The sequence below is a fragment of the Panthera pardus genome, unplaced genomic scaffold, assembly GCF_024362965.1.
Source record: "Panthera pardus isolate Hobbes unplaced genomic scaffold, ASM2436296v1 HiC_scaffold_6, whole genome shotgun sequence".
Taxonomy (NCBI): domain Eukaryota; kingdom Metazoa; phylum Chordata; class Mammalia; order Carnivora; family Felidae; genus Panthera; species Panthera pardus.
In genome coordinates, this window is record NW_026526991.1 from 46,770,403 (window position 1) to 47,003,420 (window position 233,018).

At 36.0% G+C, this 233,018-nt stretch overlaps 2 protein-coding genes across 6 annotated transcripts; one reads left to right on the forward strand and one right to left on the reverse strand.

The window, feature by feature from the left end:
- Window positions 1-1,131: 1,131 nt before the first annotated feature.
- CNOT2 (CCR4-NOT transcription complex subunit 2) lies at window positions 1,132-131,517 on the reverse strand. Of its 5 annotated transcripts, none has more exons than XM_019455087.2 (16): window positions 131,403-131,517; window positions 79,677-79,819; window positions 46,351-46,473; window positions 35,382-35,448; window positions 24,880-25,027; window positions 23,964-24,146; window positions 21,598-21,677; window positions 18,604-18,729; window positions 16,704-16,828; window positions 15,623-15,743; window positions 15,375-15,531; window positions 12,772-12,833; window positions 12,633-12,682; window positions 10,636-10,736; window positions 8,646-8,790; window positions 1,132-2,279 (listed from the first exon to the last, which is right to left on the reverse strand). In XM_019455087.2, the coding sequence occupies exons 2-16, from the start codon at window positions 79,722-79,724 to the stop codon at window positions 2,193-2,195; spliced, it is 1,623 nt and encodes a 540-aa protein (XP_019310632.1). In that variant the 5' UTR covers window positions 79,725-79,819; window positions 131,403-131,517; the 3' UTR covers window positions 1,132-2,192. The 5 variants fall into 5 exon arrangements, with proteins under 5 accessions (XP_019310632.1, XP_019310631.1, XP_019310633.1 ...); XM_019455086.2 differs by having other exon boundaries at window positions 79,677-79,749; window positions 131,403-131,511; XM_019455088.2 differs by lacking the exon at window positions 23,964-24,146 and having other exon boundaries at window positions 79,677-79,749; window positions 131,403-131,511.
- Window positions 131,518-159,822: 28,305 nt separating this feature from the next.
- LOC109270501 (60 kDa heat shock protein, mitochondrial-like) lies at window positions 159,823-162,076 on the forward strand. The gene has a single exon (XM_053895568.1). The coding sequence runs from the start codon at window positions 159,883-159,885 to the stop codon at window positions 161,602-161,604; it is 1,722 nt and encodes a 573-aa protein (XP_053751543.1). The 5' UTR covers window positions 159,823-159,882; the 3' UTR covers window positions 161,605-162,076.
- Window positions 162,077-233,018: the final 70,942 nt, after the last annotated feature.

Sequence of the window (233,018 nt, forward strand, 5' to 3'; positions counted from 1 at the left end):
CGGCCAAGACAACAAACCACTTGATAGGAGCTGTCTTGCTTTTCTGAGGCATTCACAAAAGTCCCAATCATGATCACAGGGACACGCTACACTGTTATGTTTATACTCACAGAAATAAAGACCCCCTACCCTCCACTCCCCCCCCACCCTTTGTTTTTAACCTGTTTCTCATGGTTATGTAGGAAAAGTTACATTTTACAAAGTCAATTATTATGAAAAAATGTAATGCCTTTTTGAAATAAGAAATCAATTTCTAGGATTTGACTCCGGTTTATGTCAAATATGATCTGAGAAGGTTTTGTGCACAACAGTTAAAACTACAGTGATGTAAGTGCCGTCTTTCCTACAGAGGAGATGCTTTGGTTTAAATCTGAAAGATTAAAAAATCCTGGTATTTTTATGTCAGTTTCTCCATATCTCAAAATACATAGAAAAAGGTAAATCTTAAGTCATTTTATATTCCTGATACACAAACACAGCAATGTCATAAATGTTTCATTTTCAAACATGATTTGGTAAATGACAATAAACTTTCACTCTTCATAGAAAAATAGGTTAAAAATGAAAATTTAGAGAATCAAAATTCACTGCCTTTCTTACTATCTCTAGTGTCTGTAGCTGCAGTCTTCAGACATTTTTAAAAACAGTATTTGTCTTTAGATGGAAAAGAATCCATCAATTTGTAAATGTGAAATATCCAAACTGAAGGTAAAGTCTACCTCACTCCCGCTTTTGGCTTACCTTAATTTGCATATTACTTCTTAAAGGTAAATCTCAAAGGTCTATCAAGACATTTCTCCTAAATTTCTCCCAAAAGTATTTTGCCTGGTCCCACAAGTGTTCAGCAAACTTTATCTCTAATGCAGCCGTTAACTCTTTTAAAAAAAAGTTTCTGTTTTGAACTTGGTTAATAACTACAAATACAACTGCATTTTTAAGCTACAAGTAAAATGGTATATGGTGCCATCAAATTACTTGTCAAAAGCTGAAAAAAAAAGACTACATTTTAAATTGTTTAGTCACGCCATTCAGTTAGATATTTGTAAAACTTGAGGGTTTTGGGGGCGGGGGGGTCTATTTTTCATGTTGAAGAAATAATTTCACAATTTCAAATCAAAGTCAACACTGCAGTGAGGAGAGCTTTTCTACTTTATTACAAAGAGAAGAAGCCTTTATGTGGTCAGAAAATACAAGATTGATCTTTTTTTCTCTTCCTATGAAACGCTGCTGTTCAAACAGCCAGAGTGAATTGTCTCAGTTCACTTCGTTAAGTCCCATCACATTCACTTGGGTATGGATGTCCTTGGCTGCTGAAAATCTGGCCCTTTAGTGCACAGGGCGACAAAGTCCCCTGACCAGCAGTTCCAGAATGTCCCATTTTCATATATTGCATCCATGCACACCTCCTAAAAATGAGGTACAGCAGGGCAAACATTTTCCAAAATAGATGTCATATATATAATATATACACATTCGTACATACATACCTTTATTCATGTGATGTCCAAAAATTTAAAAAAAATGTACACATTTATTACAAAATCGTAACAAAGACTGGACAGTGTTTTGCTCATTCTGGAAAGATGAAGCTCAGTAATAACACAACCCTGGAAACCATCCAGAGATTGTGGCAATATCTTTCTTCTAAACAGTCAGATATTCTTGCGTTAAGCTTGGCGAAACTGCCTTTCAAAAACAGAAGGGGAAGTAAAATGAAGGAAGCAGACCTTGCTCATCTTTCCAAATGAAATACGAGAAGGATCTTCACATAAAAATGCACAAACATTTGTTATTTTATTACCGATAGTGCTACAATGAACAATGCAAATTTTGTGGTCTAATTTTGTGGAGTCTTTTGTGGGTTTTTTTTTTTTTTACATTTTAGAAACTAAATGGTAAACTTCTGTCAGTGTACTTGCTTGTCTTTACAGACCCAAGTCTGTCTGCTGGCAAAAAAGAAAATAAATGAAAAAAATTCAGACCCTGCTCGAACTAGAGAAAAACAAAGTATAAATTTAGTTGTTGGGCAGCACATAATTAGTAAGGCAGGACCTCAAATGGTGACCCTTTGCATAAGCCAATTGCCAGATCCTCAAGGAATTAAAACCAGGGTGCCTGAGCCACATCAGTTCTGCAGTTATGTCGAGTATTGTGCTGAGACAGCCATACCCCAAGAAAAGGGAAGTCTTTGTTTAGAAGGCTTGCTGAGCAGGGTTGTAGTTGAAGGTGGATGGCAGGTGAGGCCGCTCTTCTAATTTGTCGTATTCCAGATGAAACTCCTATAAAACCAAATTCAAGAATTTAGATGATTTCCTCTCCCTCTGATCTCAGATTTTTGTCAAAATATATTTTACTAGATAAAATACCTACATGTATGAGAATGAACACAGACACAGATGTGCCAACTCCTTTTTCCTACTGAGTAAAATAGAGCTTGAAGAAAAAGTAATGTGCTGTAGTTTCTATCTGATAAGTACAACAATACAGCCTTTCTGTGTGAAAGACTACTCATGAACATCTATTCTATAACCACTGAAACTCCAAGCATTTTTTTGTTGAAAAATAAAAGCTTGAGCAGCAATTACTGTGTGGCCAATAAAAAGCACTGAAAATTACTGGATATTTAAAATAAAGCCAACCTTCAATGAAGTATAAAACTGAAAAATTTGTTTTTCCTTGAGAAAAGAAATGATTTTCCAATTTGTAATTATTATACTTTAGGAAAAAAACAAACAAACATAAAGTTATTCTAACCTCATTAAAATCTGGGGAAAACAATGAACTTGTAACTTGCACATCTCCAGACTTCCCATTTCAAACCCAAAGCACTGATAAGATGTAGATGCCATTGAAAACTATACCACGATTTTGATGTAGGCACATCTCAAGACAAACTATATAGCTCATTTTAATTAAACTTTCAAAATACATTAACTTCATGAATTTTAAAATTTAAGAATGATGAAGTAATTCCATGACACTTCCTAAGATTAAGAGAGATGCAGAAAATAATTGTGTATATTAAAAAAAAAAAAACAAAACGTACCTTTGCAAATCCAAAAAGCAAGAGGTTCTAAAATTACTAATTCTATAATTTGGGTTCAATTATAGTACAAACTAAATCAATCCCATTTTAAAAATTATGAACCTTAATATATATTATGTATTAAAGAAAGCCAGCAAGTTAGCACTATGGGTTAACATATTTTACCATACCTATCTTGTTTCAAATGGATCCTAAAATGGATGTTTCCATTATTAAACTAAAATGAAAACCTAGACCATAATGATTAAACTCTGAGATACCAAACCATGTATTTACAATTTAAGAATATTACATTAACAATTGAAAGCTTAGTATGTGCCCAAACCAGAGGCACAGCTAAGTTTACTGTAATCTTTCTGATAACTCTATAAATATCATTATTTTCACTTTGTACCCTGAAGAAATGAGGCTCACAAGCAACCTGACCAAATCACATAGGAAGTGGCAGATCTAGGATTAGAATCCAGACCATGACTCTCTGGTGTTAACACATTATTTTTAATAGTTTTAGCCCAAGATCCAAATAGATTTACTTCATTACACCCCCCGTGCAGAAATGTTGAAAACATTCAGCCTACTGACAGAGGTTTATAAAGAAGGGACTCTGCAATGACTTTAAAATGGTTCACCTGGTAAACCTATAAATAGGGACTGACAGAGTAACTAAGACACACAGGCTGCCTGCTTATCATTAAAACTAGCAAATTTCAGAGCCACCATCGCCATCACCACAGCCCCCTAATGTGTAAGCACCTCTCCCTCCCTCCCTCTCTCTCTCCCTCTCCCCATGTTTTAAAAACTTAAAGCCAGTTACTGCCTGGCTTAAGAAGAAAATGTCTTCTTCTTGTATCATTCTTTAGAAATTAAAATCGGCAATTTAGTTCCAAAATACACGTAGTTGCGGGGGTAAAAAGTCTATTTGTAACTGTAACAAATCATAAAGTTACAGAAGTTAAACCTCGTTCAGTCGTCCTGTCCTTGTCATTGTACACTGGTGAACTACAAAGTATTATTAGAATTTAAACTATAACTTCCACCAATGCACCTATTTTCCACCCTATGTATTAAAAGGTCAGTTTAAACTCAGGGAGCATAAACACTTTAATGGAATTTAAAAACTCATATAGCAGAGATTCAGAAATTAAACAGCTCAAATTTTGCTTTTTTTTTTTTTTTAATCTTTGTTTTGGTCTTCTATGTATTTTTATTCTTCCAAAAATACAGAAGTCTTACAATATATACTGGTGTCTCTTTGTTCCCCAACTTTAATTGTTGGTAACACCTCTTTCATACTTTTGCTCCATGTACACACACAACACATACCCACGTCTGTGTCTAACCAGCAGGGACAGGGCTGTTGTGCACACCACCACCCACTGGCCAGAATGCCCCTGGCAGGTGTGTAATGAATGGCTGATATGAAAACACAAGTTTTTTTTCATTTGTTTTAGGAATAAAACACTTAATTTTTGACATATTCAAAGATTATGTATTATTAGAACTATGTATTTGCCTTAAACGAAAAGAAGATGTTTAAATTAGTTTAATGATTTAAAAAGCTAGACAGACTTATCTAGATACTTTAAAACAACTTAGTTAAATCTGAGTTTTTCTATTAATAAAATCAGGCTACATATTCTCAAAAGGTTATTGTAAAGTAGAATGGAAATATATGCACTGGATTCAGACCATCAAATGAAATTATTACAAACACATTAATGTCATCACTGATCGAATTACATAGAGAAACATACACTGCAGGAATGTTTTCTCAAATTCTCAAAAATGTCAGCTTGTCTTAACTAAGATAAATCCTCTACTTAAATTTAGGAAGTTGCCAACTATCTTAAATACACTTATTAGAAATAATCTTTACTACTTTGAAGGAAAGTATGTATTTCCGATTAAAATATAAAGATGATATACTAATACTAATGTGTACCGTGAAGTTAATGGAAAAAAAAAAACAAACCACATGTTATATCAGGCTATGGTATGATAAATTCTAAGCATTAGAATCCTATTCAGCGTTGGACCCACAAGGTGAAGTCAGGCTGAAAGAATCCTTCAGTTAAAAAAAATTTTTTTTAATGTTTATTCATTTTTGAGAGAGACAGAGCACAAGTGGGTGAGGGGCAGAGAGAGGGAGACACAGAATCTGAGGCAGGCTCCAGGCTCTGAGCTGTCAGCACAGAGCCCAATGTGGGGCTCAAACTCACGAAACAAGAGATCATGACCTGAGCCAAAGTTGGATGCCCAACCGACTGAGCCACTGAGGCACCCCTTCAATTTTTAAATCTTTAGTTTGAGAAAGGTATTAATAATGGAGCAGCCTCTATCACCTAAAGATTCAGTGGATGAAATTATTTAAAAAATTCTACTCATTAAGATTATATATACTATCTGAATGACCACTATTTTTAAATTAGTGAGATACTAAATAATTCTAGTTAAATTACATAGGACAGACCATATAGCCTGCTGTCAAGATTACTTAAAAGGGGAGAATATACACAGTATCAAAAGTTTGTATGTAACATTACTGACATACAACAAATACTTTAAATAAATAATGGGCTGGATCCTAGAACTCAGAGTCACAGAATTTTTAGGGGTAAGAAATACTACTGATTTAAATCATCAATTCTTTCAATTCTTATAATTCTTCAATTCCCTGGAAATATGATTTGCAAAAAGAGAAAGAACTGCATACAAGACCTATCAATACTTTTCAAAATATGGTAACATCAAGCTATCACTTATAATACTAATTCATACTGCAGGTTTCTTAACAATGAGTTGAAGTTGTTTAATAATGCATGTTCTTTACCTGTGAGTAGTAAACCATACCCACGTTTATAGGTGGGGACTTTGAGGTTAACTTGGGACATGGCATTTTAAGAGATTTTCTGTGGTTGATAAACTCTCATAAATGGAACTAAATGTCTTAATTCCTCAACATTTTCTGAGAAAACATTGAAAACTTCTTTAAAACAAAAAACCAAAAGCCACTGTGAAAAGTTTATTCTGTGAATACAACTTAAAACTGTTTTAAGTTCATGATTCTGTATTTTAATATGACAGAAGTGAGCTGTGTATTAATACTTAGTAGAAACCAGTATTTCTGCTTGCTTTCATCACTATGGAAATAGTTTTGTTGAAAAGTGTCCATGCCAGTGGCCAGCAATCACCTCAAGAGAGATTTTTTAAAGGAACAGTTTAATGATACTTCTCAAACTTTATTTTCCAACTTCAGAGCTAAATTTTTTAAAGGTAAAGGTTAAGACTAAAGCTCAACTGTAGAAGTCAGATAAAGCTGGGTAAAATTGTTATTTTATATAGGCACACTACACACGTCTCTCTCTCTCTCTCTCTCTCTCTCTCTCTCTCTCTCTCTCACACACACACACACACACACACACACACACACACACACACACACTTTCTTTAAAAATGGCATTTACCTGACTGGGGAATTAATTGTTTTATGGGAAAATAAAAGGGGCCTGCTAATGTTTAAGTTGCTTCTGACTAATTTTGTGGAAAGTGCTTAGTTCTGGAAGCTAAACTTTTACACATAAGTTGATCTGTCATATATACTGCACTAATAAAATTTAGGTAAAATGACATATCCATCTACTGCAAACAACCATTCCTTTTTGTATATTTGTCTGGAATAACTTACAATGGTACTGAACAAAAAACTTCAAATGGAACAGAGAAAACTTCAGGTATTTACTAATGGAATCTTTCCCCCCTCTAAAGATACATTTCTCTCTCCTATAGAATCAACTGACAGAGAAGTTCTCAAAGTACGGCTTCAAAGACCAGCAAAATCATGGGCATCACCTGGGAACTCGTTAGAAATGCAAATCCTCAGGTCCCATCTACAGACTTATTAAATCAGAAACAATGGAGGTTATTGGCTCAGCAACTTGTTAATAAGGCTGCCAAGTAATTGTGATGCAAGCTAAAGTTTGAGAATCACTTACCTGACCTAACAACAGTTACTATTTTTCCATCTTTGGAAGAATAGTAATAAGCTGTAAGAACAATGATGATAAAAACTGTAACAAACTACCACAGGTAGTCCCACATATCTCATGCCCAATATATGCCAAGCATTGTCCTTACTGTGTGTGTGTGTGCGCGCATGTGTGTGTGTGTGCGCGTAATCTCATTTAATCTTCATGACACTCTAGAAGCAAATATGATTTCAATTTAAAAGATAAGGAATCAGGCATGGAAAAGAAACTTGTATATGGTCAAAGCATAACTAGCAGAAATAGGAGTCAAATTCAAATCTATGATACAAAGGATCTAGCTTTCTACTATACTGTACTTCTTAACAAGTAACATATACAATGTCACTTGTATTTTGTAATGAAGGTAATTATTGCTACTTAAAAGGTTAGGTCACGGATCTTCCTTTTGAATCAAGATATGCATATCAATTAGAACTGTTAAAATAACTTGAATACAGTGTATGGTGATATATGGACTTGGTCTGAGAAGTACTAACACTCATCACTGACAAACACCCCAAATTAATAATAATAATAAAAAAAGATTTAACCTCTCATATGTGTGTCTTGTTTGGTGTCTTAAGTTGGGCTCATCTTGTTTCTTTTGTCAAGATTTGTATGAAATCTTGCGAAGTAAAACTCTTGTGATAAATATCTGGTAAGCATTTTACACTGTCTTCTTAAAATGTCTTACCTTATTAATTTAGTGAGGTCGACTCAAAAGAAAAAAAAGCCCAAACCAACAACTAAAGAATCCTCCAATGAACTGTCAAGAAATACTTTTCTTCTGTTTAAATTTATTGAGAAAAAACAAAACTAAAGAGTTAGTTTTTAATCCTATGAATCATCAGTGGAAAAGGCATTCAAGAAATCCTGGAGTTATGAAATCAGATAATGTCAGTTATATTCTCTACTAGGTAGACTAAGTACATACATGAGACACTCCATACAAGTGAAATATGCTATGACACTGATGAAAATTTTGCACATGGAACAGTCAGAAAGGTGTTTTTGTGAGGAAAAGTTGCAAACCAAAAGAACCAACTTTTTCTACAGCCCTTTTCCCTCCAACACTCAGCACACTAGTCATAGGAACAATCATGGTTAATGCTTACAATTTTCTTTCTTTATATCATTTGTAAATAAAAACTCAAGCATCTTTCCTGCAATGAGTGTAAGTGTTTTAAAAAGCCTATTACCTGTTTATATACCAGTTTTAGGAAAATCTCCTACCTGCTCAAAGTAATAATAATATAAGAATACATGACTGGGACTGCAAGAGGGTTATCTTTATTTTACAACTGAGTAGACACAAAAATATCTCAAATGTTATCATGGCTTGTGAAAAATTACAAAATTGTAAAGCAATCCTTTTCCTAACTATGGGTGAAAGGAGTTGTTTCCAGACACTTGCCTAGTTTAAATCAAGCCAAGAAGGTGAAGATGACAAAGACTTATTTAGCAAGCATGTGGCACATTATTGGAATGGATGTCTTGGTACATATAAACAGATAAAAGAGGATACTTCTTTTTAAAATCTAGATTTATACATTTACACATGGAAAAAAATATACCTTAGCTACTTTCCTCCAGTTAAGACAGTCAAAGAAGTAATATGTTCCCCTCTCATATGTATTGGTTTTCATTGTTGGCTCCATGCCTGGTGCCCTGGTAATCCATACTCGTTCTTCTTTGTGGTATCTCCAATCACGGTTAAAACTTCAATTTTTAAGAGAAAAAGACAATTAATTCTTTCCTGTGGCTCACATCAAACATTTTCTACATTTTGTAAAATTTTATTCAGAAAATAGTTTCACCTAAAATACATAAATATAGATGCTTCTTTATCCTGACTTTGTTATTAAATACAACCCTAGTGAAATATAGGAAAATAATTTTAATTTGTCCAGAAAACACACTCTTTAATTAACATACACATCTTTATTTAACTAAAGAAATTTTTTCATGCAAACAAAATGAGATCTTAAAAGCTCTATGAGCAATGTGATAAAAACTTAGACCAAATAAAGATACATTGTGTTCCAGAAACTTCACTCCTTTCTTGTTCTTCTTAACATTCAACAGAACTTGAGACATCCATTAAAACAAACAAAAATCCCAACTACTGTATTATTTTGTAAGGAACTAAATACAGTCTATTAAACTATCCAAATTCACATAATTTTGTAACTATGTTGGAAACAATATCCATTCAAAAAACTCTTCATGAATGTATTACTTTTATTTTTTATTTAAATTTCATTGATCCTAAATTCTCAAAAGCCAAAACGATATCCACTAGAATTCATGCAAGAATCAATGAGGATTTATATCACTTGTAAACTGGGGAAGTAACATCCAAAGGAGGTAAATGAGCCACAAAAAACATCTCTGGTAGAACAAACCTCCATATAAACAAATACCTTCCTACTAATACAGTGAGGTAATTTTTCAACATAAAAGAGATATGAGACAGAACTGCCAGTAATGGATATATGAATGACTAAATGAATTTATTTACTTATGAATAAATTAAAGGGTAACAGGTAACAATTTCTACGTTACAAAAAATGAGGGGAAAACATGGGAGAAAACAAATTCTCAATAGAAAAATAAAAAAACAATTTATTATCAACACAGTGAATTTTACATTTTAAGTATCTGATCCAAGGTCATTTATAGAAATGTTATTAGGAATATTATAAAATATTTAAATCTGTAAAAAATTAGGTCTCTCAATCACAACATCCTGATTTTCTTTTTATAATCTCTATCCCCAACATGGGGCTTGAACTCAGGACCCTGAGATCAAGAGTCACTTGCTCCATCGACTGAGCCAGCCAGGTGCCCCATAACATCATGAATTTTAACTAACAATTCACTCAAGTAAACATGATTATAATAACAGTCCATTGGTAACAAAATGTTACCAATTGGGCATATGAGAAATGACACAAAATTTTTATTCTTAGAGCATGGGGCAAAAACAGAAATGCTCAGGAAAAAAGATGTATCCAATGGGCCAACTACTTAACATTAATTTATTTAAGTTGGCCAACAAGCTTCTGATAATGAATGTGGACTTTATCAATACTTCAGAACACACAAGAAATATGCACAGTGCCTTGCCCATATAATACTCAACAGATAAATGATGAAATTCATTGTCAAATGAAATTCAATTGTCATTCAATTCATTGTCTTATGTGGTTCCATAAGAAGATGAGCCACAGTTAGGAAGCGACCAGATCTTATACTTCACATATTTATAAAAATCAGATTCACCAAATTCATGAAGTCAATCCTGTCTTCTTACAAATTTAGGATTATTTAAATCTGAAATAATTCCTTTTATGTATACAATGACTATGAAACCATAGCAATATAAACTTTCAATCTAAATTAACTTTATTTTACTAAATGTAAAAACAAATTATTTCTTGATGGAAATATTTCTGCTTTAAAAACAAAAGACAGACTATAGCCATCATTAAAAAAAAAAAGTTTTCAGAATAAACAAGATCCACTATAATACAAAAGTGTTTGAAAATACTTTGAACATACAGCTCTACTGCAGCTAAAAGTTGTAATACGTCTCCTCCATTCATGTAATAGAGATAGAAGAGAAGGTCTTCTCCGTATCGGCCAAGTTTTATTGCAGCCAGCTGGAAAAGAGAAATCAATTATTCTGAAGTGTAAAATAAGTTTGAAAACCCTAACATTGCTATCACGATAGTAAAAATAACAAGATAAACAAACCCTCTTCTCTGTAGTAGATAACTGTTATTACATGATTTCATAGGTAGTTATAATCCTAAGGGGGAGTTTTATCATTTAAATAACTAGAGTCATTTAACAACTATTTCTGGTACATCTGTTTATATAATAATAAAATAAAAAGCTATATAAAAACTTCTCAGCAAGACCAAATGCTGTTTTACACGAGGGTTTATTAATACCCAACACAGTAACAATAGTGGAACACGATGCTCAGAGATGCAGGAGTTATATTCAAATCCTGATTCCACTATTTACTAATATGAACCATGTCCAAGTTATTTAAGGTCTCTGAACTTCCACATAAAATGGAGAAATGAGACCTACAAGGTTACTAAGAATGTAAGTAAAATTGATAAAGTGCCTGTATACGAATGCACCTTAAAGAGGACCTGATACATAGGAAACCTGTAAGAAATGTTAGCTCAGTCTGTATCTGACAGTGATTCACAAACTGGTTATGTATTTTTACCAAATCACATATGGTAAATACAAAAATCATAAAGTGATAGCTCTTTATTTTGTTTAAATGGATAACTAAAAGATGATTGCTTCACATGTCCCTCCATAAAGCAGAAACATTAACCACCAACCAAACTCTAAAACACTGAGTTTAATAGACTCCAACTCTTGTGTTAGGAAAAGCCTTTATTCTCACCAAAATGAAAAAACTTTTCTCTCTTCACCTAATCCTGCATCTAAATGTTTATTTAACTGTTATACATTCTTAGAATATAATTTTCCTCTCCTTATTATCCCCATTCAAGCAGCAGTTTTTAATGTGACAAATTCTCTCAAATCAGTATTTCTTAAATTGCCGTAAGAAAAGGCTTGGGAGCCCTTAGGTAATTGGAGCAAAAAAGCCCTATGACAGAAGTAGCAGAAAAATCACATGATCCACAAAACAGAAAAAATAAGCTCTATCCCATACTTCTTGTCTTCCATCTATTCAAGTATTGAGACATATTGAGAAATATCTCTTTACTTGCCTGTCCACAAAATCAACATCCATTTGACCATGCAATTGCATGGTACAGACACAGAACACCTGTGTGTGTGTGTGTGTGTGTGTGTGTGTACACACACATATATATATAATATTTTATATTTATGTATAAATATATAATGCAATACATATTTATATACATATGTGTAACACGTAAGTTTTAATAAATCGTATCTTTCCTCAACGCCAAAATCTAGGGATACAATTTCTAACAGAAATGAACATTTTAGTTCTTTCCCCTCAACAAGAGTATCTACCATTTTCTTTTTTTGATTAAAAAAAAAAGTTAAAACTTCAATCTGTTAATAGTTATTTTATAGCTAGAATTTTAGGTAATTAAAAAAAATTTTAAAGCCAATGTCATAGCTTTTAAATGTACACACTGTTCCACTGAAAACACTGTAATATTTGTAAAAATATATTTCTTATTGATACAAGGGCATAAAATGAGAATATCAAAAAGAAATTCATCAAATTTTCCAAAATAGTTGATTCTCATCAACCATGGTTATAACCTGTTATTAAGAACTCTGAGAAATATTTGACCAGACCTACCACTGTTTTGTTTTTAAAACATATTCTTTAAATATAACCCAGGATTCTCATCAAAACATTAAAATAGGAATAAAACTGTTATAATTGAATTGGCAACATGAAAGCATACCCCTGAGATCACTGCTAATTATTTCAAAAGACTTTATGCTGTCTAAACTGAAAAACAGTGCCTGGAAAATAGATACATTCATGCTGACTGAGGAGAATAATAAACTACACTCACCTTATCCCTAATGTGAATGTTCGTTAAGTACTCAGATGGAACATGGAAGTCTGGATAATAAAATGAAAAAAGCCTTATTAACTGATTCTCAGTTTAAAAAATATTTTTAAAAGGTCTGAACACAAATAGATTCTCCTACCTATGTCTTGAGGTCGACAAGGTGAAGATGCCCAGGGTGATGCAAATTTGGGGTAAAGATTTCTGAATAAGAGGGAAAAAAAAAACCACTCTGAAGTCCAAAGTAGAATCAAAGATTTCTAATTTTATTCAGGAAATCAAGAAAAATGACTTCAAAAGTAAAATGAGTATCTTTACTTCTAATTTCTTTTCATGTGTTTACTACAACTTACACAGCAGAAAAATGAAACACGGTTAAATAGCTGTATATATACTCAGTGTCTACATTAAGTTACGAGTTATATATTCACATATATACGTAACTTCAACTCAGAATGCTTTAAATTCATTAATACCATGCCCCCAGTAAAATTACTTTCCCATTTACATGGCCAGAAAAAATCAGTAAGTATTAAAAACAAAAGTTCAAATTCACCAAATATTTACTAAGTGCCTATTACATGCCTGACACTGTTGCAGGTGCTTGAGATACATCAGCGAACAAAACAAAGATAACTGACAACATGAAATTTACTTTCTGGTTAGGATGGTGGATTAGGAGGAGGTGCATAATAAATAATATTCTGTGTTGGTGGAGGGGTAAGGAGGGGATATCAGTTGCATTAAATTAGGTAGCCAGCTTAGGTTCCATTTAGAAGATAGGATAGGATTTGAACAAAAATTCGAAAGATGTGAGGGGGGTCAGCCATATTCATGACCTGGCAGAAGACTATTCTAGTCTGAGGGAACTGCTAGAGCAAATTAAGCAACTTAGCAAAACTAAGGTGGGCATGTGACTGACATGTCTGAGGTACAGCCAAGCCAGTGAAGGTCAGTGAAACTGGAACAGAGTGAACAAAGGGAGAAGCTGTTGAGGTGGCGGCAGGAGAGAGACAGACCATGCCTATGGAGATGAGTAGGCCTGTAAAGATTTTAGGTTTTTAATCATAAGGAAACCACAGACCTTTATCGGGCACTGAGCAAAGGATTAACTTATTCAGAAAGGATTGTCCTGGCTGCTACATAAAGAGATTGTGAGGGGCACACAGAGCATCAGGGACACCTGGGGACTGCCTGATGGTATAATCTAGGAAAGAAAGGATGGTGATTCAAACCAGGGTGCTGGCAGTTAAAAGCAATGAGAAGCATGAAGCAATGAATCCACTATGTCAAACGTTGCTCACAGGTCAGGTCAAGTTTCTACAAGAGACCACTGAATTTCATGACCTCAATGAGAGCAGGTTTAGTGAAGGGGTGAGGGAGCAAAATCCTAACTGAAATGGGTTTAACAGAGAATGGGAGAAGACAAATGGAAGATAAAAAATGGCTTTTTAAAAGAGTTTTGCTCTTCAAAAAGTAAGAATAAAGAAATAAAGGCAGTAATTCATGGAAGAGATGAGACAAAAAGAATGTACTTTATTAACATAGAGGAAGTAATAGCATTACTTGTACGCTGACGGAAATGATCCAACAATGTGCAAAAATTGTTAGAGCTATGTCCTTGAGTTTTCAAGAGAGACTTTAAGTAGAAAGCATGGATCAACAGGGTGAAAGACAAGAATAAGGTGGGTGCAGATGGTAGCAGATAGTTAGATCTGGTGGTAGGACTATGCTGACATTCTCTTCTGATTACTTCCAGCTTTCTTAGGAAAGTAGAAATTAAAAAAGCAAGGTCTTACTACTACACCTGAAACTAGTATTACACTGTAAGTTAACTAACTGGAATTTAAATAAAAACTCAGGAAAGAAAAAAAAAGCAAGGTCTCCATCTGAGAGTAAGGACTGGGAAAAAGGTAATCAGATGTTAGGAGAAACGAGTGTGGAATAGTTGCATAGGAGAGCAAAAGAATGAAGGGACCAAGCACGCCACTTACAATTATGGGTGGCAGAATTATGAGCCTGCTTTTGAGGTTCCTAGAAGTGAGGACTAGGCAGTGAAGTTGTGTGCTTTTCTTTAACCAGTTCAATAGCACAGATCAAGAATGGAATGACTGAAGTATAACCAGGGTTGTAGTTTTTGCCATGAAATCATGACAAAGTAAGAGAGGGGCAAAGTAGTCAAGCGTGTATGTAAAAAGCCATTACGAAAGACTAAAGAATTTAACTGGGTAAGAAGAAAGTGAAATCTTCTCAGGCAAAGAGAAGGATGTTGAAGAACAGTAAAAGGTGGAAGAATCAATAGACTGAAGATCCCAAGGAGTCAAATGATTATTGGAGTCAGTACTAGAGGGAGAAAGACGGAAAATGGGAAGTGGCATGGGAGCAGAGACTTAAAATTACAGGGAAACTGAAGTTACTGATAATGCCAAGGTCAAAGGGATAACTTTGTAAGTAGCTGAGATATGGTGGAGGGTTAAGACTTTTGGAGGTGAGAAACTCAAGGAGCCAAGATCTCAGGATTTTGGAAGATCAAATATGTGTATTTTGAAACTGCCAAATTATAAGGGAATGATACTGTCAAATGACAGTGATCCAGGAGCTAACATGAGAGGGAATGATCCAAAGAGTCAAGAGAGAACAGCAACGAGTGGCTGCAGGTAATACACTGTGATCACATGAAATTAAAAACTGGAAATCCACAAGGAAGTATTATACACAAATGTGGAAGAAAAGAAAAAAACTTACTCAGGAGAGTTCAGATTGAGGCCTAATGTTGTTAAGTCACTTCCTAATGCAAGATGTACCATTCCTGGGTCTGTCTCTGCTGCCCTGATAAATGTTAACAGGCCAATCATTCCAAATTGGTCCGTCACCATCCCTTGAGGAATGTTAGTAACCCGACCTGGATAAGAAGAACATAGTAATTTTATCTTTAAGGAAAAAGTAAAGAAACGAATTCTATAATATCTTTGACATATTTTATAGAGTCCCACCATCAGGTAACACCTGGATCCCTTTTTTCTGCTGGTTATTATTTTGCGTTGTTGAACTTTTATCTCCAGGGAATTTGGGTCCATCTGTACTTGAAGTTGTCTTGCCAGATGTATTCAAATTCTAACATGGAAAAAATTAAATGTGACATTAAAATTTGTTAAGTGCAAAAATTGAGTACACGTATTAGTTACCTTTCTATTCATTCTTTATTATAGTTAAATTGGTAGTATATTATTACCTGTTTTTCAAGTTCTACATGAAACTTTTTGTTTCCACAACTGTCCCACGGTTTACAAATAAATCCTGTATTTTACACATTTGTGTATTTAAAGGACAAAAATATATGAAAGATATTCTTATATATCTCAGATCTTCAGTCACAGAAAAATAATCTTTATCTCAGAACTATATGCTTTGGGATATACTTCAAGTTTCACTCTTCAACACTTTAATTTAGAAGAGAAATATTACAGTACATTGCCTATGATATCACCATAAAAACCTCCAGGATAAGTTAGAATATATAAACTTTTAAAATTCATATTTAATTCTTACCCAGTAATCTTCTTTATCAACTATTTTAATAATACATACAAACTCCCATCACAAAAAAAAAAAAAAAAATTAAAAGCTATTTTCAGTGAAATGTGGAAGAAATAAAACACATTCGTTAAGTCAGAAAGAGGAAGCTGAGTTGGCTGAATCAACACAGGAATAAAAATGTGTATAAAGATTCTTCAAGGAGAAAACTTACTCAAGAAAAACACAGCTCCTTAGAAGGCTATAATATCAAACTTCATGGGATCCAGCTGACAGGGACTACAATAAAAGTCTAAATTAACTCTGAGAAGTTCAACAGAAATTTGCAAACCTATACGAAATAGGAAAAAAATAGGCTATCTTCTAAGTTATAAAGGTTTTCCACATTCTTCAGAAGTTAGATTATTACAGATATTCAAGATAAACAATTTTGTAACAGTACTTAGTAAGTCCTTAATATAGTCTATAAAACTGTTAATACAAGAGAAGTCTGAAGGGAAAAAACTACATTACTCACACACATAATTCTCAGTTACTTACAGATTTACTGTCATCATTACTTGACGTTGGATCTTTATAGCTGGAACCAGGTAATGCTGGAAAATCTTCATTGTGTATTGAGAAGTCCTGGGATTGCTCATTTGCTGGTTTTGTTACCATTCCCACTATGTAATGAAAATAATCCAGAAAATTCTAATTCATATTTATGCTATTTTACTACAAATTATAAAAAAACTAAAGTTTCCTCATACTAACATACCAAAAGGATTTTTTATTACACTATGAAAGCACACTTCAAAAAATTAGTATTCAGGATAATAATGAAGAACTATATTTTTATATACTGATTAATAACTCAATATACAAAATAATACAAGGGAAGTAAGTGGTAATCCTATAATTCTAAATCTAATGTCATATATAGATGCTTAAAAACAATTTGATATTGGTAATAGTTATTAAAATTTTTGGTTTAAAGCTTGACTTAAATATTTGGCTAGCTATTATAAACACCAGTTAATTGTCAAATACAAATGAACAAAATAAATTTTAAAAGAACATGTCAGTATTCTACTTGAAAGTGACTTACAGAGTGAGCAAATTGCAATCAATTATAAAACAACTCCATATTATTTCAGATTTTCTTGGACTCCATGTAATAGATGTAAAACATGCAAGAACTGGGAAGTAATCCTCCCACTATACTTGGCATTAGTCAGGCCCTTATTGGAGAACAATATCCAGTTTGGGGCTCCACAATTCAAGAACGATATGGAGAAACTAGAGTTGGTCCAAGGAGAGCAACGGGAATGATTAAAGGGATGAAAAAATGGACCTATGAGGAAAGGTTAAAAACATTAGAGTCTGAACTGAGAATCAAGTAGCTAGGTACTCAACTTCCAGGGCAGATCATTTTTTTTGTTATTTTTGGAAGACTAATTTGGAAACTTTAGAATACTAACAATATATACTCTCCCTTCTCCACACACTGTTATTTATATTCATATTCTGAAAGGCACAGAAATCCTTCTTGGATGAAAATGGGAGAAACCGTTATCTTAAAAAAGTTATGAACTGATGCTTCTAAGTTCATTGTTTCTGCTACTGATCTCTATCAGATTCTCCCAAAAGGAAACAACTATGTGCAATGGGTAAAGAGAATATGGCTACATTGTTGTTACATAATTTTCACGTCTAAATTGTTATTGCACACATTTCACGCCCTTCCTTTTCATTTAGCCAAATCTCTTAATTATTAGAGATAGTGAGAAATGGCTTTAATTGTGACCAAGAGTCTACATGAACTATCCATGACCCTATGAGCAGTTTTCAACAGAAGGCAATTTTTTCTCCCATGGGACATGCGTCAATTTCTAGAGACACCTATGGTTGTCAAAACGATGGTGGGGAGAGGTACTATTGGCATCAAGTTGGCAGAGGCCAGGGATGTTGCTATAACATTCTCTAATGCACAGAACAGCCCCCCCCCCCCCCCCCCCCATTTACAAAGAATTATCTGACCCAAATGTCAGTAGTGTGGAGGTTGAGAAACTGGCTTAGGAAAAATATTCAATGTAAGGTCAGTCATTACTAATCACCAGGAATGTAGGAATGTATTCTTCAAAAATGTGTGATGAATTAAGAAAAGGCACCTTAATCATTATGGTACACTTAAGGCAGAAATGCCAGAAGAAAACCTCTGAATACCAATGAACATTTCCTTTTGGGTTTCTGTACAAACTGTTTCCCATCTAACTTTGTTATCATGGTATTCTGGAAGGAAAATGCAGCTTTGACGAAATTATGCTACTCTGATTAGAAAACATATTGTGTGTGTGTGTACAGACATGAACATGCATATGTACACAAATGTGTATGTCTGTGTGTGTGTGCACAATTGGAAAAGTTTCCATTAGCCATTATTAGAAAGCTTAATTACCATAAGGAGCTCTTCCAGCCAAGGGGTTTATTAATGGAGTTGGGTTACCACTTCCTTCTCTTCTGTTTCGGTCTGCTAACGCTGGAAAATCTGAAAGGTCCAATCCTGTCACATTTTCGCTTCCATCTAAATAATGAGAAAGAACATTATTGGTTCTACAAACATTTTATTTTATTTTAAATAAGCTCTCGGCCCAACATGGGGCTTGCACTCACAACCCAGAGATCAAGAGCCACATACTCTACTGACTGAGCCAGCCAGGCACTCTGTACAAACATTTTAAAGGGATTATTAAACATCAACCATCGTATAATTTGAAATGACAGTACGTTCTTCCTAAAGACACAGCACTGTACTAAGTATGTATAAGTGTACATTAAACACTTGTGGACTTATTTCATGCAAAAGAATTTCATGAATAATTCAGCAAACAATATGTAGCTAGCATAATAAAAACCCCAAATCCTAGAGACTTAAGATAGACAATAAGGAGTTAACGTGGTACATTATTTCCCCTGTGAAGGAGGGTACTCTAAAGTTATAGCTCTCTTGTTAGCTAACAAGAGAGAGACTATCGTGATGTAACTGTTCTTTTCATTATATCCAAAAGCAGAGATAGTATCTGGATGCTTGGAGCTTTAGTTACACACAGGTGTGATAATGACAGTGCCTCTTGCAAATGACCAGAATCATATCTGAAACACAGGCAGTGGGAGCAGAAACTCTAAGGACTTCTGTCCTGTGATCTACTTGTCCCATACACACGTATGTGTGTGCAAGCGTGTGTGTGTCTGTTTCTGCAGTTGGGGAGTATAGCCAGGTGGGGTAGACACAATATAAATAGGGTTCCCATGTCTGGCAAGAGTTTGGGAAGCATGGGAATATGATGCAAAGCCCAGAAGATTATATTACCTATTGCACAGTAGGCGCTCAATAAATATATTAAATGAATAAAATTAATTTTTGTTCATTTTAAATGAAAAAGATCAGCCTGAAATTTAACCTAATATTTCTACTTTGCCTATTTTTTAAAGATTTTATTTTTAAGTAATCTCTACACCCAACATGGGGCTCAAACTCATAACCCCAAGATCAAGACTTGCATGCTCTACTAACTGAGCCAGGTAGGGGCCCCTCTATGTTGCCAATTTTAATCATCCCCTTATTCTTCTCAACTTTTATTATTCTATTATTCTTACAATCTTATATGCTTAATTTTTGAAGAATTTAATTTTCTACCTTAGTTTTAGCCTGAACTATAGGGTTTTTTTAAAAACTTTGTTTCATCTGATGTTTTCATGTTTTATAGCATTTTTAATTTATGTGGCCTTTCAGTTAATTTTGAATTTTTCTCCAAGTTTCATAATTAGAAAAATCTCAGAAACTAATTACCTCAAGATTACTTTGTTGACAGAAAAACAACACACTCTCATAACAATCCAACTCAGGTTATAATTTAAAATTATGAAGAGTAAATGATAAAATCATATCCATTGTTTCTAAACAAACAGCAATTTATTAATTTTTAATTTAAAAAAGGTACTACTACATAAAAAGACCAACAGGACAAATTTATAGTGTTTCAATCTACAAAAGTTATCTTTCTTGAATTATTCTATTATAGTTAGTTATATAGTTACAAATTAACCAAAAACTTTGAATATGTATTAACTTTCAATACACATCTTCAGGTCCTCTAAGATGGAATTTAAAATTGCCATGCTATCTGAGAATTTTAACCTAAAAAATACTTAATAAACCCCCAAATTTGAATTTTTAGGTAAAGACTTGGAGACAATTTTCCTAAAAATAGTTAAAGTTTAGTTAAAACTGAATTTTAAAAATAATTTTAAAATTTATGGAAGTGTGGAAAAGCGTAATTCAGAATATAAGATGGCATTGTCAGACACACTGTTACTTTATGGTCCATTTAGGAAAAAAAAAATAACTTGCCAATTAAACTATGATACATAGTCTGATTTCAGAGATAATAAAATATGAAAAAATTGGAACATTTCAGAAACAGTGGGAATATGGTACTTCATATCATTTTTAACACCTTGAACATAAAACTGTAAGTTTTAAATGCTACATTTTGGAATTTTAAAGTCTAATTTGATCAATCTATGCTGCTACACATATAATACCACATAAAATTAAAAGCTCATAGTCCCAAATGACATTTCATTACTAAATCTTGTCTGATGCTTCCACATATGCTTCATTTCACTGATCATTCTTTCCCTTCCACTTCCTTCACATATATTTCTCTCTGAATGATCAATTCATTTTTGCTCCTATGACCGTAACAACGTCCTTTATTTCTTTTCTCTGGAAAGGGTCTGGAGGCAAGGATGGAACAGGGTAAAATTTGAAGCAGAATAGCAATTAAGCCTCCTGTTCTCTTCTCTCTGAAGCAGTTGATAAAAGAAAGAAACCAATGGACTGCAGGATTTCAAAATCAGATTTCTCTGTAATTAAATTCTGAACTTTACATATAAAACTGGATAAAAAATCCAAGGGTTAAATGCCAAAATTAGTATTATTAAAATTATTAAGAAAAAGTTGTTAAGTGCTCCAATAAAATTTTAAAGGTTTCTTCAATCTGGGTCCCTATAACCAGAATGCTGTAACACTCAACCTAAATTAGACTGTAGTGACAGGACTGAGGATAGGAAATGCTCTTGAAGCAAAAAAAATTCTGAAGCATAAATACAGACTAGGGTAATGTTCAGGGGCTTTCTCTAGGTATTAAGGAAATAATTCTGAAGTTATAACACTATGCTATTACCACATCAAGTGAAAAAATATATTTAAATATCTCTCAACTATTCACTTGAATTAAACCCTATTCCTGTCAAATTCTCACTAAATTAAATTCTACCAGTTTAACACAAAAATCTATTAATATTTTAAGACCAGTATGTTGAATTGCTTCATATTTCAAAGATCTACCATATTTTTTATAGGGTACTACCTCCAGAATAAGCTTACCTGTTCCATTAAAAATGTTACTTGATAAGGAGTTATTCATTCCAAATGCCTGATTCCTGTTCATTCCAAATCCAGACATACTGGGTACATAGAAAATAATTTTAGATATACAGTAAGAGAACACTAACTTCCAGATGAAGAAAAACAGAAGTGTATACTTTTGACCTCCTCATATAAAACAACAATATGTTTAAAAACAAACACTACTTTCATTTTTCTGAGTTTAACCTTTATTTGAAAATGTTCCTGAAGTCCCTCCATGAATAACTGAGAACCATAATGTCTTAAACAGATGAATTAAAAAACAAAAAGCAAAGAATGTACACATAAGTCTGGAGGAAAACAGAGATTAAGGGCACTATTTGATGTGCTTGGAGAACCAACTTACTGGATACACTGGTAGAAGTAACTGATCTCAAAAACATGTAGTTTAGTGTAAAACCATTGTTCCTGAATACTTGTTCTCCTTCCACTACTGGTAAAGTGTGCCATTATTGCTTTCCATAAAAGATCTTCTTTCATACAACACAGTCTTTCCCAACTAGAATATAAACTCCTCATAGACAGGGTCTGTGTCACAGTCATCTTGGCATCCTCTGCCTTTAGTCTTCAGGAGGATACACAACAGGCACTCAATAAAGGTTTAGTTTACCTGAATTAAGCGATGTTTTTCTTTAACTGAATTTAGTGCTCTAAAATACATCATTCTTATCTAAATATAGTTTATCTTTCAGCTACTTAAAAGAAAAACCATATCTCTCCATAGTGCCCTCCATTCTAAAGCAGTGCACAATTGGTACATGGTAAATAGTTACAAACGCCTCCCTTTTTTGCACAAGCCTTACTAAACATGAGAAAACAAAAACAAGTCTGAACTTAAGGCAAGGCCAGAAGTAATTAAGAATGTCAAAAAGAGCTGTTAATGCAAATTCTACAATGACAGTAGGCATCTTTACCATCAAATAATCTGATAAAAGAGTGTATCAGTGTTATGAGTAGGGTTAAAGTGTTTGAAGATGACAGGGTTTTTTGTTTTTGTTTTTTCACCTAAATCTGTAAAAGTAACTATGGCCAAACAGTATTTTCACAAAATCTGGAGCTGTTAAAAATACTTGTTTCATAGCAAGTGAGCAATGTTGGTGACCTAGGTACCTTCACACATTGAATAAGTACTAAGGGATGAAAACATTCTGTAACAAATACAATTTACCAAAACTAGTAAGCAGGGTTTTAGAAACCCATGTTTCATTGACAATTTATAAGCAATGTATTTTTAAAAAACAATTAAAATGTGAAAAAATATGGAAAGGCAAAAATATAAACATACATTCAATGAACAATACTGTAAGAAAAGATGTGATAAAGCCCAAGAAGTGTATGATTAGGAAGCTATCAAGGAGATAAGAATTTTGATAACCCTTTACGATAATAATTTTTTTAAAAAAGTAAAAGCAGTAAAATTATTAAGAGAAATACTCATAAATCTAAATAAAAGAACTGGAGTTTATGGGATGAAGATCAAACAGGAAATGTGCTAATAACCTATTTGAATCCAGATTTTACAAGTAACAGATAAAGTGAATTAAATGGGTAAGATGATAGCAAATAGGTCAAGATCCTTTTTCCTCCCACAGTTCCCCATTTTTTAAAAAAAATGGCAGACTTAAATGCTATTTTTGCAAGATACAAAGCCTTATACTGTAGTCATCACTCTCATATAAATTATCTGAACAGCTTAAAAATCTTAACAAGATGGACAACTGGTCCTCATAATGTCATTATTATCTGCATAGTAAACATGCAAATGGACAGTACAAAAAGGTGTGTAAAGTACACAGCTCATCTTGTTTTAAACCCCAGGACATGACACTATTTTCAAATATTGTAGATGTAGTCTTAAAAAGTCTCTGGTTACTAAGTCTCCAAACCACCAAACTGAGTTTTAGTTGAAAAGGTACTGAACCAAAGCATAAGTGAAGCAAGGCAGTAATAGTCAAACACATCCCTGGTACTATTCGTAAGTCTGGAACTCTTACCACATTAAGTGGCCAGCCTCATTTAACAGAGGAAGGACCTATCAATAAAAATTTGCCTGGTGGCAACTTAAGAACAATTCTTTTCTAACAGCATCAAAAAGCTTTAATGTGCTTTCTACAATCAAACTGATTTTCAAAAGAACATGCCTTTAGTTTGGGGAGGTTAAAGTTGTAATGTGTAACAGAAAGAGAATCTTTGGTCATAAAAATACGATGAAACATACTTATGAGACAGAAGCCAAGACTCAAGAAACAGAATGTTGAATACGAAAAGGCAAATCTGAAAACACCCAGAAAGACAATTATACACATTATCAATAAACATCTTACCTGTTCACAGTAAAAGGCTGTCGAGAAGGCTGCTGCTTTGGCATACATATTATGCTTGGCGAGCTTCTGTTGGGGCTACCTAACCCTGAACTGCTCATGCTATTTGTCCTGCTAGGAATTCCAATGCCCTGACCAACCTGGGAGTGGTTCATCATATTCCTAGGATTCATAGGCAAAATACCCCTGAAAAAGAAGTCCATTATACTAAATAAGCTCTCTACAATCACTCATTAAAATTCTCTGTAAATAATCAATCAGCCTGACCCCAGAACCTCAAATACACTTTCAAATTACACTGCTAATTTTCATTACTTATTTTGTCTGGTCATTCTAGCTCTTTGAAAAGAAAAGTAAAACCAACAAGAAATTGGGTAAATTACGGCAGAACTAACATAAGGTGATATTTAAGAGGAGAAAATTATTGCTGTGACTATGATATAGAATAATACAAATGTATTTCACACATACATTTAAAATAAGTTCATTCGAAGTGTATGCCATTCTATCCTCTTCGTGCTAATATGCATCATCTATGTAATCTTGTTTTGTTTTACTCACTAGAACAATGAATGTGTGTTGGGGGAGCAATAATCAGAATTATCTGAGGAATGATTTTAAATTACACATCGTCTTTTGAGGAAGAGAGCTGGCTTCTGATAAAGCTCCCCAGGTGGTGATTAACCCTTGATACCCACCCAGCTGACAACCAGTATGCTAGATGCAGGATAAGAACATCTTACACTATACTTATCAATTTGCAATGAAATAAAAGGAGCATAGGGTATTAACTTTCTTTTCCTCAGTGAAAGGCACTGAACCAGAAAAATCAAATAATTAGTTATCTTATTAAAAACTAGAAAGTTGCTTACTCTACAAAGATACATTTTGAGAAATATTCTGGTCCATCAATAAATACCTGCTTGGAGATGGAGGCGTGTGAAGTGACATTGTTGGTACCCCTGTTGTTGGCGTGACGTGGCTCGGTAACTGAGTGCCTTGTGATAAGCTGCGATTTAACTGAGGGGTATTGTTGCTCATCCCCCTCATTGGAAGGCCTAGTGCACCTATTAAAAAAATTCAGAAGAAGGAAATTCATTGCCATCAGGAATGAAATTGTTATCCATCTTCTGGAGTTGGCAATTTAAAACATTTTTAAATGACCTAACATGTAATATAATATGCAAGTTTTAAATGGATATATTCAATTCACTCCAAATGGAATCTGATTTTAACAAAAAGGTTCTAGTCTGAAATTTAATATTATGAATGGATATCGCCTTCATATTTGTATCTTTCATATTTCTATTTTACAACAGACTACGTCTGCCAAAGGTTTTAACAAATTAGATGACTTATGTCTCAATAAAAACATTTTGTACAAATATGGCTTTAAGAAATTTGCAGTTTTATGTTTTTATGTTTTAAATCAAAACTGAGGAACACAGACATTTAACCCCACCTTGCTGATGTAGCTTTAATTTTTATATGATCCTTTTAAAACGCGTTTAAGAAATCTCTACTATTTATACATACATACTTCTCAACATTACAATTTTTACAAATCTAACATAAAATGTCAGCAACTGTTAAAAAAAAAAAAAACTCAAACTGATATAAGAGACAAGAATTTAAAACATTTAAAAGTTTCCAAAGTACAATGACCCTGTATATAATTATCTCGTACTTCTGGGGCCAGATGCAAGGATGCATGTATTCCAACAGGTACATTTTACAGACTACTGAAGTTTTAGCATTTAGCTACAAAACAGAAAAAATTAACTGGGATAAACTTATTTCAGAAACGTCTGACAGATTTCCTAACTTCTGCTAATGTGAAATATAAATTATTAATTTCTTAATGATTCAGAAGTTATCAGGGATATCTGATATTCTAGGTGTTTAGATTCTCTGCCCTTTCCCCATTCAGATTAAGGATGTCCTGCTGTCACCAGTTATCACATCTGCCTATGAATGCTTCCATCTTCCTGACCCACACTTTTTGGTGCTTTCTATTTCTAGTCAGCTGTGAAATTGCCTGTCAGTCAACTAAACTTACTCTGAACTGGAAGTTAAATAAAAGTGATAAGATGGAGAGAGCTAATGAATACACAGATTGCTTTAGTGCTAGGGATTTAAAGTGACTCTTTTCTTCCCTTTTTGGTCTAACTTCAGGAGCCAGAATTTCAAGGACCTGAATATTTTGAAACTATAACCTCCAAAAAATTAGAGTAAATATATTTTCTGAATGTTTTACTTCAAGAACTTTTGCAAAACTTATCTTTGGCATAACAATGTACTATCTTCTATCCCAAGGATACCAGTGGATCACAAAGATTTCACTGGAATCTGGGGGCCTCAGTACTTGGCTTATAGCCTAACTTGGCTTCCCAAGTGAATGAAGCCAATAAATCCAACTCAATATATTCTATGTGTACTCTTTTCAGACAGGTTCCATGAGGAACAGAGGCTGGTTCTGTTTTTCTTTAGGTGACATGAAGGGAACTAACTGGCTTAGATTATATGTTGGTGTAGTTCACCATATGTATGTCTGGTCACTAAAAGTTTTGTGACCATTAATATACCGCTAGCTGCAGACACTTTCTCTGAATCAGGATAAAATAAGGAAAAACAAGAGATTAAAAATCAGCCATATAAGATTTCTTCAGAAGAAATCAGTCTTTTCCTTCTCTTCATCCACTCTAGTTTCCCTCTAGGCCCTCTAGATGCTCCCATAAGGAACCACCAAAGTGATACTTTTCATATCACTCATTCAGCAAACATTTATTGAGTGCCTCCTATGTGCCAACTACTGTGCTAGCTGCTGGGGATACAGCAGTGAACAAGACAGAAAAGGCTCCTACCCTTAGGGAGTTTACATCCTTCTCCCCAAATATGCTGTCCTAAAATCAGCAATAGCTGTGAATTAACAACAGGAATGTGTTTCACACAATTACTGACCACCAAGAAATATCACACAATTTTAGAGCCAGAAGGGACCTTAAAGATCACTTAGTCCAATGTTCGCATTTTACAGATGAGGAATCTGAGCTCAGATGAGTTAACTGACTTTTCCAAGGTGACACAAAGAACCAAGACTAGAATTTAGATCTCTTAACTCCTAGCGTTCTTCATGGAAACCCTATGCGAGCCCAGTATAACACTAAGTGAACACTCTTTGTGAGTGTCTACCAATTTGAGACACCTCTACTTTGTTTTCTTTTGCCTTACCCCCCCCCCAAAATATTTACCTCTCTTCAAAATTTTTCTAAACCCTCATCCCTTCGTCTTTTCCCTCCATCTTCTTTCTTCCTGTCTTTATACCTGTCAAGTTTTAGTTCTAATTTTACTTTCCCTTTCTTTTTCACTCTTACACTTTCAGCACTATAAATAAACATACATTTTCTAAAAAAATCAAGTATCCTTTGGCTCTTTTCTAATAATCAGTATACCTTACTAAAGACTCATTAAGATTTGTTTACTTCAATCCTTCATATACATATTCTACGCTGTATTATGAAAATTTAGAACTTCAGAAATATCTTAGAGACTACAGATTATCTGAACATTACCAAAAAACTTTTGGAGACAGAAACAAGAATGGCTATGGTTATTTATTTAGTCGACTGGCTACTGGCACACGAGTTAATTTATAGTGCTGAGAATGGAGGAAGACAGTATGACATAAACTCAAAGATCAGTGTTTACTTTTATTTTTCCTTTAACACTCTTGAATTTCATAAAACAGGTAAGTTCAATCAGTCTGAGTTGCATTTTTTTGAACGAGGTAGTTATGAGAAATAAGAGGAGTGCATCATTTTCAAACTGGATCATCAAGCTTTGAATAACTTACTAATCAAGCTATTTCAAATTCAATTAAAAACTGAATTCTTTTAAAACAGAAAGAGTATCACTGAATAAGAACATACAAAGACTTATTTTTAGGAAACAAAATATACTAAATCATTAAATTTGAGTAACGTGAGTCAATTACAACTGGGTAAGGTCAAAGAGGGAAAACTACTCTTTTAATGATATAATTAGAAACAATCACAAAAAAAAAAACTTCTCCAAAATGCTATACCAAGAAGAAGATGTGTAATCTAAAAGAAAAAGTGGGGGAAAAAAGATCTCATAAAAAATTTGGCATAAAATAACTACAACAGGTAAAAAATATTATGAGGTATAAAAGAATGAACAAAAACTTAAAAAGTAGTTAAAAACTTTATAGTTCTGAATCAAATTTTTCTTTCAATTTGACAAATTGCTAATAAAGAATAATACAGTATTAGGAGAAATATATGAACATACTCCAAGTAGATTCCTACCTCTAATTTGGCAGGGTGCTAAACAGAGAATGAATTCAATTTTTTATTGATCATTTTTCAGAAATCCAAGAGAATATGATCTAAGAAATGTTTCTATGAATTATTTCCACTGCACAAACTGGTTAACAGCACATCCGTTAAGTACTTTATGGCAAAATATGCCATCCTTTATTCAATATTTTGCTAAAAACAAATATTAATAATACAAGTTACAAGAAAAAAAACTAGTCATAGCAACCAAACCCTTGAACACTCACACTTAAATGAAGTCTCCTGAAATCTTTATTAAGGAAAGGGTAGAAAATCTATTAATTGGTGCAAGAGGGCTTAATGTGCCCCCTTTTCCATTTACAAAGCAACTAGCTTCTCCTAGGAACTCACTGTCCTGCCCACACTAACAATGAATAACCACCTTCTAACCTCCAATTTGTCCTCATATCTTCTTACCTCCAGTCTGCCCTGCACTTAGCTGATTAATCTTCCCTGCAACATAATTTTGTTATACATTTTCCTTCATTAAAATCAAAGGATTTTAGAAATAGGAAAGTCTCCACAGAGATCATCCAACAAAGTTACAGATAAAGAACATTAGGAATTAAGTTACCTACCCAAGATCACAAATAATGAAGAATGTAATGATTCAATTTCTTGACTCTTACTTTCAACCAATTATTTTCCACTTCTTATAGTAGTTGCTAACGCTTACATCACCTGGGGAACTTTAAAATCTGGGTCCCCTACCCAGAAATTGTCACTTAGTATGAATCCAGGCAATTCATGGCCAGTGGGATTTTAAAAATTCTCGAGGTGTTTTTAGGGGTAGAGCCAGAGTTGAGAATCACTGTCCTATTGTATTAAATCCAATCACAGTTTAGTCTTTTAAAATTCTCTGTCATGACCCAAAAGATTCTTCTAATCTTTGCTTCCCCCCACAGCTTCATTGAACAATCTTCCTTTTTTCCCTGGTCCTCTCTCCAAATCTGTCCCTGAACTTTTATTCATATCCATCTCCCAACCTAGAATACTTTCCCTTCTCTTATTCTGCTGAAGTATAGATTTTTTTTAAATGCCACAAAACAGGTGTTTACACTATACACAGTGTGCCCTGATGTATATGGGAGGGACCACTAACTCAGATATGAAAGTTAAATGGATTTGGAATCAGAAAATATTTTCTGGAGGAGATAGAACATGAATTAAAATAGTGAAAGAGATCTAGTCAGGTATTTGATGGTGGTGATGATGAGTCAGGTGGGTAAAAACATTGTAACAATTCAGTATGAGAAAACAATAAGATGTATGAAAATGAAGACAAGTGATATATAGCGTGGAGGAGGAATGGGCTTGCTTCTGGGTACTAAGGATGTATGGAACAAGAAAGAAACATGGATGGAGTTAACTGGCTTCGACATTCTCAACTATGAAAAGCTGCTGCTATACTGGAACCAGCTGAGAGTACCTGACAACATTTGGCTTACTCCTCCTCAACCTAAGTTCCCACTCTAGATTCATGACACCCATTCACAAAGTAATGCGGGTTTCAAACTTTAGAAATCTTTGATCTGTCTCTTTCACATCCTACATCACCAAATCATATTAGCTCTATCTCCAAAATATCCCAAATCTGACCGCTTCCTAACATCTCCATCCCCGGCCTAAGCCTATTTTCCTGCCTGGAATGCTGCAGCAGTAGCACTGTCTTTCTCTTCTTATCATTTGGCCCTCACCACTCAGTCCCTTTGCTACAGAGCAAAGTGATCTTTTAAAAATGAAACTGTATCTTAAAATCCTTCCATTAAACTTAGAATAAATCCAAAGTCTTTATAAAATCTCTACAAGACTCCATGATCTGACACCTGCTACCCCATTAATCTTCTACTTTCTTTGTTCATTACACTGGCCCTCTCACTCTTCCTTTAACTCATTAAGTTCATTCTTACATTCTGATGAGGATCCATTTGCTATCGTCTGTACCTGATCTTTCCAAAGATCCCCCAGATCTTTCCAAAGATGTCCCTTTTTCAACATTCAAGTTTCCATTCAAATATCACCTCCTCAGAGATAACTTCTTTGACTGCTCCACGTGAAATACTAATTCCATCCACTCATCCCTTAACCTGACTTAATTATTATAGTGCTTACTACCAGAATCATGTTATTTCCTAGTTGTCTGCACAATTATTTTTTCCCCATTAAAATATAAGCTCCATGAAAACAAGATCTTTGTTATTTGCCATACTCTTACATCCTGGAATAATATTTCACCCATGGTAGAAGTAGCCAACTAAATACTACCACCATGCCCTGGTCAGAAAACTCTTTAAATCTGTGGATTTAACATTTGTTGTTTCTATTATGTGCTAATAGCCCACTATCTAGGGTCATGACATTCAGTAAGTAATATGTAACATCCAGGATTCAAAGAAACTTCTGTTCTCAACTGATGTTCACACAGTTACACTTACTAAGTAATAGAATCCTGGCTCTAGTACTTACTGCCTGTAAAACCTTGGGCAAATCCCTTAACCTCTCTTGGGATAGTTGTGAAGATGAAATGAGTTAATTCCTATAAAGTACTTAAAATAGCACCATACACATAGTAAATATGCAGTAAGTATTAACTTTCTGGGGGTGGGTGAGGTGGGATGTGAAACACACCTATGCAAAAAAAAAAAAAAAAAAAAAAAAAGTCAACAGGTGGTCCTAAAGGTGAAAATAAACTTACAGTCTAATGAAGTAATGGTTTTCACAAAATCGTTGTTTTCTGCAGGAAAACTGTATGCTTGTGTTCTTGACCTTGAAAAATGGTAAAGATCTTGAGATATATCCCACAGAACTATAAAGATCATACTTCTTGAATGAAACCAACGTAATAGCCTAAGAGGTTTCCCTTGCCTTGATAAACTAGACTGCCCCCAAATTACCCCATGCTGTAGGTGTTGCTCCCACCACTAGAACAACCTTACCCCACAGTCTGTTTAAGGCCAATGTTAAACATGACTTCATTTGTAAATGCTTTCCTGATCATTCTCCAAGATACGTGATTACTCCCACCTCTGAAATAGCTAGAAAACTCGGTCCTTCCTCCTCTGCTTTGTAATAAAATACCTTGTGTACTTATCTACCAGATTAACTATAGCTTGCTCAACATGCATTCTATAAACATTTACTGAGTGCCTGAGATGTACAGAATACAGAGGATACAAAGGCAGTAAAGACATGTAATAAATAAAGGCAGTAACATCACAGCAGTAGGTACACTGTACATACAGTGTATATACAGCAGAATGACCTCTTCTACCACACATCTGCACTAGGCAACATTATGCCATTCATTTTATGGTAGGCACTCAGTAAGTTCCAATTAAACTCAATTCCTATCTTCTTTTTGAAGCTTACTGTGCTTTTTTCTCTCTAAACCCTAAATCTGTCCATACCATTCAACACAATACTTTTTAACCTATGTATTAGCATTGTAGGCTGTTATGTAACATTTTACATATAAATGTCTTGACCGCCCCAACTATAACATGTGCTTGAGAACAAGAACTCCCAGAGCATTCAGTATTAATTCAAGTGTCTGTTAAATGGTCCTATAATTTTCTGAAATGTGTCATCTGCCTAAATACACTGTCAACAGCACCACTTCTCAATCACCCACCTGTGCTCTGGTTCTCCACAAAACAAAACAGCCTTCATCTAGGTGTTCTTAAAACAGGAGGATATTGTTCAAAGCATGAGAATGTGCCAACTGCTCTCAAGTCAGGAGTCCAGATCCCAGAAAGACAAATTTATTTCTTTCCCCAGCAAATGACCCAGGTCCTCAGAGAATTCAGATACAAATATTTATCATGGATTCATCCTGAGAGCTAGTTAACCTATGTGCCTATAAGATAATAGGCATATAGGAAGCACTCAGTAAATAGTAGTTTCCCTTCTGTCCAATTCTCCAAAGCTCTAAATCTTTTTGGTAAGAAAGAAGAAGTCACTCCAACTTTACTACAATTTAATTTCAATGCACTGAATATTGCGGAGAGATTAATTCCTGGTTCCTTGTTAATTCCAAACTAGTTGGTAGCTTTGGGAAGCCCAAGGGGGTCTTTAAACCTATAAGGCATACCCAAAATCTTACACATGCAAAGATGACAAGTAGAGAACATTATGCAACTTGAACACAAGATTCCATTCAATAGCTTCTATAGCTATCATTTAATGCACAGTATTCACATGAACTCGTAGATGAAAAGTAAGTTACCTACTTGGATACAGTCAGACTATACTGGAACCTGTGACCATACAAGCCCCTAGTCCAACATCTTCTAGGTACCCTTATGTACTACACAATTACTTCCACACAAATCAGGCAAAATGTAGGCTTCACCAGGCCTGTATCCATTCCAAGAGGAACGTCCTCCCTTGTTTAATCTCTGTGAGTGTCAGTTTTGGAGGCTACTCTTCCTTCTCCACCTCTAACCTCTGTAATCATCAAGAACACGAAACACGGGGTGCCTGGGTAGCTCAGTCAGTTAAATGTCCGACTTCAGCTCAGGTCATGATCTCATGGCTCATGAGTTCAAGCCCCACACTGGGCTTTCTGCTGACAGCCCAGAGTCTGGAGCCTGCTTCCGATTCTGCATCTCCCTCTCTCTCTGCTCTTCCCCTACTCATGCCCTGTCTCTGTCAGAAATGAATAAATGTTAAAGAAATAAAAATTAAAAAAAGAACACAAAACAGATGGTAGACCTCCATTTTAATGGTACAAATTCCTGCTGAACTTTGCCAATCTGAATACAGAGTGAATGGTAGTATTTAATACACTTTGGAGGCAAGTTATATCAAGCCTAATGCACAATTAGAATTAGTTACCATAAGAAGAATGTCACTAATCTATCCCACCTACTATTCCTTCTATCTCACTATCCTTTATTGAGGTTAGCTTCTCAAGTATTAACATTCTGACTAATTTATACTACTGAAACCCAGAGCCTCAAGTCCCACAGGGTAGCTGGTGTTCTCTCTGACAAGGTGTGTGTTCAGACTACTTAGCAGCTAAATGACATATTTGGCCCTTTCGGGTCTATCCTAATGCACAGAGACTGGGAATCCAGCCCGTCTTTTTTTCACTAGTTGTACCTTCTAGATCTGTACCCTGGAAAGGAATAACTGTACCCTGACTTGAGACAGTTCAGTTCCAGTTGACCTAAGGGTCGATTTTTCTGTAGACTAATACCTACAATGTCTTAGTTAAAAGACTGAGCCATGCATTGAAAATGCTGGTTCGCCAATGCTACAGGAGGAATACAGCCATATACTATACTAAATTCCAACAGGAAATACCTGTCATATGTGATTTCTTTTTAAATGACCAAGTACAAAATACTTTATCTAATGAAAACAACTTTGTTCATTCATTAATCTTTGTATACTCTTAATAATTAACACAACCATTTTACACACATAAAGACGTTAATTAAGTATCTGATACCAATAAAAAACTATATTTCAAACATTAACCCATTCCATATCTTAACCCAATTACAATTTCACATTTGCAGGGTAAAAAATTACAGCAGATTTTAGAAGTCCATATAGCTGATTATACTGTAAAATAATTGCCATTCTCCTTCATAAATAACCTTAGCTTCTCAAGTATCATTTTTCTCCATTCCATATCTACTTTCTGCTGTGATAAATTGTGGGCTTTAAAAAGAAAACAAAGCAAGTTCTTTGCAGTTACTCTATAGAGATAAGGGTAGCTTTAAAATAACTAGATATTTTCATGGTAAAGACTGCCAGAACAGTGAAAGTAGGTTTCATACTAAAACACAGGCTAAATGAAACAAATTACTAGCTAATAACATCCCCTCAACAATTAGAATGAACATTTGTGGATAAATAAGCAACACCTCTTTTATGCAATGTAAAGCTTTTTAAAAAATATTTTCTACATGACTACAGGAAAAGTGCTAATATCTATATGCAATTAATAATTTTATTTACTAATTCTGTATTAACAAAGTGGCACCCCACAGCAAAAGAGGAAGGAAGAATAAAGTAGATGGAAACTATATTTGTCTAACAAAATAAGTTCCTCCCTCTGCTAACCTTCAAAATAAATTTGAACAATAAAGTGGTCTGATGAACTATTCTGATACCTATCAAAATTTTGCTTTTTATTATACTGGGAAAGGGTCCCAAATCAAATAACTGATTTTTATTTGAAGCTGCTTAAGATCCTCAGTGAGCATACTGTCTCCTCCAGTTACTTTATTTCTGTAATCTTTGGTGGGAATTTATATCCCTTTTAACACTCCCCTTCTATTAAGAGAGATGAGACATCAGTCTCTGACATTAATCAGATAATAAAATCTTAGAAAATTAGAGATAATAAAATCTTATTAATATTTAACAGTGTGGACAATTAATTTGAAAAAAATTGGAAGATTTTATTACTTAGTTTTATAAAAATTTTATGTGATAATCATAGCTAACATTTATTGAGCGCTTACTATGCGCCAGGCACTGTGCTAAGCGCTATAAAAGCATTACCGTACTTAAAAAGAAATTCAATCTTATATTTGGAAAAAGCATTGAACTGTGAGTCAAAAACATATGTTCTATATCCAGACTGAGCTAAAGTGAAAGAAGAAATACGTGCTAAACAAAGAGAACATTTCACAAATTGTTATGGTCTTTCATTAATAAAAAAGCCAAAAAACACAAACAAAACAATCCACTCAACTGACCAAACAAAAAATGTTCTAACTTCCTCTAACTGAAAACACAGAGAATGTCTATTATTTATTTGCTTAGCAAAATTTTCTTCAAAAAACACTGTACTAACAAAGGAATGTACAGATACAAAAGATGTAAAAATAAATTTCAATCTATCCTATATCCAGATAACAACAAATTTTGAATTAGGTCTGAAATAATAAGTTTTGCTATGTGAGTGAAATAAGGAAAACTGAAAATTAAAAATCTTTTCTTTTAAATCCTAGAACTGACCCACAAGGGCAGCACTGGTTGTTCTTTACTTGGTAGTTATTTTTGTCTTAAATCAAGTATCCCAGAATAAATACAAAATTCTTACTTTGTTGCCCGTATAAACTTGCCCCAAACTGAGACAGCTGACCTGACGTAGATGGTGATGCCAGCATCTAGAAACAAATTAATTATATTAGAGCATAAAGAAAGTACACAGAGCAATGCATTTACACTTTACAAATCTATACAATATATCATAATGGGAGAGTCAAAACACATTTCTCATTCTTCAAAACATCACAAAACAAATATTACATAATGAATTCCATGTTTCTAGAGAAAATATCACAACTGGATGAAATCAAAATGTACCTATAAAACCAATTTCTGATTACTACAAGTTTTGTTTCAAGTTACTCCAAATAAAACTACAGCAGCATCATCATTTCACTTAAAACAAACACAAAAACAAAAAACTAGGCTAACAAAACCATGAAGGCAGCATCTCAAAAAGTCAGCCTCTATACATTTGTCAGTGAAATTACTTGATTCTTAGATAATATACTAAGCTAAATTCTAAATTCAGTTTATTAAAAGTTGAAAGTTAGAAAAGTTAGAATTTAGAAAGCTAAATTCTAAATTCAGTTTATTAAAAGTTGAAAGTAAAATTACCTAAGTAGGAAAGTTTTATATTTTGTAAGAATATTTCCTAACATTTATATTTGCAAATAGTTGATGTGTATCAAATGGGTAGAAAAATGTAACAAACACGCATAGAATCATATAGTAAGTGGGCAGAGGGCCTAACACCAAAGGACAAGTCAAAATTACTTACATAGACTTGTAAGTATATGTAACTTATAAGTTACATATACAAAATACTTACATATACATATACATATACTACATATACTATATATAGACATAGTATATAATGTATACAGTGAGTGAGTGATGTGACTTTGGCACTTATCAACGTCTTTCGATTTATTGCATCAGTGTCATTTTTTCCTAGTAGAATATAAATTCTTTGAAGGCATGTTATATTCATGGAACATGTTATATATATTCATTTTTTATTTCCTCACAGAGACTGGGCACTGCATGTGGCAGTGCTATACACAAAGTAGATAAAATGAGTAAATAAAAATGTGTACACTTAAGTGTATGTTTGTGTATTCTCTTATATTAAGCAACCACCAAAATAATTTAACTATATAAACCTTGGGCCATATCATCTTAAGAGTTACACTCTAGTAGAAGAAAATGAATTATACACCTAATTATACTCTAAGGTACAATGCAGTAAATGCTCTGAAGTATCACCAGAGGAAGATAACTCTAAATGAGGGTGAGGTAACAGGAATATTTTATAGAGCAGTAACATCTGATGTGGGTACAGATGAAGGATCTTCCAGGCTGAGAATACGCAGTGAGTAAAAGTATGATGAAAGTTAGTGACAGGATTAGAATACAAACAAAATAAAAAACACCAGTGATTTCATAACATGTAATTAGCGAAGGGAGGTAGGGCTTATACGTCTATGCGCATTTGGGCATACACAGAAGAATGGAAAATAAAAGAATATGCTGGGGCCAGATGACTACCACCTATGGCAACAAAGAGAAAAAATAATATTAAACAAGGAAGTGACTTGATCAAACTGTGCCCTAGGATGATAATTCCAACAGCAAAAATGTATGGAGACATAAGTTACTAAGCCAGAAGAGCAGAAGTGGGACTATAAAAGAGAGGCACTCTGGGGCAGAAGCAACTGCTGAAATGGTTGAGGTTTAGAGAAAAGGAAGAGGGTAAAGAGTCACCAGACAGGGAACTATCAGGCCACTCTGGTATCCAGTGAAGAACTGTGCTGGTATCGACTACATTAGGGGAATCAGAAGTAGAAATACTTACATAGAGAATTTACAATGCACATTTCATGCTATTTTCATGTCAAAATTCTGAGGTGTTCAAATTATTCAAAAATTCACAAAAACTTTCATACAATAGTTTTAAACTAATGATATACATCACTCTCCTGAGGTAAGGCTGAGTAACACACTACTCAGAAAATAGTATTTAAATATAGAAAAAAATTTTTTTACAAAGCCTCAAACCTTATAAATATTCCTTCTCAAATCCAGAGGGTACACCATCTAACCAATCAAACTAAAAGAATATGCATTTTATGCCTGATCAAGTTCTTTTGTTAGATACCATCATCATTACTGTTGCCAACTAACTGGAAATATTTTAAGCACCTTAAAAGGCTCATTTCCAAATTACAAAAAAAAAAAAAAAAAAAAAAAAAAAATCAAAGAAAATGTGTAACATATAATAAAGCTTTAGTTGGTGACAGAAGATAAAAGGCTTATATAAAATCTTTAAAATCATGATTTTCTGTTATCAATGTACAAACAAAAGTAAAAGAATAGTTTCCAAAAGCTTCAAATATAAGAGATCGGAAAATATGAATACATGTCTCAGAATGATCCACAATGTGAACATTTTAGAAGGACCTCTTAAAAATTTTACTTTTCCCAGAAATTTGTTTACTAAATATAAAATTATGTTTACTAAATACATAACTCCAAAGAGACATTTTCGTCCACTTTCTCACAAAGTTTACATACCCACAGAAATTACAGATGTGCCAAGATATCAGCCCTCACAACAGCAGGAGGCTGAGGGAGGGAGGCACAGCATGAAGGTAGAGAGGGGCATGGCTCCCTGAGTCAAGTACTGGAGACCAAGAGCAGTAGGGTGACCCATTTACCAGTGTGACATAATAAATATTACCATTTTCTCTATGTGTGAGAGAACATGAAGAAAGTTAGCACTAACGATACTCTACAGGAATAGGAAAGTAGTTTTATTAAACTTAAGAGTTTATAACCTTCAAAACATCCATGTAAAATAAGCATTAATTAGCTATGCAAACAGATATTAAAATGACTGCCTCAAAACATCAAAAATACAAATGTTTGATTTCTTATAAAACTGGTCCCTAATGGTATGTATTTTTAAACTCTGAGAGCATGCTTCATGAAATATGTCAGTGCTAAAAATGTATTAACACACAATAAAGGAATGTGAATGGATAGAAATGCTATTTATAAGGGCAAAGAAAATGTGTAAGAAATGTACCATGGCACAGCAAGAACTACAATTAACAGACAACAGAAAACTTACATATATTTTAAATGCTGAAAGTTAATAATATAAATTTCTTAGAAAAATGTGAAACTTTCGATCAATAGGCACATTACAGTAGGGAATGCAACATAAGCCCAGCTTTGGAGTCAGAAAAAAAAATCTAGGTTTGAATCCTGGTTCTGTCACTTACCTATGGGAGAGCCGGGCCTTTGTTTCTTTCCTGTAAGATGGAAGTAACACTACCTACCTCATAGAGTTGAAGTGAAGATTAAATGAGATAAGATATGGCACATAGTAAGTGCTCAGTAAATGGTAGCAACTGCTGCTAATAATCTAATTTTCCTCCTAATGCAGGACTCCCTTTAACAGCAGGCAGAGGGTCATTCAGCCTTTGGGGAACTTATTGAAAAGTACCCTACATTTATATTAATTTTTGTCTAAGAAGCTAAAGAAAGAAGTTCATCATCACAAATCAGGCAAAATAAGAACTTATGTTCACAGATGGGGGAAATGGTAGAAAAAAATTAAATGTCACACAATCAGTAGAATGCTGAAACCAACAAGGTTACCATGTTCCCAGTCCAAAACCATCATTTCAATCAGTCTTTCTCATTTTTCAGTCTATAAAACACACTGCAGTCAAACAACAACAAAAACCAGGAAGCAGCTAGAAGAAATAGTAATGTGATTTAATTATTTCCGTGACCCAACAAAAAGCCCATTTAATCCTTTATTATATACAATGTTAAGAAAATCGATAGACACCGTATTTAAAAGATACAGTTGTATTTACTAGATACAACTCTGAAATCCATGACCAAAAAAAGTCTAAAAATTTTTTGTTTTAAAAATATATATGAAAATAGATAGATAGTTAAAAATTTAATAATAAACAAATGTGGCTCCTGCCAGTAATCCATTACAACACAAAGGTGTTAATTATTCTCTGCTTCTCAACAGTGACCACCTCTCCATTATTCCCTTCAATAAATGTACCTTCACTCACAAAACATATTAAACACTAAAATCAGTTTTGTCAAGAATTTATTTTCTAATAACAAATGTCTTCAAAATGCAAGAAATTTTGGTTAAATAAAAATTCCCTGATCACAAAAGCAATTAAAAATTGAAACAAGTTTTTAAATATCCTTAAAAAAAATTCACCGTATAATATACGTAAAGGTATGGACAGAACAGTTCCTAACATGCTGCTATTAATCCAGCACAAAAGTAACAAAGAAGTATAACTTTGACTATATATCTACAAACAGGAAAAAAACATAACAGAAAAGAAGTTCTCAACCTATGACAGAATCTGAAGAACATTTTAAAATTAAAAACAGTACGGTTTAAAAAATGAAACCACTGAAGTCAGAGCGAAATCTAGCAAACAGACACAAAAAGAAAAACTGTAAAAAGATAACACAAAAGACCAAAATAAGAAGGAAGAAGAGAGGGAATAATCAGAAAAACTTAAAATAGCCAATAAGTCACAGGACCTTGTACCTTATGAATCAGATAAAAACAAGTTATGGGTTTACTAGTTATTTCAAATAATTTTGACTAAAACATTAAGTTTTACAAAGCACTGTTGGGGGCGCCCGGGTGGCTCAGTTGGTTGAGTGTCCGACTCTTGACTGCAGCTCAGTTCATGATCCCAGGGTCAGGGGATTGAGCCCTACATTGGGCTCTGTGCTGAGTGTGGAGCCTACTTTGGATTCTCTCTCTCTCACTCCCTTTGCCTGTCCCCTGCTTGCACGCTCTTTCTCAAATAAAAAAAATATTAAAAAGAGCATTTACAAAAAGTATAATGCATGCTACAAGAGTCAATGTAAATTCCTACAGAACATTTAATATTCAAATTCAAAGTATGGCAATGAACATCTTAATATTATCTGAATTTTAGACGAGAGCCAAATATATAGGAAGGCATATGACTAATTCAAAAAATGTTCACATTTCTAAAAGGTTTTTAAATATCCATTTCTAAATAGTTTTCTATGAAGTTTGAATTAATTATATAGTTCTACAGCAATTACTTCAATACTCCCTCAGAGACTGGCTATTCTTCCATGAAAAACAAAGCTTCCTTACTAGTATGTAGAAATAAAATATCATTTTCTAACTATGAATTTTTTTAACATTAAAAAAATATTTTTTAATGTTTATTTATTTTTGAGAGGGAGAAAGAGAGCACAAGCAGGGGAGGGGCAGAGAGAGAGGGAGACATAGGGTCTGAAGCAGGCCTGAAGCAGTCTGATAGCACAGAGCCTGATGTAGGGCTCAAATCCATAAACTGTGAGATCATGACCTGAGCTGAAGTCAGATGCCTAACTGAGCCATCCAGGCACCCCTCCATGAATTTTTATTATTATTATTGAGATGAAACATTTTGTGATTCTTTTTGTACATATATCACAATTTGATATATCTTGTAAGTATATCATTTTAACCCCCCCCCTTAATAATAGGCTTTTATCTTTAAAATATGGAGTTTGAAGATTATGTGACTGCCCATGAATGTAAAGGGTTTTAGAGCATTCCCTTCAAATGGTTTGATATTTAATTCCAGTTTCTTTAGAGTATAGTCTGATTTTTTTATTATTTACTTAATTTAACTCTATCAGGTTATCACTGTCATAAAAATTTCACACATTTATACACATTCATATTTTCAATTAAAGTTTTAAAGGTGATTTTTGAGTTTTTTTAGCTAATAATATCTGCAAATAATCTTAACTGCTATTTTTCAATATCAACTCCTTTCCCTCCCTTTCTTTAACAAAAACTCACTGACAGCCTACTAACTCATATGCATTATTATATATGTGTTCTAAGAACACAGCAGTAAACTAGACCTAAATTCTAATGGAGTAGAGAGGATAATAAACAATTAATGAAGATGTATTTCAGATACAGAGATGCTATGATTATGAAAGTGCAAGAAAGAATCTTGAAGGATACAGTGGGAGTAGTACTGATAGTATACACAAAGCTACTTAGGCAAAGAGAGACGGCCTCTTCTCAGGGAAGGCATTTTAGTAGATACAGTGACAGATGATAGACAGAACCATGTGAAGATCCGAAAAACAAACAAAACAAAACAAAACAAAACAAAACAAAACAAAAAAAAGGACACCAAGGTCTTCGGGTAGAAAGGAATGTGAGTGTAATTAATGAACTGGACAGTCAGCCAAGCAGGACTCCAACATGTAGTTAATACTAATAATGATGATGACAACAATAATTTATTTTATAATAATACAAGTTTATAAATAGGTTTTAATGAAATACTGGTTATTAATTGGTCTGAAAGAAATCCTAGCAGCCATAATTACTGTAGGCTAACACAAGTACAAAAGCTAGGTATGAGTTCAAAATGGTTGCTGTTTGTCAAAATAAGAAAGTGGCCTACTCTTATCAGTTTTAAGAGCTTTTTAAAAAGGAACAGGTGTCACATTTCTTGTCTTTACAGCATATATTAAAGCAAGGGAAAAGGAGTTCCCGTGAGTTTGTGCTTCTAAAATGATTATGCTTAAGAATTATCAATTGAGTGCACAGACTCACAGGACTAGAAAATAGACTAGCAATTCAAATACAAATATATTTAAACAACAATAACTCTAAGCTGTTTAGATTATATTATCCCTAAAGAGCTGTCTATTGACATCTTATATGAATGTTTTTCATCTTCCATAATGTCCCCAAATAGAAAATAATTTTTTAAAAAAGAAAATAATTATAATAAAAAAGAAACCAAGCCCATATCTACCTCTAATTTATTTAATCTTATGAAAACGCTTAAATAACATATCTGTAATATTTATAAAATGGTGTTTATACATCAAAATAGCAAATTCAGCATTCTATACAAAGACATATCCATACACAAGCATCTCTTGAAATAAAAGGCCTTGGAAAATAAGTAGTCCTGAAGAACTACTTAGCAATTTAATTAGTACACAATCACATAAAGAACAGCTTCCCAAATACTTCTACAACCATGCATATGATACTTACATTTTATACTATATGGATAGGTACATTAGGACTTTTTTAAAAAAAAATTTTAACATTTATTTATTCCCGAGAGACAGAGCATGAGCAGGGGAGGGGCAGAGAGGGAGGGAGACACAGAATCTGAAGCAGGCTCCAGGCTCCAAGCCATCAGCACAGAGCCCTACACGAGGCTCGAACTCACAAACCGTGAGATCGTGACCTGAGCTGAAGTCGGCACTGGATCGACTTAGCCACCCAGCCGCCCCAGGACTTTTTTAAATAAATGGCATACAGATTCACTCAATCACTGGTCAGTTTTTCTTTATCATAAACAAGAATTTGAAATTATTTTCTCACTGTTCCCAGAGAGAAAAAAATTACAAAATTATCTCATCTATTTGTTACGTTGTTACATTTAAAAGCTTTCTCCTCAATAGTTTTATAGTAAAATAATTGTTATTTGCAGATGATATACATAACTATGTAAAAAACCCAAGACAATCAAATGGAATAATAATATTATTATTGTTCATATTAGTAGCAAAATTTATTTAATATTTACTATCTGGTCTTCTGAAAGTTTTGCATGTTTATTCATTCAATCCTTATAGCCACCTATGAATCATATACTGTTATTCCTATCTTATAGATGAAAAAACTGAGACACAAAGAGACTAACTTGCCCAAGGACACCTGGTTAGTAAATCATGTGAGTGAGATATAAAATCATACAGTAGGACTTGCAGAGCCCCTGTTCCCAAACAACAAAAACTAGTAAGAGTTTTGTAAGGTAGTTGGTTATAAAATAAATACAAACTATTCTATCAGTAAAAACCAATGAGAAAAATGTAACAAAAATGGCAACCATAAAACCCTACTTATTAAAAAATGGCATCAGAACAACAGAAGACAGACACCAGACTTCTAAAAGAAGGTAACCATAGGCATAAATGTGCAATAGTCAAAAATATTTTATAAAGAAGGATGTGAAAGACCTTACCTGACTAAGATGTGAAAATTGTCTATAAAGCTACAGCAATTCAACTATGTTGCAGTTCTGCCACAGAATCAGCATGAGAAACAGAACAAGAGTTTAGAAACAGGCCCAATCAGACATTAATACATATGCAGGGAGGATTTCAATTAGCCTTAAATGAATGGTCTAACTCAGGGTTGGGCAGATTCCTGCCTGCAGGCCAAATCCAGCACAAAGCTTATTATCTGTAGGGTGTGTGAACTAAAAAAAACTTTTTTTTTACTTTTTAAATGGTTATATAAATACCTACATAATATTCTTTATTTAGCCTCTTGGCCTATAAACCCTAAAATATTTACTATCTGGTCCTTTATGGGAAAGTTTTCTAACCTGTGATCTAAATTATAAATGGTGTTGGGACAACTGGATATTGGATAACCTGAAAGGGTGGGAGGAGTGCTGGGTGGAGATCTAGGCACCAATATTCACACTTCAAACTAAAATATATTTCTAAGGGAGCTAAGTTACATGTGAATAATGAAGCACAAAAATGCCAGAAGAAAATAGCTGGAAAAAGTCTAAGTATGATCTCAAAAACATAAAAGCATAAAAATAAAAACACTGAGGAGTCAAATTCAGTAATGATGATAGATATTTTTACATTTAAAAACCATTCCCTAAACTGTAAGCCAAAAAAACTGGGAAAGTATTTGTAATGGAGCACAAGGGTCTATTAATCTTAATTTATGGAGAACACTAACAAATAAACAAGACTTACCATCTCAATAGAGAAATAGAAAATGGGACAAAAATAGGTAATCCACAAAGGAAGAAATACAAATGGCCAGTAACTACGTGGAAAAGACATGTTACCATGTGTGTTTGAGTGTGTGCATGCCTATGTGTGTAAATTTAACAATGTCTTAATATATTTTAAGACAGTAAGTTTCTTCTGTATACTGCAAAGACTTAGAGGTAAGTAACAGCTGGTATTTTTGAGGGCATGGAAAGTGTTGCTCAGAGTAAAAACTGGTACAAACTTTCTAGTGGAAAATATGTTAATATGTTCGAGATTTACATGATAACATTTTTAAAGTAAAAATATTTAATGTATTAAATCAAAATTTTAGCAGAAAATTATTCCTGATCAGCAAAATTATGGGTAATTTTTCTTCTCCCTTCTCATGCATGTTTTTAAAAATCTGTATAATACCTCTGGTACTATTTTGTTATTAAAAAAAGTATCAGCAACAGTAGAAATTTGTCCCAGCTTAAAGGAGAAAAAAACAGAGGCTTGGAGAAGTCCTTGGTAACAGGCAAAGCCAAGATCCAAACACATATAAGTGTTAGGCTTTAGAGCCTAATTTCTTATGTCTTATTACCTTCCTAATTAAAAAAAAAAGTTTTCTAAAGCAAATCATTGTGTTATTTTTGTGACAAACGACTAAACAGGAATGGTAACCAACATATGTGAGTGTATTTAATAATGGTGACTAAAAACCTCGGATATACAGCATTTCTGTTCTCTGGAAGACATACATCTTTGTCATTCTCTGTACATATTTTATTCCAGATTTGTTTGAAAGCTTCATATCTTCCTAATCAGAATAAGTGCTTTTCTTCAATAAGTAATATTCTACTACCATTTTTTTTCATCAGACTTAACTTTCCCTATACAATCATAGTAATATACACGTGGATTAGTGTTACAGTTTTTGCAACCAACATTAGCCGGAAGATATTCCAAATTCTTCAACTACAAGACCAAGACATAAACATAGAAACTTAAGTAAAACGTAACTCAATTATAATTTATATCCAAGAGCAAACAGAAGAGCAGTAAAGTAACAGAAAATTAATGAGATGACACTATTCTATCAGCTCTTAAACTGCACACTAATTATGAAGTCACCACATATTTTGAAGAGTCCTAATAACACAACTGACACACTGTTGCCAAAATGACACAATTTTCAAACAAAAATAAAGGGGAGTCGCATCAAAATAGGAGGGGGTAAAAACTGATTGTAAGACACAGGAATTAATTTACTAATGGTCGACTTTAATGAAAAATGAGAGCATTTCTTACAGATCTTAGAATTTTATCAGTGCTTTAAATATCAGTAACAATCCCATTAGGTTATTAACTAGAATAGATTGTTATATAGGTAGGGAAATTAGGAATAGCCAAGTTTATAAAGGGTTGAAAAGAGAAAAAGGGTGGGTGGGTACAAATACAAAAATGCAACTGGTTTGACTACTGTAGTATATAGTGTATAATTTAAAGAGGCTTACTAGAATTTGAAAACAACAATTAATTGATTTAAAAATATTTTATCAATTTGCTAATTATGACTTGGCTGTGTGAAATCCTTTCATTCCAAACGGGATTACTGAACTACTAGCCTTCCAAAGCACTTAATTCACACCTCTATAACATAACATCTATGTTCGAATACAGTTCTTCCAAAATTTTTCTGTAGTAGCATCTCTACGGATGAACAGAGGAGATACTCTTACTAACTGAAGCTTAGGGTTACACCCTGAAGATTAAAGAGCAAAGGTAAGGTTTCACTAAATCTTGCCATTACATCTTTAAATCTGTGCAAATCTGCTTTCTACTCTATGTCTATATTTTAATATTAAAACAAGTTACTTCACAAGTTAAAAAAACTGATAATCTAGAATACCATGTTTACCAGAGGATTTTGAGTACTTCCTACCACAGTATTACCATATCCCAACTTAAGAATTATAGGACATTTTATCTCCCACTAGAATGTAAGCTCCCATAGGCCATTGCATCCCCAGGGGGTAGCACTGGGCCTAAAATACAGCCACTCGATTAAAGACGGTATTTTGCAATTCATATACTATTTTTCAGGAACCAGAAGGACACAGACATACACTGGTAAGTAAACACAATATAACTGATTAACTTACATCTTTTTCTGACCGATGTGGAAACATAGAAGACTGGCTGTAGTACATGTTTTCATCATGGTAGTCACTGTCGACCCCCTCTACAAACTTCTTTCTTGAAGCACCAAACATGCTGTTTGTCACCTAAACAAAAATATTGCTTTTATCAAGAGTAATATTTTAGAAAATGTCACGCTTTACCAAACTCCTATGAGGAAAAAAGAAAATGAAGGAAGCAATGCTAAGATAAAGAAACAGATTGACTACAGAAGGGCTAACAGGGCATGTGAAAAAGTCGGAAATCTGACTATAAAATTACAGTATTAAATTTTTGCTTCCAGGCACATAAAATAAGAGGAGAAATTTAATAAAGCCAATCTTATGCAATAATTCCACTTACTTTAAAAGAAATAGACATCACTTATTCTTGAAAAATTACAACCCAATATATACTTTCCCATACAAAGATTGTTTTTAAATTCAACTTTGGGCTTAGTTATTAAAAATCTTCACATCCATCTTCAATCTTATTGTCTCTGTCATCACTGTATCCACTGTGTAAATGATCTGTTTTCCAGAGCATATCATCTTCACTCACAATCTAAATTTTTTGAGATACAGCACTATTTAAGTCAGTATGTAATGGCAAACTGGAAACTTTATCTCAAGCCACAAGTACCCACTCTTGTAACAGTAAGATAATTGTTTCAGTCATCATCCTGGTGTAAATTTATGATTTTTGTTATATAATCTGATTATTATTATTACTCTTTTGCTTTTTAAATCTTGATCACCTCCAACGCTAGTAATTTTGAGCCCATGCCAATACAAATAATTACTAAGTCTGTGCTAATTCTTTTTTTTTTTAAGTTTTATAATCTCTATACCCAACATAGGGCTCAAACTCACGAACCTGATATCAAGACTCACATGCTCTACTGACTGAGCAAGGCAGGCACCCTTGTGTTAATTCTTTTTTTGAAGGCAGCACTAGACAATAGTCTTCACAATTCATTCTTTTTATTACTATTATTATTCTAAAAAAGTTTTTGATGTTCATTCATTTTTGAGAGACAGAGAGCCAGAACGTGTGCAGGGGAGGGGCAGAGAGAGAGGGAGACACAGAATCTGAAGCAGGTTCCAGGCTCTGAGCTGTCAGCACAGAGCCCGACGTGGGGTTTGAACTCATAAGCCAGGAGATCATGACCTAAGCTGAAGCTGGACACTCAACCAACTGAGCTACCCCAGCGCCCCCATTCTTTATTTTTTAAGTTATCTCTCCACCCAACATAGGGCTCAAAATCACAATTCTGAGATCAAGCATCAATTCCCATGCTCTACTGACTGAGCCAGGCAGACGCCCCCATGCTAATTTTGTTTCCTTAGGATGACCTCTATGGAGTTTCCACAGCTATCAACTAACTAGGTTATTTAAAGTCAATGTGTCTTCCCCCAGTGGTACTTTGTAGTCCAAAGTAAACTGAAATGTCATGATGGAAGACATTTGTGAAGACTTGAATACATGGTGACTACATCTTTTTGCAAAAATTTTGGGGAAAGACATCAAATTTGACATCTGTCTTGTATACTCATTACAAATAAGGGTATTTTCTTCAATTATAAATAAGAAATAAACAATTTCTTTTACTTCTCATTTCAAATTGAAATACTGTAGTTACTACTGTTTATCAGCAAAGGGTAAACTGACATGCTGCAGTCTTTAATAACCAAATTTATTTAATAATTGCTTTATATCTGAGGTTCCCTGTTAAATTTTTAAGAAACTCAACTATTTAACCATTCTTCCTTTTGAGGTCTGAGAAAAAGCTATTTAGTTAAAAATGAACAACACTCTGATGACAGCTTCACTGTTTTGCTATATGTTTTGGGACTATTCATCTCTGTAGGTGTGAAATACAGAAAGATATTTTTAAAGGGTTTATTATTTTGTTAGAACATACTTAATCTTCTTTAGTAATGCACTCCCTGGTGGACCTCATAAAAGCTATTCTGTAATTCTGAATGTAATTTCAGGGACTAGAACCTCACATGCCTATCCACCAAACCCCTAAGTAGTCTTTAACAGGAAGAAGTGGTTTTTTGGGGGGAGTTTTATAATAGAAAAGTAATTGTGGAAGAAAGCACTTTAGTCTGCAAATTATGACTCCACAGATGAAATTTTTAAAGTTTGTTTTGCAAAAGTTAAGAAGAATACATTTAATTCTCTTTAAAGGACCATTACTACTGAATTCCAACTCTAAGAAAGGATAAACATGGGAAAATGGCATGAAACCTAGACAATACAATAAAATTTCAGGAGAAAATAACCAGATAACCAGACACAACCAGGGTTACCTCTCATCGAATTACACACACATAAATCAACTCAATGCATACAAAGCAAAGTCTAATTTTGACATGTTTTGTATAACATTTATCATCAAAACCAGTTACAAACTCCTAAAATTCCAAAACTGAAATTAGCTGTACAGAATAAAAAATATGCTAATATTGTTTAAGAGGCTTTACTGTTTGAAAGCAAAACTAAATATATGAAATGCCTCAAAGGAAAACAGAAATGCACTCATTAATACAAGATTTTCCCACACTCAATGTGTGTGTGTGTGTGTGTGTGGTCAGTCAGAGAAAGAGAGAAGAAAACATGAATATGTAGAATTTCATTTTTGTTTTGTGTGCTTCAACACAGAAATTACACATCAGTGAAAATACTAATTATTCTTACATGACTTAAGCAAAAGAACAAAGGTAAGAGCGTTAATAGTCTCTCCAAATGCAGCACCAGTCTGGGAATGGGTACTACGATGAAACAAAAAATTATCTGATCCAGGGCAGGAGAAAAGCAAAAGCAAACGCAAATGCAAAAGCAAAAGGGACAGGGTCAGGGAAGGAAAAGGAAGGGAAGGAAAAGGAAGGGAAGGAAAGGAAAAGGAAGGGAAGGGAAGGGACAGGAAGGAGAAGGGAGAAGGGAGAAGGGAGAAGGGAGAAGGGAGAAGGGAGAAGGGAGAAGGGAGAAGGGAGAAGGGAGAAGGGAGAAGGGAGAAGGGAGAAGGGAGAAGGGAGAAGGGAGAAGGGAGAAGGGAGAAGGGAGAAGGGAGAAGGGAGAAGGAGGAGGAGGAGGAGGAGGAGGAGGAGGAGGAGGAGAAGGAGAAGGAAAGGAAAAGGAGGGAGGAGGAAAGGAAAGAATAACATAGTAACTTTCTCATAAAAGCTAGTTTTATTTCATTTTTAAGGGCCTGTCCTTTATTCCACATAGAATGATGCAATAGGGTAGGAAAACTATTTTAGAATAGCCAGGAAAGATGAAACTAGGAAGATTACAATCAGGCATAGAAATAAGAGAACCATCTAGGCAAAGACCTGTAGGAAGAGCATTCAACAGAGGGAACAGCAAGATCCTCAGTAGTGTGACTCAAGCAGTAGGAACACAGAAGAGAACACAGAAACCAAAGTCCAAGATACCAGTCAGTGGACCCAAATCATGCTGTGCCTTGCAGGCTCTGAGGGACTTTGGATTTTATTCCATGTGAGACAGAAGTCAAAAGGGCTTGGGAGTAATTTAAGAGTAACATAATTTGGCATATTTAATTACAGTTATTCTGTAAGGCATAAACAAAAGAGGAAACAAAAGTGAAGAAGGGAAGCAGGTGGGGAGTAGTGGCAGAAGTGGAGAGGCATGGTCAGATAAAGGATGTATTTTGAGAGAAACCTGACACTAATGGATGAATGAATGGATGATATCAAAGGGTAAGGTATTCACGTTATCTCCTGGAAGAGAGTAAGTATCAATCAAAGTAATCCAGAAACCAATTTTTATCAATTTCAAAGAGGGTATGTTAACACTCCATTGCAGTTATTAGTAATGCCATATATATTAGAGTTCATTTGGCAAATGGAAATAAAAACATAATGTAAAATAAAATCATACTACAATTTACATTATATGACATTTGTTAGAATCTTTGGTATATACAATTTGTCAGTTTTGAAGTAAACATATCGCAGACTTACATCTACTTTCTTTTCTCCTGACTTTCATACCAGATGTTACAGCAAAGAAGTAAAAAGTGAGATTTTACCAACAAAGAATATGATATGACATATGTATTCAGCAAAAGCAGTTTATTAAGCCTTTCTGAACACACATCTAAAACATTTAATTATTTTATCTTTTCCTTTGATTCCACAAGAACTAATCAGAAAGTATATACAGAATAGCTTACACTAATCCTTTCTATCAGCCTAAGACCTCCCCACCCACCCACCCCCACCCCTCAAAAGAGTTGGTCTCAAAATGTAGGAGTAGAGAGAGGGGGATTAAAGTGACAGGCAAAATGGAAGCACCAGGTTGGCTAGATTTTCCCAGTATACTTCATAATTTACTTTGGACTAGCTCTGAAGTCCTAAGGTATGACATTCTCAACATTTAAATACAGTACTTCAAAGTCAAATGCAGTAAAAATCAGAATAATCACAAAAAAGGAATTCACAAAACCCCAAACTTGAGATAATCTAAAACAGTAACTTTAAAGGCTAGCAAAGTGGACCCAGGTGGGATGAATGACAATTAAAGACAGAAGGAATAAGAAGAAAGGCCTGTAGCTTTTTTAAAAGTCAGGGAAACAAAACTAGGACACTTTATAAATGAAAACTTGAAAATAAATGTGTGTATGTATGTGTATATGCATATACAAGAAAAAAACATTGGAAAGGGTGAAAAATAGACTCCGATCATATCCCAGGCAGGATGATATTTAATCTTACACAAATTTCCTTCAGCAAGGCCTCTGGAGAGGAACTTACTCTGAAATCATTTATTGTTTCTATAATAGTGGCAAATGTTGGCCCAGGCATGAAATCCTATTCCCAGGGACAGAAACCCATTCATGGCAGAGTGGTCCTTTTCTTGACAGCAAACAAATGTAGGTTGATTTCAAAATCTATCTCCAGGCTTAACTCAAGGTTCTAGCAGCCAATTTTAAAGTAACCCTAGACATTTCTCCCTGAGTACAATTAATCAACTAAATCAGTAATACTTAAAACTGATTTTCCAAGTCAGTTTCTCTTCCTTTGTTCTGTACATCCAAATTCTAGCCTTCCTTCAGAGTGGATTTCACATTCTTCCTATCAGCATCTTGGTTTAAGCTCCGGACTAGTTCATTTTAACCTCCTGACTGGTCTGCTTTCACATTTCAACAAACATGCTGAGGGAATACTATACGAATTATACCAAAAATTGTGCAAATGAACACAAAAGCTGAATAAGTAATAGTTCCAAATCTTAAACAAGCTCATAGTCTAGATGGGAGATATACCTGTAAGTAAACAATTACAATATGAAAATCTGCACAGGTACTTTGGGAACACAAGGGGATATCTAACTGTCTGAGGGAAACAAAGATTTCATTATAGAAGAACTACTGTTGGAACAAAGACTTGATTAAAAAATTTTTAAAGTTGAAGTGTGTGGGGTGGGAGGTAGAAGCAAACTTTGGCATAGGAGACAGCATGTGCAAGTGCTCAGAAGTGAGACAAAGCCCAGGAAACAAAATTTTCAATATAGCCAACACAGAAGATGTCTGGAAGGATAGTGATAGGTAGCAACGAAAAGTAGGCTGGACTTCAATGCCAGGTTAAGAGGGCAAGAGCGTGGGGCGCCTGGGTGGTTCAGTCGGTTAAGGGGCCGACTTCGGCTCAGGTCATGATCTCGCGGTCCGTGAGTTCGAGCCCCGCGTCGGGCCCTGTGCTGACAGCTCAGAGCCTGGAGCCTGTTTCGGATTTTGTGTCTCCCTTTCTCTGACCCTCCCCCATTCATGCTCTGTCTCTCTGTCTCAAAAATAAACATTAAAAAAAAATTAAAAAAAAAAAAAAAAAAGAGGGCAAGAGCGTACACAGGAAAACCAGGTATAAAAATCTAAGTGATGAACTAAGCTAGACTTCTCTAGACTAACACTTTATTATGGTATCATACTAATAACCAGTATGTTGACTGCCACTCTCCTGTTCTCATCTCTAATTTCCCCTACCTAGAGGACAGAGACCAAGATTCCTGAGATCATGATCTTAACGTAACTTTGCAGCAGTAATGATCTCAAAAGCCCAAACTAAACTTACACCTCAGGCTAATTTGAGTTATTCAGTTGTTCCCACTCATGTTCACCTCTGAAAACTACCATCTGTAACTTCTATGATCTTCAACAATTAAAACTCAAGCTGATTAGACTAACTTTATTTTTTTCTAATTTTTTTTAATGTTTATTTTTGAGAGACAGAGAGAGACAGACAGACAGAGCGTGAGTAGGGAACGGGGGTGCAGAGAGAGAGGGAGATACAGAATCTGAAGCAGGCTCCAGGCTCTGAGCTGTCAGCACAGATCCTGACGCGGGGCTTGAACCCACGAGCTGTGAGATCACGATCTGAGCCGAAGTCAGACACTTAACCGACTGAGTCACCCAGGCGCCCCATGATTAGACTAACTTTTAAATATTTATTAAAATTATCTGTATCTTTCCTAGCACAAGCATCTCCAACGTCCTCCAAACAGATCTTTATTAATCCACTTATTTCCTCTAATCTAGTCTCCCAAGTCAGCCAAAGTGAATTTTTATTTATTTTTCCAAGTGGATTTTTAAAATAAAAACTTAATTGTTGTAGCCCTACTAACTGAAATGTCTCAACAGCTTCCTAAAATAATAACAGTAAGGTCTTATGTAACCTCCCTGACATTAACTCTCTCTACAGGTCCCGGTCACCACTAAACTGCTGCCACACCTTCACTTACTCAAACACAAGATGTTTTCCAACTCAGCGTCTTTGTATATGCTCTATTTAGAACGTTTTTCTCCCGTCTGAAACTTTCACACTAAGTTAGATCTAGCTCCTGATATGCGGTCATTGAAAACACTTTACCATAACTATAATCATACAATAATAAAAATAACTTTTATTGACTGCTTACTATGTGCCAGGCAATATATTCTAAATGCTATAAAATGTATCTACTTATGTAATCAAGTATTTACTTGAGTAGTCCTCATTTTTAGATGAGAAAACTGAGAAGTGGAGAAGTTGGATAATATGCCCAAGGTCACATATCTGATGTTCCTGAGGTTCCATTTCTGATAAGTGACAGAGATGGGATATGAATCCAGGCATTCTCCTAGAGTTTCCTCTTTTAACCACTATAGTACACTGACATTCACATATACAACTAATAGTTTAATGTGAGTATTCTCCTCAAACTGTAAGCTTCATCATGGGAAAAGGAGTAAGGGGCAAAAAGGGGAGGGTGCTTATTTTGCAGAGAACAATATAAGTGGAGGATGCCACAATTAAATATTTGTGCATGTCAAAAAGATCTCTTTAGCAGAAAAATGAGGATGAACTGACTAGGGGTACATGAAACAAAAGCCAGTCACTACCAAACTGACTGCACCTATTTTAGAGAAAGTTCAATTAATTTTAAAATAAAATTATGCTTAAAAGAACACTATGACACCAATTAAAAAGTAATCAGTTTCCATATTCCAAATGAACCAATATTTTTAAGTACTTTCTAAATCAGTGAACCCTTCAAGGAAATAGGATTATATCTCTAAATTTCACTATAAACTACTGAAATAGATACTGTAGCATTAAATGTGTAGAAAACATGTATAAAGTGGGTTAAAATAAAAATAAATCCCTAAGGGCAACTTTTTCTTGTGGATTCTCTCTCTAATGTAGCCAGGAGTTTTGCTTAACATGCTGATCCATGTGTCTCATCATAGAATCAACTATTTCACAACATTAAAGTATGGTGACTTTTCCATAGCCATGAATTTTTTTTTTTTTATTTCTAGCAACAGAATTGCTCCTACCTTGTATTATAAAGGATAATGTGCGCCAAATGTAAGTCATACAGTGCCGTGGTGGGGAGGGTTGGGGAAGAGAGTGGGACAGACTGTTCCTTTCTTGTAGTTTCCCTAATGGAGATTTTACTAATTCACTCTGATTGCTGAATACAGACTTTGACTTCTTTACATTTCCCTCCCAATTCTGTATTCACTAGCATCAAACACTTCACATACATATACACACAAATTCTCTGTTGTCTATAAAGTGAGCAGAAATTAATAAAAATCACAATTTCCATTAATATTTACCTACTTTATCAAGATATAGTCAATCAATATTTGAAACCAATCATGAGAAGCCATAATATCTGAAAATAATCTGGTATTTTTACTATCACCCATTTGAGAGAAAAGCTTATTAGTCAAATCTCACTGAGAGACTGCTTAAATTTTATGAAATTAGAATATTCCTATATCAAATATTACAGGTGAAAACCTACAAATATTTATAACCCAAGGAATTTTCGTTTTAGGAATATTTTTTGGTAACAGGATTGTGAGCTCCCAATCCTGCTTCACAACTACTATAAATAATCTTTATTTCATTCCTGAAAGACACTAAAAAAAGAAATGGGCTTAAATAAAGGAGAAAAGGATATACACTGGAAAAAAAATCTATCTTCTCAAAAAACAAATTAGTATCTGAATATCTTTAGGAAAAGAACAAATATCTTTTTCTTCTCATATAAGAAACATATTATTCGGGACACCTGGGTGGCTCAGTTGAGCATCAGACTTCAGCACAGGTCATGATCTCACAGTTCGTGAATTCGAGCCTCATGTTGGCTCTGTGCTGACAGCTCAGAACCTGGAGCCTGCTTCAGATTCTGTGTCTCATTTTCTCTCTCTCAAAAGTAAACATTAAAAAAAAAAACTAAAAATAAAGAAACATATTACTCATGAATTCTTACTAGTTATAGAAAACTGTGGCTTGGGGTGCCTGGGTGGCTCAGTCGGTTAAGCAACGACATCAGCTTAGGTCATGATCTCGCGGTTCACAAGTTCGAGCCCTGTGTTGGGCTCTGAGCTGTAAGCACAGAGCCTGGAGCCTGCTTCGGATTCTGTGTCTTCGTCTCTCTCTGCCCACTGCCCCCTCACCCCCCACTCACACTCTGTCTCTCTCAAAAATAAATAAACATTAAAAAAATAAAAAAAAAACTTTTTTAGAATGCTGTGGCTTGATATTTACAATATGACAAATATATAATGAATAGTTTATGAATCTGCTTAGGATGGATCTAAGTAAAGGCTTAGATACATTTCAAAGGTAGAATTTCTAAATTCATCAACTTGAACCAAGAACATGGAAATAAATAAAAGCAATTCATTTGTTTCAGCAAATGCAGAATGCCCAATAAATGAACAGTAAGAGCCTTAACGAATACTGAAAAGGCAGTTAACAGGTAGATGCACAGGGTACATACGACCCTGGCTGGAAATGTGATTCAGCAAAAAACCAGGGGCCTATATGAATGTATCCACAATCATTATTTTGGAGACTAAGTAAATATTCTGGCACAGAGTCCTTCCAGGGTTTACAGGAATATTTTGTAAGAGGTCTCATCCAAAAAAGGAAAGAAAAAAACACGATTTAAAAAAAACAAAAAACAGGGTAAGCTCATATCCAAAAAACAATGGAGAGGGCATGCAAAGAGAGAGAAAAGAACACATCACTCTTCTTAAACCAAAACCTATCTAATGAAATCTGGAGTCTGAAGCTGCTTTGCTCAGATATTACCAAAACCCATGTAACACCATCTCCTACAATGTACCCCCCAAATCCCACAAATTCTCTAAAGAGTGTTACCAAAAGTCTATAAATGCTTCTATCAGTTTGACTTTGATCTAGGGAGAATATGTTGTGCATGCATCAAACTGAAAAAACAGTTTGTGGTTTTCCAAAATCTTAAAATCACCTATTATCAATATGCCTTATACAGACTGAAAACTGAACCACTAACATAAAGTGCATCATCGTAAAACAAACTCAAAAAGTGCTAATCCACAGAAGAAACAATAGGTCCTAAAATTAAAATAAGCAGTATTTTATCTTCAAATATTAGGATGTAAATTTATCACGTACAAGTGAAAGGGCATACAACAGTAAAAATCTTTACATTTAGGATACAAAACAAATCCTCTAAGCATAAAGGAAACTTTTGAATGAGAATGATTATCTTAAACCAATCTTAAACCTTAAGAGGGAGGATCAGTCAAATAAAGAAGGTAGGAAGGGAAATCAGGAAGCAACTGGATATATGGTCAGCTCTGCTAAGGGACTCTGTATTTCTACAAGGTTCCCAATAAATTTAAGAAAAAACCAAAACAAACAACTCTAGAATTTAAGGAAAGAAAAGGGGAGATAAATTGCTGGGGGTTCTGTATTTTGAGGACCTGAAGTACCAAATAGTTGGGTGTCTCAATCTCTGTAAGCCTGACACACTTTCTCTGAAGAACTGTTAGTAACCATAGGCCATATTAAGTCTATTTTTCCTGGATATAATTTTGAGTATCTTGTTTATGTGCAAAAGAATGTACAAATCACTTGAATAAGACTTATACAGGACTGATCTGGGGGAATAAAAGAAACAATTTTTGTAAGCTTTCTGAGAAGCAAGAGCCTAAAAGGATGTAAGTATTAATAAGCAGAGTAGTATAGACCTAGGGTTACATTGCTATAACATTATTTCTAGTAATCATACATTAAGAGGAAAAAATCTGTAATGTTAGATCATGATTTTCAGTACAATGCAGGCAGAAAAAGTATTAGAATTTCACACACACACACACACACACACAAAATATGGTGAACTTATTCATTCAACAAATCTTTGCTGAACTTTTGTAGCATACTATGCCTTCAATGCTCCTATACTCATTTGTGTTAATCTCAAACTTATAGATAGTAGAAATGTTCCAGTCTTCCTGTCTAAATTTCAGAGAATAAGATATTTGAAGTTTCTATTCCTACAGATATTAAAAAATACAGCTACTTGCCTAAAATCTTGACAATCAGAAGAACAGCATGTCTAAAGCTAGGGAAAGGAAACTAAAACTTGCCTTATTCTGAGACCAAATTACATGTAGCAAAAATTTAAGTCTATGAATTTATGCCTCCCCCACTTACCTTCTTTTCTGAAAATAAATTTTCTGGTTCTACTATACACTATGGAAATTATGAAGTTTCTAAAAAAAAATCTAATAACTTCCTCTATATTATCATATTAATAGTTTATTCAATCTAAGGTTTTCTCTATTTCACATCTAACTAGCAAAAAGCAAACTCATTTCTTAGGATATTAGACTATTTTAATAATTTATGAGAAAAATAATTTATAAAAACATCAAATTTTTAAACTAACAAAAATGATTCACTGGTGAAATGGCCCAATCTCCACCCTCAAAATACTGATGACAGTACTATTTTCCCTCCAGACTTGCTCACCACATACTTACCTGTGCAACTTCTTTCAACATTTGCTACTCTGGGCATTGGAAAGCTCAGAGCTGAAGTGAAGAAGGAAAGGTTGGAGGGTGAACCATGACACCAGCCCCACACTAGGAGCTCCCCTGAGATACTACAGCAGGGTTGACACCATAGCTCTGAAGTTCAAACTCCAGCAAACGATAAGAAAGGAGTCCAACCAGAACATGATAAACAATGGGATTCTTCTGCTCTTTGAAAAATTAGGAAATCCTGCTATAAATATCTAAATGTCCAGTTTCAACATTATGACTCCCTGGTTCACACCTTCATTATTCCCAACCCCAGAATCATCTCTGAGACTGATTCAAAGTATGAATCAACAAAAGGACAGGGGGCAAAAAAGCTTTCTATAAATATACACACATTTTCAGAAAATGAAAGGACAGGGCTCACCTGATGATCATGAAACCATCTAAGACACTATGTGAAAATACTTTGCCTATTCATTCCTTGTATACTTTTTCTTGTTCTCCTAAGCACTCAACATTAAATCTTAGACTATCATACACATTAACACCATCAACCAGCAGAATGACAGCTAGATTACATGGATGTATTTAAATTCCTGCAAGTGGATCAGTGAACTTTTTAAAAACCAGAGATACCTTTTGGTAGAAGTATATTCCTTGGGAAGAAATGATTCAGAACATTCCATCCTAAAACACCAGAATACACATTCTTTTCAAATGTACATGGAACATTCTCCAGAAGAGAGCACATATATTAGGCCACAAAATAAGTCTCAATAAATTCAGATTTCTTAAAAATGCCCCCCTCTGATAAAAACAAGTAAGGAACCTTCAATTAAAATAACCTGAAACAAACTAGACAAAGAGAAAAACTTAAAGACTTAAAGAAATCAATCTAAATAGAGAACTTAAAAGAAATATGATTTATTCACAATGAACTCATTTATTCACATTAAAAATGTGAATCTTTGTTTTATAATAAGTGAATTATTGACTCAGAAAAGGCTAGATTCTATTATGAATACTAAGATGAATATCTTAGATATCTTAGATATCTAATATCTAAGATGAATAGATGCTTAAGTTATTTAAAGATAACACCTATTCAATAACATTACTGAAGATGACAAATATTTTGAAATTGTAAGCTAAATATAAAGAAGTATCAGAAAAATGATGTTATATGAAGCAGTTAAAAATGAAAAAGTACTCCTTCAGCAAGGGAACATAAGACCTTTAAAATACTTTTAAAATACCTTGCCCTATAAATTAATTCAATAAACATTCAGTAAGCATCTACTATGTGCTAGATATCACATTTCTACTCTTATATACTTTATCCATTTGATGCCCAGAATAAAGGAACATCAGAAATCAAAGGGAATGGAGGTAGAAAGACATTTAAAATGGCTTTCTGCACCATTACTATGGTTTCCAAAGCCTTAGTTAACTCACCCTTACTTCTAAATCTATTATCATTTCCCCTTCTCTTGTGGTGTTCCTGCCACACTACTCCCCACTCCTGTCTCCAGCCCTTTGCATTTCTATCTTCAGCAATGCTTTTCCCCTAGGTATGTATCTATATGGTTTCCTACCCACCCCAACTTCAGGTATTGAGTCATCTAGTGAGGACTTCCCTGTCTATTTAAAATTGTACGACCGGGGCACCTGGGTGGTTCAGTCGGTTGGGCGTCTGACTTCAGCTCAGGTCATGATCTCAGCTTGTGAGTTCGAACCCACGTCGGGCTCTGTGCTGACAGCTGGGAGACTGGAGCCTGCTTCGGATTCTGTGTCTCCCTCCCTCTCTCTCTCTGCCCCTCCCCTACTCACTCGCTCTCTCGCTCTCTCTCTCTCTCTCAAAAATAAATAAAAACATTAAAAAAAAAAACCTCTGGGGTGCCTGGGTGGCTCAGTCGGTTGGGCGTCCGACTTCGACTCAGGTCACAATCTCACGGTCCGTGAGTTCGAGCCCCGCGTCGGGCTCTGGGCTGATGGCTCGGAGCCTGGAACCTGCTTCAGATTCTGTGTCTCCCTCTCTCTCCACCCCTCCCCCATTCATGCTCGATCTCTCTCAGTCTCAAAAATAAATAAACGTTAAAAAAAAATTTGAAAAAAGAAAAAAAACCAAAAACCTCTAAGTAAAAAAAAAAAAAAATTGCACTACCCTTTTCCCCAACTTCTTAAGCACTCTCTATCTCCCTTCTTCTTCTTTCTCCATAACATTATCAACAAATAATATATAACGTATTTTATTTATTTTGTTTAATGTCTTCCTATGTTCTAAAATGTCAGCTCCATCAGAACAGAAATTGTCTGTTCATTTGTCTCAAGATCTGGAATTGTGCCTTACACATGAATACAAAGAACACGAAGATGTCCTCATCTTAATCCATGCATGCCATTACCTGAGTGTTATTTGACACTAACAGACCAATGCAGTGCTTACAGCACAGGGCAAAAATTTTATGAACACAACAATTACTTTTAAAAGTAACAGGATTATGTTGAAAAACTGTTAAAACTTACATTTGTGAAACATGAATGAAATTGTTTTTATGCCTTTTCACAATGAAATTGACAACTACCTCCAAAATATCTAACAGACTACCAGAAACCTTCAGTGGTTAGAGTGCCATACAATGAGAAGTACTAGATAAGGACTGGGAGAATAAAACACTTTTTTTCCATTTCCTCATTTTTTTTCTCAAGTTAGATTACCTTTTTTTAAAAGCTGTTTTGAGAGTATCTGAGACTTACAGTTTAATATCAAGAGATAAGGCATGTCTCTTTTGTATCACAAAATTGCACTGGAAGAATTATACTACTTAGAGCCACTGGGTTGCACTGTAGTCCGTGGGAATATAACTCCTTGGAGTCAGCCAAACAGTGCATTGCCTGAACAGTCTACTACAGTGGGCGTGTTACAAAGTAAGCACTAATAAGTACTGAATGCTTACCGAATGATAAATACTGTTCAAAGCACTGTGTGTGTGTGTGTGTGTGTGTGTGTGTGTGTGTGTGTGTCTCCCTCCTCACTTAATCAGAACAATACCTCCATAAGATGATTACTTTTACCTCAAATTGATGCACAGAGGGTGGAGTCTATAGAATCTAGATAGGTCAAAGATATTTCCGTATCGCAGTTATCATGAAGAATACCCAGGACTTGCAACTCCAATAAGCTACCAAAGGTTTGTTCTCCCGAAAAAACCCAAGTGGATAGGCTCTAAATTTTGATACTTAGCCAAAGTGCAGGTAAAAGGTGAGACATGGACCTGAAATATGAAGGATGAAGTAAAGACTTACGTTTTGTAACTGTAAGTTTAATCCTCAGCTTTCTTTCCTTAACCTGTTTACAGAACACTACCAATCAAATGTAAGAACAGCCCTCTACCCCACCTTCAAACTTGTATTTTCTGTGGAAAAATGAAACTGCTCAACAGAAAAGAATGTCACACACTATCAAAATGAGGTCCCCACCTATCAAAAAAAAGACTAACAACTACATGTTAACAAGCTCTGTTCACAAACACTGTCACCATTTTTTAAAAACCTGTTATTTGGAAATAATTTTAGACTTACACATCAGTTGCAAACATAGTACCAAGTTCCCATATGCCCCACTCTCCCCAGTGGCAACATCTTATTTGACCACAGTATCAAAACTAAGAAATTAACTATTAACTAAACAACTTTATACAGATTTCACCAGTTTTTCCACTGATGTCTTTTCTTCTATCCCAGAATCCACATTACATTTAGATTTCCTCAGTCTTCAACCTTGGACTTTACCTCAGTTTTTCCTTGGCTTTCACTACACTGATGTCATTAGTTACATTAATGTTAATTAAGTACATCATAGAGTGTTCTGCATTGTGGGTATGTCTTGTTTTCTCATGACTAGATAGAGGTTATACATATTTAAAGCCACCTCGCTGCAGAGATAATGTGTCCTTCTCAAGTGCATCCTATATGATGGATATATACATGAGTGCATATGATGGTAATATGCTTTATTATAGGTGATTAACCCTGATCTTGATTAAGCTGGTGCATCCACCAGTCTTCTCATCTGTAAATTACTATTTTCCCATTTTAAACAATGAATGTTTTGAAAGAAATTCTTTGAGAGCATGCAAGTATCTGTTCATCCTTAAATTTCTGCCTACTAATTATACCATTCATCCATGGATATTGCTCGCATCTATTATTGTGATGCTCTAATGGTGATTTGTTATTTTCATTCTTCTATACTGTTTGTTAACTGAAATGTTTCTATAAGGAAACCATTCAACTTTTAAAGATTTCACTCTTAAATATCAAGAGTGTCAGAAACTTTACCTAACTGGTTGAAAGTAATACAGGTAGAAAGTGACGAACAATGTCTCAAAATTGTTACTCTAACAATCACATTCTTTCAGCTTTATTACATTGCTTTTATCCCACTAGAAAAGGTTTAAAATTTCATGTCCCAGTCTCTCTTGGCATCTCTGGCCCTAAATGAGAAAGATCTTTTTTTTCTTTTATCTTTGAAAAACTATCTTCCTAGTTTTCACTAGCATATGTATGTACTATTTTGTCTTTAATTTACTGAGCCAGGTTAAACAATAAAGAGATAATACTACAGAACACATATTTTACTAGAAATACCAGTGAAATTATTACCTCACCTGAGAAGGGAAATGGCTACTGTATTTACGGGTCTATCAGATTCTAGGAAATCTTCAGTAAGGGAATTCAAGAGAAATCATGCAATTGTTTGCTTTAGTTTAAAGAGAATCACAGCTATGATGACGCCATATGTGAGCTGTAATATATTTACTGACATGTCATGTTTTATGTGTCTTTCCAAGTGGCCTTAAGTGCTGAGAAAAGGTCTAGTATTTCTGTGTATATACTACACAGTACTTACACAACAGAAAGTAAGTATTCAATCCTTAACTAAATACTGACACAGAAGCTTGTTCTCTTTGTCAGAAAAGACTTCTCATCTGTCTTCTCAACCAAAATATAAATTTTAAAAATGAAATCTTGGGGGCTCCTGGGTGGCTCAGCCGGTTAAGCGGCCGACTTCAGCTCAGGTCATGATTTCGCGCTCTGTGAGTTCAAGCTCCGTGTCGGGCTCTGTGCTGACAGCTCAGAGCCTGAAGCCTGTTTCAAATTCTGTGTCTCTCTCTCTCTCTCTGACCCTCCCCCGTTCATGCTCTGTCTCTCTCTGTCTCAAAAATAAATAAATGTTAAGAAAATACAAGGATAAACAGAAAATTCTGAAAGCAGCAAGGGATAAACGTGCCCTAACATATAAAAGGAGACCTAATAAGACTCGTGACTGATCTCTCTTTTGAAACTTGGCAGGTCAGAAAGGATTGGCACGAGATCTTCAATGTGTTGAACAGGAAAAATATGCAGCCGAGAATCCTTTATCCAGCAAGTCTGTCATTTAGACTAGAAGGAGAGAAAAAGGTCTTCCCAAACAAACAAAAACTGAAGGAATTTGTCACCACTGAACTAGCCCTACAAGAGATCCTAAGGGGGATCCTGTGAGACAAAGTACCAGAGACATCGCTACAAGCATAAAACACACCGACATCACAATGACTCTAAACCCGTATCTTTCTATAATAACACTGAATGTAAATGGATTAAATACGCCAACCAAAAGACATAGGGTATCAGAATGGATAAAAAAACAAGACCCATCTATTTGCTGTCTACAAGAGACTCATTTTAGATCTGAGGACACCTTTAGATTGAGAGTGAGGGGATGGAGAACTATTTATCATGCTACTGGAAGCCAAAAGAAAGCTGGAGTATCCATACTTACATCAGACAAACTAGACTTTAAATTAAAGGCTGTAACAAGAGATGAAGAAGGGCATTATATAATAATTACAGGGTCTATCTATCAGGAAGAGCTAACAATTATAAATGTCTATGCGCTGAATACCAGAGCCCCCAAATATATAAAACAATTACTCATAAACATAAGCAACCTTATTGATGAGAATGTGTTAATTGCAGGGGACTTTAACACTCCACTTACAGAAATGGATAGATCATCTAGACACACAGTCAATTAAGAAACAAGGGCCCTGAATGATACATTGGATCAGATGGACTTGGCAGATATATTTAGAACTCTGCATCCCAAAGCAACAGAATATACTTTCTTCTCAAGTGCACATGGAACATTCTCCAAGATAGATCATATACTGGGTCACAAAACAGCCCTTCATAAGAATACAAGAATTGAAATTACACCATGCATACTTTCAGACCACAATGCTATGAAGCTTGAAATCAACCACAGGAAAAAGTCTGGAAAACCTCCAAAAGCATGGAGGTTAAAGAACACCCTACTAAAGAATGAGTGGGTCAACCAGGCAATTAGAGAAGAAATTAAAAAATATATGGAAACAAACGAAAATGAAAATACAACAATCCAAATGCTTTGGGATGCAGCAAAGGCAGTCCTGAGAGGAAAATACATTGCAATCCAGGCCTATCTCAAGAAACAAGAAAAATCCCAAATACAAAATCTAACAGCACACCTAAAGGAAATAGAAGCAGAACAGCAAAGGCAGCCTAAACCCAGCAGAAGAAGAGAAATAATAAAGATCAGAGCAGAAATAAACAAAATAGAATCTAAAAAAACTGTAGAGCACATCAATGAAACCAAGAGTTGGTTTTCTGAAAAAATAAACAAAATTGACAAATCTCTAAACAGGCTTCTCAAAAAGAAAAGGGAGATGACCCAAATAGATAAAATCATGAATGAAAATGGAATTATTACAACCAATCTCTCAGAGATACAAACAATTATCAGGGAATACTATGAAAAATTATATGCCAACAAATTGGACAACCTGGAAGAAATGGACAAATTCCTAAACACCCACACTCTTCCAAAACTCAATCAGGAGGAAATAGAAAGCTTGAACAGACCCATAACCAGCGAAGAAATTGAATCGGTTATCAATAATCTCCCAACAAATGAGAGTCCAGGACCAGATGGCTTCCCAGGGGAGTTCTACCAGACATTTAAAGCAGAGATAATCCCTATCCTTCTCAAGCTATTCCAAGAAATAGAAAGGGAAGGAAAACTTCCAGACTCATTCTATGAAGCCAGGATTACTTTGATTCCTACACCAGACAGAAACCCAGTAAAAAAAGAGAACTACAGGCAAATATCCCTGATGAATATGGATGCAAAACTTCTCAGTAAGATACTAGCAAATCGAATTCAACAGCATATAAAAAGAATTATTCACCATGATCAAGTGGGATTCATTCCTGGGATCCAGGGCTGGTTCAACATTCGCAAATCAATCAACATGATACATCACATTAATAAAAGAAAAGATAAGAACCATATGATCCTGTCAATCGATGCAGAAAAGGCCTTTGACAAAATCCAGCACCTTTCTTAATAAAAACCCTTGAGAAAGTCGGGATAGAAGGAACATACTTAAACATAAAAGCCATTTATGAAAAGCCCACAGCTAACATCATCCTCAATGGGGAAAAATTGAGAGCTTTTTCCGAGATCAGGAACACGACAGGGATGCCCACTCTCACCGCTGTTGTTTAACATAGTGTTGGAAGTTCTAGCATCAGCAATCAGACAACAAAAGGAAATCAAAGGCATCAAAATTGGCAAAGATGAAGTCAAGCTTTCGCTTTTTGCAGATGACATGATATTATACATGGAAAATCCGATAGACTCCACCAAAAGTCTGCTAGAACTGATTCATGAATTCAGCAAAGTTGCAGGATACAAAATCAATGTACAGAAATCAGTTGCATTCTTATACACTAACAATGAAGCAACAGAAAGACAAATAAAGAAACTGATCCCATTCACAACTGCACCAAGAAGCATAAAATACCTAGGAATAAATCTAACCAAAGATGTAAAAGATCTGTATGCTGAAAACTATAGAAAGCTTATGAAGGTAATTGAAAAAGATATAAAGAAATGGAAAGACATTCCCTGCTCATGGATTGGAAGAATAAATATTGTCAAAATGTCAATACTACCCAAAGCTATCTACACATTCAATGCAATCCCAATCAAAATTGCACCAGCATTCTTCTCGAAACTAGAACAAGCAATTCTAAAATTCATATGGAACCACAAAAGGCCCCGAATAGCCAAAGTAATTTTGAAGAAGACCAAAGCAGGAGGCATCACAATCCCAGACTTTAGCCTCTACTACAAAGCTGTAATCCTCAAGACAGCATGGTATTGGCACAAAAACAGACACATAGACCAATGGAATAGAATAGAAACCCCAGAACTAGACCCACAAACGTATGGCCAACTCATCTTTGACAAAGCAGGAAAGAACATCCAATGGAAAAAAGACAGTCTCTTTAACAAATGGTGCTGGGAGAACTGGACAGCAACATGCAGAAGGTTGAAACTAGACCACTTTCTCACACCATTCACAAAAATAAACTCAAAATGGATAAAGGACCTGAATGTAAGACAGGAAACCATCAAAACCCTAGAGGAGAAAGCAGGAAAAGACCTCTCTGACCTTAGCCGTAGCAATCTCTTACTCGACACATCCCCAAAGGCAAGGGAATTAAAAGCAAAAATGAATTACTGGGACCTTATGAAGATAAAATGCTTCTGCACAGCAAAGGAAACAACCAACAAAACTAAAACGCAACCAACGGAATGGGAAAAGATATTTGCAAATGACATATCGGACAAAGGGCTAGTATCCAAAATCTATAAAGAACTCACCAAACTCCACACCCGAAAAACAAATAACCCAGTGAAGAAATGGGCAGAAAACATGAATAGACACTTCTCTAAAGAAGACATCCAGATGGCCAACAGGCACATGAAAAGATGTTCAACGTCGCTCCTCATCAGGGAAATACAAATCAAAACCACACTCAGATATCACCTCACGCCAGTCAGAGTGGCCAAAATGAACAAATCAGGAGACTATAGATGCTGGAGAGGACGTGGAGAAACGGGAACCCTCTTGCACTGTTGGTGGGAATGCAAATTGGTGCAGCCACTCTGGAAAACAGTGTGGAGGTTCCTCAAAAAATTAAAAATAGACCTATCCTATGACCCAGCAATAGCACTGCTAGGAATTTACCTACTCCTAAGGGATACAGGAGTACTGATGCATAGGGGCACTTGTACCCCAATGTTTATAGCAGCACTCTCAACAATAGCCAAATTATGGAAAGAGCCTAAATGTCCATCAACTGATGAATGGATAAAGAAATTGTGGTTTATATACATAATGGAGTACTACATGGCAATGAGAAAGAACGAAATATGGCCCTTTGTAGCAACATGGATGGAACTGGAGAGTGTGATGCTAAGTGAAATAAGCCATACAGAGAAAGACAGATACCATATGTTTTCACTCTTATGTGGATCCTGAGAAACTTAACAGAAACCCATGGGGGAGGGGAAGGAAAAAAAAAAAAAAAGAGGTTAGAGTGGGAGAGAGCCAAAGCATAAGAGACTCTTAAAAACTGAGAACAAACTGAGGGTTGATGGGGGGTGGGAGGGAGGGGAGGGTGGGTGATGGGTATTGAGGAGGGCACCTTTTGGGATGAGCACTGGGTGTTGTATGGAAACAAATTTGACAATAAATTTCATATATTGAAAAAAAAATTTTTTTTAAATTAAAAAAAAAAAATGAAATCTTGTAATTTGTACTTCTAACCAAAATGTAGTAGTAGGAACATGGTCTTCTCCTGCCTCACCTGAAACAAATTTTAAAAAAGGATAAAATATATTAACCAATGGTTTTTAGACATAGAACATAAGGCAGCTCAAGACAACCCCTGAAAGAAGAGAAAAGAGTAAATGTGAGGCTTACAAACAGCCTTGCTTATAGACTGGAGGAGTTTCTGGGCTGCAGTGCAGTGAGAGGGAGCCCTGGTGGAACTCAGAAATGTCCACCGCGAATTGAGTAAGTGTAGCTGAGTCTAGGTGGGCCAAGGCAGCTGGTGTCAAAAGGCTAGAGAGTACCAGACAGAAGAGAGCTGCAACGAAAATGAGTTCTAAAGACCCAAACAAGGTGTCTCTGGAAGCTTCAGCTAAGCACTGATCAACATATGCATGGAGCAAAGTACCAGAGACTAGAAAAAGAGTGGTAACAACCTCCAGGGCTCACACAGGGCTGTTCCCACAAGTCAGAGTATTAAAATATAATTCACAAGGCATTGTACAGTATACTCAGAAGAGTACAGTTGGGAAAAATTAGACCTAGACTAAAGGCTACTGGGTTTCTGTGTAAAACACCTTAAAATTAAAAGACAAAAAAAAGGAAGTATCAAAGAGCCCAAACAGCTTCTAACTACATTCTGTCATCAAGAAAGCGCAAGAATATTAGCAAAAATACAAATATACAGCACCAAAAAGGTAAAATTTCCAAGGGCTGGCATCCAAACAAAAACTACCAGGCAACAGGGCACCTGGGTAGCTCAGTCAGTTGAATGTCCAACTTCAGATCAGGTCATGATCTCGCGGTTCACGAATTCAAGCCCCTCATCAGGCCCTCTGCTGTCAGAGTGAAACCTGCTTCGGATCTCTGTCCACCTCTCTCTGCCCCTCCCCCACTTGTGCTCTCTCAAAATTAGATAAAACACTAAAAAAAAAAAACACACAGAGGAAAGAAAAAAATTTAAAACATCAGTAAGCTGTGGGACAACTTCAAGTGATCTACTATACGTATAACAGGAGTCACCAAAGTAAAACAGGGAGAGAACATTTAAAGAAGTGATGGATAAAATTTCCCAAATTTGATAAAATCTCTAAACACAAATTCAAGGGGCTCAATAAATTTCAAACACATGAGTCATGAAGAAAATTATACCAAGACACAGCATAATCAAAATCTGTAAAACCGGTGATAAAAAAAAAAAATTTAATACTGGGGCACCTGGGTGGCTCAGTCAGTTAAGCATCCAACTCTTGATGGCTGACAGCATTGAGCCTGCTTGGGATTTTCTCTCTCCCTCTCTTGCTGCCCTCCCCAGCAACCTCTCTCCCTCTCTCTCTCTCTCTCTCTCTCTCTCAAAATAAACATTAAAAAAAAAAAAAAAACTTAATACTAACCAGAAAGAAAAAGTTATGTTATATAAAGAGGATTATGTAAAGGCCCCCCCACAAGGGGGTGAATGGCTCAGTTGGTTAAAAGCATCTGACTCTTGATTTTGGTGCAAGTCCTGATCTCACAGTCCATGGGTTCAAGCCCTGCATTGGGCTCTGTGCTGACAGTGTGGAGCCTGCTTGGGATTCTCTCTCTCCCTCCTCTCTGCCCTTCTGCTACTTGCACATGCACTCTCTCTCTCTCAAAATAAATAAATAAACTTAAAACAAAATGGCAGGTTTTTTTTTGTCAGAAATTATCTAAGCCAGAAGACATTAGAGCAAAATCTTTAAAATACTAAAAACAAAACAAAAAACCTGTCAATCTTTAATTCCATACCCAGCAAAAAAATCCTTCAAAAATGAAGATCAAATAAAGACTATTACAGACATAAAAAATGTGAAAGAATCCATCACTATCAGAAAGGCATCACAAATGTGTTTAAAAAAAAATTTTTTTTTAACGTTTATTTATTTTTGAGGCAGAGAGAGACAGAGCATGAACGGGGGAGAGTGAGAGAGAGAGAGAGGGAGACACAGAATCTGAAACAGGCTCCAGGCTCTGAGCGGTCAGCACAGAGCCCAACGGGAGGCTCGAACTCACAGACCATGAGATCATGACCCGAGCCGAAGTCGGACGCTTAACCGACTGAGCCACCCTGGCGCCCCACAAAAATGTTTTTTAGTTAAGGTCTTTTCTGATAGCTCTTTATCCTGTAGACTCACATTGTCAGAAACAATTCAAAGAGTAAAAATGTGGTTTGCTATAAGCACAGAACTAACTACTTGTTAGATATGTAGGAAAGAGGTACTTGACAGAGATACTATAAAAGACCTAACAGTCAATTTTAAAAAAGAGTGTTTTCTTTAATGTTTATTCATTTTGGAGAGACAGAGACAAAACATGAGAGGGAAAGGGGGAGAGAGAGAGAGAGAGAGAGAGAGAGACAGACAGACAGACAGACAGACAGACACAGAATCCGAAGGAGGCTCCAGGCTCTGAGCTGTAAGCACAGACCCCGATGCAGGGCTTGAACCCACAAACTGTGAAATCAGGACCTAAGCCAAAGTCGTGTGCTTAACCGACTTAGCCACCCAGGTCCCCCTATTTTTTTTTTTATCTTAGTAATTGGTATATCTAGAAAGATGTAAGATCTTTGTATCTGTATCTAGAAAGATATAAAGATCTGTACTATTCTAGGGTGTGATAGTTTAGGAGTAAATACAATTTGAACTTATGCATGTGTACAGGATGTCTGAAATTGAGGACCAGAAATATCCATTTACTCTGACTCTAAATGCGGCCCTAAAATAAACTGCTTGATGAAATTGGGTCCCAAAGATTATAGGTTGGAAGTTTTTGTAGTATGTCATGAGGATATTCATATTCAAGTAGCGATCAAAGAAGCCCAACTAAAAGAACTGTGGGCTAACGGACATGACAATTGTGGGTTAAGCAAAAGTTCTTTTTAAAAGGGCTATCTTGAAGATTATAAACTTTGGAAGAATCAAGATGATAGGCTGTGGAAGGAACCACAACATGTGTCATTCCTTAAATAAAAATTTAATTACTTTAAATAATTTTGCCTAGGTTACACATAATAAAAAAAATTTTTTTAAAGTTCTCCAAGTAAAAGGAAAATGACAATATAAAGAAAGGTAAGGAGGGAAAAGGAAAGGGAACTGAAGGAGGCAGACAAGAAAGGGAAGAAAAAAAAGTTGTAAGAAGAGAAAAAAGGGGAAAGATAGGATGGAAAGAGAAAAGAAAGAATGGGAAGGGATGTTTTCAATTATGGATGATGATAAGAAGCAGAAATAATAAGCCCCCTCAAATTACAATGAACAATGAGAATATAGAATAGAAGCAAGAAATGCTTCCCGTAAGAAGTGAAATTTCACTTGAGATCTAGAAAATGATTAAGATCATGTTTCTGGTACTAGGATATACTATACACAAAAACCAAAATGCTCCACTCAAAACCAACTTAAAAATGTTCCATGAAGTATTGGTTCAGCCAATCAACAAATATTCACTAAGCATATGCCAGACCTTATTCACAAATGCAGATACAGTGTGAACAAAATATCAGTGAAAACTAACACAGAGATTACATCTTTATTTTTAAATGAATTGTTAAGGGAGAAAGGGAAATTCAGCACCTCAAAACAAAGTAAAAGCTAGAGTTCAGAGAAGACACAAGTTTATATCCCCAAAGGAGAATTTGCCCAAGGTAGAAAAGCTGTTAAAAGACCTTCTCAAAAAGCAAGTACCTTAAACGGGTATACCATAATTGTAATAACCTCTTAGTGAAGAAAGCACTTGAATATCATGATTTTGATGCTAGGCAGAAAGAGGTAAAGGAAAGCTCTTCTGAGAATCAACAGCCATAAACCAGCCTGAATTCACACTACCTATATGGACTGCAACCTAAGGTAACATTTTATTTTTAACTGGTCCTGGACTGGTAGACTCTTAGGCACTGGCAAAAGCAAATGCAAATCAAATCCCCTTGGGGGATGTCCTTCCACCTAGTCCTCAACAAATTCCCACAGCTAAGAAACATGAAATGGTGACAACACACACACAAGGAAACAAGGTACCACAAGTGAAAACCAGCAGAAACAAAAGACATTAAGAATGATCTGCCAGATGGGCACCTGGGTGGTTCAATTGGTTGGGCGACCGACTTCAGCTCAGGTCATGACCTCACAAGTTCATGAGTTCATGAGTTCAGGCCCCACATCAGGCTCTGTGTTGACAATTCAGAGCCTAGAGCCTGGAGCCTGCTTCAGATTCTGTGTCTCCTGCTTGCTCTCTGCCCCTCCCCCACTCATGCGCGCACACTCTTTTTCTCTCAGAAATAAACATTAAAAATAAATTAAAAAAAAAAAAAAGAATGATCTGTAGCAATTTCCAATTGCTGGATTTATCACACATTAAACACAAGAATGTATATAATAATTAAAGAAAAAATATGATAGAATCCAGATCTAACAAAGGAATGAATAATGATAATATGTGAATAATAATGGGCAAATATGTGGGTAAAGAAGACACAGACACCAAGATTAACAGATATGATCTAATGGGAAAAACAGCAATACACCCACCAATCGATCAATACACATTTTGTTCCAAGTTCATAAACAGGTAAGTGGTATCATACTAACTACACTCTCTAGCTACAGTGAAACTGCGTGAGAAATCAGCAACAACTAGAAAACTAGAAAAATCTCATAGATTTGAAAAATTTTAAATGACAAATCTGTAGCAAGGCTGACAAAGAGAAAAGGGATATAGTCAACAATCTTAAATATGAAAAAGGCGCTACAGAAAAAAATCTCTTTATCCTGATAAGAGTATATCCACGCACAAAAAAATACTGCAGCAAATATCATACTGGTGACAACTTAAAGCTTTTAAGACAAGAAATAAGACAAAAGATTTCTATTAACACTTCAACAATGTATCAGAAATATTATAGAGTTCAGAAATCAAGTTTTAATAATAAAAGTATCAAAACTGCAATTTCCAGATGATATGCTTATCTACATGAAAACTCCTTAGGAACCTGCAGATAAATTATAAGAATAAAAAGTTTAGCAACATTAATGGATACAATAATCAATCTACAAAAAATTGAGTGTAGGGGCACCAGGGTCGCTCAGCCCGTCTGGTGAGTGTCAATTTTGGCTCAGGTTATGATCTCACCATTAGTGAGTTCGGGCCCCGCTGACAGTTCAGAGCCTAGAGTCTGGAGCCTGCTTCAGATTATGTGTCTCCCTCTCTCTCTGTCCCTCCCCTGCTCAGGGTCTCTCGGTCTCTCTCTCTCTCTCAAAAATTAAAAAAGAAACATTAAAAAATTTTTTAAAGATATGGGAAAATATCTTCACTTACTTGATTTCAATATGGAAATGTCTTACACAGTTTTTTAAATTCTTTAAAAAAACTTTGACGTCAAATGTCGTATCAGTATGAACACTGTCGAGGTACTCAAAATTATTAAAAACACTCCTAAAAATACTCTTGAAAGGGCTTTTGTGAATTTAAGTTTCCTGAATTTTGAGAACATGGCTTGGTTCAAAATACTCTTCTAACTTCATCAAGCTCCCTCTTCAGTTGTTTTCATGTAACGTTTAAAAATACTGGGTTGAGCATCAGACTCCTGATTTTGACTCAGGTCATGATCTCAGGGTCATGGGATGGAGCCCCACGCTGGGGTCCATGCTCAGCGTGGAGCCTGCTTAGGATATTCATTCATTCTCTCTCTCTCTCTCTCTCTCTCTCTCTCTCTCTCTCTCTCTCTCTCTCCCTTCCCCCACTGCCCCTCTCCCCTGTTCAAGCTCTCTTATATACATATATATACACACGTATATACATATAATATACATATATATATACATATACACACACACACGTGTGTGTGTGTGTGTGTGTGTGTGTGTGTGTGTGTGTATCTGGCTGTTTTCTGAGATTTTCTGGCTCTGTCCTCCTCTCTCATTTTTATCTAGAGGTTCTCTTTACTCTGTCTCTGCTGTCTCTATCCTGCTCAATCATGATTCTATTCCCAGAAACTTCTCAGCAGAATCCTGGAAGGGAGCACTGGTAGGCCAATCTTGAGAGATGACAGAGCAAGGCTGCTCACATTAGGCCTCACTACAGGTCCTTTACACAGATCCAATATACAGGTGGGCAACATCTCTCCCAGTTTCAAACTGGATAATCACTTTCAAATTGGTTGTTCACCACTCGGAGGTGCTTCTATTCTCAGTCAAGATACCCCAGTGCTTTTCTCTACCTTCTTATGTACTGAAACAGATACACGTGGGTTTTTTGGTTATTTCTCATCTGCTTACATTTGGGAGGGTTCATGGGGATACCACATCACCAAGTTTTGTTATAAATGTTTTCATGGTTTGGGTTTTGCTACCCAGTTGATCTACTTTTATGTGGGAATTCAGAAAGATTTTAAAAACTAACCTGCCCTCATCCCAGAATCTAAGCAAGGCCTTAGAGTATATTTTGAAAATTAATTTTGCTTACTTCTGTATTTTTTCTGATTCACAGAATTATCTGCACTCATGTTTTAATTTTCCTAATGATGAATGACTTAATGATGAACACATACTAATATTTATGAATGAAGCAAATTACTTAAATGAAGATTTTTTTTTTTTCCGAAAGAGAATGTATTTCCCAACAGGAGCACTACAGTGAATACAGATACTGCCAGATATTTTAAATGTTGGGGAAACACAGCAGTTATCTGTCAAGATACTATGCTAACTACTGTTAAGTGGCTTAGACCTAATTACTCAACAGAGCTGTTCAGTTACTTCTTTTGGCCTAGGGGCACTGTGAAAACATTATTAAGACACTAAGGGTACCATATACCATGTATCTCGATGAAACTTGCTTTCTGGAAAAAATCACCTCATTTGATGATTTCAGAAGATGGAAAAGAAGTATCAGAAGATATAATGCAATGAAAGTAGGCTAACATTGTTAGCATCCTGTAATTATGAGCCAACGATGAGTGCCTTGGGAATTCATTTAACTTTATGTTCTTGGCCAGGGGAAGAAAAATAAGGAGGAAACAAAAATAAAAAATAAATGTCAAAATTTATTAAAAAAATATTCAAGTCATGGAGTCAACAGGATTTCTGTTGTTGATAATGTGATCATGACATAAGCAGAAGCATCACATTCAAAAGTGTAATTATAGGCACTAACCTCATTGTGTAACTGCAAGTGAATTTAATAGTCATCCATTTTGAATGTCTTCTATACCCTTGCTTCATCTCTGGCCACAAACAATAGGGTACAGCCATTTGTTTACAAGAGTTTCAAAAGAAAGGAAGAATAAACTGTGAACCAGCTCATTGGTTTCAGACATCGATTTCTGAACCAATTCCTTCCTCAGCTAACTCCTGTTTACCTTAATGCAGTGCCAAACAGCAACAATGATGAAAGCCTCCATCTTTCTGCTCTAGGTATCAGATCTACTCTGACGACTCTTGAATTGCTACGTACCCATTTGAAAGAAAATTCTTGTTCACTTTATTAGGTGTTCTTTATATTCATTATGCATTTTTAACACACTTTAACATATTACAGATTCTAAGATGCTTTGATGTTGGTGCTGTTTTCAATCATACTAGAAGGTATCAATGAATGGTTACAAGCTACTATGTTACAACTATGACTCTAAGATACCATGTTGTAAGATGTATCCTGACAGCAGAAAAATATAAATTTTCAATAAAATGTAACTCAGAATAAAAGAAACAGGGTACATCATTCCTTATTTACATTACATTTTTATTGCAGTATAAAAAAATAAAAATGTAATTTGTATATCGTGCTGTATAACTGTCTTGCACACCAAAAGGAAACATATCTACTGATGTATTTGTGTTAAAATAATTAAGCAACTTGTATTTTAAATGCTTTCTATTATGCAGAAATACTTGAGTGAATACTTGAGAGATAAGTATTTAGTGTTTTGGCCATATCTGGGAAATTGTTCTGGGTGGGCTAGAAATACGTTCTTTTTTCCTATTTCAAGTAATGAAATATATGGGCAAAGTCACCTCACAATACATAAAGATGCACCTGTATACACTGAAACACACATGTTACAAAACTGTAAAAATAAAAAGAATGAAACAGAAAATTCAAACTAGTGATTACTTCTGAGAAGGAGGCAAGGGAAGGGTGGCACATGGAAACTTCTCCATTAAGTGTAATAATGCAAGCTGCAGAAAAATGCTAATTTGTTAGAAACAAAGACAACAAATAACATTTGCACTTACGTCGTTATTTGAAAAGATCTGAAAAGATATACACTAAACAGTTAAGGTAAACTTTCAGCCTATTTTATATTTCCATTATTCTTCAAAGTTTTTGCAACGCATACCTGTAACTTCTGTGATTTAAAATATAAAAAGGAAATAAAATATTTAATGATGGGGGAGGGAGAAGGAAATGACAATACAATCACTGCCATAATTCTGTGGCATGTTATATCCCACAAAGTTAATGCAGCAGTTTCAACTGTGAAGTATTCTTCAGGAACATACGGATTAGGATGCATTAGATTCAGTTTATAGGTAACAATGAACTAACCAACATGACATTATCAATGACCTCATATTATAAAAAGTTCCATTCAGAGTAACATCTAAAAATCTTGGAAATATCAGTAGTTATGTTACCCAGCACACTCTACAATTTCTTTCTTTCACTTAATTCGTTTTATTTAACGTTACTGAAACATTCATTAAACAACTATTATTTACCCAAAACCATGGTAGGTACTGGCAGTTCCACGATGAACAAATACAGCTCTAGCTCATACAGTAGTACCGTCCAAGACAATATTCTGAAATGACCTAAAATTTCTACATCTGCACCGTCTGATATGGTAGCCATTAAAGGAAAGTAGCTGTTAGGCATTTGAAATGTGGCTAATACAACTGGAAAACTAAAATTTTTAAATTTTAATTCAAATACATTTAAATCTAAATAGCCACTTGTGGTTAGTGCCTACAGTATTAGCACAGGTCTACAGGAAGACAAGGACAAATAGATAGCTTACAATGTATTCGGTCAACACTAAACTATAAGTATCTACAAAGGTTATGAGAGCAAAGAAAAGGAACACTGAGCTCATATAAGTGTACTTCTGGAAGTACTAATAATACCTAATTCTTGAACCGTGTGAAACAAAGGTGAGGCATTACATGAAGAGGAACTAAAACAAGTAAAGGCTTAAGTGTAAAAGCGTATGGTAGGGAGATTAAAATCAGTTTTGTATTCCTAACTGAAAAAAATTCATACTAGGAAGTCAGAGGAGAGACATTGGAAGGGTAAATAAATGCAGATTGGGGTCAGAATATGGAAATACTGTATAAAGTTTAAGAGTTTGGTTTTATTACATATGAGATGGAAAGCCAGTGATGAGTTAAATTAGTAATTAGCATGGTTGGATTTGTACATACTTATCATTGAAATAAATTAGTAGAAATTAAAGGAAGATAAGTAAATACTGGCAAAACTGGGGGATTATATTTTCCTGAAAAAAGCTTGGCAATCCTTTCAAAACTGAATGAACTATGAACCATTTAAATAATTAAATTCTCACATGAACTAATAATATAGCAGTCTAAGCAAATAAAATTCAACTACTTGATTCAAACTCCAAAAACTTAACTGGGTTTAAATTTATAGAAAGAAATGAAACAAAGTAAATACCAGTATAAAAATCAGTACTTCAACCAACACCCATTTGAAAGTCATTAGTTTTTAGCACAAAGGTGAAGGAATACATTTTCTTAAGCTAAATTCCTAAGGCTTTTTATCAGGTCTACAAGGAAATGAGAATTAGAGATCTTTCTTATTAAACTCTGGAATATTAGCCTACTATTATCAGGATATCTAAATATCACTATAAATCATCAAGTGCCCTTCAAAAACAAAACCCCACGAAAGATGAACTGAGTGCAAACACTGGTACAAAGAAATCCTATCTTATCCATGAAAAAAACAAAATTCCTCAAAATGGAATTTTTAAAAAAATCCAAATCATTTCGTGTCAGCATATATGAACTTTTAGTGCTACCCATACAAATACAAGTGATTTATTTGATATTATTTTGAATTTCCCATGTGCTTTTAATATACTCATCATCACATCAGAAAGGGAAATTATATTTCTATATATGTCCTTTCCAAGAGTCTTCAAAAATAAAATAATTATGCAATGGAGATTTAAACAATTGTTTCCAACAATATTTCAACATGTATTAAGTGTTACTAAGTAACAATAAAAAAGGAGAAATATTTTCAGACAGAAAAACTCTAACCAAGAATTTTTTCAAAGAAGCTAAAGAACCTGGATTATTGGTAAATAATGTAACTGGAACAATATAGTATTTTTTGAGTAGAGTTAGCAGGAATTAGAAAATCTCTTCATGTGTAAAATACAATGTCATTTTGTTCCTTTCTTAATGAAAATTTTGGAATTCTATATTAAAATGATTCCATGAAGTAAATTACCATACTGTATAACCATACAAAAGTTCTATACTTACACTTTACCAACCTGATTATGAGCACCAAAAAGCCACATAGCCTAGAATCACAATACTCTTAAAATAATTTAGCAGAACCTATCAAAAGATGCAACAGCCCAAGCAGTGTGACCACTTAAACTCTTATGAGTCAAGGTACTTGGAAGTGGTTGTGAGGCCGGAGGAGCTAGAGCAAGTAGGAAAATGAGCAAAGGCCATGTTGGTCAAGTCTGTAAGAACCCTGAATAGATAGAAAAGGTTACAGGGAGAACTGTGTCTGCAGAGCCACAACTACGGCTTATTAAAATCATAAAGATCTGGCAAGAAACTTCAGATAGCAAGTGACAGGAAGAACAACTGGACACTATTTTTATTAGGCACAGTGCCCAAATGAGAACCTAAAACAAGTAAATCTAAATCTTGTAATCAAAGGATCTTTGCTATAAACACCACGAAGACCCATTCACAATTTTTTCCACTATTTACCTTTCCACTTTGAGGGAAGAAAAGATTAACTGAGCTAAAATAAATGATTAGCAGAGAAATGGTTAGAATCAAAGCTGCTGCTATAACACTGAGTTGCCTTCAACAGCCTAGAGGGAACAAAACTGGTAGGTGGCAGGGTGTGAGGGAAGCTGAACATGTATGTACCCATGCAGAAAGCCTACAGCTTATCCTTACCTGAGCTTTGAACTATTCTGTACTCTGAATTACTGCATAATTTGGTAATGTTATTATTAAAAAAGGAGAGTTTCTTTGAAAAATGAAATTCAAAAAAAATTTTTTAATCACTATTTCATACCACTATCTTTAAAATTCACCTTCCTTTAAAACCTCAGAAAGAGGAATATTACACTTCAACCACCTTTTAGCATCTTTACATGCTACATGTAGGGAATGGATACTATTAACCAGCTTAATAAATGACAAAACAAGGGGCGCCTGAGTGGCTCAGTTGGTTAAGCGACCGACTTCGGCTCAGATCATGATCTCGCGGTTTGTGAGTTCGAGCCCCGCATCAGGCTCTGTGCTGACAGCTCAGAGCCTGGAGCCTGCTTCGGATTCTATGTCTCCCCACACCCTCTCCTGCTCCCTCAAGCTTCAGATTCTATGTCTCCCTCCCCTGCTCACGCTCTGTGTCTCTCTGTATCTCAATAATAAATAAACGTTAAAAAAAAAATTAAAAAAAATAAATGACAAAACAAGAATCTAACATTATAAGGATAGCAAGCTAATGAGAAATTCAATAGAATTTGGGTCTCTGAGCACCCTGGGATGTTGCATTTCTATTTCTTTTATATTCTAACCAATTTTGTCTACACATCTGTGATGCTCTATTAACCCTGAATATAGCCTAAGAATTCAGGTTTATTCCTCCAGGAATAATAATATGTACGTATGTGTACATATATATATGTACACACACACACACACACACACACACACACACTCAGCACTTTGTTTTACAGAATACTAGCTCTGAACCCAGCCATGGAGTCATAAATTGTGTACCAGATAATCTAAGTTTTGACATATACATAAAGAATTACGTTGACACTAACAAAATATACATTTACCATAAGCATGATTTAAATGTTCCCAACTATTTCAGCTGTCAAAGCCAACACATGCATTTTAAATTATAAGCCAAAGTTTTCATATTGGAGTATATCCAATTTGCTGGTTTCAATTAAATATAACATATTAAACAGTTCAATGTAGCAATATGATCAAAAGACAAAAAGGGGGAAAAAAAAAACTGATCTTACCTGGTAGTTTCTTTTCTCAGATAATGTATGTCCATCAGTCCTCACCATAGAGTCGTGTCCTTTCCTCACAGTACTGGAGGCAATCAAATAGAACTGTCACTCAAGGGTCGTGTCACAGGAAGGACCGCCCACCAGTTCTCCCTCTAGAGTGGAATTATCCAAAAGCCGTCAAAATTACTAACATGTAAACATATGAACAGCAGCAAAAATATCCAATATGATACACATAAAACAGAAACAAAAAGTACTATTTTAATATCATAATGCATCTTTCTCTTAACCATCTAGGGAGGGCTAGACTGGTAGATACTTTAAAAAATTATTAAATATAAAAAACTCTTATACTCTCTCCAATTAAAACTGTACACCAGACCTCACACACAAAGAGGACACTTATGGTCAATAAAACAGTGGACAAAAAAATTTCAGCCTTCAACTGATATATTTTTTCTTTTAAATACTCTATTAGTCTCAGAAATACCCAATTAATTCAGATGCAGTTGTGTAATTTCAAATCATTCTCCTCCTAAGGTTTGTTTATCAGAACTGTTATTCATTCAGTTTATGAGGTTTATTTCTATGCCGTAAGACTGGAATATATCATATATTCTCAGGATGATTAATAGATGCAAACTTAACTCAATATTCTATTTAAAATTTACTCCAAGGAAGAGTAGCAACATATGCCAACTTTCTGGATGCCTTTGTCCTTCAATACTCTAATTTCATAATGCTCTATTTATTTATTTTTTTACATTAAAGCAGAGAAATAATAGAGCTTATTTCTTAACTTGGACAGAGATAAATAAATCCAAAATGATGAGGCACTAAGCACCTCAGGTACCAAAAAAAAAAAAAAAAAAAAAAAAAAGTCATTGAAGCAGAGGTGAGAGTCCCTAGAGATGTAAACTCAAAAATGTAAACTGTAAACTGAAAATTAAAAGATCAAAAACTCAAAAGTGGTATCTACAAAGAAGCTGTAAACATTATCTTTTCGAGACAAATGTCTCTCACCTGTTTCAGTAAAATGTTTACCCTAGGGAAATGGTACATATCCTACTGAATTAATATATAATAGTTGCTAACCACTAAAAGTTCAAATTTAGAACAATTATTTAACATCACACGAAATTTGCTTTGGGAGAGGATAATAAAAACCTTTAATTTAAATTCATAGTAAGCATGAATCAATTTTATTAAAACCAATCAACACACACAAACACACCCCTATGGATTACCTCCAAAAAGCAATCTAATAAGGACAGAAAACATTTTCAAGGAAAATAAATCACTAAAAATTAGTATTATTACATAAAAGAATTCACATAATGAAAACCTACATTCCATCTTTGGTTTTATGTCTAATCACAAATACAAAGCTAGTGGGTGCTATACTTTTACTTAATGTGGACCACCTTACACTGTATGTTTGGCTGAAATACTTTAAGATGCCTGACTCTAGGCCAAAAATGTTAATTGCCATTACCAATTTATATGTACCAGTGATATTAAGTATGTCTCTCAAACATAACAAATGAGAAAGATTTTTTAAACTGTAGGTATATTTACTGCCATAAATGTAATCTTTATCATCTAGCAAGGAATTAGGTTAATCATAAAATAAAATTATCAAGTGAACTGATGTTCAAGAATAGTTAAGTGACACACATTCAGCTCCAATTTAAATGTTCATGATTGTTACAAAATGGGAGCAAAACTATTTATTATGTATTTTTACCCCCCACCAAAAAAAACCTAATCCTGTTTTAATGTGTTCTTTAATATTTATTTATTTTTGACAGAGGGAGAGCAGGCATGAGTGAGGGAGGGGCAGAGAGAGGGGGAGACAGAGGATCTGAAGCCGGCTCTGTGCTGACAGCAGAGAGCCAGCTGCAGGGCTCAAACCCACTAACTGTGAGATCATGACCTGAGACGAAGCTGAATGCTCAACCAACTGAGCCACCCAGGAGCACCTAATGTTAGTGTTTTATAAAAATAATAATTTAAAACAACACTTGCCAAAACTATTAATCTACTCATGGCAACTCTGAATTCAATGGATAATAATGTAAAATTTCAGTTTTTTCTTACAGGGCAAATTTTATTTTTCCTTATTAAATTAGCTATGTTTACATTAAAGCCCATACATTACCATCACATTATACTAGTTTCATCAAAAGATGTTAGCAATCTAAAATCAGGCAAGGCAATTTTCAAAGTAATGTAATGTACGTTAACATAACCTAACTATGTAAAAAAAACTATGATGAGAACTTTATATGCTAAATAAACCTTAATTAAAGATAAAAGTTATTTAATCTGTAAACTTACCAGTTAAAAGACAAATATTAACTTTGGAATACTATGGATTTTAGCACAAAGGGAAAACTTGTTTCTGTTCATTTCTTTTGTTTCTCCCTCTTGGGATAACTTCAAATATTTCATGTCTTAGGGTTTCAGTCAACAGCCACTATTTGCTCTAAGCAATGTATGAATCAATATTCTATATTGATCAATAACTAAGAATCATCATCTCCTTTTGACAAACAAAGGAAAAAAGGAAGGAAGGCACTCTATTTTCTTCTGGGTAACCATGAAAAAGCAAACATTTGTCACCATTATCTTATATTAAGCAAAAATGTTCACTAATAGATTGTGTCGATACTCACTGGGAATGAAAAGTGCATAATAGATGAAAAAGGATGTAAGTATATATGTAAGACAGAGTATGTGAAAAGGAGAAAGTATGAGAAAACATGCATTCTAGCCTCCTATATATATAAAAAGTTTATACACTGGTTTTCCTACAAGGTCCTAAACATTCAAAAAGTCAGAAAAGACAAATATTTATAAAACTACCATGAAATTTTCTACAAGGCAGAATGCCTTCCAAGATGGGAACACAGAGACTATACTTACTCTCCTACCTTAAATAACTAGAAAGTTAGATAAAATATATAAAACAATGATTTTCATCTCAGGACAGAGATCATCAAGAAAAAAGAACAAATGAAGTAAAGCCCTACTGCAGCCTGTAGAGGTATGAGGCTAAAACATGGGAGGGGGAGGCGGAACCCAATCAAAACCTAACGGTCTCAGTGAGCTAAGGGAAACGAAAAGAATCCAAAGTTAGGGGAGACACCAAGCCAGCTACAATTTGTAGGGCAAATGAAAAGAAGGAAGCTGCAGAGAAAAAGAGCTTCAAAGATCTGAAGACAGATCACCCTCAGGGTTTAGCTGAGTAATTATCTGTGCACACATGTAAAAAACTACTTATTCTAGAGAAAAAGCCTCTGAAAAGTAATCAAACCAATCCCCAGAACTTATGTTCCCATCAATTACAGTAGGATGGCTTTAACACAGCGCGGTATTGAATAGAGTTCAGAAGGTAATGAATGCCTAAACAATGAAACCAAAGAAGCCTTAGACTAAGGATGTTATGGACCAGCACTAACAAAGTTAAAACCAAGCCTCAAAAGGATGAAGCTATTTCTGCCATAACTGAAACCCAAAACAAAACCCAACAATATTTAAAATAATACAACACACTCCAGTATTAAATAATATAAAATTAAATATCTGGCATCTAATTGAAAATTACCAGTCATGCAAAGATGCAGGAAATACACCCCAAACAAAGTAAAATAGAACATAGAAGGATCCAGCAATGATCCAGGTGATACAATCATTAGATAAGGAGGTTAAGTTGGCAACACAGAGGAATTTATGGTGACAGAAAAGTTCTGTATCTTGCTTGTGGTGGTGGTTATATGATTCTACATGTTTGATAAAACATCACAGAATGATAAACACATACCAAAAAAAAGTGAGAGCTTGTGCCAATTTCTGGTTTCGATAATGTGCTGTAGTTATGTTAAGATGACGTCATTGGAGGAAGATAGGTGATGTGTATATGGGACTTCTCTGTACTATTTTTGCATCTTCTTACAAGTTTATAATTAGTTGAAAGTTAAAAAGCTTTTTTAAAAGGCTCAAACTGGGGGGCACCTGGGTGGCTCAGTCCGTTAAGCACATATGGGATCCAGCCACTCACTGGGCTCCATGCTGGGCATGCAGCATACCTGAGATTCATTCATTTCCTTCCTTCCTTCCTTCCTTCCTTCCTTCCTTCCTTCCTTCCTTCCTCCCTCCCTCCCTCCCTCCCTCCTTTCTTTCTTTCTTTCTTTCTTTCTTTCTTTCTTTCTTTCTTTCTTTCTTTCTTCCCCCTTCCCTTTCTCTCCCTCCACCCACCCCCCCCCCCCCCCCCCCCGCCCAGGCTCATGCACACATGCACTCTCTCAAAATAAAATAAAAGACTCAAACTGATCTTCCAGAACTAAAAATTCAACATCTGTAATTAAACATGCATTGGATAAGATTAACAGCAGTCTTTTCTAAACTTCAAAGAAAAGTTTAGTGAATTGAAGACACAGCTGGCAACTAAAAAAATAAAAAATTAAACAGTGAGAAAACAGACGAGAAAAAAAAGAACTGTGAGACCGTACCAAGTGAGACAGTGAACTACTGGGCAATATCAAACAGCTAATTTTAATGTAGTTAGTGTCCCAGAAAGAGTGAAAGAGCGAGAAGGAAAGAAAATGGTCAAATTTTTCCTAAATTTTATGAAAACTATACTCACAGAGTCAATAACTCAACCACGAAAGATAACAACAACAAAAACCTCATGATGATTTTAAAATCAAGTTGATGAAAAACAGCAAAACAGAATCTTAAAGGAGATGGAAGAGGGAAAGTATATATAAATTGAAACAGAGGGGGAAAAAAACCAGGAATGACAGTCGACTTCTCATTAAGAAACAGTGCAAAGCAGGTTCAACATTTTTAAACTACAGAAGGAAAAAAAACCCATCAATTGAGAGTTCCAAATCCAGCAAAAATACCTTTCAAAAATGAAGATAAATACAGCCACTTTGGAAGAGTTCAGTTTCTCATAAAGTTAAACATACACTTAACCATACAACCCAGCAACTGTGCCCCTGGGTATTTACCAAAGCAAACTAAAAACATGTTCATTTGAAAACCTGTTCACGAATGTTTATACCAATGAAGACGTCCTTTCAAACAGATGAAGGGATGAACAAAATGGTACATCTATATAGGATTCCACTCAACAATAAAAAAAGATCAAGCTATTATTCCATGCAACACAAAGAAAAGAATATAGATCAAAAAGGCTATATATTACATGTTTCTAGTCATATGACATTCTAGAAAGACAAAACTACAGGGAAAGAAAATAAATGAGTGCTTTCCAGGGGCCTGGAAAGGGGTGGAATAAGTGACTGACTACAAAGGGGGACACATGGAAACTTTTAGAGAGATGGAACTATTCCATATAGCACTGGAGTGGTGGATACATGATGCTATTATGCATGTGTTAAAATCCACAGAACTTCACAACATAGAGAGTGAACAGTAATGTATGCAAATTTTAAAAATCAACCAAGCGGTTAGAAATACAGACCTGGAAAAAGACTAATAGTATTTTAAATGTATGATCCAGCCACGCTGAAAGGAGTATGGGAAATGTGCTGACCTAAGTAACTTTGGAAAATGATGTTTTAACTGCTAACTGTAAGAAGGGAGAAAAACTCTACATAAATAATGTATTCTAGTTGGCAAAATGATTCATCACAGAGCTACGGGTTAATAATTCTGAAACTGCTATGTATGTATAGTGGAGATAAACAATAAGTAAAATAGATGATGGTTGGCAAGAGCCAGGTTTCTCCCTATGAGAAACTATGTAGTACTGGATTAGAGTCAGAGCCATCTTCTATTGATATCAATTTGTTCTTTATTATAAAACACTTTAAATATTAATCATTCAGATTTTTACAGAACAGATCATTTCACTGGTATATGTCAATTGAAAATAAATTAAAAGTTGATAAAATGTCAAGTGATTAACAGGTATGTCAAAATTATACTTTGAAAGATAAGCTCGATATAAGAGTATTTAAAAGATTTTTTCAACAAGGTAAACAAAGCTAATTTCTAGAAGGCTCAAAATTTTATTTAATATTTATAATTAAGTTAAATAAGTTTATCTCTAATATCTCTTAATTTGCAATTAAGCTAAATAAGTTTATCTCTTTTTAACAGACTGGTAACACTCAAATGTCAGGAATCTAGAGAAAAATCTCTAGAAAATACTTTATTGGAGAGTGAAAATAGTTATTAGCTTTATTCTGAGTGCTATTAAATTTTGGATGTGACATCATCATATAAAAATATATATCCTGAATGGACCAAGAACCAGAAAATCTGAATTCTAGTACTAGCTTAATCAATTTCTCTCTGGCTTCAGCTTCCTAAGGAGTTTGGGAATTGTATCTAAAACATCTGTAATTTGGCAGTCATTACCAACTCAACTTCTAAGCTACAATGTGAATTTAGCCAAGTTAAGACAGTTGAACCAGTTGGATAAGCTTTACTCTTTTTTTTTTTTTTTTTTTAAAGACGACATTACAAGGAGGGCACCTGTTGGGAGGAGCACTGGGTGTTGTATGGAAACCAATTTGATAATAAATAAATAAAATAAATAGAAAGAAAGAAAGAAAGAAAGAAAGAAAGAAAGAAAGAAAGAAAGAGAAAGAAAGAAAAGGAAGGAAAGAGAAAGAAAGAAAGAAAGAAAGAAAGAAAGAAAGAAAGAAAGAAAGAAAGAAAGAAAGAAAAAGAGAAAGAAAGAAAAAGGAGGACATTACATTCCAGGTTGAGTATTAGAACAGACTACCAGATAGGACCAATTTCACTGGAGCTTAATAAAAGCTGAAGTAAGTGCACTTAGCCATTATCTTTAAAATCTCAAGGTTACTTAAATTCCAGAACTATGTCAAGCAACTTCTTGTAAATAGGTAGATTGTAGTTACAAAACGTTATGAACTTATTTTCTTTATTTTTCTTTATTTATTTATTTATTTATTTATTTATTTATTTTTATTTTTTTTTGAGAGAGAGAGAGAGAAAAAGAGAGAGACAGAGCATGAGAGGGGAAGGGGAAGAGAGAGGAAGACAGACTCTGAAGCAGACTCCAGGCTCTGAGCTGTCAGCACAGAGCCCAACGCAGGGCTCAAACCCACAAACTGTGAGATCGTGACCTGAACCAAAGTCAGATGCTTAGCCAACTGAGTCACCCAGGCGCCCCAGAACCTATTTGCTGAACAATTTTTGGTTCAATTACATGGATAAATGTTTCAAAATGTCTGAGTTGATGACTTGTACATACAAGAAACGTGAGCAGATGAAACAGATGTAAGTAAAACTCAGAGGAGTTTCAGTTTCATAACAAATGGAATGTGGGAAAATTGCCACATTAATTAAAATAGTGTTTCTGAATGTTTTAATATTCCATGCTTCATGGGTCTAGAATTACCATGTAAAGTGAAAAGCTGCCCATATTTACAAAGGAACACAAATAAAAATAAATTGACATATTCTCTTTAAATCAATATATTCTATGGTTGTCATCATTTCATATTTTGTAACTTAATTTGGTGTATCTTCTATTTTCTGTAGTGGTAGCCTTCCTGATGCACTACTTCTAATATACCTGTGTAGTTCTCTCACATATATGCCAAAGAGGATTCTGGGGACCACATACATAGAACTTACTAAGAGTAGAAAACCAGTACAACTGTCTAAAACATCCAGCATCTCAACACAGAAATATCCTACTACCAAGTCTTAAAAGTCCCAAATAAAATGAAATACAATAAAGACAGCCCCAATGAATTTATTAAATGACAGAAGTTCAATAATTTCTGAACCACAGGCTTGGGAATTAAAACCTGTTATTTTAGGCTTAAATGAAATTAAAATCCCAACTCAGGACAATCAAGGGCGTTCTAAGCTTCCTGCTACCTGAAAACTTACATATGTTTATACAAGTTGTTAGCCTCCACGTGATTCAATTTCTTCATACAAGATCAATGCAATCTAGCTCATGACTAGGATCAAGTAAATTTATAAACCAGATTTATGATACATAAACTTCATTTAAGTAACTGTGTTGTTTGAATTAATTGATCAACAAAATGTGTCAAAGGCCAAATTTTTAGTACTTACTAATTTTATGTTAATTAAGAGCTAAAGAAAGTATTAAAATTAATAAATGTTTTAGAACCTTTAGCTAAAAATCCACAAAGGCTTCCAAGGACTGAAGTAGCTATTGCCAAAGTAGTCCCTCTAAAACAAGACCAAATCAGGGCGCCTCGATGGCTCAGTCAGTTAAGCGCCCAACTCTGGTTAGGTCAAGATCTTGGATTCACAAGTTCAAGCCCTGTGTCAGGCTCTGTGCTGACAGCTCATTTGGATTCTGTGTCTTCCTCCTCTCTGCCCCTCCTCAGCTCGCTTGCTCTCTCTCGAAAATAAACAAACATTTTAAAAGAATGTTTTTTAAATTTTTTTTTTCAACGTTTTTTATTTATTTTTGGGACAGAGAGAGACAGAGCATGAATGGGGGAGGGGCAGAGAGAGAGGGAGACACAGAATCGGAAACAGGCTCCAGGCTCCGAGCCATCAGCCCAGAGCCCGACGCGGGGCTCGAACTCAGGGACCACGAGATCGCGACCTGGCTGAAGTCGGACGCTTAACCGACTGCGCCACCCAGGCGCCCCAAAGAATGTTTTTTAAATAAGAGCAAGTCATATTAGCCTCATAATCTACTGTGGAATGGACAGTTCTATTAATTTAACAAAAGAACTTGCTAAAATTATAATCTCTAATTAAAACTCCTTAAAATATGTAACAACTCCCTTGTTACTCTCCTTGCAGAATGGCTGTAAGGTCATTAAATATTGTTATTTCATATCAGCAATTAAAAAATACCACACGTGAACCAAAAATCTGAAAAAATATAAAAATTTTTATAGGCAATGTTTTTTTCTCATAATAATTTATACAAGCTGTTGATACTAGTGATAAGGTGATAACAAAAACTGACTAGTCTATACCCACTGTCATAACTGATTAGGCTTACCAAAATTATCTCTGAAAAAATGATAATCAAGTGATAAAGGGAAATTATGTGGCTTCTTACAAAAAGTAATTAAAAAGTTGCTTTTGACATAAATCTAACAAGTCAATTATATATATATTTTTAACTCTCAAAATTAATTATTTTTCCAATTTTCATAACAGTATTAAATACAGCTTAAGTTAAAAAAAAAAAAAAAGGCAGAAAATAATTACAGCTGCCCTTTAAAGAAGATAACATAAAAGTGGGTTATCGTGGGTGAACACTAACTAAATGAACATTTTCCAAACCCCTCAAAGTTTTGTCTTTATATGAAAGAGTTAAATGTTACACTATTTTTTGTATGATGGACAAGGGAATGGCCAGAGGTACCAGGCAGAGCCCTGGTACAAGACTGTCTAGGACACCATCAGAAAAAGAAGCGGGCATATTTAGAGAGGACAGAGATAGGCTAAAGGATTTATAGTTTTTTATCACAGGATGCAAACAGAATCATCTAGGGATTTTTTAAAAAACACTGATGTCCCCTCCCTTGCCCCTACTTTCATTAACTGGGCAGGCATGGAACCCCCTCATTAGGTGCTTTTTAAAGTGCTCCAGATGATTCTAATGTGCAGCCAAGGTTAATAAGACTTTTGGGGCTAAGACTGTACAGGAAAGTGAAAATCAAAAGTTTTCATTTCAGCCTAAGTACTGAGTAAAAACAAACACTATAAACTGAAGGTAATGTAAGAGCATTATTCGTTTTTTTTGCATGCCCACGTGCCCTTTCCTTGCCAGGTCTTATTCCTACCTCTGAAAACTAATGTTAGGTCTTAAACATTACTTCTTAAAATGTTTTACAAGCACAAGATTTCTTTGGTTGAAATACATGGATTATTAAGTTCAGAAGTGGGTAATACAAAAAAGTAGATGCAAACATTACAATAAACCTTGTTAGAAGAAATTTTTAATAAAGTTCCTCTTATACAGTCAGTACAGGCTTCCCCGATATCTCAAAGTTTGCATTACACCACTTCACTTTTACAAAACACCTACATTAGTATCTGTTTTCCTAACTGAAAGAAATCCAAAGAGGATTTTTATTTTTAGGAAAAGGTAATTGTTTCTTCACTTTGTGTCATTGTGGCTTAGGTAAGGTTCCATAGGAATGCTCTACTTCAGACAGCAGGGAAAACCTGCGCTTTTGTTGTCTCTTTTGTTTTGTTTTGGGGAAAGTGTAAGCAGGGGAGGGGCAAAGAGGGACAAAGGATCTGAAAGTGGGCTCTGCCCTAACAGCAAGCCCTATGTGGGGCTTGAACCACACAGGTACCTCTGTACTTAGGTTTTAAAAATATGTCCACAATCTTAACATTCCTTCCTAGAAATGTAATATTATCTATAATTTGCCAAGTATCAGGTACTGTGCACTAAATACCTTACTTGTGCAATTTCCTTCAATCCCACAAATAATTCAATAAGGTAAATATTACTATCGCTTTCGTCCAGATGAGAAAACAACTGAGAATAAGGAAATTACACAAGGTCAAGAGCTAGGAGTAAGTTAGCTTGAAGTAGCAAGGCCAAAATTTGAGCTCATGTCCACTTGACTTGAATCCAAGTCTTAGCCAATATGCTTTACTACTTCTCATGTATATTTTCGTGAAAAATTATTTTTTTCCATGAAACCATTCCAAGAAATTCTAGCTGTTAAATAATACTTCCATTCAAAAGTCTCAGTCTTCTGCTACAATAAAGAAATTAGCAATGGGGGGGGGGGCGCGGAAGTAACAGACATTACTCAACTGGAGATTCAAAGTTCAGGAAGACTCTGATCAGGAAGTACCCGCAATACCATTTCAGATACAACTTCAGAACCTAAGCAGAGAAAAAACAGGCCCTGAACCAAAAGACAAACAGCTAAATTGTTTTAAGACTGGCAGATTATTTTTGTCAACTAAGGTCTTTGTGTCTGTCTCAGTCATAGAAATGAATACATCCAATGTAGCTTACCTTTACACAATTCTTTATGAAGGGGACTTCAAAATTCCTCCAGAAATCCTTTTTTTTTTTTAATTTTTAAAAATGTTTATTTATTTTTGAGAGAGAGAGAGAGAGAGAGAGAGAGAGAGAAGAGAAAAGGGGGGAGGGGCAGAGAGCGGGAGACACAGAATCCGAAGCAGGCTCCAGGCTCTGAGCTGTCAGCACAGAGCCTGCCATGAGGCTAGAACTCACAAACCAGGAGATCATGACCTGAGCAGAAGTCAGACGCTTAATCAACTGAGCTACCCAAGCGCCCTCAGAAATCCACTTTCTCCATCTCTATTACCACCACTATAGTTCAAGCCACAATTGTATCTTGCCTAATTGGTCTCCCTTGATTATTTCCTCTAAGAACCATCTAACAGCCAATTTGGTCTAGGTATCACTGCATTTTGACATCCAGCAGTCAGATGAGATGCAACAAGCAAAGGAAATGGAGAAGCAGCAGTGAGGGAGATGAAAACCAAGGAGTATGTATAAATATGCTAGAAGTTTACAGGGGAAAAGTGGTTCAAGGAAGAGCACAGAGAATTGTTTCAAACTCTGTTTGATAAAAATAAAATAAGATGGAAATTAATCTTTGGATTTAACTGCATGAAAGTCACTGGGTAATCACGACAAGAATAATTCTGGTGGAATGGTGGAAATAAAAGCACTGACTGGATCAGGTTCAGAAAGAATAGAAAAACTGGAAACAAAATACAGATATCTTTTTCAAGGAGTTATGCCATAAAAGTGATGAGGGGAGTGGGAACTAGCTGAAGGAAAACGTGGAGGCAAGAGAAGCCTTTTGCAACATAGAAAAACTTACAACACAAGATAGAGGGAGTAGTCCTACTAGACTAATGACTAGAATGACAGGTATGGTATGGATGGAATCTGTAAGAGATACTGACCTTAGATAGGCAAAAGTCCTATCATCAATATCATCAGAGTGAAGATAGTAAATGGGTACAGATTCAGGTCTGTGGTAAACCTCTCACTAAGCATGGAATTTCTCATCTGGTGGCTTTTGTTTTCCATTTTTCCATTTTCTTAGTAAAATAAGAAAGGTCATCAACTCAATGTGAGGATATAGAAAGAAGTATTACACGCTTGATGAAGGAGAAAAAGGTATGAAATAGTCTTCTAAGAAAGTGGGAGAGTGAAGAGATCAGAGGTAATACTGCCGAGCAGAACCACCAAGTAGCACTAAGGGCCCACCTGACATGGGTGTCCCTCGCTGTGCTCTTCTCCAGCCACATGCAGCTGCAGAGAGTGCACGAAGAGTGGTTGGTAGAGGTTAATTTAACCAAAGTTAGGGAGTACAATGAAGCATAAGAAAAGAAAGGAGATTAAGGGTACAGGGAAAACAGTGATCATAATGATAGGTTAAAAAAAAGAGGTGAGGGTATATCTTACCATTTGCCTAAATTCTAGCCATACAGACTTTCTTTGTGATTCTCAACACACCAAGTCAGTTCTCATCTTAGGGCCTTAACTTTTGTTGCCCCTTTTCAGTGATCTTCCCCCTAAATCTTCACATGCCAGTTTCTTGACACTCACATCTCTGCTTAACTGTCTTTCTTCAGAGAGACCTCTGAGCATTCACTATCTGAATTTTGTTCTCATTTGTTTGTCTCCACACTTTAGAATGTAAGTAAGCGCCTTAAACAGAAGAACCCTGTCTATTCTGCTTACTATTTAGTACCTAAAATAGTGTCACATAATAGATACTTTACCCAATAAATCAACCACAAAAATATACTAAATCCTTTAGTAAGTTTAATTTTATGAAGACATTTTTCCTTAAAAGAACTACAGTAAAAGCATCACAAGACCAGTAACCAGAGATGAATTTTAAGTTAGTTGCTACAAATATCATCCAAAAAATTACATACTTTTCAAATATAATGTATATTTATTCCCCTTAATATTCTGATGCAGGACTAGGCCTTTTAAGTTTAGGATTACTAACTATATTGTCATATGATCTTTTTGTATAAACTACATCTGTAACACATCTTAAGATTTCCAGTTTTAATCTGGTGTAAAGTTGAACAAGATCTTAGAGGTTCTTAAGTAACAGAATCTTTCTGAATTTTTATAATATTTTCTAGTTTCTTAGTAATTGTCTCACTATAGCACTCCTGGTTGACTCCCTAACAGTCCTTCTCCCTTGTGACAGCCATACTTGTTTAAATGTCCAACCTTTCCCATTTGTAGTAGGGGAAAATGCTGATTAGTCTAAGCCAATATAACAAAGCTACCCATGTCTCAGTAAATGATTTATGGAAGATGTTATGAACCAATTCTGGCCACAGGGACAAGAAGGGTAGGATGTTAAGAAGCAGGGGGGGGGGGGGGGGGGGCGGGGAGTGTCCTTTTCCTCCTGGATGTTGCCATGTCAGAATACCACCTCTAAAACTACTTATTGTAGCCATCTTGTAAACATGATTAGAGTTAGCTCAAGGAGAAGAAGGCATTCTAACAATAGCGAACAGTAAGATGGAAAGAAATTGGCCCAGGTGTTAATCACATAGCTGCTGCATTAACCAATACAAAAACTGCCATTCCTCCAAAGAGGAGAAAAAGTTAATTTTCTTTCCTGTTTAGGTAGTTGAACCAAAAGCTTCCTAAACCTTTAGGCTTACCTAAACCTAATCCTTTAGTAATTTTTAAAGCACTAAAAAGTAAAAAGTCTTTCCAAAGCATCCACCTTACTTTTCATTAAAACAATTCTTTCTACACTTACGTTTCAGCAGCTTAGATCATATTTAAACTAAAAATTACATTAATATGGGTATAAAATCAACAGATTCTTAGGCATATAACTAACCCGACAAGAGATAAGTTACAAGAATAAACTAGAGTAGATCAATTGCTGTAAGTGCTCAGAATACTCTGGACTAGAGGAATTAGAAGCAATGGTTTAAAAGAATATGCCAGGGGTGCCTGGGTGGCTCAGGCAGTTAAGCGTCCAACTCCTAATTTTGGCTTAGGTCATGATCCTACAGTTGTGGGATCGAGCCCCATGTCAGGCTCCACGTGGAGCATGAAGCCTGCTCAGGATATTCTCTCCCTCTCTCCCTAACCCTCTCCCCAACTTGTGCTCTCTCTCAAATTAAATAAACATTTTTTAAAAATAGTAATAAAATAAAAGAGCATACCAGCTAAGTGGAGTTTTGTTAAAGACATTGGACACAAACACATTTCTGTATATAAAGGAACGGTATGTAACAAACAGATATTCTCTCTGGGGAGGGGGACAACTAAGAAACCCTATAAAAACTTGGGACATATGTTTCCAGGAGAGAAATTAAAAGTAGAGTAAATCTAGAGTCAAAGAAGAATATGAGTCTATTTAGTGTCAACTCCATCAACCAGCACAGTAGTAAGAGAACACAGAAACTATACAGAACCTTTACCCCAATACATAGTTTTACTGCTAATGAATCGAACATACTGACAAAATACTGCAACTCAATTTTTTCGGGCAATACAGACAAAATGTTCTATTTGCTTTATGTGCTTAAGAGCCAAGTTCATTTTATCATGTGTTATGTTAAGAATAACTATAGCAGTTTGCCATTTATAAGGGATATTTGTATTCCCTTTTAAGACATACTAACCAAACTATTTCAAATAGAAATTTACTACTTTGAAACAATTATTCAGCATTATAACAGTCAAGATCCTTGATACTGATAATAATCATACTCAGAATTCTAACTTCCTTCCAAAAATAATTACTGAGTTCTATAATATGCCAGGTAGTAAACAAACAGTAACAGTAAAAAAGAATTGAATGAGAACTACCCATGAGAAATATGCATAATACTAGATAATTTATTTCTGTAATAAAACTCCACTTGTAAATATCCTGGGGTCAGAAACCATGTTTCCAAATTATTCTCCATGGAGTAATAAAGCAATGAGTAACACAAAGTTACAAATGGCAATAATATTCACGTCTTAGTAGTAATATTCCTTGACCTAGTAATATACTTAATATGTATTAAACATAATTTGTGTTTACCTAACACAGTAAACAATAACTTAAATGTCCTGGTAGCTAATAGCAGGAATTCTTAACCTGGGTTCTACAAATCCTCAGAGTTCGCTGATGAAATGTAGAGGGTGCATAAACTTGAATGAGAAAAAAAATTACATCTTTATTTTACTAACCTCTAACTGCAAGGCAGTATTTCCTTTATTAAAAATATAAGCAACAAGCTGTAACAGTATTAGTTACACCTGTGACTTTGTTACCATCAGAAATGACAGATATTTTTCTATTACTTTGTTTCAAATCTCAGGTTATCATTTATACTCATTAGTTTAAAATTTATTGTATACCACTAGAATTTGTTGATAAGCACATTACTGAATTTCTTTGATATTAAAAAGACATACTCTAATACATAACTGGTATCCTCATAAGCATACACATTTAATTTTGCATGATTAAGCTATTACTCTGGGAAGGGGTCCACATGTATCACAGAGAGCAAAGGGGTTCATGGCCCAAAATGGGAAAATAACACCTAGATTAGAATATCAGAATATGGATTAGATTGCAGAGAGTAACGCCAAAGAACTTTAAGAAATGAAAAAAGCCTCATGAGCATATTTAATTGAACTCCTCATTTCAGAGATCAAGAAATTATGACCTGGTGAAACTTAAGTGCCTTCTTCTGGTCACACACACAGCTATTTTGTGACAGAGCCAGAGAAAACAGAATCTATGTTTTCTGGTTCACAAACTAAGGTTAAACCAACTTTGATGTGACTGGGCTATAAGTAAGCAAGACAAGGTAAAGACAACTCTGTAAATACATGACAAAAAGTTTTAGGAAAGAAATGAATTATATAGGAATAAAAGCTAGTGTGAAAAAGAAAATGATGGTATGAGGTACTAAAGCATTTTACTTATTTAATTTTTTTTAATGTTTATTTTTGAGGGAGAGGGAGAGGGAGAGGGAGAGGGAGAGGGAGAGGGAGAGGGAGAGGGAGAGGGAGAGGGAGAGGGAGAGGGAGAGCGAGAGCGAGAGCGAGAGCGAGAGCGAGAGCAAGCTGGGGAGGGGCAGAGAGGGAGATACAGAATCTGAAGCAGCCTCCAGGCTCTGAGCTGTCAGCAGGCTCGAACTCACGAACCGAACCGTGAGATCATGACCTGAGCTGAAGTCGGACGCTTAACTGACTGAGCCACCCCGGTGTCCCAGTACTATAGCATTTTAAAAACAATTCTACAGCATGACATGCCTTGACTCGAATGTTGAAAAAAAGTAGTCAGAAAATGAATAGGTAAGACCCCCTTTGCATACTGAATGCATAGAAATATTCTGAACACCTGACTAAACATTAAAATACACTGTCTCTCCCACTTTTCCTGAGACAGGAACTTCTCATTCTGTTTTGCCACTTTATAGAGAGAACTGGGTAGAGTGAAAATTTTACTTCCTTTCTGATCTATGGTAAAAATTACAACAGCAAAAGCACAACAGTAAATATCAACTAACAGTTGGAATCAGTGTCAGAGAAACAGAAAGCAGGAACTATAGCAAACAGGGGTCTATAAACCTGCCTAAAGAAGGTAGTCACTACTGCTCAACTCTAGCTAAATGCTACAAAAACTGCCAACCCAGAATTCTAAATGGAACAAAGTTTCCTTCAAATATGAAAGTGAAATACATTTTCAGATGAAAGAAAACAAAGATAATTCATCATAATCAGACCTGCGAGAAATAAGGCCAGAATTTCATGAACAACAAAAATGGCAAATATGTGAGTATACAAAATAGACCAAGAGTTGCTGGCAAACTTTTTCTGTAAAAGGGTCAGCCAGAGAGTAACTATTTTAGGATTTGCAGGCCAAATGTCTCTGTTGTCACTAATCAATTCTGCATTGTAGAGCAAGAAAAACCAAAGACAATAAATAAATTAACAGGTATGGCAGTATTCCAATACAATTTACAGAAGCAGGTGGCAGGCTGGATTTGGCCTGCAGTAACAGTCTGCTAATCCCAGTGATATACTATGCTCTTCTTCTCCTCAAATTCTTTAAAATATAAGAGATAAATGAAAACAAAATTTACATCACTGTCTGAAGGGGTATTTGAACCACAGATGTAATACAACACAGAGGGCAAGGAAAGGAAACTACACGGTGACAAAATTTCCACATTCTAATTAAAGTACTAAAATACTACTTTTAAATGTAGCGAGTTAACTGTGTACCTAGTTAAGATATATTCAACACCTAACCCCTGGTACCCCTAAAATATAACCATATTTGACATAAGGTCTTTCTGGATGCAATCATGTTAAAAAGAGGTCATACTAGGGGTGCCTGGGTGGCTCAGCAGGTTAAGCATCTGACTCTTGATTTCAGCTCAGGTCATGATCTCACAGTTGTGAGACTAAGCCCCGCATAACCTGCTTGGTCTCTGTTCCTCTCTCTTTCTCTCTCAAAATAAACATTAAGAAAAAAAAAAAGAGGTCCTACTAGATTTGGGTGGGCCCAAATCTGATGACTGGTATCTTCAGAAGAAAAGGGAGGTAGACACAGACAAACACAGAGGAAAATACGTAAGTGAAGACAAGGCAGAAATTGATAAGAGTTATAAGCCAAAAAATACCAACGACTGGTGACAGCCACCAGAAGCTAGAAGAGGCAACAAAGGATTCTTCTCTAGAGCCAGCAAAAGGAATATGATCCTCTTAATTTCAGACTTCTAACCTCCAAAATCAACACACAATAGAATTATATTCACTGAGAAAACCTGAATTCAGTTAAAATCCTCCAGGTCCAGACAGTTTAACCAGTGAATTCTATCAAACATTTAAAGAATACCAATTCAAGACAACATCTTCCAGAAAACAGAATATGAGGGATTACTTCCAAAGTCATTTTTACGAGGCTAACATTACAACTGATACCAAAATCAAAGATAATACAAGCAAAGAAAAACCTTAAACACCAATATTCTTCATGATCATAGATGCAAAAATCCCAAAATATTATCCAATTAAATTTTGAAAATATTCAAATATGAATAAGTAAAGCTTATTCTAGGAATATACTTGCTCTCCTTTATTGTTTCTTTAAATAACAGGAAATCATATGAAACAATAACAATATATTGTTGGGCTTGTAAAATATAGATCTGTAATATGTATAACAACAGCATGAAAAGAGAGAAGAAAAAAAGTAGGCTACACAGGAACAAGATGTCTACATTTCACCAGACTTAAATTAGTGTCAGTCTAAGGTAGATTCTGATAAGGTAAGATGTATATGGTAAGCCCTAGTGCAACAACTAAGAAAACAAAAGAATATAGTGACAATACTATAAAAGGAATTAAAGGTTACACTAAGTGGAAAACACAACCAACACATGACGTAAAAGAGAGAAGTAAAGGAGAGATACAAAAGACATGACAACAAAACAAAACAGCAGATACACGTTACACTACATCAATAACAATATTAAATATAAAGAATCTAATGAAAGGCAGTGTCAGACTGCAACAAATCAGAAAAAACCTACATGCTATCTACAAGAGACATGCTTTACATTTAAAAGTGCAAATAAACTGAAAGTATAGGGGTAGAAAAGATATACCATGACATGTTTCCACAGCCGACGTCCAAGAAATCGCTGCCTGTTTTGTTCTAGGAGTTTTGGGGTTTCAGATCTCACATTTAAATAGGTCTTTAAGGGGCGCCTGGGTGGCTCAGTCGGTTAAGTGTCCGACTTTGGCTCAGGTCATGATCTCGCAGTCCTTGAGTTTGAGCCCCGCGTTGGGCTCTGTGCTGACAGCCCAGAGCCTGGAGCCTGTTTCAGATTGTCTCCCTCTCTCTCTGACCCTCCCCCATTCATGCTCTGTCTCTCCCTGTCTCAAAAATAAATAAACGTTAAAAAAAATTTTTTAGGGGCGCCTGGGTGGCGCAGTCGGTTAAGCCTCCGACTTCAGCCAGGTCACGATCTCGCGGTCCGTGAGTTCGAGCCCCGCGTCAGGCTCTGGGCCGATGGCTCGGAGCCTGGAGCCTGTTTCTGATTCTGTGTCTCCCTCTCTCTCTGCCCCTCCCCCGTTCATGCTCTGTCTCTCTCTGTCCCAAAAAAAAAAAAAAAAAAAAAAAAAAAAAGTTGAAAAAATAATTTTTTAAAAAATAAATAGGTCTTTAATACATTTTGAGTTTATTTTCGTGTATGGTGTAATAAAGTGGTCTATTTTCTTTCTTTTGCACATAGCTGTCCAATTTCCCCAACATATTTGCTGAAGAAACAGTCTTTTTCTACACTACATATTCTTGCCTTTGTCATAGATTAATTAACCATGGAAGTGTGGGTCTATTTCTGGACTTTCTACTCTGTCCCGCTGATCTATGTGTTTACTTTCATGCCATTACCATACTGTTTTGATCACCACACATTTGTAATATCTCTTGAAACCTGGGATTGTGATACCTCCAGCTTTATCCTTCTTTCTTGAGATATATTGTATACATAGTGTATATTACACTATACACTTTATTAGTGTATAGAATTGCAACAGCTTTCTGTATGTTAATTTTGGGTCCTCCAACTGTACTGAAATCATTTATCAGTTCTAAGTGTTTTTTGGTGCAATGTTTAGGGTTTTCCATTTACAGTTATCAAGTCACCTGCTGATAATTAAAGTTTTATTTCTTTCTTACTGATTTAGATGCTTTTTATTCCTTTTTTTTAAATTTTTTTGTCTGATTGTTGTAGCTAGGATTTCCAGTATTGTGTTGCACAAAAGTGGTGTGAATAGACATCCTCATGTCTATTTCATTTACTTATGCTCCAATCTTTATGACTTCCTTCCTTCTACTGACTTTGGGCTTTGTTTTTTCTGTTCTGTTTTATTTTGGTTTTTAGCTCCTTTATGTGTAAGATTAGGTTATTTTTTCTTGTTTCTTGAGGTAGGCCTATGACTATAATCTTCCCTCCTAGCACAGCTTCTGCTGCGTCTCAAAGATTCTGGACCATTTTGTTTTCATCTTCATTTGTCTCCATGATTTTTTGATTTTCTCAATGATTTTTTGGTTGACCCATTCATTCTTTAGTAACATGTTATTTGGCCTCCATGCATTGTGTTCTTTCCAGATTTTTGGTGGTGTTATTTCTAGTTCCACTGTGGTTGGAAAAGATGTTACGATTTCAACCTTTTTGAACTCACTGAGACTTGTTTTGTGGCCTATCATGTGATCTATTGTAGAGAATGTTCCCTGTGTATTTAAAAATAATGTATATTCTGCTGTTTTGGATGGAATATACTGAATTAATGTATCTGTTAAGTACACCTGGCCTAAGAGGTCATTCAAAGCCACTATTTTCTGGTTGACTTTCTGTTTGGATGATCCATTGATGTAACTAAAACATTAAAGTTCCCTATGATTACTATATTACTGTCAATTTCTTCCTTTATGTCTGTTAATGGCTGCTTTATGAATTTAGGTGTTCCCACGGTGGGTGCAAAGATATTTACAACTGTTACATCCAAGAGGATTGCTGGATTGTTCCTTTTATCATTAGGTAGTGCCTTTATCTCTTGTTATAGTTTTTACTTCGAAGTCTATTTTGTCCAATATGAGTATTGCTACCCCAGCTCTCTTTTTACTTACATTTGCATGATAAATGATTTTCCATCCCTTAACTTCATTTTTTTAAACTTTTTTTTAAAGTATATTTATTTATTTCGAGAGAGAGAGCATGTGGCAAGTGGGTAGCGTGTGGAGAGGGAAAGAGAATGCCAAGCAGGCTCTGCACCCATAAGTGCAGAGTCCAATGCAGGGCTTGAACCCATGAACCATGAGATCATGACCTGAGCCAAATTCATGTTTAACCGACTGAGTCACCCAGGCACCCCACCATCCCTTTACTTTCAATCTGCATGTGTCTTTTGGTCTAAAAAGAGTCTCCTGTAGGCAGCATATGGATGGGTCCTGCTTTTTTATCCATTCAGTCATCCAGTGTCTTTTGATTGGAACATTTAGTCCTTTGACATTCAAAGTAATTATTGTTACATATGTACTTATTGCTATTCTGTTACTTGTACAATTGTTTTTGTGGCTCTTCTCTGTTCTTCTCTTACTCTCTTTCCTTGTGGTTAGAAACATTTTTTTCTTCTAGGTATCTCTCCTCATGCAAGGAATATAAAATAGAAATAAAAGCAGAATTAAACTACTGGGACTAAGCCAAATTAAAGTTTTCACACAGCAAAGGAAATCATCAAGAAAAGCAAAAAGCAACCCACTGAATGGGAGAAGATACCTGCAAACGATATATCTGATAAGAAGTTAATATCCAAAATACATTAAAAAATTTATACAACTCAACACCAAAATAACACAAATAACCTGATTAAAAAATGGGCAGAGAACCTGAATAATCATACAGGTTTCAACTAGTCAAAGAAATGCAAATCAAAATAACAATGAAATATTACCTCACACCTGTTAGAGCGGTTAAAATAAAAACCACAGTAACAAGTGTTGGAGAGGATGTGAAAAAGGAACTCTCCTGCACCGCCAGTGGGAATGTAAATTGGTACAGCTACTGTGGGATACAGTATGGAGTTTCCTCAAAAACAGAATTACCGTATGATCCAATAATTCCAGTATGTACCCAAAGAAAACAAAAGCATTACTTCAAAAAGATATATACACCCCTATGTTTATTGCAGCATTATTTACAACAGCCAAGATATGGAAGCAACCCAAGTGTCCAGTGACAGATAAATGTATAAAGATGTGGTGTATACATACACAATGGAATACCACTCAGCTATAAAAAAAGAACACCATACCATTTGCAACAACATGGATGGATCTAGAGAGTACAATGCTAAGTGAAATAAATCACAGAAAGACAAACACCATAGGATTTCACTCGTGTAATTTAAGAAACAAATGAACAGAGAAAAAAGAGACCAAAAAAAATCAGACTCCTAAATACAGAAAACAAACTGGTGGTTGCCAGTGGGGAGACTGGTGGAGGAATAGGTGAAATAGAGGGAATTAAGAGTACACTTAACCTGATGAGCAGTGAGTAACATAAGAAAAATAAAAGTATTTTTGTCTTCAAAAACTTTTAACCCCTTTTCTATGGTTACAGGCCAACAAAATCTGCAGGATTTTAAGGGATTTAAGAAGATTTCTCTAGTTAATTATCTTACCAAATCTGAGTCTGCAAGAAATGACTCTAGAAAATGATGACTCTTCATTAAGCAATTATAGAAAAAAATTTTCTAGAGTTCCCCAATTAACCAATCTGGGAAAACATAGTTACCGTCAATAAACTCTTACTCCTGTGTATCTAAAAGACAGAGGCTCTCTTTTAGTATTCACTGAAAGAAAATATTACTATATTTTATGTCTCTAAAATTACTTTAACCGTATTCATCAGCTATTGCCCAAAATATGCTGCCTGATAAACAATTCTAAATCTCAGTGAGTGATATAACAAAAGTATTAGTTTCTTGCTTTGGCACTTGTGAGTTGTTAGACTGACCTCAGCTAGAATGGCATCAAGTTGCCGATTGGATTAGAGCTATTCCATTTGTGTCTCATTCTCTTCAAATCAGCGGTTTCCTAATGGTCTTCTGGTGGGAAAAAGTGAGAGCACAAAGAACATGCCCACCTCTACCCCAATGGATTTAAATAAAGTCTATGCTCACTCTGTGGGTGAACTGTTTTTGTTTTCTGTTTTTAGTTTAAAGACTTATTTTAAATGAAAAAATAAAAGCCATGCTCACTTGCCATCCACTAGCATTCCTTTTGTCAAAGCAAATCACATGGCCAAACTCAACACCAAGGGAGCCAAAAAATAAACTCTATCTTTCATGGTAGGTACTGTACACTCACACGTCAAAAGGTGTGGAATGGAGGGCAGGTGGAAAAATAATGTGATCTATCAACCTACTCTTCTCTCTTTTGAACTAAAGCAATAGTCCATAGCTCTCTTAGAAACCTTAGAAGACCCCAAAGAATCTGACAAACCTTCTAGATTTGAATGCTGGCTTTTCCACTAGCTGGGGAAATTGGGGGAGATTATTCACCTTCTCCAGACCCCAGTTCCTGAATCTATAAACTAGGAGAGTAAATAACTTCATATGACTGTTGAGACAACTAAATGAGATAGTACTCATATAATGCTTAGCATAATATATTGCTCACAGTAAACTAAGCTCAGTAAATAGCAGCTGTCACTATGGGGTCATTCAATAGACATTAAAAAAAAAATCTATCATGAAATGGCATATGGTTGCTATTTCATATATGAATTCTGGAGTAGTTACTCCAGAATTCACAAAATATGTCACATATAACAGACTTAATAAACTGTATCACATAAAATAGACCTAAAAATATTTTAGAGATAAAGAAATATTTTCCTATCATAAATGGGTCAATCACCAAGAAAATATAAACATATGAGCCTAACAGGACCCCCAAATAAATGAAGCAAAAACTGAAAGAACAAAAGAGAAGTAGTCGATTCAACAACAGTAGTTGGGAGACTTTAATACCCTACTTTCAGTAATGAAGAAATGAAGCAAGGTCAACAACCCAGTAACAGACTTGAAAACTAGATATAACAAATACGCATAGAATACCAAGCAACAGCAAAATAGATGTTCTTCTCAAGTACTGATGGACCATTCTCCAGGATAACCATATACCAGATATAAAACAAATCTTAATAGATATTCAAAGATTGAAATTATGCATCTACAATATGTTCCCCACCCAAAATGTAATGCATTAGAAATAACGACAAAATGAGGGGCGCCTGGGTGGCTCAGTCGGTTAAGCATCCAACTTCGGCTCAGGTCATGATCTCATGGTTCTTGAGTTCAAGCCCCGCATCAGGCTCTATGCTGACAGCTCAGGGCCTGAAGCCTGCTTCTGATTCTAGGTCTCCCTCTCTCTCAGCTCCTCCCCTGCTCACACTCTGTCTCTCTCTCAAAATAAAGATTAAAAAAAATTAAAAAAACAAATTGCAACAAAATGAAATTTGGGAAATTTACAACATGTGGAAATTAATTTTTTTTAATTAGGTTTCACACCCAGTGCAGAACCCAACAAGGAGCTTGAACTTACAACCCTGAGATCAAGACCTGAGCTGAGATCAAGAGTCAGACACTTAACCAATAGAGCCACCCAGCAACCCTAAACAACACTTTAAATAAACAGTGAGCATAGAAAAAAAAAAAAAAAATCACAAGGAAAACTAGAAAATATTTTGGGAAGAATGAGAACAAAAGTAGGAGATACCAAAATTTATAGAGTGCACTGAAAGCAATAAAGGGAAATTTATAGCTCTGATATAAAAACACCTACATTTGAAAAGAGGTTAAATCAATAATAACTTAACCTTCTACTTTAACAAATTTTTAGCAAATGAATAAACTAAACCAAAAACAAACAGAAGAAAGAAAATAATACAGATAGGTTGAGAAATAAGTGAAATAGAGAAAAGAAAGACAAAAGAGAAAAACCGGAAGAACCAAAGTTGATTTTCTAAAAAGATAAACAAAACTGACAAACAGCTAAACCAAGCAAGAAAAAGAGAAGTACTAAACTCAAGAATGGAAAAGGGCACAATACTAAACTCCCAGATATAGAAAGGATTATAAAGGTAAACATGAACTATGTGCTAACAAATTAAGTAACTAGAGGAAATGGACATAGTTCTAGAAAGTCACAAACTACCAAAATGGTCTCAAGAAATCTGAATAGACCCATAAGAAGTGAAGAGACTGAATTAGTAATTTTAAAACTTCCCACAGAGAAAACCCCAGGCCCAAATGGCTTTGTAAATTCTACCAAACATTTAAAGAAAAATTAACAACAATTCTTCACAAAATCCTCTAAAGCATAAAATAAAAGCACATTAGAAGACTTCCCAATTCATCCTATAGGACTATTATTTATTCTGTTAATACCAAAAACATCACAAGAAATGAAAACTACATACTAACATCTCTTATGGAGAAAATACACTGACAGAATACTAGGAAATCAAATCCAGCAATATATAAAAGGAATTACACACAATGACCAAGGAGGATTTATCCCAGGAATTTAAGACTTGTTCAACATCAAACATCAAATGATGTGATGATGTGATACACTATATTATTAGAAGATAAAAAACACATGATCACCTCAATAGATGTAGAAAAATCATTAGAAAAAAAACCCAATAACCTTTCATGATAAAAATACTCAACTAACTAAAACTAGAAAGAAACTTCCTCAAACTAATATGTAAGAAAAACTACAGTGAGGCTGTCAACTCTTGATACTTCTCTTCAACACTGTATTTACTAAAGGTTGTAGCCAGAGTAATTAGGTAAGAAAATGAAATAAAAAGCATCCAGTCAGAAAGGAAGAAAACTATTTCTACTTGCAGATGTCATGATCTTGTACATAGAAAATCCTAAAAAGGCTACTAAAAAAACTATTTTACACTAAATAATAACTTAGATTTTAATAACATTTTATATTAGCTTAATAACAGTTTAGCAAGGTTGCAGGGCACAAAATAAATATGCAAAAAAAAAAATTGCACTTCTATATACTAACAATGAACAATCAAAAATGAAATTAAGACCTCTGGGACACAGCAAGGGCAGTCATAAAAGTATACACCAATCCAGGCCTTCCTAAAGGAAGAAAGGTCTCAGATACACAACCTAACCTTACACCTTAAAGAGCTAGAAAAGAACAGCAAATAAAACCCAAAACCAGCAGAAGACAAGAAATAATAAAGATCAGAGCAGAAATCAATGCTATCGAAACCAAAAAAACAGTACAACAGATCAATGAAACCAGTAGCTGGTTCTTTGAAAGAATTTAAAAAATTGATAAACCACTAGCCAGTATGACCAAAAAGAAAAAGGAAAGGACCCAAATAAATAAAATCAAGAATGAATGAGGACAGATCACAACCAACACAGCAGAAATAAAAATAATAAGAGAATATTATGAGCAATTATATGCCAAGAAAATGGGCAATCTGGAAGGAATGGACAAATTCCTAGAAACATATAAACTACCAAAACTGAAACAGGAGGAAATAGAAAATTTGAAGAGACCCATAAACAGTAAAGAAATCGAATTAGTAATCAAAAATCTCCCAACAAACAAGAGTCCAGGGCCAGATGACTTTCCAGGGTAATTCTACCAAACATTTAAGGAAGAGTTAACACCTATTCTCTTGAAGCTGTTCCCAAAAAACAGAATGGAAGGAAAACTTTCAAATTCTTTCTATCAAGCCAGCATTACCTTGATTCCAAAACCAGACAAAGACCCCACTAAAAAGGAGAACTACAGACCAATTTCCCTGATGAACACGGACACAAAAATCCTCAACAAGACATTAGCCAACCGGATCCAACAATACATTAAAATATTCACCACGACCATGTGGGATTTATACCTGGGATGCAGGGCTGGTTCAATATCCGCAAAACAATGTGATTCATCACATCAATAAAAGGACAAGAAACACATGATCCTCTCAGTAGATGCAGAGAAAGGATTTGACAAAATATAGCATCCTTTCTTGATAAAAACCCTCAAGAAAGCAGGGACAGGAGGATCATACCTCGAGATCATAAAAGCCATATATGAAAGACCCAACACTAATACCATCCTCAATGGGGAAAAACTGAGACCTTTCCCCCTTAGGTCAGGAACAAGACAGGGATGTCCACTCTCTCCTCTGTTATTCAACATAGTATTGGAAGTCTTAGCCTCAGCAATTGGACAACACATAGAAATAAAAGGCATCCAAATCGGTGAGGCGGAGGTCAAACTTTCACTCTTCGCAGATGACATGATACTCTGTCTGGAAACCCCAAAAGATTCCACCAAAAAACTGCTAGAAGTGACCCATGAATTCAGCAAAGTTGCAGGATATAAAATCAATGCACAGAAATTGGTTGCATTCCTATACATCAATAATGAAGGAACAGAAAGAGAAATCAAGGAATTGATCCCATTTACAATTGCACCAAAACCATAAAATACCTAAGAATAAATCTAACCAAAGAGGGGAAAAATCTAATCACTGAAAACTACAGCAAGTTTATGAAAGAAATTGAAGACACCAAAAAAATGGAAAAATATTCCATGCTCCTGGATACGAAGAACAAATATTGTTAAAATGTCGATACTCCCCAAAGCAATCTACATATTCAATGTAATACCTATCAAAATAGCACAAGCATTCTTCATAGAACTAGAACAAACAATCCTAAAATCTGTATGGAACCAAAAAAAGACCCCGGATGGCCACAGCAATCGTGAAAGAGAAAACCAAAGCTGGAGGCATCACAATCCTGGACTTCAAGGTGCATTACAAAGCTATCATCAAGACAGTAATGATACTGGCACAAAAACAGACAGATCAATGGAACAGAATAGAGAACCCAGAAATGGACCCACAAACGTATGGCCAACTAATCTTTGACACAGCAGGAAAGAATATCCAATGGAATAGACAGTCTCTTCAGCAAGTGGTGCTGGGAAAACTGGACAGCGACACGCAGAAGAATGAACCTGGGCCACTTTCTTACTTACAACATACACAAAAATGAATCAAAATGAATGAAAGACCTAAATATAAGACAGAAAGTCATCAAAATCCTTGAGGAGAAAGAAAGCAAAATCCTTTTGACCTCAGCCGCAGCAACTTCTTACTCAACACATCTCCAGAGGCAAGGGAAATAAAAGCAAAAATGAACTATTGCGACCTCATCAAAATAAAAAGCTTGTGCATGGCAAAGGAAACAATCAGCAAAACTAAAAGGCACCCAATGAATGGGAGGAGATATCTGTAAATGACATATCAGATAAAGGGTTAGTATCCAAAGTCTATAAAGACCTTATCAAACTCAACAGCCAAAAAACAAATAATCCAGTAAAGAAATAGGCAAAAGACATGAATAGAAACTTTTCCAAAGAAGACAACCAGGTGGCTAACAGATACATGAAAAAAATGCTCAACATCACTCATCATCAGGGAAATACAAGTCAAAACCACAATGAGATACCACCTCACACCTGTCAGAAGGGCTAACATTAACAACTCAGGCAACAACAGATGTTGGCGAGGATGCAGAGAAAGGAACCCTTTTACACTGCTGGTGGGAAAGCAAACTGGTGCAGTCACTCTGGAAAACAGTATGAAGTTCCTCAAAAAATTAAAAATAGAACTACACTACAACCCAGCAATTGCACTACTAGGTATTTATCCAAGGGATACAGGTGTGCTGTTTCAAAGGGACTCTTAAATACAGAGAACAAACTGAGGGTTGCCAGAGGGGCTGTGGGTGAGGGGATGGGCTAAATGGGTAAGGGGCATTAAGGAAGAAGACACTTGTTGGGATAAGCACTGGGTGTAATACTTAGGGGATGGATCACTGGAATCTACTCCTGAGATCATTACTGCATTATATGCTAACTTGGATGTAAATTTAAAAATAAATGATAAATAAGAATTGGCATCTAAAATATATTAAAAAATCTTAGAACTCATTAATAAAAAGACAAACTAAAAACAGACACAGGATAAGGTTCTGATCAGGTTACTTCTCCAAAGAAGTGACCAAATATGTACACTCAAAAAATGTTAAGGGGGGGTGCCTGAGTGGCTCAGTCGGTTAGGCATCCGACTTCAGCTCAGGTCATGATCTCACAGTTCGTGAGTTCGAGTCCTGCATCGGGCTCTGGGCTGACAGTGAGGAGCCTGGAGCCCGCTTCAGATTCTGTGTTTCCCTCTATCTGCCCCTCTGCTGCTTTCACTCTGTCTCTCACCTGGTCTCAAATAAACATTAAAAATATTTTTTAAATGTTAAGGTAATTAACCACCAGGATAATGTAAATGAAAACCACAATGAGATACCACATCATACACAACATGGTGGCTATAATAAAAACGACAAAACAAGAACAACAGTTGGCCAGGATCTGGAGAAACTGAAATTCTCATATTCTGCTGGTGAAGATGTAAAATGGTAGGGCTGCTCTCCACAACAGTCAACAATTCAAGAGGTTAAATAAACCTAGTGTTATATGACCACACAATTACACAATGTATGTAACCAAGGGAAATGAAAATATACAGCCACACAAAAAGTTGTACAGAAATGTTCATAGCATCATATTCAAAACAGCCAAAAAGTAGAAACAACCCAGATGTCCATCAACTGATAAATGCATATAAATAAAATGTATATCCACACGATGGAATATTCTTCAGCAATAATAGGAATAAAATACAGATAAATGCTTCAATTTGTACAATTTTTTAAAACATTATGCCAAGTTAAAGAAGCCACTCATGAAAAAGCACATATTCCACTTACATGAAATGTTCAGGACAAACAAAAGTAAAGAAAGAGTAGATCCATGGTTGCTTAAGGCTGGGTGAGGGTGGGGATGGGAAGGAAATAGAGACAGCCTGCTAAAGGGTGTAATATTTTTTTCTGGGGTGGTAAAAAATTTTCTCAAATTGACTGTGGTAATGGTTGTGAAGCTCTGTGAATATACCAAGAACCACTGAATTTCACATCTTAAATGGGTGAGTTTATACAGTATGGTATGTGAATTTTAACAATAAAGCTATTACAATATTAAAGAGTTTCAACCAATAAAACCTACCATATTAATAGACTAGAAGAACCAAGTGATCATATCAACTGACAGAAAAATTATTTTGCAAAATTGAACATCCATTCGTCCTGAAAACTTTCTGTGAACCAGGAATAGAACAGAATTTCCTTAATTTGACAAACTTACATCATTATACTTAGTGGTGAAAAACTGAATTCTTGCTAATAAGGCAACTGAATTCTTGCTAATAATATCCTTGCTAATAAGTAAAGGATAACCCAGGCAGTGCAATGATGCAAGAAAACAAACAAAAGGCATAGATTGGAAAGACAAATAAGAAATCTTCCCTATTTGAGGAATGGATTACCTGAGTAAAATATGCAAAACAATCTACAAAAAAGCACTATTATACTTTACAAGGTCACAAACAAGATCAATGTATGAAAAAAAAATCCCACTACTATATGCTCGTAAGAGCCATTATAGCTCCAAGTAATTCCTCCCAATGTGATGTTAAGTATAAATATGAGATACGTTATTTATAAATCTAACAAAATATGTGCAGGATCTGTACACTAAAACAAAAACACTGATGAGTCAAATCAAAGATAAATGGGGAGATATACACTGTGTCTAAGAATTGGAAAACCCAATATAATTAAGATGTTAACTCTCCTCAAATTTATTGTATTGATCAATTAATACAATGCCAATCAAAATCCCAATGGGATTTTTTTAACAATGAGAAACATTTCCATTAGTCATTAGGGAAACCCAAATTAAAACCACAATGAGATCAAACTCACTAGAACTGGCAACATTCACAAAAAACATAGTAATAAGTATTGGAGAGGAAGTAGAAAAGCTAGATCATACCTGGCTGGTGCAAATGTTAACACTTCTAGGTAGACAGATACACAGACAAGATACTACAAAAAAAAATAAGGCAGGCAAAGTACCTGCTCTCATGGAATTTTCACCTACCTAACAAATAATTAACACAAATGATCTGTGATACTGAAAAATGCTAAGCCAGATGGTAATATGATACTGCAGTGAAGAATGGCAAAACGTATAGAACCAGATAAAAGTAATCGGGAATGACGTTTCTGAGATTAAAATTGATATGCCAGTGGAAGGATGAGATGTTATTTCAGTTATATATTCATATTTATAAAGGTTTACATGTTCAACAAGAGCTCAAGAATATTTTTCTATTTATGCTTTTATTAAATAAAATGGGTTTTCTACCTTTTTAGACACATGTAACTACCAACAAGGGATTCTACAGATGATTGCTATTACCAAAAATTGATGTTTTTTATGAAAATCCAAAAAGTAATTATAATTAGACTATTCAGTCTCAAAGTAAATTAAAGTGTTTCATTGGATTTGCTTTCTTTGAAATACTGAAATAACAAATGCACCCCTATCTTCAACGACCCCTTGGGGTGTAAAGCGCTCAGGATTAAGAACCACAAGCCTAAACGAAATGTTTCTAGGGGCACCTGGGTGGCTCACGTGACTCTTGGTTTTGACTTGGGTCATGGTCCCAGGGTCGTGGGATCAAACCCCATGTCAGGGCTGAGTGTGGAACTTGCATAAGATTCTCTCTCCCTCTGACCCTCTCACCTGTTCACACAGGCATGAGTGCTCCCTCTCTCTCTCTTTAAAATATCAATCAATCAATCAATCTTAGAAAAACGTTTCTAGTCTGTCTGCCTAAAAACTGAGTATCAGTTTTTAAGTGTATTTATTGTGAGACAGAGACAGCGTGAGTGGGGGGTGGGACAGAGAGAGAGAGAGAGAGACTGATTGAGAAAGGGGGGGGAGGGAGAGGGAGAGAGGGAGAGAGGGAGAGAGGGAGAGAGGGAGAGAGGGGGAGAGGGAGAGAGGGGGAGAGGGAGAGAGGGAGAGGGGGAGAGAGGGAGAGAGAGAAAATATCCCCAGCAGGCTCAATACAGTCAGCACAGAGCCCGATATAGGGCTCAAACCCGCAAAACTGCAAAATCATGACCTGAGCAGAAACCAAGAGTCAGATGCTCAACCAACTGAGTCACCCAGGTGCCCCTAAATACTAGTTTTTAAGGATCTTATTCAACTCATTTTTTTTTAACTTCAAAAGCACAATTTACTACCTGTCTCACTTTATCATCACTTACAATGTCATTTAATCACCCCTTTCTACTTGTCCTACTAAGTTCTATCTTCCTTTTCTTCTATATTATATATTTTCAGAATAAGCCATTCTTCTGTTTTCATCTAGTAACTTTTCTTACTGAATGTGTGGTTACAACAGCATTTTTGGTTTAACCAGCTATCAATAAGACAATAAATCAATTAGACTTAACCTGTAAAATTTAAGAAAAAATGTAACACACTGGCATACAGTAAGTTTCTGTAGTGAAAAATAAACTGCCAAAAGATACCCTTAAAAATTTATTATCCTTATTCTAAATTTTCTGTATATACCATACACAAGCATAAAGCCTACTATTGTTCCCCCAGCATTTAATTTTTTCTTTCAAGTCTAATTTGAAAGTCAAGTCTAATTTGATACAAGCATAATCAGAACTCACTTAAGCCGTATCAGTGTTTATGGTCAAAATATAAACTTTAATAACCTTTTAGTTATTTAGGTAAGTTAAAAATCTCCTGGTCACAAGCACACATTACGGATTTAATCTCCTAAAAACCACATTAATTCTCTTCTACTCCAAGGCCAAATAAAAATATTAATGCATTCAACAAATATACAAACATTTATGTAGTACTTAAATACCAGGCAAAGCCTGAAGAGGGGATTAAAAAAAAAAAAAGCATTAATTTTAAAAGCCCACATTGAGGCTTGTCCTAATACCTAGTAGGCATTAAATTAAAGTTTGCTGAATGAATAAATGGTATGTGGAAAACAACTACTACAGAACCTGACTCAAAAAGATGTTAGTTTCCTGGTTGCTTTCTCCCCATCATTTTACTCTTTGAAATAATTAGCCACCAATAATGAAGAATTAGAATTACTGCTGTCTTTTCACCTTTATATTTCACTAAGCCTTTCAATCTGTAAAAAAAGTTTATGAATTATCTTTAATTATAATTTTAATTAGCTGAAACCTACAATTTTGTGACCTAAAAGTAAACTAATCAAGACCTAAAAGTGATCAATTTTACTAGATGAGATTTTTAATAGGCATAAACATGTGTTTCTTCAAACCACTAATGAATATTAATAAATAAATAACTGCAACCCTACAGGTAGGCATGATTTTGTCAATAGATAAAAAGCAGACACTAGCCACCAGCACTCAAAAAAAAATCACTATTAAATTACATTACCATTTTTATAGGCCTAATATATTTGCTTTACACACAATATTTACATACTTCTTTAATACTTCAACAACTACATGTAAATATAATTGCTTTCATTTTAGAAAAGAGAAAACTAAGCTTCATAAAAATTAAGTAACTTGCCCATAACATATAGGGTGACAAAACAAGGATTCATGCCAACGTCATTTAGCTCTAAATCTTGAATATTTTTCACTATTAAATCATCCCTTTATATATGTACACACAAAGTTAAGTCTAGCAACATATGCACACAGTCTAGAAGAGATTTTAACATCCTCATTATAAAGAAACGCAGCAAAATTGTGGAGGGAGGGATATTACTGTGCCAAACATGCATTCGTTCAACAAACATGTTTTAGGCACCTGTTACAAGAGCACAACAAAATACTACCCAAAGGAAATGAATGATTGACACATGAAACAATATTGATTAATTTAAAATGTTACGCTGAGCGAAAGATGTCAGACACAAAAAAATGCACACTGTATAATTCCATTTGTTTGAACCTCTAAAAAAATAATGCTAAGCTCTAGTGATAGCAGACTGGTGTTTGCCTATGGCCATGAATGAGGACTGCCTGGACCAGTGAACTTTGGATGTGATGCGAATGTTTTTATTTGAATCGTGGTGATTGATTGTTACTCAGGTATATAAATATGTCAAAACTCATTGCAAAGGACACTTAAATGGACGTCTTGTTTAATATGTAAGTTTCCTTAACAAAGTTGACTTAAAAATTAAAATAGTAATAAGGCACTTAAAAAATGGTACTTATTCCTATAGACATCAAATGATCATGGGCCTTGCTCAGAGAAAATCTTAATAGAAGATATACGTATTTTTAAAAACTTCCTAAAAAATTTGAGTAACATATTAAATTGCTTTAAAAAAAAAAGTATTGGGGCACCTGGCTGGTTCAGTCAGTAGAGCATGAGACTCCTGATCTTGGGGTTGTGAGTTTCAAGCCCCATGTTGGGTTTAGAAATTACTTTAAAAATAAATAAATAAAAATCTCAAGCATAAATAAGTAAACAAGTAAAGAAACTTAGTATAATAAACATTCAACAGAAATCAGTAATAATAGTAATAGCAGCATTAGCTTGTTAGTCTTAATTGCCATCTTCATAATACAAGATTTATTAATTCAGTCACCTAAAGTTTCCTAAGTTGTAGTTTTTCAGCAAGAAAATCTAAATCATACACGAATTTTCCAATGTTACACGTTTTTACAATATACTAATTGCATTACATCTTGCTTCCCAACCCAAGAGCTACTTCTATGGATATAAGGATTTTTCTTAAGGGATCAAAGCAGCCACTCAGCATAATTCAGAGCATTGGATAAATCTGGAACTTCTGGCATTTTACGAAAACAGTGTGGTGATTTTCAAACTATGGACTCCCAACAGTGGGCCATGAAATCAATACAGAGCATTTTAAAACTAGCATGCTTAAAGTCATCGTTTACAACATAATACAAAGAATCTGAATATATTTTGCAGTAAGGGAACGGTTTTCTGAGTCACACACACATGCATGGACACTCACCCTGGCTTCACTATAAATCCTGGCTTAAGGGGAAAAAAAAAAAAAGTGAAAGCCTCTAGAAGTATGCTAGGGCAAGAATGATAGTGTAATGAAATAGCCATAAACTTTGAAGTCAAAGATCTAAGTTCGTATCTTAGTTCTGCCACTCATTAGCTATATAACCTTGAAGAAGTTAACTACAGACTACCCTACAGAACCTTTATTTATTCAACTGTAAAATGGGTAGAATTCAATCAACTGTATAATAATTATGAAGATTATACAGAGGATCATTTTACACAGAGTAAAAGCCAAGGTCCTTTTGATGGCTTACAAAATCTTTCCTGACTTGCCTCTCTCCCCCTATCTTCTCTGCACCCACCTGCCTACCATTCTCCCCCTTTCCCACTGTACTCCAGCCACACAGACTTCCTTGCGACTTTTCAATCATAAGACATCCCTTCTAGGGGCGCCTGGGTGGCTCATGTCATGATCTCACGTTTCGTGGGTTTGAGCCCTGCATCAGACTCTGCGCTAACAGCTCAGAGCCTGGAGTTTGCTTAGGATTCTGTGTCTCCCTCTCTCTCTGCCCCTTCCCAACTCATGCTCTCTCTCGCTTTCAAATATAAATACACATTAAAAATTTTTTTTTAAAATAAGACATCCTTTCTCAGGGCATTTGCTCTTGGTTGTTGTCCCTTCTGGAACTTCTTTCTCTTGGATATGCAGAGAACTGCTCCCTCACCACAGGGTTGTCACCTTCTAGGGAAGGACTTCCGTGACCTGGCAATTTAAATCTGCATCCCATACAAACTTCATACTCCCTTGGTCTCTTTTTCTCCACACCCCTACCACCATCTGGCACATCACATTTTATCTTTTATTTTGTACCCTGTACCTTTTTTGTTTTCAGTTTATTTATTTTGAGAGAGAAAGAGTGTGTGAGCGGGGGAGGGGCAAAGAGAGAGGGAGAGAGAATCCCAAGCAGTCTCCGTACTGTCAACACAGAGCATGGAGCTCAATCCCATGAACCATGAGACCATGACCGAAGCCAAAATCAAGAGGCAGACGCTAAGAGACTGAGCCACCCAGGCACCCTTCTCTCATTCTTTTTTTAAGTAGGCTTCATTGCCAGCACAGAGCCCAACATGGAACTTGAACTCAGACCCTGAGATCTTAACTGAATAAGCCACCCAGGCACTTCCACTCTATATTCTCTTAGAACAGCGCCTGGTACATAATAGATAAATAAATATTTGCCAGATGAATAAATAGAATGAGTAACATACAGAAAATATCTAATACAGTACTTAAATGTTACTTTGCCTAACCCCCACTACCAAACCACTTATTCTTTTCAAATTCACCCATGGATATCAAATTGAAGCCCTCCGGACAAAATAAGCTTAATGGTAAAAACACAATCTTATTTTTGCATTTAACATAACATCTTAGCCACATTTTTACTGTTGATACAGCATATTAAATTAGGCAAAACTCCTCTTAAACTTTTACATTATTAGTGTATCCAGTTTAAACCACTTTGTGGTCAATTTTGGTACAGAACTTCAATACGTTAACTTCTCTTCATATTTGTGTGGTATTAAATATGATTTGCTTTTCTCCCAGGATATATAAAATGATGCTTGGGAGAGGACCAAAAACAGGATTATAATCCTTTATTATTTTACTCTTATTTTTATTCTTAGTATTGAGAATGAAAGTTATGAACAGAAAACATGTAAAGCACTTTGGGAAAAAAAAATTTCTAAAACTCTTAAGTTTATACCTTCAAATTTTAGGACAATATTTTTTTACACAACCACACTCAGTGTCATTAACAAAAAAATTAAGAAGACAATTCACACATAGCTGGTAACAATGTAAACTGACACAAGGTTGTTCTAAGAAAAAAAGTAAGTATTAAAAGCTTTGGAAAATAGTTTTTCAAACATTCAACAATTTATCTGTCAGGCCCTACGCAAGGTTTCAAATACACATCGAGAGCAAAGCTGACTCAATCCTTACTCATGATCTAGTGGTAGAATGAAAGACAAAATTGTTAAAATAATGACTATATGGTAAATGCTACAGGAAGAGGAGTCTACTTATGAAAGTCCTACTGTCATTCACTCCTAACAATTCTATAAGGTATACCTACTTCACAGGAGAGGATAATGAAGCTTAAAAAGTAAATTTCAAGTATTGGAGCTACCTCTAATACTTTAAAAATAATAATTGTACTTCTATAAACATTTTCTAAAGAAATATTAAAATGTGCAAACAGGGGTGCCTGGCTGGCTCAACTGGTTAAGCGTCCAAATCTTGATTTTGGCTCAGGTCATGACCTCACAGTTCCTGGGTTTGAGCTGCTCCTCAGGCTCTGCACTAACAGGGAGCCTGTTTGGGGTTCTCTCTCTCTCTCTCTCTCTCTCTCTCTCGGCCCCTCCCACTCTCTCTCTCAAAATAAGTAAACATTTTAAAAACTGAAATAAAATGTACAAACAAAAATTCAGGTAAAAAAATGTTCACCACAGTGCTATTTATAAAAGTGAAAAATCAAAATAAAATTAAATGTTCAATAATAAGGAATTAAGTCAGCCATGCTCTGGCCATAAGGAATCATGTTGGTTTTTTTTTTTTTAATTTTTTTAATGTTTATTTTTGAGAGAGAAAGAGAGACAGAGACAGAGAGCGTGATGGGGGAGGAAAAGAGAGAGAGGGAGGCACAGAATCCGAAGCAGACTCCAGGCTCTGAGCTGTCGACGTGGGGCTTGAACCCACAAACCATGAGATCATGACCTGAGCCAAAGTTGGACACTTAACCGACTGAGCCACTCAGGCACCCCAGGAATCATGTTTTGGATAAATACTGAATGATGCTGAAAAATGCTTATGATCTAAGCTTTTGTTTTTAAAGACACAAGTTATAAATCAGTAAGTATAGCCCAATTTCTCTATTACAAAAAAAGAACAGTGGTTGTCCCTAGACATTCTTCTTCTTTCATACTTTTCAGCATTTTCTACATTTTCCATATCCTCCTGTATCACTTTGGTAATCAAAGTGATTACATACACATACTCTGCCCAGGTTAACAGTTCTCTGGTGTGCAAGATTACCAAGTAACTTTTGTTTTCTTCTTTTTCTCATCTTTATTTTCCACTTTCCTGTAAGTATTGCTATTTTAGTTTTTACCACAGGCCTTAGCACATGACCTCATATTCTATTTGCTTTACATAAAAATTTAAAATAATAGTATTACTTCCTGGGTATGCTGCGATAATGAACATCTATATTCAAGAATCCAAACTTATAAAACAAGTAAGTTACAAGGAAATCATTTTGGGCACCTGGATGGCTCAGTCGGTTGAGCATCTGACTTCGGCTCAGACAGGATCTCACTGTTTGTGAGCTCGAGCCCTGCAGGGGCTCACTGCTGTCAGCCTGTCAGAGCAGAGCCCACTTCAGATCCTCTGCCCCCCATCTCTTCTTGCCTCTCCCTGCTCACACTGTCTCAAAACTAAACATTAAAAAATTTAAGGAAAGTCATTTCTATTACAAAAGTCTTCTCTTTAAAAACCGTTCAACTTCTCAAAGGTGCCTGGGTGGGTCAGTTGTCAAGCATCTGACTTCGGCTCAGGTCATGATCTCAGTTTGTGAGTTCCACTCCCACACAGGGTGAGCTTGAGCCCCGCTTTGGGTGAGCCTGCTTCTCTCTCTCCCCTCCTCTCCCCTCCCCTCTGTCCCTCCTGGGATTCCCTCTCTCTCTCTGCCCCTTGCTCACCTGCACCTTCTCTCTCTCAAAATAAAATTAAATAAAGTTCAATTTCTTAATATGTTAATTGGAATAATGTTAGAAATCAAGAGAATTTAACTGCTCTTTTTCTGAGCAAATTGATAAATCAGAAGTAAAGATAACTATTTCTGAAATAGTGTTAAAACTGAAAGTTTAATTTTGTAGAATCAAAAACACGTATCTTTGCCATATCTTGAAATTTCAGCATGTACTGTTTGCCAAGGCTGGCATATATGATTAAAAATAAAAGCCATTTAACTATACACTTTAGGATATAGACTATTCTGAAAAATGAATTTTCTAGCTACTCTTAGTTAACTCCAATTTTACAAGGGTGACAGTAAAAGCAATGCCTTTCCCTTCAATGAACAACAATCATTTTCCAAATTTCATTACTCTGTGATTCACTTTCCTTACTCTGCTACTGCAACTACTTAGTACTGCTTTCCTTATATGGTATTTAATGCTTCAAAGGGCTCAGTACCCAAGAGATCTTACAGATTTAAGGATTAAAAAAAAAAAAACAAAACAGTAAAAGTTATTCATACACATTACATAAAGAATACACAATAGTTTCAAACTACTGCACTGACATTCTCAATTCTCTAACTGTAAATTACAAGTGAATTTCATTTGCAAGGAAAATAGGCACGATGACCATAAAAATGTTTGACTAACAGTAATAAAGGACACAAATATAGTTACAAACAATGGGAATAACCCAAAGAACATTCACCATCTTTCATCCTTAATGAAGAGGAAATGAACATGAGGTAGACTCCCTGCCATATATACTTACAGAAAGAAAGAATCAGGACTTCCACATGCAAAAATATCCAAGTATTAACTTGCCTACTATGATGAACACTCTCCATGCTCCCTCCTCCCCCAAATCCAATAAGCCAGATATTCAATCACATAAAAATAAAGGAAAACCATATGAATGCAGTAGCACCACATGGTAAAATAAAATGAATGAATGAAATCACACAACTTAAAACTACTAGTTGCATCACAACCATTAATAATCAGGAATCATCACCACAACACTTTAACATTACTTTACAATTAACCAAACGTTCTCTTTACCTCAATTCTCATCAGGAACGTTAGAAAGTATAAATGACTAAAAAACTAAGGCTCTTCAGTATTAATTGATTTATCCAAGCACATGGCTAATAAATTCATGGAACCCAGACTGGAACCCATTTTCTGAATCCAAGTACGGTAGTCTTTCCAATACAATGTATTATCTCTCTGTTAAAGGTGAGCACATACTCAAAGGTAAATAAATGACCTGACTTTCTCAACTTTCAAAAAATAAATGGTAACTTCTATGTTAAGTATTCCCTCTGAATTTCCTCCAAGATTCTGGAATATTTACTCTGCAAAAAAGGAAAGAGATATAAACCAATACCTTTATAAATCTGTCAGATGTTCTACATGATTCTAATACACTTGATTCATTTTAAAGATACAGAAACTGAGGCAAAGAGAAGAAACTTGCTATAGGTAACTTGACATAATTCAGGTAGACACAAGTCTGAGCCCTAAACTAACGTTCTATTAGATCTACCCGTTTACCAAAGGAATTACCAAATGCCTACCTATTATATGCCATACACCACGCCAAGAGCTTCAGATAGAGCAATGTTAAGATGTATTTATGTTACTCAAAATACTACACAAAATACTTAACACATCTAAGCAAAATTCCTGGCAGGAAAAACATACATAGACTCTTAGGAACAAAACTGCATCTTCCTTGTTTACATTTACAAATTTGATACAGAAAAGAGCATAATGCACTCTGAAAAAACTGTGGCTAATTCTCATTTGCCACAGAATCTCATCTTTACATAGCAACCCCCTACAAAAAACAAAAGCAAAAACAAAAAAACCCACAAGAGCCTTTATCCCTTACATCTAATCTACCTATCCACATTTTTTCAAATGAGAAAACTGAAGTTTAGGGAGGGTAAGTTACAGAACTAATTAAAAGAGATAGAATGGTGATCATGTAAAATTCCAGCACAATTTAATAGGAGTTATAATCAGTTCCATCTTATTCAGCCAAAAATGAACTCAACAGACAATTAGGCAACTTGGGCAGCTACAAGTCACAATGGAAATCCATTAGCTTCCCCTACGAAAAAATGACATATAATGCATACTATCAAAGTATTAATTTGCTCAAACTGCATTCTTAAGGAATTAATTCTTTCTATTTGAAAACACACATTTGGGCTTTTGTCTCTCCTGCATTTCAGAATTAGTAAATAATGCCAACAATCTAAAATAAGTGCGTGACTGTCACATGCAATATTCTGAATTACACAAACACACATCTAAGCATTGTAAAATAAGCACTTGTAGTAACATAACACAGGTTTCTCCACTGTTCAAAAGTAAAGCATTTCTATGAAACCTTTTAGTAAAACGAAGCAATTACCATTGACTTATATGGAAAAATTTCTTTTAATGTTTATTTCTTTTTGAGAGAGTGAGCGAGAGCACATGCATGCACTCAAAAGAGGGGGAGAGGCAGAGAGAGAAGGGGACAGAGGATGCAAAGTGAGCTCTGCATTGACAGCCTGATGTGGGGCCTGAACTCACAAACCGTGAGATCATGACCTGAGCAGAAGTTGGATGCTTAACCAACTCGAGCCACCCAGGTGCCCCAATATGGAAAATGTTTTGAACATTCCCACAGACTCCCAAAAAACTTTTCTCAGGCTTTGCTGAAACCTTAGGACACCTCTTGCTAACCAATGCAGAAAATAAATTTAAGATAAAGCACAGATGCCCACAGACACAGTTCAAAACTACGGCGGCATGATGCTGAGATGCTAAGTGTAGTTCTTGCGGTTCCTCTTGCTGCTCCAGTACACACTGAGAGACTCATTATAAAACAAACACTAAATGCGACTTTCATTTTCTACCTTTTTTCATAGAGCAAAAACCCTCATCTTTCTGTTAGGGAAAACAGGTACTAACATAAGTATCTCATAAAAGCAAAGAGGCATAACGTGAACTTTTGAAAAGCAGGCGATACCTGTATAGGTATCCGCTCCTATGAATAATTATATCACTAATTCAGAAGTTTTGGTTTATTCTAATTTATCTAAGTAATGTTAAATCTCATGCCTGCAAATAATGTCAAATAACATTTAAACTTTGTCTGCCCTAAAATACATATAACAAATTTCACCCACTAAAACTTTTAACTTTTGGCTTATATGTATTGGCTTATATATATAAAAAGTTCTCTGGTAGAAACTTAAAAGAGTTTCATACAGTTTTGTTTTGTTTTGTTTTTCTGGTGTGTTGTTGTTTGTTTGTTTGTTTTCTTAGTTTAGGTTAGAGAGGGTGTGTGCAAGCTGGGGAGAGGAGCAGAGGGAAAGACAGAGAGAATCTTAGGTAGGCTCCATACCCAGTGTGGAGCCCCAGGCAGGGCTCAATCTCACAGCTGTGAGATCATGACCTGAGCCGAAGAAATGAAGAATCAGATGCCCAACAGACTGAGCCACCCAGGCACCCCATTCAGTCATATGGTTCCTAATAAAAAATCCTGCCAGTATGAATTCAAAATACTCAATTTTTCTACTGAAGAAAATATATTCCTTCAAAAATTTCACACCATCAAATCATAATTTTAATTATAATTTGACTGTGAAACCTACAATGCCCCCCTGAAGCACAAATCTGATTTTCAAGAGCATTGTTTTAAAAAAATGGTAAATTAGTCCCCATCATGTAAAAAGTTCATTCCTTCATCCAACTTCTCCTGAGGTTACTGTGCCATTCTCCAAATCCTCATATTCTCCCAGGCTTTCTGTATTCGCAATGCTGTGTACCCTATCCCACCTAGAGAACCCCAAATCACCCTTTAGAACCCAAATCAAATTATCTCCTCTTTGATTAATTCCCTCAAATAATGTTACTCTATTCTAACTTGTATCCACAACATGCACCATAAAAAATGAACTTGAATTACTCAGTAGCACTTGTAACAGTGCATGGCAGTATACTGAACCGTACAAGAAAATCTGATTAAACATGAAAACCATTACTAATGAATTTCTAAGAAAAATATACTAGGTACAACCTTGCAAAACTGAAAACTCTTAAAGCATTTTTCTATGCTAATACAAATAAAGTTTAAAATTTCTTCCCCTTTATAATTTTCCACTAATATAGACAGACTCCCAATTCCACCTAATCCAGAAAACATTTCCATGGCCTCTTAATAAAAAATAATCCCTCTTTCCCTATAGCTTGCTATAAAATTTAATACAAATTATTGGGTCCACCACAACATTTTCATGGTTGAAAAACAAAGACCATCTTAATCATCTTTTTCCCTTTAGGGTTTATCCCTATTTATGCTGAAGGCACTAAGTAACTGTTTATGAAATTTCTGATTATCAGGAAACAAGCAAAACTTGACCCCATCTTGGGCCCTCTGTTCTTTCTGCCTGGGAAACCAATCACTTAAATTTTTTAATGGCTTTCCCTTATTTTTAGCTACTGTTCAAATGTTACCTCCAGACAAAAAGACCTTTCTTCATCACCCTACTTAAATTGGTCCCCTTCTTTCATCCCTAATCAATTGCTATACCCTTATCTAACCTCTTTATTCTCTTTATCACAATTACTACTATCTGAAATTATTTACCTTTTTATTTTCTGTCTCCCCCTCTAAGATGTTAGCTCCATTAAGGCAGAGACTTGTCTTGTTCACTACCATACATACCCAGAGCTACAGCAATGTCTAGAAGAGAATAAACACTCAAATTATTACAGAATTTATCTACAAAATATCTACGATGCTAACATTCAATCACTAGAACCTGAAATTTAAACTTAAATAATTTTTATCCAAATGTTACTCAAAAACAAGTAAATTCTATGAATTCCATATCTGCAAAGAGATAAAAATTCCTGACTTTCTAAGAATGCTGAATTTTAGGTTGGAAGTGACTTTAGAGATCAAGTCCAGTGGTTTTCAAACTATGCTCTGAAATACTTAAAGAGTAGGCAAAGGTCAGATTCCCTGAAGCACTGGACTACAATTGTTTTATATATATATATGTGTGTGTGTGTATATATATATATATCTGTGTGTGTATATATATATATATATATATATATATGCCTATTTAGGATACGTGATGTATACACACAAAGAATACAAAAGTACATTTGAAGGGGCTCCTGGGTGGCTCAGTTGGTTAAGCATCTGACTCTGGCTCAGGTCATGATCTCATGGTTCATGGGCTCGAACTCAATGTCAGGCTCTGTGCTAACAGCTTGGAGCCAGGAGCCTGCTTCAGATTCTGTTGTCTCCCTCTCTCTACCCCTCTCCCGCTTGCCCCTCCCAACCCCCCCCCCCCCCCCCCGCCACAAATAAATAAAACTAAAAAAAAAAAAAAAAAAATGGGGCCCTTGGGTGGCTCAGCCCATTAAGCGTCTGACTCTCGATTTCAGCTCAGGTCATGATCTCATGGTTCTTGAGTCTGAGTCCCTCATCCAGTTCTGACAGTGTGGAGCCTGCTTGGGATTCTCTCTTTCCCTCTCTCTCTGCCCCTCACCGGCTCATATTCTCTCTCCCAAAATAAACTTAAAAAGAAAAAGTACATTTTACATCGAATTTAAACACTTTGAAGGCTGTTTCTGCTGCCAGATTTAATGGCTTTGCTATAGACCTCAAAGCTTGGGTTGAAAGGTCTACGAATATATCCACATTTCTCGTAAGTGGACACAAATCAGAAAGAAGGTTATAAGTCTAATTTTTTTCTACTCTTAAGGACAGACATGCTCACTCAAAATTATAAAAACTCCCCCTGGGGTACCTGGGTGGCTCAGTAGGTTGAGAGTCTGACTCTTGATTTCGGCTTACGTCGTAACCTCCTGGTTTGTGGGTTTGAGCCCCGCATCCAGCTCCGCGCCTACAGCACAGAGCCTGGCTGGGATTCTCTCTCTGTCTCTCCCTCTCCTGCCCCTCCCTTGCTTGTGTTCTCTCTCTCAAAATAAACAGACATGAAAAAAAAAAAAAAAAACTACAACCCAAAGCACTATTTTTTGCCCTAGTAAATCAAGGCAAAGCTCAAGACATATCTGCTCAGCACATAATGTCCTTGCAAAATAAATGTGCAATAAATAAATGTATAAAATGTGGCATCAGTGTGATACAAAATTACCTATTCTTATTATAACACAGTATTATTTAAAACTTTGGCATTTCTTGATAAATATGATTATAATGCTTAAAAATGTGAGCTGTTTTATTTTGCCAAAGTCAAGCTTAAAACAAAAAATTTCCTACTTCTCTTTCAAATTTCTATATTACCCTAAATCTGCAAGATGACCAATTAAAAACAAAAATAAACCTTCCACTTATACATACTTAATTTGATAAATTAAGCTAGAGTAACATTGAGAAATATATTAGATGCTGTGTCCAGTCTAAGAATAAAATGGTCTTTATAATTCCCAATTACTAATTTTAATACTAATCAAAACAGCTTGATTGTTCTATCTTTATATTTATATTCAAATATAACCTTATTTAAGGGGCACCTGGGTGGCTCAGTCAGTTGGGCTTCTAGACCCTATTTTGGCTCAGGTAATGCTCTCCCGGTCATGGGATCAGTTGTGGGATTGAGGAGCCCTGTTTCTGGTTTCAGGCTCCAATCTGGGTGTGGAGCCTGCTTAAGATTCTCTCTCCCCAGGGGGCGCGCCTGGGTGGCTCAGACCCAGTCAGTTGGGCTTGGGCAGTCAACTTCGGCTCAGGTTATGATCTCATGATTCGTGGTTCAACCCCTGCATCAGGCTCTGTGCTGACCACTTGGGGCCTGGAGCCTGCTTCAGATTCTGTGTCTCCCTCTCTCTCTCTGCCCTGCCCCCCACTATTCGCACTTTGTGTCTCTCTCAAAAATAAATAAACATTAAAATGAAAAAAAAATATTCTGTCTCCCTCATCCTCTGTACATCACCCGCTCACTCTCTCAAAAAAAAAAAGAAAAAAAAAAAAAAGGTTAACCAATATATATAACTTATTTAAAAAGTAAACATCAAAATGACAACCATGTAAAATTGAGATAATGGGGTCGCCTGGCTGGTTCAGTTGGAAGCGCACACAACTCTTGATCTTGGGGTTGTGAGTCTGAGCCCCACAATGGGTATAGAGATTATAAATACATACATATGTATGTATACATATATACATATGTACGTATGCATATATAAATAAACTTGAGATAATGTATATGAAAGTGCTTTGCAAGCTGTAAACCACTTTTTAAAATATTAAGCAATAAAATTAAGTCAAAAGGAATCAGGTCCTTTGAATGGCATTAATTATTGAATACTGTTATGATACCAATCTCACAAAAACTTTTACAAAGAGAAAATTAAATACAAAATTTGAAGGATAAACATAATTTACAATGTAAAAAGTAACACAAAAACACATTCCTGCCAAATATGACACAAAACCAAATGTTCCTCTCCCAAACACATTGTATTACATAATCAATCATTACATTCTGTCAGGATGTGGATACAAAATGGAGTTATGTTTCAACATCCAAATACATAAATGGAAAAATGGCATATCGATATGTTTGGAAAAAAGCAAGTCCACTCATTGTTACCTAAACTGCCAGGACATATAATTTTCTCTTGCTTATTTTATCATTCCTTGGCAGAGTAAAATATTACTAAGTGTGACTCTCATCTACTTTCAATATAAGGAAAGACATTTCAATTCAGTAAAAGCAGAGAAAGGACTGCTGTCCTGAGTACTGGATCAAATTATCTTTTAAAAAATATATACCCTCTCTCTGTATCTTCAGTTTTCAATCATTAAGAACTCTGTGGCAAATATACAGCAAATGAAACATAAAAAAAGATTTCTAAAATTTTAAGTCAAATGTTAGCACCTCCACTAAATGTAATTCAAGAGTACCATTTACTCTGCTTTGATTTTTACATCTCAAAAAATGGACACAAAACAAGTGTACAATCTCTTATTCAAACCCTCTAAGCTTACGTGTTTCTCAGAATTGGAATTTTTCAGGTTTTAAAAAGATGAAACAGTACATGTATCATTTATGACCAAACACCTCCCAGAGTGGCATAGACAGCATAAATAATCAAATACATTAACATTTCTGCTGCAAAATGTTGGAAAACAACATAGACCAATAAAGACCACGGTTAGTTCCCAATTTCAATTGGAATTAGTCACCATGAAAAATTAGTTTCAGAACTAAACGTTTTAGACTACATTAAGTCATCTTAACTAATTTTCATAAGGAGAATGGTATTTGAACTGAAGAACTCCTAAGCTTTGGGACAAGCATTAGGAGTAAAAAAAGGTTGGGGAAAGGGTGGGGGGGTGGGCAGGGTGACAGAATCTAACTGCAAAAAGCCCAAATCCAATAGCAGTTCCTGGTTAAGCAATGGTTAAGTATATATTACTGTGTAAATAAAAATACAGATTCTCTTCAACTAATGATGGCATTACATCCTGATAAACCCATCCTAAGCTGAAAATATTGTTACGCTGAAAATGTATTTAATATATATAACCTACTGAATGCTGTAGCTTAGTCTAGCCTAAGTTAAATGTGCTCAGAACACGATATTAGCCTACACTTGGACAAAATACCACAAAGCCTCTTTTAAATGTACTGAAAATCTCATGCAATCTATTGAATACTGTACTGAAAGTGAAAAAAAAAATGGTTATATGGAGACAGAATGATTTCAGGTGTACTGTTTATTCACCCTTATGATAGCATGGCTAACTGGGAGCTGTGAGTGGCTGCCTCTGCCCAGTATCACGACAGAGTATTGTACAGAAAACTGCTGGCCTAGAGAAAAAAATATCAAAATTTGAAGTACAGTTTCTGTTGAATGAGTATCACTTTTGTATCATCATAACATCAAAAAATTGTAAAATTAACCATCATAGGTCTGGGACTGTCTATTCAAAATATCGTTCAACCAGTGACCTTAGCCATACAAAATACAGCAAAAAATACAGAAACACATCACCAGAGGCACTTTATTACTATCCTTCCCTTTCCTACACTTACTCTACATACATTTCTCTAAGAAGCTAGTTATCTAGCCTCCCATAGGTAATTATGATGCAAAACTATAGGAAAAAAAATTCAAGGAAGCAAAATAATACAGGATGTTCTTCTTCCCATCCCCTTTTCCAATATAGTATTTCTGGTCTATGGACCGGGAAACAGTACCCTGAAAGCATGGAGTCAAATGACAATCTGGCACCAGTTCAGTTTACTGATAACCTTTATTGACAACCTACTAAGTACTATGTACTACAGAAGGTACTAGAAATGCAAACATAAAGACATAACCCTACCTCTTAGGTAGGAAGGTGCTTAAGGTCCACTGGAGGTTATGGTAGATGGTAGGGATGGACAGTAGGTTACAATGCAGCATGACACTTTTAATTATTTAAGCTTAAAGACTAAAAGCAGCACAACAAAAGGATTTGGGGACTCAGGAATAGTTTCATTTAAAAAATGACACTACAGTAGAGTTTTGACGAAGAAGTTTGTCAAACAGAGACGTGGTAGTAAAAGTACCCCTACCCACCCACATAAAAATATATGAAAGCAAAAAAACAAAAACAAAAGCTTTCAGGGTAAGTAGCAAATACAGTTGTCCAAAATATCTACCTACATCTAAATAGATCCCAAGTGTAAGCATATACATCAAATATGTCCAGAAAAGGGAAATTTTTTCCTACATAACTTATTTTATATTTCCATATTATAATAAGCTATATTATCAAAAAAAACCACTTAAGCCATTTTATTACTTCATAATTGAGTGTACCTCCAAGTGATATGCCAAGAGATGTGCATCTACATCTCAGAGAACAAGCTGTTAGAAAAACATAATAAGAACTATTTTTCCAGGTTATCCCTAACAGTATAGACAAAGTAAATAAATGAACAAGCCATATGAGCATGACCTGTCATAGACAGGAATTTTAAGAGGTCAAAAAAGGATGCCAAACAGAAAAACTAAAGCAAGAAGAAAAAATATATACAGTATTTAAACTGAATGTGGAAAGGTTAAAATCAGGTAAAAATTGAAATTTCTCTTTGTAAAATCAAGGTAAAAATCAAGGTAAAAATTGTAATTTTAAAAAGTGAAAACCCTAATGTCCATTCTATTTCTTTTCAAAGGCAGACTCTCTCTAACAGACATCAATGTTAAAGCTTATTCAAAACATCTAGTGAAAGTCACAGTGAAATTCCTGTTTAAGCATCACAGGCAGAAATTAACCTTAGTAAGGAGGAACCATCACCTGTATCATCAACCAAAATGATTCCTATCATAGCACTAGATCCCTTCCTTGATATCAATATTGTATGTAATTATATTCAAAAATTATAGTGCAGCTCAGATTAACTCTGTAAAACTGCCCTACCTAGTACCTTGGTTTCTTTTGCTTCTTTGTGTTACAAAATCTACCAGAGGTCTAGGCAACAAACAAAATCTTATTTAGTAGTATCTTTTCCTAAGACTGTATCACTATTTGCATAAGCTGTCCTCAATGCCTATTCAAGCAAGCACAGGGAAAGTTTTGTTTTTAAATATGTAATAATAGAACAAACCTTGTACTGGTAAAAATTTCAGGTTAATTTAAAAATACTATTTATCACTGCTCTTAAGGAGTAAAAAACAAATGAACTTATTTTTACTAGTCTATTGAGGTCTATTCATATTTCATATATAGAAGTAAAGTATGCTTCTACTTTTCTACAGTATAAGAAAATTTTATGAAGCAAATTTGTCACTATACAGGGCAAAACTATAATTTCCCATAGGTTGTGAAAAATTCTCTAAGAATCTTTCAAGATACAAGTAACTTTAATACCATTATCTATTAAAGAAATAAAAACCAAAACTAGGTTAGAAGCACTTGTAATGAAATCTACTCATAAATCTGAAGTACTTATTTACTTTTGAACAAAGAAAAATTTCAGGTTAAAACTAAGTGTAAAGCATCTCCAGAAAATGAAAAAGTAAATTAAACACCCAAAATTATTAAGTAAAAACATAGGTAATTAGCTCTCTTGGGGAAGAATATCATTCTGAGTTTTATTTTATCTTCAAGATCAAGTACTTCTCAAACGAAGGAGATATAAATACACTCTTGCATTCTGTCCTATTTTTTTCCACCACACAAATTTACTTTAAAACGGAAGTATTACAGAAACTGAAAATTTTTTAAAGGCTGTATTTGAAGGCTGTTGCTTGCTTAGGTATACAGTCAATTCTCATTCCCCAAGAGCATCAGATTAGGTTACAGATATCTCTATGCAGTATACTTAGAATAAAAGGGTTCTGCTTACAATAATTTATTTTTATTGATACAACATTAATCAGGATGTAGAAACTGTGAGTTTCTCGATTCCTGTCTAAACTACAAAGTATGCACAGAAGTAACTGCAATTCAAGCCCCTAGGGAAAAAATGAGAAAAATACCTTTTTAAAATTAAATGAGAATTTTACAAAGTCAAAGTGAACAGTTTTGTCTTTTTTACGTATGTATTGTTATTTTTCCTTTAAATTTAATATAAGAATTACAAACTAAAGAGGAGTTCAACATACAAAGCTTATTAACGATCTTGGTCCATTAAGTAGTGTTTCAACTAAAATATCTGAATGTAGACATCTTTAGATGTTTTAGCCATTTCAGTCCTCTGTGATTCTGAATCAACCCTTTAACTCTGAGATAAAGTTATCTTGCAAAATTGCAAAAGATGTGTTCACTGACGTTTGAGAAATAACTTGTCAAATATACTAAGTATTTCTAAACAATTCAACTTATACCCATGTAAACAGACACTTTGAAATTTCTATTCAACGCCCCCATACTTTATATTTCCACTTATGTTATTCCTAAAGGCAAATCAAAAGTTACACTTAACGATTCTAGAGGTTTAGAAATTCCCAATGCCAAGACTAACAGGAAGAAATGTGTTCAATTGTTACCTCTAAATTCAAGTATGGCCTCCCTCGTGAACAGATTTTAACTCAGTACTTTCTATTATTTCGCCAAGAATATAAGGGTTGATATGAATGTACTTAATTATTATAAACGGTCCAGAAGATTAAGAAAGGAGTTAAGATTCTCTGACCAAGAGTTCTATGAAAATGAAACAGAATGAATTGCATTCGGTCTTATAGATGTTGAAAAGTGAAGGCCTCCTCTTAGGATTCAAGGGAAGTTGATGTTTAGGTTCCTTCCGAGGGTGGTACCCGTATGTAAGACTTTTGTGGTGGTAATGCCATATCCACAGGCTATGGTATAAATGCAAATTCTAAAACCTTGGAAGTGTTTTTATAAACGAAAACTAGAATTCGCATTCGCTGAAGACAGGAGTTTGAGGCTTTCTCTTCTAGATGGACAGCAGAGCCTCAACGAAAAACTAGGTGGGCCTCTTTCAACCCCACTCATTTCTTCCGTGAAACTTTTAAGTTAGACCCAAGGCAGTACAAGGTGGAGAGGCCCCGGCGGAAGTAGAAACCTAGAACTGGCAACTTCACAAACAGAAGCGTCTCAGGTTCCTCCGCCGCCCCAGGACTATCCCGTCTCACTCTCTATCACACCACTGAAGGTTCACCCTCCCGGTGCGGTGGCAGAGGAAGCATCACAGTTGCACTCCTCCTTCCACCAACCATACCCTTTGGTATCCCAAGGCCTGGGGGCTCCTGAGGCCCGTTAGCCAGTACAATGTCCCGCCCCCCCCCCCCATCTATTACACACACATACACACACAGACACAAGTTGCAGGTGATGTGGGTGTACTCAGAAAATGTGAACAGCCAGAGACCGCGGCAGCTGCTGGGAACGCGGCAGCCCCATCTAAAGCGGACCCGGGCTCCTTGGCCACCACCGCAGCCGCCTTCTCTTCTTCCCCAGGAAGCAGCGCGGCGACGGTGGCTCCTCCGCGCTGGCGGGAGCTCGGCGGAGCGGAGTCTAAGGGAAGCCTCAGCGCCCGCCGAAGGGACCGGGCCTAGCTAGGATCCAGGGCTGCCGCTGCAGCCACCCAAGTACAGCGACGCTTTACGTCCCGTCCACCACCCTCCCCATACACACCCCCTCCCTCCTCCACCGCCGCCACCCCCCCTCCCCGCCCGCTCCGCTCTCCCTCTCTCGATTGGAGCCGAGACAAAAGCAACGGGAAGCGGCGGGCCAGGACGCTGCCCGCGGACCCCGGACGCGGCCGGACCGGCCCCGAGGCATTCCCCGGCCTTGAGGGGGCCCCGAATCCGCCGCCCCCGCCGCGCACCCCGCTGCCAGACTTCCGAAAATTTGCCAAAAACTCACCGCATGAATTTTCTTGTCCCGCGGATCCAAGATGGCGACGTATCCACCGCGGAGGCTGCTGGGAGCAAGACCTTTACCCTCTGACCCCCGCCGTGACCCCCGTCGTTCCGGCTTCACTCAAAGCGGCGGCGGAAGGTGGGAGCGGCGATTGCCGACCGGACAGGGTTGGGGGTGGGTAGGCGGCTTCCCGCGCGTTCGAGAAAGGGTGGGGAGAGGCGCTTCACTCCCTCACCTTCTTCCCCGCGGCTTTCAGCATGTCTTCCACCGACTCACGGGGAGGCTCGTCGCTTCTTCGCGGCCGTTATAGCGAGCAGGGCCTCTGCGGCCGCTGCAGGTCCCCTGAGACCGGGTCGCGCTGCACTGGGCACGGGCCCTGGGTCCGAGGCGGGCCCCGGGGCCCAGGGGCGGGGAATGGTGAGGTGGCGTCAGCCCGCCCTGCCTGGGGACGCGGAGCGTGTTTGTGTTTGTGTTCGTGTCGGACACCACGCCCCTCCCACGTCCGTCCGCCTGGAACGGCCCCCACACCCACCCCACCCCCGACTCCCACCACCTGAAGCAAAACTGATCGTTGTCTTGTTTTCCTCCCTCAGCCCCCGCAAACTGCGGTGTTCGTGCACGCACTTCCAGGGACCAGCAGCACGTCACCATCACCTCCTGAGAAGTGAGTTCCCCTCCGCCGAAACCGTTGGTATTTTCTACTCATCACCCTTCCTTTTTCTTTCTTTTTTTTTTTTTTAACTTGATGGGAGGGAGCATATTGGGGAGCAAGTTTTTAAAGCTCTATTGAATGAGCTTGCGCTAGCCGAGTTAGATTTATAGCACTTTCTTTCGCTCCTGCTCCCCCCAGTCCCCATGTAAGCTGGAGTGACCGGCTGGGCTGTGAGCAATACCGTTTGAAATTACGGTGGCTTTGATGGGAACTTCAGGAGAGTGAAGTCTTTGTTTTTCAGGAAAGTAACTGTCACTCAAAGTTCAATTGGTGTTCTTCGAAATAACCTCTATTCCTTTGTGTGTCGATAAATGCTTTCCCTTTTGTTACTGTTCGACATTTTTGGACTTTAAAAAGAGCTTCTGCATGTGTATTTTGGAATTGTGTAGTTTCATAAAGTGAATTGTTATTCTTTTGTGTTTGAGTGATAGACTTTATTAATGTAAAGTACAAGTCATTTGCAGTAAATAAAATTTCTACTTCCCTTGTTTGTTTCTTCTATAAAAATCACCTTTTCTTTACAAAAACAAAACCTGTAATCCAACTTAAAAGTTACCAGTGAAGGGCAGAGGGTGTCTATCTTAAATAGCAAGAAAGATAAGGATGTGATAAATAAAAGGTGACTTTGTTGTGTTTACAGAATGCAGGGTGTTTTGACATACTAGTAAACGTTCTGTGGTTTAAGTTAAACCCCGAATGGTGCTGACGTTCCCAGTAGAAAATGTGTTGCCTGATTATTCATTTCGTTACACATTCTACTTCCCTGTTGTTTACTTCAGGTGAATTCAAGGAGGAGCAACCCCTCTTTCAGTCCTTTCCTCCCCAGCCCCCAGCAGTTCCTTCCTGCCTCTTCAGCATTCTCTTCCGTGTAAGATGATGTGTTCTAGGACTGGATATGCCTCTGAGTGCACGTAATCCAACTTCATCCTGTCCTCACCCTTCTCGTTGCTTCCTCTCTGTTTGTGTCACGTACCAAGCTCTTTCCAGTCTGTAGCAGAGACTGTTAGTTGTCCCCTAAAATTTCTCCCTTTTTTTCATGCTAACAGACATGGACACATGGCTGTCCAGAATGAAGACTGTTTTCCGGCCTCTATGTAGCCATGTGGTAGTCTGGCCAATGGCGTATAAGCAAAAAGGTCATGTGGCGTCCCTTCAGAACCACCCTTAAGATACAGTTGGTGTACACATCCGGTCCTCTGTCTCTTTTCCTCTTAATATCCTGCACCCTGGAATATGGATGTGACGGCCTGGAAGTCTAGCCGCCAATGTGGGCTGCAGGCGAAATCTTAAACTGGTGGGAGCTTGGGTTCTTGAGACCTTTGTGGAGCACCGTACCAGCCCTGCACTCTTTACGTTCAGTTTTGTTTTGGTTTGGTTTTTTGTTGTGGGGGGGGGGGGGTTTAGAGAGAGAGAGAGAGAGAGCACCTTTTTTTTTTTTTTTCTTAGTTCGAGCAAGTGAGCACCAGTGGAAGAGAGGAGCAGAGGAAGAGAGAATCCCACGCAGGCTCCAAAGACGCAGGGCTCGATCCCACAACCCTGGGATCATGACCTGAATGGAAATCAAAGATTCAGATACTCAACCATCTGAGCCAGCCAGGCGCCCCTACATTTAGATTTTGATAGGAGAAAATAAATTTCTATTTTATTAAAAACTCTGTTTAGGGTCTCTTCTCAACTGAATGTAATTTTAACTGATACTCCATCTCAGGACCTTTGTACTTTTGCACTATTATTTTTTTCTGTCTGGGATGTACTTTCTCTGTGTCTATGTAGCTAACTCATTCTCATCCTTCAGGTCTTAACTCAGAAATCAAGGCACACGGGTGCCTCAGTATGTTAAGCATCCGACTCTTGATTTTTGGCTCAGGTCATGATGTCATGGTTCCTGAGTTCGAGCCCTGTATCAGGCTCTGCACTGTCAGTGCTTAGGATTCTTTCTGCCCCTCCCCTGTACGCTCTCATTCTCTCTCCCTCTCAAATAAGAACTTTAAAAAAAGAAAGAATCTCTGACAGGCCTTCCTTCACCACCATGTTTAAAGTATCTCCTTTTCCCATTTATTTTTAAATAGCATTTATAATTTATCATTATCTTTATTGTTTGATTTCTGTTTCCCTTTACCCCACTAAAAACTTAAGTTCCATGGTGGCAGGGGCTACATCTATTTTGATCACTGCTTTATCCCCCACACATAGTATACATTAGGTAAGTACTGTTGAATGAATGAAACACTGAATAAATAAACCATTGAATGAATGAAATAGATTCTTATCCAAGATTAGGTAAGCTTTTTTTTTTTTTGTTAAATGTCTTGAAAGGTTTCCTTCACATAATATGTAAACTCCTGGGCACCTGGGTGGCTCAGTCGGTTGAGCATACCACTTCAGCTCAGGTCAGGAACTCAACGGTTCATGAATTGGAGCCCTGTGTTGGGCTCTGTGCTGGCAACTCCGAGCCTGGAGCCTGCTTCTTATTCTGTGTCTCCCTCTCCCTCTGCCCCTCCCCAGCTCTGCGTTCACTCTCTCAAAAGTGAATAAACGTTAAAAAAAAAAAAAAAATTTTTTTTTAGTAAGTAAATAAAATCCAAGCTGGGAAGCAGCTAGGAAAAATTGTGCTAAACTAATGGAATGTACTAGCTTCCATCCCTGGATAATGAAGATGTATACCTTTTTGGGGGAAATTGACAAGGCTATTACAGGAAAAACAACTTAATTGGTAAGGCTGACTGGCAAATCAGAAAGAATACTCAATATCGTATATGGGGCAGAAATTTCCATTATGTAGTGGTCTGATTTATTATGTAACTTACTGGATCTCAGATTCTTCATCTAAAATGTAGGTAAGAATCTTAAGCTTTGAATGGTAATATAAAAGTTTAATAGTCCATCTTGGGAGTGAGTGACAGAACACATGTTACACATTAATTTGGTTTTCAGGTGTTATTTTAACAAGTGATTATGTCTTGTTAGTACTGGCAAGGGTTCAGAGAAATAGGGCTTCTTAAACTTCCGAGTATATAAATGGCACACACTTCTAGAGTGCAGTTTGACAGTATGTATCAGAAGCCTTGAGCATGTGCATTTGACCCTGAAGTTCCTCTTCTAGAAATGTATCATAAGGAAATAAGAATATGTGTAACAATTTGATTGCAAGAGTATTCATTCCTGCATTGTTTGTTAAGATATTCCTTAAATAGGGGCGCCTGGCTGGCTCAGTCAGTTGAGCATCTGACTTGGGCTCAGGTCATGATCTCACGATTCACAATTCGAGCCCCAAGTGGGGCTCTGTGCTGACAGCTTGGAGCCTGGAGCCTGCCTCAGGTTCTGCGTCTCCTTCTGTCTCTGCCACTCCCCAGTTCACACTGTCTCTCTCTCAAAAATAAACATTAAAAAAGATTTTTTTAAAGATATTCCTTAAATAAATTAAGCTACATGCAGAGAACAGTATTCGGCCATTAAAAATGATGTGGAAGAAATGTTATTGACCTGATATATTAAGTGTAAAGAGGAAGTTTTAAAATGTACAGTTGATCCTTGAATAATGCAGGGGTTGGGATGCCCAACTTCCTCCCTCACATAGTCAAAAACTGCTAATAGTGTACCATTGACCAGAAGCCTTACCAATAATATAAACAGTCAACATATTTTGAATGTTATATGCATTGTATGCTGTATTTTTACAACAAAGGAAGCTAGAGAAAAAAAATATTAAGAAAATTACAAGGAAAATACATTTACAGTATTGTACTATATTTATCGAAAAAAAATCTGTGTGTAAGTGGACCCATGCAGTCCAAACCTGTGTTGTCAACTGTAATTCCAATTTTGTAGAGATTTGTAGTCTCACAGAGATCTAACAGGATATGTGCAAAGGGTTAATTCAACCTTGCAAAAGTATTTTTATTTACAGCTATTTTTATATCATTATTTCTATTTCATTTTTTAATTTTCATAGAATAAAAATTTTGTATAATAGTAATAAAAAAACGCTATTTCTGTCTTTATAAAACCGAGTGAATGATTTGGAACAATAGTATCACATACTCAGTTGCCAAGCCTGATATCTTTATCCTTCTTCCCTATGCCTCACAAATAGTTATCAATTGTGTATTTTATCTTCCAATGAAGACATAGTAATAGCAGCAACAGATGTAGCAAACACTTAAGATTCACTGCATGCCAGGCATTGTTGTAAGCATTTTACCTAAATTAACTCCTGCAATCCTTACATCTACCATATTTTGTGCTAGGATCTGCTAAAATCTGTAGTTCAGACTAAACTCTCTGTTAGGGCAGAAAAAAAGAGGACTGTTGTGTCAGGATAATTTCACCAAGTAGCTGTTTAATTTCCATGTTGAATGACTGGATAGCTGGGGATGAAAGGAAGGGACATTTTCACAGTGAGGGGAATAACATGAGCAAAGGCAGATTGTACATGCTGGGGCTGCCACAGGCAAAGCACCACAGATTGGGCGACTTAAACAACAAATGCATTTTTGCTCACAGCTGTGGAGGCTAGAAGTCTGAGACGGTTGGTTTCTTCCCAGAGCCTTGTTCTTGGCTTCTAGATGGCCCTTTTCATGTTTATGTGGTCTTCTCCCTGTATGTGAATTTGTTTCCAAATTTCCCCTTTTTATAAGAACACCAGTCATATTGGATTAGGACATACCCATATGACCTCATTTAACATTAATTACCTTTTTAAAGTTCCTATATCCAAATGTAATAACATTTTGAGGTAAGGGGATTAGCACCTCATAAATTTTGGGGGGACACAACACAATCTGGGTCAGCTTAGAAGCAGAAATGAGCATGGGCCAGCAACTAGAACCAGACTCAGATAAGCAGAAGGGGACTAGTGGAAATTACGTAGAATAAGGAGGCAGGATTTTGGAGTGTTTTAAAATGCAGAGCAAAAGAGACAATAGATGGTTTTTAAGAAGTCGCTGCAAATAACCCATTTCCAAAGTTTAGTCAGCACCAAAAAGGAAAACAAAATAAGTAGAATCGTTTGTAGTATCTTTTATCATGTCCACTTTTATCACCTAACGTCACTGCTCTCATCTTGCAAAGATAATTACTTTAAATTATGAATCAAAAAAATTATGAATCCTCTCCAAAGTAATGTTTTTACCTATTCAGATCACTTTCATACAGTACAAGTTTTTTCCCACATCAGGCAAAAGAATCAACAAAATACTTTTTTACTTTGCTTTCTCAACCACGTTAACTGTTGAATGTTTTAATGCATGGTTAAGATATTTTCTTAATGCCAATTCTATCCCACATATGAATTATAAAGTATCTTCCACTTAAATAAGTAAAAATCCCTCCCCCAACAGTTTCCAGAATCAATGAATATAGAAGTAAATCAATCTAAAACTCAAGAAATGGGATGCTTGGGTGGCTTAGTTGGTTAGGTGTCTGATCTCAGCTCTGGTCATGAACTCACAGTTTGTGAGTTCGAGCCCCGTGTCAGGCTCTGTACTTGACAGCTCAGAGCCTGGAGCCTGCTTCAGATTCTGTGTCTCCATGTCTTTCTGTTCCTCCCTGGCTCGCACTCTGTCTCTCTCTCAAAAATAAAGATTTAAAAAAAAATTTTAGGGGTGCCTGGGTGACTCAGTTGGTTAAGCGTCTGACTGGTTCAGTTTGTGGTCTCACAATTCCTGAGCTTGAGCCCCAAATTGGGCTCTATACTGACAGCTCAGAGCCTGGAACCTGTTTCAGATTCTGTTTCTCCCCCCCCACCCCCCAACTCTGTCTCTCTCAAAAATAAAAATAAACATTAAAAAAATGTTTTTTTAATTTTTTTAAATAAATAAAACCTGAGAAATCAGCCAATACATTTCTGTTTAAAGAAAAACAGATTAAACACTGACATGATAGCAGGAATGAAAGCAAGTTATGTACACAATAGATTGGAAAAATTATCTGTGCTTTTTAAATACTAATGGCCTTAGTCCTAGCCATTCAAATGCTGAATACTAACCTGTTTTGTAACTGAGGAACTTAAAGTGAAAATACATTCAGTATAAAAGAAAATGAAGATTACAAAGACAATGAAACAGTAAAGGTTATGAAATCTGTAGATCTTAAGAAAGCCTTGGTCCTGGAAGAAACACCCCTACTTGAACTGATCCCATCCTATTCAGTAATTCTTACTCTCAGGAGCTATTTATGTTTTATGTTTTTTTGTTTTGTTTTTTTAAGTTTACTTATTTTGAGAAAGAGACCACATGAGTAAGAGGGGCAGACAGAGAGGGAGAGGGAGAGAATCTCAACCAGGCTCTGCACTGTCAGCACACAGTCCAGTGCGGGGCTCGAACCCAGGAAACCGTGAGATCATGACCTGAGCTGAAACTGAGAGTTGGACGCTTAACCACCCAAGCAACCCAGGTGCCCCAGAGCTATTTTATGTTTAACCTAAAAGTTTTACATTGCTTTTTTGTTTTTGGATTTTATTTTTATTCCTTGAAAGTGCTCACACTGCAAATTGTTCATGGATGAAATATAGAGCTTAGCACATTTTCTCTCTACAAAATTATGGCATAAATTTGCTCAGTTTTCTATCTGATTGCTAATAAATGTTATACCACAGAGTTTGTAAAAGAAACCCCTTAAGGACTAAATGTGTAGAGCATGCTGCAAAGTGCAAGAAGTAAACTAAAAATGAATCTATAAACCTACATCTGGACCACCACAGTACTGAATGCTGACAAACATAAGGCAGGGGTAAAATTTTTAAAAGAGATATAATTTAGGACACCTGGCTGACTCAGTCCGTGAGCATGTGACTCTTGATTTCCAGGTGATGAGTTCATGCCCCGAGTTGGATGTAGAGATTACTTAAAACACACCAAAATTTTTTTTAAATAAGTAGATATAGTTCAGTCCTAAAAGGGTAAGTAGAAACTAATATATTATTGTTTCTAACCATCCATCACACATTACAGTGCTTGAAAACAGTCAAAAATCTGCCACAAAAAAATTACACACGTTCTGTATACATCAGAAACAGTCATCTTTGAAATCAAAAGTAAGTAACTTAATAGTTTAAAAACTTTGTTTCAAAAAAAACTGTCAATTACCTGGTTAAACATGAATAGTTAATTCACTTCTCAAAACCTGCATTGGAAATTTTCTGTGAGTACACATGATACCAGTTTCATTTAAACAAACAAAATTGTTACATAGATAAGTCTGTTCAGTAAGAGGGACAAATATTTAATTAATACATATACCAGGATGCCTTAAGTTGCCAAAGTTTAAGGAAAGTCAGCAACAGGTTAAATATACCAGTGTTCAACTTTGACATCTTTCAAAACAGGAAGAGAATAAAGCCTTTGGCTCACCTTTCCAGTCTAACAAATTCAGTAGAACTAATAAAATCTGTTACTGGATCACTAGCTTAGCTTCTATGCATATTTGTAAAAATTGCATAAAATCGTAAGAGTATAAGATCTAAAAATCAAGAAAAAAAAAAAAAAAAGCCAGGACATACTGTACTTCAAGCATTCACCATTCTAAAATGAGTCATTGTCATTTATGATAAATGACCAGCATCTCTAATAAGGCCATAATTTGGGGAGGGGGAATATGTTCCGTTGTACATATTCTTTAAAAAAAAAAAAGTTTATTTATTTTTGAGAGAGAGCAGAGAGTGAGGGGGAGACAGAGAATCCCAAGCAGATTCCATGCTGTAAGCGTGGAGCCCAATGCAGGGCTCAAACTCACAAGTCATGAGATCATGACTTGAGCTGAAATCAAGAGTCTGACACTTAACTGATTGAGCCACCCAGGCACCATTTGTACATATTCTTCTTAAGATTGCTTCTTAATATATTCTACTCATATTGAAGTTACTATTTATTTATAAAAGCATTTTATAGTACTTGTGAATCTTAAACATCAGCATTTTGTGAAATCTCATTACAATGTCTATAGTGACACTATATCAAACACATAGAAAAATTTTTATCTTCAACCCCTCACCTATACATTTCATGCAATATTTGATGCTTAAAAATACCAAAATGGAAAAAATGCCAAAATAATAATGAAAATAAGTAAAAGAATTTGAACAGTTCCTTAGAAATCCTTACGTAATGATTTCTCTTATAATTATGTTTCCAAAGTTTTGCATTATTTTTATGACATTCTTTCTGAACTCTTCATAAATTTTCTACAGCCTCATAGAATTGGTTTCCAGATATAAACATAAAAGGATGCTTTTAATATAACCAGTTTTGGCAATAAAAGAATAAATGCTTTCTCATCTGAATACAATGTTCTGTTCTAATGTGGTATCCATTTATCATTCATTATTCAAATGTGATTGACTCAGTTATGTGCCACACGTCTTTTATTGTTATGTAATTCTCAAAGAAACTATCCGATATAATAGTATAATTTCCTCCATGTTCTTGTTTGTAGCAGATCTCCAGTTTAAACTTGTGACCCATATTTTGCCCTTCAAATATCCTTATCTTTGTATTGAATTGCTATTTATTGCTCATCAGCTTTCATATTGATCACAGCAATGTTAAAGCTGCTTAGTATTCTGATCTGAACATTATAGATGTTATTACTCGCCGGTGCTTTTGTGGATCACTATCATCTGTAAAAATACGTAGCCTAAAAAGAAAAAACAAATAAGGTAACCGGTGAGAAAAATATAAGATCCATGGAACTAGAAAGTAGTTGTAACAAACCAATCAGCACAAGAAAACCTCAAACAGTAATTAGAGATAAAATATGAGATCAATATTGGCCTGATAATAATTACAGCTACCACTTAATTTGGCATCTACTAAATTGCAAGCACCATAATTACATGATTTCATTCAGCTGCATAACATGAGATAAGTAGTATTCACACTGTACAGATGAGGAAATGGAGGCTCTAAGAAAGGTTGCCTTCAATTATATAAATTATTTCCAACTTCACAGCCAGTTCTCTCTTTTTTAATAATGTATGTAGTTTATAATATTGTGATATATATCTGTGTGTGTGTGTGTGTGTGCGCGCACACACGTGTGCCTGTGTGGGGGGGGGGGGGGCTTTTGGGGGAAAGAGTCTATAGATTCCATGAGATTCTCTTAAGTGTTCCCTAGTGAAAAAGTCTAAGATAAACACTAAAACCTACTGTAGGTTCAGTGCATTTATTATGAGAAAGAAACTCCAAGGTAGTTTGGCTGAATCAATCAAATGAATAAATATGGAGAACCTAGATAGATCATTAAAATTCTGGCTCAGCTAACAATTATTGAGTTCCTATTATGCACCAGTCATACAAATTATGTAGTACTGTTCCTCAATCTTGAATAATATAGGAATACCCTATAAGAATTATTGTGTGTACCCAATATGATAAATATTTTAAAGTTACCCTAATATGTGCTATGTGCACATAGAAAATTTGGTGTAAACCTGTACTGATAGCTCTTCTTTAACTATTAAACCAGAAATAATAGAAATTAAACTAAAATATTTGAAATTAATAACATTAATTTTAAAGTAACAAAGACTATTGTTTTGCTGAGCTGGAAGTCATTGGAAATTAATACAGCACATTTGTTGTAATTTGGAATGCCTACATTACTATATGATAATTCAATTTTCCCATTAGTTTTCTCTGTTAAAATTTTTTTTAAAAAAATCTTTGTTCCAGAACAAAGCAGGAACAATATTTGACCTTTGCCTGTCATGTGTGCATCATTCGTTTGTTTTTATTCTCTACTGTAGCCCAGGGCAATTTAAGTTTTATAGCTTGGCTCTAACTCAGTTAGAAACACAAAAACCTCGTATTCAAATCAGGTGAAAAGTGTGTATTTATATAATGGTCTTCCCTGTGATCCAAAGTATAGTTACATTTTAAGTTATTTTTGAAATGAAACTTCAAAACTAAAGGTTTTTGAGGAGAAATCACAAATGTTCAAGAATATATTACTAAATCACCAGGGATTGGAGAAGCAAAGGTTAAGAACTTGGGGTTTTAGAATAGCTCAGACCTGAAATTTTATCCAACTAAAATACACACAAGCTGAGGTCCCTTAGGCAAGATGCTTAACCTCTCCAAACCTCAGTTTTGTTACCTTAAAATTGTACATAGAAAGATTACCATGTCTTTCAGGGTCGTTAACATTTTATGAGATGATCTTTGTAAACCTTAGCATAATGTAGAATGAAGCAAACAATCACAAAATACTAGTTGCTATAATGATAGTATTTTTATGTGAAATACTACGTGTAATCTAAGAATTTTGAATAGAGAAGCTAATTATTAAGGGAGCATCTGAGAGGGAAAAATACAAGAAAATAATAGATAATATAAAAGCCATTTAAAAGTGACACCAAACACAAGTGTGCTCACTGGCTGTTACATGTTTTCTGTTGAGAAATAAAAAGTCAGGTAAGGCAGGAAAGTGAAACATATTCTTAAATTATTACATTTTTATAGCATCAAGTAGTGATTATGTTGTACTTTGTACTGTAAGAATACTTTTTTTAAATAAAATAAACATTAGCTAATCTTTTTCAGTTGCTGGGATGACATCCCTTCTACAATTACTCACAGGATTTTTAAGGCCTATGACTTTTTAAAGACATTGTTTACAAGAAGATAGTTACTAAACATTTATAATAATTCTCAAGTAACTTTCCGTTTTTAATAAGGTGTCCAACTCTATATGAAGTAGCTAGAACTTATCATTTCAGGTGTTTTTAAAAGACTGCCTGGGGCACCTGTCTGGCTCAATAGGTAGAGCATGCAACCCTTGATCTTGGGGTTGTGAGTTCGAGCCCCACGTTGGGTGGAGAGATTACTTAAAAAATTAAATAGTACTTAAGAAAATAAAAGACCACCTAGACTAGAGGTATACACCGTATATTCTAAAACACTTGTATGTCATCAATATAAATAATATTAGTTGCTATTAGTTTCTGGATTTTAAAAGTTGCTCCATCTGCTATACCTTTGACTGGTGATGGTGATGGTCTTGAAGAAGTATCTCCAAATCTTCTCTTTTCCTTTTAATGAAGCAGCCTGTAATTAGGAAATCACTGTTCGTAAGCATAACCCACATAAGTGGGCATAGAAACAGTTAAGTGGCAAAACTCAGAAAAGCAGCCATTGACTTACAAGCTCAGCAGCTGCCACTGAGGAGATATTTGATAATGTAGAATAAAAAGAAATCATAACACATAAGACTTTTAATTAGGAGGGAAGACCTTTTCTGGTAGCCTCATCTCAAAAGGAAATTGTTCCAGGGAATTTTTAAAAGCCAGGGAATTTTTTTCTCTCTTCTTTTTTCTTTCTTTCTTTCTTTCTTTCTTTCTTTCTTTCTTTCTTTCTTTCCTTCTTTCTTTTTTTCTTAAAAACCTCTTACTATAGTAGCAGAGGGAGGAGAAAGCCTCTATTTTGAATGAACCAACAACAGACATACTTACTATACTGCTTTAAGTTAAGGAACTGGCATAGATCTGTGTAGTTCCTTGTGGACTCAAAAATTACAAAAAGAAGAGAGGGAGGGAGGATACCAACTGGGTTCCTCAGACTAATTTCACGAGATACTGGCAAGTATTCTGTGGGGGGGAAAAAAAAAAAAGGATTCCATTGTAAATTAAGCACAGGGAATGCTGAGTTAAAGTAAAAGAAGTTTCATTATTGCAACATTTACTGGAATTTTTAATATGTATATTTTTAATATATATACACATGTCTCTAAGTGCCTTCATTGTTTTTATTTAAGATTTAATACCTCACAAAACCATGAACTATCTAACTACATTTAAGAAAATACTGTATTTGGTGGCGGGGGGGGGGGGGGGGGCGCCTGGGTGGCTCAGGAAACATTTGCCCTTTTGTCTTTCAAGTAAGGAAGCCTTTGCTCTTTTCTTTGTCCCTTCTTTCTGCCATGAACGAGGGCACTAAGTCTGGGAAGGGAGGAAAAACAGGTATCTGTGAGCCAGGATGTTCCCCTACTGCCTCCAAGTCACTAGAGCTTTACCTGTACTAAGGTGGGTGGTAGGCAGGAGAAGGAGGGCAGAAGAGTTTTGAATTGAGCTAGAGATTGAAGCTTTCAAGTTAACAAGACTGATTATTTAATCTTAGGTTGTTATGTTTTAATAAAGTGTCTGAAAATCACAGAATATATATGTAATGTATCATTAAAGGAGCCACCCCTCTGGAAACAAGGAAATTCTACCTGATATTGTTGGGGATAGTTACTGAAAATAATAAAGACATTTCTTGTTTATTCTCTCAAGGGTTTGAAACATTTTGCTAAGGAAGACAAACACTTTAAAACATTTATCCTTAAGTTTTATAAAAATTGTGATTTCTATAATTCTTCATCAATCTCTTTTGTGAACTTTCTGAATTTCTGAAATTTAAAGCATCCTTACAAGTACTTTAGAGGTGTATCCACAACTGACGGTTTTGGTGAAGATTCTAGGGGTCCAGATAACAAAGTAAACAACACCATTTACACAATGTATTTTTTTTAAGCCCTGCTTTTTATTTTACATTTGCCCTCATTACAAAGACAAGCAGCTATGTCATTCAATCCTGGTATTGTCACCCACACACTGCAGTGTCATTCAATCCTGCTATTGTCACCCAGGCCAGATTTTAAACCAAAAGTAGAATTAAAGAGCCAAGGGGTCTCAGGGCTCCTGGGTGGCTTAGTGGGTTGAGCGGCTGACTCTTGATCTCATGGTTAGTGAGATCGAGCCCTGTGTCAGAATCAAGCCCTGCATCAGGCTTTGCACGGACAGTGCTGAGCCTACTTGGGATTCTCTTCCCTTCTTGGTCCCTCCCCTGCTTATGCTCTTTTTCTCTTTCTCTCTCTCTCTCAAATAAAACTTTTTAAAAAAGAAAAGAGCAAGAGGTCTAAAGTATCTCTTTACTTTTTACATTGGCCTTAACTTTTTTAATCAAATGAAATTTCACAAAATTTTAGATCAGTGTCTTTACTTCCAATTCAATAAAATTAATACAGCTTCACCCAGAAAAGAGCAAAGAGTAGATCTTTTATTTAATATTATTTAAGATGTAGGGGCGCCTGGGTGGCTCAGTCAGTTAAGCGGCCGACTTTGGCTCAGGTCATGATCTCGCAGTCCATGAGTTCGAGCCCCGCGTCGGGCTCTGTGCTGACAGCTCAGAGCCTGGAGCCTGCTTCAGATTCTGTGTCTCCCTCTCTCTGACCCTCCCCTGTTCATACTCTATCTCTCCCTGTCTCAAAAATAATAAACGTTAAAAAAATTTTTTTTAAATATGATTTAAGATGTAATCTTCCAGGTCAGTAGTGAATTTCATTGATGTTTCAGGAATAATATCTAGCATGACCTGTTCAAACCTTTTAGCCATCTAATTCAATATGATATGAAGCATGAAGAATTATTCTTTGTTTGTTTGTTTATTAGTGAGGGAATAATACAATACAACTGATTGCTTAGCAACTTCAGATCTGGGGACAAACAATTGAATCATTCTCATGTGAAGAACAACATGAGGGCATGCAAATCCTCAGTGCATTCATGCTGACAAATATTTACTATGTGCCAGGCACTGATCCAAACACAGGGAAATAGTGCAGTAAGGAAGGCAGATAAGTTCCCTGTTTTCCTGGAAGAGATAGACAATAAACAAATATTTATCATAATATTATGCAGTGATAAGAATTATGAAGGAAATGAAGCAAGATAAGGGCTAGAGAGTGACTACGGGATTGGGTGCTCTTTTAGATAAGGTAGTCAGTGAAGACTTCCCTAAGGAGGTAACATTTGAGCAAGTGATCTGCAGGAAATGAGGTTTCATCAAGTTCAGTTGAAAGACACATGATTTTGGTGACAGCTATGTTAGCTATAAATTTAATATCCCTTATAGACTCTCTCTATAGACCGATAGGGAGGGACGGCGGTGAGGGAGAGATAGAGATATCTATGTATGTAAAATCGACAGCCCCATCCAAGAAACACAGTTAACTTGTCTTTACAAAAAGTAGCATATTGCTATGGATAGTTATATCTTCATAGAAACTGATTTTTGTTGCTTCTGGTCTCATTCATTTCATTCTGTTTTAATTGAGCAGATCTTTATTAAGTGATTGCTATGTCCCAGGCCTTATTCTAGGCTCTTGCCACATGTCAGTAAATAAAACAGATGAAGATCTGACTATGTGGAGATTACAGTCTAGCAGGAAAAGCTAGACAATGAGTAATAAACATGATAAATTACATACTATGTTAGAGAGTGATTTATGCGGGGCGCCTGGGTGGCTCAATCAGTTGAGTGTCAAACTTCAGCCCAGGTCATGATCTCGTGGTCCGTGAGTTTGAGTCCCACGTCAGGCTGTGTGCTGACAGCTCAGAGCCTGGAACGTGCTTTGGATTCTCTCTCTCTCTCTCTCTCTCTCTCTCTCTCTCTCTCCCCCTCTCCCTCTGTCTCTGTCTCTCTCTCTCTCTCTCTCTCTCTCTCAAAAATAAACATTAAAAACATTTTTTAAAGTTATTTATGCTATATAAGAAAAATTAGGCCAGAGAAATGGAGATTATAAATACGAAGAAAATGGTAGGTCTCATTAGTAAATAGGCTATTCGGGGTGAATCTCACTGTGGTTAGACCAGAGCAGACAACTGAAGAGATGAGGGAGTTAGCCAAGTGCCTCTCTGAGGAAACAGCTCTCATTGACACATACCTGCAAACACACATACATGCTTTTGCCGTCAAAGAAGTTACTATCTTTTTTTCAAGACTCATTATTATTGTAGCTTATAAAAAAATGGGATGGATATACCATTACTATAACTGCTTGATGGTGTGAATCTGTTATCTTTTATTTACTTAAATGATAGCCATGATAGATAGATAGATAGATAGATAGATAGATAGATAGATAGATAGACTTTTTAACATGAGATTATGAAGCACTGTCTTTTAGTTTTTTTTGAAGCACTGCCATTTTAAAAGGTGCTAAAAATAACATGATTAGAAACACATTTTTATATACTGGCATGTGTAGGTCGCACAGTAAATATATTCTTTCTTTCTTGTTCATAGGTAATGGTATTCAAAGTTATGTTAGAAATCCAAAATAATTTAAGATAAATTGAAGAGGTGCCTGGGTGGCTCAATCAGTTAAGTTTCCGACTCTTGACCTCTGCTCAGGTCATAATCTCACAGTGGAATCAAGCCTCGGATTCTGCTCTGACACCACAGAGCCAGCTTGGGATTCTCTCTCTCCCTCTCTCTCTCTCTGTCCCTCCCCTGCTCTCTATCAAAATAAATAAATAAAGTTTAAAAAAAGATAAATTGAAAAACATGGTAGCTTTCTTACTTCATTCTATAAATTGAATGCAGGTTTAACAAACATAAGGATTTGTTAGTATGAGCAGTTAGAAAAATAGACTGTTCTGAGTTCCTTTAATAAAATAATTTAGATTCTTTCATGTTATTTTTGCTTCATTTTATCTGCTTTCCAGATATCATTAACTTTATTATAAGTTTAATAAAATCAGCCTTCACCAATTTACGTGCAATGTCTGTTATTTTGTAAAATAAAATCTAATCTTTATGTTCCAAAGACATGACTTTTTTTTTTTTAACGTTTTTTATTTATTTTTGAGACAGAGAGAGACAGAGCATGAACGGGGGAGGGGCAGAGAGAGAGGGAGACACAGAATCGGAAGCAGGCTCCAGGCTCTGAGCCATCAGCCCAGAGCCCTATGCGGGGCTCGAACTCACGGACCGCGAGATCGTGACCTGAGCTGAAGTCGGACGCTTAACCGACTGAGCCACCCAGGCGCCCCAAGACATGACTTTTTAATAAAGTAGCTAGACAATCACAACTAGCCATAGAGATATAGTAACTATATTTCTCTTCCATTTTCAAATTGCTTTCTGTTTTAATTTTTAAGGACAAAATTACATTTCACCTCATTGGTTTGTACTTTTGAATCAGTATTGAGTAATAGGCAACTTTTGATACCACATGTTTCACTGAAAAGATCACGAATGTCTCATAAAGTTAAACATTTTATATGTTTCTTTTACTAACACGAGAATAGTATGTTTTATTTTCTAAAAAAATTTTTAACTAATTTCTTTCCATAAAATTCTTCCTTTCCATCCCAGTCTACACTGTTCCCCTTCCTGTTCTGAACTTATTTTCTTAGTACTTATTTAACTTAGTAGATGCTGTCTTGTGTCTGTTCTAGCTCACAAAAACAGACCATACATTTTCCAAGGGCAAAGATCCAGTTCTTATCTAGCAACATAATGATTTTTCACAAAGTAACTGTTTCACTACCATTTTTTGTTTGATTGATACAAGTATAACTTGAATAACTCAATGCTATACTATTGTGATATTGTGATTTTTTTAATTTTTTTTTTTCTTTTGAGAGAATGAGCAGGAGAGGGGCAGAGAGAGAGGGAGACAGAGGATCTGAAGCAGGCTCTGTTCTGACAACAAACAGCCCAATGCAGGGCTCGAACTCAGGAACTGTGAGATTATGACCTAAGCTGAAGTTGGATGCTTAACCCACCAAGCCACCCAGGAAGGCACCCTGTGATATTGTCATTTATAATAATATATATTTGGTTCCTATCCCCATTCCTAACAGAGTTCCTAAAACCCTTGGCATTTCCCAAGTGATAAGAAAGATAAAGATGTCTTGTTCATAACAATCCCCTGTAAACCATACCAGAGTTTATGTTAATGAGGTGACTTTTGGAAAGCTGCCAGGGGAACCAACAACATCATTAGAGGAATAGGACTTTCAGGCCCACCCTCCACCCCCAACCTCCAGGAAGAGGAGAGGGGCTGGAGGGTGACTCAATTATCAATGGCCAATGATTTAATCAATCATGTCTATGGTAATGGAGCCTCCACAAAATGGGTTCAAAGGACTTTCAGGTTGGTAAACATATGGTGGTGCTGGGAGGGTGGTGCACACCCCTTTCCCCATACCTTGCTCTATGTATCTCTTCCATCTGGCTGTTCCTGAGTTGTATATCCTTTTATAATAAACTGGTGATCCATTAAATAAACTGTTTTCCTGAGTTCTGTCCCCAAGGAAGGGACTGTGGGAACCTCCAATTTATGGCGAGTTGTACAAAGCATAGATAACAACCTGGACTTGGGATGGACATATGAAGTGGGGGCACTTTTGTAGGACTGACACCTTAAACAATGGAATTTGATGCTGTTTCCATATCGATATTGTCGGAATTAAATTGACTTGTAGGACATCCAGCCAGTATCCACAGAGAATTGGAGAATTGCTTGGTGTGGGGGAAAAAAAAAACCCACACATTTGGTAACTAGAAGTGTCAGAGGTGAAATGTGAGTGTTGTGTGTATGTGTACGTATATATATATATATATGTTACATACTATACAAAGTTATACTGTACTCTTGAGTTTGAAAACTGTTTATATAGCATGCCTCCTTTAGCTAGGGAAGGAGAAGAGTCAAGCTTTCCATTGTTCCTCCTTTCTCTGTGGCAGTTGGAGTTCTGCCTGAAAAATTGTGTTGCCAGACTGGCAGTTATCAGCTTTTAGATATAAAAAGTTGGTCATGAAGACTGTTAAGTTTAACCCCAAAATGTTTTTTATATTGACACCAAAATATTTTTGCTTATTTTTTTTTTTTTTGCTTTTTTTTTTTTTTTTTTTAAGTAATCTCTAAGCCCAATATGGGACTCAAACTCATGACCCTGAGATCAAGAGTCACATGCTCTACCAACTGAGCCAGGCAGGTGCCCTGTTTTTGCTTTTATATCAACAGTCTGAAGATTCAAAAGATAAGTAAATGGAAGGACAGCATTCTCACTTTGCCCTTTAATCTGCACAAATGTTGAATATAGCAGTAGAAATATTCTATTAAAATATGAATAGCATTGTATTTTAAAAGCAGCCATGAGAACTCTGCTGTCTGATAGACTTAATCTTTGAATGATGAAAGTAACATAGTCCTTGGTTCTACCCAACTACACATGCCCTCAACTACTGATACTAAACTAGATCATATGTCAAAATTCGTTGTATCTAAGAAGTCCTTAGGATAACAAGTTAATCTTTGACACCTACCCCTTAATCGTTGTAGGTCCTCATCCCTGATAAGTACTTCTTTTTTTTTAAGTTTATTTATTTATTTTTGAGAGAGAGAGAGAGAGACTGAGGAAGGAGCAGAGAGAGGGGGAGAGAGAGAATCCCAACTAGGCTCCGCATCACCAGCGTGGAGCCCAATGCGGGGCTCAAACTCAGGAACTGTGAGATCATGACCTGAGCCAAAGTCGGATGTTTAACTGACTGAGCCACCCAGGTGGCCCCACTTTCTTTCTTGCAGGAGCGCTCTAATTCCACAGGAGATTGGGGATGGGAGAAGACAAACCAATCTTACAGAAAGTGGGTACTGCACAAGTTATTAAGGCCTAGGGATCCAACTACTTTAACTAGAAATATTATAGGAAGTTGATGAAGGATTAGCCGTTTAACCTTATGAAGAGTAATGTGAGCTATAGACACTGTGCTCCTTAAATTTTTTCCTGACCAAGGACAAAATTGACCCATTAAGCCTTGCGCAGAGCTGAAAGTTCGTATGAACTTTTAAGTTTAGAACTGTAGGTAGTAGAGAGATTGAGCAGTCCATACTGACTTCCAGTTTCCCAGAATTTTTTGCTGCCGTATTTCTCTTTGCTCTGCCTTTCCTTTACTTACACACATTCTCCAATGAAAGTTATTTGCTCTATATATGATCTTCTCAAAGTTAAACAATCCTTACTTTTAATAGAATATCAGGTAGTTAGTCTGATAGTACAGCCAAACAAACAGGCCTACATTCCTGCATAGGTTGCCTGCTCACGAAATTAGCCCTCTGCATAAGTGCAAGAAACATAATGAGAATCGTAGAAGTCTAGTGCAACAAACACAACTTCTAATCTTGTCTTCTGCAAGAATTCTTTTTTTTTTTTTTTTTTTAATATTTATTTTGAGGGTTGTCTGGGTGACTCAGTCTGTTAAGCTTCCAACTTCGGCTCAGGTGATGATCTCACGGTTCTGAGTTCAAGCCCCACAGTCAGACTTTGTGTTTATTAATAAATAAACATTTAAAACAAATTTTTAATATTTAATTTGAGAGAGAGTATTTTTTGAGAGACAGCATGCGTGTAAGTGGGGGAGAGGAAGAGAGGGAGAGAGAGAATCTCAAGCAGGCTCAATGCTCAGCATGGAGCCCAACAAGGGTCCCAATCCCACAAACCGTGAGGTCATGACCTGAGCTAGAATCAAAAGTTGGACCCTCAACCATAAAGGGTCCATCAAAGGTCCTCAACCATCAAGCCATCAAGGCACCCCTCTTCAAGAATTTTTAAGGATACTTATGCTTATTAAGGTTTTATTTAGAAAGTTAGTTGACGATATGACTGCAAAAGTTGTCATTAGCATATTTTCTCACAGTCCAAATTAAAGTGGATAGCTATGTTAAAAAATCAGAAATTGGTATCAGTTAAATCATAATTTGTATTAGAACAACATATATAAATTCATAGTTTCTAAGAAGAGAAAAGTTATTTTTCAGTTTCAACAGAGGATGAAATTTTAATAAGCAGTCCTAGGACTTATTTTCTATAAGTTAATGGCATCAGCTATGAATTTTCCTAGTTTGAGTAGAACATTCTTTTGGCCTCATTAATAAAAAGCTATGCTTTAGCAAAGTAGCCGTAGTGTTATGCCAAATAACTGCTTCATTGGCCTGATTATTAATAATCACTAGACAAATCACCAGGGGAAAAAGCCACTCATATTTCACATTTGTCAGACAAGCTTATGACTGTAGAACCTAGAAAGTACAGCAGGTAAATTGCAATGCACCTAATTAGGCTTATTTAGTTTACATATTTTCATAATGTGCAAAGTGGAATTTGACCAAGAACCTTTCTACTTAATTACAACAGATTTAATAGCCTTTCTCTCCTTAAAAACTTTACAACAGTTAAGAAAGCCAAACTAACTATTTTTTTTTTAACTTCTGGTTTGGATTTTCAGGTTGGCTACCTGATTCATGGGTGAAATTGATACACAGATAAATTCTTATTGTGACAGTTCTTTGTGGAAAAAAAAAATGAATGGCTATATAAATACAGAACTTACGTTTCAACCCTCCTAAATTGCTCTCTTGAATTTTACAACTTACTCTTGGCCTTGAGAAACTGGATCACTGAATGAAATGTCTTCTCATGTTACCCTCTCTCTATCAATCTACTATGCGCCAAATGGAGATACCTCAGTTATCTGAGGCAGGCAGAGTGTGGCAGGCAATAGACATTAATACATAAGCAAAATTTTGGTATGTTAGATATGGTTAAGTACTAGGGAGAAAGAGAAAGCAGAGAAGGAATATAGGGAGTTCAGGGTGGATTCTGAATATAGAGTAAAGTAGAATAAAGAGCTCTCAAATCCATTTAGTTTATCATTGATTGAAATATTACTTTGTATAATCATTTGTTTTATACCTTTTCATGGTAAAGTATTATAATCCTTTCCCAGTTAAATACATCCTACCACATGATATTAGTGGCTGCATAGTGTAGTGTGGATATAGCATAATATAGCCATTGTATAGATAGAACAGCTTATTTAATCAGTCCTCTTTTTCTTGAGAAAGAGAGAGAGAGACAGTGTGAGCAGGGGAGGGGCAGAGCTAGAGAGAGAATCTCAGGCAGGCTCATTGCCCAGCACAGAGCCCAATGCTGGGCTCAATCTCATGACTATGAGATCAGGACCTGAGCCAAAATCAAGAGTTGGACGCTTAACCAACTGAGCCACCCAGGTGCCCCAGTCAGTCTTCTACTGTTGATCATTTAAGCATTTTCCAATTTTTCTCTATTATAAATACCATTAAAATAAACATCCTTGGGGCGCCTGGGTGGCTCAGTTGGTTAAGCGTCTGACCTTAGCTCAGGTCATGATCTCGTGGTCCGTGAGTTCAAGTCCCGCGTCAGGCTCTGTGCAAACAGCTCAGAGCCTGGAGCCTGCTTCAGATTCTGTATCTCCCTCTCTCTCTGCCCTTCCGCCACTCATGCTCTGTCTCTCTGTCCCTCAAAAAATAAATAAACATTAAAAAAAAATTTTTTTTTAAATGAGCATCCTTAGGAAGCCTGAGTGGCCCAGTCAGTTAAGCATCCAACTTTGGCTCAGGTCATGATCTCATGGTTCATGGGTTGGAGCCCCACTTCAAGTTCTCTGCTGACAGCACAGAGCCTACTTTGGATCCTCTGTCTCCCTCTCTCTCTGTCCCTTCCCTACTCTCTCTCTCTCTCTAAAATAAATAAAAATTTGGGGTGCCTGGGTGGCTCAATTGGTTAAGCATCCAGTGTCAGCTAGGTCATGATCCCATGATTCACGATTCAAGCCCCAAATGGGGCTCTGTGCTGACAGCTTAGAGCCTGGAGCCTGCTTTGGATTCTGTGTCTCCCTCTCTCTCTGCCTCTCCCCTGCTCACACACTGTCTCTCTCTCTCTCTTTCTCTCTCTCTCTCTCTCAAAAATAAATAGACATTAAAATAATAATAAAATAAATAAACATTTAAAAAATGAACATCCTCATTATTACATTTTTGCAAATATAATTACTGTATAATTTAGGGATCTCTGCCTATTGATTTTAGGAATTACTCTGCTAAATTTGAACAGTAAAAGAGAAACTAGAAAAGCAGAACTATTTATAAACCAACAACTTAGGTTGTTTTTTTTTCCTTTTTTTTAAAGTAACCTCCATGCCCAACATGGGGCTCAAATTCATAACCTCAAGATCAGTAGTCACATGCTTTCCAAACTGAGCCAGCCAGGTGGTTGGTATTTTTCCAGCTATAACCATGGAAAGAAGATTATCTACATCAGATGTGCATTGATAGAGCTTAAAATATTAAAAAATATTTTGAATATGAAATATTTATAAATTCTGTGCTCAAGGTTGAATGAACATTCTGTATTTCAGAATTTGTTTTCTATTTCTTATAGACTTAGTTATTAGTAGGAACAGATGACCAATTACAAGAACTGTCACCATTTTACCATTCTACATGAACTGTGGCCAGGCTGGATTTCTGGCACTGGAGCATTCACATCCATCTGTTTAGAAGGCATTATGCCCACTCATGAGATTTATGCCAGTTTCCAAAAGTCATGTGTAAATCAAGAGAGGCAATGTATGTTCTTTGAGATATAAATCATCTATTATTTAATCTCTTTGAATTATGTTCTTAGAAAAGACCTTTAGCCACTTACTGATTTAAGATAACTTTCAATTAGGCATATATGGAAAAAAAAATATAAGCAAAGTTTTAACTTTATTAAGTAATATAAATAGAATACAAAGTTTTCCATCATAAGAAAGTTGAAATTTGAAAACGTGCTATGAGAAGTCCTTAAAGTTTTAATATACCATTTGAAGGAAAGAAACTAACATTTATTTGGCACCTGCTGTGTGCAAGATGCTTTTACAGATTTGTTTATATAATTTTCATCATAATCTTGTGAAATAGGTATCATTGTCCCCATTTTGCAGATAAGAAACTAAAAGAAATGACTTACCTAGGATCACACATAGGAAATAACTAAGATAATTCCAAGCCCAGTTTAGTCTGACTCCTAAACTCATGTTCTTTTAGCTACAGAACACTACATAAGTGGTTGGGATTCAAACATCGGGCTGAATTTACAAATCTGTGATGTGGATTGAAAGTGGTTTTTAGAAGTTAAATTAAAAAAAAAAATCAACCAACCAAATGATTGCTTTATTCTCAAATAATTCTCAAAATAATGTCCCAATGTCGCTGTGACCGCTGAAGGAATGCCCATAAATCCCAGGACTCAGAATGTCATTTAAACCCCCCGTGTTGTAGCTGGAACACTTGGTTGATCAGCTTACTTTTTCAGTATTCAACTGATTTATTTTGGTTATCTACTGATCACAGTAAAAATGTGACTTGAAAGTGGCAAGAAAGTTCTTAGGGCAATAGCTAAGTACTTTTTATTTTCTACTGGATTACCTTTCCTTATTTCTCCCAGTCAAAATCAACTAATTAATTTATCTTTCGAATGTTTTGACCCTCAACTGACTGCCAGGCTCTATCTTGATAACTATCTTTGGGAAGCTTAGATTCTAGTTGGTAGAGCCCTATAATAAAGAAGTGAAAAAAATCCATCTGTGCTATAAAGAAAATAAGTATTTTTAGTAAAGAATGGTTATGGCATATTGGACTACTTTACTTTTGTCTTATTAGTAAATGTTACTTGTATTAGATTAAATGCATTCCTCAAAAGTTCACATCCACCCAGAACCTCAGAGTGTGATTTTATTGGAAATAGGGTCTTTGCAGATATAATTAGTTAAGATGAAATTATATTGGATCAGGGTGAACCATAGTAAAATGACTCCTGTCTTTATGAAAAGAGAAAATGGAGACATAGATAAACAGGGGAGAAAACTATATAAAGGAAACAGATCTGAGTGATGATCTATAAGTCAAAGTACATCAAAAATTATCAGCAACCACTAAAAGCTAGGAGAAGCAAGGAAGGATTCTTCCCTAGAGGCTTGGAAGAGAACAAGGCCCTTGATTTCAGATTTCTAGACTCCAGAACTGTGAGGGTAAGTCTCTATTGTTTTAAGGCACCCAATTTGTGTTAATTTGTTATGGCAACTTTAAGAAACTGAAAAACTACTTTAGATAGAATAGTTAGGAAGACTTCTCTTACTATACGATTTTTTTTTTGAGAGAGCGAGAGAGCATGGGTGGGAGAGGGGCAGAGAGAGGGGGAGAGAGAGAGACAGAGAATCCCGAATAGGCTCAGAACTGTCCGTGCAGAGCCTGATGCAGAGCTCAAATTCACAAAGCATGAGATTGTGACCTGAGGCAAAATAAAGGCAAAATGACCTCAGACGCTTAACCAACTGAGCCACACAAGTGCCCCAGTATATGATTTTTTAAACAGAGACATAAATGATGAGAATGACCCAGCCAAGAGGAAATACTTACTGGTGTTATTTTATATTTTATCTACAGGTATATAAATTACTAGTTCTAAAACAAAGTTATTATTTTCTCCCTCTCTCCAAATATGTTTTCTCTGCAAAAACTTTATAAAGTAGATATTAATATCCCTACTTTTCATATAGAGGCTAAGGAACTTGGACAGGGTCACACACCTAGTTAGTGGCAGAGTCTAGATTCAAACTCAGGTAATCTGGCTTCAAGAACCTAAATTTACCGGATTATTCTAACACTATTTCTTAAAAAATATATTTTTTATTAATGTTTTTGTTAATTTTTGAGAGAGAGACTGAGCACGAGGAGGGGAGGGGCAGAGACAGAGGGAGACACAGAATCCAAAGCAGGCTCCAGACTCCGAGCTGTCAGCACAGAGCCCGACGTGGGCTCAAACTCGTGAACCACAAGATCATGACCTGAGCCGAAGTCAGACGCTTAACCGCTTAACTGTCACCCAGGCGCCCCACTAGCACTATTTCTTAGGTTTCAGGCAACATGCTTCAATACTGTCTACAGGCTTCTAAATTCCCCTTTTGTGATATTCCACTTAATCTAGTCTTACATGTAGAATGCAGCTTCTCTCTTTTGTCTCCTACTTATCCTCCCCTTTTTAATAATAGTGGTAATAACAGTGATAATCATAATTGCTAAACTTACTGAACACTAAGTATGCCAGCTCTCTTAATCCAAGGAACAATCCCATAAGGTAGCTACTATTATTATCCTAATTTTCCAGATGAGGATTCTGTGGCTTGAAGAAGTTAAATAACATGTAGAATCTTAAAACCAATAAATGGCAGACCTGGGGTGGTCAGATCTGTCTGACTTCAGAGCTCCCGCTTTTTAAAAAAAATCTACTTTTTAAAGCAAGATATGACTTACGTATAGAGAAATACCCACATTAAATATATAGTTCTATGAATTCTGATAAGCTATACACTTGTGTAAAAATCACCAAACGTTCTGAGCTCAAAAGGTTCTCTTATGCTTCCTCCCAGAGATAATCTTCTAAAGGTAAATATTGCTCTGATATTTCTCACCATGGACTAATTTTGCCCATTCTTGAAGTTTCCAAAAGTGGAATCATTCAATATATATACTCTTTGGTGTCTTGTTTCTTTCTAGACTCTTCTCTTTTAATGACCATATTCTATTTTTTCCATCAAAATTGCCAGGTCTTCTGCCTTATTTTCCTAGGCGTTTGCTAAGTAATTAATGTTGATGATGTAATAAACTAATTCTTGCTAAAATATTGGGTGAAAATGGTTAGTTACTTTTTTTCCAGATAATTATTCATATTATAACTGACCTTAAGCCTAGAAGAATGGCTATTATGGAAATTCTAAACAGAACTAAGAGACATTTTGGAGGGGTAATAGATTTGGTTTTTCCTTCAATCTGAACACACAGTTTTTTAACTAGTATACTAATTATGTACCTGTAAAATTTCTTCCTAAAATGTAAAAGCCGAATCTGTGACTGCAATTAAAATACTATAGAAGTGGGGTGCCTGCGTGGCTCAGTCGGTTAAGTGTCCGACTTCAGCTCGGGTCATGATCTTACAGTTCATGAGTTGGAGCCCCGCATCAGGCTCTGTGCTGACAGCTCAGAGCCTGGAGCCTGCTTCAGATTCTGTGTCTCCCTCTCTCTCCGCCCCTCCCTACTTATGCTCTTTCTCAAAAAATAAATAAACATTAAAAAAAATTTTTTAATAAAAGAAAAACTACTATAGAAGAAATCTCAGATGCATAAAAAAGTTAATATGATATAGAAAAATGAGCATTGAAATTGTTGAAAATTTTGTGTTCTATTCCCTGCTCTGCAACTTACTAGCTACTTACCTCACTAATATCACCTAATCTCTCTGAGTCAGCTTTAATGTGAGCATAAAAAAATTTTCCATGCCTGACAGGATTAGTGTGAAGATCAAATATGAAAGAAGCTAATGTATATTAGGGGCACCTGGGTGGCTCAGTTGGTTGAGCGTCCAACTTCAGCTCAGGTCATGATCTCCTGTTCGTGGGTTTGAGCCCCATGTCGGGCTCTGTACTGACAGCTCCAAGCCTGAAGCCTGCTTTGGAGTCTGTGTCTCCCTCTCTCTGCCCCTCTCCCTCTCACACTCTATCTTTCTCTCTCTGTCTCTCTCTCAAAAAAAAATTAATAAACATTAAAAAAAATTTTTTAATAAAAAATCAAAAAGAAATAAGCTAATGTATATTAGAGTGCTTCATAAAGTCATATATGACTTTGCCACACACACACACACACACACACATAAAACTTCACAATCACACTTCCATAAAACAGCTAATAATGAATATGTGCAATATTGAATATTCTGACCATCCAATACAATAGGAAGACTTAGTGACATTGTTTTTGGAGAACTTTTTAATTTAATAACCTAGACTGCCCATCGCTTAATTCAAGTTTGTAAGATCTCTAAATGACACCAGTTTTCTTTCCCATTGCCTTTTATCTTGCTTTTACATTTTACCTCTCCTCCGTTCTAAATTTTGTTGGAAGGCAACACATAAGGTTTTACTTTTAACTCTTTCCTTAGAATTTTTTGCATGTCACATCTGAGTTTGTGTCGGGTTTCTCCTGCAACAAGAATTATCTAAATGCCACGTAAGAGTGTGAAGAACTTGTGAGAAAGAAAAATGTGAAAGACTTTTCTCATTGATAACCACTTACCAAGTAATCTGGACGCATTGAGAAAAGTTTTGAGTGGAGGGTTTGAGTAGGAGAGGGTGGTCGAAGTAGTTTGTTCCGCTTTACTCTGGAGCGCCACCTGCTGGTAAATTGAGTCTAACAGTGGCAAATAAGAATTAGGCTGGGAGATTAGAACAATCAAAACTTGTTTTATATAAAGCACATATTAGTTATTAGAATCATTGTGGAAAATGATTTGATTTACTAACTGAATGATTCAATTATTAGAGAGATTTTCCTCAAAGCTTTTTTTTTTTTTTTGGTAGGAATTTATTTATTTTAAATTCTGGGCTTTAATCAGAAAACCACAAATATGAATCGACGGCCCATTATGTTAATTAATCAAATATTTAAGTGTTTACGTATCACACTGTACTGGACACTGGGAGTGCAATGGTGAGAACAGATAGAATCTTCCAGCCCTCATTGTAGAGTTCAGACTAAAAAGAAAAAGTGATAAATAGATTGCTAAAAGACGATATGAATAAAACAAATAAAAAGCCAGAGAGAGAGAATACAGTGTGGTTGAGGGAAACTACTTTGGATGGGACTTTCAGGAAAGGCATTTCTGATAAGGCCTTTAAGAACTTGTTTTTTGCTATACTCGCAGCACTGAGCACAGTGCCTACTACATAGTCAACGCTCAGGGAATATTTGTTGAGTAAAAACGATGGATGACACAGGGTGATAACCCTTAAATAGGGGCATTGAACGGAGCTGAAGCGCCATCAGCTTTTCTTTTTGGTCTGATCTGTGTACATAGGTCATGCTGGCCTAATGATACAGAAATGTGGTAAGAGTACATGAAAACTGCTGGAAATATGTGTAGCATAATCGTTTTCTGTTGGCACTGGACCAGCTTATAAAAGCCAATTCAAGTTCAAAGACTGATGACATGATGACTCAGTTCAAGGCTACTTTTGTTTTAAACTGTGAAACAGCCCTCACTCGCCTCCGACGGCCTGCCTCATCGTCCGCACGCCCTGCCGCTGCCCCGCAGAAATGCTTCGGTTACCCGCAGTACTTCGCCAAATTAGGCCAGTGTCCAGGGCACTGGCTCCTCATCTTACTCGGGCCTATGCCAAAGATGTAAAATTTGGTGCAGATGCCCGAGCCTTAATGCTTCAAGGTGTAGACCTTTTAGCTGATGCTGTAGCTGTTACTATGGGGCCAAAGGGAAAAACAGTGATTATTGAACAGAGTTGGGGCAGTCCCAAAGTAACAAAAGACGGTGTGACTGTTGCAAAGTCAATTGATTTAAAAGATAAATATAAAAATATTGGCGCTAAACTTGTTCAAGACGTTGCCAATAACACAAACGAAGAGGCTGGAGATGGCACCACTACTGCTACTGTCCTGGCACGCTCTATTGCCAAGGAAGGCTTCGAGAAGATTAGCAAAGGTGCTAATCCAGTGGAAATCAGGAGAGGTGTGATGTTAGCTGTTGATGCTGTAATTGCTGAACTTAAGAAGCAGTCTAAACCTGTGACAACCCCTGAAGAAATTGCTCAGGTTGCTACCATTTCTGCAAATGGAGATAAAGAAATTGGCAACATCATTTCTGATGCAATGAAAAAGGTTGGAAGGAAAGGTGTCATCACAGTAAAGGATGGAAAAACACTAAATGATGAATTAGAAATTATTGAAGGCATGAAATTTGATCGAGGTTATATTTCTCCATACTTTATTAATACATCAAAAGGGCAGAAATGTGAATTCCAAGATGCCTATGTTTTGTTGAGTGAAAAGAAAATTTCTAGTGTCCAGTCCATTGTACCTGCTCTTGAAATTGCCAATGCTCACCGTAAGCCCTTGGTCATAATTGCTGAAGATGTTGATGGAGAAGCTCTGAGTACACTTGTTCTGAATAGGCTGAAAGTTGGTCTTCAGGTTGTAGCCGTCAAAGCTCCAGGTTTTGGTGACAATAGAAAGAACCAGCTTAAAGATATGGCTATTGCTACTGGTGGTGCAGTGTTCGGAGAAGAAGGGTTGACTCTAAATCTTGAAGATGTTCAGCCTCATGACTTAGGAAAAGTTGGAGAAGTCATTGTGACCAAAGATGACGCCATGCTCTTAAAAGGAAAAGGTGACAAGGCTCAAATTGAAAAACGTATCCAAGAAATCATTGAACAGTTAGATATCACAACTAGTGAATATGAAAAGGAAAAACTGAATGAACGTCTGGCAAAACTCTCAGATGGAGTAGCTGTGCTGAAGGTTGGTGGCACAAGTGATGTTGAAGTGAATGAAAAAAAAGACAGAGTTACAGATGCCCTCAATGCTACCCGAGCTGCTGTTGAAGAAGGCATTGTTCTGGGAGGGGGTTGTGCCCTGCTTCGGTGCATTCCAGCCTTGGATTCAATAACTCCAGCTAATGAAGATCAAAAAATTGGTATAGAAATCATTAAGAGAACACTCAAAATTCCTGCAATGACCATTGCTAAGAATGCAGGTGTTGAAGGATCATTGATAGTTGAGAAAATTATGCAGAGTTCCTCAGAAGTTGGTTATGATGCTATGCTTGGACATTTTGTGAATATGGTAGAAAAGGGAATCATTGATCCAACTAAGGTTGTAAGAACTGCTTTATTGGATGCTGCTGGAGTGGCCTCTCTGTTAACTACAGCAGAAGTTGTAGTCACCGAAATTCCTAAGGAAGAGAAGGACCCTGGAATGGGCGGAATGGGAGGAATGGGAGGTGGTATGGGAGGTGGCATGTTCTAATTCCTAGAATAGCGCTTTACCATTGTTAATGAACTGTGAGAGGAAGCTCAAGGCAGTGCTCCTCAAGAATAACTTCAGAGAAGTCAGTTGAAGGAAATGACTGAAGAAAAGGCTGGCTGATGTTTAAGAAAATCACTATAACCATCAGTTACTGGTTTCAGTTGACAACATATAATGGTTTACTGCTGTCGTTGTCCATGCCTACAGATAATTTATTTTGTATTTTTGAATAAAAAGACATTTGTACATTCCTGATAACTGAATGCAAGAGCCATGTACCAATGTACTGCTTTCAACTTAAATCACTGAGGCATTTTTACTATTATTCTGTTAAAATCAGGATTTTAGTGCTTGCCATCACCAGATGAAAAGTTAAGAAGCAGCCTTTCTGTGGAGAGTAAGAATAATTGTGTACAAAGTAGAGAAATATCCAATTATGTGACAACCTTTGTGTAATAAAAATTTGTTTAAACTTAAAAAAAAAACAACAACAACAACAACAAAAAAAACTATGAAACAAGGAGTGCTGGGGATCTATACACCAAATAAGGATACAAATGAGTGGATTCAGCTCCCTGTTGCCTTTCTTGTAGTTCACAAATGCCCAAGTTCAGTAACTGAGGCATCCCAGGAGGAATCAGATCAAATAGTTTGAGAACTATAGACCTTTATAACATTAGGCTGGGTGAGGGGTCATACTTAAGGATCTAATCCACTACCATATAAAAAAATGTATCGTTGCAGTACAGTAATATCTTTTTGCAGTTTGTTTCTGATGCATCACCTGCCCTACACTAGACCTGTAGGCCTACCAAAACTTCAGCAAAGCCAAATCTCATTGGAGAGCTAAGAGTAAGATGCAAACTTATATGGAATCAATATTTAAGTGCTAGCTAATAACTGTAATAAAAATTGAATAAGAGGGGCACCTGGGTGGCTCAGTCGGTTAAGCATCCGACTTCGGCTCAGGTCATGATCTCATGGTTTGTGAGTTTGAGCCCCGCGTCAGGCTCTGCACTGACAGCTCACAGCCTGGAGCCAGCTTCGGATTCTGTGTCTCCTTCTCTCTCTCTGCCCCTCCCCTGCTCATGCTCTGTCTCAGTCTCCAAAATAAATAAAACATTAAAAAAATTTTTTTTTAAAAATTGAATAAGAAAAAAGGGAAACAACTTTTTTTAAAAAAATGTAATGCTTATTATTTATTTTTGAGAGAGAGAGACAGAGTGTGAGCAGGGGAGGGGCAGAGAGAGAGAGGGAGACACAGAATCCAAAGCAGCTCCAGGCTCCGAGCTGTCAGCACAGATTCCGACACGGGGCTCGAACTCACAAACCACAAGATCATGACCCAAGCAGAAGTCGGAAGCTCAACTGACTGAGCCACCCAGGCGCCCTGGGAAACAGCTTTTTTAATGACCTAACTCTTGTGAAACTGGCTCCTGTTGATAGCCTTGTACTTTGCATTCAGTAGACCCACATAGTATGCACATCTTTTTTCCACACATAAACAGATAGTAATAACATACCTACAAATACAATCTATAAGCATTGATTAAATCCCCTTCTTCAGGATGAGAACTCTGAACTTTAGGTGGGCATATTGTTGGTTCCACAAAAAAGACTACACTTCCTACCCTACAGCTCTACTAGGAGTGGCTTTGGGATGAGTTCTTGGCCATTGAAATTTAAGAGGAAGTATTGTGTGGTATTTGTGGAAAATCTTGAAAGACGAGTGTGTACCTATCCTTTGACAGTGCTGCTTGGAATATAGTTATGGTGACTGGTGCTCCAAAATTCATGTTAGACCAAGAAGATAAGGGCTGTACCTATGGCAAAACAACAGGAAACTGGAGGGATCTTGATATACTGTACAGCTAGTATACCAACCCTACACTATTTCTTGTCTTCTTATATGTAAGAGAGAAACATCTGTCTTATTTATGACATTGCTCTTTGGAGTTTCTATTACTCTGCTGAATTTTATCCTAACCAATTTGGCAAGTAATGTAGATTTTACTGATGTTTTCACGACAAATGGAGGAGAAGGCATCATTTCACACCACAAGGCAAACAATCTTTTCATTATACAAGTTCCCTCTCTAGTCTCTTTCCAGATCCAAATTCTCTTTAGCCCAGCCCCCCTCTACCCCAACCATCTGTACCTTTTTTTTCCTCTGTTGGATCCCACTCTCATGTCTCTGATCCTATAATGTCACTTGGACAGGAATTCTACTTGCTTCAGCCCTTCTTCAGGGATTCCTTTCCCTATAAAGAGGGACTGTTCTACCTGAGCCTTTCCTTGGTGAATGTTTTGAATACTGTACGGTCTGCCACAAGATGATAGCGACGGTAGCATCGACAACAACCCACATGATTAAATGCTTACTATGGGCAGTCATTTAATTCTCACCACCACCCTATAAAGTGTTACCCTACTTTACAGACAGGGTAAGTAATCGGCCAGTGGCAGAGAAGGCTAGCTGTCTACCCAAAATTCATGCTCCTCCTTCCCTAGAATGGAGTTTTCATTGAAAATTTACCATCCATCACACTACATATACATTCATAATTGTCATATTTTCCTAATATATTGATCCTTTATCATTATGAAGTATCCCTTTTTGTCCCTAGTAATAGTCCTTTTCTTGAAGTCTATTTTGTCTGATATTAATAGAAAAACTCTTGCTTTCTTGTGTTTACTGTTTCTGTTGGGTATCTTTTTTTCTTTAAATCCATTTGTCTCTGTATTTAAAGTGCATCTTGTGTAGACAGCATATAGTTAGTACTTGCTTTTCACCATTCTTATTATTTTTTAAAATTTTATTTTTATATAATTTCTACACCCAACATGGGGCCTAAACTCATAACCCCAAGATCAAGAGTCACATGTCCTACCAACTGAGGCAGACAGGCACCCCTATTACATATTAAATATGTTTTAAAATAAATAAAATTTGTGTTTAATGTATATAATAAACATTTAATATGTTTTAATATATATTTATACTTATGCACAGGTCTACCATTTTGCTATTTTTTATTTATCTCATTGATGTTTTTGTTTTTCTCTTCCTCATTTCCTTCTTTTGTGTTAATTGAATATTTTTTAGTGTACCATTTTAATTGCTCTGTTGACTTTCTAACTACCTTTCTTTTCATTATTTTTTTTAGTTTCTGTAGAGTTTTTAAAAATGCATTTTTAACTTATCCCAATCTACTTGGAGCTGTATTGAATTACTCCAGATAAAATGTAGAATACTTGCAATAGTATAATTCCATTTACCCCTTGTTCTTAGTGCTATTTTTGTTGTATATATAACATGTATATCTGTTATAAACTCATCAATACAGTGTTACACTTTTTTGCTTTAAACAGTCATATATATGTCTTTTAGCTAAAGAAAGAAATATGTACTGATTATTTTTTACACTTACCCACATATTTACTATTTCTAACTCTTTGGTATAATTTCATTATACTATCAAGAATCTTGAAATATAAATATGTGTGTGTGTGTGTGCGTGTACACACGCACACACACACACACACACATATATATACACACACACACACACACACATATATATACATATATATATGACCACTAATTGTACTTATAGGAATTTTTATGGCAATAATTAGAGAGGGAATAATTTTTTTAAATGTTTATTTATTTATTTTGAGAGAGGGAAAGAGTGCAAGTAGGAGAGGAGCAGAGAGAGAGGAAGAGACAGAATCCCAAGCAGGCTGGCTCTGTCCTGTTAGTACAAAACCTAACATAGGGCTCCATCCCACAAACCATGAGATCATAACCTGAGTCAAAATCAAGAGTCAGATGCTTAACCAACTGAACTACCCGGGCACCCTGGGAACAAATTTTTTTATAATCATGTTTTTCTCACTGTTTCTTATAGCTAAAAATTGAAATAAAATAAATGTCTAAAATTAAGAAAGGCATTACATACTTGTTGAAGACAAGTGCAATGAGAAAAAATTCCAAATGGGTGATGTTATGTAAACATTGGATAGGATCTTTGAAACCAGTTAGTCATAATATTGAGAATAAATAATTTTCTTAAATACATCAACTTGAATTCAGGATAACCTGTGTCTTTAGTTTGACAAGTTTGAAATATAGACTGTAAGAAGACAAATTGTGGCAAGAAGTATATGGATTTATATATTATTCAATATATTAAAGCCTATTCTGTTAGTAGGCTTAGCTTTTCTGGTGTGATTTAAAGATTGTTACAGGTCCATAAGTGTCTTAAAGTATCTCCCTCATTGGCTGCATGAGCCCTAGAAATTCCTATAAAGCAACTCCTCTTGTTTAAAGTTCTTTTGTCTTTCTTCCAATGAAACTTACCTTATTTTACCTAGCAGAGTAGCGTCCATTGACATAACTGGGTTAATTTATCAGACTCGGGACATTCTGATGAGGAATATTTTGGCAGTTTGGGGAAAAACTGACAGATACATAGCTGTCAGAGCAGGGCAATTCTAGACAGAATTCTGTAGGGGGGTGTTCTAGAAAGTTCAGTGGCAGGGTGAAGGTAGTTGGCACTTTGTAGGATTGGTAGGTGGTAGAAGGGAGAGTAAAAGAAAAAAAAAGAGAGAGAATACCAAATAGGAATGCAAGAATCATCCAGAATTTATTTGTTCAATAGGCTTGTATGCACTCAGGGGCTATTAAGTTCATATTCTCCTGTAAGTGGCACATGTCAGTGACCATTTACTCCCATGGCTCCTTGCTGCTTGCTCTTTCATTGAGATAGACATCACAGTCCTTTGTAGAATCTACAATTCTTTATCTAGGCAAAATATGTTTATTATTTTGCCCTTTGCACCTTCAAACTCCAAATTGGAGTTGCCTCAGTAGTTGAAGAAATTAATATCCAATAAAGGGACACAGCGAGTGAACCATACTCAGGGAAAATATATATACTAGTTAGTCAGGGCCTTCCAAAGATTGTACCTCTTATTGCTTTGCTGTCACACATTTTGACAACTCTTTAAGATGAAATTTAAAACTAGATGAAAGAGAAGACAGAGCTCTGCAGATGCTTTTGCTAAATGGATCTTTCAGAAGCTTATAAGGCAAGTTGCATTGGCAGCTGATGTTCAGTCTTCTTATAGGACCAGTTTAAAGAAAGGAATTCTTAAATATGCATAACACACAAAGTCAAAGATTCAGGATATGTAGAGATGTAATAAATTGAAATCTAACCTCTTCATTGTACAGATGAAAAAAAATCAAGTCTTGACATTGGATAGACATAACCGAGATTATAAATAGTTACTAGCAGAGCCAGGATTAGAACTCAGGTCTTTTAGCTGCTAATGTAATGGCTTTCCCCAATATCATGTTGCCCCAAGTCCTGGTAGTAGATACACACCTTCAAAGCCCATAAAAACACCAAGCAAAGCAAGGCAGAAAGCCAAAAGCACAATCCTACAGGTCAGACATCAAACACTGGGAGAAAGTGTGTAAACAATAAGTGAATTAGAATCTTAAGCCACGTTTCCTTTTCTAAAAAATGGATTATGTCAACTTTTTTCATCCTAAATCACTAAACAAAAAAAGGGAATATAGGTTGCTATTTAGTTGAGCCCTGAGACATTTTTTAATATCAAATATCATTTGAAATCTTGCTTCACCTGATTTGGGCAATACTTTTTTAGCCATGGACAGAGTAATAATGAGTCTGTTTTGTCAAAATGTCAGGCTGAGTGCCACAGGAGTTAGAATAAGGTCATGTTTATTCTACTGGACATTTTATTCTTTATCTAGACTCTAAGAAGGCAAAGAACATGATAATGAAGTCCATTGGTGGCCTAAATTGGAAGGCACTGTCAATGTGAATGAGGACTGAGAAATAAAATACAGTAAATACAAGTTTAGACATATGTGCCGGGGAAGATACAGCAAGACTTCACTTCAGAAGAAATTAACAGTTTGGAACAGAAATGGGTTGCAGAAATTCTAAGGATATGAAAGTCACTGAAAATGATAATGACTAAAAAAGAAAGGGGAATTATACCAGTTTACAAAATGATGTAAGAATACAATATGATGTACAGAAGAAAAATACCTCAAACAAAAAGGTGCAACTATGCACTAATATACATTTTACATTATATTACATATATCTTCCATCTTGAGGCCTATAAATAAAAAGATTTCTGTTATTATATTGTAAATATAAATATTTTTGGTGTGGAATTGGAGATGGTACCAGAATAACCAACTAAAGGGATAATTTGCGTATAAAAGGGACTGTGGGTACAATGTGAAGGTGTTGGGAGTATCCTCAGAATTCCATTTAAAGACAAAAGAGGAAGAGTTGAAAAAGAGAGAAGGAAATTGCCATTTCTGCCTTCTGTTGTCTACTATGCTTTTCTCTCTGCTGCTTCATCTAGAAAAAACAAACAGATTTTTTTTTTTCTTAATAAATCCTTGCTAATTTCTAAGCCTAGAAAAGAGCAGCCAGGCCACAGCTACAACCCATGGCCACGTCATCAAGGTGAGGCTCCCTTCATAAACCTATGAGCATTCTTATGTCTAAGGGACCAGAGCCAATGCTGGTCAATTTTTATCATCTTACCATATTTTTGAAATTTGTAGGGTTAGAATTCTCTCTAAGTATCTTAATCAGAGCATATAGCATTCTGTTCCATACTATATAAGTAATGACATGATGAAATTCAGCACATGCGATTGCTATGTAGTAAGATTCTTCCAGAAATCATATGCCATTGGACCAGAGATGGACTCTCCCTGTATAATTGGATAGAATAACTGAGGTCCCCTTTTCAGCAGATACTTTGACAGTGGTTCCCCCTTATGCACAGGAAATGTGTTCCGGGACCCCCAGTGGATGCCAGAAGCTGCAGATAGTACCAAACTCTATATATACTATGATTTTCCTATACATACATACCTATAATAATTTAATTTATAAATTAGGCACAGTAAGATATGAACAACAATGACTAATAATAAAATAGAACGGTTACAAAAATATACTATGATAAATGTTATGTGAATATGGCCTGTAATTAAAATATCTTATGATGTACTTATTCTTCTTCTGGTGATGATATGAGATGATAAAATGCCTACGTGATGAGATGAAGACAGGTGAATGACATAGCCATTGTGATATAACATTAGACTACTATTGACCTTCTGACATATCGATGAGGAGATGTTCAGATATGTGAGGTTCATCTGCTTTTGGACTGTGGTTAACCGCAGGTAACTGAAACCTTGGAAAGCAAAACTGCAGATAAGGGGGGAACTATCTTATCTCATGGTAGTAGGAATCCATTAAAGATTGCAAGAGTTATTTAAATTAAAGGCTGACTTACCCAGAAATGTTAAAGGACCTCAAAACACAAATTCTCTCTGAGCCATAGGTAAGTAGCATTTTAATTATTCTGCAGAAGTATAATAGAAATGATAAGCAATGTATGATAAGGGAACAGAATTATAAGGGAAAAAAGCATGGTTTTTAGTAAACATCCATCTAGCTTCCAGTTTTAAGAGGATGATACACCTTATAATGAAGTAGTAGTCATTATTAACCAGCCAGGACTCCTGGGAGCTTAAAAGCAACAACTTTAGGGGCACCTGGGTGGCTCAGGCGGTTAAATGTCCGACTTTGGCTCAGGTCATGATCTTGTGGTTGGTGAGTTTGAGCCCCACATCAGGCTCTGTGCTGACAGCCTGGAGCCTGCTTCGGATTTTGTGTCTCCCTCTCTCTCTGCCCCTCCCCTGCTTGTGTGCATTCTCTCTCTCTCTCTCTCTCTCTCTCTCTCTCTCTCTCTCTCTCTCTCTCTTTTTCTCTCTCAAAAATAAATAAACCTTAAAAAAAAATTTTTTTAAAGCAATGACTTTAGATTACCTTCCAAGGGATGATTTGCCCTTTCTGTATTGTGAAACTCTGGCTGTTTAAAAATTTCAGATGTAACATAGCCATTGAGAGTACTTTGCTCTTCTTCAACTGGCAAATACACTGTTTGTGATCATTTTCTTAGACTAGCACACTATTTTGATAGAGGGCACTGTATCAGCATTAAGTTACCTCATTATATCCTTTCATGAACAAATCCAGGGAATCCTAAATCACATCTTCTTTCCTTTGCCTACTCAGTTCTGTGTAAGAAAGACTTAACTTATAAAGAAACTCAGTGAAAGGCCATAACTCTTCAGATTTATAAACAACAATATTATATGTGCTGTAAGAGCAGTAAAAGGGGCATCAATGTCTGTAAAGGTATAGTGGTGATTATAAGGAATTTATTAGATGCATCAGATAAAAGCCATTATTGAAAGAATTGTTTTTATGTTCAAGGACCTTCAAATAAGTGCTTTATGGTTGAGGGAAACCTGTTTCTGATTCAACTAATATTCATGGGATTTATTAATGGGTACCTGCTACATGGGCCAGGCATTATTTATTTCATTTCAGTCTTACTAAATGCTAAGAATTGTGCTTATGCCAGGGATACAAAGACAAATAAAACATAATCACCACTTTCAAGAGGCTCGCAGTCTAATAGGGGAGATTCATAAGCAGATAGTTAAATTCAGTGTAACAATGTGGTAAATGTAATGAAAGAGGGAAGCATGGAGGACTATGGAAGCACACAGGAAGGGTTAGACAAGGTTTTCTGCAGGCAGTGACTTTTGAAACAAGTCTTAAAGAAGGGTAAAAGGAAGAGGAAACAGCTTGAGCTAGGTCCAAGGGCTTAGAAACAATGCTTCAGTAGTACCAGAGAACAGAGTAGGATGTGGGAGGTTGGGGAAAATGATGGCTGAAGAGTCAAGCAGACTCCAGATCATGCAAGGCCATGTTAAGGAGTTTTCCTAGAAGATAGTTGATGGGATATTTTGTTCCTAGTAGGAGAATTTTGTGGGGAAAAAAGTTTGGAAAACATTGGATCAAAAGGCTTCTTTAACATAGAGTCTGTGGGAAACTTAAGTGTACTAATATGCATTGTGACTCTCCAGGGACATACTATACAGTTTTCTGACTATGAAATACTTATGAAAGATCATCTTTTGGGACTAGAGTTCTGAGAAGCACACTTGGAAAGTAATGCATAAATCTTTGCATTACTAAGGTATTTAATAAAACCACTAAGGTATTTAAAGAAATCAGTGCTATGGACAGGTTTGCATTTTAGAACACACCAGTAGCATTTCAGAACTCTCCAGCAGGAGTGTAGGAGATAGTTGTGGGGGGGCAAAATTCATGGCAGAGAGGCCCGTTAGGAGACCACTTTTGCACAGAGCAAAAATGAGGACCTGCACTTAGGAGTAGAAGGAAGAAAAGAATTTAAAAAAATGTTTAAGAAATTGACAGAGTTTAATCATTGATTGAGTGCAGGGAGAGTGAGGGATAGGAAATTCAAAGTTTCTAACACGGGTGGTCAGGTGGATTGGGTACCAACAATTGAGTAAGAGGAGGCATAAGTTCAGGAAAGAGACAATGAGTTTAGTTTAGGAAATCTATGTCACATGTAGGGGGACATTTTATGAGATAGTTGGATGCGAGTATGTGATAATTAGATATTTCTGTTAAGTACTCAGATTTGGTAGTTCACAGTATATAGGTGTAGTTAAAATGATGACAATATTAAATATCACTCAGAAAGAGCAAGTTGAATTAGAAGAAATGTGGACCAAGTACAGAAACCAGGGAAATTGCAAGAAAAGTGTCTACACACATAACAATTTCAAAACCTGAGACAGCTCAAACCGTAGACACAGGCTGCTATTTAAAAACACCAACAACACAGTATTAGATCTATTTTAGTAATCATTTTGGATCTATATTAAGTTCATGTCTTTCTTTACTCAGACTTTATATTTGTCTATGTCAAGTATTTTAATAAGCATTCTCCACTCCCAATTAAATTACCAGAATTTTTTTTTTTTTTAACTTTGAAGTGCTTTCTTTCTTTTGGTTGCTCTTTAAAACAGATTTGGCAGCAAATAGAGATGTGAACTGAGGCCATTGTATTTAAACCTGTGGGTTTGCAGATTGCTAGTGGTGGCTCCAAAATTTCTACATAGGAAGGGCTTGGGCTGATTGAAAGAAGGCGCTAACGTTTATGTAAGAAATGTTTTTACTAAAATTGAATGTTTCTTTGCAGAGAATGGGGCTGATGAAAAATATGCATGGGGTGGAGGGAGCTAAATTTTCTGTAGAGTCTCCACTTGGTTCCATGATGCTGTTTCATATAATTAAATATGTAGTAATTAATATTTCCAGCTGATATCGAAACTAACCCTTTAAGTCGCTAATAATATTTGTCATTCCAGCTGATAGTGAAACTAGCCCTCTAAGTAGTTAATAATATGTCAATCTGAAAAACATCTCCTGCAACTAAATTGTGCTAAGTCACATTTTCATCAGATACACTAATATATATTGTTTACCTAACATATTACCTAATATAGATTGTTGATTAAATTACCTATTAACAGTCTATTCTTCAGTACACTGAGGTTGTTCGTTTGTTTGTTTTAAGCAATGTGGTAGAACTTTAAAATACAATCACCCATGACAAAACACAGCTTTTTTTTTTTTTAAGTTAATTTATTTATTTTGAGAAAGAGAATGCGAGGCAGGGGCAGAGAGAGAGGGTGAGAGAGAATCCCAAGCAGACAGTGCAGAGCCTGATGCAGGGTCAAACTCACCAACCCATGAGGTCATGACCTGAGCTGAAACCAAAAGTCAAATACTTAACCCACTGAACCACCCAGGTGCCCCAAAACACAGCTTTTCTTAGTATCTACCACTGTTAGCTCTCAGTCTTTATATTGTACATACTAAAATTTTTACATAATCATCTATAATCCTTTGCAGAAATAGAGTATAAATAAAAATGAGTAAATAAGTATATGCAGCATTATACCTATTGTGATAAATTATATATAAGATAAATTATATATCCCATTCACTCTTATGTTGTAAATGACATACTTTGGTGTTTGTGTTGCAAATTTAATGTTATATGAATGTGAAGGAGTATTAAGGAACACAAAACAAACTTTAAAAAAAATTGTGAAATATTCTGTGTGTATATTAATTAACAGTAATTTCATGGATTGTACTTCGTTGATTTGAAGAATTAAAGCAGTTAGCTTCCCTGGCACAGAGTTTTCTTCCCAGGAGTCATTTAAGCATTACAAAATCTGTCATGTAGTTATAACATTGGAAAAAGCATAGACAATATCACTATTATACATGCCTGGTCCAAATATAGCTTTGCAGAACGCAGTTTTGCCTGGAATCCTTGCAATGGGTTCTATTAAGTTGAAGCTTAATAAAATCAAGGTGGTTTTCAGTGCCCATTTTCATGATCAAAACAATGTTTATTGTGATGTTCTGAAAATGGTCAATGCATGGCTGCTTTTTTAGCACAAGAGATAATGTTTGGTTAAAGAATAAAACTATGGCAATGATTACTTTTTCCAAAGGCTAGTTTCATTCAAAGAATGCCAAAGAAAGGGGATTGTATAGTAATAGAGTCTCCAAATTTAGAGCAGAAATAGTAAATTTCATCTGGTGGGACCTCAAAGCTGGTGCTTAAGTTTTGTTTTATTTATGAAGAAGAAAGCATATAATAAAAACAGGAAATATCAGATTGGAAGAAAAGATATTCCTTAGCTTATTCTTTGTTGTAAGAAATTGGAAGTTAGGCAGTGAAGGTGAGATTTTAATCTGGGGAAGGACACAGACATCAAAATCCAAGAAGCACAAAGAATTCCCATTAGATTCAACAAAAACCAACCATCAACAAGACATATCATAGTCAAATTCACCAAATACACAGACAAGAATTATGAAAGCAGCAAGGGGGGGGCGGGGTGGGGAAAGTCCTTAACTTATAAGGGAAGACAGATCAGATTCGCAGCAGACCTATCCACAGAATCTTGGCAGGACAGAAAGGAGTGACAGGATATATTCAACCTGCTAAATCAGAAAAATATGCAGCCAAGAATTCTTTATCCAGCAAGTCTGTCGTTCAAAATAGGAGAGATAGGGGCACCTGGGTGGCTCAGTCAGTTGGGCATCTGACTTCGGCTCAGGTCATGATCTCACAGTCCGTGAGTTCGAGCCCCACATCGGGCTCTGTGCTGACAGCTCAGAGCCTGGAGCCTGCTTCACATTCTATGTCTCCCTCTCTCTCTTTCCCTTCCCTGCTCATGCTCTGTCTCTGTCTCAAAAATAAATAAACATTAAAAAAAAAATTAAAAAAAAAAAAGGAGAGATAAAGAGTTTCCCAGACAAACAAAAACTAAAGGCGTTCATCACCACTAAACTAGTCCTGCAAGAAGAATTTTAAGGCAGACCCTTTAAGTGGAGAAAAGACAAAACAAAAAAGGCCAAAAGCAACAAAGATTAGAAAGGACCAGAGAACATCACCAGAAACACCAACTCAACAGGCAACACAATGGCACTAAATTCATATCTTTCAGTACTCACTCTAAATGTCAGTGGACTAAACGGTCCAATCAAAAGACATAGGGTATCAGAATGGATAAGGAAACAAAACCTATCTATATGCTACTTACAAGAGACTCACTCATTTTAGACCTAAAGGCACCTGCAGACTGAAAGTAAGGGGATGGAGAACCATCTATCATGCTGATGGTTGTCAAAAGAAAGCTGGAGTAGCCATACTTATAACAGACAAACTAGATTTTAAAATAAAGACTGTAACAAGAGATGAAGAAGGGCATTATATCGTAATTAAGGGGTCTATCCACCAAAAAGATATAACAATTGTAAATATTTATGCCCCCAACATGACAGGACCCAAATATATAAGTCAATTAATCACAAACATAAAGAAACTCATTCACATTAATAACATAATAGTAGGGGATTTCAACAAGGAAACAATGGCTTTGAATAACACACTGGACCATATGGACTTAACAAATATATTCAGAACATTTCATCCTAATACAGCAGAATACACATTCTTCTCAAGTGCACATGCAGCATTCTCTAGACTAGATCACATACTGGGTCACAAATCAGCCTTCAACAAGTACAAAAAGATTGAGATCATACCTTACATATTTTCAGATCACAACACTATGAAACTCGAAATCAACCACAAGAAAAAAATGTGGAAAGACCATGAATACTTGGAGATTAAAGAAAGTCCTACTAAAGAATAAATGGGTTAACCAAGAAATTAAAGAGGAAATTAAAAAGTACACAGAAGCCAATGAAAATGAAAACACAACAGCCCAAAACCTCTGAGATGTAGCAAAGGCAGTCATAATGGGGAACCTAACCTCATCTCAAAGATCTGGAAAAAGAACAGTAAATAAAACCCACAAACAGCAGAAATGGGAAATAATAAAGATTAGAGCAGAAATCAATGGTATTGAAATAAAAAATAACAGTGGAACAGGTCAATGAAACCAGGAGCTGGTTCTTTGAAAGAATTAACAGAATTGATAAAGCCCTAGCCAGACTGATCAAAAAGAAAAAGGAAAGGACCCAAATAAAATCGTGAGTGAAAGAGGAGAGATCACAACCACCATTGCAGAAATACAGGGGCACCTGGATGGCTTAGTCAGCTAAGTGTCCAACTTCAGCTCAGATCATGATTTCACAGTTTGTGAGTTTGAGCCCTGCATCAGGCTCTGTGCTGACAGCTTGGAACCTGAAGCCTGCTTCGGATTCTGTGTTTCCCTCTCTCTGTCTGCTTGTCCCCTGCTCGTGCCCTGTCTCTCTCTCTCTCAAAGATAAATAGACGTTAAAAAATTTTTTTTAAAAAGAAATACAAACAATAATAAGAGAATATTATGAGCAATGATATGCCAACAAATTGGGCAATCTGGAAGGAATGGACAAATTCCCAGAAACATATAAACTACCAAAACTGAAACAGGAAGAAATAGAAAAATTGAACAAACCCATTACCAGTAAATAAATTGAATCAGTAATCAAAAATCTCCCAACAAGCAAAAGTCCAGGGCCAGATGGCTTTCTAGGGGAATTCTACCAAACATTTAAAGAACAGTTAACACCTAGTCTTTTGAAGCTGTTCCAAAAAATAGAAATGGAAGGAAAACTTCCAAATTCACTCTACAAGTCCAGCATTACCTTGATTCCAAAACCAAAGACCCCACTAAAAAGGAGAACTATAGACCAATTTCCCTGATGAACATGGATGCAAAAATTTTCAACAAAATACTAGCAAACCAGATCCAACAATACATTGAAAGAATTATTCACCATGATCAAGTGGGATTTATTCCTGGGCTGCAGGGCTAGTTCAATATCTGCAAATCAATCAATGTGATGCATCACATTAATAAAAGAAAGGATAAGAACCACATTATCTTCTCAAATGTGAAAAAGCATTTGACAAAATACAACATCCTTTCTTGATAAAAACCCTCAAGAAGGTAGAGACAGACAGACCATACCTCAAAATCATAAAGGCCAAATATGAAAGACCCACCACTAATATCTTCCTCAATAGGGAAAAACTGAGAGATAAGGTCAGGAACACGACAAGGATGTGCACTCTCACTACTGTTATTCAACATAGTGTTGGAGGTCCTAGCCTCAGCAATCAGACAACACAAAGAAATAAAATGCATACAAATCAGCAGGAGGAAGTTAAACTTTCACTCTTTGCAGATGACATGATACTCTATGTGGAAAACATTAAAGACTCCACTAAAAAACTGCCAGAACTGATACACAAATTCAGCAAAGTTGCAGTTGCAATGTACAGAAGTCAGTTGCATTTATATATACCAATAATGAAACATCAGAAAGATAAATCAAGGAATTGATCCCATTTACAATTGCATCAAAAACCATAAAATACTTAGGAATAAACCTAACCAAAAGGTGAAAAATCTATACAGTGAAAATCATAGAAAGCTTATGAAAGAAATTGAAGAAGACACCAAAAAATGGAAAAACATTCCATGATTATGGATTGGAAGAACAAATACTGTTAAAACGTCGATACTACCCAAGGCGATCTACATATTCAATGCAATCTGTATCAAAATGACACCAGCATTCTTTACAGAGCTAGAACAAACAATCCTAAAATTTGTATGGAACCAGAAAAGACCCCAAATAGCCAAAGCAATCATGAAAGAGAAAACCAAAGCTGGAGGCCTCACAATTCCAGACTTCAAACTGTATTACAAAGCTGTAATCATCAAGACAGTGGGGTATTGGCACAAGAACAGACACTTGATCAATGGAACAGAATAGAGAACCCAGAAATGGACCCACAAACATATGTCCAACTAATCTTTGACAAAGCAAGAAAGAATATCCAATGGATTAAAGACAGTCTCTTCAGCAAGTGGTGCTGGGAAAACTGGACAGTGAAATGCAGAAGAATGAACCTGGACCATTTTCTTACACCATACACAAAAATAAACTCAAAACAGATGAAAGACCTAAACATAAGACAGGAAGCCATCAAAATCCTAGAGGAGAAAACAGGCAAAAACCTCTTTGACCTTAGCTGCAGCAACTTCTTATTTGACATGTCTCCAGAGGCAAGAGAAACAAAAACAAAAATGAACTATTGGGACCTCATCAAATAAAAAGCTTCTGCACAGCTAAGGAAACAATCAGCAAAACTAAAAGCCAACTGACAGAATGGGAGAAGACATTTGCAAATGACATATCAGATAAAGGGTTAGTTTACAAAATCTATGAAGAACTTCCCAAACACAACACCAAAAACAAATAATCCAGTGAAGAAATGAGCAGAAGACATGAATAGACATTTTTTCAAAGAAGACATCCAGATGGCCAACAGACATGAAAAGGTGCTCAATATCGTTCAACATCAGGGAAATACAAATCAAAACCACAATGAGATATCACCTCGCACCTGCCAGAATGGCTAAAATTAACATTCACTCGGGCAACAACAAATATTCATGAGGATGTGGAGAAAGAGGAACTCTTTCACACTGCTGGTGGGAATGCAAACTGGTGCAGCCACTCTGGAAAACAGTATGGAGGTTCCTCAAAAAATTAAAAATAGAACCTACCCTACAATCCAGCAATGACATTACTAGGTATTTATCCAAAGGATACAGGAGTGCTGATTCAAAGGGGCACATGCACCCCGATGTTTATAACAGCACTGTTGGCAATAGCCTAAGTATGGAAAGAGCCCAAATATTTATTGACTGATGAACGGATAAAGAAGAAGTTGTATATATATATACAATGGAATATTACTCTGCAATCGAAAAGAATGAAATCTTGCCATTTGTAACAACGTGGATGGAACTAGAGGATATTATGCTAAGCGAAATAAGTTAGAGAAAGACAAATATCATATGGTTTCACTCATGTGTGGAATTTAAGATACAAAACAGATGAACATAAGGGATGGGAAGTAAAAATAAGATAAAAACAGAGGGAGACAAACCACAACAGACACTTAAATACAGAGAACAAACTGTGGTTGCTGGTGGGGTGTTGGTTGGGGGGAAGAACCAAAGGGGTGAGAGAAAATAAGGAAGACACTTGTTGGGATGAGCATTGGGTGTTATATGTAAGTGTGAATCACTAAATTCTATTCCTGAAATTATTCTTACAGTGTATGTTAACTAACTTGGATTTAAATTTAAAAAAATAAATTAATTAAAAGACTAAGGAAAATATACTTGAAAGTCAAAGAATAGCAAAATAATGTTAATAGGGAAAGGAATTTAAAAAATTCATTCAGATATATGTAATAATTTTCTTATGGGTCCTCATTCATCACAGACATAGGTTTTATTTATGTCATCTTATGAAAACCAGATCACATGAATGACCAAGAAATCCAGGCAGATGTTTGTGAAACAATTCTGTTAGATTTTCTGTCTTTAAATATGTGCTTTTACTTAATCCATTCTCTGTAGTATATGGTTAATCCACAGTAAATTATAGATTCAATGTTGGCTGATTTAAGGGTAACATTTATATACCTGTGGTATTTCTAGTCATATTTTCAATTTTAAGTAATGGCTGTTTTGGTTAATGTGGTTACGTTCCTATTTTTAAATAATTATATGTACATATACAATATGTGTTATTTATATTTTATATAAATAATGTTTATATTCATAATTATTATTTGCTCTTATTATAAAAGGGATTATATACTGTTACCTTTCAAAATGTTAGTTAGCCTGATTTTACATATAAACACAGACTACTGTGTTAATATCTGAAAGCCTAGGAATGTTCTTCCATCTCTTTCATCTTCTCCTGTTCTCTCTGTAGCCATCACTTCCAGCCACTGTTCTCAGTCCATACTATGTCTCCCTGTTCCTGCTAAATCAGGTTGAAATGGCCTTGCCTAGGGAATTGTGAATTCAAACATAGTAAATCTCGATTTGGCAACAGCTGTGAACAATATTTTCATTAAAAAAACAAACATTTTCTTAAGAATCTAATTTAGAACAACAGTCTTGAGAATGAACATTCAGCGCACAGGGCATGTACAAGATGATCCATGGGGTATATGATAAACTACTGGTGCTTCTGTTTCTATTTATGTTTCCTTATTCTCTTAAAAATTTAACCTTTTCATGCTTTACAATGTAAATAAGGTTCATAATATGTTAATCTAGTAGAATTGAATGAATAGAATGAACCAGTGATTTTTTTTTTAACTGCTGGGGTATAAGAACAAAGAAATTCAAAAATCAGAAACATAGGGGCACCTGGGTGGCTCAGTCGGTTAAGCGGCCGACTTCGGCTCAGGTCATGATCTTGCGGTCCGTGAGTTCGAGCCCCGCATCGGGCTCTGTGCTGACAGCTCAGAGCCTGGAGCCTGTTTCAGATTCTGTGTCTCCCTCTCTCTGACCCTCCCCCATTCATGCTCTGTCTCTCTCTGCCTCAAAAATAAATATACGTTAAATAAATAAATAAATAAATAAATAAATAAATAAATAAATATCAGAAATGTAAAGAATAAGAACATTTGCAAAAAAAAAAAAAAGAAGAAGAACATTTGCTTAGTAGTCTGATAGATTTGATTGTTACCTCTTACATTTACTAGCTATTTGATCTTACGCAGGTTACAAAATCTCTCTATGCCTCAGTGTCCTCATCTATGGAATAGTAATAATCATATAATACTTAGCTTATAAGGTCTCTTGAAGAGTAAATTAAATGATGAATGTAAAGCACTTAGTGCATAGTATATAAGCAACAATGTTAGATGCTTACATGACTGGAAAAGGTCATAGGGAAGGTCATGTGGAAAGCTATGGAATAATAGACCTAAACTCAAGGTTTTCTTTCACTGAGACATTAATTCGAATTTTATTATGGTCTGAGAAGTTTCAGTTATCACACATTAGCATTCAGACAAATCTGTTCATATTTTATTTAAAATTTTTAAGTTTATTTATTTATTTTGAGAGAGAGAGCACAAGCAGGGAGCGGCAGAGAGAGAGAGAGAGAGAGAGAGAGAGAGAGAATCCCAAGCAGGCTCTGCACCTCCACGCTGAGCTTGATGCAGGGCTCAATCTCATGACCATGAGTGAGATCACAGCCTGAACCAAAATCAAGAGTCAGATGCTTAACCAACCGAGCCACCCAGGTACCCTAAATCTGTTCATATTTCAAAGAACATAGACTACAAAATCACTTTTCTGAAACAAGTGAACCAGCACAGGATGACCTGAGTTATACACAATGTTAATTTTAGTCCCATCAAAAATATATATTTATTCACACAATACAGATAGAAATTGAATGCCTAAAGTACATAAGTCTTGGATTCCTGAGGGCAACAGTGTTCTCTTCATATTTTTCACATACGAAGTTTGTTAATTTTCAATATTATTGCAAAACTCATCCCATTAAAGAGAAATTTTTTAAAGTAATCTCTAGGTTTGATGTGGGGTTTGAACTCAAGACCCCAAGATCAAGAGTCACATGTTTTACTGACTGAGACAGCCAGGCACCCTGAGAGAATTTTTGTTGTTTGTAAAGAGGTAAAATAATGTAAGTGACAACCATTACCCATTCAAAAATTATTGTGCATCAAATTTGTGTGTGTGTGTGTGTGTGTGTGTGTGTGTGTGTGTATAAAATGAGCAAAAGCTCATTAATAGTAAATATTGGAATTTTGCAAAACATCCAAAAAATCTGATCTGTTGATAACTTGCTCCAGAATTATAGAATAAACAATGAGAATTTAAAAAATCAGTGAGAAAATAAGTTTTTATTCTCAGAAGTGTAGTATTCTTACCTCATTGAGATTTGGAAGTTGTCTTCAGTCTTTTAAATGTAATTTTAAAAACAATTTTTTTAATGTTTATTTATTTTTGAGACAGAGGGAGACAGAGCATGAGTGGGGGAGGGGCAGAGAGAGAGGGAGACACAGAATCTGAAACAGGCTCCAGGCTCTGAGCTGTCAGCACAGAGCCCTATGCGGGGCTCAAACCCACGAACCGTGAGATCATAACCTGAGCCAAAGTCAGACGCTCAACCAACTGAGCCACCCAGGAGCCCCTGTCTTCAGTCTTTTATAATAGTACAGAGTCATTTCCCCCCAAAGCTTTGATGAATATTAAAACACATTTTAAAAGGTTTGTTTTGTTTTGTTTTTCATTTTAGGTTGTGTTGACCCAATCAGAGAAACCTTTGATTCAGAGACACCTCATGAACCTGAGTGACAGGATGCCTGGATAGTAGTTTTGTTCTGTGCTCATTATGGAATTCCAAGAGGAAAGGATGAAATGAAAAGGCAGAACACGGAGTCTGAATACTTATGACAATTGGCCTGACATAAGACTTTCATCTAAGTCAATATATGGCTTTAGCAGAAATTTTTCTTAAAGAAATAGATAATGAAGAAATCAGATTCAACAAAATATTCATAAAGGGCTCAACATGGTCAACAAAAGTGTTTTAAGCACCTATTATGTACAAAACTTTGCAAAATTCTGGGAGTGAGGTTGGGAGAGATGAAATATAATAAGATATGCAGATGAGTAAGACATTGTCTTTCACCCCAAGGAACTTCCACACTGGTGAAGGAGATACACTTGTACAAGGTAGGCATAGAAAATATTTTTAAAAACTGGGATAGTAGAAAGAAGACTTCTGGGGTTGGATCTTCGGCTTGGACTCAAAATAAGTTTCTCTTATTTACTGGTCTAGACTAAGTTGCCATAAGACAGAACACCACGTTACATTTGAATTTTAAGTAAACAATGAAGTTTTTAATTGTCAGTATACTGTATTACATGGGACATACACTAAAAAATTACTTTGTAAAAAAATCTGAAATTCAAATTGAATAGGGTATCCTGTATTTTTATTTGCTATATCTGGCAACCCAATCTTAGGCAATGTGCTCATTATTTATAGTTTGCCAAATCCATCCATCCTTTTCTGCTGTGTCCCTCCTAGAAGCTGACTCCTATGATCTCAATTTCCTGCGCTCCCTTACCAGTTGGCTTCCTGTTGAATTCAGTCATTGGGAGGGACTGGAAGGAGAGGAGACAGTAAGAGGAGAGAGATTAAGTTTTCTTCCTTGCCTCTTCCATACCTTAGCAAAGCATCATTGGTGGTGGCAGTAGTCTTCTATAACTACAAGTCATGCCTGACAGTTCCTCCTCCATGACGTCAGCTTTCCTGAGACTCTGGTCACATTTTCCCCTCCCATTGCTCCCTCAGTGTTAGGAATAGCAAAAACTTCCCTTTGCTGCTAACCTCTGGGTGCTTCAGCATCCCTTTTGGTTTTTCTAACTTTGCCCATTTCTTTGTAGGTAGTCTATTATTTAAAACCACTGAATTAAATTCTGTTTCCTTCCTGGACCCTGGTCGATAAAGCAAGTCTCTTTAGCTTCTTTGAGCTTTATCTTTTTAGCTTGTAAAATGAAGAAAATAATACCTCCCTCAAACATTTTTTGTACATTTTTGATTATATATATGGATATCTTGGTGGGCGCTCTAAAATTTGAGTTTATATTTAGCACACTATATTAATAACTCTTTCCAGTTGTGGTATGGCAGAGTAGTGCCTATTGAATTAAATCTCCTGTAGATAACAACTATAAACTGATCAAATATTAACATCAGCTCTCTGAAGGAATTGGGTAATGACCCAAAGCAGGCAAGTACTGTTGCAGAGTTGATAACTGATTGAAGAGAACAACACTGGGTGAGTTTCTCATTTTTATAGCTTTTGGACTAAGGATATAAACCAGTGTGCACCAGAAGGGAAGCTAAAATTCCAATAGTCTTACTGACTGAAGAACCATAGGACAGAGTTTAGGGCAACTATGTAGCCACTAGAAAATGAGGGGAGAAATCCAAGAAAGGAGAGTTCTAGAAAGAAGGAGTTCCAAATTATATTCATTACAAATTTCTGGCTTACCCTTGAATCATACCTATGTTGGGCAGACTCACACAGGCCAACTAAAACTAAAAGAACAGTACTGAGATTTAAGCTGCCACCTATTTCAGGAAAGTTGGCAGCTTGAGTCCCACTATTTTAAGTGTCTATTAAAACAGTGAACACTTTTCAGAGAAATATAACAGAATCTAAAGTCTACAACACATCATTCACAATGTCTAAAATATAGCCCATAATTACTTGATGAAGAAACAGAAAACATGAACAATTTTAAAGGGAAAAGACCATTATCAGAGCTTGACCTCTAAGAAAACACAGATGTTAGAAGTATCAGACACAGATTTCAAAACCGCTATTATAACTATGCTTAAGGATATAAAGAAAATATGCTCACAACATATGAAAAGATAAGAAATCTCAGCAAGAAAACAGAAACTATAAAAAATAAAAATTCTAGAACTGAAAAACACAATATATACTTAAAAATATCCACTGAATGGGATTAGAACAGAATGACTACGATGGAAGAAAGAATTAATGAACAAATCAATAGAAATTATAAAACTTAAAGAACAGAAAGAAAAGATTGAAAAAAGTTAACAGTTTCAAAGGGCCTGAGGAACAATATCAAAAGGTCTAAACGAACATTGTATAACTGGAATCCCAGAAGAGAAGAGATAAAATGAATAAAACAAGATATTTGAAAAAATAATGGCTGAAATGTTCTTAATTTGATATAAGAAATTTATAGCATCAAAAATCTCAGAAAGCCCCAAGCAAGATAAGTCCACAGAAAAGTCACACCCAGTCATATCATAGTGAAACCCAAGATGAATAGAAAATTTTGAGAAAAATGACACATTGTGTACAGAGGAACAATTCAAATGTTCAAATGAATTCAAACAATTTAAACCTCATCAGTAATAACAAAGTTAGAAAACAGAACAATGTCTTCAAACTGCTGAAAGAAAAAACAAAATCCAGAATTCTATACTCAGCAAAATATATCTTTCAAAAATGAAGACAAAATAAGCACATTTTCGCATAAAAGAAAACCGAAAAAATTCATTGCCAACAAACCTGAACTGCAAGAAGTATAAAAGCAAGTTCTTCAGGTAGATGGAAAAGGATAACAGATGGAAATTTAGGTCTTTAGGAAAGAATGACGAGCATTTCAAGTGGTAAATATGTGGGTAAATAAGTATTTCCTAGCAATTTCCTAGCAGTGACATGAAAATAATTTTTTCTTGATATAGTGTCACTTTACAATAATGTATATAAATACACTTGAAATAGTGATAGATCAGAAGTTTCATTGGAGACACCAAGACACAATAGAGGCCACCTCCAAAGAGGTATGGTAATCCAGATGCAGATTTTTCAAAGGAAATAGTCAAAAATATGTTAGATGATTCACCCATGTTAAAAGTAAAAAAAGTTTGGATTTTTGGAAGTTTGAAAAGTTTTTGAGGATGATTAACTGAGAGATAGCTATGTTGTGATGTTATTGTCAACTTTTACCATCCAAAGCGGTTGGAGTAGGGGACCTGACACTTAAGTCTAATGAAAGGGACCTCAATGGTACCAACGATTTGGTTAGCTTGATATGTCTACCCCATGACTGAAGGGCACAAGTAGGTTTATTTTATTTATTTTTTGTTTGCTAGTTCAGGTTTATTGAGATATACATAGAGTAAAATGCACCTTTTTTAGGAATACAGTCCTACTAGCTCTGACAAATGTATACAGTCATGTAAATAACACCACATCATTATCTCCAAAAGTTCTCTTTTGTAACCAAGTTCCTCATACTCTCAAGCCACTAACAAACACTGATTTGATTTTTGTCCCTTTAATATTGTCTTTTTGAGAGTGTCATATAAATACAATCATATAGTATATAGCTTTTTGTGTCTGCCTTCTTTCAATTATTATATTGCTTTTGAGATTCGTTTGTGTTGTTGCAATTATCAGTAGTTTTATGGATGAATTTATCCCAATCACCAGTTGATGATTTGGGGGTGGTTCCCCAATTTTTGGCAATTATAAATAAAGCAGTTTTAAGAATTTGCATACAGGCCTTTGTGTGAACATGTCTTCATTTCTCTTGGTCTAGGAGTGGGTTTTCTGGGGCAATATGTTAAGTATATGTTTAACTTCATTAGATTGCAAGATGGGTTAGTCAACAGCTTTAGCAGCAGAATGAAGGAGTGCTGTCTGCTCTCCCAGAGCACGCTGGGTTAAGGAATAGATAAGTGCTTACTAAAAGATAAACTTTGTGTCATTTATTACTGCCAAAACAAAACCAAATGCAAAAAACAGCCCAAAACATAGGAGCTTAGAAACAAAAAGCAGTAATTTATTTGCTTACAATTCTGCAATTTGGGCATGGCTTATGGTGGGCTTGCCTCTGTCGTGTTGGCTGGAGTATCTCTGCTCTAGTTTACTGGAGAATATGAAAATGTCTTCACTCCCATATCTGGTGCCTCCGCTGACATGACTGGATTACCTGGGGTCTGGCAGAGCCTCTCTCTCTCTCTCTCTCTAGCAGAGTAATTGGGCTAATTTACATGATGATTCAGACTTCAAAAGTGTAAAAATGGAAGCTGTAAGATCTCTTAAAATCTAGGCCTGGAAGTCACACAGCATCACTTTTGCCTCATTTTATTCAGATCATTCCAGTTTCAAAAGGAAGGAAAATAGACCCCATTTCTTCATGGGAGGAGTGGAAAAGCCACACTGCAAAAGGGGAATGAGATGAGGGGTGAATGTTAAAGCCAGCCTTAAGGACAATCGCCTCAGGCAACATTGCATCTGTCCTAGATTCTATTCAACAGTACTACTTGGAAGGACCATAAGGGCGTCAGAAGGGAAGTGGAGATGTGCTTTAGGATTCTAGGAGCTAAAAGAGATTAATTAACTGCCAGAATAAAATCCGTTCACGCAGATCAAGGGAACTAAAGTTGACAGGACTTTCACAGGGTCAGAGATTTCCAAAAAGCCAATAAAAGTATTGCGTGAAAAAAGTCAGTTACACATCTTCCGTTCCCCAGTCCCAAAGCCACCTTACAACAGTAATCGTCATATATGACCTTTCTTATTCTTTTCATATCTTCTCCCTCCCCACCCCAACTTCAACTCTGTTGGAACCAGAAAATCAGAAAATCTGAAACCATAATACACTAGAGAAAGAGGAGCAGGGGGAAAAAGGAGGACTTCTCTCACTCTACTGCATATGTTCAAGCAACAGCACTCCCTCTTTGGGAGAGGTAGAAAGATTTTAATGTTAAAACGATTTTGGCATTTTGATTACTATCTATTATTGGTCATTTATAATAATGTGCTCAGACTGTATTTGTCACCTAACATGATTATAGGACTTTACTTAAGTGGCCAGAAAATATATATGCGGACTGCCTGAGCTTTAATCCAAGGATAGGAGAAAAACAACTCACAATAAAAGGCTTAAAAAGAGTAGTGGGAAACAAAAAAAAAAGTGTTTTAATACCAGTTATCTTGTTAGGTCTACAATAGGTGAGTTTTCATTATAGTTAAAGAATCATTTAAAGGGTGAAAAATTCAGTGTAACCAGATCTCTGGTATGCCATGGCGTATGCTGGAATATCCCATCACTAAGCCAACAGTGTGATCATAGGCACATAGGCAAGTCAATCTCTCTGTGCCTTATATTTTTCGTGTGTAAATGAGATCAATAATATCTGCCTTGTTGGGTAGATTAAGTACTTGGAATAGTGTCTGGCAAATATTAGCTGTTCAGCAAATGATAACTGTTCAGCAGTTATCATCATCATCATTATCATCATTTGCCCTAAATTGTTTTGCTGAATTAAGTTTTTTAGCAAGTCTATTTTTTATTTTCCTTTTGTTAGTAGATACTCATCTTTGTGCTTTAAGAAGCAATAATATTTTTATAATGCCTTAAAACGATTAACATAATGACTGGAATATAGTAACTGTTCAATAAATGGCTGTTGATATTATACTCACTTCAAAGGAAACCCTTGCACCTTTCTCTCTTCCCTTCATGTATGAGCTATATACCATGCTGGCGCTCCATTTAATCTCTCTGTATCTCAGTTTCTTCATGTGTAAAATAGGGCTTTTATTTACTTTACCTACTTCACAGGGTCATTATGAGGAATAAGATCATTTTTGTGAAAACACTTATAAAACAATATACAAATATGAATTAGCATTATTGTTTATTGTACAGGTTACTTTTTTATATTATTTATAAATCTCTTTCCAATGATTTTGAATAATACTCAAAGTTTTTCTGCAAGAAAACAGACCTGAAATCTCCATTCATATATAAACTGCTTTCCAAAAGTAGGTATGTATTTTCTAGCCCTTATGCATCAATGCTGTGATTGCAGGGCAGGTATAAGGTCCCATTAGCCCACCAGTTTTTCTTCTTGTTGGTGCTGAACTACTCTCCTGTCTCACCTGAAATTTCTCGATTAGTGTTTCTAGAAGGAGAGACAAGAAACATCTAACATCTGATAACACCTTTATATTTTACCTGGGGAGGTAAGGTTAATGTAGGGGACTATCTCCTACAATTTCTCAGAACAAATTGATTAAATAGCCCAGAGTTAGCTAAGAGCATCCATCCTACAAGCATGAGATTGTAAGATGGGCACATTTCAGTGGAGGAGCAAAACATGATCACAACCATCTAAGAATAAATAGCTCAACAAGCTTTTATTCTATTTATGTCCAACAGAAGGTGGCTGCTTCCCTAAGATGCCTCCCACCAGATGGTGACTTCTCAGTTCATTTTTAACTACCTGCAAAATCATGGCACATGGCTCTGACCTCATTTCATTTTAGAATTCACCTTTTATTTCAGCACTACATTACTATAGCTTCTGACTTCTATCTGGGCAAAAAAGTTTCTCAAAAGGCAGGAGGTCAATGTCAGGCAAACATATATGCACATAAATGTACTTACTTTTATAAACAACTTACACTTCATAATCCATCTGTAATATGGGCAACTGACTTCTGGTTTCAGACTAGGTTCCCTTCTCTATATACATAGTAACAGTTATCTCTATTGACTCAAGAAATGAAAACTTATTTTAAATTATTCGAAAGAAAACCTAATTATGAAGACATTGGAAGTTCTCTCTATATAATGCATTATAAAGTCAATCCAATAAATTGGATTATCTATATCAATCCTCATTCCCTAAATTTCCCTTTGTTAGTATTCATTACTGAGAATTGACAGCACAATTCTATACTAAACCTCTAGAATAATCAGGGTAAGGAGTCACTTGGGAGCTTAGCCACCATTTTAATCAATTACTGTGTTTTGCCTGAATTTATGACGACACTTTGCTCCCTTAAAATTAGCCAGGAGCAATTAGCAGTTATCTTTTCTCTTCCTTCCTTCCTTCCTTCCTTCCTTCCTTCCTTCCTTCCTTCCTTCCTTTTCTCTCTCTCTCTCTCTCTCTCTCTCTCCCCCCTCTTTCTTTCAGGTAAACTCTACTCCCAACATCGGGTTTAAACTCATGATTCCAAGATTAAGAGTTGAGTGCTCCATGCACTAAGCCAGCCAGTCACCCCAGGAGCAGATATCTTAGAAGTAGGTGCTGCTGGTAGGAAAAGGTATACAGCCAGTAGAAGGATCAGGACTTGCTCATCACTACTATTGGGAAAATAACTCACAATAAGCCAAAGCTGGGCTATTTTGTTATTTTCATGAATCCAATTTAGCAAATGATGTTTTGGAGAAATGACAGTAATATACTGCTCTGCCATCAAATATAAATTCATCTCAAGTGTTTTCATCTTTGTTTCCCAGGATGAATTGATTATTGTACTGAGTACAATAAATAGGTAACTGGGAAAAAGTGATATGAAAAATAATATTAGTTAAAAAGAAATAATGAAAATAGTTATGATACAGTTCCATAACTAACAATAATCACCCTAAACATCATATGGAGAACTTTTTGTTGCTGTATACTTTTTAAAGTTTCAGGGGCACCTGGGTGGCTCAGTCGGTTAAGCGTCTGACTTCAGCTCAGGTCACGATCTCGAGGTCTGTGAGTTCGAGGCCCCACATTGGGCTCTGGGCTGATGGCTCAGACCCTGGAGCCTGCTTCCGGTTCTGTGTCTCCCTCTCTCTCTGCCCCTCCCCTGTTCATGCTCTGGCTCTCTCTGTCTCAAAAATAAATAAACGTTTCAGATTTTATATCATAGGACATTACAGCTATTACTCCCAAAAATGTGAAGTTGGAAAGAGCATTTGAGAATAACTAGTCCAGCATCTTAATTTTACATACGGGAGACTAAAGCCCCTAGAGATTAGGTGACTTTCTCAAGAACACAGAGCTGATTTATGACAGCAGATTATACCAGACATAATCCCACATCTTATGACTCTTAGTTTTACATTCTTCCCTCTTCCATACTCACCATACAGATAATTGCTCTTATATTAAAAATGAATTCATGCACATAATTAAAATTAGACTAAAAAAGTAGTCATCCATCTTAGACACATATTAAAATTATTTGGAGGGCTGTTAAAACTACCAACACCGGACTGCACCCAGATCAGTTGTATCACAACCTGTGGGGATGGGATCCAGGCATCACTAGTTTTCAAGCCTCCCCAGGTGATTGCAAAGAGCAGCCAAGTTTGAGAATCATTGTACAAAAATAATTATAATAATTATAATGAAAAACAGTTGTCCTTTACCCAATTCTTTCTAATTCCTTCATCTACTTCCTATTGTAGTTCTCAAAGTTTTGGACTAGGACCAGCAGCCTTGTTAGAAGCTTGCTGGAAATGCATATTCATGGAGTCCACCCCAACCTACTGAATCAGAATCTGTGAGGATGTGACCCAGTAAACTGGTTCTTATTCATGTTAAAACTTGAGAATCTCTACCCCATAGGCTACCATTTTCAACTATTTTTAGTGATTTCCCTATTTTCCTCCATGTCTGAATATGCTTATAATCCTATTTCTTGCTTTGACAGTTTTCTACTTTATCTATTGACTTTCTGTTTTGGACAATCAGGATTTATTTAGTTCTTTGTATTTTTTGTCCTGCCCTCATCCTTCCAGTAGAGGTATATCTATTTTTTTTTTCTAAATCAGTCTGTGTTTACACTATTAATACCATAAAAATGTTTCCTGCAAAGCCTAGATAAATCTATGCTTATATTTCTTTTCTTACATTCTTAATTGTTTTTCCTGAGATTAATAATTGCCTGGTTTGTTTATTGGTTTGTACCTATTCTTATTTTTTGTACATGCTCCACTATATCTGTTAAGCCTACTGATAACAATTTTCAAAATATCCAACTATGATATATTGTGTCCATTCCATTTAGAATCCTATGCCCCTCAGCTTTCCATCACCCTGCTCTGATCTGGACTGGGTATTCTCAGAACTCTGCTTTTTAATCACACTAGATCCAGTCTGCAGGCAAATCTACTGCTTCTACCTTCAACATGTATCCAGAATCTGATCCCCTCTCTTGACCTCCCCTCTTACCATCCTGTTCCAATCACCATTATCTCTCATCTGAATGGCTGAAATTATTTCCTTAATTCTTCCATCCATCCCCCCTCCAACCTATATTCCACACTGTAACCTTTAAACACATAGTTCATGGGTACCTGGATGGCTCAGTCAGTTAAGCGACCAACTTCAGCTCGGGTCATGATCTCACAGTTCGTGGGTTTAAACCCCACATCAGGCTCTGTGCCGATAGCTCAGAGCCTGGAACCTGCTTCAGATTCTGTATCTCCCTCTCTCTCTGCCCCTCCCTGCCTCATGCTCTATGTCTCTCTCTGTCTCTCAGAGATACATGTTAAAAAAATACAAATTAAAAATAAAAACATAGTTCAGATCATGTCTCATGTATTTATAGCTAAGTGTAAATAAAGAAAGGAGCTATGTGCTGTTTGGAAAATGTTTGTTACTTTGTATATGTGGGAGGAGAGGGAATGGGTTGGGAGTAGAGGATGGGTAGACAGATGATAGGTGTGAGGATTCCATATATCTTCTCACTGATTGCCCTGTAGGAGATGGATGTTAAGGGGGGAAGAAACAAACAACCAAATGAAACATGTATACGGTGAATACTTACTATGCATTATGAAAATACAGAAATAGAACATGTGATGCTAGCCTCTGAAAATTTACAAATTTCTATGGGAGATAAACATGCACACATCTCATACTGGACAAAACAAGGTTTGATTACATGCAGAAACTAGTATTATAAGGCATCCTTAGAAATTCAGAGAGAATGCATCATTTTGGCTGACTAATCAGGAACTCTATACAAACGGCAGGATTTGTGTTGGGATTTAAAATATGGGTAATATTTTCATGTGCAAAGACTAGATGAAGAAATTTTAGACTGAGGTAACAGTGACAATAATATATGGAGCAAAGAAGTATAAAACCAATTTAAAAATAATATAGAGTAGGACAATTTGATATATTAAAACTATGCCAGGGAGTAGCTGAAAATAAAATGCAAAGGGTAGATAGGTTTTTTTTATTGATACTGAGCATTTAGTGAATTGGTTACCCTTTTTAAAATCAATTTAACTAATCCTTCACATATTGTGGGCAACAATAACAGCTTTCATCTAACCCAAGAAAGGAGACTTTATTATCTCCATTTTATAGATGAAGAAATTTGAGGCCCCAAGGGGTTAAGTAACTTGCTTAAGGTCAGAAAACTAGAATGTAGCATAGCTAGTATTTGAACCTACACAATCTCATTCCTGAGCCTGTGTTCTTAAACACTACTTGCACTGGCTTTATTTGCCTATTATATATGTTGCAAAGACTTTTTCCATTCTTCATTTACCATCTTAACTTTGTGTATGCTATTTTTCACTGTATAGACATTTAAATTTTTTTATATAGTCAAATTTTTAATTTTTTAAAAAAATTTACTCAGTGTTGTTTCATACTAAGAAAGGCTTTGTACGGAGAGTAATAAAAATTCTCCTACTGAGCACAATTATCGTGATGAGCACTGGGCGATGTATGGAATTGGAATTGTTGAATTGTACCCGAAGCTCATATAACACTGTTTGTTAACTATACAGCAATTAAAATTTAAAAAATAAAAAATATTCCTCTACTGTATTTTATTCTGAAGTTTTAGCTTTCATTTTTAACTTTATGATAATTAATCTTGAATCTTTTATTGTGTGTGTCTATGGTCTGAGGTAGGGATCTAATTTTATTTTACCCCCAAATGGGTAGCCAATTATTCCAAAAATATGTCCTTTCCTTAATGAGTTGACATGCCACCTTGATATAGATGTTCAGAAATTAGCCATGCTGCTAGACAGTACCAATTAGTGTCTTATTCTAATTAAGAATTCTTTTAAAAATGCAACTATGGAACAAATACCAACTAGAAACTCTACAGTATAAATTAGTCAGATAATGTTGGGGTCTTAATACCTAGCTTTGATAAAGGTATCCTACAACAGAAATTTTGGCTCTGGAGGTCAAATCTTCCTAGGGAAGATGGTGAAAGAAGAAATTTTTTAAAGCTCATTTCTTTATTTAGAGAGAGAGAGAGAGAGAGAGCAGGCACAGGGGAGGGATAGTGAGAAAGGGAGAGAAAGAATCCCAAGCAGGCTCCATGCCATCAGCCCAGAGCCTGATGAAGGGCTCCTTCCCATGAACTGTGAGATTGTGACCTGAGCCAAAACCATGAGTTGGACACTCAACTGACTGAGCCACCCAGGCACCCTGAAAAGGTTATTTTTAACTTAGGGTATGAGTGGGAGAAACTATTGCCTTCTTCACAATCCGGTCTTTTATAGGCAAAATTCTCACATTTTTGATGACAATAATTGAAGAACATCTGGGACCAACTGAAGTAATGAGGACTTATAACCTGACTGTTTAGTAAGCAAATCTTTTCAAATTTTTCTAATATGCCCCGGCTTTGGACCAATGGGAAAAGCCATCAAGTAAAACAACCATAAGGATAAATAATCCGATGAAGACAATTTCTCTGGAAATATGAACTTAAGATGGGTTCTGGGGGAAAAATGCCAAATCTTTTCATTTCCTCCAGAACAACATCATACATGTATATCAGTGGTCCTTCTGTATAGAGTATTAGGAAATCTGTATACACATATTGAGTAATTTCCCCCCATTTCACTATGCATGCTCTGAACAATTAGTGTCCTTACTTGCCTTCACAATGGTTCTGTGTGATCTAACACAGATTCAACCATCTGTCTGTGTTTTCTTCCATTTGCAACATTTGTTCTTCCTGCTGATCTGACTGCTTCTTTTCTCTGCTTTCTGATTCAGACAGAGCAAGCTTTTCCAGAAATGTGCTTGTTAGCCAAAAGTGAGTCTCTTGAACTGCAGAAATATAAAATTTGCCCCAACTAGTAACATTTAAGAAACGTGTTGTTTTGTTTTGTTTCTTATGTATATTGCCTGGAAAGCATCCCAAGTTTTTGATGACAGATGCTTTTTAACCTGTTGGCAAAATCAAATATATAGAAATCTAAAACCATACTTGGAAGAAATAAAGTTTTCCTTGGATATGGCCCTGAGGATCACTAGTGTCCTGTTTCAGCAAAGTTTCAGCCTTACTTCTTGAGAAGTGCATCTCCAAACATTCTACTGAAATCACTTACTTTCATCTTGAAGGACATTTTTTCGTTGTTCTCTCAATGTGTGTCTTTTAGAGGTAAAACCTCTCAGGATTTTTTTGTTTTTTGTTTGTTGGTGTGTTTTTGATAGTGTATTTCATTTTCATTATCAGAAGATCATTTCAATTATATATTATTTCAGTATCCTCTGGCTCCTATTGTCATTATTAAGAAATCAGCTGCCAGTTTAACTTCCTTGTGCGGAATCTATACTTTCTTTCTAGTTGTTTTTAAGATCTTCTTCCTGTCTTTGTTGTTCTGCAACTTTACAATATGTGTCTATGTGTGGGTTTCTTTTTATTTTACACTGTTTGGGATTTATGTGGCTTCCTGAAAGTGGCAACTGATATTGTTCATCAATTTTAGAAAATTCTTAGCTATTATTTTTCCTTATTTGAATTTGAATGCTTTTCCTTATTTGAATGTCCTCTTTCAGGAATTTTAATTAACCCTTCTCTATACTTCATGTGGACAAAATTCTCATTAGGGTTTTACACCTATTTGTCTCTCTGGGCTGCAATCTGAATATTTTTTTCAGTTCTATAGTCCCATTATTTATTCTAATCAGCTGTATCCAATCTGCTTTTTAATTCTTCGGTTGAGTTTTTTTTTTTTTTTAACTTCTACCCAAAGCCAATTCTGAGATCAATCATATATTTTACTATCAGTGGGGGTCAGGTTTTTTTTGTTTTTGTTTTTTAAATTCATTCTTGCCCTGAGATTATAAGCCTTGCAGGGTTCCATCTTTATACAGTATGATCTCTGATCTACTAAAGACTATTCCTGCATATTCTTCTGCATAGTAGTTCTAAGCTACCATGACTCATGTAGCTGGCTAAGAATTTGATGGCTTCAAAGTTCACATATCTTCCTGATCTTATGTTCCTTGCTCAATCCTGTCTTCAGTGGATTTCCATTACTTTCTTGCAGACACATTCAATAATTTAAAATGAATTTTCTTTAATTTTAGAGAACATTTTTAACTGTTCTATGTCAGGAGGGTTTTAAGATTTCTAATCTACCTTATTTCATACTATTGACATTTTTATTTCTCTTCCACTTTTGAAGAATAATTTCACTAGGTACAGAATTCTAGGTTGATTTTTTTTAAGTTTATTTATTTTTGAGAGAGAGAGAGACAGACAGAGAGAACAAGTCAGGGCGGGGGGTGGATGCAGAGAGCGAGGGAGAGATAGAGAATCCCAAGCAGGCTCCACACTGTCAGTGCAGAGCCCATTGCATGACCGGAGCCAAAGTTGGATGCTTAACTGACTGAACCACTTAGGCATCCCTAGGTTGATTTTTTTTTCTTTCAATGCTTTCAATACACCACTCCACCCTCTTCTTGCTTGCATAGTTTCTAATAAGAAGCTTGCTAAAATTCCTCCATAGGTAAAGGTATTTTTCCCCCTCTGGCTTCTTTCAAGATTTTCTCTTTGCCTTTGGTATTCTGAAATTTAATTATGAAATGCCTAGGTGTGGGGGGTTTTGATTTTATTTTTGTATCACTACTGCTTACTGTTCTCTGAGCTTACTAGATTTGTTGTTTAGTCTGTGTCATTAATTTAGGAAGATTACTGGTTATTATGGCTTTAAATATTTCTCTTGCTCTGTTTTCTCTTGCTTTTTCTGGTGTTATAATTATACATATGTTAGACCTTTTGCTATTGTCTTCAGTTCTTAGATGTTCTATTCTGTTTCTTTTATTCTTTTTACTCTTTGTGTTTCAGTTTGGAAAGTTTCTATGGCCTTTCTTCAAGTTCACTGATTATTTCCCCAGCCATCTGGAGTCCACTGAAGGCATTTTTTATTTCTATTACTGTATTTTTAAAAATTTCTTATCATTTCTTTTGATTCTTTCTGAAAGTTCCCGTTTTTCTGCTCATATTACCCATCTGTTCTTGCATGTTGTCTACTTTTTCCATTTTAGGTCCTAATATATACTTTAAATTCCCTACCTTATAATTCAAACATCTGTGACATATCTGAGTCTAGTTCTATTTTTTAAAACATGTTTTAATGTTTATTTTTGTTTTTGAGAGAGAGAGAGCATGAGCAGGTGAGGGACAGACAGGAAAGGAGACACAGAATCTAAAGCAGGCTCCAGGCTGTCCACGCAGAGCCTGAAAAAGGGGCTTGAACTCACAAACCGTGAAATAATGACCTGAGTCAAAGTTGGACACTTAACTGACTGAGCCACACAGGCACCCCATATGTGAGTCTAGTTTTTGATAGTTGCTTTATCTTTTCGGACTGCATTTTTTCTTGCCTTTTAGCATGCCTTGTAATTTTATGTTAAAAGCCAGGTATGTTGTATTGGGTAATTACAACTGAGGCAGATCTGTCTTTAGAGAGAGATTGTATTTTATTCTGGCTAGGGGATGTGCTGTTTAATGTTTGTTGTAGCTGTAGGTGCCAGAAGCTTCAAATTTCTCTAGTGCTCTTGTTTTTTGGTCTCTCCTCTGAGGAGTTATCAGTCTGTTTTGCAACCTTTCAGCTGTAATTCATTATTATTGTTATTATTATTATTTTACTAGAGCATTACTGGTATGGTGGCAGAGTGTGTGGGAGGAGGAGCATTTTATAATCATCTAATTGAGTCTTAGTCTTTTAGTGGGCCTTTGCCTTGGGGGTTGTGGCCTTCACAAGTGTTTCTATACCTTCTTCAGTTGAATAGCTTTTACTCCATATTCCCTACTCTATGGCTACAGTGTTCTCAGTCTATTTCCTTAAAGGCTTGTCCCCTGGTTTTTGTTTGTTTTTTCCCTTGTGTAAGCCAGGAAGGCAAAAAGAGTCTGGAATAAGGAAGAATCCCCTTTCCTTTCCTGGGATAAGTTTGCAAAATTGTGCTTTAGTGACAACTTTTCCCCTAAAGAGTAGGCCATTTTTATTGAGAAGGCTCTGGATGTGGTTTGCAATTGTCACTTTCCCCATCCCCCATTCACCCCTTTCCAAAACCAAGAAGGAATTTTTGTGGCGTCCTCACCATGAGCACTTGGTGGGGTTCCCAGACAGAGAGCCCATGAAAATATGGGAGCCCCTCAAGACTGCAGTCCCTAGGGGTTTTTCACTCTCCCACTAGTCAAAATTGCCATTCAAGTGTTCATACAAGTTTATGTCTCCAGTGGTTTCTGCTCCAGGTAGGCAGATCTGGATTGCCCTTTCTCATACCTGCCTTTCTAGATTTTAGGGTTCTGATTTGCAATAAGGCACCATTTCTCAGATGGATACAAGAAAAGTCACTGATTTTTTAGTTTGTCCAGATTTTTCATGTAAAGATGACAGTCACAACTTCCAAGTTCTTTAAATATCAGAGCTGAAATTAAAAGTTTCACTATAGCCAGTGCCTGTCGGGCTCAGTGGGTAGAGTAGAGAATGGACTCATGAGCTTGGGATAGTGACTTCAAGCCCCACACTGGGTGTAGAACTCACTGAAAAAAAAAAAGTTTCACTATTGACTTTTACATTTTCATTGCAGTTTGGGTACTTTGTTTTCAAACAAAAGAAACTAACATTGGCTAACTTAAGTAAAAATGTATTTGTCTGAAGGATATTGAGAACCAAGACAACTCTGGAGTATTAATTAATAAGAACTCTAGGGAAAATTGTTATCAGGAACATTTTAGTTAAGACATCTCCACGGAGATGAATGAATTTCAACTACTTTCAGTAACTCATTTAGTATATTCAAGATTCAAATTTCAGGGAAGAAGGTGGCAGAATTTTTTCAAATCCTTACACAAAAGTAGTGCAAACAACTAGATAGCAAAACCATTTGGGGAGCATTTATAGCAGAACTAGCTGATAAGACAACCCCCAAACCTCCAAACACCAATATCTACAGGCCTGTGTGTTACCACAGCCTTAGTGGAAGAAACCTGGGGGAAGCAATAAGGCATGTGACAGAACCAAGAACAGCATAATACCCAAATAGCCAACAGGTAATCCTGGAAATTGCAGTGGATCAGTTTGAAAATAGCAGCTGCAACTGGAAAGAGTTTTGCCTAATCCAATAAATGATGGGGCATAATGTAAGGACTGCTGGAACCGTATCTCTCCAGTTCTCAAAATTGATTCATCAGAGTTTTCTTGCAAAACAGGGCCACACACTTCTGGTTTCCATAGTTTTGTTTTATTTTGTTTTGTTTTACGTATTTATTTATTTATTTATTTAATCATGAGTGTACTCTTTAATCCCCATCACCTATTTTACCCATCCTCCACCCACCTCCCCTCTGGTAACCATCAATTTATTCTCTATAATTGAGAGTCTGTTTCTTGATTTGTCTCTCTCTCTCTTTGTTTCTCTTGTTTCTTAAATTCCACATATGAGTGAAATCATATGGTATTTGTTTTTCTCTGACTGACTTACTTCACTTAGCATTATAGTCTCTAGCTCTCTATCCATGTGGTTGCAAAATAGCAAGATTTCATTCTTTTTCTACAGTTTGGCTATTGTAAATAATGCTGCAATAAACATAGGGGTGCATGTATCCCTTTGAATTAGTGTTTTTGTATTTGGGGAATAAATATCCAGTAGTGCAATTACTGGATTGTAGAGTAGTTCTATTTTTAGTGTTTGAGGAATCTCTACACTGTCTTCCACTACTATACCACTTTGCGTTCCCAACAGTGCAAGAGGGTTCCTTTTTCTCCACATCCTCAACACTTGTTTCTTGTGTTTTTGATTTTAGCAATTCTGACAGGTGTGAGGTGATATATTATTGTAGTTTTGATTTGCATTTCCCTGATGATAGTGATGTTGAATATCGTTTCATGTATCAGTGGGTCATCTGGATATCTTCTTTAGAGGAATGTCTGTTCATGTTTTCTGCCCATTATTGATTGAGTTCTTTGTGGTTTTTTGGGTGTTAAGTTGCATAAGTTCTTTTTTTAAATGTTTATTTATTTTTGAGAAAGAGAGTGAGTGCATGTGCGCATGAGTGGGGGAAGGGCAGAGAGAGAAGGAGATAGAGAATCCCAAGCAGGCTCTGTGCTAACAGTAGCGAGCTCTATGTGGGGCTGAAACCCACAAACCACAAGATCACAACCTGAACTGAAGTTGGACTGAGCCACCTAGGCAATCCATAAGTTCTTTAAGTATTTTGGATACTAACCCTTTATTGTATACGTCATTTGCAAATATCTTTTCCTATTGAGTAGGTTGTTTATTTCTCTTGCCTCAGGAGACATATCTAGAAAAATGTTGCTAATGGCCCATGTTAAAGACGTTACTGCCTATGTTCTCTTCAAGGATTTTTATGGTTTTAGGTCTCACATTTAGGTCCTTAATCCATTTTGAGTTCGTTTTTGTGTATGGTGAAAGAAAGTGGTCCAGTTTTATTCTTTTGCATGTCACTTTCCAGTATTCCCAACACCATTTGTTGAAGACACTGTCTTTTTCCTGTTGTATATGCATTCCTCTTTTGTCAAAGATTAACTGGCCACATAACTGTGGGTTTATTTCGGAGTTTTATATTCTACTATATTAATCTATGTGTGTTTTTATGCCAGTACTTTACTATTTTAATTACTACTGCTCTGCATAACTGGAAATCTAGAATTGTGATGCCTCCAGTTTTGTTTTTCTTTTTGAAGACTCCTTTGGCTATTCAAAGTCTTTTGTGGTTCTTTACAAATGTTAGGATTGTTTGTTATAGCTCTGTGAAATATGCTGTTGGTATTTTGATAGGGATTGCATTAAATCTGTAGATTGCTTTGGGTAGTATGGACATTTTAACAATATTGTTCTTCCAACTCATGAGCATGGATTGTTTTTCCATTTCTTTGCATCATCTTGAATTTCTTTCATTAATGTTTTATAGTTTGCAGAGTACAGTTCTTTAACCTCTTTGGTTAAGTTATTCCTGGATATTTTATTGTTTTTGGTATAATTGTAAATGGAATCATTTTCTTAATTTCACCTTACGCTGCTTCATTATTACTGTATAAGAATGCAACAAATTTCTGTACATTCATTTTTTTTATCCTGCCATAGTTTGTTATGAAAAATTATCTATCACTTATTTCATTTTTCTGCTATATTTTACACGTCTTTTTATTACTGGCTTCTTTAAGATTTTCTCTTTAAATCTGTTTTTCAGCAATTTGGCTATGATGTGACTAGTTGGGGTTTTCTTTGTATTTTTCTTATGATGGCATGAAGTACTTCATACTTTCTTGGGACATTTTCACCTGTTATATCTTCATTTTTTTTTCCCTCTATTTACTCTCTTCCTTCCCCTTCTATGACTCCAATTGTATGTATGTTAGATCACTTAATATTTTCTCATAGTTCTACTAAGGGTCTACTTATTTTCTTCATTTTTTTCCCCTTCTGTTATTTAGATTCGGTACTTTCTATTGAAATTTCAGTTAATTGACTCCTTCACTTTCACTTACCCTTTCCTCTTTCAGTTTTATCTGAAATTGTCTTTTTTTTTTTTTTCGGTCTTCATTTTTGGAAGGTACTGTAATTAGATATAGAAATAATAGTTAAAATTTTATTTCATCACTTTAAAATGTCATTTAATTATCTTATGCCATTTCCAATTTGTTGTAAATCTTAGTGAATTTTTCATCTTATCTGTATTATATTTTCTAGATCAGAAATTTCCATTTGGATCTTTTTCTAAAAATAATTTTCATCCCTCTAGTTACTCTGTCCTTTAGTTAATTCATTAAGACTAAATTTTAATAGCTGTTTCAAAATCCTTGTATACTAATTCCAACATATAGTCCAGTCAGGCTTGGTTTCTATTCATCATTTTTTTAATATGTCTATAGGCCATATTTTTCTGTTTCTCTACATGTTAATATTTTTTTTTATATACTGGACACTATAAGGGCACTTAATATTGTAGGAACACTGGATTTTGTTATCTTCCTCTGAAAAATGTTAGTGTTTTTAGCAGTAGTTAACTTGACTAGATACAAACTCAGAACTCTGTCTCCCTTAGATGGACAGTGACTGAAATATGCTAAATTCTCTTAGCCTTTCATCTGTTGTTTTCTACTGTATCCAGTAGTTTCCCATTACATGAGTCTAGTTCTGGGATCATCCAAAGAGTTGGATGGAATTTTTATGCAGATTTGCAGACTCTTTTATTCTCAGTGTTCTCCTTTCGCTTCTAGCCATTGTGTCAGCTCTACATTTGTCTTAGGATTCCCTGTACTACTAAGACTACAGCTTTCTACTTCACTTCTAGCTACCCCATGTTCCACAAATTGGGAATTTCCCTCAGGCAAAAGGCCACACAGTACATTTCCCTAATTTCAAGGGTCAACAATCCTTTAGTTCTTGTCTCCTTTTCATTGTTCCCCAGAGGCTTCTATTTTTTAAGAAAAATATTTTAAAAACACATTTTTAAAATATTTTGTCCAGATTTTAAATTTATATTCTGAAAAATGGTTAGTCTAATATATGCTACTCTGTTATTACTGGAAGCAGAACTTATTCTAGTAATCTTTTCCACTGTGTGTCTTTGAAAGCAATGAGTGCTGGTAGCAATGAGCACATCTACATTAGGTTTTGATTTTAAATACCACTCTCCACATCTATACCAGTTCTCTAGTATTTCTGTAAAAGATTTACAACCTGAATCTAATTATAAGAAAAGATCAGGGGCAGCTGGGTGGTTCAGTCAGTTAAGCGTCTGACTTCCACTCAGGTCATGATCTCATTCATGGTCCATGAGTACGAGTCCTGCAGCGGGCTCTGTGCTGTCAGTCCAGAGTCTGGAGCTTGCTTCGGATTCTGTGTCTCCCTCTCTCTGCCCCTCCCCCACTCATGCTCTGTCTCTCAAAAAAATGAAAAAAACGTTAAAAAAATTTTTTTAAGGAGAGAAAAGATCAGACACACAAATTGATGATAACCCTGGAAGTGGCCTGAACTTAGGGTTGACTGGGATAGTATGTACTGGGTGAATGCTACAGATTTTTCCAGCTGGACCTTTTTACTATGCTGTAGTTCTGACTAGATTGTGATCATTAATATATAATCACAGAAAATATTATGGTTCTTTTTCTCCAAGGAGTAACTTAATTGAGGCAACTGGCTGGCTTAGTCAATAAAGCATGTGACTCTTGATCTCAGGGTTGTGAGTTTTTGAGCCCCACATTGGGTATAGAGATTACAAGGAGTAACTCAAAATAAAAACAAAACAAAACTCAAATAAAAGCAAAAAAACAAGGAAAGGACCTTTTATTTGCATAAAAGTATGCAAATATATACAGTCCTGAGGGGCCACAAGTGTAAGCCCCATCTGGCTCTCTAGTGAGAACCAGATGATCTGGAAGTCTCCTTTGGGTGGCAGTCACAAAACTCGGGGCTTCAGACGAGTATATAAACTTGTTTCTGAGAGATACTGGCAAGATAAAGGAAGGCAGAGGAAAAGTGCCAAGATGGCATCCACAGCCTATGTTCCTTGAGAGCAGCTCTGTCAGCCACTAAATGTGTGCCAAACTTGAAGCCTGCTCCTCAGTCCAAAGCTTCAGGACAAGCAAAGTGGCCTCCTTCACAGAAAGACTGGGGAGTGTGCCTCAGTCTGCTATCTATGTGGTGCCCTAGGAGTGGTAGCCTGCCAAGGACTATCCTTATTTTGCTACAATCCTATGTGACCCAAGGGTGTAAAGCCCTCTGACCACCAAAGGCAGGCAATCAAAGGGGCATCTCCTGGGCATCAGTTGCAAAGTCCAGGCACCAGATGCATGTAAAGCTCCACCCAAAAGACTGGCACTCTGAATCATGACAGAGGGTAAGCATGAAAATTGTGCTTGCCCTCTGAAGTCTTTGGAAGAATTGTAGTAACTTACCCGATAAAGAATTCAAAGTAATGGTCATAAAGGTACTTATTAAACTGGGGAGAAGAATGGATGAACCTAATGAGAACTTCAGCAAAGAGATGGAAAATATAAGGTACCAAATAGAAGTCACAGAGCTGAAGACTATAATAATTGAACTAAAAAGTACACTACAAGGGTTCAATAACAGACTAGATGAAGCAGAAGAAATGATTCATCAACTTGAAGACAAGGCAGTGGAACTCACCCAATCAGAGCAGCAAAAAATAAAAAGAATGCAAAAATGAAGATAGTTTAAGGGACTTGTGGAACAACACTAAACAGACTAACAGTTGCATTATAGGACTTCCAGAAGGAGACGAGAAGGAGAGAAGGGGAAGGAGTCTCATTCAAAGACATAATGTCTGAAAATTTCCCTGACTTGGGGAAGGAAATAGATATCCAGGTCCAGGAAGCCCAGAGCGTTCTAAATAAAGGTGAACTCCAAGAGACCCACATTAAGACACATTACAGATCTTCCTCAATTTACAGTAGGGTTACATCCCATTGTAAATTGAAAATATTATAAGTCAAAAATGCATTTATACATACATTATATATACACTATACATACATAGTATGTACTATGTAGTAAATATGTAGTAAAGGTAGTGGATTATTTATAAAGCTAGTATAGATGTTATGAGACAAAAGTAATAAAAATAGCTATGATTAAAATAATTAATAAGTTAAAGGATACAGAAGATTAAAAGATGTAGAATGTGACATCAAAAACCTAAAATGTGTGTGTGGAGAGTAAGAATGTTGAGCTTTATCAACTCAAAATAGACTGTTATAAGTTGTTATATGTAACCTCATGGTAAGCACAAAGCAAAAACCTATAGTAAATACACAAAAGAGAAAGAGAAAAGAATATGAGCATACCCCTAAAGAAAACCATCAATTTACAAAGGAAGAGAGCAAGAGGAAAAAGGAACAGAGAGAAACTACAAAAACAGCGAAAAATCAACTGACAGAATAGCAACAAGCATACCTATTGGTAATAACTTAAAATGTAAATGGACTAAATTCTCCGATCAAAAGACATAGAGTGTTTGCATGTACTGAAAATATAATATGGGGTGCCTGGGTGGTTCAGTTGGAGACTCTTCTAAGTGCTGGGAATAATGTCGTGAAGACAATTTGGCAGAATAATTTTCTCCTATAGTGATTTTCACTTTACCCTTTCTGTAGATTTTTCCACTAAGAATGTACAAGAAAAGAAACTGTCAAAGAAGTAAAAGAGGAGAATGAGTTGTCACAGTTTATAAGAATTTTGAGAAGGTTAAGAATGAACAATTATCAGATTATCAGATGTTTTAGAGAGGTCAAGAAACATACCCCTTGGATTTGGCAATAAGGAGGTCTTGGTAATCTGCTAGTACAGCTTCAGTGGAATGGGAGGGTAGAGAAATTCTGTAATTGTTGCACACAGCACCGTGCCTGATACATAGTAGTTGCTAAGATAATTTGTTGGATTGAGAGTAAGTGCTGTGAGAAAATAAAGACTGTACTCACCAGAAGTTTTCATGAGAAGGGAAAATAGATAGTGGATGGGTTTGAGGGAATAGGAGTCAAAGGACTTTGTTTTTTAGTATGAAAAAATTGATTAAAGTCTGAGAACATGTTGTTAGTAGAGAAAGGAAGTTTGTGTGTAGTAGAAAGAGAAAAGTCAGCAAGGTCTGGAATAGGAGAGTGGGCTCCTCTAAGATTAAATTAGATCTTTGTAGACACAGGTATATGTGTAGGGCTGGGAAAAAAGTTTAGGGGAATATCTGATGGCTTCAAGTTTATTAATCAGGAAGCAAAATCACCTGCAGAAAGTAAGTGTAAATAGTAGGGAACCAAGACGGGGGCTTGAAGGGAGCAGTGAAGATTTGGAAACAGCTGTAAGGAGTGGAAATATAAACTTGCCAAGAACAAGTAAAAGGATTGCCAGGGCATGGTGAAGTTTCTGATATAACTGATAAAATTATCCATTAATATGCCTAAATCCTTAGTATTTTGGAGTTTTTTTGGACATACTTTCTTTAAATATCTTCCAAGAGCTATTTAGCTTCAAGGATAAAAAGATAAAAGAAGGTGGTTAATGCTTTATTGACATTCTCTTATGTGTATGGACCTTATTATTTTTGGAACTCAATTTAAGAATAATTCAGATTATAAGCAATACTTAATATTTTTTCTTTAATGAAATTGTCAAACAAACCTTGTGTTAACCCAGATATTGTCTTTGTTCTCTAAGGCCAGCTAAGACATTGATGAGAGTGACTTTCCGCCATCATCCTGCGGATTGTAGATGTTCAAAATTTTCCTCAAGATGTATCTGTATTCCCTGAAGTCTTGTGATGTCTAATCGTTTCTGGCTTGGAGCTCTTACTCCCATTTACTTAGTCTAGTTTATAGATCATGCACCTTTCTGCTCATGTTACCTGTTTTATATCATGTTAACCCAGTTGTAGATTTTGGTCTTCATCTCAGTAGCCACTAAAAACATCCACAGAGGCATGTATATGTAGAGATGACTTTGCTGAAGGTGGTAATATGCAGAGATTCATACACCGCAGCAACAGAAAACAACTCAACTTGATGTCAGCCTCCTGTACTTTTCTTACTCTTCTTACCTTTCTGTCCTCTCCTCTGAGGAATAAAACTTCAGTTCCTTCCACTCTTTAGTGGAGAGTCATTTAGCTCTCTGTGTCTCCTACTGTCAAAGTCAGATTGAGATAAATCTTGGTCTGTGCAAAGCCAGCAAAATGCTCAACTGAACAAATGGGCCTTTTTTAGAAATCTTTTTGCATCCCTCAGATAAGTCTGTAGCCAATTTCATTTTTTTATTCTTTTTTAGAATTTATCATTAAAAATGGTGTTTTTCTTGCATAAGATATGGCCAGTAGGCAAAATAATCCTATATCTGAACTAAAAAGAGACTTAGATGCTGCCCCTCACACCTATATTATACCAAAAAGAATTCCAATGAGAGGCATGTCACATAGTCACATAGTTCCATACTCCTGAGTTTTAAAAACTCTTTTGTATAGGGCAAAGTATAGGCTAACAGCACACACACCCCCACCCCAAGGTGAAATATGTGTGATATTCCTCAGACACTCCTGGCTACCCAAGAACCAAGGAAAGGGGTTTAAGTGCTTGCCATGGAGATATGGGAAACTAAGGGAAATGAAAAATTAAATTCCCTTACTGCCCGCAGCCCATTGACAAGTCCTTGAAACTGGCAGAGTGACCTCTCTCAGGAGGTCAGCTGTCCCGAGGATGACACTTTGCTAGGGGCAAAAAAAAAAAAAAAAAGTCCCAAGTTTCAGAGCAGATCTCGTTTTACATTAACGCACCAAAGTTACATAATTTCTGCAATATTAAAAACTGTGGTATCATTGGTAAGGGTCTCTCATTGACCATTGTGGTACATCATCATTACATATACCCAAAAACCCCTACGTCAGACTTTTTATGAAGGGAAGAAAAGATAAAAATTTATTTTGTTAACAGCTAGACCTCATTTTTCTTAGTTTAGTGGAGCTTTCCTCTGAGATAGCCAACAAGGTCACATCTCTCTTCTTTAGGGTGGTTTGTTGTGACCTATGGGGAGAATCAAGAAGACTGGGTTTAAGTCATTAAACCTACCACTAGCTGTTTATGTCAGCTAAGTGCCATAACGGAACCTAACTGTTCATTAATTGCTCCTTTATAGGGATGAATAAAGAGGAAAAAGAGACTTTGAGAATAGTTGAGAAATGTAAAGAAAAATCATTATTAGACATGAAAGTAGTGAAATGGCCCAATGAATTCAAGACAATGCTTTAGGAGTTTTGAAGGGACCAATCAATGGTGAGAAAGGTGACAAGAATATAATCACATGGTATCCTCACCAGTGGAATGGTACCTAACATATCACGAAAAATAAACAGGAAGTATTTTAACACAAGGATGAGAAGGAGCCTGTGATTTGAGCAAACCAATATTCTTATTTCTAAGGAAAACACCCTCCTAGGATAAACACAGCAGGCTTTTCAGATTCAGAATGGTTCAGCTGTTACATTAATGCAAGTGTAGCTTAATGAAAAGGATTTCATGCTGTGACTACAAAATGTGACTGGAAATCATTACAATAACATTAATAACAGTAAGATAATAAAATGTCCAGGGCATGGGTAGTCTTCAAAAAGTCATTATTAATGGCAGTAATTCACTGCTGTAATATGACATTGTAAGGAATAGAGAAAGTGGAGCGATCACCTCCTTGGATGAGCAACATAAGCCTCGGTGAAGGAGCCCCTAGGTTTTGTGGAGAAGGGGGAGAGAAATGGTTAGACTAGCAGAAGATGAAGGAAACTGGAAAGACTGCTAGGCAGGCAACATCAGTGACCGTATGTAAAAGAACGTCTTAGCTGATACTCTTAGTTATTCTGACTCTGTGAATGCTAGTAGTGTTGTATTTCTTTTTGGACATTGTAAAATTGTAAAATCAATGATCAGACTGTTTCTAGGACTTTCTGAGGAGTTAGAGAATCATCCAGAAATAGAAGACTGGAATGGTAATTTAAAACCAAAGTACAGGAACGCCTGGGTGGCTAAACTGGTTAAGCGTCCGGCTTCAGCTCAGGTCATGATCTCACAGCTTGGGAGTTCAAGCCCTGCGCTGGGCTCTGGGTTGACAGCTCAAAGTCGGAGCTTGCTTCAGATTTTGTGTCCCCCTCCCCTTCTGCCCCTCCCCCACTCATTCTCTCTCTCTCTCTCTCTCTCTCTCTCTCTCTCTCTCTCTCCCCCTCTCCCTCTCTCTCTCTCTCTCAAAAATAAGTAAATATTTTTTAAAAACTAAAAAAAATAAATAAAACCAAAAAATGACTAGAATATTGATTGGGCTGGAGATGTGTTCAAGCCGCTATTCACAACTGAACTGTGGATAATAATAACAGTAACTACCATTTATGAAGCATTTATTCTATACCAGGTACCGTATTATACACTTTACAAGTGGAACCTCATTTAATTTATATAATAAGCGAGGTGAGTATTTTCTCGTGTTTACAAATGAAAGAAATTGAAGTTAATTAGATGCATTCCAAAGACTAGAATCTGTAACACAAATGGGAAGTCCAAGCAGGCTACTAAGTAAGGAAAAACTTAGTACAAGACAAGACCAAGGATGGTGAGATGGTATTATCTACTTTGTGCTTTATCGCAGAGGTTAAGACTTGGGCCAAACTTGGGATATAAGTGGAGAAGTCATTACCAAAATCTTCTCTTCCTCTTACTGCCTTTTCAAGCGCTCATCAGTTGCTGACATTACTATGCTAAACCAATTAAAAGAATCTCAAATCTCATGGAGCCTATATTCTTGTGGGAAACAGATCATATATAAGTAAACAAATACTAAAGTAATTTCAGTTAGTGATATTGCCATGGAGAAGATGTGAAGGTGAAATGTGGAAGGTTAACTTTACTTAGGGTGGGTGCCTGAAGAAGCTAATTTGAGCTGATTCTCAAATAATGTGAATAGGTCAGCCATCTGAAGATCTGGCAGAAAAGCGTTTCAGATGAAGTAAATATTTGGGAAGTGATCTGATTGTTAACTATGGATGTCCTAGATTATTTAAAGATTGCCAATATTTTGTTGACTAAAAAGAGCTTCAATTTGTCTTACTGTTTCCCCTAATGCTTTTACTATTTAGACACTCAGTGGTCCAGGCTGCTTCTAAGATCCCACTGTAAATACACTGGGCGGCCTCTTGTGTGGAAGCCTCTCATGGCCTTTTCAGCTTCTGTCCCAGCTCCTAAAGGAGAAAAGCATTTTTCTAGTTGCAGTAATTGTTTATAAAGACATCTGCAATGATTCCTCCCATCTGTATACAAGGGTTTCTTCACAGCAGTGACTTAGCTACTTCTCTCATCAAGACATAAAATCCTTTCTCCACACGCTTGAATCTGAGCTGGCCTTGTGACTTGCTTTACCCATAGAATGAAGTTGAAGTAACATGGTGGGGCTTGTAAGTGTAAGTATAGGCTTCAAGAGATTCTGCTCTTGTCCTCTTGGGATACTGCCATCTGTGTAACAAAGCCAGTCTCCGGAAGGATAAGAAACCACATGGAGACCGTGGTCCAAAGCATTACCAACCACCAGACTTTTGAGGAAGGCCAGCTTTGATCATGCATTCCTAATAGCCTCAGAATGCAATGAGTGACCATCAGCAGAATGGGTGAGATCATCAGAAGAACCACTGAACCCACCTCAAATTTCTGACCCACAGAATTATGAGCAAATAAAATGGTTGTCATTTTGAGCTATTAAGTTTGTTATACAGCAATAGATCATTAAGAAACTAGCGAGGCTCCAAAGATCTTTCTTTTGGGCTTCATGTCATCTGGCTTTTGACCTGAAGTTGCTGACTCAATGCTCCTTCCAGGGGTCTCTTGAAAGGTGCCAGAATGCATTATACTAGGCTTTCCCACATGTTTCAAATTACATCATTTTAAGTATGTATATCAGCAGAAGGATTATTTCTACTTTTTTTTTGATAGAGAAAGTATTCTTTCTTTATTATTCTGAACTAACAGACATATGACACAGCTAAGCCTGATTCAGAGTCCTTCCTCACAATTCCAAACCTTTGTTTTCTTTTAGCACATGCTCTGACTTCCCAGTTTAGGGACCTTTTATATACTATGCTAACTACCACGTATAGGTATCTAGTATCCTGAGCACTAGAATCTTGGCTACTAATTGTCTGTTGATTCCTGGCATGTCAGATGCCTACCATTACTAATCAAAGGGGCAGTTTTGATTTGGGATGTTCTAAAGATATAATTGAGAATAATGGAGCTCATACCGATGAAGGAATCACACATAGTTCTAGCATACTATGAAGTTCTGGCCTTAATTACTGCTTCCACTCCACTAAGATTTAGAAGGATATGAAGACATTGGTTATGACATGTCTTTATGGTTTTCCATTGTTATGGCTACATTTATTGCTTTTTGCTACTGAACAGGTCCAGACTAAACAATTCTTCAATTATAGAACGATGCCTGCTGCAGCCCCTTTTAGGCACCTTCTATTTTTTTTTTTTTCTATTATGGTAGTTTTATAAGGATCTATGAAGTTTGATGAGTAGTCAGTTTCTGACATGAGCGTTTACTGAAGACCATTCTTCCATTACTCATAATTCCACCACTCTGTGGTTATGTTGTGTATCATGTAATCAATCTCCCTTTTCTACTTTCCCATCGGCATCAACTGGGTTAAAAGCTATCCATTTGCTGACCCACTGGGGTTTGTGTGTTTTATCCAAGCACACGGAGTATACTAGTGTCTCAAGTAATTGACCGTGTAATGCCTTGAGTTTCACTTTTAACTCCAGCCTTTCTGCATGGTGCCATATCCCTTTTAGACCACCCTCTTTCTGTTCCTAAGCTTGTGTTCCTTTTTAGACTAGGCACTCAACTTCCTGCTTCTTATTTGAAAAACAGTTCTCAGTTTAGAATAGAAACAAATGGTATTTCTTGAGCTCAGCCAGTTGCTGAGATTATGCTCTGGTCATTTGCTGGATTACATATCCAGCTCTTCACACTTACCCGTATTCTTTTTAGTGGTTAACCCTCAAGTGTTCTTAAAAGATAATGTTTGTAGATGTCCTCTAGTTATGGTATTATGGTACATGAGATTTTAAACATTTTAAGATAGAAGGCAAATAAATACCATTAATGCTTTATTGTGAGGGATAGCAGATTGTTTTAATTGTTTTAAATATTTATTTTTGAGAGATAGAGAGAGACAGAACATGAGTAGGGAGGGGCAGAGAGAGAGGGAGACACAGAATCCAAAGCAGGCTCCAGGCTCCGAGCTGTCAGCACAGATCCTGACATGGAGCTCTAACTCACAGACCACGAGATTATGACCTGAGCTGAAATCAGATGCTTAACCGCCTGAGCCACCCTGGTACCCCAGGCATGGCAGATTTTTAATTGGCAGATTTTTATAGACTTATAAATCTATAAAATTCCACTTCAGAAATCTTTTTCTGTGATTCTACATCATTAGGCTCTAAATGTGGAAGGTGAAGAGCCAAATGAGTTGGAAATATTTGTAGGACTCTAGTTCTAAATTTTGAGAGGTTTAGATGGGTATAAAGACATTGGTGACCATTCACAAGGTCTTCCCTTAGTAAAACAATATGTAAAACCCTAAAACAACATTCCAAATTCATAGGTGTGATTTGGCCAAGCTAATATATTTTTCTTATACTTTTTGAATGACACAAGTCCTGCATGAATATGTTGTCACTGTGAAAAATTAACATTATATAATAGCATGTGGAATAAACACTTAGGCATCTCTTATCTTTGTTTGAGTTCCTCCAAAAGCCAACTCAGAAAATAACTTGTGTATAGGTATAATGAGAAAGCTCCTTGTTTTCCTTACTCACTGCTCACTGAATACTTTTGTACTCCAAGTGTGTGTGTGGGGGGGTGGGGGGTGGGGGAGTGGTTCTCATGCTAAGCAATTCTTCAATTCTGCACCAGATGGGTGTCCTATAGTTCAATTCAGTTCTGACACTACCTGGAGATAGCATCAGAGCCCACAAGTTACGGGTTCCATCTCACAAGATTGCTGCCCCACTTCAGATGCCAATCACAAGTCTAGGTTGTCACCTGGGTTTCTTACTGGATGGATGACTGGGTATAAATCAGAGGTTCCCATAACCCCCTCATCAGGTTTGATAATCTGCTAGAACGGCTCACAGAACTCAAGAAAGCAGTATGCTTATTAGATTACCAGTTCATTACAAAGGATACAACTCAGAAGCAGGTAGATGGAAGAGATGCATAGGGCACAGTATGGGGGAAAGGGTGTGTGGCTTCCATGCCGTTTCAAGGCACACCACTCTCCTGGCATTTCCCGTTGTTTACCAACCCAGATGCTTTGTGACCCAGGTCCTTTAGGGATTTCCTGGAGGCTTCATTACATATGTGTGATTGATTAAGTCACATGCCACTGGTGATTAATTCGATTTCCAGCCCCTAGCGCCTCCCCAGAGGTTGAGAGATGAGGGTAAAATTTCCAATCCTCTGATCATATGGTTGGTTCCTCTGGCAACTAGCCCCCATCCTGTGGTCACCTAGGTACTTTCCAAAAATCACCTAATTAACATAAACTCAAGTGTGGTTAAAAAGGGCTTGTTATGAATAACGGATGATACCTTTATCTCTTTTATCACTTAGGAGAGTCCAAGGATTTAGGACTTTGTGCCAGGAATAGGAATGAATACCAAATATATAGTTCCTATCATAAATCACCATATCACAACAGGTATTTTAATAGGGAGGTAAAGGAGTGAAGAAAAATGACATGGGAAAGAGAAGAAAGCCAATAAAAATGAGTTACTACTGCAGACAATTGAGGCTTAATCCTGTTGGGGAATCTCTGAGGAACCCTGTAGAATTGTAGAAATTTGCTTCAGAATTTTCCTGCTAAACTCTTCTTTTCCTCGATCTATTTATTTAGTCTAAGACTAATCAATATCTTCCTGTTTTATTCTAGTGGTACAGTATGTTTTGAGCCACCCAGTCACCTCCTATTGCTATTAGTTTTAAAAGCTAATAATGTTGTTTGTTTGTTGCTTAAGTAAACTCTAAACCCAACATGGGGCTTGAACTCACCACCCTGAGATTAACAGTTCCATGCTCTACCAACTGAGCCAGCCAGGCATTTCAAAAGCTAATCATGTTTATAAATGTTTTCTTCTGTGCAATTTTTATGATAAGGTAATCAAGATTTTTTTTTTTTTAATTCTGAGGGGATTTGGACTAGAATTGCTTTGCTTTTTTGAGTCTTCCTATTTAGAAAAATGGTATGTCTCCAATTTAGTTGGGTGTTAATATACTTGTAAAAGTTTTATTTTTTACATGGTTTTTATACATCTCTTATTGCATTTTCACCTCAATATTTTACACTTCTTGTTGATACTATGAAGGGGATCTTTAATTTGTAATATTTTATTTATTTATTTTTTAAGCAATCTCTGTGCCCAAGGTGGGACTCGAACTCACAATCCCGATATCAAGAGTACCCGGCTCTGCCAACCAAGTAAACGAGGTGCCCCTAATTTATAATAGTTAAAGAACATGTTTTTGGTAGTGTGTAAGAAAGATAGTCCATTTCTGCAGGTGCCTTTGTATGTATCTTACTAATTAGTCATTGATAGGCAGACTTTTATCCCTTCACATTCTCCTCCTTTCCGACTCTCTTATTAGCAGTAGGAGACACAATTTGGCTGCCTTTTTTTTTTTTTTTTTTTTTTTTTTTTACCCGCCTCTTACTCCTGGAGATTAAAGATAAGACTTTATGTTCCTGACTATTTTAACTATATTTACTTACCTCTTGGGATCTATCTAATTTCCACTACGAATGCCACACACCAGTCCCCTGGAGTACACTTTTTTTTTTTTTTTCAACTTTAGGGCTAGAATAAAAAAAAAAAAAAAAGAACTTTAGTAAATATGAATGACTATTAAAGGAAATACTAGAAACAACAACGACGAAAATGTAGATTATTCTAAGTGCAGAATTTCTACCATAGCACTATTTAGTTACTTTAAAAAATGAGAAACTTAAAAAAAAATAAAGAACATTTCTTCTCAAGCGAGCAACATTTTCTTTACACTGGAACTGGGCTTGAGTTTCATCATTAATTCTATGGACATCAAAAATAAGTAGAAGAGCTGGTATAAAATCTCTTTGCTATTGAGTTGTATTAATAACCTATATACTCTATAATGTACTATATTATGCTCTTGAAAAATCCAAATATAAATTGTTCCTAATAATGTGATTTTTGTTTATTCCTTGCCCTAGTCCAAACCAATTTCTTGTTACTCCACTCCTTTCAAATAGATCGTTACACATGACGACCAGAGTTTCTGAATTTAAGTAGTAATAGAGCATTGTCATCAAGACCTGGGTTTAGGTCCTGACTCTAGCAATTATTAGATGTGTGAGTGTGTGGAAATTATTCAACCTCTTTGAGGTTTAGTTTTCTCCTTGTTAAAAGTTACTAATAGTATCTACCTCATACACTTTAAGAAGCATATTGGCAATTAGTGCATACTATTATTTCTATTGCCACAGTTCTTATTTTCCTAGGTATTATTTGATATTCTACTGTTTATGCTCAATATTTTAATTTGAGTTGATCCACTAAAGTATAAAATCTTGGGAAAATAATTAACTCTGAGATTGATTCTCTAATACCATTATTTCCTTCTAATATTTGAATTAGAGTCTTAATGGTTCCAAGTTTTTTAGTAAGGCTTTTTACCCTTAACTACGGAAAAGATATGACTATTGACATCAGTTAGAGTTCATGTTAAGAAGTCAGGTTATTTTGGGGCGCCTGGGTGGCTCAGTCGGTTGAGCGTCTGACTTCAGCTCAGGTCACGATCTCACAGTTTGTGAGTTCGAGCCTCATGTAGGGCTCTGTGCTGATGGCTCTGAGCCTGGAGCCTGCTTCAGATTCTGTGTCTCCCTCTCTCTCTGCCCCTCCCCCGCTTGCACTCTGTCTCTCTCTGTCTCAAAAATAAAATAAACGTTAAAATAATTTTTTAAAGAAGTCAGATTATTTTATTTTTTTCAATGGTTTGGGTCATCAGAGAATATTCCTTTCAAAATACAGAGTTGAGGAATAAAAGATAAATAATAACTCAGGCTATATGAGGCATAAATTGGAAATACATTGTATTATGCCCTAAGAGGTGAATTTATACCATCAAAATAAATGACTCAGTGTGTTATTTTTTAATGTTTATTTATTTATTTTTAGAAAGAGAGAGTGAGAGCACGTGCACACGTGTGCAAAAGAGAGGTGGGGAGGGGCAGAGAGACAGGGAGAGAGAGAATCCGAGTGCAGAATCTGCACAGTGCACAGAATCTGAGAATCTGACAGCGCAGAGCCTGAGGTGGGGCTCCATCCCACAACCATGAGATCGTGACCTGAGCTGAAAGCACGAGTCAGACACTCAACTGGCTGAGCCACCCAGGTGTCCCTCAGTGTGTTATTTTGCTATAAACTTAGGCCATACTAAATTACTTGCAGCTTCTTGGCCATACCATGTACCTTGGCATGTCCTGTTTTCTTCTTTCTGGAATTCCCTTTTCTCTACCACTTTTGTTCATCTAATGGGCTCTTCCCAGTGAGCTAATATAGTGCGTATGTGTTTTCCTCATACAGTGTTTTGGGTCATACTGATAAAGATCACCTTCAACAGATCCAGATCAATCACAATGCTTTTTGTAAATCCCTTTTTCTTCTAAGGACTTATTACTTACTTCTGTTCCTGTACTTATGATATTATTACTTTTAATTGTCTATCTCTGTCCTTACATTACTGTGAGCCTGACCACCCATCACATATTTGGCATCTAGAGGTGAGCTGTAAACGTGTGTTAAATTAACTGACACTTACAGTGCAGTATTCTTGGACCTTGACATACCTAACTCCTAAACTTCTGAACTATTCAACTATCCATTCATTCCTTCTGTTCATTCCATCTATCCCATCCACCCATTCCATCCATCTATCCATCAGTTTTATCTGCGTATCTACTCCATTATCCTATCCATCCATTCCATCTGTCCCATTCATCCATCCATCTATCCAGAAAATACTTAATATATGATTTTTGACACTGTGATTGACACTAGAGATTAAAAATGAGAAATATGTCATTTCTGGTTTCAGGGGATTCATAAAGGGGAAGTGGAACAAGTAAAAAAAATCACTTTTCTATTTATTGTAGTGATCGAAGTAAGAAGTTAAAGTAATGATAGCATTATTTTTAGCTAACTGTATATTTTTTTTTCTCCCACAATACAACAAATATTTGTTTACAAGTGACATGAGATTTTACCTTTCTTCCTGGAATTGAGCAATTTTTATGGCACAAGAGATAATATTAACATGGAAAAAATATAGATCTACTTTTTCCATTGTACAGTAGATTTTTAAGGCAATAGTAGATAATTTGGTGTCTTCTGATATAATGATTGTTATAATTTTTTGTAATTTTTTAATGTTTATTTTTTTAAAAATTTTAAATGTTTATTTATTTTTGAGAGATAGAGGCAGAGACAGCCAGAGCATGGGTGGGGGGAGGGGGGCAGTACAGAGAGAAAGGGAGACACAGAATCCGAAGTAGGCTCCAGGCTCTGAGCTGACAGCACATAGCCTGACATGGGGCCCTAACTCATGAACCTCGAGATCATGACCTGAGCCAAAGTCAGATGCTTAACCAACTGAGCCACCCAGGTGCCCCATTTAATATTTATTTTTGAGAGAGAGACAGAGTGCAAGCAAGGGAGGGGCAGAGAGAGAGGAAGACACAGAATCTGAAGCAGGCTCCAGGGTCTGAGCTATCTGATTCAGGGCTCGAACTCACGAACCATGAGATCATGACCTGAGCCCAAGTCACACTTTTAACTGACTGAGCCAGCCAGGCACCCCCTGACTTTTTAATGCTCAATTGCTACATAGAGATTTACTCTGTGTAAATGATAAAGCAAAAATATTTGAGCATATTTTAATGTTTACACCTTGTACAACGTTATTTTTTTAAGCCAAAAATAGGTCACTGCTCTATTTTAGGAAATAAAATGAAAAAATAAAATTTTAATCTTAGATTCAAGCAATATTTTAAAATGTATTGCACAACTGTAACTGAAAGAACAGACAAAAAAGGCCAGCCTCCTTCACATGTGGGTAAAAGGACCAGGCCTTGGCTTTCTTACCACACAGGCCATAATGAAACCAAGAAATGGAAGAGAGACAGGAAAACATACTGGACATGAACATTGACCTTTCACATGGTGTCCCTACCTACTCGTAAAATTTGGCTCCCCCCGCAAAAAAATTCTGATTGATAGGGTAAAGACCTCCTCAGCCTAGGGGTCAGTGTAAGCCCAGAGGTACTCAAGTGTTTTCTCAAGACTCACAGTGCCCCCATCCCAACCTGGGGCAGAATTCTCTCTTCCCTATGCTCTGAGTTAAAAACAGGATGAAGGCCCATAATGTTCGTATTTTGCAAAATTTTATTTTATCTGTGGATAAAATTATTGCTGTGATTTAGGGGATCTGGAGGCTAAACAAAGAACGTGAAAGAGATTTTTTAAAGCTTATTACACTGTATTTTTATAGTTTAAATTGATTATACTGTTCAACTTTAAAAGTAAACACATTTGTGTTCTATTTAACCTCTGCTAGATTTAGATAATTAGATTTTCTCACTATTGAGTGTCTTTTGCTAATAAAAATTACATCTAAAAACTTCGATTAATTTGCTGTTTCCTCTAATATGATGTGCACGTACTTTAATGAAATTTCTAGAAAATTATGTGTTGTCAAGACTATAAATGGCAAATGAATTAATCATTATTGTATCATTAAATAAATCTCAATGGAGGAGAGAACAGTTTAAATCTAAACAACTATGCCTCTAGTTTTACTACCAAAAGTTATCTAAAACCAACATGCAGTATCTTATTTTAGTTTTTTAAAATTGTATTTTGAAAGACTGTATTTCCCCTGTTTTTGCCACCTGTTTTTATTAACTGGAATAGACTTGACAATGGGGCTAAGTTGTTTCTGCCATTTTTGTATACATAAAAATTCAAGCCTGCTGTAAATATGTATTGATTTAAAAAAAAACAACTTCAAAGGTGAAAAGATACTGTAAAATATTCTATCTGAAAGCTTATTTTGGTAAAAGAAGATAAATAAATGAGAAAGTTTGCTACTACGAAAATAAATATCAAATTGTGTTTGTGATTGCTCTACTCTATATTTACTCTATAATTAAATGATTAAATTAAAGCTTATTAACAGTCCAACTATTTTTATGTTTTTAGCAAAGTAGAAAATAATGGCACACTCCTCTTTCCTTTGGCTTTCTATTACTCAATTTCATCCTGAAAGTTGCATAGCACAATATGTTAATTAATTCCCAAGGCTATATGATCTATATACTACTCTTTCGACAACAAGTCAATGTAATATTCTTTAGGAAATACTGACATTAAAGGAATTAACAAAAGATACCCATATTTCATGGTTAATACAAAGCACATGATTTGTATCAGAGTACTTTTAAAGGTATAGAGTGCTGTGCAAATGTAAAATAATACATTTTGTTAAATTTTTAATCTTACTTTTTTGGGTATCTTTCCTATTTAGTAAGGCTTCTCAATGCCTTTCATGCGATCCCTATTCCACTTAAACTCAGCTAATCCTATCCGGCAGAGAATAAGAAAGATATAAAGAACTAACAAGCACTGTGTTAGGCACTTTATTATTATTATTATTTTTTTTAATTTTTTTAAAATTTTTAATGTTTATTTATTTTTGAAAGAGACAGAGACAGAATGCAAGTGGGTTAGGGGGAGAGAGAGGGGGAGACACAGAATCTGAAACAGGCTCCAGGCTCCGAGCTGTCAGCACAGAGCCCGACGCGGGGCTTGAACTCACGAGCTGTGAGATCATGACCTGAGCTTAAGTCAGATAGGCACTTTAAATAATTCATTTAATCTTAGAGCATGAAAAATCTTGTTGTTACATAGGCCAGATGTCTGTGGCTCTTGTGGTCATAGATGCAATGGGTCATGGTTGTTGTTTTGTTTGTGTCTGCTTTTGTCTTGATGTTATTATTTCTATTAGCTTCTTTACTGCTACTTTAATATACTTGGTCCCTTTAAATAAAGCAATAAGCCATCATTTAATATTGGGCTGGAAGAGATCTTTAAAGATCCACGGATTCAATCTATTCTTCACTGTAGAAATAAAGAATCTAAGGGCCACTGGGAGGAGCATTACAAGGACTAAATGCCACAAGCAATAGTCATTTTTTCTGTTCATTCTTAACTACTTCTCTATTTAACATCTGATCTGTGTTAGGACAGAAGTATGCCCAAGGTGCTATGATAACATGAAAAGGGATACTTAACAGAGGTGTGTGTGTGTGTGTGAGAGAGAGAGAGAGAGAGAGACACACAGACAGACAGACAGACACAGGGACACAGAGACAGATACAGAGACATAGAGAGACCTCGGCATCCCTGTGAACAACCAGGGAGGGAGATGGGTAGGGAAAGGTTTCCTGCAGTGATTGGCACCATAGGATCAATAAGGAGTAATCGAGGCAGAGTTAAAGAGAGAAGGGTATTAAACTCAGAGGAAATAGCATAAGAAAGATAAGAAAGGTCAGAGAATATATCTGTGTGAAACTGAATGAAGAATTAGACTGATAGAAATGGCCAAAGGAAGTTTTTATTCCTTCTAAATAAAATATCACCAATATTATGAAGATTCAGGAGGTAAGTTCTCAGAGTTCTGTAAGTGCTTATTTTAATGATCTTGTACTTTGTTTACCTATTCACCCTTTCCCCCTATGTTTTTGTTTTTTGCCGTGGCTATCAAGAAGCTTAATGTTTAATACTGTATTTAATTGTAGTACCCTCTCTGAGACTTACTTGTTTTTCTTATATAATTACATGTATCTATTTTTCTTCATTCCCTTCTTAGTTACTTGCTTTTAATTATTTTTCTCTTAAGTTGTCTCTACAAAATTGTTTGTGCTTATTTATTGGTAGCCTGGAAAAATCCCTGATACGGAAGAGAAGGGAACATCAGAACAAACTGTGCCTACTTTCCTACTCTGGCCAGAGCTGCCCCTGTATTGACCAATGGTTTCTTACATGAATGTAGAGAATCATTTTTTGGTGATAATAGACACAATTCAATGGTGTAGCTGTTGAATTAAAATGTCAAAGCTTAGATGTGAATAGCAAAAATGGAGACTGATGGCTCAAGCATAGAATAATCTTTTATGACAATCAAGGAATTTCCTTTCTTTCTTCCAATGATCCAAAGTTTAAACAGACTTTTTATATTCCACATAAAATATATAGGGTTAAATTTTCCAGGAAGGTATTTTTTTGAATTATAATTTTTTTATTGATTCTAAAACTGGAATAATGTGCCACTCCCAAATTCCTAAACATAAATTATTTTTTTCATATCTGTTATAAATTATTATAATATGTAATATGTATATATTATAAATTATTTTCGATCTGTTAAATTCAGCAGACATTTTTCCCTTTACTTTTTTTCTTTTTCCCGTTGCACTGCATCTATCACTGTAAGCCATATTTAATTATCTTCAAAAGATGGCAAAGCATAAATAAACAAAAATATTTAAAGTTTGTTTATTTATCTTGGGGCGCCTGGGTGGCTCAGTGGGTTAAGCATCTGACTTCGGCTCAGGTCATGATCTCACAGTTTGTGGGTTCAAGTCCCGAGTCGGGCTCTGTGTTGACAGCTCAGAGCCTGGAGCCTGTTTCAGATTCTGTGTCTCCCTCTTTCTCTCTGCACCGCCCCCCCTCCGCCCCGCTCACGCCCTGTCTCTGTCTCAAAAATGAATAAACATTAAAAAAAAGTTTATTTATTTATCTTGAGAGAGAAAGAGCGCTCGAGAGCAGGGGAGGGGTAGAGAGAGAGAGAGAAAGAGACGGAAAGGCAGAATCCCAAGCAGGCTCTGAGCTGTCAGCACAGAGCCTGACACCTGGCTCGATCTCACAAACTGTGAGATCATGACCTGAGCTGACATTGAGTTGGACGCTTAACTGACTGAGCCACTGAGGCACCTCCAAAAAAATATTAAGTACCCATCTGGTGCCTAACATTTTACTAGGTATTCAGGTTATAAAGATAAATGTTCATAGCCACGGAAGGGAGATAAATATTTTTTATAACTGTTTTGACAGTGTTATGAACTGAATGGTTGTGTCCCACCCCCAAATCATATGCTGAAATCCTAACCCCCAATGTGATGGTGTTAGGAGATAGGCCTTTGGGATGTGATTAGATCATGAGTGAGGAGCCCTCGTGAATGTGATTAGTGTTCTTATAAAGGGACCCCAGAAAACCCTCCACCTTTTCTACCACGTGAGGACACAGAGAGAAGACTGCCATCTATGAATCCCAAAGTGGGCTCTCACCGGACACCAAACCCATTGGTGCCTTAATCTTGGACTTAGCACCCTCCAGAACTGTGAGAAATAAATTTCGATTATTGATAAACCATCCAGCTTACGGCATTCTGTTAAAGTAGTCCAAACTAAGGCAGACGTGTGTGGTAAGTACAAAAGTAGAATTCTCTTATAAAGCTGTCATAGAAAAGGAGACATTTATGCTGGCTCTTGGTCAGCAGCAGGGAGTTTCCTAGATGAGTACCTGTGCTGAAGAGTGAGGATTGTAGTGAGGAAGAAATTCCATACATAAAGATGTGGAACCTTTGTAGAAGAGCAAACTGGTCAGATGGGCTGGACTATTAGATATGGCAGGATCCTTTGTGATGGCAGAAACTAGAGTGAATGACTGACAGAAATGTCTAGGGGTGGAGGTCAAGATCTCTTTAAGTCAGGATAACTACGTTTTCTTTATCTTTGTATTTCCTATAGAATTTTGTATAAAGGAGGATTAATAAGACCTATAAATAACACAATCTTCTCCACAAGTAAAGAAGTCCACACACACACAAAAAAAACCTTAGCTTTCCTCAATCCATCTCTAGATGCCAGAGATATATATCACTGCAATTATTTTAATATGATGTGCAAGAGAGATGGAAAGTTAGAGAAAATTGTGATGGGCTTGAAGGAGCTGACAGCTGTAGTTCTTATTCTTTGATCTTTGCCTCTGGTCTTTGATGTTATAACAATTATCAAATAGCACTTTGATAATGGTGAATAACATAATTGGGGAACCTTGTTATTTTCCAATGGTGAACATTCAGTACAGTATTAAGGTGATTTTCAGCAATGTGCCCTGATTAGGCTATGGTATTTTTATTTAGCATTACATTATTTTCTGTTTATTATTGGATATAATAGAAACAGTGAACTTATAGAGCCTCGAATGGCACAATTGCCCATACGCTATGGCTGTGCTAGCGGGCAGACAAAAACTGAATGGCTGACGTGTTCATACTGGTTATTTTCAGGACTGATTGTAAACTATGCAGTTAGACTGACTGTGTAACCAGTCATTCCAATCTGTTGTACAATAGTTACTTTGTACATTTGGATTTAACCCCCATGGATCAAAAATACTGCCAAGGTAAAGCTCTGACTAAAAATATAATTTTCATAGGTTATCCACTGAGCTGTGACTTCTCACTTCTGTCCTTGTTACTCTATAGCCTGAACTATAAATCAAAGCGCTCGCAATTACCATTGATTCCATCCCAGATGGCCCTGGTTACTATTCCATATGAGAAATAGATGTGGTTTTTAAGGGTTTCATGTAAAGATTTCAAATCCAATTTTTCCATTGTTTCCATTAACAGACAGATGTAGCCACAGAAAATATGTTAGCCCCAGGAATGACAAAATCACTCTTAAGGAAGCAGCAGAACCTTTAAACTAAACCATTTTAATATAATATATTATATATTATAAAATATCATTATGAATATATCCTTGAGAAAACAACTCTTCGATATTGCCATTAAATAATTCCTTTGTAGACAGAAGTTGCAAAGGCTGTCCATAAACTATAGAATAAAATCTAAATTTTAGTGTAATATCCTTGTATTAACTTACCCACTTCCTCTGCACTATTCTCCCCCGAGAGATATCTCTGCTCAAGTCTTATGTTTTTCTTGTCATTTTCTGAAGATATCCTGTGATCGTGTTTCAAGACCTTTGCATTCAAACTCCCTTTCTTCTATGTTTAGCCAGCTTCTCTTCACTTTTTCCTCCTCTCACTACTATACTTATTTGTATTTACTAAGTGCTTACTACACTGGACAACTTACATACATTACATTACTTAATTCTCACAAATGATCATGTATGTGCCCATGGATTTAGTCACACACGTTCATTACTTGTTTTGTTTTTCAAAGTTTATTTATTTATTTTGAGAGAGAGACACAGAGAGAGAGTGGACATGTGCAGGGGAGGGGCAGAGAGAGAGAGGGAGAGAAAATCCCAATCAGGCTCCCTGCTGTCAGTGCAGAGCCTGATACAAGGGCTTGAAGTCACAAACCGTGAGATCATAACCTGAGCTGAAGTCAAAAGTCAGATGCTCAATCTAGTGAGCCACCCAGGCACCACCCCACATGTTCATTGTAACAACAACAAGAAGAAAGGAGAACTGGAAAAAAATCAGAATCTAACAATAAAATTTTGATTAAATAAATAATATGATACTTCCATATAATAGGATACAGTGCATCCATGAAAAAGATTTTATAGAATATTTAATATTGTGGGGAGATATTGACAGTATACTATAATTTTAAAAAGCAGATTATAAAATAGTATATATAAATAATCCTATTTTTAAAATATATAAATGCAATGAAAAAGGAGTGAAAAAATATATATGCTTATAAAGAATATTAAACTAATTTAACGTTGTCCTTTAGATGACAGAATACCTGATAGTTTTTGTTTTTCCATAATACTATTGTTACTTTTTAAAAACTTGTTCTTTTCCTTTTTTTCTTTTAAGTATTTATTCATTTTAGAGAGAAAGAGAGCAGAGGAGGGACAGAGAGATGGAGAGAGAGAATCCCAAACAGTCTCCATGCTATCAGTGCAGAGCCCTACTCAGGACTTGAACTCATGAACCGTGAGATCATGACTTGAGCTGAGATCAAGTGTCGAATGCTTAACCGACTAAGCCACCCAGGTGCCCCCATAATACTATTATTGCTTTTATAGTCAGAGAGAATTAATAATTATTTTAAAAATCATTTATCCGTTTAGATGTCTGTTTCATCTAGGTGGATTATAGGCTCCATTATATTATGGAGGTAATTGATATATTAATTTATAAGTATGTTTTATATTAACTAATATATTATATTTATCTTTGTGTATAAGGAATCTACCATAGTGGCTGGCACAGAATAACCACTTAAATATTTGGTAGATGACCAGTAGTATGGCATTTGTCACTCTCAAGTTTGTTTGTTGAAACTCTTTACATGTGTGTATAACTCCTTTTTTTGTTTTATCAGTGAACTATACATTATTTTCCATATAAGTCAAATTCATAATTTATTATTGAAAATTGGTCTACATTAATAACTTTTAGGAACTATTGTATTCTGCTTTAGGCTTTGGTAAAACGCAGAGGTGGCTCTTACAGAGAAAGGCTAGTATTTTTTGGGAATCAGCTTTTGCTCCATAGCAAACCACCCAAAATTTAGGGGCTGAAAATAACATTTACTGCTTCTCATGGTTTGTGGGTTGGCTAGGATGTCTGGCCTGGGCAAACTTAGTTGATAGGTAGGGTCAGTTGGTAGTCTGATGGGGCCAAAAGGTGTAGAATGTTCTCACTATATGTCTGATGGTGGGCTAGATGTCAGCTGGGGCCACGTGTCTCTCATTATCCAGCATCAATCTAGGTCTTTTCATGCAGTAGCTGTCACAGGGTTCCTAAGAGCGGCAAGACAGCAAGCCCTAATGCATAAGCACTTTCAAGGCCCTGCTTGCTTCTTATGTATATGTCTCATTGGCTAAAGCAGGAGACTCGGCCAAGCCTAACTTCAGGGACTAGAGAGATATAGACTCCGCCTCTTAATGCAAGTTGCTCTAAAGTCACATTGCAAAATAATGTATATATAAGGATGGGAAGGATTTGTTAGCAGTTTTGCAATCTACTGCAATTTATGATAGTGACATTATTGGAATGATGGAAGATATTTTAGATATATTGAAAACATATTTCAGATTTGAATAAATATTACAGCTTTTGATTTTTTTAATAAAAAATAGAATATTTACCCACAGTTTACCTTAGTTGCTCAATACATGTGGTTACTATTATGTACTGAAGGTAATTCATCCCAAGAGCATGAAATAATACTGTGAGTAGTCAGTGACTGAATTGTAAACTCCAAAGTAGGGAATGGTAAGTGATAAAGTTGAAAATAAAAACTAAAGCAAGGTGACTTTGATGACAAAGTCAAGGAGCTTGGATTTTAAGGGTGCCTGACTGGCTCAGTTGGTGGAGCATGGTCATGAGTTCAAGCCCCACATTAGGCATAGAGCTCACTTTAAAAAAAAAAAAAAAAAAAAAAAAAAAAGGAGCTCAGATTTTATCCTATAGACAATATAGAACCTAGGAGGCTGTTAGGCAGAGGAGTGGCAGTCAGACTAGCTTTTTAAAAATCTTGATCTGAGGTGATATGAAGGGTGAATTGTAAGGGGAGTAATCAGAAGGCTGCTAGAATTTCCAGGCCAAAGAAGGAAAGAGTCTGAACTTGAGGAGGAGGAGTACAGTTGGAGAAATTGTTAGGAAACACAAAAGTGCAAGTATTTTTTTCTTTCTTTTTTTTTATGTTGATAGGTTGTGGGGATGAAGGTGAAGGAGATGTAAAGGAAGAACTCAGATTTTTACTTGGCATTTTTGGCGATATGTAATTCCACCAATGGAAATGAACAGGGGGGTGGCAGAGGAGATGAGGTAAATTGTGGATGTATTGAGTTGTTGTTTTTTTTTTTTTTTTTAGGTTTTATTTGTTTAAGAAATCTCTATGCCCAAATTGGGGCTTGAACTCACAACCCGAGATCAAGAGTCACATGCTCTCCGAACTGAGCCAGCCAGGCGCCCCTAGTTTTAAATTTTTGTGGGGCATTCAGGAGAACTTTAGTAGGCATTGTGAGTCTACAGCTCAAGGGACTGTCTAGACTAGAATCATAGATTAAGGCAGTGATATGCTGGTTTATGTTTAACAAGCAGCTCCGGGGTGAGTGAGAGTCTTGATTTCTAGCATTTGCCAGTTTCTGTGGTGTAATACTCCCACTGTAGCCAATTACAAGCAATCAGTGGGATATTACTGAGCGTAGAGTTGGAAATTAGTGTAACCCCCTATTGTGAACTGCTGGGGGTAGGCTCTAGCCCGCCGCTGGTCATCGATATGTTTTGGGTCTAAGTACTTTATTTAAAATAAATCTAATGCTCAAAATCCCAGCAAAAAAAAAAAAAAAAAAAAAAAAAAAAAAAAGCAGAATTATTCTTTTTTTCAGTGAATACATGGCTAGTAAATGTTAAAGCTGGATTCAAACCCAGCTCAGTCTAACTCCCAAGACCATGCTTCAGAGTCCACACATTTTTGTTTGTAATTCAGCTAATTTTCTTTTTTTTTTAATGGTTATTTATTTATTTTGAGAGAGAGAGAGAGAGAGAGAGAGAGCATGGGTGGGGGGAGGGCAGAGAGTGAGAGAGGGAGAGAGAGATGAAGGCTTCAAGGCAAGAACCGTGAGATCATGATCTGAGCCGAAATCAGAGTCGGATGCTTAACTGACTGAACCACCCAGGTGCCCCAGCAATTCAGCTAATTTTCTTAATTGTCTCTTTTTCCTACTTAAGAAGCCACACAATTCTGTAGTTACACTTTATGTTGAAAAGTTATCGTGGAGGAAGTACATAGTATATTGAAAATAAGGACAAAATTTCTGGATAGAATGTCAGTTTCTGCCTCAGACCCTGATCACTTCTATCAAACACATATATTAGAAATATTAATGCACATTATTCTGTGTCTGCCTATATTCTTAGGTTGGTTTCTCTCATGAAGCAAAGACTGAGACTGATTCTTTTTCAAATGCTTTATTGGAAAAGGTCTTTCTAGGAGAGGAGTGACAGAAGGGTTCATATGTGGTAGTCAATGTTAGTGCTTTCTTTCTTCCAGAAACTATATGTTGAATACAGGTTTTGAAAGAGATGAAAAAGAAGTAAAGAGCCTGTTTCTAATTACTTTAGGATTATATAACAATGAAAAACTCTGAATCTGCACAATTTCTCTCCTGAACATTTGTATTGCCACAAATTTTTGGCACTGTGCAAAAATTTTGGAAAGCAAGCCTTATTCCTGGTGAATTGAAAGATATTAATCAATTTTTATTTCTCCTGTTTCAAAGAGCTGTGTGAGGGAAAGGACACCATTGGTAAGGGTTTTCTTTTCTTCTGATTTTTCTATGCCCTTTTCACAGTCATAAATTGAGGTAAAACTGGCTTACGTGACTAAGGTCCCTGTAGAAAGAAACTAATCTTCAGCTGCTTAGCAAACTCTGCAAATTAGGAGTTTTAGCTAAAAGGCTGTAGAACAAAAATGCAAAGTTGTATAAGCCTTATTAGTTGGGTCAAGACTAGACAAAAATGTGAAAAAGACAGTGTTTTCCTTTGGTATTCCTGACCTCTCCTTTCACACAACCTTTCCCCATCCTCTCGAGTCCCCAAGGGTCTCAATTGCTTCTCCCTTTCTCCTTTAGGGAGGCTATGTTAAAACTGATTATAATTTATAAATGTATTACCTCCCTCCGGGATATATTCTTGTCAACAAGGGACATAGAACAAAGTCAAAGGAATATATAAATGGTCATTTTAGAAATGAATGAATCTGTAAGCAGTATAAGGAAGTTGTTTAATGGACACATGGCTTCCTCCACCCAAATGAGACAGTTGGATGTAGTAAAATGAGCAATGGCCAGTGTAGTGGGCATAGGAGGTTTTTCCATCCATTCTTTCTTTTTGAGTAATAGTATAATAGTATTCCAGTTTCTTTTCGTGGCATGACCTCTCCCCTATGAAGTGAAAACTTGATGAGACCATAAATCAAGGTAACTGCTGAGGAGTGGGCAGACAACACAAGAGTCAATCTGACTCTTTCTTCCTGGTTCTTTGACTCTTTAATGGAATAATTCAGGGATTTGGGGAAAGCAATGGTTGGCTTCTCTTATTCTATGAAGGCTCTCTGTCAAAACAATTGAACAGTTCCTATTCCTGAGACCACTTTGGCTTCCTGGTTTTTGTCCTTTCTGATCGGGGCACTTCAGGCTTTTGCTTCCCTTCTCCGAGAACTTGATTGTCTTCCAACATATTCTTTCTTGCTTAAGTTAGCCAGGGAGGCTTCTGTTGCTTACAACCAAAGACGCACATCTGACTCAAGACATGATGGCTCTCTGTGAAATACTTAGCATCTCTGGTTTTACCTTTTCATGTGTGAAAAAGAAGTGGTCGGATTGCATGATTTCTAATTTCTCCTCTAATTCTAAAAAGAAATATGGTTAGTTCTCCTTAGAAGTCTTTAATAATTCTTAGGGGAGGCTGGGCGACTCAGTTGGTTAAGTGTCTGACTATTGATTTCAGCTCAGGTCATGGACTCGTAGTTTGTGAGTTCGAGCTCCACGTCAGGCTCTGCACTGACAGCATAGGACCTGCTTGGGATTCCCTCTCTTCCTCTCTTTCTCTGCCCCTCCCCCACTCATTCTCTCTCTCTCTCTCTCTCTCTCTCTCTCTCTCTCTCTCTCTCTCTTTCTCTCCCAAAATAAATAAATAAACTTTAAAAAAAAAAAAGAGGTCTTTAATAGTTCTGGACATATGCCCATTCCTAGGTGAATAGGTTGGGAGCTAATGCACTTTCCCATTAACTATGACTTCTAATTTGGTCTCTTAGCATGCCTTCAGCCTCTAGGCCCTGGAGTCCATTTAAGGTCATTTAAGTAGAGGCCACCTGTGTGGTATCTGAATTATCTGGCTAAGCATCCTGAACTCATTGGATATTGGCCAACCATATGCTAGATCAGGGTCTGTCAGAATGGCCTCATTTTGAAAGACTATTTAAATGCGAGAGAAATTATATCTGAGAGAAAGGAAAACACGGGTAAAGAGCCCAAGGAACTGACACAGCTGGGTATCATTAGCAATAATCAAACCTTATCCAATATAAAAAGCAACAGGAAGTGAGATGGGGCAGTGTGTGTATGTATATGTTGGCATGAGTATGTATGTATTTATGTGTATGTTTGTAGGTATGTATGTGTTTTTGTAAGAGAATAAGTGTGTAAACATTTTTTTAAAAAATTTCTTTCTCCTGCCTGCTTTCCTCTTTCAACCATAACTTGAATCTTTGTACTGTGTCCCAGTGGGAGTGCTTTATGTGTTGAAATCATCTTAGAATTTCACAGTCTTTGAGACAGTGACTTTGATGCTACAGACCCAGAGAAGGATTAAATAATTACTTTATTAAGAGGGGAAAAAATGCAAATAGTAAACAGCTGCTGGAGAACCTAAGAAGTTTGAGAAACGGATCCATGAAAGATTCATATCCTTTTTTCTCCAGTCATTGCATATTTTATAATGATAAATTTTGTTTCCAAAATAATACTTTTATTTTAGAAAACAATAACTTGAAAAATAAATGAAGTATATATAAAGGAGTAAATAAATATTAGCTATACTCTTACCACCCAGAGATATCCATTATTAATATTTTGGTATGTATCTTTTCATTTGCAGAAGAAGATGGTCTTTAATGAAAGAATCCAAATTTGGGAAATACTGAATCTAGTTCAGAAATTCTTCTAATTCTGAGCATGCATTTGGTCACCAATTTGTGACATAGAAACAGCACAAGAGTGCCTTTGCAGCTCTTAATTTTGCTTTACAAATTGACTTTATAAACAACTGTCCTGGGGCACCTGAGTGGCTCAGTTGGTTAGGCATCTGACTCTTGATTTCAGCTCAGGTCATAATCTCACAGTTTGTGCGATCAAGCCCCACATCGGGTTCTGCACTGACAGCACAGGGCCTGCTTGGGATTCTGTCTCTGCCTCTTCCCTGCTCACACTCTTCCTCTCTCTGTCTCTCTCAAAATAAATAAACTTAAAAAAATTAAAATAATTATCCTGCAGATTTTCTTTTTGAAGCTTAAAATCACTTTCATTTTACTTTTGCCCCTCCTCTGCCCCACTCCCTTTAACTCACTCTACTGTACCACCCTCTGCTCACCTTCAAGTACGAGTCAAAAGCCCCCACAACCACACAGTCCATAAGACATGTCAAAGTAGGAAGATATAACCAATAATAATTAAACACACGTGGCAGGTACCACACCTAAAGCTGTCCTCTCTTTTAATCCTCATAAAGCCTTAAGAAAAAGATACTTTTAATATGCTTATTTTATTGATGAGGAAACTCAATATCAGAGAAATTAAGTGACTTCAGCTCAGGTCTACCTAATCTCAAAGCCACTATGATACTGCAGCAAACAAGGACAAAGAAAAGGCATGCCTAGATGCAATTGGGAAGACAAAAGTCTGTGTTTTTTGCTCTCAATTCTCAGCCAGTAGGAGGCCTTTTTGCAAATAGTGTTTGATGAGAAGAAAAGTATCTATCTGTTAAAGGCCTTCTTGATTAGGGTGAGTGGGATGATTTGAACATTATGATGTTCCTAGGTAATATTGACTTCTAGAACATGAAAGCTGGCCTCTAGAGCTATAGGAAGTAGAGTATGATCTAACTAATTCCTTCAATTTACAGATAAAAAACTGAGGCCTGGAGAGGTGAGGTTACAATTTCCTGACATCAAGTATGGCTAGAATCTAGGTCTCTTAATTCTCTGGACCTAGAGCTTTCTGATCACAAGACCAATGTGTTTCATAATATATTTGATTCTGATGAAACAAAATGATTTTATTTTTTTATTTATTTAAACAAAAAGTTTTAAATGTTTTATTTATTTTTGAGAGAGCACAAGCAGGGAAGGAGCAGTGAGAGGGGGAAAGAGGATCTGAAGCCATCTCTACTCTGCCCCTGATACGGGGCTTGAACTCACAAACTGTGAGATCATGACCTGAGCTGAAGTAGGATACTCAACTGACTGAGCATCCAGATGCCCAAAAACAAACTGATTTTAAATGGACTTTGGAAGGTATTGCTTTTCCACCTGCTAGATGAAATTCTCTAGGTTCAGTTTCTTTAGGCCTAGATTATACAGTGACTAATGTTTCCTTTCAAGGTTTTCTATCTTTCTGCTATTTTACCAACAGAATCACATCAGATTCAACCAATTCATATCACTGTATTTTAAAATCTCATGTGAAACTGCTTCTGCACCATCTGTCCTATGTGCCATTTTAATTTATATGGAATCATTTAAGGCAGAAGTTGTGCCTGAAATGGTTCTGTATTACAATGTGTATTCTTTTTTTTTTTTTTTTTGTATTTGACTCTTTGTTCTAATTGCTTAAATGGAAAAATATGTTAAAAATAAACAGTAACCAAATGAAACTACAGTGTAAAACACAGTCCCTTCATGTAGTTTAATAGAATGAATAGCGTAGAAAATAAAATGATAAATCGATGGATATAGATTTATATCTGTTTGAATTCCTATGACTTGCTTTCCTGGCTTTCAAATATACTTACTTTAGAAGAGTTCATTCTAAAGTTTCCTGTCATGAATTCAGTGCTTCTCTTCAATCCAGAACTCATGGCCATTATTTAAGCCACTTTAGTTTTCAAGGTACTTTGTCTTTCCCATTGGTTTTGACCTTAAGCCTGATCTTGAGCCTGAGTTTGACTACTTAAAACAATTAAGTTGCAAAAATAACAAGAACCTTTCTCATTAGGACAGAAACGATGAGAACAGAATGTCCATTTAGTTTTATTCTGATAACGTGAGCTAGAATTCCCAGAAGACTGAATAAGAATCGATAATGAGGGCAGGTGTTATCAGATTAGTAGACTTATGAAGTGATTCTGTGGATGTCATTTAACAAAGTATGTTTTGGAAAACTAAGCTCTGTCAGCACCACACCCAGGACATTTATTATAGTATGCATTTCATATAAGCACATATGTGTTTTCTATATTGATGCTTTTTTTTTTTTTTGAGTTTGCTAAAGGCTTGGGGTCTGTTAAATAAAACACGGAGAAAGATATCTAAATGCTGGGTGACAAATGAGAGTGATAGATGTCTATAATTTATGCATCTGGGAATCTAATCTGTCATTACCTTGAGAAGAAAAGCATAGCATATGATTAAGGAATGAGCTACCTTTATAAATATCTTAAGTTTAAGAATGCTTGTAACTTAAATAATTTCATTTATATTTAGATACGTATGGACATTTGTAAATCTTTTAAAATTGAAATATATTTGAACATGTAAACGTAAGGGGTTCAACATGTTAATTTGATACATTAGTACATTGTAATAAGATTGCCATTGTAGCCATAATTAGCAATTCTACCATGTTACATAATTATTTCTTTTTAATGGTAATAATAATTAATTTTCTAAGTCTCTCAGCAAGTTGGATGATTATAATATAATAGTAGTGTCTGTATTCACTTTACTGTGCATTAAATCTCTGAGGCTTTTTTACAAGTGTGTACCCTTAAACAACATGTGTCCTATCTGCCAACCTTTCCTGGTAACACCATTTTGGTCTCTGCTTCTATGAGTTTGCCTTTTTATATTCCACATGTAAGTAATATCATGCAGTATTTGTCTCTTTCTGTCTAGTTTATCTCACTTAGTATAATGTCCTCAAGGTCCATCCATGTTGTTCCAAATATCAAGATGTGCTTCCTTCTCTTGGTTGGGTAATATTCTGTTATATATTATATATATTATATATGTTATATGTGTGTGTGTGTGTATATATATATATATATATATATATATATATATATATATAAAGTGGCCATCTATGGATGAATATATATATATATATATATATATATGTGTGTGTGTGTGTATATACACACATACACACACACACACACACACACACATATATATATATATATATATTCACACATACATACACACATATATATATTCATCCATAGATGGCCACTTAGGTTATTTTTATGTATTGGCCATTATGAATAATGTTGCAATAAACATGGGAGTGTATACATACCTTTGATACCCTACTTACACTTACTTTGGATATATACCCAGAAATAGAATTGCTGGATCAAAAGGTAGGTCTATTTTTAATTTTTTGAGGAAATTCCACACTGTTTACCATAGTGGTTGAACCAATTTGTGTTCCCATCAGCAGTGTACAAATGTTCCCTTTTCACCACATCCTCACCAACACTTATTAACTCTTATCTTCCTGATGATAGCCATTTTAATAGGTATGAGATGATACCTCATTATGCTTTTGATTTGCACTTCCCTGATGATTAGTGATGCTGAGCATCTTTTTATATACCTGTTGGCCATTTGGATGTCTTTGAAAAAATGTCTATTTACTTTGTCCATTTTAAAGTCAGATTGTTGTGTTTGTCTTTGTTGTTGAGTTGAATAAGTTTGTATATTTTAATATTCACTAATTATACAATATTTAGAAATATTGTATGTCCTTGTAGTTTACCTTTGGCACATGATGTAAAGAAACTTACGTATTTATGCATCCAGAAATCCTTTTCTCAATTCTCTGACAGTGGCTGAGGGGAAAAAGAGAGTTTCCACATTAAAAAAAAAATTATTTATTTATTTTGAGAGAGAGAGAGAGAGAGAGAGAACACAAATGGGGGTGGGGCAGAGAGAGAGAGGGAGACAGAAAGAATCCCAAGCAGGCTCCGTG

What these genes read in the sequence shown, in the direction of transcription:
- LOC109270501 (XM_053895568.1), top strand. Translation starts at nt 159,883, where the DNA reads ATGCTTCGGTTACCCGCAGTACTTCGCCAAATTAGGCCAGTGTCCAGG.
- CNOT2 (XM_019455086.2), bottom strand. An exon ending in CAGCCTTTTACTGTGAACAG is followed by an intron (nt 21,678 to 23,963) that starts GTAAGATGTTTA and finishes CTATGTACCCAG; the next exon opens with TATGTCTGGATTTGGAATGA. An exon ending in ACATTCACATTAGGGATAAG is followed by an intron (nt 10,737 to 12,632) that starts GTGAGTGTAGTT and finishes TCTCTTTTCCAG; the next exon opens with CTGGCTGCAATAAAACTTGG.